The following is a 288,358-nucleotide window of genomic DNA, read 5'->3' on the forward strand; positions in this document are numbered from 1 at the left end:
CAGTATAATTATTCGGATGCTCTTTATTCATCCAGGATTGTTAATTAAGGATTCTCTTAATTCCTGCCGCCGGGCCCCCTCCCCCGTTTTCGTCTCCGTATTGATTCAGCTAGGGTTTCCCTCTCGTCTGTGCTCTTGCCTGTCACGATAACACTGCACGCCGCTTCTGCCCACCCTTACTGCCTTATATCTTTCAGCCCGGAGGAGGTGAGCTACGCGACAAAAAATCGACGCACGCTCCGACTGGACCAGGTATCGCTTACATGGTCAGGAATCAACACTCTTTGGATCCTACAAGCACAGATCCTACAAGCGCTCCCGTCACCAGGCGAGATTTCTCCAGGATCCTACGCGCTGCCCTCTCGGCGCTAGGCTTGACTTCAGATGACTACGCTCCGCACCCAGCTGTCTCGCGACGGGCTCGCCACATCAGAAATAATGGCAGACGGCAGGCGGAAGAGTAGTGCTCACATCCTACGTCAGACGGGACGTCGTTGCTCTGCTACTTTGAGTGCCTCACGCGGCCAGCTGGCACTCGCCCTTCGGGGGGAGGGGGGGTCCGGCCGCTGGCCTGCGGTGGGGGTGCAGCGCCGGTCCCCAAGTGTCCCGCTGTCCGCAGCTAATACTTTGCCCAGTCTAGGTGCTAGTAAGCCCTACTTGTAGTCACACCCCCTTCTCCTTATCCATTAGGTCTTTTACGGCCTCTTGGCCGGGTACATTACGTGTTATGTCGTCTCTCACTTATTAGTTATTCTTTGTGTCCTGCCTGTTATATCCTAGTGTTATATAATTACTACACATTTGCACTCGGCCTTAATTCTAGTACCAGTTAACCTTTAGGTTTCTGCAGAATTAGTTTCCATGTCACTATAGGCTAAGGTCTCATACTTACTACGGGTGTACCTTTTAAGTTAAATCTAGTCCTCGGACTTGGAATTGTTACTGTTAATTCTTACTTTATATATTTACTTTATATATTTTAATATAAACGTTATATATTTACTTAATTTATATTGGAAACTTTATATATTTACATGTTCAATGTTAAGTTTTATATAATATCAACTTTGTTATAAGTCTATAATATAAACAGTGTTTAATATAAACTTTATATAATTACTTACTTTATTTGAACTTTATATATTTACATGTTCTGCAGAATTTAATCTTCAATAAACTTTAACGCCCCATACTGCCAGTATCTTTCTCCCCCTGGTCAGAATTAAATGGTCACTGCTTGATCGCAAGCGGGGATTTTTCTGGCGGGGGAGAAAGAAACATTTGCGCAGCGCGTCCCGCGGCGTTGCGCGGGCAGTTTGGGGCCGTATAAATACGGGCGCACAATGGGGCTCTGCCTCACTCCGCCTGCCCTCGCCGCTGCCCTCGCAAAACCCCACCCTCCCCCCCTTTGCAAGCGGCTGCTTTGGTACCCCCGTCATGCTTTGCACAGTTGTCCCGATTGTCTCCCCACTGCATGTGGGAAGGGGGGTGCAGCGCCGGTCCCCAAGTGTCCCGCTGTCCGCAGCTAATACTTTGCCCAGTCTAGGTGCTAGTAAGCCCTACTTGTAGTCACACCCCCTTCTCCTTATCCATTAGGTCTTTTACGGCCTCTTGGCCGGGTACATTACGTGTTATGTCGTCTCTCACTTATTAGTTATTCTTTGTGTCCTGCCTGTTATATCCTAGTGTTATATAATTACTACACATTTGCACTCGGCCTTAATTCTAGTACCAGTTAACCTTTAGGTTTCTGCAGAATTAGTTTCCATGTCACTATAGGCTAAGGTCTCATACTTACTACGGGTGTACCTTTTAAGTTAAATCTAGTCCTCGGACTTGGAATTGTTACTGTTAATTCTTACTTTATATATTTACTTTATATATTTTAATATAAACGTTATATATTTACTTAATTTATATTGGAAACTTTATATATTTACATGTTCAATGTTAAGTTTTATATAATATCAACTTTGTTATAAGTCTATAATATAAACAGTGTTTAATATAAACTTTATATAATTACTTACTTTATTTGAACTTTATATATTTACATGTTCTGCAGAATTTAATCTTCAATAAACTTTAACGCCCCATACTGCCAGTATCTTTCTCCCCCTGGTCAGAAAACGTGAATTTAGAGACAATTCTATAACCAATGTTCCAGCGATGTGTCAATATTTCATTCAAAATGATCTGCTACCAGAAATTTTAGCCAAATATCCCCCAGTTTGCTAACTGTAGGTAGTAACTGAGTGATTGTAACCTATCCACCGCTGCCCATTGGATGGAGGGGGGGGGGGCGGTGTGCAGGACAAACATATAAATTGTGACACTAGCTCTCCACATATGTCAGTTGCTTAATTTAGAACCTGTACTTGAGGTCGATCTCGAACCCATTGTTGATGTGATGACTTATATTGAATTTTGTAACTAGCTCATCAAGATTGTAACTTGCTTAGCTAAATGAATTGTGGGGTTCAGTCCCTGAGCCCATTATGTGCCTCTTTAACCCTTTCCACTACCGCCCACAAGATGGGTATGGGGTGCATAATAAATGAACTAAACTAACCAGAGATACTTGCAACCGAGTCTAAGCCGAGCAGTAGTAACATCTAGAAGTCTGCTGATTTTATTGTTTAGTTTAGTTTAGTTTAGTTTAGTTCATTTATTATGCACCCCATACCCATCTTGTGGGTGGTAGTGGAAAGGGTTACAGAGGCACATAATGGGCTCAGGGACTGAACCCCACAATTCATTTAGCTAAGCAAGTTACAATCATGATGAGCTAGTTACAAAATTCAATATAAGTCATCACATCAACAATGGGTTCGAGATCGACCTCAAGTACAGGTTCTAAATTAAGCAACTGACATATGTGGAGAGCTAGTGTCACAATTTATATGTTTGTCCTGCACACCGCCCCCCCCCCCTCCATCCAATGGGCAGCGGTGGATAGGTTACAATCACTTAGTTACTACCTACAGTTAGCAAACTAGGGATATTTGGCTAAAATTTCTGGTAGCAGATCATTTTGAATGAAATATTGACACATCGCTGGAACATTGGTTATAGAATTGTCTCTAAATTCACTTATCTTTTCGCACTCCATCACATAGTGACGGAGGGTGTGCGAATAATTTTGTTGACACAGTTTACATTTGGTCAGGTCTACATCAGCAGATAATGAGAATTCCCAGAGATACTTGTAACCGAGTCTAAGCCGAGCAGTAGTAACATCTAGAAGTCTGCTGATTTTATTGGATGATCCATAGATGTGTGGCTCCTCTTGCATGATAGTATGATGATAGATGGAATTACTGGTGTCAATTTCACTTTGCCTCAGATCTACAAGATCTTGTTGAAGTTCTCGGTGTACTGCTGCTCTCAGATTGCTCATTGACAATCCAAGGTTACACTCAACGGCTCCTTTAAAGGCAGATTCTTTGGCTAACTTATCAGCTCTATCATGCATTCGGAGGCCAACATGAGATGGAGACCACATGAAATGGACTTTGTTACCATCCTTAATAATTTTGTTGTATTTGTGTCTAGCTTCGGACACGAGCATGTTACAGTTATGTCGTAAAGAGTTGAGAGCATTTAAGGATGGTAAGGAGTCACTTACAATTAATGTATCAAGTTATCCATAGATGTGTGGCTCCTCTTGCATGATAGTACCTGATCAACCAGGCTGTGACTCATACGTCAGGCTGCGAGCAGCCGCGTCCAACAGCCTGGTTGATCAGTCCAGCAACCAGGAGGCCTGGTCGACGACCGGGCCGCGGGGACGCTAAGCCCCGGAAGCACCTCAAAGTAACCTCAAGGTAGTATGATGATAGATGGAATTACTGGTGTCAATTTCACTTTGCCTCAGATCTACAATATATTGTTGAAGTTCTCGGTGTACTGCTGCTCTCAGATTGCTCATTGACAATCCAAGGTTATACTCAACGGCTCCTTTAAAGGCAGATTCTTTGGCTAACTTACCAGCTCTATCATGCATTCGGAGGCCAACATGAGATGGAGACCACATGAAATGGACTCTGTTACCATCCGTAATAATTTTGTTGTATTTGTGTCTAGCTTCGGACACGAGCATGTTACAGTTATGTCTTAAAGAGTTGAGAGCATTTAAGGATGATAAGGAGTCACTTACAATTAATGTATCAAGTTTGGAGACTTGTACACATTTGCAAGGAGCAAGGCAAATAGTTCAGTCTGAAGGGTAGAGGCCCAGTTGTTTATACGGACTCCCCACTCAAAGTACAAGCCATCGCCCATTGTCAGAACAACTGCACTTCCAGCTGCACCCGTGGTGCGGTGTAGGGAACCATCAGTGTATATGATTTGAGAAGAGAATGCTCTGTGGACAGAGCATCAATATGGCTTAAGGCGTTGAGCTTTGCCTCAAGACGAAGCTTGGGCTGATCTCTAATTTGCTTCTTGGGTGGAAAGGGAGGGATTAAAACTGGAAAGGGTGTAACCTCCCACGGTGCAGGAAAATGCCGTTGTTGTTTCTCTTGGTACAAATCATGAACCTGATACATTCTGAGTTCAGTTCCAGTTTTTTTATCCGTTTGGAACAATGCTGATCTTCAATAAAGAAATTCTGGAGGGCTTCTGTGCAAGGATTAGGATGAGTTAGCCTAAGCATTTTTATGCCAATTTGACAGTTAATTTCAGTAACACGATCAACAACGCTCAGAATATTAAGTTCCTTTCTCATATTAAGTATCTTTGTGGTACGAGGGCACCCAAGGATTATCCTCAAGGCTTCGTTCTGCAATTTTTCAAGCCCTCCAAGCTTTCTTTCAGGCATCAAAACAAGGAGAGGTGCAGCATAATCCACTAAAGATCTGATGTATGCAAGGTACATCATTTTGACAATTCTGACATTGGCACCATAGCCTGAGTGATAACCTGCAACAGCCTTGAAAGCTCGGAGCCTCTCTTTATACTGACGACAGAGTCTGAATACAACAGGACAATACAGTGGCACCTCAAAGCCAAGGTATTTGAATCTGTTTACATGGTCAAGCTGGGAGCCATCAGACAGTTGCATCTTGCGAACAGCTCCTCCCTGCCTGGGTGGACGCCGATTTAGTATCTTTGTTTTCTCTGCTGAGATAATTAAACCTAGGTCCTGACATGAGTCTAATACAGAGTTAAGAGTGTTATGCGTGTTAGCATACCCAGTGGTGTGTATCATTATATCATCAGCATAGCTATAATGATGTGGACGTTGGGTTTGCTCGGTATAGAGTTTAACAGCGTGTTTATTAAGATATTAAATAAGGTAGGACTGAGGACACCACCCTGCGGGGTACCAAGTTCAAAGTCTCTTGTTACACTCCTATGCCCCTGGAAAAATACAGATGACTTCCTGTTGGATAAGTAACCCCTAATCCAACAAAGAAGCCGACCACCAATATTCATTCTTGCAAGCTCACTCAAGATAACATGTCTATTTGCAATATCAAAGTCAGACTTAAGATCTTAAGACTTAAGACTTAAGATTTATTTAAGATAAAAACGAAACCATACCTAATAAATTCCCTGTAACCTACCTTACCCCTCTATTGTCAACCAATGTCTGTTTTTTTTTAAATGACGCTGTTTGTCGACAGAATTGTATTTGTGCTGCTTTTTCAGCCATGTTCCCCCCTTTTTATCTCTTTTTTTTATTTTGTTCTCAACTCATTTTATTCTTTATGCTCAATTAGTATTAAGCTTTAGTCATTTAAGTTTATCATGCCCGAAACGCTTTGCGTAATAGTGGCTTTAGGCATTGTATGTACTAGCCCTACCTATAAATCCACCACTCTTTGTAAAATCTCTTGTATGTATGTACCTTACCTAAATAAACATTTGATTTGATTTGATTTGATTTGATTTGATCTAGGAAGGTGGTATATGACTTTTCAGTGTGCAGGGTAAGAAAGGTGGTGATGCAATGATGCACACTCCTTCCATGCATGAAGCCATATATCTGGGGGGATAGCATGGTTCTTATTCTATGGAGGAGACGGTTTAGGACCATTCTCTCGAATGTTTTGCAAATGCAGCTAGTAAGGGAAGGAGGGTGTGCGAATAATTTTTATCACAGGGTCCGTCTAATTACCCAAAGCTTCCTGGCATTACGTTAGTTGTGAATGAATATGATATATTTACTCATTATAATGTTGGTGCTGAATGTAGAACATGAAAAACAGTGTGACGATTGACTATAATAATTAGAACAAAAATAATTAGATACACTCTCCCTTTCCAGCACAGTGTTGCCAGATTGGGATAAAAGTAGCGAATTGGCTACTTTTGACAGCTCTGTCTGTGCTATTTTTTTTATAAATAAATAAATAAATAAATAAATAAATAAATAAATAAATGTTTATTTAGGTAAGGTATATACATACAAGAAATTTTTACAAAGATTGGTGGACTTATAGATAGAGCTAGTACATACAATGCCTAAAGCCACTATTACGCAAAGCGTTTCGGGCATGAAAAAACTTAAGTGACTAAAGCTTAATATTAATTGAGCATAAAGAGTAAAATGAAAACATGGAATGAAAACATAGCTGAAAAAGCAGCACAAATACAATTCTGTCGACAAACAGCGCTCTTTAAAAAAAAAAAACAGACATTGGTTGACAATAGAGGGTTAAGGCAGGTTACAGGGAATTTATTAGGTATAGCTTCGTTTTTATCTTAAACTGGTTGAGAGAGGTACAGTCTTTAACATGGTTGGGAAGGTCATTCCACTATCTGGGTCCCTTGATCTGCAGAGCATTTCTAGTTTGATTAAGTCGTACTCTAGGAATATCAAAACTGTATTTATTTCTGGTGTGGTGCTCATGGGTTCTGTTACAACCTTCTATGAAGCTTTTGAGGTCAGGATTGGCATTACAGTTTAGCGTTTTATATATGTATAATACACATGAGAGAATGTGCAGTGACTTAATGTCTAACATATTCAGAGATTTGAGTAGGGGTACCGAGTGATGTCTGGGGCCAGAGTTGGATACTGTCCTAATAGCAGCTTTGTGTTGAGTAATTTGAGGACGTAAATGATTTTGGGTAGTAGAGCCCCAAGCACAAATACCATAGTTGAGATATGGATAGATAAGGGAGTAATAGTCACCAGGGCAGGGCGGGGTACATAATATCTGATCTTAGAAAGAATGCCCACAGTTTTTGAAACTTTTTTTGATATATTTAGAATGTGTCCCTGGAAATTCAGCTTGTGGTCAATGAGAATGCCAAGGAATTTGCCATCTAATTTGTTACAAATTTGGATATTGTTTATTTTGAGATTTATTTGATTAGAGGATTTATTGCCAAACAGAATATAGAAAGTTTTGTCAATGTTAAGGGTGAGTTTGTTGGCAGTTAGCCAAAGATGGACTTTATTTAGCTCAGTATTTACTGTGGCATTTAGAGCAAGGGGGTCAGGACTGGAGTAAATGAAGATTGTGTCGTCAGCAAATAGAATTGGTTTGAGGTGTTGGGAGGCATTTGGAAGGCATTTTGAGGCATTTGGGAGGCATTATTTCCCTACTTGCGACTTTTTGGGCTAATTAAAAACACTGTTGAGCTAGTTTGGGTTACCAATGTTAAGATAGTCAATGACTCATTATTTATGCGTTTCTAATGTAATGTATGCAAATCACAACTGCATTTACCTGTGTGATTGACCACAGCTCTTCTTGATATAGTCTTCAACTGCGAAGACGTAGTTGGACTCCACACCTATATATAATAATAAAAAAGTGATAATTGGGTAACTTACTAATATTTGCTGCATGCAACATAATTTACCAGGCAAATTATGCTTCATGCAGCAAATACTTGTGGTATCCAATTATCACGTTTTTGTATTATATACATGCGGTGATAACAGTAATACAATCATGCAGAGTTATTCTATGTATTAAATTATAATGCTCCGAAAACCGTATCAACTGCTAAACAAAATATTGGGCTATTTAAATTACAAATTCGCTACTTTAACACTATCAGCTCGCTACTTTCAGCAATTCGGATCTGGCACCCCTGTCCCAGCATGGTATCAGTGGTTGGTTGTAAACAATGGTGTTGGGGGCGTCGAAGTTGGCTCCTTACCTGTCAGTCGACAAGACCTAGCCTCAGTTCTTGGCTCTTGTAGCTTTCGTCTATACTCCGCTGCTGAGTTGTGTCACCCTATCAAAATGGAGGAAGTTGATAAGATATTAATCCTGACTCTGAATCATTTGGGATGGTATGTTTATAACAGATTTAGTATTTAACTTGTTCCTGTAATTGCTTATCTTATTGCATCTATATGCTTACTGATATTGATCCTGATCGAAATGTTCTGTCTCATATCCACACAAATCAGCACATTGATCATCATTATTGCAGGTATTACACAGCAAATCTTGCAAAAAACAAACTCCTAAATAGCACCTGCTTATCAGTTTACAACCAAAATGTTAGGTCACTTGGTAAACATTTTGATGATATTAATGCAAGACTCACAGCATTAGGTACCAAATTATCATTCATCATTTTAACAGAAACTTGGCTAAGTAAAGACTATACCCAACTCTACAACTTGGCTGGTTTTATTTATTTATTTATTTATTTATGCATATACAAGAATGTACATAAGGAATGTGAGGATACAAATATGGTAATTACAGTCTTGTAAAGCCACTAGCACGCGCAGCGTTTCGGGCAGGTCCTTAATCTAAGAAAATTTTAAGGAGGTAAATACTTGCAAAAATTATAGACAAAAAATGATAACAGATTACATGAAATGAAAAAAAGATGAGAGAAAATTGTAGGTACAGTATATTAAAGCACATAGGTAGCTAAGATTGATTGCAATGACAGCTTGAATGGTAGTTGACAAAAAAATTGGTAGGCACAATACAGCAGAAACAATATAAGATTGGTTGCAATGACAGCTTGAATGGTAGTTGACAAAAATTGGTAGTCACAATACAGCATATGGCTAGCACATTAAAAAAGACAGCAATGAACACAATGATAAGGTTGTTTGATATTACATAAAAATTAGGAGATTGGGTAACACTAGGTACAGAGCAAATTTAAAGCTCAGTGTAGGAAACTAAGAAGATGAAATTAGGTACTTTTTGGTTTTGCTTTTATATAAGGCAAAAGTTTTACAGTTTTTCAATTCACTAGGGAGTGAGTTCCATAGACTAGGTCCCTTAATTTGCATAGAGTGTTTACACAGATTAAGTTTGACCCTGGGGATATCAAAGAGATATTTATTTCTGGGGTGGTGATAATGGGTCCTATTACATCTGTCCAGGGAGAGTTTCAGAGCATGGTTTGCATTTAAGAACAGGGTTTTGTAAATGTAGTTGACACAAGAGAATGTGTGGAGGGAGTTAATATTTAGCAAGTTTAGGGATTTAAACAAGGGAGCTGAGTGTTGTCTGAAAGCAGAGTTAGTTATTATTCTGATAGCAGATTTTTGCTGTGTGATGATGGGCTTAAGGTGGTTTGCAGTGGTAGACCCCCATGCACAGATACCATAATTAAGATAGGGGTAGATTAGGGCATAATATAGTGAGAGGAGAGCAGAGTTAGGAACATAATATCTGATTTTGGAGAGTATACCAACTGTCTTAGAGACTTTCTTAGTTATGTGTTGAATGTGGGTGCTGAAGTTGAGTCTCTTGTCTAGGAATAGGCCAAGAAACTTGCCATCATTTTTATTACTGATGTTAATGTTGTCTATCTGCAGCTGAATTGCATTTGATGATTTGCTTCCAAATAAGATGTAGTAAGTCTTTTCGATGTTTAATGTTAGTTTGTTCGTTGACATCCATAAGTGGACTTTTTTTAATTCATTATTCACAACAATATTTAGTGTATGTGGGTTGAGGTTTGAATAGATAAGAGTAGTATTGTCAGCAAACAGTATAGGTTTGAGAATATTAGAGACATTAGGCAGATCGTTTATATATACAAGAAATAGAAGAGGTCCTAAGATGCTGCCCTGTGGCACTCCAACGGTAATTGGTAGAGTGGAAGAAGTTGTATCATTGATGGTTACATATTGGTGTCTGTCACTAAGATAGGATCGGATGTAGTCAAGGGCAAGGCCTCGGATTCCATAATGCTGGAGTTTAAGTAAGAGGTAGTTGTGATTAACAGTATCAAAGGCTTTTCTTAGGTCAATGAAGAGTCCAATCGGAAACTCATTTTTGTCAAGGGCTGAGTAGATAACGTCAAGGAGACTAATGATTGCATCGTTGGTGCTCTTTTGGGACTGGAAGCCAAACTGGCAGGGGCTAAGTATGTCGAATTTTACGAGGTAGGAATAGAGCTGTTTGTAAATAATTTTTTCATATATTTTTGATAGAATTGGTAGATTTGATATTGGTCTATAATTGTTTATGTCCGCCGGATTGCCTCCTTTATGGACTGGCGTTACTCTTGCTTTTTTGAGGATATCAGGGAAGGTGTGACACTCTATAGATTTGTTGAACAGTAGTGCTATGGGTGGGGCAAGGGCATGGGAGGCTCTCTTGTACACAATGGACGGAATTTCACTGGTGTTCCCTGCCTTGGTTTTTAGAGAGTGTATGATGGACACAACATCTGCCGGGCTGATTGGTGAAAGGAGAAGAGAGTTTGGATAGCTGCCTGAGAGATATGTGTTAATATGTGTCTGAGTCTGTGGTATTTTACTGGCAAGATTAGCACCAACCGATGAAAAGAAACTATTAAATTCATTTGCCATTTCTAAATCAGTTGACGGTATATCCCCATCCTTGTAGAGTTTTATTTGGTTATGTGAGTGTTTTTTAGTTCCTAGGATACTAGAGAAAGTTTTCCAAGTGTTTTTCATGTTGCCTTTTGCTTCATTGAATCTATTCACATAATATGCAAGTTTTGCCTTTCTTATGATACTGGTAAGCATTGATGAGTACCTTTTAGCTACTTCCTTTGAAACTAGGCCAATCCTAACTTTCTTTTCATATTCATGTTTCTTGTTGATTGAGTTGAGAATGCCACTTGTGAGCCATGGATTGTTTAATCTTTTGTCAGTTACTTGCTTGGTAAGAAGGGGACAATGAAGGTTGTAGAGGCTTAGAGTTTTGGAGAGGAAGAGGTTAGCTAATGAATTTATATCATGGGTATTATTGAATTCAGAATCCCAGTTAATATTGTGAAGTGCCTCTGTAAGATTGTCTAAAGCTGATTCACTGTGTAGCCTAAATGAAAGTTTCTTGCTTTTTGGTGGTGTTATGTCCATGTTCGCTATGAGAAAGGTAGGATAGTGGTCAGTTGTTCTGTCGTAGATTATACCAGATACAAGGGGAGCTGTTATGTTTGTCCATATGTGGTCCAAGGTAGTGGCTGATGTTTGAGTGACTCGGGTAGGTTTGGTGATAGTGGGGATTAGCATACAGGAGTTCATGCTGTTAAGGAAATAGTCAACTTGAGAGCAATTTTGTTGACCCAGGTCAATATTAAAGTCTCCTCCCAGAATGATGTGGTTTTTGTTGAGATTGTTGTTTATAATAAGATTCCTTAGGTTGTCTGAGAAAGAAGCTATGTTAGTATTGGGAAATCTGTAGATGGCTCCAATAGTCAAAGAGGATTTAAGGGATTTAATTGTAAACTGAGCAAAAGTATATTCACAGTAGTCATCTCTGTCACTAATAACACTGTTGCAGATAAATGTATCTCGGTAATATATAGCTGTGCCACCACCTTTTTTATTAGGCCTACAGTTATGAATGGCTTTATAACCAGCTAAGTTGTAGAGTTGGGTTATAGGTTATAAAGCCATTCACAACTGCAGGCCTAATAAAAAAGGAGGTGGCACAGCAATATATTACAAAGATACCTTCATCTGCAATAGTGTCATTAGTGATAGAGATGACTATTGTGAATATACCTTTGCCAAGTTCTCCAGTAAATCCCTTAAATCCTCCCTGACTATCGGTGCCATCTATAGATTTCCTAATACCAACATAACTTCATTCTCAGACAACGTAAGGAATCTTATCATAAATAACAATCTCAACAAAAATCACATCATTCTAGGAAGTGATTTCAGTATTGACCTGGGTCTTCAAAATAACCCTCAAGTTGACTATTTCCATAACAGCATGCACTCCTGTATGCTAATCCCCACAATCACCAAGCCACCCAAGTCACTCAAACATCTGCCACTACCTTGGATCACTTATGGACTAACATAACAGCTCTCCTTACATCTGGGGTAATCTATAATAGAACAACTGACCACTATCCTACCTTCCTCATAGCTAACATGGATATAATACCTCCAGAAAGCAAGAAACTCTCATTCATGCTACACAGTGAATCAGCTTTAGGCAATCTCTCTAATGCACTTCACAATATTAACTGGGAATCTGAATTCAATAATACACAGGATATAAACTCATTAACTGACCTCTTTCTCTCCAAAACTCTAAGCCTCTACAACACTCACTGTCCCCTCCTTACCAAACAAGTAACTGACAAAAGAAGAAAAAATCCGTGGCTCATAAGTGGCATAATCAAATCAATCGACAAAAAACATGAATATGAAAAAAAAATTAGGATTGGCCTAGTTACAAAGGAAGTAGTTAAAAGGTACTCATCAGTGCTTACCAGTATCATAAGAAAAGCCAAGCTTTCATATTATGAGACTAGATTTAAAGAAGCAAAAGGCAATATGAAAAGCACATGAAATACCATCTCTAATATCCTAGGAACAAAACAACATTCCCACAACCAGATAACTCTCTAAGGATGGCTTTACACCGTCAACTGATTTAGAAATGGCAAATGAATTTAATAGCTTCTTTTCATCGGTTGGTGCTAATCTTGCCAGTAAAATCCCACAGACTCAGACACATATCAACACATCTCTCAGGCAGCTATCCAAACTCTCTTCTTCTTTCACCAGTCAGCCCGACAGATGTTGTGTCCATCATACACTCACTAAAAACCAAAGCTGGGAACATCAGTGAAATCCCATCCATTGTATTTAAGAGAGCCTCCCAAGCCCTTGTGCCACCTATAGCTCTGCTGTTCAACAAATCCCTTGAGTGTCATACCTTCTCTGATATTCTTAAAAAAGCAAGAGTAATGCCAGTTCATAAAGGAGGTAATCTGGCAGACATAAACAATTATTGACCAATATCAAACCTACCCATGCTATCAAAAATATTTGAAAAAATTATCTACAAACAGCTCTACTCCTATCTTGTAAAATTCGACATTCTTAGCCCCTGTCAGTTTGGCTTCCGCTCCCAAAAGAGTACCAACGATGCAATTATTAGTCTCCTTGATATAATTTACTCAGCCATTGACAAAAATGAGTTTCCGATTGGACTCTTCATTGACCTGAGAAAGGCCTTTGACACTGTTAATCACAATTACCTCTTACGTAAACTCCATCATTATGGAATCCGAGGCCATGCACTGGATTATATCCAATCCTATCTTAGTGATAGACACCAATGTGTAACCATCAATAATATAACTTCTCCCACTCTACCAATAACCGTTGGAGTACCAAAGGGCAGCATCTTGGGACCTCTCCTATTTCTTATATACATCAATGATCTGCCTAATGTCTCTAACATTCTGAAACCTATTTTGTTTGCTGATGATACTACCCTCATCTACTCTAACCCCAACCCATATACACTAAATGATGATGTTAATAATGAACTAAAAAAAGTCCACTTATGGATGTCAACCAATAAACTAACACTTAACATAGAAAAAACCTACTACATCTTACTTGGAAGCAAATCTACAAATGCAATTCAGCTTCAGATAGATAATGTAAACATTAGCAATAAAAATGATGGAAAGTTTCTTGGCCTATTCCTAGACAAGAGACTCAACTTCAGCACCCACATACAACACATAACTAAGAAAGTCTCTAAAACAGTTGGGATACTCTCCAAAATCAGATATTATGTACCTAACTCTGCTCTCATCTCTCTATATTATGCACTAATCTATCCCTATCTTAATTATGGTATCTGTGCATGGGCTTCAACCACTGCAAACCACCTCAAGTCCATCATCACCCAGCAAAAATCTGCTATCAGAATAATAACAAATTCTGCTTTCAGACAACACTCAGCCCCCTTGTTTAACTCCCTTAACATGCTAAACATAATCTCACTCCACAAATTTTCTTGTGTCAATTACATTTACAAAACCCTGTTTTTAAACGCAAATCCTGCTCTGAAACTCTCCCTGGACAGATGTAATAGGACCCATTATCACCACACCAGAAATAAATCTCTCTTTAATATCCCCAGAGTCAAACTTAATCTGTGTAAACACTCTATGCAAATAAAAGGACCCAGTCTAGGGAACTCACTCCCTAATGGATTGAAAAGCTGTCCAACTTTTGCGTCATTCAAAAACAAAACTAAAAAGTACCTAATCTCATCTGCATAGTTTTTTTTACCTTGTTGCTTTAAAATTGCACTGTATTTATTGCTACCCAATCTCCCTATCTTTATGTACCCAATCCGAACATCTTTACCAATGTGATCATTACTGTCTTCTTATATGTGCTATCAATCTGCTGTACGGTGTCTGTTAATCTTGTTTAAATTACCAATCAAGTTGTCAATGTAATCAACCAGAGCTTTAATATACCAATGTTCTTTAATATGCTTACTCTCTCATCTCATTTTTTTTCTTGCAATGTATCTGTTAACATTTTATTAATTCTGCTAGAATTTACCTACTCAAAATTATCTGTTAGATTAAGGACCTGCCCGAAACACTGTGCGTACTAGTGGCTTTACAAGATTGTAAATACTTTGCTATGTATTCTCTCTAACCCAATGTACCTTCTTGTATATAAATAAATAAATAAATAAATAAAAAAAAAAAAATACCGCTAGTTCTATTTCTTCTTGATAGTAGGTGCAGTTTGCATGAAGCGTTTATCCTCCTGATGACTGCACCAGTACAAATATTGGGAGACATGTTTTATGTTGAGAATTATAAGAGTTTCAAAAGTGTTTGTTGCGTTGTGGTGTGGATTTGGGAGTGGCGACTAAACACATGTTAGAGGGAGATTTGGAGCACTGTGGGGCAGTATGTTGTGTTTATTGTTCCATTTCATTACTAATGTTTTGCTTTTAACTTGTGTGTTATGTAATTTTTTTTAAGGTTGTTCATTATGGGATGAATATATATTCATAAATTAGATTATTGGTTGACGTCATATGAATGAAAATTAACTGTTTATCCTAGTTTCAAAAGCTTCATTTACTGGTAACTTTTTAATTTTATCAGAATTTACCAGAGAGCCATTATATCTCTAGTGGCCTCGGTGAAGACAGGAAGTCAGCGACTTGTCAGAGGCCCTCCTATTTGTTCTGATGATTTTATAGAGCCTAATCTTGAATTCCATCAGTGTTTTGACATTACTGCCTCTGTGGATAGGCATTTTTATGAGTTTAATTCATTCTGTTGGGGAACAGGCAGCCAGTATACTAATATATATATATATATATATATATATATATATATATATATATATATATATATATATATATATGTTGTATCTAGTAGCCAGAACGTCGTACTCGGCCTACTATGCAAGCCTCGATTTGCCTAATAAACCAAGTTTTCCAGAATTAATATATTTTCTCTTTTTTTTTCTTATGAAATGATAAAGCTATCCATTTCATTATGTATGAGGTCAATACTTTTTTATTGGAGTTAAAATTAACGTAGATATATGACCGAACCTAACCAACCCTACCTAACCTAACCAACCCTACCTAACCTAACCTAACCTATCTTTATAGGTTAAGTTATGTTAGGTAGCCGAAAAAGTTAGGTTAGGTTAGGTTAGGTTAGATAGGTTAGGTAGTCGAAAAACAATTAATTCATTAAAATTTGGCTTATTAGGCAAATTGGGCCTTGCATAGTAGGCTGAGAAGTGCATTCTGGCTACTAGGTACGACATATATATATATATATATATATATATATATATATATATATATATATATATATATATATATATATATATATATATATATATATATATATATATATATATATATACACACACAGTGGAACCTCTATTAACGAGTGGCTCTATTAACGAGTTTTTCCAGTAACGAGCAAGCCACTCGCAGCAAATTTGTCTCTATTGACGAGCTCGTCTCTATTAACGAGTAAAACCACATGGCGCTTCCTAGCGTCTCGCGGGTTCTCGCAAATTCTCGGATTCCTCCGACGCCAGTGTTGTTGTTGTATCTCACACGACAAGCATCCCTCTGGATTTATTTGCGCTTTTCTCTGTGTTTTTGTGGTTTGGTGACTGCAATTTGTAACGCACGATGTCGCCAAAGAAGCTGGTTGCTAAAGACAGTGTTGGCAAGGGGAAGAAAGCAACAATTACTGTTGAAGTGAAGAAGGAAATAATAGCAAAGCACGAGCGTGGTGTGCGTGTGGTTGATCTCGTCAGGGAGTATGGCAGGACCTCATCAACGATTTGTACCATTCTGAAGAGGAAGGAACAATTTAAGACGCTTGAGGTGGCTAAAGGAGTTACCAAGGTTAACAAGAAACGTCCACAAATCCTAGAAGAGGTTGAAAAGCTACTGCTAGTCTGGATGAATGAAAGGCAATTGCATGGCGATAGTGTCTCTGAAGCTCTTGTCTGTGCAAAGGCCAAGAAGTTGTATGTGGACCTTGTCAGGAAGACACCAGGTGCGTCGTCTGAAGAGGAGGAGATATTTAAGGCAAGCCGTGGATGGTTTGAGAAATTTAGGAAGAGAAGCGGTATCCACAGTGTTGTTCGACATGGGGAGGCTGCCAGCTCTGATAAAGCTGCTGCTGAGAAATTTGTACCAGAGTTCCAGGAATTTGTTGCTGAAAAGGAGTTCTTGCCCCAACAAGTTTTTAATTGTGACGAGACTGGCCTGTTTTGGAAGAAAATGACGAAGAGGACCTACATCACACAGGAGGAACAATCTTTGCCTGGCCACAAACCGATGAAGGATCGGCTTACTCTCGTCCTCTGCGCCAATGCAAGTGGCGATTGCAAGGTCAAGCCGCTGCTGGTCTACCACTCAGAAAATCCACGCGTGTTCAAGGCATGTAAAGTGTATAAGGCGCGACTGAATGTGATGTGGAGGTCCAATAAGAAATCCTGGGTCACGCGGATATTCTTCACTGAATGGATCAATGATGTTTTTGGCCCCTCAGTGAGGAAATATCTTGAAGAGAAACAGTTGCCACTCAAGGCCTTGCTTGTGCTTGATAATGCTCCTGCACATCCTCCACAGATGCGAGATGAATTGTATCCTGAAAATCAGTTCATCACCATCAAGTTCCTTCCTCCCAATACCACTCCACTCCTCCAACCTATGGACCAGAAAGTCATTGCAAACTTTAAGAAACTCTACATGAAGGCCTTGTTGGAGAGGTGTGTTGATGTGACCGACAATACAGGGCTGACCCTCAAAGAATTCTGGAAGAACCACTTTAATATCCTGGGTGCCTTACGTTTGATCGATAAGGCCTGGGAAGGAGTGACAAGGAGGACCCTTAACTCTGCTTGGCGTAACCTGTGGCCTGAGGGTGTCCCTGAGCGAGACTTTGAAGGTTTCGGTCCTGCACCTGCATCTGCATCTGCACCTGTGGAAGACCCGGAAGTGCATCTAGTGGATGATATTGTTGCTCTGGGGCAAACTTTGGGTCTGGAGTTGGATGCTGCTGATGTGCAGGAGTTAGTGGAGGAGCACAGTGAGGAACTGACCACTGAGGAACTGACCACTGAGGAACTCCTGGAACTTCAGAAGGAGATTAATCAAGAGGAGGCACAAGAGTTCTCATCAGGGGAGGAGGAGGTACGGGAGGATGCTGCTGCCTCTTCAAGTGAGATCAGGGAAGTGCTAGGAATGTTTGAAAAGGTGACCGCATTCTTAGAAAAACATCACCCTGATCAAGCAGTGACAACCCGATGTGTGAACATGTTTAATGACAATTTACTGTCTCGTTTTAGGGACATCCTAAAACAAAGACAAAAGCAATTGTCAATAGAAAAGTTCTTTCCGAAAGTAGAGAAAAGAAGAGCCAGTGATAGTGAACCACAACCCGGTCCCCAGTGGGGTGAAAATCCCAAGAAGAGAGAGCCCACCTGACTCAGAGGTGGATTCTCCTTCCACACCATAACCCCTCTCCTCCTTCCCACCTCCCCATCGTCTCCCTCAAGCCAGCAACGACTCTTCATAAGGTAAAGTAAATGTTAAAACAGTACAACAAAACATTTATAATTACATGTGCAGTATTATATTGGCATTAAAAAATGTCATACAAGTATGGATGTTTTTGGGAGTGGAACGGATTAAATTTATTTCCTTTATTTTAAATGGGGAAATTTGTTTCCAAAGACGAGTTTTCCAGGTAACGAGCTTGGTGCCAGAACGGATTAAACTCGTTAATAGAGGTTCCACTGTATATATATATATATATATATATATATATATATATATATATATTATTAAATATGACCGAAAAAGTAAGATTAATAATTCTAACACGAATTTTCTCAATCTTTCGTACATTACGCTTCACTGTTGGAGGTAAATAAAAAATCACTTCTCCAAAATTCATTTTTATTTCTTAGTCTGACGCGACACGGGCGCGTTTCGTAAAACTTATTACATTTTCAAAGACTTCACAAATACACAACTGATTAGAACTAGCGTTTCCCTGATTTTATATCTACATTTGAGTGAGGTGGGAAGGGTGATGTGGCATTACATTTGAGTGAGGTGGGAAGGGTGATGTGGCATTAACACAAGACAGAACACTAGAGGATATTAATAGGGTATTAAAAGTATCAACACAAGACAGAACACGAAACAATGGGTATTGAATAGAAGTGTTTCTAGAAAGCCTATTGGTCCATAATATGGACCAATAGGCTTTCTAGAAACACTTCTATTCAATACCCATTGTTTCGTGTTCTGTCTTGTGTTGATACTTTTAATACCCTATTAATATCCTCTAGTGTTCTGTCTTGTGTTAATGCCACATCACCCTTCCCACCTCACTCAAATGTAATGCCACATCACCCTTCCCACCTCACTCAAATGTAGATATAAAATCAGGGAAACGCTAGTTCTAATCAGTTGTGTATTTGTGAAGTCTTTGAAAATGTAATAAGTTTTACGAAACGCGCCCGTGTCGCGTCAGACTAAGAAATAAAAATGAATTTTGGAGAAGTGATTTTTGATTTACCTCCAACAGTGAAGCGTAATGTACGAAAGATTGAGAAAATTCGTGTTAGAATTATTAATCTTACTTTTTCGGTCATATTTAATAATATATGTCTACAGGAAAGACTGCTACCAAAATATACTAATATATATATATATATATATATATATATATATATATATATATATATATATATATATATATATATATATATATATATATTATTAAATATGACCGAAAAAGTAAGATTAATAATTCTAACACGAATTTTCTCAATCTTTCGTACATTTCTTTTCACTGTTGGTGGTAATTCAAAAATCAATTCTCCAAATTTCATTTTTATTTCTAGTCTGACGCGACACTTGAGCGCGTTTCGTAAAACTTATTACATTTTCAAAGACTTTAGTTACATATACACAACTGAATAGAACTTACACATCTCTGATTTGTTTATATCTACATTTGAGTGAGGTGGAATTTAATACGGTATTAAATTCATCAACACAAGACAGAACACGAAACAATGGGTATTGAATAGAAGTGATTGTAGAACCTACCGACTACCTTCTATTCAATACCCATTGTTTCGTGTTCTGTCTTGTGTTGATGAATTTAATACCCTATTAAATACCACCTCACCCCATCCACCTCACTCAAATGTAGATATAAACAAATCGGAGATGTGTAAGTTCTATTCAGTTGTGTATGTGTAACTGAAGTCTTTGAAAATGTAATAAGTTTTACGAAACGCGCTCAAGTGTCGCGTCAGACTAGAAATAAAAAAGAATTTTGGAGAACTGATTTTTTAATTACCACCAACAGTGAAAAGAAATGTACGAAAGATTGAGAAAATTCGTGTTAGAATTATTAATCTTACTTTTTCGGTCATATTTAATAATATATGTCTACAGGAAAGACTGCTACCAAAATATACTAATATATATATATATATATATATATATATATATATATATATATATATATATATATATATATATATATATATATATAACTGAAAACTCACACCCCAGAAGTGACTCGAACCCATACTCCCACAACTGGTATGTACAGGGACGCCTTAATCCGCTTGACCATCACGACCGGACAAAAGGAAGTGATAGCCGAGGCTATATGAACCACTTCCCCGCCGGCACTCGGATGGTAATCTTGGGCATAGCATTTTATCAAATCACCTCATTCTTTGGGGCACACGTGAGGAACACAAATGCAAACAAGCCTGAATGGTCCCCAGGACTATATACAACTGAAAACTCACACCCCAGAAGTGACTCGAACCCATACTCCCACAACTGGTATGTACAGGGACGCCTTAATCCGCTTGACCATCACGACCGGACAAAAGGAAGTGATAGCCGAGGCTATATGAACCACTTCCCCGCCGGCACTCGGATGGTAATCTTGGGCATAGCATTTTATCAAATCACCTCATTCTTTGGGGCACACGTGAGGAACACAAATGCAAACAAGCCTGAATGGTCCCCAGGACTATATACAACTGAAAACTCACACCCCAGAAGTGACTCGAACCCATACTCCCACAACTGGTATGTACAGGGACGCTTAATCCGCTTGACCATCACGACCGGACAAAAGGAAGTGATAGCCGAGGCTATATGAACCACTTCCCCGCCGGCACTCGGATGGTAATCTTGGGCATAGCATTTTATCAAATCACCTCATTCTTTGGGGCACACGTGAGGAACACAAATGCAAACAAGCCTGAATGGTCCCCAGGACTATATACAACTGAAAACTCACACCCCAGAAGTGACTCGAACCCATACTCCCACAACTGGTATGTACAGGGACGCCTTAATCCGCTTGACCATCACGACCGGACAAAAGGAAGTGATAGCCGAGGCTATATGAACCACTTCCCCGCCGGCACTCGGATGGTAATCTTGGGCATAGCATTTTATCAAATCACCTCATTCTTTGGGGCACACGTGAGGAACACAAATGCAAACAAGCCTGAATGGTCCCCAGGACTATATACAACTGAAAACTCACACCCCAGAAGTGACTCGAACCCATACTCCCACAACTGGTATGTACAGGGACGCCTTAATCCGCTTGACCATCACGACCGGACAAAAGGAAGTGATAGCCGAGGCTATATGAACCACTTCCCCGCCGGCACTCGGATGGTAATCTTGGGCATAGCATTTTATCAAATCACCTCATTCTTTGGGGCACACGTGAGGAACACAAATGCAAACAAGCCTGAATGGTCCCCAGGACTATATACAACTGAAAACTCACACCCCAGAAGTGACTCGAACCCATACTCCCACAACTGGTATGTACAGGGACGCCTTAATCCGCTTGACCATCACGACCGGACAAAAGGAAGTGATAGCCGAGGCTATATGAACCACTTCCCCGCCGGCACTCGGATGGTAATCTTGGGCATAGCATTTTATCAAATCACCTCATTCTTTGGGGCACACGTGAGGAACACAAATGCAAACAAGCCTGAATGGTCCCCAGGACTATATACAACTGAAAACTCACACCCCAGAAGTGACTCGAACCCATACTCCCACAACTGGTATGTACAGGGACGCCTTAATCCGCTTGACCATCACGACCGGACAAAAGGAAGTGATAGCCGAGGCTATATGAACCACTTCCCCGCCGGCACTCGGATGGTAATCTTGGGCATAGCATTTTATCAAATCACCTCATTCTTTGGGGCACACGTGAGGAACACAAATGCAAACAAGCCTGAATGGTCCCCAGGACTATATACAACTGAAAACTCACACCCCAGAAGTGACTCGAACCCATACTCCCACAACTGGTATGTACAGGGACGCCTTAATCCGCTTGACCATCACGACCGGACAAAAGGAAGTGATAGCCGAGGCTATATGAACCACTTCCCCGCCGGCACTCGGATGGTAATCTTGGGCATAGCATTTTATCAAATCACCTCATTCTTTGGGGCACACGTGAGGAACACAAATGCAAACAAGCCTGAATGGTCCCCAGGGCTATATACAACTGAAAACTCACACCCCAGAAGTGACTCGAACCCATACTCCCACAACTGGTATGTACAGGGACGCCTTAATCCGCTTGACCATCACGACCGGACAAAAGGAAGTGATAGCCGAGGCTATATGAACCACTTCCCCGCCGGCACTCGGATGGTAATCTTGGGCATAGCATTTTATCAAATCACCTCATTCTTTGGGGCACACGTGAGGAACACAAATGCAAACAAGCCTGAATGGTCCCCAGGACTATATACAACTGAAAACTCACACCCCAGAAGTGACTCGAACCCATACTCCCACAACTGGTATGTACAGGGACGCCTTAATCCGCTTGACCATCACGACCGGACAAAAGGAAGTGATAGCCGAGGCTATATGAACCACTTCCCCGCCGGCACTCGGATGGTAATCTTGGGCATAGCATTTTATCAAATCACCTCATTCTTTGGGGCACACGTGAGGAACACAAATGCAAACAAGCCTGAATGGTCCCCAGGACTATATACAACTGAAAACTCACACCCCAGAAGTGACTCGAACCCATACTCCCACAACTGGTATGTACAGGGACGCCTTAATCCGCTTGACCATCACGACCGGACAAAAGGAAGTGATAGCCGAGGCTATATGAACCACTTCCCCGCCGGCACTCGGATGGTAATCTTGGGCATAGCATTTTATCAAAACACCTCATTCTTTGGGGCACACGTGAGGAACACAAATGCAAACAAGCCTGAATGGTCCCCAGGACTATATACAACTGAAAACTCACACCCCAGAAGTGACTCGAACCCATACTCCCACAACTGGTATGTACAGGGACGCCTTAATCCGCTTGACCATCACGACCGGACAAAAGGAAGTGATAGCCGAGGCTATATGAACCACTTCCCCGCCGGCACTCGGATGGTAATCTTGGGCATAGCATTTTATCAAATCACCTCATTCTTTGGGGCACACGTGAGGAACACAAATGCAAACAAGCCTGAATGGTCCCCAGGACTATATACAACTGAAAACTCACACCCCAGAAGTGACTCGAACCCATACTCCCACAACTGGTATGTACAGGGACGCCTTAATCCGCTTGACCATCACGACCGGACAAAAGGAAGTGATAGCCGAGGCTATATGAACCACTTCCCCGCCGGCACTCGGATGGTAATCTTGGGCATAGCATTTTATCAAATCACCTCATTCTTTGGGGCACACGTGAGGAACACAAATGCAAACAAGCCTGAATGGTCCCCAGGACTATATACAACTGAAAACTCACACCCCAGAAGTGACTCGAACCCATACTCCCACAACTGGTATGTACAGGGACGCCTTAATCCGCTTGACCATCACGACCGGACAAAAGGAAGTGATAGCCGAGGCTATATGAACCACTTCCCCGCCGGCACTCGGATGGTAATCTTGGGCATAGCATTTTATCAAATCACCTCATTCTTTGGGGCACACGTGAGGAACACAAATGCAAACAAGCCTGAATGGTCCCCAGGACTATATACAACTGAAAACTCACACCCCAGAAGTGACTCGAACCCATACTCCCACAACTGGTATGTACAGGGACGCCTTAATCCGCTTGACCATCACGACCGGACAAAAGGAAGTGATAGCCGAGGCTATATGAACCACTTCCCCGCCGGCACTCGGATGGTAATCTTGGGCATAGCATTTTATCAAATCACCTCATTCTTTGGGGCACACGTGAGGAACACAAATGCAAACAAGCCTGAATGGTCCCCAGGACTATATACAACTGAAAACTCACACCCCAGAAGTGACTCGAACCCATACTCCCACAACTGGTATGTACAGGGACGCCTTAATCCGCTTGACCATCACGACCGGACAAAAGGAAGTGATAGCCGAGGCTATATGAACCACTTCCCCGCCGGCACTCGGATGGTAATCTTGGGCATAGCATTTTATCAAATCACCTCATTCTTTGGGGCACACGTGAGGAACACAAATGCAAACAAGCCTGAATGGTCCCCAGGACTATATACAACTGAAAACTCACACCCCAGAAGTGACTCGAACCCATACTCCCACAACTGGTATGTACAGGGACGCCTTAATCCGCTTGACCATCACGACCGGACAAAAGGAAGTGATAGCCGAGGCTATATGAACCACTTCCCCGCCGGCACTCGGATGGTAATCTTGGGCATAGCATTTTATCAAATCACCTCATTCTTTGGGGCACACGTGAGGAACACAAATGCAAACAAGCCTGAATGGTCCCCAGGACTATATACAACTGAAAACTCACACCCCAGAAGTGACTCGAACCCATACTCCCACAACTGGTATGTACAGGGACGCCTTAATCCGCTTGACCATCACGACCGGACAAAAGGAAGTGATAGCCGAGGCTATATGAACCACTTCCCCGCCGGCACTCGGATGGTAATCTTGGGCATAGCATTTTATCAAATCACCTCATTCTTTGGGGCACACGTGAGGAACACAAATGCAAACAAGCCTGAATGGTCCCCAGGACTATATACAACTGAAAACTCACACCCCAGAAGTGACTCGAACCCATACTCCCACAACTGGTATGTACAGGGACGCCTTAATCCGCTTGACCATCACGACCGGACAAAAGGAAGTGATAGCCGAGGCTATATGAACCACTTCCCCGCCGGCACTCGGATGGTAATCTTGGGCATAGCATTTTATCAAATCACCTCATTCTTTGGGGCACACGTGAGGAACACAAATGCAAACAAGCCTGAATGGTCCCCAGGACTATATACAACTGAAAACTCACACCCCAGAAGTGACTCGAACCCATACTCCCACAACTGGTATGTACAGGGACGCCTTAATCCGCTTGACCATCACGACCGGACAAAAGGAAGTGATAGCCGAGGCTATATGAACCACTTCCCCGCCGGCACTCGGATGGTAATCTTGGGCATAGCATTTTATCAAATCACCTCATTCTTTGGGGCACACGTGAGGAACACAAATGCAAACAAGCCTGAATGGTCCCCAGGACTATATACAACTGAAAACTCACACCCCAGAAGTGACTCGAACCCATACTCCCACAACTGGTATGTACAGGGACGCCTTAATCCGCTTGACCATCACGACCGGACAAAAGGAAGTGATAGCCGAGGCTATATGAACCACTTCCCCGCCGGCACTCGGATGGTAATCTTGGGCATAGCATTTTATCAAATCACCTCATTCTTTGGGGCACACGTGAGGAACACAAATGCAAACAAGCCTGAATGGTCCCCAGGACTATATACAACTGAAAACTCACACCCCAGAAGTGACTCGAACCCATACTCCCACAACTGGTATGTACAGGGACGCCTTAATCCGCTTGACCATCACGACCGGACAAAAGGAAGTGATAGCCGAGGCTATATGAACCACTTCCCCGCCGGCACTCGGATGGTAATCTTGGGCATAGCATTTTATCAAATCACCTCATTCTTTGGGGCACACGTGAGGAACACAAATGCAAACAAGCCTGAATGGTCCCCAGGACTATATACAACTGAAAACTCACACCCCAGAAGTGACTCGAACCCATACTCCCACAACTGGTATGTACAGGGACGCCTTAATCCGCTTGACCATCACGACCGGACAAAAGGAAGTGATAGCCGAGGCTATATGAACCACTTCCCCGCCGGCACTCGGATGGTAATCTTGGGCATAGCATTTTATCAAATCACCTCATTCTTTGGGGCACACGTGAGGAACACAAATGCAAACAAGCCTGAATGGTCCCCAGGACTATATACAACTGAAAACTCACACCCCAGAAGTGACTCGAACCCATACTCCCACAACTGGTATGTACAGGGACGCCTTAATCCGCTTGACCATCACGACCGGACAAAAGGAAGTGATAGCCGAGGCTATATGAACCACTTCCCCGCCGGCACTCGGATGGTAATCTTGGGCATAGCATTTTATCAAATCACCTCATTCTTTGGGGCACACGTGAGGAACACAAATGCAAACAAGCCTGAATGGTCCCCAGGACTATATACAACTGAAAACTCACACCCCAGAAGTGACTCGAACCCATACTCCCACAACTGGTATGTACAGGGACGCCTTAATCCGCTTGACCATCACGACCGGACAAAAGGAAGTGATAGCCGAGGCTATATGAACCACTTCCCCGCCGGCACTCGGATGGTAATCTTGGGCATAGCATTTTATCAAATCACCTCATTCTTTGGGGCACACGTGGGGAACACAAATGCAAACAAGCCTGAATGGTCCCCAGGACTATATACAACTGAAAACTCACACCCCAGAAGTGACTCGAACCCATACTCCCACAACTGGTATGTACAGGGACGCCTTAATCCGCTTGACCATCACGACCGGACAAAAGGAAGTGATAGCCGAGGCTATATGAACCACTTCCCCACCGGCACTCGGATGGTAATCTTGGGCATAGCATTTTATCAAATCACCTCATTCTTTGGGGCACACGTGAGGAACACAAATGCAAACAAGCCTGAATGGTCCCCAGGACTATATACAACTGAAAACTCACACCCCAGAAGTGACTCGAACCCATACTCCCACAACTGGTATGTACAGGGACGCCTTAATCCGCTTGACCATCACGACCGGACAAAAGGAAGTGATAGCCGAGGCTATCCTGGGGACCATTCAGGCTTGTTTGCATTTGTGTTCCTCACGTGTGCCCCAAAGAATGAGGTGATTTGATAAAATGCTATGCCCAAGATTACCATCCGAGTGCCGGCGGGGAAGTGGTTCATATAGCCTCGGCTATCACTTCCTTTTGTCCGGTCGTGATGGTCAAGCGGATTAAGGCGTCCCTGTACATACCAGTTGTGGGAGTATCGGTTCGAGTCACTTCTGGGGTGTGAGTTTTCAGTTGTATATAGTCCTGGGGACCATTCAGGCTTGTTTGCATATATATATATATATATATTATTAAATATGACCGAAAAAGTAAGATTAATAATTCTAACACGAATTTTCTCAATCTTTCGTACATTACGCTTCACTGTTGGAGGTAAATCAAAAATCACTTCTCCAAAATTCATTTTTATTTCTAGTCTGACGCGACACGGGCGCGTTTCGTAAAACTTATTACATTTTCAAAGACTTCACAAATACACAACTGATTAGAACTTACGTCTCTCTGATATTATATCTACATTTGAGTGAGGTGGGAAGGGTGATGTGGCATTAACACAAGACAGAACAGGAGGGGATATTAATAGGGTATTAAAAGTATCAACACAAGACAGAACAGAAACAATGGGTATTGAATAGAAGTGTTTGTAGAAAGCCTATTGGTCCATATTTCTTGATGCTTCTATATTGGAGCGGAGTCTTGAGGTGGGTAGAATATAGTTGTGCAATAATTGGCTGTTGATTGCTGGTGTTGACTTCTTGATGTGTAGTGCCTCGCAAACGTCAAGCCGCCTGCTATCGCTGTATCTATCGATGATTTCTGTGTTGTTTACTAGGATTTCTCTGGCGATGGTTTGGTTATGGGAAGAGATTATATGTTCCTTAATGGAGCCCTGTTGCTTATGCATCGTTAAACGCCTAGAAAGAGATGTTGTTGTCTTGCCTATATACTGGGTTTTTTGGAGCTTACAGTCCCCAAGTGGGCATTTGAAGGCATAGACGACGTTAGTCTCTTTTAAAGCGTTCTGTTTTGTGTCTGGAGAGTTTCTCATGAGTAGGCTGGCCGTTTTTCTGGTTTTATAGTAAATCGTCAGTTGTATCCTCTGATTTTTGTCTGTAGGGATAACGTTTCTATTAACAATATCTTTCAGGACCCTTTCCTCCGTTTTATGAGCTGTGGAAAAGAAGTTCCTGTAAAATAGTCTAATAGGGGGTATAGGTGTTGTGTTAGTTGTCTCTTCAGAGGTTGCATGGCTTTTCACTTTCCTTCTTATGATGTCTTCGATGAAACCATTGGAGAAGCCGTTATTGACTAGGACCTGCCTTACCCTACAGAGTTCTTCGTCGACTTGCTTCCATTCTGAGCTGTGGCTGAGAGCACGGTCGACGTATGCGTTAACAACACTCCTCTTGTACCTGTCGGGGCAGTCGCTGTTGGCATTTAGGCACATTCCTATGTTTGTTTCCTTAGTGTAGACTGCAGTGTGGAAACCTCCGCCCTTTTCCATGACTGTTACATCTAGAAAAGGCAGCTTCCCATCCTTTTCCGTCTCGTAAGTGAAACGCAGCACGGAACTCTGCTCAAATGCCTTCTTCAGCTCCTGCAGATGTCTGACATCAGGTACCTGTGTAAAAATGTCGTCAACATACCTGCAGTATATGGCCGGTTTCAAGTTCATGTCGACTAAGACTTTTTGCTCGATGGTACCCATGTAGAAGTTTGCAAACAGGACACCTAGGGGAGAACCCATGGCGACCCCATCTACTTGCTTATACATGTGCCCATCCGGGCTCAAGAAGGGTGCCTCTTTAGTACAAGCTTGGAGTAGTTTCCTCAGAATACTTTCTGGCATGTCAAGAGGAGTACAGGCTGGATCACGATACACTCTGTCGGCTATCATTCCGATTGTCTCGTCCACAGGTACGTTGGTAAACAGCGATTCTACGTCCAACGAGGCTCTTATCCCTGTGGCCCGTGTGCCCCGCAGTAAGTCCACAAATTCCTTTGGAGACTTCAGGCTGAAGGCGCAAGGAACATAAGGAGTCAGCAGGCCGTTGAGTCGCTTCGCCAGTCTGTACGTGGGTGTGGGTATCTGGCTAATGATTGGCCGAAGTGGGTTTCCAGGCTTGTGCGTCTTGACATTTCCATACGCATATCCAGGTTTATATTCCCCAATGATCTTTGGCAGGTGGAGTCCGGATTTCTTGGCGTTCACAGTTTCGATCAGTTTGTTGACCGGACTCCACCTGCCAAAGATCATTGGGGAATATAAACCTGGATATGCGTATGGAAATGTCAAGACGCACAAGCCTGGAAACCCACTTCGGCCAATCATTAGCCAGATACCCACACCCACGTACAGACTGGCGAAGCGACTCAACGGCCTGCTGACTCCTTATGTTCCTTGCGCCTTCAGCCTGAAGTCTCCAAAGGAATTTGTGGACTTACTGCGGGGCACACGGGCCACAGGGATAAGAGCCTCGTTGGACGTAGAATCGCTGTTTACCAACGTACCTGTGGACGAGACAATCGGAATGATAGCCGACAGAGTGTATCGTGATCCAGCCTGTACTCCTCTTGACATGCCAGAAAGTATTCTGAGGAAACTACTCCAAGCTTGTACTAAAGAGGCACCCTTCTTGAGCCCGGATGGGCACATGTATAAGCAAGTAGATGGGGTCGCCATGGGTTCTCCCCTAGGTGTCCTGTTTGCAAACTTCTACATGGGTACCATCGAGCAAAAAGTCTTAGTCGACATGAACTTGAAACCGGCCATATACTGCAGGTATGTTGACGACATTTTTACACAGGTACCTGATGTCAGACATCTGCAGGAGCTGAAGAAGGCATTTGAGCAGAGTTCCGTGCTGCGTTTCACTTACGAGACGGAAAAGGATGGGAAGCTGCCTTTTCTAGATGTAACAGTCATGGAAAAGGGCGGAGGTTTCCACACTGCAGTCTACACTAAGGAAACAAACATAGGAATGTGCCTAAATGCCAACAGCGACTGCCCCGACAGGTACAAGAGGAGTGTTGTTAACGCATACGTCGACCGTGCTCTCAGCCACAGCTCAGAATGGAAGCAAGTCGACGAAGAACTCTGTAGGGTAAGGCAGGTCCTAGTCAATAACGGCTTCTCCAATGGTTTCATCGAAGACATCATAAGAAGGAAAGTGAAAAGCCATGCAACCTCTGAAGAGACAACTAACACAACACCTATACCCCCTATTAGACTATTTTACAGGAACTTCTTTTCCACAGCTCATAAAACGGAGGAAAGGGTCCTGAAAGATATTGTTAATAGAAACGTTATCCCTACAGACAAAAATCAGAGGATACAACTGACGATTTACTATAAAACCAGAAAAACGGCCAGCCTACTCATGAGAAACTCTCCAGACACAAAACAGAACGCTTTAAAAGAGACTAACGTCGTCTATGCCTTCAAATGCCCACTTGGGGACTGTAAGCTCCAAAAAACCCAGTATATAGGCAAGACAACAACATCTCTTTCTAGGCGTTTAACGATGCATAAGCAACAGGGCTCCATTAAGGAACATATAATCTCTTCCCATAACCAAACCATCGCCAGAGAAATCCTAGTAAACAACACAGAAATCATCGATAGATACAGCGATAGCAGGCGGCTTGACGTTTGCGAGGCACTACACATCAAGAAGTCAACACCAGCAATCAACAGCCAATTATTGCACAACTATATTCTACCCACCTCAAGACTCCGCTCCAATATAGAAGCATCAAGAAATATGGACCAATAGGCTTTCTACAAACACTTCTATTCAATACCCATTGTTTCTGTTCTGTCTTGTGTTGATACTTTTAATACCCTATTAATATCCCCTCCTGTTCTGTTTTGTGTTAATGCCACATCACCCTTCCCACCTCACTCAAATGTAGATATAATATCAGAGAGACGTAAGGTCTAATCAGTTGTGTATTTGTGAAGTCTTTGAAAATGTAATAAGTTTTACGAAACGCGCCCGTGTCGCGTCAGACTAGAAATAAAAATGAATTTTGGAGAAGTGATTTTTGATTTACCTCCAACAGTGAAGCGTAATGTACGAAAGATTGAGAAAATTCGTGTTAGAATTATTAATCTTACTTTTTCGGTCATATTTAATAATATATGTCTACAGGAAAGACTGCTACCAAAATATACTAATATATATATATATATATATATATATATATATATATATATATATATATATATATATATATATATATATATATATATATATATATATATATATATATATCGTACCTAGTAGCCAGAATGCACTTCTCAGCCTACTATGCAAGGCCCGATTTGCCTAATAAGCAAAGTTTTCATGAATTAATTGTTTTTCGACTACCTAACCTACCTAACCTAACCTAACCTAACTTTTTCGGCTACCTAACCTAACCTATAAAGATAGGTTAGGTTAGGTTAGGTAGGGTTGGTTAGGTTCGGTCATATATCTACGTTAATTTTAACTCCAATAAAAAAAATTGACCTCATACATAATGAAATGGGTAGCTTTATTATTTCATAAGGAAAAAATTGGAGAAAATATAATAATTCAGGAAAACTTGGCTTATTAGGCAAATTGGGCCTTGCATAGTAGGCCGAGTTCGACGTTCTGGCTACTAGGTACAACATACATATATATATATATATATATATATATATATATATATATATATATATATATATATATATATATATATATAATATTTATTTTGGTGTATACTGGCAGCAGGTTTTCTTTCAAACATGTTTCATTGAATATGACCGCATATTCTGTATTTCAAATCAAATCAAATCAAATGTTTATTTAGGTAAGGTACAGACATACAAGAGATTTTACAAAGAGTGATGGATATATAGATAGGGCTAGTACATACAATGCCTAAAGCCACTATTACGCAAAGCGTTTCGGGCATGAAAAACTTAAATGACTAAAGCTTAATACTAATTGAGCATAAAGAATAAAATGAAAACATGGAATGAAAACATAGCTGAAAAAGCAGCACAAATACAATTCTGTCAACAAACAGCGCTCTTTAAAAAAACAGACATTGGTTGACAATAGAGGGGTAAGGTAGGTTACAGGGAATTTATTAGGTATAGCTTCGTTTTTATCTTAAACTGGTTGAGAGAGGTACAGTCTTTAACATGGTTGGGAAGGTCATTCCACATTCTGGGTCCCTTGATTTGTAGATCATTTCTAGTTTGTAGAGCATTTTCTAGTCCCATGGAACCGCCTACCTGCCAAAGCCGTAACTGCCAAAACTGTGTTGAGTTTTAAAATGTACCTGAATATTGTATAGAAGATTCATCTTGTCAGTTGGTTGTCTGCTGAATAAGTAAAAACTGCTCTAACTTAGTAAAGAACTAAGTCAGTATTTAACTTACTGCTTGCACTGGAGGATGGGTTGATTTTGTCAGTATGTTATGGTCCATATTATACCTCTGTCCTTCATACACTGCCACTACTACTATAATAACATCCTGGTTTTCAGAAGTTCAGCCCCTAGGGTGACCAGAAATTATGCTGGAAAGAGGAAAAAATCATGCTTAGCAAACATGATTGAATTTTATGATAGGGTCACCAAAATAAGACAAGAGAAGGAACAATGGGTAGACTGCATCTTCCTTACATTATTATTTAAGAGAACATTATTTAAAAATCTAACAAAGGAGGCTTTCAAGTCCATACTTACTGCCTATGTGAGGCCATTAGTTGAGTATGTAGCTCCAACATGAAACCTACACCTTGTGAAGCATGAACAGAAGCTTGAGAGTTCAGAGATTCACAACTAGATTAGTACCAGAATTGAGAGGCCTCAGCCTCACAACCTTAGCAGAGAAAAAAACAGAGGGGATGTGATATGTACATACAAGATCTTGAGGGGAATAGATAAAGTGGATAAAGGAAGACTAAAAGATCAATTAAGAAGAGGTAGGATAAGGGGACATCGGTGAAAGCTGGATATGCAATTTAGTCTAAGAGATGTAAGGAAGTTCTCATTCCCTGTATATATGGTAGGAAAATGGAATGCATTGAAGGAAGAAGTTGTTGAAGCCGATTCCGTCTACAACTTTAAAGAGAAATAGGATGAAAATGTTAATATTGAGAGGGGTAATTAGCACACCAGGTAGGCGATGAGTCACAATAACGTGGCTGAAGTATGTTGACCAGACCACACACTAGAAAGTGAAGGGATGATGACGTTTCAATCTGTCCTGGACCACTCTCAAGTCTTGAGAATGGACTCAGACGGACTTGAGAAGGGTCCAGGATGGACCGAAACGTCGTCGTCCCTTCACTTTCTAGTGTATGGTCTGGTCAACACACCAGGTATTAACAGCTGGGAGGCAGGGCTTAAAGAGCTAGATCTCACTACATTAGTCCCTGATAGGTAAATATCAGAAGGGCAAGGAAGAGGAGAGGAGAAGCAAACTTAAACTTGGTGGAATTGACCCTCTCCTTCAAAACCAGAATCCTTAACACCAAAGAGGCCAACTCCAGGACATCCAAATGAGCATCTAACTGCAAACCACAATAGTGAGAAAAACAAGCTCACAAAGCGACAACTGCCTGAAAAACCTCCTGTCCTGAGGTAGGCTAGGATAAGATAGACCTAATGAGCACAAATGTCGCAGGACTCTGGATCAAAGAAATCATCAACCCTACAGGCAGCATGTGAGAGACAGACAAAATAATCATTGGCAAGTAGCAAAGTTGATGAGGACCCTTCAACCGCTTAAGTAGCAAGAGCAGACTCGATGGGTTGGTCCATGTCTAGCCATGCCACAGCCAACAAGAAAGTTACCAGGGCCTGAAGGCAGCTAGCCAAGAAGGACACCCAGGCACTAGGGATATCCACCGGAGGAACATAAAACAAACTCACCCTATTGGATAAACTTGGCTACGAATGTCACCCATCAGATTCTTTATAAACAAGTTCATGCACCCTAATGTACCACATTAACAAAACACACACCAACAACAAGGTTTTGTAGAGGAGTCAATGACTACCCTGGGGTAAGGCTCTCCACCAGATAGTCTGTCATCTCAGGGGGGAACTCCCGAACACACTAGACATGGCACGCAGGGTGTGCAGGGACAGTGCTAAAGGAACACTTAGAGAAGGGAGCCCTAGGCTCATGCAACTCCAAGTGCAAATAAAGCCAAGTTCACTTAACCTTGTGGCTTTAAAATGCACTCGTGAAGCAAAATTTAAAAAACTAGGAACAATCAGCTAGCAAAACGGCCATCACAAGACGGAGCTTAAGGATGGCCAGAACTGATCTTGGAAAAATAAGCAGAATTGGATGACTGATGATTTGGAAAAGTGAGATGTTGAATGTCTTGCATCAGCATCAAGACTGGATGAGGAACGCTGGCTTGGCTGACACACCGCCTGCCAGTGACTTGTTGCTTGTGTGCTGGAGTGGAAGTTTTGTACTGTACTCGGTTTTGAATGAACCATTTCATTTTAAGTGATTGTTTCTGGGGGGAGCCCCGTCGGCTCCCCGGAGCTTTACCGGCTGATATGCTAATGTCAGACTTTGGCATCAGTCATGTGTATGGAGTTCTAGGGCCTACCGGGGACCACGGCCAGAACCTGGCCCCCTCAGAGAGGCAAGGGGAGCAATGGCCTATAGAAACCCCCGTGTGGTTGGAAGCATTCTATGTCTGCCATCGACCGGGTCAAGCATCCAGAAAGTAAGCATTCCAAAACAAACCCCTATTCTGGTGAAAATTGCTACCTAAAGCCGAACTAGTGGATAGAACTCTTCAACAGAAAACAAGGAAACTAGTATGACGTCATACGTCACCGCGCCGCTGTCTGCGCAGCTCCCCCCTCCCTGGGAAGGGGAAGGGGGAGCCCAGAGCTCCCACGCCGGCTATCCACCCATCAGTTCTTCGGCTGATGCTATAGGCACCGGTTATGTGCTCCGGCTCCAGTGGTTGTTTCAGCACTGTATCTAGAGTGTAGTGTCTGTTTTCTAGGTGGTGCGTGAGCCGGGAGTGATTCTCCAGTACTCGGGCTGCATGCGCCTAGGGTTCCCTTCCCTAGGTGCCCTGTAAGTACTGCCCTTAGGGCTTGGGGCCACCTTCCACAAGTTCCTTGGGTCCTGCCCCTGCTTGGCCGTTTACTGCTTGGTTTTCGGCCGCTCTTTGTGTGCTCGGGTGTTCTGTCTCCCTTGTTCGCCTTAGAGTAAGGGGCAGTTTTTGCACTGGTGGGGCGCAGCGTACTGTGCAGCTTGTTTTTACCAATCATAGCGGCCGGCTCTGTTCCGCTTGGGTACACTGTACTCTTGCGGGGTTTTCTTTTTCTTTTTGTTTATCTACCTGGTGGGGGGGGTCTGCCTTCGTTCTTGCCCCTTGTGTTCTGAGTATTTTCTGGTGGTACCCCCTGCTAGGTCCCCGTGAGTGTACACGTCCCGGGGGTTCAGCTCTTAGAAAGTTGTTTGGTAGCTTTGGGTGCCGGTTAGCAGTACCCTGCCTGGGATTACCTGAGCGCGAGTCCTCTTATAGTAAACGCTCGGGACCCTGGGAAACCCCTGGGGGCGCGCGGGTCCGATGGATGTGACCCCAGAGTCCCCCCCTCGCTTCCAGCGAGTTTGAGGGTTGCTCTCACCCTTTGTCTCTGGGTAACTCTGTTTTGCCTCCGTCTGCTGCCTGTGGGGTCGGTGACACCTTCGACCCAGAGTCCTGCGAGTTTGGTTGCTCGTTGTGGCTCGGTTACCCAGTTGTGCTGACAAAGCGGGTGCGGGCAGCAGGGGCGTTGCACTTGAGCCTTGGTGGTGGCAACGTTCTCATGGTTTCCTCCCCGGGAGCCCCGGGGCTGCCCCGTTGTAGTTCGTTTTGGGACTTGGGGGTGTTGGTTGCTTCGGTTCCATCCACGCCCCCTTGTCTTTTCCCTGGATCACCCTTCCTGCCTGCATCCGGTTCCTTACTGTCTGTAGGTTCGAGGCGGGGTTTTTGATGGTGTTGAGACTCGGGCATTCTCGGGGAATTCCCCCTTCCGGGGTAGTGACGGGGGCATTTGAGCCTGTTCCTCCAGCCGTGTTGTATGAGTCTGCCAGTGGGCTCCCTTCCTTAGTGTTTTCACGGCTGCCCCGGTTTTCTGGTACGGCTGGGGCTTTGGGGGAACGGCTCGGCCCCGGGGCCTGTCGGGTAGGTTCCCGGGGCTGTGGAGGGGCTGACTTGGGGGGCCTTGGCCCCGTTGGACCACCATGGGGGTTTTTATCCCCCTCTAGGCGGGGCTTGTGGTTACGCGGAGTGGGGTCTTTCCTCCCCACTCGCCGTACGTGCTGTTGGGCGTCGGCCCCTCCCCGGGCTCGGTTCCTTGGCCTTTGAGTTGGTTGGTTCCGTCCTGTGGGTGGATGTTTCCTCCCACTTTTTTTGGAGACGGTGTTTTCGTCATGTTGCCCCGTTCGATGAGGTTCTATGTGACTTCTGATCACAGGTTTGCCTGCTCCTTCGTGTGCCTTCGGGACTAGTGTTGGCTTCTGTGTTCTCGTGGGTTCGGGAAGGTTTTTCGCTACTTCCCGCATTATTGGAACGTCTGTCGGCTCCTCGTCCTTGTCGCCGTTTTGGGCTACTTGTGGCCCGGTTGGGCTACTTGTGGCCCGGTTGGGCTACTTGTGAGCCAGTTGAGCTACTTGTCCCCCGGTTGGGCTACTTGTCACCCTGTTGGGCTACTTGTCGCCCTGTTGGCTACTTGTCGCCCTGTTGGGCTACTTGTCGCCCTGTTGGGCTACTTGTCGCCCTGTTGGGCTACTTGTCGCCCAGTTGGGTTCCTTTTTGGGCTCTTTGCTTCTTTGGCCGGTTTTATTGTTCTTGCTTCCTGTTTTGGCTACTTTTCTCGTGTAGTAGTCCTGGCTGCCGCCTTCCCGCAGAGAGGGTGTGCGGTTCGGCCAGCGTGTTATGCGCATGCGCCGTGGAGTTTGTTTTGGTCTGAGGCGGTGTTTCAGTGCTGGTGTTTTGCGCCCTTTTTGCTACAGTGCTTCGCCTCTCGTTCTTCTCCCTGGCTGCGGTATGTGCCCCTTCGCGCCGGGGATGTCCTGGTTCCCAGTTGTGGGGAGGACACCGCGGTTTTCCCTGTGTCATGGGTGTGGACCGCCTCCTTCGCCTCTCCCTGCTCTCCTGCGGGTCCGGCAGGGTCCGGCTCTGGCGTCTTCACCTGGCGGTGCTCCCAGGTTCTTCTGGGCACGGTTGAGTCGTGTCAAGTTCGTGCCACCGTTCGCCAGGTGAGTTTCTGCGGTCTGGCGTCCTTTGGCCGGGCGCTGGATGCGGAGTTGTTTATATACCTGTCTTTATTTAGGTATATTTTTGTACGACTGAGGCCGTTCGCACACCAGTGACTGTCCCTCTTTCAACCCTTCCTGTCCCCCTCATGTGCATGTCCAACCCATGCTGGAGTCATTCAGGGGACCCACCTTTTTTAATGTTGTGAGGTGGGGGGGGGGGTTGTAGGGTTGGTTCTGTACTCACCTGGTAAGGCTCCTGGCTGTGCTTGCAGGGTTTGAGCTCTGGCTCTTGGGTACCGCCTATCTGGTAGAACTTGCGGGATAGTACCAGTGGAGTGCAGTGGTGCTACTGGCACATTAGGGGAACACTGTATTACCATCAGAGGTCTGTGCTTGTTACACGACCTACTTGCGAGCATAAGCTTTCTTGCTGGTTCGTCCGTGGACTTCCAGGGCACACTAGCCTGTTTTCGTATAACAGTTCCGGCCCATCCTGGTTGTGGGGGTATGTGGGCCGGTGGACTGCTCCTAGCAGCTGCCTGGTGGGCCACCCTCTGGCCGGTCTAGCCTGGCCTTGGGCCGCGCTTGAGGTGTAAAAGATTTCCCAGTACCTCCTCCAGCAGGTATCGAGAGGGGTTTTTCCGCCGTCGGTCGCCTGGTGCAGGTTTCTGGGCCTGCGGGGTTTAGTCGTGTCTCCGTTGGCCCTGTCTGGGGTCTGCCTGCTCCGTTCTCTGCCTTTGCAGAAGGGAGTTGCTATTTACATGTTGCATGTTGCAGTGGTGCCTGTTGCTGCTGCTGCACGTGTTCATTGGTACCGTGTTTCACGGTGGCGTGTCCTTGTTCCTGTGTCCGGTTGTGGCGTGGCACTTTGCTGCTGTTTTGTGCCTGGGGATTGCGTGGGGGTTTTTCTGTCCCTGCCTGATTGTCCACCCCCTGGTTGTTTTCCTGGGGTTTTTGTGCTTCTGCTCTTTCTTCCTGCCTCCTCTGCAGCAGGGGTGTTCTGCGTGTGTTCTTAGGCGTTTTTCTGCCTGTGTCCTGTGATGTGCTTCCTTGTCTCGGTCTATTGCAGTTGTTCGTACCCCTTGGTTCGGGTACTGTTCTGGCGGCGACCCTTCCGCCTTCTTTGGTTTCCTAGCTTGCCCTGCCGTTTTTTTTTGGGGGGGGTCTTGCGATGTCTCGCGTTGGATCCGTCGTTTCTGAACTCCTGGCGGGCTTGCATGCTTTGGGGAGTTTTTCTGTTCGGCAGACGTTCCATCTCCTTGTGCCGCCTGGGTTTCGGTGGTCGCGCCCGAGATCTTCCCGTGGCTCCGCCTTTTCCTGGGCTCGGAGGGGCCTTGTCGAGGCTGCTTATGTTCTGCCTCGCGGTCTCGCCTCCGGTTGGTGGTCGGGTGGCTTCGTGGTAGGTGTCCCACCTGCGTGCTTCTCTTGGCGGCAGTATGAGGTATTTTGGCGGTACTTCCTTTTCCTGTCCCTTCTTAGGTGGTTACTCTTGTTAGCTTGGTTTACTCTCGGCTTGGTTTTCTGATGGGGGTTGGGGGCCGTCGTCTTGCCACATACTGTTGCCTCTTTTCGTGCAGCGCTGGCGGAGCCGCTTCAGCCTGCTTTCGGTCTTGGTGTTGCTTCTGCACCGTTAGTAAGCTGTCTTGTGCATCGTTTCACCTCCGGCCTGTTTGTGAGCCGCTTGCACCATCCTGGTCTCTGGTCAGCGTGCTCTGTCTTCTCCTCGGTTGGTAGTGCCCCTTCGGTTTCGGTGTGTTTTTTCGTCGGCTCTTTCCTTTTGGCCTTTGCCTCTGGGGGTCGAGTCGCTGAGTTTTCTTGCTCCTTCGGTTTTTGCGTTTTGGTTGTTCGGTGGCAGCAGTCTCCATCTTTTCTGGCGCGGGGTGGGGCTGCTGCGTTCTGGAGGGATCCAGGGTTTGTTGGTGCTTCGTTGGTCGGGCCGGGGTTGTGTCGTTTTTTGTGTTCAGTGGCGGCCCTCCGCTGTTGTTTGCGTGCCACGGCGTTTGGGTCCAGAGCGCGTTTTGCGTTGATCCGGTTCTGTTCTTCCCGGTTCGCGGGTGATGGTGTCCCGGGTGGTCAGCCGTGTTCTTGCGGCTAAGCTGCCTGTGTTCTTCCCTCATGCCTGTGGCGTTCATGGCTTCGCTGCTCTCGCTGCCGTCTGGGCGACGTGGCCTTGCGGTCTTTCGGGCATGGATTTTTGGTGTTCGTGCATGGGCCTTGCTGCTCGTTCTCGATTTGTTCCTGGGACTTTTCGGGGCTGTGGCGCCTTGGGTTGGCGTTTGCTGCCGGTTGTCTCGCCTCCGTGGGGGGGTGCGTGGTGTCCGCCTCCCGGTTCTGTCCCTTTGACCTTCCTTTGTGGGTAGTTAGCTCCGAGGAGCCGACAGGGCTCCCCCCAGAAAGCCAGCATTGAATGTAATGAAACTCCATTTTCTGGGTGAGACCCGGAGGCTCCCTGGCAACCCTCCCTCCCTCCGGTCGGCGTTTTTTTCGCGTATTTTGACATCCAGCCTCAGAACTGATGGGTGGATAGCCGGCGTGGGAGGTTTGGGGCTCCCCCTTCCCCCTCCCGGGAAGGGAGGAGCTGCGCAGACAGCGGCGCGGTGACGTATGACGTCATACTAGTTTCCTTGTTTTCTGTTGAAGAGTTCTATCCACTAGTTCGGCTTTAGGTAGCAATTTTCACCAGAATAGGGGTTTGTTTTGGAATGCTTACCTTTCTGGATGCTTGACCCGGTCGATGGCAGACATAGAATGCTTCCAACCACACGGGGGGTTTCTATAGGCCATTGCTCCCCTTGCCTCTCTGAGGGGGCCCAGGTTCTGGCCGTGGTCCCCGGTAGGCCCTAGAACTCCATACACATGACTGATGCCAAAGTCTGACATTAGCATATCAGCCGGTAAAGCTCCGGGGAGCCTCCGGGTCTCACCCAGAAAATGGCGTTTTATTACATTCAACGCTGGTTTTTTTAGTGTCTGCTTTCTTAGTGAGAGTCATCATAACAATCCCCCTGCTTCTCCTTGCACCAGCCTCAGCACTGCCATTGCAACAACAACTGCCTTACCTACAGACTATCTCCAGCCTGACCATTTGACCCACATTGTTCAAGCACTGTCTTATGACTACTCCGGCACCATAAACATACCATAAATAAATGCAGTACTGTAGCTTAATACTGTGTGTTTAATGCTCCTCTGTTAAGGAACAGAGGAAGAGTTCAGACCTCTGTTTATAGTTGAATCAGATACATTACACATTTAACCATTCAATTGCGCATCGCATTATATGATGCTTTGACCGACTTGCAGTAAATTGTGCATCGCATCATGTGATGCTTTGGAGTACTACGCAAGATTTAAACGGCCCACGGATACACGGGGTTCACCACACTTTCATCAGGGCTCTTGTAAACAGACGCCATTTTAAAAAAAAATCGTGGGCCAAATTCCCGGGTGTGAAGGGCCTCAGTATTGAGTGACCAACCAAGCCTGATGCACGAAGCATGAGCTCACAGCACTGCTGTTCAGCTTGTGACCACAGCATCGCCTAAAAATGCCATAATATACTTGTTTATGCTATTATGTAGCGATGATATTATTACAGAAGACCCCTGACTGTGATAAAACTGACCAGGGTTCTGATAATAGCAGGATTGTGGTGATATTTAGCGCTGTGCGCCATGGAGGGAGGAGTAATGCTGTGGGAGGGAGGGTAGTGGCGATGTCTTCTGACTGTGTGTGGCCACCTTTTATTGACTGCACTCACTATACCAGCTTAGTGGTTCGCTATGATGAACACAAATGTAGTTACTTATATATAACGTGTGTATAGAGGGGTATAAACAGGAAGAGTAGGTTGGGAACCGCCATTTTGGTGAGGGAGGTGGCGTCGTCTGCACGAAGCCACCGTGCAGACGACGGTGTTGTTTACTGGTTACCACGATGGTCTTTGGTCACCATACCAGTTTACTTGTACAAGTATGGTGAATAAAACAGGTAGATATTTATATATAATGTGTGTATATAGCGTAATAACACCACATAGTATTGTTGGAGGAGAAATATTAGTGCGTCTGACCTTGAGGGCGGCAGCCATCAGCTGACTGTGTGAGGTCCTACGTCTTTGTGCCTTTACTCACCATACAAGCTTAGATGTAAAGTTATGGTGAACAAAACATGTAAATACTTATATATAACGTCTGTATATAAGAGCAAAAACAGTATTGTGGGAGGAGAATGTGGGTGAATCAGATGACTTGAGGGAGGGCGTGAGTGGCTGGCTGGTACACGGCGGTCACTCCTCGTTACTTTTTGACTCATAATAGCAACTTAGTGGTTCGTTATGGTGAACAAAACATGCAGATACTTATATATAACCTGTGTATTTAGTGTAATAACCAACAAAGTATTTGTTCACTGATTGATAAACATAATTGAATCAACAATATGCACACCATATTTATGAGTACAGCGATGATTCACTCATTTTATTATATAAATATATCAAACTACACACTATTGAATAATATTACAGCAAAAAACTATGAAAAATCAATCAGAGACATTGAAATAATTAGGTAATTATCTCTTTGTGGCAACTCTGGGCTGACAGCTAGCGATCAACAGACCGCCTGAGACGCACACTGAGTGAGCTCCTGTGTTTTGCCAGACTTCCCCGCCCTATAGCGGGCAATATATGCCACTTACGATTTTTTTATTATTTTTCCCATGATCAGTGAACACAAATTAACAGGTTAGGAAGAAAAAATAATTTTTTTTTTTTTTTTTTTTTGGTATGCGCCTGTGGGTGTCAAATGGTATATAGCCATGCGCCATTTAAGGGTTAAAGAGAGTTACATACACTAGTGGTTGTATAATTTTAATTTACTTAACATTTTAATATACTGTTTTGTACATTTTCAGTGACATAGGTGAAGAAGTGAAGAGTGTTGGAGATTTTGGGCATGAAGAAGTTGTAAGTGGAGTGGTGCGTTGCATTCGGAGCATCAACAGTGAGTGTGATTTACCAACTTCACTACCGCACAACATGGCCCAACGCTTCAGAGTTGCAGCTGCAATTGCACAAGCAGTGAAGGTGAGACTTCTTTATGTGAATTCTATACTGTATTTTCTTGGCAATTAGTTTCTGAACCACTGTATTTCGCAGCTATAAAATATGGCAAACCTGTGGTGCGCTGAAAATAAATTATTCCCTCAATTTTGTTTCTGATATTGTTAAACTCTCTTCCCTAATCACAATAATATAAGCAACATCACAATCAAGCACTTACTTTATCTGTAATGAAGTGGAGAAGATGACTGATGACATCACAGAAGCTCTCCAGAAGCTGCTCGCACAGGCAATTCAGCACTCACGAATTGCCACAAATATATTTGCATTGTTTGTTTTCAGGGCATTTTCATGGCTTCCTAATTTTTTGGTATCTTATCTGATGCATATGTATGTCATTTACAATATTTACAGATTTGAACGTTCATAATGTTCCAAGGAACTGTGATACATGTTTCAGTAATGTGTCCACTAAAAATGTTTATTGTTGCAATATTAATTATTTAATATTCAATTTATTAACATTACCAGTATTTACACTTGGAAAATCCTTAGAAACTGTGACGAGGATTCGAACCTATGCTGTTGGTACCTTCACACACATGTCTCTGACAACCAGGCCACAACATGGTAAAAGGATTGCAACCTGGAGTTCTATTGAACACACGAGGGTTTCCTGGATTTTCACACAATCCCCCCCATGCACTCTTGTCATCTTGGAATGTTCTACCTCTGATGCTCCTCTTTCAATACACAGAGTGATTACATTAACATAAGAAGAATAATCACATGAGTGCATGGGGGTATTGTGTGAAAAACTTGGTCCAGCTTCAGTGAAAACCTCAGGAAACCCTCGTGTGTTCAATAGAACTCCAGGTTGCAATCCTTTTACCATGTTGTGGCTTGGTTGTCAGGGACATGTGTGTGGGAGTACCAACAGCATAAGTTCGAATCCTCGTCACAGGTTTTAAGGATTTTCCGAGTGTAAATACTGGTAATGTTAATGAATTGAATATTGAACAATTAATATTGCAACAATAAACATTAAATAAATAATAAACAATAAATTCCGGCTTAAGTGGAAGCCTCAGGAAACTCTCGTGTGTTCAGTAGAACTCCAGGTTGCCATTCTTTTACCATATCGTGGTCTGGTTGTCTGGGGCATGTGCGTGTGATTACCCACTGCATAGGTTCAAATCCTCATCATGGCTCCTTTGAATTTTCTCATTGATACATCACATTAGTGTGATTACTCTCTTGACTGTTTACACTGTCACACTACTGTATTTACACAATCACACTATATTACACACTCAGTACTTCATGAGTGTGTGATAATCAGTGAAACAGTCCATGTAACATAAGGCAACTTTGCATTCAACACACCAGGTACACAGATTTTTGCTTCATAGCTCTTCGTTTTGTGTGCTTGCAAACAATGCACTCGCGTACACCTTTTGCGTGTTTTCCTGAACTTGGTATGTAACTAGTTTTGTGTAATGGAAGGGAGTCTTTACAAACCAGTCTGTTGGGACCTGCATAAGGCATTGTTGGTATGTAAACTCTCGTCCTAGCACTCTCTTCTTGGCCAAATTTCAGGAGTAATTATGACAATAGGGCAAGACTAAAATTATGGGTTGGTGGTTTCTTGCCTGGTTTCACCAAATACATTTTGTACCAATTCATCAATGTTATATCCTTAAGGTGACAAAACAATTTATTGGACCACTTAACACTCTTCTGAACACACTCAACAGCACCAACCATCATGTCACATTTATCTACCAATCTCATATTTATATTGTAGTCTATGACGCTATCTGGTTTATTCACTTTTCCCTGTCTTCCAAATCTCATTTTGCCACTGTCTGGTATAATAAGGCCTGTCTTTGGCCTGGTATAATAATTGTCAGTGTTTAGAATGTGCCTCTTGTTCAGCAGTGGTTCCCTGAGCATCTTGACCACACTACCAGAAACCCCAGGAGGATCTTGAGCAGACATGTCTATGTCAGTACCAGAATATAGTATCATATCAATCACCACTCTGGCTGGCTGGCAATATCTAATCGATTTAACGACCTTTTATTTACCGTTCTGCCTGTTCTAACAACTGATTTTTAGATTGTTAACTGGCGCCTTATTTTCATGGTCATTGGCTGTTAACTCCGGAATACTGTATTGAGTTAAACTGGAAGCCAGTATTGTGTTTGTTGTGACAACCTTGCCCTCACTAGGCCAGTGATTACATTTTCCCTTCACAGATTTTTCTTCTTCTGTTACACAGCATGTAGTCAGAGCTAGTCAGTTACAACCAGTCAGCAGCAGCCATAGTCAAGTCACACTCAGTTAGGCATTCACAGTCAAAGACAGTTAGGCATTCACAGTTGTGGTAGCAACCAGTCACAGTTTGTAAACAACATAAGTTTGATGTTGTTTACAAAACTCCAACATTATGTACTCTCACAAACCCAATGTACCTTCTTGTATATAAGTCAGGCAGGCAGGCAGGCAGGCAGGCAGGCAGGCAGGCAGGCAGGCAGTCAGTCAGTCAGTTAGTCAGTCAGGGCAGTCAGTCAGGGCAGGCAGTCAGGGCAGGCAGTCAGGGCAGGCAGTCAGGGCAGGCAGTCAGGGCAGTCAGTCAGGGCAGTCAGTGAGTGAGGTCAGGTCAGGTCAGGTCAGGTCAGTCAGTGCAGTCAGTCAGTGCAGTCAGTCAGTCAGTGCAGTCAGTCAGGGCAGTCTACCTCCAAGGCAGGAAGCCTAGAATCTGGTATCTGGTAGGAAGGAAGCCGAGAATTTGAACCATGTTAATTCCATTCGGACAGTCAACACACACCTGGAAGGGTTACCTTGAGGTTACCTTGAGGTGCTTCCGGGGCTTAGCGTCCCCGCGGCCCGGTCGTCGACCAGGCCTCCTGGTTACCGGACTGATCAACCAGGCTGTTGGACGCGGCTGCTCGCAGCCTGACGTACGAGTCACAGCCTGGTTGATCAGGTATCCTTTGGAGGTGCTTATCCAGTTCTCTCTTGAACACTGTGAGGGGTCGGCCAGTTATGCCCCTTATGTGTAGTTGGTTGGGGATATATCTGGGAGGATATAGTATGGGGATGGGGAGGGGGTAAGATGTAGCTGGTTTGGGGGAGCTGAGGGGATGTGGCATCACCACAGCTAGTCTGTGATAGTCCGCCTGCCACCCAAGCCTGCCAAAGCCTGCCCACCTGCCTGAACCCACCCAAGAGAACCCACTCAACTATCCAAACCCACCCAACTGCCCAAACCCGCCCAACTGCCCAAACCCGCCCAACTGCCCAAACCCGCCCAAGCCCATCTAAGCCCACTCAAGCCCACTCAAAACCACCCAAACCTGCCCAAAAAGAATGCCCACCCACCTAAACCCACCCACCCGAACCCCCACCCAAGACAGCCCACTCGCCCGAAACCACCCAAGCCTGCCCACCCAAGAACGGTCCTCCTACCTGATACCCACCAGAACTAATCCAAGACTACCCTCCCGCCTGAATCCACCCAAGCCTGCCCACATCCACCCAAGACAGCCCACAGCCCATACCCATGCCCACAAAAAAAGCCCACCCAACTGCCCAAACCCACCCAAAACCACCCAATAAGACCCATGCACCCGAACCTACCCAAGACCGCCCACCTGTCTTAAAACACCCAAGAACGCCCACTCACCTGCCCGAACCTTATCAAGAATGCCCACCCACCCGGCCAAACCCACCCAAGCCTACACACCCATCCAAGAACGAAACCCACCCAAGCCTACACACCCACCCAAGACTGCCCGCCCGCCCGCCCGAAACTACCCAGGACTGCCCAAAGAAGAACCCACCCAAGTTTGCCCACCTGCCCAAACCCACCCAAGACTGCACACCCACCTGAAACCACTCAAGACCACCCATATAAGAGCCCACCCAAGCCTGCCTAAGGTTTCAGAGTCGGGATAGGGTTTTCTTGGTGGTGAGATTTGGGTGTCTTCAGGAACTGCTCCCCCTTCCAGATTGGTGGTGAAGACATTTGAGCCTGTTCCTCCTGCTGGAACTTTTGGGTCGTGCCAGCGGGCCCCTTTCATCCCTGCTTTTCCGGTGGACTCCGTGTAACGACCGCTTCCCTCTGTAATAACCGCGGCCTCTATTGTAATAACCCAATGTTCCCCAGTATTACTCCTGTTAACTTGTGATCTCTCATAATCGTAATATACGCTCTCTGTTGTAATTCTCCGTCTCTCTTCACTCAATACCCCAGCTTAACGCTGTTACAGTCCAGTATGACCCCTCACTGGACTGCCACGTATGTAAGAGGAATATTAAATGAGGAAGATACACCAAGGACAAGGGTTATTAGTTAAAACAATAACAAAACACATTAACACTGCCACCACCTTCCCGACCAACCATACCTGAATGTGTCTGTCACCGATCCCCCAGGAAGGCAAGGAATCAGTAACCATGGGACTCCGGGTAATATGAACTTCAGAAATAAATTTTGGAAAATTAGTTTGTGTAATTTACGTTACTTATTTGAATCCAAGGGCAACTTTAGTATCTATTAATAGTAGGAGAACATGGGGGCTTCCAATACAACACCTAAAAATGACAAAGTAGCAAAATATATCAAAGGGGAGTTAAGTGAATACCACTGGACAAGCTATACAATTTATTTTATGAAACATGTAAATTAAGACAATTTGAACACATCACCTATTCTATTTCCCTAGAGGCACAATGGATATTTACCGAGGACATAAAAACTCAAGTGCTACTCTACCTTAAATACCCGCACTACCTCCACGATGTTGATGGCTGCCCTCAGCCCCGAGGATACGGGCTTGCGGCCCTGTTCCTAATACACTCCCAAGACACACTGATGAAATTTAGTTTTTCCAACTTATTGCTGGGAAGGATTACTCCTCCCACCATCTACTACAGCCCCAGGGCTCCACCCATTATTTTGGCAATGGCCAACCATTTAACACGTAGGCCTGAGGTCTGGCTCTCTAGGGCCAATAAGGACTTGGCCCTTATCTCAGGCCAATCACCTTCACTGATCTGTCGTGGAAAGCTACATGAATTTCTGAAGATTGAGTCAGCTCTCCCCAGCTAAAGAGAAGAGGGACAAGGCACGTCTATGGAGCCCAGGCACCTGCGAGCAATGTTTACAAAACTGATAATTTATGTTCAAGCCTGTCTCCTCTAAGATAGGAGTAGGGACATTTGACTCTGCCTGGTATGGGGAAGGCCGCTGCTGAGAGGGACAGAGAGGGATGAGAGGGGGTGGAGAGGGAAATATCTGAGTGGGGAATTGAGTGGGAGAAGCCAAGGTATCCACGACCACCCTACCCTCAGGTCAACCTCTTGACCCTGACAAATGGGCGACAGGGGGGGGGAGAGGAGGAGACGAATGACGGCCAAGGGGAGGGGAGAAGGAAGGAGGGGAGAGGGAGAAGGAAAGGAGGGGAGAAGGGGAGGGAAAAGAGGGGAGAAGGGAGAACCAATGATCTGAGCCCCAGATCATTACAACTGACTCCGGTCTTTTCCGGTCTTTTCTCCAGAAGTAGAAGGTTTGGAGGACAATTCAGCCCCCCAGGTCCTGACGTGGAGGAGCCTGGGGCTGGGGAGGTGTTGACTTCGGGGAGGGGCTTGGGCCCCATGGGCTGAGGAGCTCGTTTCTGGGTCTGCGTCCAGTACACTTGCCTTGGCAGCTCAGTCGTCGGCTGCCTTGTTGAAGTTGTTTGTGCCGATTCTGAAGGAAGCGGTGTCTCTGTTCTTTGTTTCATGCCTCGTGTGGAATCCGCTTGGGCCCCTGGCTCTTAGATTTTCATCCCCTCTTTGTCCATTGCTGTTTGCAGAGTCTGCAGTGGTGCATTTTCTGCAGGCGGCTTCGTCTAGTTGCCAGCCTGTGTTGGACTTGTTGGTTCTCCGGGAAAGGGGGTGGGGAACCATGGTGGTCCTGCCCAGAAGGGTCGTGCCAGGGCTCGGGATTCTTTCAGTCGTCGTAAACCAGTGGGGCAGATTCGGTGCCGGCCACTCCTGTGCGAAGCCTTTGGTGTCTGATCGGCGCAGTGATCGTTCTGAGCATCAGTCGGGCTCTCTTAAGGGTCGTCGGCCTTTTTGTTCGCCCCATTGACGGGGCCATGGGGGGAGGCTCATGCTGTTTTATATCGCCTGGTCCCACAATTTGTGGGCACTTTGGGTCATTTCCTCTGGCCTGCGGTGGCATTGGGTGGCTCTTCCTCCTTCGGGGGGATCTGGGCTGGCAGGGCATGCCTCTTCCTCTCTGCTCTGTCAGGTCATTGCGGAGTGGGTTCACTGGGGCCTGGTTGAAACAACCACCCAAGATTGGGTGTCACTCAGGAGGTTTCCCCACCTGTTTTCAGTTTCAAAACGGGACTGTGCAGACCTGCGGTTTATTTTGGACTTGTCTCGTCTGAACCCTTGGGTATTTTGCTCCTCCTTTCAGATGACCACTCAGTCCCAGGACTGGCTGCTTTTGGAGCCGGGCACTTGGATGGTGTCTCTGGACCTCTGGGAGGCGTATTGGCATGTCTCGATTCATCCAGGGTTCAGGGACTGGCTCGGTTTTGTCGTGGGGTGGCAGGCTTACCATTTTCATTGCCTTCCACTTGGCTTGAATCTGGCACCTCATGTGTTCACCCACATTACCTGAGTCATGGTGGCCCGTTTACACCTGTTTGGGATTTGGGTTCTGGCTTACCTCGATGACTGGCTGGTCTGGGCTCCCAGCCAGTCCAGTGTCTGCTCGCCAGGGATTTGGTTCTTTCTCAGCTCACTCGGACTTGGCTGGGTCTTGAGTGGGACTCTCAGACCACTTCCTTGTCTCTCCCTCCCACGGTGTTGCTGCGGCCATGGTCCTGCCTTCGGCTGTTTTTGGAGAGCACCTGGGTCACTCGTCAGTTGTTCGAGCAGCTGTGCGGGAGTCTGAACTTCACCATTGCTGGTCGTTCACCGTTGGGTCGAATCTCTCTTCGGTGGCTGTTCTGGTTCCTTTGGGGACATCCTTTCTGTCGCTCTCGCGATCTTTGAGTTCGGACCCCTGGAGCCTTGTGTCAGCAGCTTCCTCTTCGGTTTTTTAGGGTTCTGTGCCGTGGTGCCTACCCAAGCCCTCGCTCAATATGTTCATAGATACCTCGTCTCTCGGCTGAGGCTTTGTGACCAGTGCTCACCAGGCCGGTAAGGATCTGTGGGGTCCGTCTTTCCGTCAGGCTCACAGCATGGTGCGGAAGTTCGCATCACTCGCGGATCAATGATCTGGCTCCATTCAGATTGCTCCCTTGTGGTTCACTGTCTGAACCGCTGGGGTTTGATTCAGTCCTTGGCTCTTTGGGGCTGATTTGTTCGGGTGACTCTTCTGCTGAGTTCTCAGGGTTTGGCTTTCCTGGCAGTTCATATCCAGGGAGTGTTCAATGTACTGGCGGACGACCTGTCCTGTTTCATTCCCATGTCCATGGAATGAACAGTCGACGCAGACTCGTTCCATTGACTCTGCCGACGTTCGGGCACCCGGACGTGGACCTCACGTGTCGGCTTGGTCGAGGCGTCTTCCAGTACAGTATATGCGACACCCTTACCCGACTGCGAGGCCGTCAGGGTCGATGCCTTTTGACTGGACTGGTCAAGGTGGGGTTACCTGTACCTCTTCCCGCTGGTTCGGTTGTTGCTCCTGGTCCTAGCTTGCTTGTAGACTTACCAGAGAAGAGTAGTCTTGTTGGCCCCTTGGTGGCCGGCCCAGCCTTGATTTCTGGCGCTGCTTGCTCGGTGTCCGAACCCGAGGGTCTTTCCGCAGCTCCGCCTTTTTTAGCAGATCGGTCCGGTCCGTCACGTATCTGGTTTGATCTTCTCCTCCGATCTTTGCATCTGGTCTTTTTGATGCAGGTTTATCACCACTTGTAAGGTGATCCTATGCCTTACCCTTCATTGGCTTGGTTGCTGGTGTCCCATCTGCGATCTTCATCTCGGTGGCAGTATGAAGTTCCCTGGTGGTCCTTTCATCACTTCATTCTTCATAGGTTGTCTTGGAGTTCAGATCAGGTTGTTTTGTCCTTTCTCTCTTGGTTGTTTCAGGACCGTCATCTTATGCAGAATACCGTCGCCTTGTATCATGTGGCGCTGGCAGAGCTGCTTCGTTTTGCGTTCGGGATGGATGTTACTTCTGCTTTGTTCCGCAACCTTTTTCGGGACTTGTTTCACCTCTGGCCTGCTCATGCCCTGCCCGAGCCGTCCTGATTGTTGGCTTGGTTGCTTCTCTCCTCCTCGGTTTGTGGTGGATCCTTCGGTTCTGGACGGTTTCTGGGGGGAGCCCCGTCGGCTCCCCGGAGCTTTACCGGCTGATATCCTAATGTCAGACTTTGGCATCAGTCATGTGTATGGAGTTCTAGGGCCTACCGAGGACCACGGCCAGAACCTGGCCCCTCAGAGAGGCAAGGGGAGCACCTGGTTGATACCTGGTTGATGGGGTTCTGGGAGTTCTTCTACTCCCCAAGCCCGGCCCAAGGCCAGGCTCGACTTGTGAGAGTTTGGTCCACCAGGCTGTTGCTTGGAGCGGCCCGCAGGCCCACATACCCACCACAGCCCGGTTGGTCCAACACTCCTTGGAGGAATAAATCTAGTTTCCTCTTGAAAATGTCCACGGTTGTTCCGGCAATATTTCTTATGCTTGCTGGGAGGACGTTGAACAACTGCGGACCTCTGATGTTTATACAGTGTTCTCTGATTGTGCCTATGGCACCTCTGCTCTTCACTGGTTCTATTCTACATTTTCTTCCATGTCGTTCTCTCCAGTACGTTGTTATTTTACTGTGTAGATTTGGTACTTGGCCCTCCAGTATCTTCCAGGTGTATATTATTTGATATCTCTCTCGTCTTCTTTCTAGTGAGTACATTTGGAGGGCTTTGAGACGATCCCAATAATTTAGGTGCTTTATTGCGTCTATGCGTGCCGTATATGTTCTCTGTATTCCCTCTATTTCAGCAATCTCTCCTGCTCTGAAGGGGGAAGTGAGTACTGAGCAGTACTCAAGACGGGACAATACAAGTGACTTGAAGAGTACAACCATTGTGATGGGATCCCTGGATTTGAAAGTTCTCGTAATCCATCTTATCATTTTTCTGGCTGTCGCAATATTTGCTTGGTTATGCTCCTTAAATGTTAGGTCGTCAGACATTATTATTCCCAAATCCTTTACATGCTGTTTTCCTACTATGGGTACATTTGATTGTGTTTTGTACTCTGTATTATGTTTAAGGTCCTCATTTTTACCGTACCTGAGTACCTGGAATTTATCACTGTTAAACATCATGTTATTTTCTGATGCCCAGTCGAAAACTTTATTAATATCAGCTTGAAGTTTTTCAATGTCCTCAGCCGAGGTAATTTTCATACTGATTTTTGTCATCTGCAAAGGATGATTCGAAGCTGTGACTTGTATTTTTGTCTATATCCGATATGAGAATAAGGAAAAGCAGCGGTGCAAGGACTGTACCCTGAGGTACAGAGCTTTTCACTACACTTGGACTAGATTTTATATGGTTGACAGTTACTCGCTGAGTCCTGTTTGACAGAAAACTGAGTATCCAGCGTCCTACTTTACCGGTTATTCCCATTGACTTCATTTTGTGTGCTATAACGCCATGGTCACATTTATCGAAAGCCTTTGCGAAGTCCGTGTATATCACATCAGTATTCCTCTTCTCTTCTAATGCCTCAGTGACTTTGTCATAGTGCTCAAGTAGCTGTGAGAGGCACGATCTTCCCGCTCGAAATCCATGTTGGCCTGGGTTGTGAAGGTCATTGGTCTCCATGAAATTGGCGACCTGACTCCTAATCACTCTCTCAAATACTTTTATGATGTGTGATGTTAGTGCAACTGGTCTATAATTTTTTGCCAATGCTTTGCTCCCTCCCTTGTGTAGAGCAATGGCCTATAGAAACCCCTGTGTGGTAGGAAGCATTCTATGTCTGCCATCGACCAAGTCAAGCATCCAGAATGGTAAGCATTCCAAAACAAACCCCTGTTCTGGTGAAAATTGCTACCTAAAGCTGAACTAGTGGATACAACTCTTCAACAGAAAACAAGGAAACTAGTATGACGTCATACGTCACTGCGCCACTGTCTGCGCAGCTCCCCCCTCCCCGGGAGGGGGAAGGGGGAGCCCCAGACCTCCCTCGCCGGCTATCCACCCATCAGTTCTTTGGCTGATGCTATAGGCACCGGTTATATGCTCCGGCTCCAGTAGTTGTTTCAGCACTGTACCTAGAGTGTGGTGTCTGTTTTCTAGGTGGTGTGTGAGCCGGGAGTGATTCTCCAGTACTTGGGCTGCATGCGCCTAGGGTTCCCTTCCCTAGGTGCCCTGTAAGTACTGCCCTTGGGGCTTGGGGCCGCCTTCCACAAGTTCCTTGGGTCCTGCCTCTGCTTGGCCGTTTACTGCTTGGTTTTCGGCCGCTCTTTGTGTGCTCGGGTGTTCTGTCTCCCTTGTTCGCCATAGAGTAAGGGGCAGTTTTTGCACTGGTGGGGTGCAGGGTACTGTGCAGCTTGTCTTTACCAATCATAGCGGCCGGCTCTGTTCCGCTTGGGTACGCTGTCCTCTTGCGGGGTTTTCTTTTTCTTTTTGTTTATCTACCTGGTTGGGGGATCTGCCTTCGTTCTTGCCCCTTGTGTCCCTTGTGTTCTGAGTATTTTCTGGTGGTACCCCCTGAGTGTACACGTCCCGGGGATTCAGTTCTTAGAAAGTTGTTTGGTAGCTTTGGGTGCCGGTTAGCAGTACCCTGCCTGGGATTACCTGAGAGCGAGTCCTCTTATAGTAAACGCTCAGGACCCTGGGAAACCCCTGGGGGCGCGCGGGTCCGATGGATGTGACCACAGAGTCCCCCCCTCGCTTCCAGCGAGTTTGAGGGTTGCTCTCACCCTTTGTCTCTGGGTGACTCTCTGTTTTGCCTCCGTCTGCTGCCTGTGGGGTCGGTGACACCTTCGACCCGGAGTCCTGCGAGTTTGGTTGCTCGTTGTGGCTCGGTTACCCAGTTGTGCTGACAAAGCGGGTGCGGGCAGCAGTGGCGTTGCACTTGAGCCTTGGTGGTGGTAACGTTCTCGTGGTTTCCTCCCCGGGAGCCCCGGGGCTGCCCCGTTGTAGTTCGTTTTGGGACTTGGGAGTGTTGGTTGCTTCGGTTCCATCCACGCCCCCTTGCCTTTCCCCTGGATCACCCTTCCTGCCTGCATCCGGTTCCTTACCGTCTGTAGGTTCGGGGCGGGGTTTTTGATGGTGTAGAGACTCGGGCAGTCTCGGGGAATTCCCCTTCCGGGGTAGTGACGGGGGCATTTGAGCCTGTTCCTCCAGCCGTGTTGTATGAGTCTGCCAGTGGGCTCCCTTCCTTAGTGTTTTCACGGCTGCCCCGGTTTTCTGGTACGGCCGGGGCTTTGGGGGAACGGCTCGGCCCCGGGGCCTGTCGTGTAGGTTCCCGGGGCTGTGGAGGGGCTGACTTGGGAGGCCCCGTTGGACCCCGTGGGGGTTTTTATCCCCCTCTAGGCGGGGCTTGTGGTTACGCGGAGTGGGTTCTTTCCTCCCCACTCGCCGTGCTTGCTGTTGGGCGTCGGCCCCTCCCCGGGCTCGGTTCCTTGGCCTTTGAGTCGGTTGGTTCCGTCCTGTGGGTGGATGTTTCCTCTCACCCTTTTTTGGGACGGTGTTTTCGTCATGTTTCCCCGTTCGATGGGGTTCTACGTGACTTCTGATCTTGGGTGCGCCTGTGCCTTTGTGTGCCTTCGGGACTAGTGTTGGCTTCTGTGTTCTCGAGGGTTCGGGAAGGTTTTTCGCTACTTCCCGCATTATTGGAACGTCTGTCGGCTCCTCGCCGTTTTGGGCTACTTGTGGCCCGGTTGGGCTACTTGTGAGCCGGTTGGGCTACTTGTAGCTCTGTTGGGCTACTTGTCGCCCTGTTGGGCTACTTGTCGCCCGGTCTGGCATCTTTTGGCCGGGCGTCTTTTGGCCGGGCGCTGGATGCGGTGTTGTTTATAGACCTGTCTTTATTTAGGTATATTTTTGTACGACTGAGACCGTTCACACACCAGTGACTGTCCCTTTTTCAACCCTTCCTATCCCCCTCATGTGCATGTCCAACTCATGCTGCAGTCATTCAGGGGACCCACCTTTTTTCATGTTGAGGTGTGGGGGTTGTAGGGTTGGTTCTGTACTCACCTGGTAAGGCTCCTGGCTGTGCTTGCAGGGTTTGAGCTCTGGCTCTTGGGTCCCGCGTATCTGGTAGAACTTGTGGGATAGTACCAGTGGAGTGCAGTGGTGCTACTGGCACAATTGGGGAACACTGTATTACCATCAGAGGTCTGTGCTTGTTACACGACCTACTTGCGAGCATAAGCCTTCTTACTGGTTCATCCGTGGAATTCCAGGGCACACTAGCCTGTTTTCGTATAGCAGTTCCGGCCCATCCTGGTTGTGGGGGTATGTGGGCCGGCGGGCCGCTCCTGGCAGCTGCCTGGTGGGCCACCCTCTGGCCGGTCTAGCCTGGCCTTGGGCCGGGCTTGGGGTGTAAAAGAGCTCCCAGTACCCCAGGTTGGTGGTCGGGTGGCTTCGTGGTAGGTGTCCCACCTGCGTACTTCTCTTGGCGGCAGTATGGGGTATTTTGGCGGTCCTTCCTTTTCCTGTCCCTTCTTAGGTGGTTACTCTTGTTAGCTTGGTTTACTCTCGGCTTGGTTTTCTGGTGGGGTTTGGGGGCCGTCGTCTTGCCACATACTGTCGCCTCTTTTCGTGCGGCGCTGGCAGAGCCGCTTCAGCTTGCTTTCAGTCTTGGTGTTGCTTCTGCACCGTTAGTAAGCTGTTTTGTGCATCGTTTCACCTCTGGCCTGTTCGTGCGCCGCTTGCACAATCCTGGTCTCTGGTCAGCGTGCTCTGTCTTCTCCTCGGTTGGTAGTGCCCCTTCGGTTCCGGTGTGTTTTTTCGTCGGCTCTTTCCTTTTGGCCTTTGCCTCTGGGGGTCGAGTCGCTGAGTTTTCTTGCTCCTTCGGTTTTAGCGGTAGCAGCAGTCTCCATCTTTTCTGGTGCGGGGTGGGGCTGCTGCGTTCTGGAGGGGTCCTGGGTTTGCTGGTGCTTTGTTGGTCGGGCCGGGGGTGTGTCGTGTTTTGTGTTCAGTGGCGGCCCTCCGCTGTTGTTTGCGTGCCACGGCGTTTGGGTCCGGAGCGTGTTTTGCATTGATCCGGTTCTGTTCTTCCTGGTTCGCGGGTGATGGTGTCCCAGGTGGTCAGCCGTGTTCTTGCGGCTAAGCTGCCTGTGTTCTTCCCTCATGCCAGTGGCGTTCATGGCTTCGCTGCTCTCGCTGCCGTCTGGGCGACGTGGCATTGCGGTCTTTCGGGCAAGGATTTTTGGTGTTCGTGCGGGGGCCTTGCTGCTCGTTGTTCTCGTGTTGTTCCCGGGACTTTTCGGGGCTGTGGCGCCTTGGGTTGGCGTTTGCTGCTGGTTGAATCGCTTCCGTGGGGGGTGCGTGGTGTCCGCCTCCCGGTTCTGACCCTTTGACCTTCCTCTGTGGGTAGTTAGCTCCGGGGAGCCGATGGGACTCTCCCCAGAAAATCAGCGTTGAATGTAATGAAACGCCATTTTCTGGGTGTGACCCGGTGGCTCCCCGGCAACCCTCTCTCCCTCCGGTCGACGGTTTTTCGTGTGTTTTGACATCCAGCCTCAGAACTGATGGGTGGATAGCCAGCATGGGAGGTCTGGGGCTCCCCCTTCCCCCTCCCGGGGAGGGGGGAGCTGCGCAGACAGCAGCGCGGTGACGTATGACGTCATACTAGTTTCCTTGTTTTCTGTTGAAGAGTTCTATCCACTAGTTCAGCTTTAGGTAGCAATTTTCACCAGAATAGGGGTTTGTTTTGGAATGCTTACCTTTCTGGATGCTTGACCCGGTCGATGGCAGACATAGAATGCTTCCTACCACACGGGGGTTTCTATAGGCCATTGCTCCCCTTGCCTCTCTGAGGGGGCCAGGTTCTGGCGGTGGTCCCCAGTAGGCCCTAGAACTCCATACACATGACTGATGCCAAAGTCTGACATTAGCATATCAGCCGGTAAAGCTCCAGGGAGCCTCCAGGTCTCACCCAGAAAATGGCGTTTCATTACATTCAACACTGTTTTTTTCTAAGGCTCTTTTCTTGTTGGCAATGGCCTCTGGGGGTAGGGTTGCGGAGTTTCATGCTCTCCTCTGGCACAGGGGGTTTCTACTCTTTTAGTCTTGGTGATAGGTTTGTTTGGTTGCAGATATCTCCTTCTTTTCTGGCGAGGAATGAGACTGCTGCTTTCTGGAGGGGTCCTTGGGTTGTTGATGCTTGGTTGGTCAGGCCAGGGGTGCATCATGTGTTGTGTTCGGTTGCGGCTCTTCGCCAGTTTTGTGCGCTATGGCCTCAGTGACCGGAGACGCACTTTGGGTTGACCCAGTTTCCCTTTTTCCCTGTTCCAGGGTTTTTGTTTCCCAGGTCGTCTGCAGGGTTATTAGGTCCAGCCATCCTGCGGTCTATCCTTGTGCCCACGTCGTTTGTAGGTTTGCTGTGCTGGCTACTGTCTTCGGTAACATGTCTTGGACTGACATTCGGGCACGGGGTGTTTGGAGGTCGAACAGGGTTCTAGCTGCTCGCTACCTTGTCACTGTTTTGGGGTCTGGTCAGGCCTGTGTTGCATTTGGTCAGCAGTTGCAGCCAGTATTCTTGACTTTGCACTGAGGGGCGAGAGCCGACCCCCCTCCTGGATAAGTCCCTCTTGTTTTTGTCTGTTGGTGAGTAGCTCCAGGGACCCGAAGGGGCTTACCCCAGAAAACCAGTGTTGAATGTAACGAAATGCCATTTTCTGGGTTAGACCCGGAGGCTTCCCGGCAACCCTCCCTCCCTCCCTCCAGTCGGCATTTTTTTCACGTGTTTTTGACATCCAGTCTTAGAACTAGGGTGTGGATAACCGGCGTGAGAGTCTGGGGCTTCCCCCTTCCCTCTTCTGGGGAAGGGAGAGCTGCGCAGACAAGCAGCGCGGCAACATGGTGACTTCATGCTCGTTTGCTCATTTTCATTTTGGGGAGTTCTGTCCACTAGTTCGGTTTTCAGTAGCAATTTCTTAACCAGAATAGGGGTTTGTTTTGGGGAGCTTACCTTTCTGGGTGCCTGACCCAGTTGATGACTGACATAGAATCCTTCTAACCACTCGCGGGGGTTTCTTTAGGCCATTGCACTTCATGCCTCTCTGAGGGGGCCTGGTTCTGGTTTGTGGTCCCTGGTAGGCATGGAACTCCATTCACATTGACTGATGCCAAAGTCTAATATATCGATATCAGCCTGGATAACTCTGGGGAGCCTCCGGGTCTCGCCCAGAGAATGGCTTTTCTTTACATTCAACGCTGGTTTTCTGTGGGGGGCCCCTACGGCTCCCTGGAGCTTATCGAGCTAATGTATGTTATATTAGACCGGGACATTAGCTATGGAGTTCAGAGCTATCAGGGACCAGCGCCAGAACCTGGCCCCTTCAGAGAGGTTTCAGGGAGCAATGGCCCTAGAAAACCCTCTTGTGGTTGGGGGTTATCCTTATCTGCCATCAACCGGGATTAGGCACCCAGAAAGGTAGGCATAACAAAACAAACCCACATGGTAAGAAACTAAAACAAAAACCGAACAGAGAGGTAGAAACTCCCTACAATCCCAAGGAAACACGCAAACATCCCACTTTACTGCTGCGCCGCTTGTCTGTGCAGCCTTCCCTCCCCAAGAGGGGTAGGGGGGCCCCGGACCTCACTGCGCCGGCTGCCTAGCACCAGTTTGTAAGTTAATGTCAACCAGGACAGACGCTTCTCTGGCCTCAAATTCCTGTGCGGTGTTTGCCTGTGTGGCGTTCTCTGTTGTCTTGTCGTGGTGCATGGTGGCCAGGAGTACCTCATCAGTGCCGGGGCTGCATGCGCTTAGGGGCTTCCTTCCCTAGGTGCCCTGTGAGTACTGCCCCTATGTGTCAGGGTTATCTTCCCCTGGGGCGTTCGGGAACCACTCTCGTAGGGGGTTCTTGCTGCTCGACATTTGCTTCGCGCTTGGGGCCAGCTGGGGCTTGGGGCCCTTGTTTGGCCTTAGATAGGGAGTGGTGTTGTGCTAGGTAGGGCGTCAAGGTGTTGCGCGGCCTGCCACCTACGCGGTGACCACCTACTTTTGCGGGGTTTTTATTTTGTTTTGTTTTTGTTGCCTGGTGGGGGGTCTGACTCGTGGGACTATATTTCCCCCTGATACTGTTTTGGTGGCCTTCTGCTAGGCCCCCGTGTTTGTACACGTTACAGGGGTTTCAGTGTTGTTCTCTACCCCTTGTTAGTTTGGGTTTTTTAACCAGTTAGCAACACCTTGCCCGGGCATCCCGTAGTTGTTACACAACGGGTCCTGGAAACCCCTGTCGAGGCTCGGTAGACCAATGGATGCGTCTCCCGAGATCCAGCCTACCTTGTGCGGGTTTGAAGGTTGCTGTGTGCGCATGTCTTAGGGTGACAGTCACCTGTTTTGCCTCCGTCATGCTGCCTGTTGGGTCAACAACACCTTTGACCCGGAGTCCTGCGAGTCGTGTTCTCTGCTTGTGCTCCAGTTTTATTCTGATGATGTTGCTGTTAGGTACAGGCAGCATCCGCGTTGCATGTTAGGTTTAGGTTACTGCAACATGCTAGGTTGGTTTCTCACCCTGATGCCCCAAGGCTGCCCCGTTTTGGTTTTAGGGACCCGGACCTGGGGGCGTTATTCGCTTCAACTTTGACTCCTTCCACGCTCCCTGGTCCTTTCCCTGTTGTTCATCCTGCACCTTCCCCACTGTGTCCGGCTCTCAAACGTCTGAGGGTTCCAGTTTCGGCACAGAGTTTAGTTGGTAATGAGACTCGTGCGGCTTCGAGGGCGGCCCCTTTCGGGTCTGAGACGGAGGCATTTGAGCCGGTTCCTAATGCCGAGACTTCTGGGTCTGACCAGCAGGCCCCCCTTCTTGTGTGCCTTTCCGCTGGACTCTGCCTTTTCTTCAGAGGTCGAGGGTTTGGAGGACGGCTCCGCCCCGGGTCCCAACATGGGGGACCTTGGGGCTGGGGAGGAGTTGACCTGGGGGCCTTGGGCCCCCTTTGACTTCGCTTGGGTGCTTTTGCCTTCCTCACGGGGCTTATTGTTGCAAGGGGGGGGGGGGAGTTCTTATCCCCCCTTTCCCTGTATGAGTATGATTTGGGTTCGGCTCCTCCCCGGGTTCAGTTCCGGGCTCCTTTGGGTACCTTGGCTCTGTCTTTCAGAGGTTTTCTACTACCTGTATCCTCCGAGCCTCCTGAGCGAAGGAGGCTCAGGAGGCTCTTGCTGCATACCTCATGCGAGACCTGGTTATTCCTTTGTGATGGATCCGTCCTCTTTTGAGTTCGGTTCTTCTTCCCGCTTTTGGGTATGTTTGGAGGTTCTGGAATCTTCCTGACTGGCAGACTGCCCCTTTTTTTCATTGGGGGTGTAGCATGGGTTGTTGGACCCCGCACGCTTGATTGGCGTGAAACTTCTACAGATCTGCAGGTTTACCTGGGGGGGGGGGCGAGTTTGAGCACCTTAATGCGTGCTTGTTAGCCCTGTGCTTTCTCAGGATGTTGGTCTTTTCCAGCTTCACGTGCAGGTTCCTCTTCTTTTGGCACCGTTGGTTGCAGAGGATTTGCGTGCCAATGGGCACTTGGCTTCGGTCTTACATTTCTTTTCCCTTCTCGAGCTGTCTTCTGCCTGGCTTGAGGAGGATGTGAAAGCGTTGAGTGAAGGGCCTTCGTCTTTGGTGCTGACTTTGGCAGCTAGGGCGTCGGCTGCACTGTTGAAGCTCTTTGGGCCCATCCTAAAGGAGGCGGTGTCTCTGTTTTTTTGCTTCTTGCCTCGCGTGCCGTCAGGCTGTGCTCACGCTCTCTTTGGAATCTGCTTGGGCCCTGGCTCTTAGGTTTTTATCTCCGTTTTGTTCGTTGCTGTTTGCAGAGGCTGCGGTCTCGCTGTTTCTGCAAGCGGCTTCATCTAGTTGTCGTCCTATGTCGGACTTGTTGGTTCTCCAGGGCGATCCTTCTCGGCCATCTCAGAGAGGTCATGCCAGGGTTCAGGGTTCCACTGGTCGAGGTGGGCTATTGGTGCCAGTTTCTGAGCCGACATTGCCTTTGGTGCCGGCGTCGTCTGGTCGGTGCGGTGATCGTCCTGTTCGATTTTTGGTTTCTCGTAAGGAGCGTTGACCCTTTCGCGGTTCGCCCCATTGATGGGGTGATGGGGGGAAGGCTCTCTCTTTTGCCCAGGCTTGGTCCCACAGTTTGTGGGCCTTTTCGGTCGTGTCATCCAGCCTGCGGTGGCGTTGGGCGGCTCGTCCTCCTTTCGGGGGCTCAGGGCTAACAGGGCAGGCTGCTTCTCCTGCCCTTCATGAAGTCATCTTGGAGTGGATGCGCTTCGGCGTGGTCAAAATAACCCCGTCCCTCAGGTGGGTTTCCCGCCTGTTTCCAGTGCCAAAATGGGACTGTGGATCTGAGGTTCATTCTGGACTTGTCCCGTCTGAACCCCTGGATTCCTTGCCCCTCGTTTCAGGTCCGGCTTTTGTTGGAGCCGGGTGCCTGGATGGTTTCCCTGGACCTCAAGGATGCTTATTGGCACGTTCCTATTCATCCGGGGTTCAAGGACTGGTTAAGTTTCGTGGTGGGGCATCAGGCTTACTGCTTTCGTTGCCTCCCTTTTGACTTGAATCAGGCACCTCGCGTTTTCACGTGTCTGACCTGGGTTGTAGTGACCCGTCTGCGTCTGCTAGGGATTCGGGTTTTGGCCTACCTCGACGACTGTGGGCTCCCAGTCGGTCAGCTTGTCTGCTCACCAGGGATATGGTTCTCTCCCAGTTTGCCAAGTTCGGGTTCCTGGTGAACTGGAGGAAGTCCCTTCTGGTTCCGTCCCAGGTTCGGATCTAGCTGGGTCTTGTTTGGGATTCTCTGACCTCTTCTTTGTCTCTCCCTCCAGAGGCATTGCTACGGCTGCGGTCCCGCAGTCGGCTGTTTCTGAGAGGGTCCCGGGTCACTCGGCGGTTGCTCCAGCGGTCGTGTGGGAGTCTGAACTTCGTCATGCTGGTCTACCCGCCAGGTCAGGTTTGGTTTAGGCATCTGTTTTGGTTCCTTCGGGGACGCCCCTTCCGCCTCTCTCGCGATCGTTGGGTTCATCCTCCAGGGGGCCTTTTGTTGGTTGCTGCATCGCCAGCTTCCTCTTCGGGGTTTTTGGGGTTCGGTGCCTTGGTGCCTTCCCGAGCCTTCGCTTGATGTGTTCACGGAAGCGTCGTCTCTCGGCTGGGGTTTTGTGACCAGTGCTCACTAGGCCAGCCAGGGATGGTGGGGTCTGTCCTTACGTCGCGCTTACAGCGCGGTTTGGGAGTTCGCCGCAGTCTGGTTCGCGCTTCAGAGGGTTCGGTTCGCTCGGGGATTGACCATCCAGCTTCATATGGACTGTTCTCCAGTGGTTCATTACCTGAATCGCGGGGGTTCTCTTCGGACCTTGCCTCTTTGGGGTTGGTCTCTTAAAGTGGTTTGTCTGCTGGATTCTCAGGGTTTGGCTCTCCGTGAGATTCATATCCGGGGAGTGTCCAACGTCCTGGCGGATGGCCTGTCTTGCTTCATTCTCCTGTCCACGGATTAATGGTCGACTGGCTCTACCAGACATATGGACTCCCAGACGTGGACCTCTTCGCGTCGGGGTGGTCTTGGTGTCTTCCAGTTTGTGACAACCTTCCCCGACTGCGAGGCGTTCGCGGTGGATGCCTTTCGGCAGGACTGGTCAAGGTGGGGTTACCTGTACCTCTTTCCCCCGGTCCAGCTGTTGCTTCGGGTTCTGGCTCGGTTGAAGACTTTCCCAGGGAGAGTAGTCTTTGTGTCCCTTTGGCCGCCCCTGCCTTGGTTTCCGATGCTGTTTGCTCGGAGTCCGAACCCGGGGTGTTTCCTGCCGCTCTGCCTTTTTCAACAGGAACAGAGCTGGTTCAGCCTTCTCCTCTGCTTTTCGCATCTGGTCTTTTTGACGCGGACCTGATCACCATTCATATGGTGATCAGGTGGTTTCGTTGATGGTGTCCCACCTGAGAGCCTCATCTCGGTGATGGTATGAAGTTTCCTGGCATTCTTTTCGCCATTTTCTTGCTTTTCGTGAGTTGTCTTCTCCTTCGGATCGGGTTGTCTTGTTCTTTCTTTCTTGGCTTTTTCAGGACCCTCATTTGTTGCCTAATACTGTCGCCTCGTATCGTGCGGTGCTGGCGGAGCCGCTCCAGCTTGCGTTTGGGGTGGACATCACATCTCCCCTGTTCCATAAGCTTTCTTGTGCTGTTTCACCTCCAACCTGCTCATGCGCTGCTTGAGCCGTCCTGGTCCTTGGACAGGGTGTTCTCTTATCTTTCCTCTCCTCGGTTTGTGGTGGCCCCTTTGGTCCAAGATTGTTTTTCCAAGGCCCTGTTTTTGTTGGCATTGGCCTCTTGTGGTCGGGTAGGGAAGCTTTATGCTCTCCTCTGGCGCAGGGGTTTCTGCTCTTTTGGTCCTGGGGGTCGGTTTGTACGTTTGCAGCCTTCTCCATCTTTTCTGGTGAAGAACGAGACGGTTGCTTTCTGGAGGGGTTCTTGGGTCATTGATGCTTGGTTCGGCCGGGGGTGCATCATGTGTTGTCTGGTTGCGGCTCTTCACCGTTACCTGCGCACTTTGGCTGGGGTGGCAGGGGATGTGCTGTTGGTTCCAGGGCTCGGGTCTCCCAGGTCATCTGCAGAGTTATTAAGTCTAGCCATCCTGCGATCTATCCTCGCGCCCATGACGTTTGGAAGTTTGCAGCTTTGGCTGCCGTGTTTGGTAACATGTCCTGGGCTCATATTCGGGCGCGTGAATTTTGGAGATCGAACAGGATCCTGGCCGCCCGTTATTTGGTGAACATGCCTGCTCCTGGGCGTTCTTGTGTTGCTTAGGGTCGCAGGTTGCAGCCAGTTGTCTCGACTTCGTGTTGAGGAGTTTGTGGCGGGTGCCTCCCGGGTAAGTTCCTATATTCCTTCATTTTGGGTATGTAGCTCCAGGGAGCCGTAGGAGCTCCCCACAGAAAACCAGCGTTGAATGTAATGAAACGCAATTTTCTGGGTGAGCCGTTGAGGCTCCCTGGCAACCCTCCCTCCCACCAATCGGCGTTTTTTTTGCGTTGGTTGAAGCTTAGCTTTCGAACTGGTGCTAGGCAGCCAGCGCCGTGAGGTCTGGGCACCAGCTCCCTCCCTCCCCCTCTTGGGGAGGGAGGGCTGCATGGATGAGCGGCATGGCAGTAAAGGGGGATGTTTGCTTGTTTCCTTGGGATTGCAGGGAGTTTCTACTTCTCTCTGTTCGGTTTTTTGTTTTAGTTTCTTACCATGTGGGTTTTGTTTTGTTATGCCTACCTTTCTGGGTGCCTAAACCCGGTCGATGGCAGATAAGGAAAACCCCCAACCCCAAGGGAGTTTTCCAGGGCCATTGCTCCCTGAAACCTCTCTGAAGGGTCCAGGTTCTGGCACTGGTCCCTGGTAGGCCTGAACAACATAGGTAATAGCCCGGTCTAATATAACATATATATTAGCCCAATAAGCTCCAGGGAGCCTCCGGGACTCGCCTAGAAAATGGCGTTTCATTACATTCAACGTTGGTTTTCTGTGGGGAGCCCCTACGGCTCCCTGGAGCTTATCGGGCTAATGTATGTTATATTAGACCGGGACATTAGCTAAGGAGTTCAGACCTACCAGGGACCAGCGCCCGAACCTGGGTCCCTTCAGAGAGGTTTCAGGGAGCAATGGCCCTGGAAAACCCCTTTGTGGTTGGGGTTTTCCTTATCTGCCATCGACTAGGGTTAGGCACCCAGAAAGGTAGGCATAACAAAACAAACCCCACATGGTAAAAAACTAAAACAAAAAACCGAACAGAGGTAGAAAATCTCTACGATCACAAGGAAACAAGCAAACAAGCAAACATCACACTTTACTGCCGCGCTGATCGTCCGCGCAGCCCTCCTTGCCCCGAGAGGGGGAGGGGAGAGCCCCGGACCTACCGGGCCGGCTGCCAAGCTTCAGTTCGTTCGCTAATGTCAACCGGGATAGACGCTTCTCTGGCCTCAGTTTCCTAGGCGGTGTTTGCCTTATGTGGCGTTCACTGCCGTGTGTTGTGTTGTGCGGTGGCCAGGCGTACCTCATCAGTGCCAGGGCTGCATGCGCTTAGTGGCTGACTTCCCTAAGCAGCCTGTGAGTGCTGCCCTTGCGTAACAGGGTTATCTTCCCTGGGGCGTTCGGGAACCGTTCCCATTGAGGATCTTGCTGCTCGGCATTTGCCTCGTCCTTGGGGCCAGTTGGGGCTTAGGGCCCTTGTTTGGCCTTGGGTAGGGATTGGTATTGTACTGGTCAGGGCGTCAAGGTGTTGCACAGCCTGCCACCTAAGCGGCGGCTGGTTCCTGTTGCCTCTGGTGACGGTGTACTTTTGTGGGGTTTTTCTTTTGTTTTTATTTTCATGCCTGGTGGGGGTCTGCCTAGTGTGGCTATAGTTCCACTGGTAGTGTTTGGCGGCCCTCTGTTAGGCCCCCGTGATTGTACACGTCGAGGGGGTTTTCAGTGCTATCCTCTACCCTCTTGTTATGTTTGGGTTTCTTAACCAGTTAGCAACACCTTGCCCGGGCTTCCTGTAGTTGTTACCCCTACGGGCCCTGGAAACCCCTGTTTGAGCTCGGGGTACCATTGAATGTGTCTTCTGGGTTCCAACCCGTCTTGTACGGGATTGTTGGTTGCTGTGCCCTTGTCTCCGAATGACAGTTGCCGATTTTACCTCCGTCATGCGGCCTGTTGGGTCACCGACACCCTGACCCGGAGTCTTGCGAGAGATTCTCTGCTTGTTCAGGCAGCATCCGTGTTGCAAGCTAGGTTAGGTTGCTGCAACATGCTTGGTTGGTTTCCCACTCGGATGCCCTGAGGCCGCCCCGTTTGGTTAGGTGCTGTTCGCCCCTTTCCTTCCCTGTTCCCGGCTCCAGACTGTCTGTGGGTTTCGGGGTCATTGCAGGGTTTAGTTGGGGCCGAGACTCGGGCGGTTTTCGGGGGCTGCCCTGTTCGGGTTGGGGGACGGAAGGTTTTTCGAGCCGGTTCCTCCTGCCAAGACTTCTGGGTCTTATCAGCGTCCCTTTCTTGCTGCCTTTCCCATGGACTCTTGCTTTTCTTTAAGTGCGGAGGGCTTGGAGGACGGCTCTGCCCCGGGGCCTCTGTTGTTGGTTCCCGGGGCTGTGGGGGATGCCTGCTAGCAGTTCTGGGCGGTTTGCCCCTGCTGGGGTTTTCTGCTGTTGGGCAGCATTTTTCGCCCATCCAGTCTGCTTGCTTCCCACTTTTGCTGGTGTGTTTTTGTATCTTTAGCATCAGCCACGGCCCCTGCTGGCGGCCATTTTCGTCTGCCGGTTTCCCAGAGTGGCCACCAGGGCGGCGTTGTGGTTTGTTTACATGCGACTGGGTGTGCGAGTGAGGTTCTGGAGTGAGTTTTCACCTTTTTTCAGGGTTTTTTATTTTCCTGTTGTCGTTTCTTTGCTTTTCTGGTGTTTTCTGCCCGTTGCCTGTTCCTCTGGGAATGTTTGGGTGTTGATTTTACACCGGGTTTTCCATTTTGTCTGTTTTGGGTCTGAGCCTTTGGGTTTGGACTAGATGTCCCCTGGCTGGTATGCTTGCTCCCACACCTTGTCCCTCGGTTTTCGGTCTGTTATGACCGTTTTCCCAAGGGGTTCTGTCTGGGGGCTGTGCTTTGCCTCTCTGTGGTGTTCTCCGCCAGCAAATGTGGTGGTTTGGGCTCTCCCTGGTTCAATTCTGGGTTCCTTTGGGTTCTTTCGTTTCATTCCGGAGGTTTCCTCCTCTTGGGGCCCCCTTTGTGGGTTCAGGGGACTTTGTTTCCTCGTGTGACCCGGTTCTGCCTTCTGGGGTTCTGGGGTCTTCCTGGCTTGCAGGCTGATCTTTTTGGGTCTTGGCACATGTTGTGGTCTTGCTGGGATTTTGAGGTTTTGTTGTCAAGGTGGGCCTTTTGATGTAGTTTTGTGCCTTCTTTGCCTGGCCGGCGAGGTGCTCTGGCCCACTGGTCGGCGACTGGTACTTTTCTTTTGCAATGTATGTACTCACCTAGTTCTGTTTGCGGGGGTTGAGCTCTGGCTCTTTGGTCCCGCCTCTCAACCGTCAATCAACAGGTGTACAGTTTCCTGAGCCTATTGGGCTCTATCATATCTACACTTGAAACTGTGTACGGAGTCAGCCTCCACCACATCACTTCCTAATGCTTTCCATTTGTCAACCACTCTGACTCTAAAAAAGTTCTTTCTAATATCTCTAGATATTATGTGTGAGGTATGTGTGTGTGTACGCATGTACTTATGTACGCTGTGTGTGTGTGTGCACATGTGTATACGCACGTGTGTGTAACATATCTTGTGTGTTTGTGTATATGTATATGTGTATATACATAATGTGTATGTGTGTATTTTTTCTGTTGGAAGGGGTTCTGTTCCCTTCTCTGTTGATGGGGCGCTGGGGGAGCAGCTTGCTCTGTTGACTCTCGCATGGTCCTGCTGTTGGTGGGCGCTTTTGGTTGTCTTCCGGCCTTTGGTGGCGTCGGTAGACAGCTTCTCCCCCTTTGGGGGGTTTCAGAGCTGGCGGGGTGGGCTTCTTCCCCTGCGCTTCGTCGTGTCATCTTAGTGGGTGCATTGGACGTGGTCGATCCGTCCCATCCTTCTGGGGTTCCTGTCTACTCCTTGCAGTCATGGGCCTTTCGCAACTGCAGTTCTTCTGGACTTCTTCAGTCTGCGCCCTGGTTTCTATGCCCTCCTCGGTGGACTGTTGTGTCCTGTCCGGCTTCTGTTGGCGCCGGGTGCCTGGATGGTGGCCCTGGACCTCCAAATCACTTCTTGGCACGTTCCTCTCCAGTTTTCTGGGAATGGCTCAGTTGGTGGTGGGGCTTCAGGCTTGCTGCTTTTGTTGCCTTCCCTATTTTGTAATGGGCACTTGGTATATTTTTTTTTTTGCATCTTTACCGGATCTTAGTGCCCTGTCTGAGTCTGAGATTCGGTATCTGGCCTACCTCGACAACTGGCTGGTGTCGGCTCCCAGTCAGTCTACTTGTCTGCTCGCCAGGGGTGTGGTTCTTTCCAGATCGCCGGGTTTGGTTTCCTGGTGATCTGGAGACCATTCCATCTGTTTTCATCCCGGGTTCGGACCTGGGCCTTGTTTAGGGCTATTGGGCCACTCATTGTCTTTCCCTCCAGAAGTGTTACTGCAGCTGTGGTCCCACCTTCGGCTGTACATGAGGGGGTCCCGGGTTCCTCAGCGGTTGCTTGAGCAGTTGTGCGGGAGTTTGAACTTCGACATGCTGGTCTGCCTGCTGAGTCGGGTTTGGCTTCGGTGTCTGTTTGGTTCCTTCGGAGACAACCCCTTCCGCCTCTTGCATTCATTGGGTTCGTTCCTCCGGGGATCTTGTGTTGGTGCTGCGTCACCAGCTTCCTCTTTGGGGTTTTCGGGGTTCCATGCCTTGGCACCTCCCCGAGTCTTCGCTCGATGTGTTCAGGGACGGGTCATCTCTCGGCTGGGGCTTTGTGACTAGTTCTCGCCAGGTTGGCCGAGGTTGGTGGAGTCTGTCCGTCCGTTGAGCTCACAGCACGGTTCGGGAGTTCGTGGCTGTTTGGTTTGTGCTTCGGAGGGTTTGGGTCACTGGGTGCTCTACCATTCAGCTCTGTTCGGACGGTTCTCTGGCGGTTCTTCCCGGAACCACAGGGGTTTGGCTAACCATGAGGTTCATGTCCGGGGTGTGTCCTGCATCCTGGCGGACATCTGTCTCGGTTCATTCCTCTCTTCTCGGATTGGCCAGTTGTCGCCGACTCGTTTTGTTGGCTCTGTCGGACGTATGGACTTCTGGCCATGGACGTCTTCGAGTCGGCGTGGTTTAGGTGTCGCCCATTTTATGTGGCGCCCTTTCCCATCTGCGAGGCATTCACGGTGGATGCTTTTCGGCAGGACTGGTCGAGGTGGGGGTATCTGTTCCTCTTCTCCCGGTCCAGCTGTTGCTTCGGGTTCTGGCTCGGTTGCAGCCCATTCCCACGAGAGCAGTCCTTATAGTTCCTTGGTGGCCGGCCCAGCCTTATTTTCAGACGCTGCTTGATAAGTGTTCGAACCCGGGGCGTTTTCCCATGGCTCCGCCTCTTTCGGCAGGTCGAATCGGTCCTGTACGTGGCTGGTTTTGCCTTCTCCTCGGCTCTTCACGTCTGGTATTTTGACGCAGGTATCACCATCTCTGTGGTGTTCAGGTGGCTTTGTTGACGGTGTCCCACCTGCGAGCTTCGTCTTGGCAACAGTATGACGTTTCGTACGCTTTCTCGTGTTTTGTTTCACCTCCGGCCTGCTCATGCGTCGCCTGAGCTGTCCTGGTATTTGATCAGGGTGCCTTCTTATCTTATAAGTTTGTGGTAGCCCCTTCGGTTCAGGTTTCTGCTCTTTAGTACTGGTGGTAGATTTGTACATGTGCAGCCTTTCTCCGTCCTAGCGACGGTCGAGACAGCTGCTTTCCGGAGGGGTTCTTGGGTTATTGATGCTTGATTGGTTTGGCCGGAGGTGCATCCTGTGTTGTCCGGTTGTGTTTTTTGCTGTTACCTGCGTACCGTGTCTGCGGATGCACTGTGGTTGATCCGGTTCCCCTCATTCCCTGTTTTCAGGGCTCGGATCTCCCAAGTCGTCCGCAGAGTTTTTCATTCTTCCAGCCTGCAGGCTGTCTTTGCACCCGTGCTGTTCAGACATTTGCAGCTTTTGCTGCTGTGTTGGCGACGTCTAGGGCTCATTTTGGGCACAGGGATTTGAGGGTCGCAAAGGTTCTTGGCCGCCCATTCTTATGCACGTCTTATCCTGTGCGTTCTTTGTGCCTTGGGGCGCACATTGCGACCTGTTGTCTCGGCTTTGCGTTACAGAGTTTGTGGCGGCCGCCTCCCGGGTTGGCCCTTTTTTCTTTTCCTTCTCTTTGGGTATGAAGCTCCAGGGAGCCGTAGGGGCTCCCCACAGAAAACCAGCGTTGAATGTAATAAAACGCCATTTTCTGGGTGAGCCCCGGAGGCTCCCTGGCAACCCTCCCTCCCACTGGTCGGCATTTTTTTCACGTTGGTTGAAGCTTAGCTTCTGAACTGAAGCTTGGCGGCCGGCGCGGTAGGTCCGGGGCTCCCCCCCTCCCCCTCTCAGGGCGGGGAGGGCTGCGCGGCAGTAAAGTGTGATGTTTGCTTGTTTGCTTGTTTTTTTTGTGATTGTAGGGAGTTTCTACCTCTCTGTTCGGTTTTTTGTTTTAGTTTTTTACCATGTGGGGTTTGTTTTGTTATGCCTACCATTCTGGGTGCCTAACCCCGGTCAATGGCAGATAAGGAAAACCCCAACCACAAAGGGGTTTTCCAGGGCCATTGCTCCCTGAAATCTCTCTGAAGGGGCCAGGTTCTGGAGCTGGTCCCTGGTAGGTCTGAACTCCTTAGCTAATGTCCCGGTCTAATATAACATACATTAGCCCGATAAGCTCTAGGGAGCCTCCGGGGCTCACCCAGAAAATGGCGTTTCATTACATTCAACGCTGGTTTTTTGTGTGTTAAACATAAATCTGTTACAGTATTATTTAAAATTAAGATGAGAATCTTCATGATGTATAAATTATTGTAGTTGAGTTTATTACATACAAACTTAGTGTAATTATATTCTCATTAGGTTTTCCATTTGCATAACAAATGGAATTTTGAACAATTGAGGAAAATAACAGAACAAAAGCATTTGCAGTGTAATGCATTTGTTTTTTAAATTTATCCAAATGTTTCTTTATTTCAGGATGTGGGATATCTTGGTGATGTTGGTTACCAGTCACTTCTCTATCCAAATGAGACCGACTTGAGAAAGATATTTATGTTTCTGATTGAGAAACTACCAAAAGACACAGCTGCTGTTTCGGATGAACCTCTGAGTAAGAACATTACTGTACAATACTATTTAAAAAAAAAAAATCTGGGAGGACCCTTCAGTAGCTTTCCAAAGCTAATGCTAAAGTGTAGCCAAGCCTTTAAGAATTGCACCAAGCCTCTGAGACTCATACTGATCTACCTGGATTCAGGACCAGAATTTGGAGCTCTCTACAAGGCAAAACAAAACAGGCTACATTTAACTTAAATAAATCTTGAGGCAAACCTTTAATTGCAGTGGGTGAACAACCGTAGCCCTGATGTGTTCGACCACAACCAGATGTCCTAGCAAGCAGCCTACCTTACTCACCTGCTGTAGTCTCTGGTGTACCCATCTGCTGGGGCCTAAGAGCTGTTCCTTCATTCACTTAAGGGGCCATTGCTTTGTTTAATTCCATTCATGTTTTACGATTGTGTTTAATCCTATCCATATGGAGTGTTACAATATTATGTTTATTATTGTATTTTGCCTGAGATGTGAGCCAGGGTTACCTTTCCTGGTGATCAGCTTGTGTTTACCTTGCTCGACTAGGGATGCCTGCTCTGAGGATTTCAGACTTCAACTGACGACGCAGCATTGCGTCATGCCCGGACGAAAGTGTTAATGTATTCTCTTTTAACCACTGCTCTCTGCAGAGCACCTTGAGGCGCTGGATTGAGGGTGCGCAGAGTGCCACATGGCAATCATAGTTATATCGTAGGATTCAAAACTGCCACGCAGTGAATTTGGTACTAGATGGATGCCAGAGGCCTCCAGTGATTGTCCGCCATTTTGGAAAAAAAAATCCCAGCATGCCCCACGGCTGAGGGCAACCTCAGTTTCAAGGTAGCAACCATGTCTGATGCATCATCAACAAGCTCCCGGTCTACAGTCAGCCGATGTGTTGAAAAACGATTCTCGGATGCCGAAATACAGGACATGTTGTTTGATGAAGAACATATTAGTGACATCAAAGACTACAGTCCTGGTAAAGACCTAACACAGGCATCTGACACTAGTGATACAGACATTGAGGTGGATGATGTCGAGAGTATGAACAGTACACGCACCTTGCCTAGCCTGCCACGTCGCCCTAGGTCAACACCACTGGATTTACCATCACCATCTGTATCATCTTAGGTGAGTCTACTGAGTGATAGTATAGGTGATGAATCATTTTCTGTGTTTAGTGACATAGTTTCAGATACAAGCAGTGCTGATGAACCAAGTGCAAGTGGCTATGGTGTCACTGGGTGGGGATTTGCTGCCCCAGCAACACACCGAGGCATGCGCCAGTGTCACGTGGCCTGAGGACAAAGACGACAGTGAGCCTTCACCATCAGGTGTTGGTGGTAGGCCTATACAATGCAAAACAGCCTCATCTCCTGACATACGCAGTTCTAACACAAGACGACGGAGCAGTGTTGTTGAGGCCCATGCTGGTAATGCTCATGCTGGTGTAGGCCTTGGTGTTGGTGCCAAAACAAAAAAAACACGGGTGTACTTGTGTGGGAGAATTGTGACAATTTTGTCCCACAAATTTCAGCATTTGATAATACCAATGCTGATGTGATACCCTTATTTTCCTATACAGTACTGATGATGATATGGCTGAAATTAACTATTTTATGGCATATTTCGATCAGCCATTCATGGATCATCTCATTGCAAAGACGAACCAATACGCTTTGCAGCGCATTGCCTCTGGAATTTTTCCTGCCTTTCGAATGATACATTGGAAAGACATGACTATTGAGGAAATGTATGTGTTTTTACCATTGTGAATGATGGTGAGGTATGTAGAAAAACATGTGATCCAGGATTATTGGAACAAAGATAGCCTTGTTCCAACCCCCTTGTTCAACAGGTTCATGTCATGTAATAGGTTCCTGTTGCTTCTCAGGTGCCTGCACTTTGAGAACAATGAAAATGAAGACATACATGACAGACTGTGGAAAGTGCAGAAGATATTGAGTGAATTGAGAGGAAAGTTCATTGACTGTTTTGTACCAGCACAGAATGTCGTGATTGATGAATCGCTAGTTCTCTTCAATGGACGACTGACATTCAAGAAGTACATACCATCGAAGCGGCACAGGTTGCGACTAAAGTTCTTCGTGCAATGTGACTATAAAACTGGTAGAGTCATGTTATGATATTGTGTTGAGGTACAGACATTGTCATACCAGGTCAAGATCTACACGGGTTCTCAGGTAGTGTCATCTTGAGGTTATTTTGAGAAGATTTCGGGGCATTTTAGTGTCCCCGCGGCTCAGTCCTCGACCAGGCCTCCACCCCCAGGAAGCAGCTCATGACAGCTGACTAACACCCAGGTACCTATTTTACTGCTAGGTAACAGGGGCATAGGGTGAAAGAAACTCTGCCCATTGTTTCTCGCCGGCGCCCGGGATCGAACCCGGGACCACAGGATCACAAGTGCAGCGTGCTGTCCGCTTGGCCAACCGGCTCCGGTCATGGAAACACTCATGCAACCGTTGCTGAACAAGGGGCTTATCCTGTACACTGACAACTACCAGCCCCTTGTTGACCCGATTCCTCCTTGACCACAACACCAGCATATGTGGCACTGTCAAGACACACAGGAGGAAAATGCCAGTGTTTGGCATTGATATTGCAGTAGGTGAATGTCAGCTGAGAAAGTGTGATAAAATGTTATCCGTGCGCTGGAAGGACAGACGTGAGGTGAATATTAACTATTTACACCAGTGCAATGTTGGACAGTGGCAAAGTGAATTTTGCAGCAAGGGTGAAAATGTATAAACCTGAGTGTGTCATTAACTACAATGTAAATATGCGTTTAGTAGATAAATGTGACATGATGGTTGGTGCCGTCGAGTGTGTGTGAGAAAATCTCTGAAGTGAACCAAGAAACTGTTTTTCCACCTTGTTGAGATTACAGTGCTGAACTGTTTCAACAAGTATCTCATGAAATCTGCCAAGAGACCACCAATCTGTATATTCAGTGTTGCTCTAGTGTCGCAACTACCAGGGAAATATTGGGTGAAGGGCTGTGTTGTGGAGCGTGGGGTGCCAGCAACAAGGCCTCACACAGTTCCTGATAGACACAAGTGTAAAGAATATCTTGCTGTACACAAGCTTGGTTATATGCCAAACACAAACATGTGAAAAGAGTAAACGTTCCTGCGTTGTTTGCAAGAACACGCAATGTAAGTAACAGAAGCGGTGATCCATCTGCAATTGGTGTGTTGAGTGCAAAGTTTCCTTGTGTGCCATTGATTGCTTCAGTGACTATCACACACTCGCACAATACTAAGTGTGTTGATAGTGTAGTATATAGTCTGTGATAGTCTACAGTGTGTAAATAAGTTGTAAATGTAAATAATTGAACATGTAATATAGAAAATATGAACAATGTTTGTGGACACATTTGTGATACATGTAACACAGTTTCTTTGAACAGTACTGATGTTCTACTGCCTGAATATTGTAAACGTGTTCAATATACATAGGATTAGCCAGAAAAACAAAAGAAATGCATTTGTAATTGTGTAGAACAAATGAACATAAAAATATTTGTGGCAACTTGTGCTTGTTGAATACAGCGCGCGACTGCCTCTGTGAGTCTCCACCATGGGCGTCCACCAAGCCATGATATCACACCCCATTTTCTGGACACCCCTGTGGCCAAAGTAAGTATAATTGTGCAATATTTTCAACATATATGTGATCAAGGAAGGGCATTTAAGGCCACGCAATATAGTGGTTAATGGTGGGTTTGCATATCTTCCTTCTTCTGACAAATTTGGACTGTGTTTGTAATGATTTATTTGCAATGCTTTTGTAGTGTCTTGTGTGCCAGCTTGTTTGCATAATGTGCTGGGCAGGTAGTTTCTGTTATATGTGGAAGGTATGTTTACCTCATATTCTCTGTTCACTGGTACAGGTTCGTTTCCTCAGCTGATTCAGAACTGGATTCTGCCTGCTGGCAGCTTCACAGGTTGTGATTCTGCATTTTTGAGCTTTGTTGGTTCTTCCTGATTGAACTGACATCTCTGAACTCTTCAAAAACACGCACTAGGACTGGTCGAGGTGGAGGGTTTCTATACCTCTTCCCTTCCCAACCCCCAGCCCCCCCCCCAGCCCCCCCCCCCCGGTTTAGCTGTTGCTCCAGGTCCTAGCTCGCTTGGAGACTTACCAGGGGAGAGTAGTCCTTTTGGCCCCATGGTGGCCGGCCCAGCCTTGGTTTCAGGTGCTGCTTGCTTGGTGTCTGAACCCAGAGGTTTTCCAGCAGCTCCACCTCTTTCAGCAAATCGGTCTGGTCTGTTACGAGACTGGTTCGATCTTCTACTCGAGTCTTCGCGTTTGGTCTTTTTGACTCGAGTCAATCACCATCTGTATGGTGATAAGGTGGCTTCTTTGATGGGGTCCCAGCTGCAAGCTTCGTCTCAGCGGAAGTATGAAGTTTCCTGGTGGTCCTTCCGTTTCTTTTTGTCTCTTCGTCGCTGTACTTCACTTTCTGTTAAGGTTGTTTTGTCCTTTCTCTCATGGCTGTTTCAGGACCGTCATTTTATGCCAAATACTGTCACCTCATATCGTGCGGCGGTGGTGGAGCCGCTGCAGCTTGCTTTCTGTTTTCATGTTACTCCTGCACCATTTCGCAAGCTGTCTCGGGTGTTGTTTCACCTCCAGGTGGCTCATGTGCTACCTGAGCTGTCCTGGTCTTTGGACACAATGCTCTCTTATCTATCTTCACCTCAGTTTGTTGTAGTCCCTAAGTTTCATGCTTGTTTTTCTAAGGCTCTTTTTTTTTCTTGGTATTGGTCTCTGGGGGTCGGGTTGGGGAGCTTCTTGCTCTCCTCAGGCGCGAGGGTTTCTGCTCTTTGGTTGTTGTGATAGGTTTGTTCGTTTACAGCCGTCTCCTTTTTTTCTGGCGGAGAATGAGACTGCTGCTTTCCAAATTGGTCCTTGGGTTATTGATGCTTGGTTGGTCAGGCCGGGGGTGCATCATGTGTTGTGCCCGGTTGCGGCTCGCCGGCGATATTTGCGCACCATGGCCTCTGTGACCGGGGATGCGCTTTGGGTTGATCCAGTTTCTCTTCTTCCCCTGTTCTAAGGGTCTCAAGTTATCCTTAGAGTTATTCAGTCCAGCCAGCCTGCGGTCTATCCCCGTGCCCATGAAGTTCGTAAGTTTGCTATGCTGGCTGCGTCTTTGGTAACATGTCATAAGCTGACATTCGGGTGCAGGGTTTTTTGGCAGTCGAACAGGGTCCTGGCTGCATGCTACCTCATAAATGTTCCTGAGCCAAGTTGGGCCTGTGTCGCTTTGGGTCGGCAGTTGCAGCCTATTGTCTCGACTTCAAGTTGAGGTGCGAGCACCGACCGCCTCCCGGGTAAGTCCTTCTAGTTTTCACCTTTGGTGATGTAGCTCTGGGGAGCCGAAGGGGCTTCCCCTCCCCCCCCAGAAAACCAGCGTTGAATGTAATGAAACACCATTTTCTGGGCGAGACCTGGAGGCTCCTCGACAACCCCTCTTCCCCCGGTTGGCATTTTTCTGTGGGGAGCCCCTACGGCTCCCTGGAGCTTATCGGGCTAATGTATGTTATATTAGACCGAGACATTAGCTAAGAAGTTCAGACCTACCAGGGACCAGCGCCAGAACCTGGACCCTTTAGAGAGGTTTCAGGGAGCAATGGCCCTGGAAAACCCCCTTGTGGTTGGTTGGGGTTTTCCTTATCTGCCATCGACCGGGGTTAGCACCCAAAAAGGTAGGAATAACAAAACAAACCCCACATGGTAAAAAACTAAAACAAAAAAACGAACAGAGAGGTAGAAACTCTCTTCAATCCCAAGGAAACAAGCAAACAAGCAAACATCACACTTTACTGCCGCGCCGATCATCCACACAGCCCTTCCCGCCCAGAGAGCGGGAGGGGGGAGCCCCGGACCTACCGCGCTGGCTGCCTAGCATCAGTTCGTAAGCTAATGTCAACCGGGATAGACGCTTCTCTGGCCTCAGTTTCCTAGGCGATGTTTGCCTTGTGTGGCGTTCACTGCCGTGTGTTGTGTTGTGCGGTGGCCAGGAGTACCTCATCAGTGCTGGGGCTGCATGCACTTAGGGGCTTCCTTCCCTAAGTGCCCTGTGAGTACTGTCCCTGCATGACAGGGTTATCTTCCCTGGGGCGTTCGGGAACCATTCCCGTAGAGGTTCATGCTGCTTGGCATTTGCCTCGCCCTTGGGGCCAGCTGGGGCTTGGGGCCCTTGTTTGGCCCTGGGTAGGGACTGGTATTGTGCTGGTTAGGGCATCAAGATGTTGTGCGACCTGCCACCTAACCCTTAAAGTGCGCATCACTTCATATGAAGTGTAAATCGTTTTACCAGTCAACTGCGCTTCACTTCATATGAAGTGTATGGGTACCGCGCACGATTTGAATGGCCCGCGGTGTAGCTGGGGGTCCCATACGCTGCCCAGGGGCTCTAGTAAACAGCGGCCATTTTGAAAAAAAATCCCGCTCACGATCCGAAGGCATGGGAGGCCTCAGTTTAGCGAGAGTCACCATGGCGAGCGCACGGTCAAACGCCTCACGGGCACGCACCACTCAGTCCCTCACCCCAGAGCAAATAGCCCACGAATTATTCTCTGAAGGTGAAGAAAGTGTGTTTGACAATTCAGACAACGATGAGGATTATACACAGTTGTCGGGTGATAGTAGCAGCAGCAGTGAAAGTGAGAATGACCGCCATGCCATGGCGAGGCCTATACGCTCACCGATGCCTCCTCGCCCAGTTTCTACCCCAATTCTACCACGACCTCACAGTTCCTGTGGATATTTTCTGTTTGAGGGTGACGAGTCAGAGGGAGGTGACTCCTTTTCTGGGTTTAGTGACTCAGATCAAAGTTTTATTGAGCCTGTGGCTGGTACCAGTGGTGTAACTGGGCGAGAAATTGTCACGTCAGCAGCATCTCGCCCGGCCAAGCGCCACCGCATGGCACCACATGAGGGACCAAGACCCTCGTGTTCACGTGCACCCACCTCACGTGCACCCACCTCACGTGCACGTAGCCGCCGTGCTTCTCGCAGACGGTATTCAGCTCCTGGTCGCCGGTATGCATCGCTTCCTCGCCGTCTTTCCTCTGCATCTCGCAGGACGCCTGGTGTACTTGAGTGGAGTGATGGTGACGATTTTATTCCTAATATTCCTCACTTTGACGATAAAGATGTAGGGATTACAAACCTTTTCCCTAATCAAGGTGAGGACATGGCTGAGATGGAATATTTTACAGCATTCTATGATGAACCACTCATGGAATACATTGTACACCAAACGAACCTGCATGCTGCTTACCTGATTGAGAGGGAAATCACAGAATTTTCACGACTGCAGCGTTGGAAAAATACCACAGTGGCGGAAATGTATGTGTTTTTGGCACTCTGTTTGTTGATGAAGCACTGTCACAAACATGCAATAAATGACTATTGGAGCAAGGACAAGACAATACCAACACCTTTATTCGGGAAATATATGTCACGAGACAGGTTTCAGATACTCGTCAGGTGTCTACATTTTGGAAGTGTTCAGGACCGAACACCTGATGATAGACTGTGGCGAGTGAGGCACTACATGAACGATGTTATTGGAAAATTCAGAGATTTTTACGTACCAGCACAGAAGCTGGTGGTTGATGAATCTCTCATACTTTTCAAGGGACGTGTTCCATTCAAACAGTACATTCCCTCAAAACGAAACCGATTTGGCCTGAAATTTTTTGTTCTTTGTGATTGTGAGACAGGATACGTGTTACACATGATTCTGTACTCGGCTAGTGATGTAGACATTCCCGGTAACGACGAACATGGATTCTCGGGGAGTGTAGTGAAGACCATCATGGCTCCGTGGATGAACAAGGGACACATTTTATACACAGATAATTACTATACAAGTCCCTTGCTAGCTCGGTTCTTGCTAGAAAATAGAACCGGATTGGTTGGTACAGTAAAGCCACAACGAAGGGAAATGCCTGTGTTTGACAACGACATTGCAGTTGGTGAGTGTCAGAGAAGGAAAAGTGATAACATTCTGTCAGTTCGGTGGAAAGACAAAAGAGAGGTGAACTTGTTGACAACAATTCATGATGGAACAATGGTGAACAGTGGGAAAGTGAGCCATAAAACAAACGCACCACTATATAAGCCAGACTGTGTTTTAGACTATAATATCAACATGCGGTTGATTGATAAATCAGACATGATGATTGGCACTGCAGAGTGTGTGCGGAAGACATGTAGGTGGACGAAAAAAGTGTTCTTCCATCTTGTGGACATGAGCATGCTGAACTGTTTCAACATGTACCTTGTGAGAACTGGACGTAAGCCCACTTTCCGTGACTTTGTATTTGATGCTGCAATACAGTTATTAGGAAAGTTTGCAAAAGATGTCCCAGGTATTCAGCGGCCCATCATAAACCCACTGTTGCAGCATGCTGGTACTCCACGCCTCGCTCACACTGAAGGCTTCCTAGCACACAAACTTAAGTATTTGCCACCTGGTGTGAAGCGTGCAATAGCCCAACGTGATTGCTTGGTGTGTAAAACAACGACACGTAGAGACAAGAAACGGAAGCTTGTGCAAACATGGTGTGAAACGTGTGGTATCCCATTATGTGCTGTCGACTGCTTCAGTGACTACCACAGTCTAGAAATCTTCTAAGTGTGCTTCAAAGTGTGTATAGCATGTGCGAGTGTGTAAATATGTAAACATATAAGCAGATAGCGTGTGCGTGTGTGTAAATATATACAAATATAAGCAGAACATACAATATAATAGACTGTAATGACATATTATATTGCCGTAATTGAAAACATTTGTGTGCGCCTGTGTATACTCAAATATGCAACAATTATTGATACAAAATATGTTCAAACAGTATTTGAAACACAATTAGTGAAAAAAAATTAGATAAAATGCGCTTAGACATTGTAAATAAATAGCGCGAAAATATATTTGTGGCAACTCTGGCTGTTTGAGGACCGCGCGCAACACCTCCCGGGCGTGTACTGCATGAGCGAACATGCAGATTGTGACGTCATCACCGAGCTTCTCGGCTCTATTGCAACAAAAGTAAGTACAATAGAATTTTTTTTTTATTTTTCCCGTGATCAGTGAACAGAACTTAACAGATTAGCAAAAAAAAAAAAATTATTTTTTTTTTCAAAATGACATGCGCCTGTGCGGATGGCAGGATATTAGACCCCGAGCATGTTAAGGGCTAAGCAGCGACCGGTTCCTGTTGCCTCTGGAGACGGTGTACTTTTATGGGGTTTTTCTTTTGTTTTTATTTTCATTTTCCTGGTGTGGGTCTGCCTACTGTGGCTATAGTTCCACTGGTAGTGTTTGGTGGCCCTCTGTTAGGCCCTGTGATTGTACACGTCGCAGAGGTTTTCAGTGTTGTCCTCTACCCCCTTGTTATTTTTGGGTGTTTAACAGGTTAGCAACACCTTGCCCGGGCTTCCCGTAGTTGTTACCCCTACAGGCCCTGGAAACCCCTGTCGAAGCTCGGTGGACCATTGAATGTGTCTTCAGGGTTCCAACTCGTCTTGTACGGGATCGTTGGTTGTTGTGCCCTTGTCTCCGGGTGACAGTCGCCACTTTTACCTCCATCATGTTGCCTGTTGGGTCACTGACATCTGGACCCGGAGTCTTGCGAGAGATGCAGGCGATGAGTCACAATAACGTGGCTGAAGTATGTTGACCAGACCACACACTAGAAATTGAAGGGACGACAACGTTTCGGTCCGTCCTGGACCATTCTCAAGTCGATTGTTCATGGTCTTGCGAGAGAGATTCTCTGCTTGCTCTCCAGTACTCTCCTGAAGTTATTACTGTTCAGAGTACAGGCCGCATCCGTGTTGAAAGCTCGGTTAGGTTGCTGCAACACGCTAGGTTAGTTTCCCACTTGGATGCCCCGGGGCCGCCCCGTTTTGGTTCGGTAGTTCGCCCCTTTCCCTCCCTGTTCCCGGCTCCTGACTATCTGCAAGTTTCGGGGTCAGGGCGGGGTTTAGTTGGGGCTGAGACTCGGGCGGTTTTCAGGGGCTTCTCCGTTCGGGTTGAGGACGGAGGTTTTCAAGCCTGTTCCTCCTGCCAAGGCTACTGGGTCTTACCAGCGGCCCTTTCTTGCTGCCTTTCCCATGGACTCTTCCTTTTCTTTAAGGGCGGAGGGCTTGGAGGACGGCTCTGCCCCGGGGTCCTCTGTTGCAGGTTCCTGGGGCTGTGCGGGATGCCTGCTAGCAGTTCTGGGGCGGTTTGCCCCTGCCTGGGTTTTCTGCTTCTGGGCAGAGTTTTTCGTCTATCCAGTCTGCTTGCTTCCCACTTTTGCTGGCGTGTTTTCGTATCTTTTGCGTCGGTCACAGCCCTCTGTTCTGGTGGCCATTTTCTTCTGCCGGTTTCCCGGCATGGCCACCAGGGCGGTGTTGCGGTTTGTTTACATGTGCCTGGGTGTGCGAGCGAGCGAGCGTCTTGGGTGAGTTTTTCACCTTTTTCAGGGGGTTTTATTCTCCTGTTGTCGTTTCTTTGCTTTCTGGTGTTTTCTGCACGTTTCCTGTTCCTCTGGGAATGTTTAAGTGTTGATTTTACACCGGCTTTTCTGTTTTTGTCTGTTTTGGGTCTGGGCCCTTGGGTTTGGGCTCAGTGGTCATGTCTGTTATGCTTGCTCCCACACCTTGCCCCTCGGTTTTCAGTCTGTTTTGACCGTTTTCCTGAGGGGTTCTGTCTGGCGGCTGTACTTTGCCTTTCTGTGGTGTAACTTCGCCGGCAAATGAAATGGTTTGGGCTCCCCCTGGTTCGATTCCGGGTTCCTTTGGGTTCTTTGGTTTCGTTCCGGAAGTTTCTTCCTCTTGGGCCCCCGTTGTGGGTTCAGGGGGCTTTGTTGCCTCGTGTGTGACCCGGTTCTGCCTTCTGGGGTTCCGAGATCTTCCTGGCTTGCAGACTGATCTTTCTGTGGGGAGCCCCTACGGCTCCCTGGAGCTTATCGGGCTAATGTATGTTATGTTAGACCGGGACATTAGCTAAGGAGTTCAGACCTACCAGGGACCAGCGCCAGAACCTGGCCCCTTCAGAGAGGTTTCAGGGAGCAATGGCCCTGGAAAACCCCATATGGTTGGGGGTTTTCCTTATCTGCCATCGACCGGGGTTAGGCACCCAGAAAGGTAGGCGTAACAAAACAAACCTCACATGGTAAGAAACTACAACAAAAAACCGAACAGAGAGGTAGAAAACTCCCTACAATCCCAAGGAAACAAGCAAACATCACACTTTACTGCCGCGCCGATCGTCCGCGCAGCCCTCCCCACCCCGGGAGGGGGGAGCCCCGGACCTACCGCGCCGGCTGCCAAGCTCCAGTTCGTTCGCTAATGTCAACCGGGATTGACGCTTCTCTGGCCTCAGTTTCCTAGGCGGTGTTTGCCTTGTGTGGCGTTCACTGCCATGTGTTGTGGTGTGCGGTGGCCAGGAGTACTTCATCAGTGCCGGGGCTGCATGTGCTTAGTGGCTGCCTTCCCTAAGCGCCCTGTGAGTACTGCCCTTGCGTAACAGGGTTATCTTCCCTGGGGCGTTCGGGAACCATTCCCGTTGAGGTTCTTGCTGCTCGGCATTTGCCTCGCCCTTGAGGCCAGCTGGGGCTTGGGGCCCTTGTTTGGCCCTGGGTACGGATTGGTATTGTGCTGGTTAGGGCGTCAAGGTGTTGCGCAGCCTGCCACCTAAGCGGCGGCCGGTTTCTGTTGCCTCTGGAGACGGTGTACTTTTGCGGGGTTTTTCTTTTGTTTTTCATTTTTCTTGCCTGGTGGGGGTCTGCCTAAGGTGGTTATAGTTCCACTGGTAGTGTTTGGCGGCCCTCTGCTAGGCCCCCGTGCTTGTACACGTCTCGGGGGTTTTCAGTGCTATAATCTACCCTCTTGTTATGTTTGGGTTTCTTAACCGGTTAGCAACACCTTGCCCGGGCTTCCCGTAGTTGTTACCCTACGGGCCCTGGAAACCCCTGTCTGGGCTCGGGGGACCATTGAATGTGTCTTCCGGGTTCCAACCCGTCTTGTACGGGATCGTTGGTTGCTGTTCCCTTGTCTCCGGGTGACAGTCGCCAATTTTATCTCCGTCGTGCTGCCTGTTGGGTCACTGACACCTTGACCCGGAGTCTTGCGAGTGATTCTCTGCTTGTTCTCCAGTACTCTCCTGATGTTATTTCTGTTCAGAGTACAGGCGGCATCCATGTTGCAAGCTAGGTTAGGTTGCTGCAACATGCTAGGTTGGTTTCCCACTCGAATGCCCCGTGGCCGCCCCGTTTGGTTAGGTGCTGCTCGCCCCTTTCTCTCCATGTTCCCGGCTCCGGACCGTCTGCGTGTTTCGGGGTCGGGGCGGGGTTTAGTTGCGGCAGAGACTCGGGCGGTTTTCGGGGGATGCCCCGTTCGGGTTGGGGACGGAGGTTTGAGCCTGTGCCTCCTGCCAAGGCTTCTGGGTCTTACCAGCGGCCCTTTCTTGTTGCCTTTCCCATGGACTCTTGCTTTTCTTTACGGGCGGAGGGCTTGGAGGACGGCTCTGCCCCGGGGCCTCTGTTGTTGGTTCCCGGGGCTGTGGGGGTTGCCTGCTAGCAGTTCTGGGGCGGTTTTGCCCCTTCAGGGGTTTTTCTGCTGTTGGGCGGCGTTTTTCGCCCTTCCAGTCTGCTAGCTTCCCACATTTGCTGGCGTGTTTTTGTGTATTTAGCGTCAGTCACAGCCCCTGCTGGCGGCCATTTTCGTCTGCCGGTTTCACGGCGTGGCCACCAGGGCGGCGTTGCGGTTTGTTTACATGCGTCTGGGTGTGCGAGCGAGCGTCTCTGGTGAGTTTTCAAAAAATTTTCAGGGTTTTTGTTCTCCTGTTGTCGTTTCTTTTGTTTTTCTGGTGTTTTCTTGCCGTTGCCTGTTCCACTGGGAACGTTTGGGTGTTGATTTTGGGTCTGAGCCTATGGGTTTAGGCTCAGTGCCCCTGGCTGGTATGCTTGCTCCCACACCTTGCCCCTCGGTTTTCGGTCTGTTGGGACCGTTTTCCCAGGGCGTTCTGCTGGGGTCTGTGCTTTGCCTTTCAGTGGTGTTCTCCGCCGGCAAATGTGGTGGTTGGGCTCCCCCTGGTTCGATTCTGGGTTCCTTTGGGTTCCTTGGTTTCGTTCTGGAGGTTTCTTCCTCTTGGGCCCCCTTTTGTGGGTTCAGGGGACTTTGTTTCCTCGTGTGCCCCGGTTCTGCCTTTTGGGGTTCCGGGGTCTTCCTGGCTTGCAGGCTGAGCTTTTTGGGTCTTGGCACATGTTGTGGTTGTGCTGGAACTTTGTGGTTTTGCTGTCGAGGTGGGCCTTTTGATGCAGTTTTGTGCCTTCTTTGCCTGGCCGGCGTAGTGCTCTCTGCCACTAGTCGGCGGCTTGTGCTTTTACAATCTATGTCTTCACCTAGTTGTGCTTGTGGGGGTTGAGCTCTGGCTCCTTGGTCCTGCCTCTCAACCGTCCATCAACAGGTGTATCGGTTCCTGTGCCTCTTGGGCTCTGTCATGTCTACATGTGACATTGTATGGGGGTCAGTCTCGTTACTTGTGTGAGAAGTCGCCACATTACTTCCTAGTGCTTTCCCGTTCCCATTCTGACACTATAAAAAAAAAAAAAAAAAAAAAAAAAATTCTATCTGTGGCTCTTTTGGGTACTTGGTTTCCACCTGTGTCCCCTAGTGCGTGTGCCCCTTGTGTTACATAGCCTGTCCTTATCAGCCCTGTCGATTCCCTTGGGTATCTTGAATGTGGTGATCAGGTTGCCCCTCACTTCATATTCCAGCGAAGTGTGGTTTCATTCCCGTAGTCTCTCCTCATGACTTCGGTAGTGTACTTTTTCTTTCGGAAGGGGTTCTGTTCCCTTCTCTGTTGACTGGGCGCTGGGGGAGCAGCTTGCTCTGTTGCCTCTCGCTTGGTCCCGCTGTTGGTGGGCGCTTTGGGTTGTCTTCCGGCCTCTGCTGGCGTCGGAGGACGGCTTCTCCCCCTTGGGGGGGGTTCAGAGCTGGCGGGGTGGGCTTCTTCCCCTGCGCTTCGTCATTTCCTCTTCGTGGGTGCGTGGGGCGTGGTCGATCCGCCCCATCCTTCTGGGCTTCCCGTCTGCTCTTTGCAGTCATGAGCTTTTCCCGTCTGCTCTTTGCAGTCATGAGCTTTTCCGGTCTGCAGTTCTTCTGGACTACTTCAGTATGCGCCCTGGATCCTCTGCCCTCCTCGGAGGACTGTTGTCTCCTGTTCGGATTCTGTTAGGGCCGGGTGCATAGATGGTGGACCTGGACCTCCAGGTCACTTCTTGGCACGTTCCTCTCCAGTTTTTCTGGGGCTAGCACGGTTGGTAATTACCTATGTGTACTTACCTAAGTGTAGTTACAGGATGCGAGCTACTCTTGTGGTGTCCCGTCTTCCCAGCACTGTCATATTATGCTTTGATTATGATTGTCATATTGTCATATAGTGATTGTCATATGTCATAATATGTCTTAATATGATTGTCATATAATGCTTTGGTGGTGGGGCTTCAGGTTTGCTGTTTTTATTGCCTTCCCTATTTTGTTAAGGGCACTTTGTATACTCTTTGCATCTTTACCGGATCTTAGTGCCCTGTCTGCGTCTGAGATTCGGTGTCTGGCCTACCTCGACGACTGGCTGGAGTGGGCTCCCAGTCAGTCCGCTTGTCTGCTCGCCAGGGGATGGTTCTTTCCAGATCGCTGGGTTTGGTTTCCTGGTGATCTGGAGGTTTTTCCTTCTGTTTCCGTCCCGGGTTCGAACCTGGGCCTTGTTTCAGGCGCTTGGGCCCCTCATTGTCTTCCCTTCCAGAAGTGTTACTGCGGCTGTGGTCCCGCCTTTGGCTGTTCAGGAGGGGGTCCCGGGTTGCTCGGCGGTTGCTTGGGCGGTTGTGCGGGAGTTTGCACTTCGGCGTGCTTGTCTGCCCGCGGAGTCGGGTTTGGCTACGGCGTCGGTTGGTTCCTACGGAGACTCCCCTTCCGCCTCTTGCATTCCTTGGGTTCCTCTGGGGATCTGGTGTTGGTGCTGCGTCACCAGCTTCCTCTTTGGGGTTTTCGGGGTTCTGTGCCTTGGCACCTCCCCGAGCCTTCGCTCGATGTGTTCACGGACGGGTCGTCTCTCGGCTGGGGCTTTGTGACCAGTGCTCACCAGGTCGGCCGAGGTTGATGGAGTCTGTCTGTCCGTCGGGCTCACAGCCCGGTTCAGGTGTTCATGGCTGTCTGGTTTGCGCTTCGGAGGGTTTGGGTCACTAGGTACTCTACCATTCAGCTCTGTTTGGACTGTTCTCTGGTGGTTCTTGCTGGAACCACAGGGGTTTGGTTAACCGTGTGGTTCGTGTCCGGGGTGTGTCCTGCGTCCTGGTGGACAGCTGTCTCGGTTCATTCCTCTTCGTGGGTTGGCCAGTCGTCGCCGATTCGTTTTGTTGGCTCTGTTGGGCTTATGGACTCCTGGCCATGGACGTCTTCGGGTCGGCGTGGTCTAGGCATCGCCCGTTTTGTGGCGCCCTTCCCACCTGCGAGGACTTCAGGGTGGAGGCTTTCGGCAGGCCTGGTCGAGGTGGGGGGTACCTGTCCCTCTTCTCCCGGTCCAGCTGTTGCTTCGGGTTCTGGCTCGGTTGCTGCCCATTCCCACGAGAACAGTCCTTATGGTTCCATGGTGGCCGGCCCGGCCTTCTTTTCAGACGCTGCTTGATAGGTGTCCGTACCCGGGGCGTTTTTCCTGAGGCTTCGCCTCTTTCAGCAGGCCGAATCGGTCCTGTCCATGACTGGTTCGGCCTTCTCTTTGGCTCTTCGCGTCTGGTATTTTGACGCAGGTATCACCATCTCTATGGTGTTCTGGTGGCTTTGTTGACGGTGTCCCACCTGCGAGCTTCGTCTTGGAGACAGTATGACGTTTATTACGTTTTCTCGCGTTTTGTTTCCCCTCCGGCCTGCTCATGAGTCGCCTGAGCCATCCTGGTCCTTGTTCAGGGTGCCTTCTTATCTTCCCCTCAGTTTGTGGTAGCCCCTTCGGTTTCAGTTTCCTCCTCTTTGGTACTGGTGGTAGCTTTATTGGTGTGCAGCCTTTCTCTGTCCTGGCGACGGTCGAGACGGCTGCTTTCCGGAGGGGTTCTTGGGGTATTGGCACTTGTTTGGTTTGGCCGGGGGGTGCGTCCTGTGTTGTCCGGTTGTGCTTTTTGCTGTTGCCGGTGTACCGTGCCTGGGGATGCACTGTGGTTGATCCGGTTCCTTCGTTCCCTGTTTTCAGGGCTCGGGTCTCCCAGGTCGTCCGCAGTGTTTTCCTTCTTCCTGTGGTCTGTCTTTGCACCCGTGCTGTTAAGACGTTTGCAGCATTTGCTGCTGTGTTGGTGACGTCTCGGGCTCGTTTCGGGCGCAAGGAATTGTGGGTCGCACAGGTTTTTGGCCGCCCATCCATATGTGCGTCTGTTCTTGGGCGTTCTTGTTGCCTTGGGTCGCAGGTTTGCGACCGGTTGTCTTGGCTTTGCGTTGCAGAGTTTGTGGCGGCCGCCTCCCGGGTTAGCCCTTTCTTTTCCTTCTCTTTGGGTATGAAGCTCCAGGGAGCCGTAGGGGCTCCCCACAGAAAACCAGCGTTGAATGTAATGAAACGCCATTTTCTGGGTGAGCCCCGGAGGCTCCCTGGAAACCCTCCCTCCCACCGGTCGGCGGTTTTTTCGCGTTGTTTGAAGCTTAGCTTCCGAACTGGAGCTTGGCAGCCGGCGCGGTAGGTCCGGGGCTCCCCCCTCCCCCTCCCGGGGTGGGGAGGGCTGCGCGGACGATCGGCGCGGCAGTAAAGTGTGATGTTTGCTTGTTTGCTTGTTTCCTTGGGATTGTAGGGAGTTTTCTACCTCTCTGTTCGGTTTTTGTTGTAGTTTCTTACCATGTGGGGTTTGTTTTGTTACGCCTACCTTTCTGGGTGCCTAACCCCGGTCGATGGCAGATAAGGAAAACCCCCAACCATATGGGGTTTTCCAGGGCCATTGCTCCCTGAAACCTCTCTGAAGGGGCCAGGTTCTGGCGCTGGTCCCTGGTAGGTCTGAACTCCTTAGCTAATGTCCCGGTCTAACATAACATACATTAGCCCGATAAGCTCCAGGGGAGCCTCCGGGGCTCACCCAGAAAATGGCGTTTCATTACATTCAACGCTGGTTTTTTGGGTCTTGGCACGTGTTGTGGTTGTGCTGGGACTTCGGGGTTTTGTTGTCGAGGTGGGCCTTTTGATGCAGTTTTGTGCCTTTTTCGCCTGGCCGGCGTGGTGCTCTCTGCCCACTGGTCGGTGGCTTGTAATTTTTTTTTCATGTGTGTGTGTGTGTTTGTACACATGTACATGTGTACACTGTGTGTGTGTGCACATGCATATGTGCATACGCACGCGTGTGTAATATACCCTGTGTATATACATAATATATATGTGTATGTATACTTTTTCTTTCGGAAGGTGCTCTGTTCCCTTCTCTGTTGACGGGGCACTGGGGGAGCAGCTTCCTATGCTGACTCTCGCATGGTCCTGCAGTTTGTGGGCACTTTTGGTTGTCTTCCGGCCTCTGATGGCGGCGGTGGACGGCTTCTTCCCATATGGGGGGTTCAGGGCTGGCGGGGTGGGCTTCTTCCCCTGCTCTCCGTCATGTCATCTTAGTGGGTGCATTGGACGTGGTCGATCCGCCCCATCCTTCTGGGGTTCCCGTCTGCTCTATGCAGACATGGGCCTGTCGAATCTGCGGTTCTTCTGGACTTCTTCAGTCTGCGCCTTGGATTCTATGCCCTCGTCGGAGGACTGTTGTCTCCTGTCCGGCTTCTGTTGGAGCCGGGTGCCTGGTTGGTGGCCTTGGACTTCCAGGTCAATTCTTGGCACGTTCCTCTCCAGTTTTCCGGGACTGGCACAGTTGGTGGTGGGGCTTCAGGCTTACCGTTTTTGTTGCCTTCCCTATTTTGTAATTGGTAGTTGGTGTATTTATACATCTTTACCGGATCTTCGTGCCCTGTCTGAGTCTGCTTGGGATTTGGTGTCTGGCCTACCTCGACGACTGGCTGGTGTGGGCTCCCAGTCAGTCCGCTTGTCTGCTTGCCAGGGGTGTGGCTCTTTCCAGATCGTCGGGTTTGGTTTCCTGGTGATCTGAGGCCATTCCATCTGTTTCCGTCCCAGGTTCGGACCTGGTTGGGTCGTGTGTAGGGCTCTTGGGCCGTTCCTTGTCTTTCCCTCCAGAAGTGTTGCTGCGGCTGTGGTCCCGCCTTCGGCTGTTCATGAGGGGGTCCCGGGTCGCTCGGCGGTTGCTCGAGCAGTTGTACGGGAGTGTGAACTTCGACGTGCTGGTCTGCCCGCAGGGTTGGGTTTGGCTTCAGCGTCTGTTTGGTTCCTTCGGAGACTCCCCTTCCTCCTCTCTAGCAATCATTGGGTTCGTTCCTCCGAGGATCTTGTGTTGGTGCTACATCACCAGCTTCCTCTTTGGGGTTTTCGGGGTTCCGTGCCTTGGCACCTCCCCAAGCCTTCACTCGTGGCTGTCTGGTTTGCGCTTCGGAGGGTTTGAGTCACTCGATGCTCTACCGTTCAGCTCCATTCGGACTATTCTCTGGCGGTTCTTTGCCGGAACCACAGGGTTTCTCTTAGGTGTTTGACCTTTGGGGTTGGTCCCTTAGAGTGGCTCGTTTGCTGGATTCTCGGGGTTTGGCTGACCGTGAGGTTCATGTCCGGGGTGTGTCCTGCGTCCTGGCGGACAGCTGTCTCGGTTCATTCCTCTGTTTGCGGATTGGCCAGTTGTCGCCGACTCGTTTCGTTGGCTCTGCCAGACGTATGGACTCCTGGTCATGGACGTCTTCGAGTTGGCATGGTCTAGGCGGCGCCCATTCTATGTGGCGCCCTTATCCTCTGCGAGGCGTTCATGGTGGATGCCTTTCGGCAGGACTGGTCGAGTAGGGGGTACCTGTTCCTCTTTTCCCGGTCCAGCTGTTGCTTCGGGTTCTGGCTCGGTTGGAGCCCATTCCCACGAGAGTAGTCCTTATGGTCCCTTGGTGGCCGGCCCAGCTTTATTTTCAGACGCTGTTTGATAGGTATCCTAACCCGGGGCTTTTTCCCGCGGCTCCGCCTCTTTTGGCAGGTCGGACCGGTCCTGTACGTTACTGGTTCGGCCTTCTCAGCTTTTCGCGTCTGGTATTTTGACGTGGGTATCACCATCTCTGTGGTGATTAGGTGGCTTTTTTTTATGGTGTCCCACCTGCAAGCTTCGTATCGGCGACAGTATGACGTTCTTGGTGTTCCTATGCACTTTTTCTTGCTCATCGTAGGTTGTCTTCTCTTTTGCATTTGCTGGACTTTGCTGATCAGTCCAGCTTTTGCTGGACTGATCAACCAGGCTGTTAGACGCGGCTGCTCGCAGCCTGACGTATGAGTCACAGCCTGGTTGATCAGGTATCCTTTGGAGGTGCTTATCCAGTTCTCTCTTGAACACTGTGAGGGGTCGGCCAGTTATGCCCCTTCTGTGTAGTGGAAGCGTGTTGAACAGTCTCGGGCCTCTGATGTTGATAGAGTTCTCTCTCAGAGTACCTGTTGCACCTCTGCTTTTCAACGGGGGTATTCTGCACATCCTGCCATGTCTTCTGGTCTCATGTGATGTTATTTCTGTGTGCAGGTTTGGGACCAGCCCCCTCAATTATTTTCCATGTGTAAATTATTATGTATCTCTCCCGCCTGCGCTCAAGGGAGTACAGATTTAGGCTCTTTAGTCAGTCCCAGTAATTTAGATGTTTTACTGAGTGGATTCTAGCAGTAAAGGATCTCTGCACGCTCTCCAGGTCAGCAATTTCTCCAGCTTTGAAAGGGGCTGTCATTGTGCAGCAGTACTCCACTCTAGAGAGCACAAGCGTTTTGAAAAGTATCATCATCGGTATAGCATCTCTAGTGTGAAAAGTTCTTGTTATCCAACCTGTCATTTTTCTTGCAGTTGTGACGGCTACTTTATTGTGTTCTTTAAAGGTAAGGTCTTCTGACATGAGTACACCCAGATCTTTTACATTGCCTTTTCGTTCTATGTTATGATTTGCCTGAGTTTTGTACGTGGTTTCTGTTTTTATATTTTCAATTTTTCCGTAGCGCATGAGCTGGAACTTATCCTCGTTAAACACCATATTATTTTCTGTAGCCCATAGAAAGACCTGATCTACATCTGATTGAAGGTTTGCCGTGTCCTCTGTGTTGCCAACTCTCATGAAAATCCTAGCGTCATCTGCAAAGGATGATACAGTGCTATAGGTTGTGTTCTGGTCTATGTCCGATATGAGGATAAGAAAAAGTACTGGAGCAAGCACAGTACCCTGGGGGACTGAGCTCTTCACGGTTGATGGGCTGGATTTTATTTTGTTGACTATTACACATTGGGTTCTGTTAGTCAGGAAATTGTAGATCCATCTGCCTATTTTCCCGGTAATTCCTTTTGAACGCATTTTATGTGCAATAACACCATGGTCACATTTATCAAAAGCTTTTGCGAAATCTGTGTAAATTACATCAGCGTTTTGTTTGTCTTCCATAGCATCTAATGCCATATCATAGTGGTCCAGCAACTGCGACAGGCAAGAGCACCCTGTTCTGAAACCATGTTGTCTGGGGTTATGGAGATGCTGTGATTCCATGTATTTTGTGATCTTACTTCTTAGCACTCTCTCAAAATTTTTTATGTGCGATGTTAGTGCTATCGGTCTGTAATTTTTTGCCTCTGCCTTATTTCCTCCTTTATGGAGTGGTGCTATCTCTGCTGTTTTTAGTATGTCAGGGATAACGCCAGTATCTAGGCTTTGTCTCCACAGAATGTGAAGGGCCTGCGATAGTGGTTTTTTGCAGTTCTTGATGAATATGGAGTTCCAAGAATCCGGGCCTGGTGCAGAGTGCATAGGCATACTGTTTATGGCTTCTTCAAAATCTAGTGGGGATAGGGCGACGTCTGATATATGATTTGATGTTGGTATCATATCCATGAAAAATTCATTTGGGTTATCAATCTTTAGTGCATTTAATGGCTCGCAGAAAACAGAGTCGTACTGCTTCCTCAGTAACTCGCTCATTTCTTTGTTGTCATCGGTGAAAGTTCCATCTCCCTTTCGCAGGGCCCGATACTAGATGTGGTTTTTGATCTTGATTTTGCATAGGAGAAAAAATATTTCGGATTTCTCTCTATTTCACTGATGGCCTTTTGCTCTCTTTGCCTCTCCTAGGTTTTGTATGATTCTTGTAGCTTGAGTTCAATTGTTTCTATTTCTCTACCTAACCTTCTTCGCCGTTCTTGAGATAGGGTGCGACTCTCAAGTTGTTCCGCGATTTGTTTTCTTCGCCTATATAGGGAACGACGTTCCCGTTCCAATCTGCATCTCTTTCTCTTTTTTCTTAGGGGTATGCGGTTTGAACATATTTCTAGTGCTACTGAGCTTATTTTTTCCAGGCACTGGTTCAGATTTGCATTTTCTAGCTGTTCTTCCCAGTTTATTTCTGTGAAGTCCTGGTTTATTTGCTCCCAGTTTATCTGTTTATTATTGAAGTTGAATTTGCTGAAATCTCCTCCACTGGGAATCTGGACTGGTTTTGAAGGTCCATTCCCCATGGTTGTCAGAATTTCAATTAAGTTGTGATCTGAGTAACAGGTATTTGTAATCATTATGTTCTCGATCAACTCATCATTATTAGTGAAAATGAGGTCCAGCGTGTTCTCCTTCCTAGTTGGTTCTACTATTTGCTGGTTTAAGGCAAACCTATCGCACATCCATAGCAGGTCATTTGCATGTGCCTGTTCATTTAGGCTACTTCCTGGTATTCTTTCTGATATTACTGTATTAGCCAGGTGCTTCCATTTCAGGTGCCGTAGGTTGAAGTCCCCAAGCAGGATGATGTTCGGAGCTGGATTTGTGAGGTTTTCCAAGCAGTGCTCTATTTTCATTAGTTGGTCTTTAAACTGCTGAGGGTTTGCCTCCGGTGACTTATATACAAGGACAACAACTACATTTAGGATCTCTATCAACACGGTTGAGACGGCTGCTTTCCGGAAGGGTTCTTGGGTTATTGATGCTTGATTGGTTCGGCCGTGTGGTGCGTCCTGTGTAGTCTGGTTGCGCTTTTCTGTGGGGAGCCCCTACGGCTCCCTGGAGCTTATCGGGCTAATGTGTGTTATGTTAGACCGGGACATTAGCTAAGGAGTTCAGACCTACCAGGGACCAGCGCCAGAACCTGGCCCCTTCAGAGAGGTTTCAGGGAGCAATGGCCCTGGAAAACCCCATATGGTTGGGGGTTTTCCTTATCTGCCATCGACCGGGGTTAGGCACCCAGAAAGGTAGGCGTAACAAAACAAACCCCACATGGTAAGAAACTACAACAAAAACCGAACAGAGAGGTAGAAAACTCCCTACAATCCCAAGGAAACAAGCAAACAAGCAAACATCACACTTTACTGCCGCGCCGATCGTCCGCGCAGCCCTCCCCACCCCGGGAGGGGGAGGGGGGAGCCCCGGACCTACCGCGCCGGCTGCCAAGCTTCAGTTCGTTCGCTAATGTCAACCGGGATTGACGCTTCTCTGGCCTCAGTTTCCTAGGCGGTGTTTGCCTTGTGTGGCGTTCACTGCCGTGTGTTGTGGTGTGCGGTGGCCAGGAGTACTTCATCAGTGCCGGGGCTGCATGTGCTTAGTGGCTGACTTCCCTAAGCGCCCTGTGAGTACTGCCCTTGCGTTACAGGGTTATCTTCCCTGGGGCGTTCGGGAACCATTCCCGTAGAGGTTCTTGCTGCTCGGCATTTGCCTCGCCCTTGGGGCCAGCTGGGGCTTGGGGCCCTTGTTTGGCCCTGGGTAGGGATTGGTATTGTGCTGGTTAGGGCGTCAAGGTGTTGCGCAGCCTGCCACCTAAGCGGCGGCCGGTTTCTGTTGCCTCTGGAGACGGTGTACTTTTGCGGGGTTTTTCTTTTGTTTTTCATTTTCTTGCCTGGTGGGGGTCTGCCTAAGGTGGTTATAGTTCCACTGGTAGTGTTTGGCGGCCCTCTGCTAGGCCCCCGTGCTTGTACACGTCTCGGGGGTTTTCAGTGCTATAATCTACCCTCTTGTTATGTTTGGGTTTCTTAACCGGTTACCAACACCTTGCCCGGGCTTCCCGTAGTTGTTACCCTACGGGCCCTGGAAACCCCTGTCTGGGCTCGGGGGACCATTGAATGTGTCTTCCGGGTTCCAACCCGTCTTGAACGGGATCGTTGGTTGCTGTTCCCTTGTCTCCGGGTGACAGTCGCCATTTTTACCTCCGTCATGCTGCCTGTTGGGTCACTGACACCTTGACCCGGAGTCTTGCGAGTGATTCTCTGCTTGTTCTCCAGTACTCTCCTGATGTTATTACTGTTCAGAGTACAGGCGGCATCCGTGTTGCAAGCTAGGTTAGGTTGCTGCAACATGCTAGGTTGGTTTCCCACTCGAATGCCCGTGGCCGCCCCGTTTGGTTAGGTGCTGCTCGCCCCTTTCTCTCCATATTCCCGGCTCCGGACCGTCTGCGGGTTTCAGGGTCGGGGCGGGGTTCAGTTGCGGCAGAGACTCGGGCGGTTTTCGGGGGATGCCCCGTTCGGGTTGGGGACGGAGGTTTGAGCCTGTGCCTCCTGCCAAGGCTTCTGGGTCTTACCAGCGGCCCTTTCTTGTTGCCTTTCCCATGGGCTCTTGCTTTTCTTTAAGGGCGGAGGGCTTGGAGGACGGCTCTGCCCCGGGGCCTCTGTTGTTGGTTCCCGGGGCTGTGGGGGTTGCCTGCTAGCAGTTCTGGGGCGGTTTTGCCCCTTCAGGGGTTTTTCTGCTGTTGGGCGTCGTTTTTCGCCCTTCCAGTCTGCTAGCTTCCCACATTTGCTGGCGTGTTTTTGTGTATTAAGCGTCAGTCACAGCCCCTGCTGGCGGCCATTTTCGTCTGCCGGTTTCACGGCATGGCCACCAGGGCGGCGTTGCGGTTTGTTTACATGCGTCTGGGTGTGCGAGCGAGCGTCTCTGGTGAGTTTTCAAAAAATTTGCAGGGTTTTTGTTCTCCTGTTGTCGTTTCTTTGTTTTTCTGGTGTTTTCTTGCCGTTGCCTGTTCCTCTGGGAACGTTTGGGTGTTGATTTTGGGTCTGAGCCTCTGGGTTTAGGCTCAGTGCCCCTGGCTGGTATGCTTGCTCCCACACCTTGCCCCTCGGTTTTCGGTCTGTTGGGACCGTTTTCCCAGGGGGTTCTGCTGGGGTCTGTGCTTTGCCTTTTAGTGGTGTTCTCCGCCGGCAAATGTGGTGGTTTGGGCTCCCCCTGGTTCGATTCTGGGTTCCTTTGGGTTCCTTGGTTTCGTTCTGGAGGTTTCTTCCTCTTGGGCCCCCTTTTGTGGGTTCAGGGGACTTTGTTTCCTCGTGTGACCCGGTTCTGCCTTTTGGGGTTCCGGGGTCTTCCTGGCTTGCAGACTGAGCTTTTTGGGTCTTGGCACATGTTGTGGTTGTGCTGGGACTTTGTGGTTTTGCTGTCGAGGTGGGCCTTTTGGTGCAGTTTTGTGCCTTCTTTGCCTGGCCGGCGTAGTGCTCTTTGCCACTAGTCGGCGGCTTGTGCTTTTACAATATATGTCCTCACCTAGTTGTGCTTGTGGGGGTTGAGCTCTGGCTCCTTGGTCCTGCCTCTCAACCGTCCGTCAACAGGTGTATCGGTTCCTGTGCCTCTTGGGCTCTGTCATGTCTACATGTGACATTGTATGGGGGTCAGCCTCGTTACTTGTGCGAGGAGTCGCCACATTACTTCTTAGTGCTTTCCCGTTCCCATTCTGACACTCAAAAAAAAAAAAAAAAAAAAAACTTTAATTCTATCTGTGGCTCTTTTGGGTACTCAGTTTCCACCTGTGTCCCCTAGTGCGTGTGCCCCTTGTGTTACATAGCCTGTCCTTCTCAACCCTGTCGATTCCCTTGGGTATCTTGTATGTGGTGATCAGGTCTCCCCTCACTTCCTCTTCCAGCGAAGTGTGGTTTCATTCCCGTAGTCTCTCCTCATGACTTCGGTAGTGTACTTTTTCTTTCTGAAGGGGTTCTGTTCCCTTCTCTGTTGACTGGGCGCTGGGGGAGCAGCTTGCTCTGTTGCCTCTCGCTTGGTCCCGCTGTTGGTGGGCGCTTTGGGTTGTCTTCCGGCCTCTGCTGGCGTCGGAGGACGGCTTCTCCCCCTTGGGGGGGGTTCAGAGCTGGCGGGGTGGGCTTCTTCCCTGCGCTTCGTCATTTCCTCTTCGTGGGTGCGTGGGGCGTGGTCGATCCGCCCCATCCTTCTGGGCTTCCCGTCTGCTCTTTGCAGTCATGAGCTTTTCCAGTCTGCAGTTCTTCTGGACTACTTCCGTCTGCGCCCTGGATCCTCTGCCCTGCTCGGAGGACTGTTGTCTCCTGTTCGGATTCTGTTAGGGCCGGGTGCATGGATGGTGGACCTGGACCTCCAGGTCACTTCTTGGCACGTTCCTCTCCAGTTTTTCTGGGGCTAGCACGGTTGGTAATTACCTATGTGTACTTACCTAAGTGTAGTTACAGGATGAGAGCTACTCTCGTGGTGTCCCGTCTTCCCAGCACTCTTTGTCATATAATGCTTTGATTATAATTGTCATATTGTCATATAATGATTGTCATATGTCATAATATGTCTTCATATGATTGTCATACAATGCTTTGGTGGTGGGGCTTCAGGTTTGCTGTTTTTATTGCATTCCCTATTTTGTGAAGGGCACTTTGTATACTCTTTGCATCTTTACCGGATCTTAGTGCCCTGTCTGCGTCTGAGATTCGGTGTCTGGCCTACCTCGACGACTGGCTGGAGTGGGCTCCCAGTCAGTCCGCTTGTCTGCTCGCCAGGGGATGGTTCTTTCCAGATCGCTGGGTTTGGTTTCCTGGTGTTCTGGAGGTTTTACCTTCTGTTTCCGTCCCGGGTTCGGACCTGGGCCTTGTTTCAGGCTCTTGGGCCCCTCATTGTCTTCCCTCCAGAAGTGTTACTGTGGCTGTGGTCCCGCCTTTGGCTGTTCAGGAGGGGGTCCCGGGTTGCTCAGCGGTTGCTTGGGCGGTTGTGCGGGAGTTTGCACTTCGGCGTGCTTGTCTGCCCGCGGAGTCGGGTTTGGCTCCAGCGTCGGTTGGTTCCTACGGAGACTCCACTTCCGCCTCTTGCATTCCTTGGGTTCCTCTGGGGATCTGGTGTTGGTGCTGCGTCACCAGCTTCCTCTTTGGGGTTTTCGGGGTTCCGTGCCTTGGCGGCTCCCCGAGCCTTCGCTCGATGTGTTCACGGACGGGTCGTCTCTCGGCTGGGGCTTTGTGACCAGTGCTCACCAGGTCGGCCGAGGTTGATGGAGTCTGTCTGTCCGTCGGGCTCACAGCCCGGTTCAGGTGTTCATGGCTGTCTGGTTTGCGCTTCGGAGGGTTTGGGTCACTTGGTACTCTACCATTCAGCTCTGTTTGGACTGTTCTCTGGTGGTTCTTGCAGGAACCACAGGGGGTTTGGTTAACCGTGTGGTTCGTGTCCGGGGTGTGTCCTGCGTCCTGGTGGACAGCTGTCTCGGTTCATTCCTCTTCGTGGGTTGGCCAGTCGTCGCCGATTCGTTTTGTTGGCTCTGTTGGGCTTATGGACTCCTGGCCATGGACGTCTTCGGGTCGGCGTGGTCTAGGCGTCGCCCGTTTTGTGGCGCCCTTCCCACCTGCGAGGACTTCACGGTGGAGGCTTTCGGCAGGCCTGGTCGAGGTGGGGGGTACCTGTACCTCTTCTCCCGGTCCAGCTGTTGCTTCGGGTTCTGGCTCAGTTGCAGCCCATTCCCACGAGAACAGTCCTTATGGTTCCACTGTGGCCGGCCCGGCCTTCTTTTCAGACGCTGCTTGATAGGTGTCCGTACCTGGGGCGTTTTTCCTGAGGCTTCGCCTCTTTCAGCAGGCCGAATTGGTCCTGTCCGTGACTGGTTCGGCCTTCTCTTTGGCTCTTCGCGTCTGGTATTTTGACGCAGGTATCGCCATCTCTATGGTGTTCAGGTGGCTTTGTTGACGGTGTCCCACCTGCGAGCTTCGTCTTGGAGACTGTATGACGTTTATTACGTCTTCTCGCGTTTTGTTTCCCCTCCGGCCTGCTCATGAGTCGCCTGAGCCATCCTGGTCCTTGTTCAGGGTGCCTTCTTCTCTTCCCCTCAGTTTGTGGTAGCCCCTTCGGTTTCAGTTTCCTCCTCTTTGGTACTGGTGGTAGCTTTATTGGTGTGCAGCCTTTCTCTGTCCTGGCAACGGTCGAGACGGCTGCTTTCCGGAGGGGTTCTTGGGGTATTGGTACTTGTTTGGTTTGGCCGGGGGGTGCGTCCTGTGTTGTCCAGTTGTGCTTTTTGCTGTTGCCGGCGTACCGTGCCTGGGGATGCGCTGTGGTTGATCTGGTTCCTTCGTTCCCTGTTTTCAGGGCTCGGGTCTCCCGGGTCGTCCGCAGTATTTTCCTTCTTACTGCGGTCTGTCTTTGCGCCCGTGCTGTTCAGACGTTTGCAGCAATTGCTGCTGTGTTGGTGACGTCTCGGGCTCATTTCGGGCGCAGGGAATTGTGGGTCGCACAGGTTTTTGGCCGCCCATCCATATGTGCGTCTGTTCTTGGGCGTTCTTGTTGCCTTGGGTCGCAGGTTTGCGACCGGTTGTCTTGGCTTTGCGTTGCAGAGTTTGTGGCGGCCGCCTCCCGGGTTAGCCCTTTCTTTTCCTTCTCTTTGGGTATGAAGCTCCAGGGAGCCGTAGGGGCTCCCCACAGAAAACCAGCGTTGAATGTAATGAAACGCCATTTTCTGGGTGAGCCCCGGAGGCTCCCTGGAAACCCTCCCTCCCACCGGTCGGCGGTTTTTTTCGCGTTGGTTGAAGCTTAGCTTCCGAACTGGAGCTTGGCAGCCGGCGCGGTAGGTCCGGGGCTCCCCCCTCCCCCTCCCGGGGTGGGGAGGGCTGCGTGGACGATCGGCGCGGCAGTAAAGTGTGATGTTTGCTTGTTTGCTTGTTTCCTTGGGATTGTAGGGAGTTTTCTACCTCTCTGTTCGGTTTTTGTTGTAGTTTCTTACCATGTGGGGTTTGTTTTGTTACGCCTACCTTTCTGGGTGCCTAACCCCGGTCGATGGCAGATAAGGAAAACCCCCAACCATATGGGGGTTTTCCAGGGCCATTGCTCCCTGAAACCTCTCTGAAGGGGCCAGGTTCTGGCGCTGGTCCCTGGTAGGTCTGAACTCCTTAGCTAATGTCCCGGTCTAACATAACACACATTAGCCCGATAAGCTCCAGGGAGCCTCCGGGGCTCACCCAGAAAATGGCGTTTCATTACATTCAACGCTGGTTTTTTGCTGTTACCTGCGTACTGTGTCTGGGGATGTGTTTTGGATTGATCTGGTTCCCCTCGTTCCCTGTTTCAAGGCTCGGGTCTCCCAGGTCATCCGCAGAGTTTTTAAGTCTTCCAGCCTGCGGTCTGTCCTTGCGCCCGTGCTGTTCAGACGTTTGCAGCTTTTGCTGCTGTGTTTTTGACATCTAGGGCTTATTTCGGGCGCAGGGATTTGAGGGTCACACAGGTTCTTGGCCGCCCATTCTTATGCATGTCTGCACCTGTGCGTTCTTGGTGCCTTGTGTCGCAGGTTGCAGCCTGTTGTCTCGGCTTCGCGTTGCGGAGTTTGTGGCGGCCGCTTTCCGGGTCAGCCCTTTCTTTTCCTTCTCTTTGGGTACGAAGCTCCAGGGAGCCGTAGGGGCTCCCCACAGAAAACCAGCATTGAATGTAATGAAACACCATTTTCTGGGTGAGCCCTGGAGGCTCCCTGGCAACCCTCCCTCCCACCGGTCGGCAGATTTTTCGTGTTGCTTGAAGCTTAGCTTCCGAACTGATGCTAGGCAGCCGGCGCGGTAGGTCCGGGGCTTCCCCCTCCCCCTCTCGGGGCGGGGAGGGCTGCGCGGACGATCGCTGCGGCAGTAAAATGTGATGTTTGCTTGTTTGCTTGTTTCCTTTGGATTGTAGGGAGTTTCTACCTCTCTGTTCGGTTTTTTGTTTTAGTTTTTTACCATGTGGGGTTTGTTTTGTTATGCATACCTTTCTGGGTGCTAATCCCGGTCGATGGCAGATAAGGAAAACCGCAACCACAAGGGGGTTTTCCAGGGCCATTGCTCCCTGAAACCTCTCTGAAGGGGCCAGGTTCTGGCGGTGGTCCCTGGTAGGTCTGAACTCATTAGCTAATGTCCCAGTCTAATATAACATACATTAGCCCGTTAAGCTCCAGGGAGCCTCCGGGGCTCACCCAGAAAATGGCGTTTCATTACATTCAACGCTGTTTTTTTCGCATGTTTTGACATCCAGCCTCGAACTGGAGGGTGGACTGCTGGCATGGTTGGTCTTGGGCTCTCCCATCCCCTTCCTCAGGAGGGAGGAGCTGCGCTGACATGCGGCAAGGCTCGTATGACATCATGCTTGTTTGCTCGTTTTCACTTGGGGAGTTCTGTCCATTCGTTAGACTATTTTAGTCGTTTTAACCAGAATAGGGATTTGTTTCGAGGTGTTCACCTTTCTGGGTGTCTGGCCCTGTCGATGGCAGACATTAAATCAAATCAAATCAAATGTTTATTCAGGTAAAGTACATACATAGAAGGTGAGATACAAACATTGATGGATTTATAGATAGAGTTAGTACATACAAAGCCTAAAGCCACTACAGTGGTACCTCGGAATGCGAGTAATTACCTAAGTGTAATTACCTAAGTGTAGTTACAGGATGAGAGCTACACTCGTGGTGTCCCGTCTTCCCAGCACTCTTTGTCATATAACGCTTTGAAACTACTGACGGTCTTGGCCTCCACCACCTTCTCACTTAACTTGTTCCAACCGTCTACCACTCTATTTGCGAAGGTGAATTTTCTTATATTTCTTCGGCATCTGTGTTTAGCTAGTTTAAATCTATGACCTCTTGTTCTTGAAGTTCCAGGTCTCAGGAAGTCTTCCCTGTCGATTTTATCAATTCCTGTTACTATTTTGTACGTAGTGATCATATCACCTCTTTTTCTTCTGTCTTCTAGTTTTGGCATATTTAATGCTTCTAACCTCTCCTCGTAGCTCTTGCCCTTCAGTTCTGGGAGCCACTTAGTAGCTTGTCTTTGCACCTTTTCCAGTTTGTTGATGTGCTTCTTAAGATATGGGCACCACACAACAGCTGCATATTCTAGCTTTGGCCTAACAAAAGTCATGAACAATTTCTTTAGTATATCGCCATCCATGTATTTAAATGCAATTCTGAAGTTAGAAAGCATTGCATAGGCTCCTTGCACAATATTCTTTATGTGGTCCTCAGGTGATAGTTTTCTATCTAGAACCACTCCTAGATCTCTTTCTTTATCAGAATTCTTTAAAGATTTCTCACATAATATATAGGTTGTGTGGGGTCTATGTTCTCCTATTCCACATTCCATAACATGACATATATTTACATTAAATTCCATTTGCCAAGTGGTGCTCCATATACTTATTTTGTCCAGGTCTTCTTGAAGGGCATGACAGTCATCTAAATTTCTTATCCTTCCTATTATCTTAGCATCATCAGCAAACATGTTCATATAATTCTGTATACCAACTGGTAGATCATTTATGTAGACAATAAACATCACTGGTGCAAGAACTGAACCCTGTGGTACTCCACTTGTGACATTTCTCCATTCCGATACATTGCCTCTGATTACTGCCCTCATTTTTCTATCAGTCAGAAAATTTATCATCCATGTTAGAAGCTTACCTGTCACCCCTCCAATATTTTCCAGTTTCCAGAACAACCTCTTATGTGGAACTCTGTCGAAAGCCTTTTTTAGGTCTGATCGATACCTGATCAACCAGGCTGTGACTCGTACGTCAGGCTGCGAGCAGCCGCGTCCAACAGCCTGGTTGATCAGTCCGGCAACCAGGAGGCCTGGTCGACGACCGGGCCGCGGGGACGCTAAGCCCCGGAAGCACCTCAAGGTAACCTCAAGGTAGGTCCAGATAGATGCAGTCAACCCAACCATCTCTTTCCTGTAATATCTCTGTGGCTTGATCATAGAAACTGAGTAAATTCGATACACAGGATCTTCCAGATCGAAAACCATACTGTCTGTCTGATATTATATCATTTCTCTCCAGGTGTTCTACCCATTTAGTTTTGATTAGTTTTTCCAATACTTTCACTATTACACTTGTCAATGATACAGGTCTATAATTGAGGGGGTCTTCCCTGCTGCCATTTTTGTAGATTGGAACTATGTTAGCCTGTTTCCACACGTCTGCTACGATTCCTGTACACAGGGATGCCTGAAAGATCAGGTGAATTGGAATGCTGAGCTCAGATGCACATTCTCTCGGAACCCATGGTGAAACTCCATCTGGGCCAGCTGCTTTGTTCTTACTGAGCTCCTTGAGCATATTTTCCACTTCATCTCTAGACACCTCTATCCGCTCTATGTTGTGCTCTGGAATTCTTATTGTGTCTGGTTCTCTGAAGATTTCATTTTGTACAAACACACTTTGGAACTTTTCATTTAATGTTTCACACATTTCCTTTTCATTTTCCGTGAATCTGTTTCCCATTTTCAACCTCTGGATATTATCCTTTACCTGCAATTTGTTGTTTATGAATTTGTAGAATAGGCCCGGTTCTGTTTTACATTTATCCGCTATCCCCTTTTCAAAATTTCTTTCTGCCTCTCTCCTTACTGCCGTATAGTTGTTTCTCGCATCTTTGTATCGCTGGTATGTTTGAGGGTTTGGCCTCTTCCTATACTGATTCCATTTTTGTGTCTTTTGGTCTCTTGCCCTCTCACAATTTCTGTCGAACCAATCCTGTTTTCTGGCCCTGCACCTCTGTTTTGGTATGAATGTTTGTGTGCCTTCCTCGTATATTTTTAAAAATTTGGCATACATTTCATTTACTTCCCTGCCTAGCAACAATTCTGTCCAATTACACTCATTAAAAATTTTTTGAAGTTCCCCATAGTGTCCTCTCCTTAAATCGAGTTTATCAACTGTTTCAATGTCCCCATTTTCTTCTAGATGATATCTTAAAGCATAATCAATGTCTAACAGGACGTGATCACTCTTTCCCAAGGGAGGAAGGTACTGGATGTCAAATATCTCTTCTTCTTTCCTGGTGAATACTAGATCCAGTACTGACGGTACATCTCCTTCCCTCATTCTTGTGGCCTGCTTTATGTGTTGATACAAGAATGTCTCCAGAATGAGGTTCACAAATCTGCATGTCCAAAAGTCCTCCGTTCTTGCTTCATAGGCCTCCCAGTTTATTGCTTTAAAGTTGAAGTCCCCCAGTATCAACAGTCGTGATTTATCTTTATCTGCTTGTTCAATAATATCTCTCATGACCATTATGAGGCCCTCTCGTTTGTCATCTAGTTCTTCCTTTGTCCATGTGTTGCTTGCTGGTGGGCTGTAGGCATTTAAAATTATCAGCTTATCATCCTGATTCCAGACCTGCAATGCCATTATGTCAATATCTTGAGGGTTTTCAAATATTAACTCTCTTACCTTCAGGTGTTTTTTCACCAGTACAGCCACTCCTTCTCCCTTCCTAGTTTTCCTGTCACGTCTCCAAACTGAATAGCCTCGTGGGAATATGACTTCATTTATTATATTTCCTTCAAGTTTCGTCTCTGATAATGCGACAATATCTGGGATCCTAAGCGATAAGCGACCCTAAGAGTGTCCCTGTATGCGAGTTTTTCGGAAGACGAGCAGGATTTCCTCGGAAAATATGTCTTGGAAGGCGAAGGTTACCTCGGAACGCGAGTTTGTTGATACGTGTACAGGCCGACTGGCGCGTGATGGCATGGCGATCGCGCCTCAGTTTACCAGTGTCTCGTGTCCAGTGACTATCCCACCTGAATTCTTCACAAGGATTTACAGTTTTTTATCGGTTTTTTGGCCATTTGAGTATAAAAGTTGTCATTATATATCTTGCCATGGGTCTCAAGAAAGCCATTGGTAAGGTTCAACCTAAGAAAATAGGTGTGAGTAGAGGATGTCCCTTCTTGATTAAGAAAATGTGTGAAGTATGGGAAGAACTGCAAAGTTTTGTTGAAAAAACTCACCCAGATAAAGCTGTAGCAGGCCGTTGCATTGACCTTTTAAATGATAATGTGATGTCTTACTACAGACAAGTGTTAAAATGTAGGGAAAAACAAGTGTCATTAGACAAATTCTTAGTAAAACAAGCAAGTCCTAGTGGTATGCAGGCAAAATGTGGCAGAGTGTGCATACCAGTGAAGTCCTCACTGCCTGACGTGATAATGGAAGGGGACTCCCCTTCCAAACAGTAACTCCTCTCTTCCTCCCACCTCCTCACCATCTTCCATACGCCTACAGCATTCAACAGCAAGGTAAGTAATAACTTGAACATAGTTTTGTAGGTTTATTTAGATGAATTAGGTATAAAAATTTAGTTTGATGTGGGGTTTTTGGGGTAGTCAGGAACGGATTAATTCATTTCCCTTTATTTCTTATGGGGAAATTAGCTTCGGAATACGAGGCGTCTCCAGGAACCAATTAAACTCTTAAACTGAGGTATGCCTGTATTACGCAAAGCGTTTCGGGCAGGAAAAACACTTAGACTAAAACTTAATACTAATTGAGATTAACCCTTAACATGCTCGGGGTCTAATATCCTGCTATCCACACAGGCGCATGTCATTTTGAAAAAAAAAAAAAATTTTTTTTTTTGCTAATCTGTTAAGTTCTGTTCACTGATCACGGGAAAAATAAAAAAAAAATTCTATTGTACTTACTTTTGTTGCAATAGAGCCGAGAAGCTCTGCGATGACGTCACAATCTGCATGTTCGCTCATGCAGTACACGCCCGGAAGGTGTTGCGCGCGGTCCTCAAACAGCCAGAGTTGCCACAAATATATTTTCGCGCTATTTATTTACAATGTCTAAGCGCATTTTATCTAATTTTTTTTCACTAATTGTGTTTCAAATACTGTTTGAACATATTTTGTATCAATAATTGTTGCATATTTGAGTATACACAGGCGCACACAAATGTTTTCAATTACGGCAATATAATATGTCATTACAGTCTATTATATTATATGTTCTGCTTATATGTTTACATATTTACACACTCGCACACGCTATACACACTTTGAAGCACACTTAGAAGATTTCTAGACTGTGGTAGTCATTGAAGCAGTCGACAGCACATAATGGGATACCACACGTTTCACACCATGTTTGCACAAGCTTCCGTTTCTTGTCTCTACGTGTCGTTACACACCAAGCAATCACGTTGGGCTATTGCACGCTTCACACCAGGTGGCAAATACTTAAGTTTGTGTGCTAGGAAGCCTTCAGTGTGAGCGAGGCGTGGAGTACCAGCATGCTGCAACAGTGGGTTTATGATGGGCCGCTGAATACCTGGGACATCTTTTGCAAACTTTCCTAATAACTGTATTGCAGCATCAAATACAAAGTCACGGAAAGTGGGCTTACGTCCAGTTCTCACAAGGTACATGTTGAAACAGTTCAGCATGCTCATGTCCACAAGATGGAAGAACACTTTTTTCGTCCACCTACATGTCTTCCGCACACACTCTGCAGTGCCAATCATCATGTCTGATTTATCAATCAACCGCATGTTGATATTATAGTCTAAAACACAGTCTGGCTTATATAGTGGTGCGTTTGTTTTATGGCTCACTTTCCCACTGTTCACCATTGTTCCATCATGAATTGTTGTCAACAAGTTCACCTCTCTTTTGTCTTTCCACCGAACTGACAGAATGTTATCACTTTTCCTTCTCTGACACTCACCAACTGCAATGTCGTTGTCAAACACAGGCATTTCCCTTCGTTGTGGCTTTACTGTACCAACCAATCCGGTTCTATTTTCTAGCAAGAACCGAGCTAGCAAGGGACTTGTATAGTAATTATCTGTGTATAAAATGTGTCCCTTGTTCATCCACGGAGCCATGATGGTCTTCACTACACTCCCCGAGAATCCATGTTCGTCGTTTCCGGGAATGTCTACATCACTAGCCGAGTACAGAATCATGTGTAACACGTATCCTGTCTCACAATCACAAAGAACAAAAAATTTCAGGCCAAATCGGTTTCGTTTTGAGGGAATGTACTGTTTGAATGGAACACGTCCCTTGAAAAGTATGAGAGATTCATCAACCACCAGCTTCTGTGCTGGTACGTAAAAATCTCTGAATTTTCCAATAACATCGTTCATGTAGTGCCTCACTCGCCACAGTCTATCATCAGGTGTTCGGTCCTGAACACTTCCAAAATGTAGACACCTGAGGAGTATCTGAAACCTGTCTCGTGACATATATTTCCCGAATAAAGGTGTTGGTATTGTCTTGTCCTTGCTCCAATAGTCATTTATTGCATGTTTGTGACAGTGCTTCATCAACAAACAGAGTGCCAAAAACACATACATTTCCGCCACTGTGGTATTTTTCCAACGCTGCAGTCGTGAAAATTCTGTGATTTCCCTCTCAATCAGGTAAGCAGCATGCAGGTTCGTTTGGTGTACAATGTATTCCATGAGTGGTTCATCATAGAATGCTGTAAAATATTCCATCTCAGCCATGTCCTCACCTTGATTAGGGAAAAGGTTTGTAATCCCTACATCTTTATCGTCAAAGTGAGGAATATTAGGAATAAAATCGTCACCATCACTCCACTCAAGTACACCAGGCGTCCTGCGAGATGCAGAGGAAAGACGGCGAGGAAGCGATGCATACCGGCGACCAGGAGCTGAATACCGTCTGCGAGAAGCACGGCGGCTACGTGCACGTGAGGTGGGTGCACGTGAACACGAGGGTCTTGGTCCCTCATGTGGTGCCATGCGGTGGCGCTTGGCTGGGCGAGATGCTGCTGACGCGACAATTTCTCGCCCAGTTACACCACTGGTACCAGCCACAGGCTCAATAAAACTTTGATCTGAGTCACTAAACCCAGAAAAGGAGTCACCTCCCTCTGACTCGTCACCCTCAAACAGAAAATATCCACAGGAACTGTGAGGTCGTGGTAGAATTGGGGTAGAAAATGGGCGAGGAGGCATGGGAGAGCGTATAGGCCTCGCCATGGCATGGCGGTCATTCTCACTTTCACTGCTGCTGCTACTGTCTCCCGACAACTGTGTATAATCCTCATCGTTGTCTGAATCGTCAAACACACTTTCTTCACCTTCAGAGAATAATTCGTGGGCTATTTGCTCTGGGGTGAGGGACTGAGTGGTGCGTGCCCGTGAGGCGTTTGACCGTGCGCTCGCCATGGTGACTCTCGCTAAACTGAGGCCTCCCATGCCATCGGAGCGTGAGCTGGATTTTTTTTCAAAATGGCCGCTGTTTACTAGAGCCCCTGGGCAGCGTATGGGACCCCCAGCTACACCGCGGGCCATTCAAATCGTGCGCGGTACCCATACACTTCATATGAAGTGAAGCGCAGTTGACTGGTAAAACGATTTACACTTCATATGAAGTGATGTGCACTTTAAGGGTTAAAGTATAAATTGTGTTGAAAAAAATAAAAGAATTAAAAAAGGGGGGAACATGGCAGAAAATAGCAAATATTCAATTTGGTCAACAAACAGCATTGTTTAAAATAGTAATACATGGGTTGACATTTGGGGGTAGGGTAGGGTAGGTTACATGGAGGTAATTAGGCAGGACTTAGTTTTTATCTTAAACTGGTTGGGAGAGGTACAGTCTTTGACATGATTGGGAAGGTCATTCCACATTCTGGGTCCCTTGATTTTTAGAGCATTTCTAGTTTGATTAATTCGTACTCTTGGAATATCAAATAGGTATTTGTTTCTGGTGTGAGTAATTAGGGGATGTAAATGATTTTGGTCCTGAACATAGAATGCTCCAAATCCCATGTGCATTTCTATAGGCCATTGCTCCTCGTGCCTCTCTGAGGGGGGGGTCAGGTTCTGTCTCGTGGTCCCTGGTAGGCCTAGAACTCCGTTCATACTAACTGATGCCAAAGTCTAATAATATACCTGTTAGCCTGGATAGCTCCGGGAAGCCTCTAGGTATCACCCAGAAAATGGTGTTTCATTACATTCAACGCTGGTTTTTTCTTAGCAAGTACTGTGGATATTGTTGACATAGATTTGTTGGACTGCCTAGCTAGATCAACAACCCGCACACAATATTCATGTTTTGGAGTGATCTCTTGTTTTCCATCTATGGTCATCCTCACAAGTGTTTTCTTAGGTTAAACCGTACCACTAACTTTCTTGGGACCCATGGCGTGATATATAATAATTACTTTTCTGGGGGGTGCCCTGTCCGCTTCCCGGAGCCATCCAGGCTGAATGGATATGTATAACTTTCTTGCATCAGTCAATGTGCATGGAGTTCTTACCTACTGGGGACCACGAGCCAGAACCAGGCCCCCTCAGAGACGCACAAGGAGCAATGGCCTATAGAAATTCCCCTGTGGTTGAGAGCATTCTATGTCTGCCATCGACCTGGTCTGACATCCAAAAAGGTAGGCATCCCAAAACAAACCCTCCCTATTCCGGTGAAACTATTGCTACTGAAAGCCGAACACATGGACAGAACTCCCCAAATAAAAATTAGCAAACTAGCATGACGCTAGTCACGTTGCCGCGCCGCTGTCTGTGCAATTCCCCACCTTCCGGCCGAGAGCCGGTCGGCCGAGCGGACAGCACACTGGACTTGTGATCCTGTGGTCCCGGGTTCGATCCCGGGCACTGGCGAGAAACAATGGGCAGAGTTTCTTTCATCCTATGCCCCTGTTACCTATCAGTAAAATAGGTACCTGGGTGTTAGCTGTCATGGGCTGCTTCCTGGGGGGTGGTTTCCTGGTCGAGGACCGGGCCGCGGGGACACTAAAAAGCCCCGAAATCATCTCAAGATAACCTCAAGATATTCCCGGGAAGGGGAAGGGGGAGCTCCAGACCCCCTGCATCAGTGATCCAACCAGCAGTTCTTGGCTGATGCGATACTGGAGAAGTCATGTGCCTCTGCTCCTGTTTTTTTTTTATTTAGTTCTGTGCCTTGTGGTGTGGGCTGTCTCTACAGATGGTGTGTGAGCCAGGAGAATTATTCCACAGTACTTGGGCTGCATGCGCCTAGGGTTCCATTCCCTAGGTGCCCAGTAGGTACTACCCTTGGAGCCTCCTTCCGCAAGTCTCCTTGGGATCTACCTCTGCTGTGTCTTTTACTGCTCGGTACTTGGCCACCCTTGGGGTCAGCTGGGGGTTTGTTGCCCTAGTTTCTGGGTAGGAGGTAGTTTTTGTCACTGGTAGGGACATGGGGTACTGCTTAGTTAGTTATCACTTATTATAGTGACCGGCTCTGTTCCGCCTGGGTACGTTGTCCTCTTGCGGTGTTTTTCTTTTGTTTTTGTTTGTTCCTGCCTGGTGGGGGGTCTGCTTTGTACTCTCGCTCTCTGTTGTTTGGGTTGGTGTGGGTTTTCTTCTGTGTGTTGGTGGTATTCCCCAGCTAGGCCCCCGTGAGTGGACACGTCCCAGGGGTTCAGCTTTTAGAAGTTTGTTTGGTAGTTTTGGGTGCCGGTTAGCAGTACCCTGCCTGGGCTTCCCTTAGCATGTTAAGAAGGCTAAGTGCCCTGAGAAACCCCACAGGGGCTCCGTGGTCCAATGGATGTGATCCTTGAGTCCCCTCTCGCTTCTTGCGAGTTTGAAGGTTGCTCTGTCCCATTGTCTCAGGGCGACACTCACCAGTTGTGCCTCCGCCATGCTGCCTGTTGGGTCGGTGATTCTTTTGACCCACAGTCGTACGACGTTTGTTGTCTGTACGTGCTCTAGTTCACCCAAGTTACTGAACATGATATGAGGGTGCAGGCAGCTGCTGCATTGCATGTTAGGTTTAGGTTGCTGCAACGCGCTAGGCTGGCTGCAGCCCCGGATACCCCGAGACTGCCTCGTTTTGGTTAAAAGGACCTGGAGTTGGGGGTGGGAGTCACTTCGGCTCTGGTTCCGTCCACCCTTCCTAGTCCTTCCCCTTCTGCTGTGCATCCACTTCCTCCCACCTTGCTTCCGGCTCCGAAGCGTCTGAGGGTTTCGGAGTCGGGGCAGGATCTAGTTGGTGTTGAGACTCATCCCTTCTGGGGTTGCGGTGGAGGCATTTGCGGGAAGCCCTTGTGGCTTACCTCCTGTGCGATCCAGATTATGCTTTCATGATGGATCTGCCTTCCTTCATGTACGGTTCTTCGTGTTCGTACTGGGTTCGTTATGAAGTTCCTGAGTCGTCCTGGTTGGCAGACCAGGTCTAGGCCCAGCCTGGGTCCGGAGGAGCCCTCCGAACCCAACTGCCCGCTCTTCTCTTTGGAGGCTTGGCACACGTTCTGTTGGTCCCGTGCGCTTAATTGGAGGGTGGCTCAGACAGCCTTGCAGGTTTTCCTGGGGGGCAACTTGGAGCACCTTAATGTTTGTTTGTTTGCTCCTGCCCTTCTGCGGAATGTTGGTGTGATCCAGCTTCATGTGCAGGTTCCCTCTCTCCCTCCCTTCCTGGCTGCCTTGGTCAAAGATTATTTGCATACACGTGACCTGCTGGCTTTGGTCCTGCGTTTCTTCTCCCTCCTCGAGCTGTCCTCAGATTGGCTTGAGTTGGATGTGAAGGCGCTTGGGGCTGCCTCTGGGTCTGGTGCGCTGCCCTCGGTGGTGCGGGCTTCGTCTACATTGTTGAAGCTGTTCTTGCTGCTTCTGCGGGATGTGGTTTTGCGTTTTTTTTTTTTGCTTCTCGACTCACATGTTGGCAGGCGGTGCTTGCTTCTTCTTTAGAATTTGCTTGAGCCCTGGCTCTTCGATTGTCTTTGCCTTTTTTGTCCTCTGCTGTTTGCAGAGTCTGCTGAGGTGCAGTATCTTCAGGCAGCTTCGGTTAGTTGCTGTCCTATGTCCGGCTATGTTAGTTCTCCGGGGGGGCTCGTGGGGGGGCTGTCCCGGAAGGGTCGTACCAGGGCTTGGGGTACTTCCCGTTGTGGTAGGTCAGTGGTACCAGATTTGGGGCAGGCGCTGCCTCCGGTTCCATCTTTTTCTGGTCAGCGCAGGGATCGCCCTGTGCGCCGCTTAGGTTCTCGTAAAGTTCACTGGCCCTTTTGCGGTTCGTCCCATTAACGGGGTGAAGGCTGGGGGAGGCTCGCTCTGTTCACTCACGCCTGGTCCCAAGATTTTCTAATGCTGTTTACCTGTTGGCATTAGCCTCTGGGGGCTCGGTCGGGATGCTTCATGCTCTCCTCCGGCGCAGAGGTTTATGCTCCTTCGGTCCTGATGGTAAGTTTGTTTGGTTGCAGCCGACTCCTTCTTTTCTGGCTAAGAATAAGACTGCTGCTTTCCAGAGAGGCCCTTGGGTTGTCGATGCTTGGTTGGTCAGGCCAAGGGTGCATCATGTGCTGTGTCCGGTTGCAGCTCTCCGCCGTTATTTGTGCGCCACAGCTTCGGTGGCCGGTGGTCACTTTGGGTTGACCCGGTTTCCCTCCTTTCCTGTTCCCGAGCTCTGGTCTCTCAGGTTGTCTGCAGTGTTATTAAGTCTAGCCAGCCTGCGGTCTATCCCTGTGCCCACGACGTTTGAAAGTTTGCTGCCTTGGCTGCCGTTTTTGGCAACATGTCTTGGGTTGACATTCGGGCGTGGGGTTTTTGGAGGTTGAAAAGGGTCCTGGCCGCTCATTACCTGGTCAGTGTCCCTCGGCCTGGTAGGGCCTGTGTTGCATTTGGTTGGCGGTTGCAACCAGTTGTCTCGACTTCATGTTGAGGTGCGAGGAACTACCGCCTCCTGGGATAAGTCCCTGTGTTTTCTTGTCTTTGGGGAATTAGCTCCAGGGAGCTGACAAGGCTTCCCCTAGAAAACCAGCGTTGAGTGTAATGAAACCCCATTTTCTGAGTGAGACCCGGAGGCTCCCGCGTCATCCCTTCCTCCCTCCGGTCAGTGGTGTTTTCGCGTGTTTTGACATTCAGCCTAAGAATTGCCAATTGGATGACCGGCCTGGGGGGTCTGGGGCTCCCCCTTTCCCTTCCTGGGGAGCAGTGGTTTTGGGAAGTTCTGTCTACTCGTTTGGCTTTGGTAGCAATAGTTTCACCAGAATAGGGGGTTTGTTTTGGGATGCCTACCTTTCTGGGTGTTTGACCCAGTCGATGGCAGACATAGAATGCTCTCAACCACAGGGGTTTCTATAGGTCATTGCTCCTCGTGCCCCTCTGAGGGGGGGGCTGGTTCTGGCTCGTGGTCCCTGGTAGGCAAGAACTTCATGCATATTGACTGATGTCACAAAATTATACGTATCCATTCAGCCCGGATAGCTCCAGGGAGCCTCCGAGTCTCACCCAAAAAAGGGGTTTCATTACAATCAATGCTGGTTTTATGTTCAAAAACAAAAAAGCACAAAAACAATAAAATTCTTTACAAGCGTGATCGTCACTAAGCGGGTGGCTCTGGTAAACTGAGGCGGGGTCACCTGTGCCACCAGGAACCATGCACTCGGTCAACCCATACGTATATGAAGTAGCTAGTAGCTAGTCAATGCAAAGGTTGTAAGTTGAGTCACATTTTTCGATGAAATTGGGGTCGTAACTCAAAAAATTTGTAAGTAGGAGCAGCCGTAAGTCAAGGTGCTACTGCATTATCAGAAATGGCCAACAAGGCAGCATTCTTGCAAATATCATAAGCATGAGGATAGGTAGGCTGGCTAGCTTCAATGGCACTGCAGACAACCTGAGAAACAAAGAGTTCTGGAACACGGAACCAGAGAAACTGGATCAACCCGCAACGAATCCACCAAAATGGAACCCGAGGCTCGAAAGTAGCGGCATAAAGACACCACCGGACAAAGCGTATGATGCACCCTCTGGCTGAACCAATCCAGCTTCCACAACCAAAGGAGCCCTCCGGAAGTCTGCCATCTCATTCTTTGCCAGAAAAGAAGGAGCAGGCTGCCATCAAACAAAATAACCTCTAGGACCAAAAGAACAAAATCCCTGGCACCAGAGGAGAGCATGAGGCTCCCCCACCCGACAGCCAGAAGCTAAGGAAATAAAATACAAGGCCTTCCAAAAACAATCCCAGACCGAAGGGGCCACAGTAAACCAAAGGGAAGAAAAAAAAAATAAGAACCAAGTCCAAAGACCAGGCAGGCCAGAGGTGAAACAAAGCACGAGAAAGTTTGCAAAACGGGTCCGAAGTAACATTTACCTTGAACGCAAGCAGAAGCGGCTCGCCAATGGCACGATAAGAAGAGACAGTATTAGGCAGTAGATGCCTATTGAGGAAAAGCCAAGAAAGCAAAGACAGAACAACATCATGGGCTGAAACAGAAGGGAGAGAAAATTATGAAAAGACCGCCAAGAAACCTCATTCTGTTGCTGAGAAGAAGACCGCAGGTGAAACACCATCAAACCAGCCACCTGATCACCATACAAAAGGCAATAAAGGCGCTTCAAAAAGTCCAGACATGAAAAGCGGAAGAGAAGGTTGAACCAGCAAGGTACATCATCCACCTGACCCTCTGAAAGAGGCAGAGCTGCGAAAAGAAGCCCGGGTTCAGACACTGAGCAAGCAGTGCCTGAAACCAAAGCTAGGCCAGCCACCAAGGAGCCAGAAGAATCAATCTCCCCTTGTATGACTCCAGCCATGCCAGCACCCGGAGCAACAACCAGACCAGGCTAAAGAGGTAAATGTATCACCACCTCGAAAAATCCAGCGGAATGGCATCCAGCTGAAAGGCATCTACCGTGAAGTCCTCGCAGTCGGGGAATGGCACCATGTGAAGAGGCAGACACCAAGACCATGCTGTCGCAAAGAAGTCAACGTCCAGGTGCCCGAAAGTTTCGAAAGTTTGGCAAAGCCAGAGAAAGGAATCGGCATCGATGGTCCATTCCTTGGAAATAGGAAGGAAGAGAGACAGACCATCGGCCAAAATGTTGGACACTCCCTGAACATGAAAGGCACAGAGATGTAAACCCCTAGGACTCGGCACAAGAGCTAACCGAAGCGACCAGCCCCACGGAGCCACAGAACGAAGAGAGACCCCCAACCCAGTTGAGACAATGAACCACAGGGAAATAGTTCGAATGGAGCCAGATCACAGAGCCCTGAGGAATCCCAACTCTCCACAGCACCTGCCACACAGTCGCAAACTCCCGCACTGTGCTGTGAGCTCGATGAAGAGAATGCCAACGACACGGGCCGGACTGGTGAGCACTGGTCACAAAGCCCCAGCCTACAGCCAAGGTGTCCATGAACACATTGATTGAAATAGGAGGAAGGTGCCACCGAATCTCAAAAAACCTAAGAGGCAGCCAGTGATGCAGTAACCCGCGAAGAAACACTAGGACCCGAACCAAGCGATCGTGTGAGTGGAGAGAGGGGCTGCCCCGAAGATACCAGAACAGCATCCGGAACCAAACCCTGCCCAGAAGGAGAAAGTTCAGACTCCCACACAGCTGCTCGAGCATCTACTGAGCATCCGGGGTTCCCCTCAACAGTATCCCGGGTTCCCCCTCACCAGCAATAGACAGCGGGACTGTGGCTGAAGCAAGGTTACAGGCGGCAGGAGAAGCGAAGCTAACCAAGAATCCCAAATCAGGTCCAACCAGGTCCAAACCTATAGTGGAACCAACAAGGACTTCCTCCAGTTCACCAGGAACTCAAACCTAGTAAGCTGGGGAAGATCCAGATTCCCGGCTAGCAGACTAGCAGGCCGGCTGGGAGCCCAAACCAGTCGTCAAGGTAGGTCAAAACTTAGTCCTAACAAATGAAGATAGGCCACCACGACCCGAATCAAGCACGTAAATATGCGTGATACCAGATTTAGCCCGAGGATTCAGGAAAAGTCCAAAAGCAGTAAGTCTGTCATCCCATGACAAAACCTAACTAATCCCTAAACACCGAATGAATAGGAACATGCAAATAGGTGTCCTTGAGGTTCAGAGAGGTCATCCAGGCACCTGGCTCAAGTACGAAACAGACCTGCGACAAAGTACTCTTCCGAAATGATGGGCAGGAAATCAACCAGTTCAGACAGGACAGATTCAGAATGTACTGGAGATTTGCACAATCCCTTAATGGAGAAAGGCGGGACACCCACCAGAGAGACGAGGTCGTTTTGACCAAGCCCAGACGCACCCACTCAATTTTGACTCGACAGAGGGAAGGAGAAGAGGTCTTTCCCATCAGCCCCGAACCCCCCAAAGGAGTAAAGACTGCCCAACTCCACCACAGGCCTCATGACGTGACCCGAAATGCTCACAAATCTTGGGACCAAAGCATGGGCAAAGAGAGCCAGCCTTTTCCCCCATGCCCTGTCAAAGGTGTAACCCGCAAAATGGCCCATGGAAACCCCAAGAACCAGCTTTCCAAACAGAGCAAGCATGGCACCTCCCAGTTGAAGAATCTGGGAGGGGGGGGGGGCACACCAGCTTCAGCTGCCGGCACCACAAAGCACCCACCTCGACCAACAACAGGCGAAACCCTGGCTCAACCCCGCTTAGAGGACTGATGAAACTGGCCTCCCCAGAAAACAGAACAAGTCGGAGACCAGGCAACAACTTACAAGAGCCGCTGACCAAAACTGAGCAACCTCAGGAAAAAACAGAGGACAAAAAGAGGAAGCTGAAAGAAGAGCCAGGGCCCATGCTGAATCCAAAGCATGAGCCAGTACAGCTTGCCAACATGAGCTTAAAAACAAAGAAACCATCTCCCAGAGTATCGGAGCAAACTGCTTAACCACTGCACTGCACAACGTACCTGGAGGCGCTCGACGGGTGGTGCGCAACACGCCTCAGGGATCTTATAGGTATAGCGTATGATTTAGAACTCCTGTGGCTGCATGGGGTTCACATCAGCTTCATCAGGGCTCTTGTAAAACAGACTCCATTTAAAAAAAAAATCGTGGGCAACATTCCCGGGTGTGAAAACCCTCAGTACTAAGGTTCTCCCTTCGATCTGGGATTGTTTTTGGAAGGCCTTGTTTTTTATTTCCTTAGCTTCTGGCTGTCGGGTGGGGGAGCCTCATGCTCTCCTCTGGTGCCAGGGATTTTGTTCTTTTGGTCCTAGAGGTTATTTTGTTTGATGGCAGCCTGCTCCTTCTTTTCTGGCAAAGAATAAGATGGCAGACTTCCGGAGGGCTCCTTTGGTTGTGGAAGCTGGATTGGTTCAGCCAGAGGGTGCATCATACGCTTTGTCCGGTGGTGTCTTTATGCCGCTACCTTCGAGCCTCGGGTTCCATTTTGGTGGATTCGTTGCGGGTTGATCCAGTTTCTCTGGTTTCTTGTTCCAGAACTCTTGTTTCTCAGGTTGTCTGCAGTGCCATTGAAGCTAGCCAGCCTACCTATCCTCATGCTTATGATATTTGCAAGAATGCTGCCTTGTTGGCCATTTCTGATAATGCAGTGGCACCTTGACTTACGGCTGCTCCTACTCACAATTTTTTTGAGTTACGACCCCAATTTCATCGAAAAATGTGACTCAACTTACAACCTTTGCATTGACTAGCTACTAGCTACTTCATATACGTATGGGTTGACCGAGTGCATGGTTCCTGGTGGCACAGGCGACCCCGCCTCAGTTTACCAGAGCCACCCGCTTAGTGACGATCACGCTTGTAAAGAATTTCACTGTTTTTGTGCTTTTTTGTTTTTGAACATAAAACCAGCATTGATTGTAATGAAACGCCCTTTTATGGGTGAGACTCGGAGGCTCCCCGGAGCTATCCGGGCTGAATGGATACGTATAATTTTGTGACATCAGTCAATGTGCATGAAGTTCTTGCCTACCAGGGGCCACGAGCCAGAACCAGCCCCCTCCCCTCTTAGAGGGGCACGAGGAGCAATGACCTATAGAAACCCCTGTGGTTGAGAGCATTCTATGTCTGCCATCGACTGGGTCAAACACCCAGAAAGGTAGGCGTCCCAAAACAAACCCCCTATTCTTGTGAAACTATTGCTACCAAAGCCAAACGAGTGGACAGAACTTCCCAAAACCACCGCTCCCCAGGAAGGGAAAGGGGGAGCCCCAGACCCCCGAGGCCGGTGATCCAATTGGCAATTCTTAGGCTGAATGTCAAAACACGCGAAAACACCACTGACCGGAGGGAGGAAGGGATGATGCGGGAGCCTCCGGGTCTCACTCAGAAAATGGGGTTTCATTACACTCAATGCTGGTTTTCTAGGGGAAGCCTTGTCAGCTCCCTGGAGCTAATTCCCCAAAGACAAGAAAACACAGGGACTTATCCCGGGAGGCGGTAGTTCCTCGCACCTCAACATGAAGTCGAAACAACTGGTTGCAACCGCCAACCAAATGCAACACAGGCCCTACCAGGCCGAGGGACACTGACCAGGTAATGAGCGGCCAGGACCCTTTTCAACCTCCAAAAACCCCACGCCCGAATGTCAACCCAAGACATGTTGCCAAAAACGGCAGCCAAGGCAGCAAACTTTCAAACGTCGTGGGCACAGGGATAGACCGCAGGCTGGCTAGACTTAATAACACTGCAGACAACCTGAGAGACCAGAGCCCGGGAACAGGAAAGGAGGGAAACAGGGTCAACCCAAAGTGACCACCGGCCACCGAAGCTGTGGCGCACAAATAACGGCAGAGAGCTGCAACCGGACACAGCACATGATGCACCCTTGGCCTGACCAATCAAGCATCGACAACCCAAGGGCCTCTCCGGAAAGCAGCAGTCTTATTCTTAGCCAGAAAAGAAGGAGTCGGCTGCAACCGAACAAACCTACCATCAGGACCGAAGGAGCATAAACCTCTGCGCCGGAGGAGAGCATGAAGCTTCCCGACCTGGCCCCCAGAGGCTAATGCCAACAGGAAAACAACCTTAGAAAATCGTAGGGCCAGGCGTGAGTGAACAGAGCGAGCCTCCCCCCAGCCTTCACCCCGTTAATGGGACGAATCGCAAAAGGGCCACTGCACTTTACGAGAACCTAAGCGGCGCACAGGGCGATCCCTGCGCTGACCAGAAAAAGATGGAACCGGAGGCAGCGCCTGCCCCAAATCTGGTACCACTGGCCTACCACGACGGGAAGTACCCCAAACCCTGGTACAACCCTTCCGGGACAGCCCCCCCCCACGAGCCCCCCCCCGGAGAACTAACATAGCCGGACATAGGACAGCAACTAACCGAAGCCGCCTGGAGATACTGCACCACAGCAGACTCTGCGAACAGCAGAGGACAAAAAAGGCAAAGACAATCGAAGAGCCAGGGCTCAAGCAAATTCTAAAGAAGTAAGCACCGCCTGCCAACATGTGAGTCGAGAAGGAAAAAAATGCAAAACCACATCCCGCAGAAGCGGCACGAACAGCCTCAACAATGTAGACAAAGCCCGCACCACCAAGGGCAGCGCACCAGACCCAGAGGCAGCCCCAAGCGCCTTCACATCCAACTCAAGCCAATCTGAGGACAGCTCGAGGAGGGAGAAGAAACGCAGGACCAAAGCCAGCAGGTCACGTGTATGCAAATAATCTTTGACCAAGGCAGCCAGGAAGGGAGGGAGAGAGGGAACCTGCACATGAAGCTGGATCACACCAACATTCCGCAGAAGGGCAGGAGCAAACAAACAAACATTAAGGTGCTCCAAGTTGCCCCCCAGGAAAACCTGCAAGGCTGTCTGAGCCACCCTCCAATTAAGCGCACGGGACCAACAGAACGTGTGCCAAGTCTCCAAAGAGAAGAGCGGGCAGTTGGGTTCGGAGGGCTCCTCCGGACCCAGACTGGGCCCAGACCTGGTCTGCTAACCAGGACGACTCAGGAACTTCATAACAAACCCAGTACGAAAACGAAGAACCGTACATGAAGGAAGGCAGATCCATCATGAAAGCATAATCTGGGTCACACAGGAGGTAAGCCACAAGGGCTTCCCGCACCACCTGTGACGGGATGCGGGAAGCCGAAAACCTCTGGAAGGACGGGACTGAAGAACCCAAGGGATCACAGAACCAAACCCGGGGAGGGATAGATGCCAAATCCAACTTATATGATGAGGGAGCGAAAGAGAACCCCACTTCTTGTAACATCAAGCTTGGCTCTGAGGGTACAAAAACCCAGGCGGGGTCCAACGGGGCCCAAGGCCCACACGTCAACCAATCTCCTACCCTGGGAACCTCACCCTGAGGACTCACGGCCGAGCCGGCCTCCAAACCCCCTTCCGTCTGGGGATTTGGAGCCTCTAAAGAAAAGGTGGGAGCCGCCGAAAAAGCAGGAACGAAGGGGGGCCCACTGGTCAGACCCAGAAGCTCCAGCTGGAGGACCAGGCTCAAATGCCTCCACTGCAACCCCAGAAGGGAACTCCCCCGAAACCGCCCGAGTCTCAATACCAACTAGATCCTGCCCCGACTCCGAAACCCTCAGACGCTTCGGAGCCGGAAGCAAGGTGGGAGGAACTGGATGCACAATAGAAGGGGGAATGACTAGGAGGGGTGGACGGAACCAGAGCCGAAGTGACTCCCACCCTCAACTCTGGGTCCCTATAACCAAAACGAGGTAGTCTCGGGGTATCCGGGGCTGCAGCCAGCCTAGCACGTTGCAGCAACCTAAACCTAACATGCAATGCAGCAGCTGCCTGCACCCTCATATCATGTTCAGTAACTTGGGTGAACTAGAGCACGTACAGACAACAAACGTCGTACGACTGTGGGTCAAAAGAATCACCGACCCAACAGGCAGCATGGCGGAGGCACAACTGGTGAGTGTCGCCCTGAGACAGTGGGACAGAGCAACCTTCAAACTCGCAAGAAGCGAGAGGGGACTCAAGGATCACATCCATTGGACCACGGAGCCCCTGTGGGGTTTCTCAGGGCACTTAGCCTTCTTAACATGCTAAGGGAAGCCCAGGCAGGGTACTGCTAACCGGCACCCAAAACTACCAAACAAACTTCTAAAAGCTGAACCCCTGGGACGTGTCCACTCACGGGGGCCTAGCTGGGGAATACCACCAACACACAGAAGAAAACCCACACCAACCCAAACAACAGAGAGCGAGAGTACAAAGCAGACCCCCCACCAGGCAGGAACAAACAAAAACAAAAGAAAAACACCGCAAGAGGACAACGTACCCAGGCGGAACAGAGCCGGTCACTATAATAAGTGATAACTGACTAAGTAGTACCCCATGTCCCTACCAGTGACAAAAACTACCTCCTACCCAGAAACTAGGGTAACAAACCCCCAGCTGACCCCAAGGGTGGCCAAGTACCGAGCAGTAAAAGACAGCGGAGGTAGATCCCAAGGAGACTTGCAGAAGGAGGCTCCAAGCTCCAAGGGTAGTACCTATTGGGCACCTAGGGAAGGGAACCTACAGTAATGAAGCACCTTTGTTTGGTTGGTACCTCAGTTGTCCCCCATCCCCTTCTCTTGTGTTATTTAGGGGTACTAGTTGTACATTTTTGCAGTGCAAGAATGAGTGGGGTGGTATGCTGAGACTTCAGGTATCCGATGCTGCTGCTACCTAGTGGTGTAATTATATAAGTGTAGTTACAGGATAAGAGCCATGCTCATAGTGTCCCTTCTACCCAGCTCTCTTTGTCATATAACGCGTTGAAACTACTGACGGTTTTGGCCTCCACCACCTTCTCACTTAACTTGTTTCAACCGTCCACCATTCTGTTTGCGAAAGTGAATTTTCTTATATTTCTTCAGCATCTTTGTTTAGTTAGTTTATATCTATTTTAATAAATTAATGTCGGTTAGCAATGTCAAAGGCTGATTTAAGATCTAAGAAAGTGGTATATGACCTATCAGTATGAAAAGTGTACATGAATTATGGAGCAGTGGCTCAAGTCAGATGATGGTTTACAGAGCCAGAAGAGCATTACCAATCTTTTCCATGGAAGTGTCTGATTTGGTGCACTATATTTTTCTGGCAGTTTTCTCTTGGGTACTATGGTAATCCTAGATTCCCATACTCCCCTACCTCTATTGATGAATCAAGATTCTGGTCCTGGTTTTCAGTAAATCTCATGAACTGAAAGAGCCTGGTGCAGTTCTTCAGTATGCCAGCTAGCCAGGTTATATCTTGGAGTGATGCTGAGGAAGTCATAAGAAAGAGGCATTTCATTACATTCAACTCTAACAATCATTTACAGGAGATTACTGTGAAGAAAATAAAATGTTTGTGGCATAATTTTAGTTATTTTTATTACTCTTAAGATGTTAACTTTGTGAACATTTACATTGTTTTATTATATTCTTGCTGTATATGTTTGCAGATAATGCTGCACTTATTCATCGAGAGGCTAAAAAGAAATTATCTGAAGCACTATCCCAACCTTGGATTCCTGCCCATTGTAGACATGTTGCTCATAGACATGCTTCTCAAGCCTCGGTAACAAAACATGGTACCTACCATGCTCGGCAGTTTATCACAAAACCATATACACCATTAGACAGTCCATCAAAAGTAGTCCCAGGTATGTTATTTTAGTAAATATACATTGATGATATTTGTGATTTTTCTAAAAACTGTGATCATTTATAGAAATGAGAGTGATGCATAATTATAATACAGAAGTTTCTGGATTTACCTGCACACTGTATTTTCCCATGAATATTTATGTATTCTAACTTTGTCTTCCATTTTTATTAACACTATCGGTAACTTTGGACCGGACTCGCGTCCATTATTTTTCTCCTGAGTCCTAACTTTGGACCGGACTTGCGTCCACTACAAAAAATATTTGTATAAAATTAATTTTTTATCCAATCGACCTCGGGATAGTCGATTGGTATAGTATACTCACTAAAAAAATTTCTAAGGTTGCCATAATGTCCTCTCCTAAAGTCAGGTTTTTCATTTGCATCGACCGTCATATTTTCTTCCAGATTATAACGCATTGCATACTTTATTCCCAAAAAGACATGGTCCCTTTTACCCAAGGGAGGAAGGTACTGAATGTCAAATATTTCTTCCTCCTTCCTGGTAAATATCAAATCTAGCATGGAGGGGACGTCCCCTTCCCTCATCCTCGTAGCTTGTTTAACATGTTGATACAAGAATGTTTCCAGGATGAGGTCTACAAATTTACAGGTCCAGAAATCTTCTGTTTTAGCTTCACATGCTTCCCAGTCTATGGATTTCAAGTTGAAGTCGCCGACTATCAACAGTCGTGAACTATCGTTATCTGCTCTCGCTATGATCTCTCTCATTATTGTTATAAGACCTTCTCATTTACTATCTAGCTCCTCCTTTGACCATGTGCTGCTTAACGGTGGACTATATGCATTTATGATCATTAGTTTATCATCCTCATGGCAGATCTCTAGTGCTATTATGTCAACTTCTTGTGGATTGGCAGTCACTATTTCGTTCACCTTTAGGTGTTCTTTCACCAGCACAGCAACGCCACCGCCTTTCCTGATTTTTCTCTCCCGTCTCCAAATTGAGTAGCCCCTTGGGAATATGACCTCATTTAAAATAGCATCTTCAAGTTTAGTCTCCGTGAGTGCAACAATGTCTGGTGTCTGCAGCTGTATTATATCACTTAACTCCAGTATGTTTGATCTTACTCCATCTGTGTTGATGTATGCAATCTTCAGGAACTTGTTCCCCCTCTTCTTATTTTTCACTCCCCTTTTCTCTAATGATTTTGTTGGTTTGCCTTTATGTACCACTTTACTGGCCTGCCTACCCCTATCACTTTTTAGAAAAAAGAATTGATTTCTTCTTCATTCCTGCTCTCATTTAAACGTTTTGCCTCGGCGAGGTTCAGTTTCAGCTTCTCTCTATCTTCTTTTGAAAGATCTCGTCTTAACGACCACACTTTCCCATCCTCATCACTTTGTAATTTTCTAGCATTCCTTAATAATTCTTCCATTTGTTTGGTACCATTTAGGGTGATCCTCAAAGGTCGATCTTTCCCTTTTACATATCTGCCTATTCTCCTGTAGTCGCAGACATTCTCTATGGTTGTAAGACCTTCCACGAGGCCAACAATTTTATCTACTACTTTTTCTTCTTCTACAGCTCTTTCTGACCTAGATGTTATCTCCTTTTCCTTGCAGCCAAAAATGATCAGGGACTTACTCCGATCAACTGTGTTTTGCACCAACTTCGGGTTAGATGCCAATTCTTTCCTCACTTCTAGCCTAATGCTTGTTTTATCTTGGTTGCTGCAGTGTTTGACTTCCTTTACTGCTTCTTCTATTTTTTCCTTCTCCTTGGCCACTTGTGCATAAGTGAGTTGCATATCTTTCTTGCACTGTTCTATTCCCTGTGTAACTTCCTCCATCTGTGCTGACAAAAGCTGTTTCTCCTGTTGAAATTCCTTACCTAACCTATTGTAGTTATTTATGTTTTAATTTACTTTAACTTCTTTCAAAGCTATTTTTAAGAGTCTATTTTCTTCTTCCATGGCTTAGCAATTAGTTTCCAATTGAATCTTATCCTTGCGCAAGTCTTTCACTACACCCTCAAGACATACAACTTTGCTATTTAAATGGTCATTACTTTCTTTCAATTTACTAATTATTTCTACATGAGAGGTCACAATAGTATCTAATTTTACCACCTTGTTGTATAGACTGGTTATCTCAATGCTTTCTTCACTGAATCCAGCAAAATCAAGCTCTGTTTTGTATTTCCTCTTGCAGGCGGCCATCTTGAATGTTGTTCTCTGCACTGTAAACACTAGGGGTAACTTTTTCTCATCCACTATTTCACTTCCCTTGGCACATTCCTGTTATCTCACCTATTTTTCAAAAGCACTATACCTTTATGTTCTCTGGGACACCACTCACTATCATCATCCTGTACTACAATTTATTTGTAATTACAAGTGTGTAATTACATAAGTGTTGTTGCAGGATGAGAGCTACGCTCATGGTGTCCTGTCTTCCCAGTACTCTTTGTTGCGTAGCGCTTTAAAACTACTGATGGTTTTGGCCTCCACCATCTTCTCACTTAATTTATTCCAACCATCTACTACTGTTTGCAAAAGAAAACTTTCTAATTTTTTGGGGCACCTTTGTTTCCTTAGCTTGAATCTATGTCCTCTTATTCTTGAAGTTGCTGGTTTCAGGAATTCCTCTTTGCCAATGTGGTTGATTCCTGTTTGTATTTTGTAAGTGGTGATCATATCACCTCTTTTTCTTCTATCTTCTAGTTTTGGTGTGTTTAATGCCCCTTGTCTCTCCTCGTAACTCTCCCACCTGAGGGATTTTGTCCCTCAGGTGGGTTTCCTGCCTGTTTCCAGTTCCGAAACAGGACTATGCGGATCTTTGGTTCATTCTGGACTCGTCCCATCTGAACCGTTTGATTCCTTGCCCCACCTTTCAGATGACCACGTTGTCCCAGGTCCGGCTTCTTCTCGAGCCTAGCTCTTGGATGATTGCTCTGGACCTCAAGGACGCTTATTGGCATGTTCCTATTCATCCGGGGTTCAGAGATTGGCTGTGGTTTGTGGTAGGATGATAGGCTTGTGTTGCCTTCCATTCGGTCTGAATCTGGCATCTCGCTTTTTCATGTGGTTAACACGGGTCGTGGTGACCCATCTGCATCTGCTAGGTCTTCGGGTTCTGGCCTACCTCGATAACTGATTTGTAAGTGCTCCCAACCAGTCTGCATGTCTGCTAGCCAGGCATCTGGTTCTTTCCCAACTTTTCAGATTTGGGTTCCTGGTGAATTGGCAAATGTCCCAGCTGGTATCATCCCAGGTTTGGACTTGGCTGGGCCTCGCATGGGATTCTAGGAGGGCTTCCATCTCTCTCCCTCCTGCTGCTTTGCTTTGCCTGCAGTCCCGTTTTCAGTTGTTGTTTTTTAAGGAGGACCCAGGTTACTCAGCAGCAGCTTGAGCAGTTGTGCGGGAGCCTAAACTTTGCCATGCTGGTTTACCCACTGGGCAGGGTTTGTCTTCGAAGGCTGTTATGGTATCTTCGCGATAGCCCTTTCTGGGGGGAGCCCCGTCGGCTCCCGGAGCTATTCCAGGCTGATATGCTAATGTCAGACTTTGGCTCAGTCATGTGTATGGAGTTCTTAGGCCTACCGGGGACCACGGCCAGAACCGGGCCCCCTCAGAGAGGCAAGCGGAGCAATGGCCTATAGAAGCCCCCGTGTGGTTGGAAGCATTCTATGTCTGCCATCGACCGGAACAGGCACCCAGAAAGGTAAGCGCCTCAAAACAAACCCCTATTCTGGTTAAAATTGCTACCAAAATCCGAACTAGTGGATAAAACTCCCCAAAAGAAAACAAGCAAACTAGTGTGACGTCACACGCCGCCGCGCCGCTGTCTGCGCAGCTCCCCACTCCCCAGGAGGGGGAAGGGGGAACCCCAGACCCTCCACGCTGGCTACCCACACCTCAGTTCTTGAAGCTGATGCTATAGGCAAAGATCATGTGCTCTGGCTCCGGTGTCGCTACTGCACTGTAATTACCTAAGTGTAGTTACAGGATGAGAGCTACGCTCGTGGTGTCCCGTCTTCCCAGCACTCTTTGTCATATAACGCTTTGAAACTACTGACGGTCTTGGCCTCCACCACCTTCTCACTTAACTTGTTCCAACCGTCTACCACTCTATTTGCGAAAGTGAATTTTCTTATATTTCTTCGGCATCTGTGTTTAGCTAGTTTAAATCTATGACCTCTTGTTCTTGAAGTTCCAGGTCTCAGGAAGTCTTCCCTGTCGATTTTATCAATTCCTGTTACTATTTTGTGCGTAGTGATCATATCACCTCTTTTTCTTCTGTCTTCTAGTTTTGGCATATTTAATGCTTCTAACCTCTCCTCGTAGCTCTTGCCCTTCAGTTCTGGGAGCCACTTAGTAGCATGTCTTTGCACCTTTTCCAGTTTGTTGATGTGCTTCTTAAGATATGGGCACCACACAACAGCTGCATATTCTAGCTTTGGCCTAACAAAAATCATGAACAATTTCTTTAGTATATCGCCATCCATGTATTTAAATGCAATTCTGAAGTTAGAAAGCATTGCATAGGCTCCTTGCACAATATTCTTTATGTGCTCAGGTGATAGTTTTCTATCTAGAACCACTCCTAGATCTCTTTCTTTATCAGAATTCTTTAAAGATTTCTCACATAATATATAGGTTGTGTGGGGTCTATGTTCTCCTATTCCACATTCCATAACATGACATTTATTAACATTAAATTCCATTTGCCAAGTGGTGCTCCATATACTTATTTTGTCCAGGTCTTCTTGAAGGGCATGACAGTCATCTAAATTTCTTATCCTTCCTATTATCTTAGCATCATCAGCAAACATGTTCATATAATTCTGTATACCAACTGGTAGATCATTTATGTAGACAATAAACATAACTGGTGCAAGAACTGAACCCTGTGGTACTCCACTTGTGACATTTCTCCATTCCGATACATTGCCTCTGATTACTGCCCTCATTTTTCTATCAGTCAGAAAATTTATCATCCATGTTAGAAGCTTACCTGTCACCCCTCCAATATTTTCCAGTTTCCATAACAACCTCTTATGTGGAACTCTGTCGAAAGCCTTTTTTAGGTCCAGATAGATGCAGTCAACCCAACCATCTCTTTCCTGTAATATCTCTGTGGCTCGATCATAGAAACTGAGTAAATTCGATACACAGGATCTTCCAGATCGAAAACCATACTGTCTGTCTGATATTATATCATTTCTCTCCAGGTGTTCTACCCATTTAGTTTTGATTAGTTTTTCCAATACTTTCACTATTACACTTGTCAATGATACAGGTCTATAATTGAGGGGGTCTTCCCTGCTGCCATTTTTGTAGATTGGAACTATGTTAGCCTGTTTCCACACGTCTGCTACGATTCCTGTACACAGGGATGCCTGAAAGATCAGGTGAATTGGAATGCTGAGCTCAGATGCACATTCAGAACCCATGGTGAAACTCCATCTGGGCCAGCTACTGTGCTTTGCGTGTGGTGTTTGTTTTGTGGGTGCGAGAGCCAGGAGTTATCTTCAGTACTCGGGCTGCATGCGCATAGGGCTGCCTTCCCTAGGTGCCCTGTAAGTACTGCCCTTGGGGCTTGGGGCCACCTTCCACAGGCTCCTCGGGGTCTGCCTCTGCTGGTCCGTTTTACCTTTCGGTTTTTCGGCTGCCTGTTGGGCTCTCGGGTGTTCTGTTCTCCCTTGTTACTGGCAGGTGAGAGGCAGTTTGCACTGGTAGGGGCGCAGGGTGCTGCACAGCTTGTATTCCTGACATAGCGGCCGGCTCTGTTCCTTGGGGTTCGCTGTCCTCTGCGGGGTTTTGTTTTTCTTTTAGTTTTTGCCTGGTGGGGGGTTCTGTCATTTTATTCAGTTTGTTTTTGCTCTTCCACTGTTCTCCTTGGTGGCGCCCCCTGCTAGGTCCCTGTGAGTGTACACGTCCCTGGGGTTCAGCTGTAGAAGTTCACTTGGTAGTTTTGGGCGCCGGTTTGCAGCACCCTGCCTGGGACTACCTGAGCGTCTTCAAAGTAAATGCTCAGGACCCTGGGAATCCCCTAGGGGGCGCATGGGTTCGATGGATGTGACCCTGGATTCCCCACTCGCTGTGTGCGAGTTTGAGGGTTGCTCGGGCCCCTTGTCTCAGGGTAACCCTCATTGTTTTTGCCTCTGCCACGCTGCCTGTTGGGTCGGTGATACTTTCGACCCTGAGTCCTGTGCGTGTTGCTGCTTGCTTGTGACTCAATTTACCCAATCCTCTGATGATTCTATTCGGGTACAGGCGGCGCGTGCGTTGCAGTCTAGGTTTCGTCTGTTGCAACGCGCTCGGTTGGTTGCTCACCCGGATGCCCCGGGGCTGCCCCGCTTTGCTTTTCGAGACCCGGACTTGGGGGTGGGGGTTGCTTCGATCCTGGTTCAGTCCGCACCTCCTCGTCCTTCCCCTTCTGTTCGTACTGGTCCTCCCCCCCCCCCCCCCCCCTGCTTCCGGCCCCGAAGCGTCTGAGGGTTTCGAGGTCGGAGCAGGGGTTACTTGATCTTGAGACTCGGGCAGCTTCGGGGGGTGCCCCTTCCAGGGGGGCGGCAGAGGCACTCGAGTCTTGTCTCCCAGCCGAAGCTTCTGGGTCTGACCAGTGGGCCCCCCTTCCTCCAGCTTTTCCGGGTGCTCCGTCCTTGTCTTGTGGGGTCGGGGCTTGGGGAGAGGACTCGGCCTCAGGTCCTGTGGTGAATGACCGCGAGGCTGGGGAGGGGCTGACTTGGGGGCCTTGGGCCCCGTTGGAACCCGCCTGGGTTTTTCTTCCTTCTGAGCGGGGCTTATTGTTACAAGGAATGGGGTTTTCTTTTCCCCCCTCTGCGTACGAGTTGGATTTGGTGTCAGCCCTTCCCCGGGTTCGGTTCCGTGTTCCCCCGGGTACGTCGGTTCCGTCCTTCAGGAGGTTTTTGGTTTATCGCATCCAACCTGGTGTGGTGCAAGGGCCTTTGCAGCTTACCTCCTGCATGACCCGGATTATGCCTCGGAAATGGATCCGTCCGAATTCAGGTTTGGGACTTCGTTCCCTTTCTGGCTCCGTTACGAGGTTCCGGAGTCTTCCTGGCTAGCAGACTGCCCCTTGTTTGTTCTGGATTCCTGGCATTCCTTCTGTCGTTCCCGCACACTGGAGTGGCGGGAAGCTTCCATGGTGCTTCTGGTTTTCCTGCGGGGCGAGCTTGAGTACCTGAATGAGTGCTTGTTTGCCCCTGCCCTTTCCCGCGATGTAGGCGTTATTCAGCTCCATGTGCAGGTTCCCACCCTTTCGGCGGCGCTCGTTGAGTAGGACTTGCGCGCCCGGGGCCTTTTGGCTTCGGCCTTGCGGTTCTTTTCCCTCCTGGAGCTGTCCTCGAATTGGCTCGTGGAGGATGTGAGGACGCTTGGGTCCGTCCCGGGGTCCGGCACCTTGTCCTCGGCTGCGCGTTCATCAGCTGCCTGGTTGAAGCTGTTCACGCCGATTTTGCCGGATGCGGTTTCCCTGTTTTAAGCTTCCCGTCTCGCGTGTCGGCAGACGGTGCTGGGTTCCTCTGTGGAATCTGCTTGGGCTCTGGCTCTTAGGCGTTCTTCACCTTTTTGTCCTCTTCTGTTTGAGGAGTTGGCCGTGGCGCAGTTTATTCAGGCTGCATCGGCGGCTTGTCGTCCGATGTCAGACTTGTTGGTTTTCCGGGAGTCCCGGGGTGGGTCTTCCCGAAAGGGTCATGCCAGGGCTCGGGGTTCCTCTCGTCGTGGTAGACCTCTGGTGTCAGGTTCGGGTTCGGCTCCTGCAGACCCTCCCTCGTCTGGTCGGCGCGGTGTTCGCTCTGTGCGGGGTTCTGGGTCTCGTAAGGGTCGCCGGCCCTTTCGCGGTTTGCCCCATTGACGGGGCGATGGGGGGGGCGGCTTGCACTGTTCGCCCACGCCTGGTCCCACGATTCGTGGGCCTTTCGGGTCGTGTCTCGCGGCCTGCGGTGGCGTTGGGTGGCCCTTCCCCCGCTTGGGGGGTTCAGGGCTGGCAGGGCAGGTTTCTTCCCCTGCTCTCTGTAGAGTCGTCTTGGAGTGGGTACGCTTGGGCGTCGTCGAAACGACGTCGTCCCTCAGATGGGTTTCCCGTCTGTTTCCGGTTCCGAAACGGGACTGCGCGGACCTGCGGTTCATTCTGGACTTGTCCCGCCTGAACCCCCGAGTTCATTGCCCCTCCTTTCGGATGACTACGCTGTCTCAGGTTCGGCTCCTCTTGGAGCCGGGAGCTTGGATGGTGTCCCTGGACCTCTGGGACGCTTATTGGCATGTCCCGATTCATCCACGGTTCAGGGACTGGCTCGGTTTTGTTGTGGGACGTCTGAGTTACCGCTTTCGTTGTCTCCCGTTCGGGTTGAACCTGGCACCTCGCATGTTCACGCGCCTTACACGGGTTGTGGTGGCTCGTTTGCGTCTCCTAGGTGTTCGGGTGTTGGCCTACTTCGACGACTGGCTGGTTTGGGCTCCCAGCCGGTCAGCTTGCTTGCTAGCCAGGGATTTGGTTCTTTCCCAGCTCGCCGGGTTCGGGTTCTTGGTGAACTGGAGGAAGTCCCATCTGGTTCCCTCTTAGGTTCGGACTTGGCTGGGTCTCATTTGGGACTCTCGAACCGCCTCCTTGTCTCTCCCTCCGGAGTCTCTCCTGCGGCTGTGGTCCCGCCTTCGTCTATTTCTGGTGGGCCCTCAGGTCACCCGGCGGTTGCTCGAGGGGCTGTGTGGGAGCCTGAACTTTGCGATGGTGGTCTACCCGCCGGGTCGGGTTTGGCTTCGTCGGCTGTTCTGGTTCCTTCAGGGGGTCCCCCCCCCCCCTTTCGCCTCTCTCGCGATTGCAGAGTTCGACCCCCGGGGGGCCTTGCGTCAGTTGCTGTGTCACCGGCTTCCTCTTCGGGTTTTTCGAGGTTCAGTGCCTTGGCGCCTACCCGAGCCCTCGCTCGATGTGTACACGGATGCGTCGTCTCTCGGCTGGGGTTTTGTGACCAGTGCTCACCAGGCCGGCCATGGGCGTTGGGATCCGTCCTTCCGTCGAGCTCACAGCACGGTGCGGGAGTTTGCGGCAGTGTGGTTTGCTCTGGGGAGGATTCGGGTGGCCCGCGGATCGACAATTCGGCTCCATTCGGACTGCTCTCCGGTGGTTCATTGCCTGAACCGCGGGGGTTCGATGCGGTCCTTGTCTCTTTGGGGTTGGTCGCTTCTGGTGACTCGTCTGCTGAGTTCTCAGGGTTTGGCTCTCCTGGCGGTTCACGTACAGGGCATGTCCAACATCTTGGCCGACGCCCTGTCTCGCTTCGTTCCCCTCTCCACGGAGTGGACGGTCGACGACGAGTCCTTCCATTGGCTTTGCCAGACGTTCGGGCGCCCCGAGATGGACCTCTTTGCGTCGGCGTGGTCGCAGCGTCTTCTCCTTTATGCGGTGCCCTTCCCCGATCGCGAGGCCGTCTGGGTCGACGCCTTTTGGCTAGACTGGTCGAGGTGGGGGTTCTGTGGGATATCTGGGCTTGACTCAATTTATTTAATTATTAAATTAATGAAATCAATTATGAAGGACCACCCACTTTTAAGAAAAGAGGGAAACTAATAAAAAGTGATCATTAGAAACACAAGGAAGAACCAGTGTCTATGGATAAATATTAGAAAGCATAATCACTTAAATAATAAATGGGCTGTATGGTTAATTAACTTTAATCAAAGCCTCAAACACCTACATTGGGGGGGTATTGCTAGAATTTCATATATGTCTAGGAACTAGTGTGGTTCCTGCACCAGTTCATTGTTTGATAAATAATATTGTGACCAAAATATTAAAGAATCAATAGGAGATTACCAGTAGAAAATTATAAAGATTATTAGCATTAGAAAGCAATCATCTAAATAAACACATATTATCTCCAGTGTACATGACGAGTATTCAATTAGATAGAATCATGAACAAATAACAAAAATTGGAGTAATTAAATGGGTACAAAAAGTCTTAGCTTTAAGACGATTTCTATGACATCATTCACGCCTCGTCCTCGTGATCTCAGGAATTCCTTATAGAAGCCCTTAGAGGTGAATAACACGAATGTAGGTAACAACTCGTTGACTCCTCTCATACGAGCTGTAATTTAAGGGATATTACGTAGCATTGAACTAGGCTACTTAAATCTCAATATCCATGAAATATAAAATAAGGTTTAGTGCGGTACTAACGTTGGATTTTTTGTAGTCGTTCGATATAACGACAGGCTGCCCACGACATATACAATCTCTAATGATGCATCAAAAAAAAACTATATACTTATCGAAAGGTGCAAATTATGCTGAAGCCTGCCGGTATCGCGTCCCAGGCTCAAACTTCCACAATGTCGTACACGTGGTTGATAGCTTGGCTTGAATATCGACGCGTTATTAGTTGACCGAGCACTGCAGATCACGTAGAACAATAATAATTCATTCTGGGTTGAGTGTCAGTGTAATTCTTGCTGATAATCTCAACGTCACGTGTCTCAGACTCTGACGCCACGACTTTTGTTGCTCAATTCCGCAACGCGAGTTCACCATCCACACACACAATGGCGTCTCTCCTCTCCAACCCGCGTCCCCGCATTCACCACAGAAATTATTTATCACGAATAATATTATTTCGTGCAATTGTGGCTGAAAGACTTTAATAAAGACTGGATTGTAATTCTAGGGATTTAAATATTATTACTTTCTCGTCTTATGGTGGTAAACAAGAAATGGAGAAGATTTTAGTTTTCTCCATGGCATTCACGCGTGACGGTAAATTTCTTACTTGATAACAATTGTAACTAAAACTCTCGATTTACAATTATCTGGGAGTTATGTTATCCATAAATAACTATCACACGGAATACTTATGATTTTAGAGAATCACATTCAATTCTCTAACACACTGGCTATAAATGTGTTTAACTAGATATAATCTGACGCAATACTGGTGCTTGGTTTCGTAAGAATTCCAGTATCCATATGCAGATATAATGGTTAGTTTATGTGAACATTACTGTTAGTAAGTTTTAGTAACTACAGTACTGTAATAGTATATTTTAATACTGATTTATTATAATACAATAGTATTGTATTAGTGTTGGAAATTTCCAACAGGTTCATGTACCTCTTTTCCCCAGTTCAGCTGTTGCTCCAGGTCCTGACTCGCTTAGAGACTTACCAGGGGAGGGTTGTCCTTCTGGCCCCTTCTTGGCCAGCCCAGCCTTGGTTTCAGGCGCTGGTTGCTCGGTGTCCGAACCTGAGGGTTTTCCCGCGGCTCCGCCTCTTTCAGCAGATCGGGCTGGTATGTCACGTGGCTGGTTCGATCTTCTCCTCGAGTCTTCGCGTATGGGTTTTTTGACTCGAGTCTATCATCATCTCTATGGTGATCAGGTGGCCTCCTTGTTGGTGACCCACCTGAGGGCTTCTTCTCGGCGGCAGTATGAAGTTTCCTGGCGGTCCTTCTGTTTCTTTTTGCGTCTTCGTCGTGTTAGTTCCTTGTCTGTTCGGGTGGTCTTGTCCTTCCTCTCGTGGTTGTTTCAGGACCATCATCTTATGCCTAACACTGTTGCCTCGTATCGTGCGGCACTGGCGGAGCCGCTTCAGCTTGCCTTCGGTATCGATGTTGCATCTGCGCCGTTTCGCAAGCTGTCTCGTGCATTGTTTCACCTCCGGCCTCCTCATGCACCGCCTAAGCCATCCTGGTCTTTGGACAGAGTGCTTGCTTTCCTTTCGTCTCCTCGTTTCATTGTGGCCCCTTTGGTCCAGGATTGTTTTTCCAAGGCACTTTTCTTGTTGACTTTGGCCTCTGGGGGTCGGGTAGGGGAGCTTCATGCTCTCCTCCGACGCAGGGGTTTCTGCTCTTTTGGTCGTAGTGATTGTTTTGTTCGCTTGCAGCCGTCTCCTTCTTTTCTGGCGAAGAATGAGACTGCTGCGTTCCGGAGGGGTCCATGGGTGGTTGATGCTTGGTTGGTCAGGCCGGGGGTGCATCATGTTTTGTGTCCGGTTGCGGTGCTTCGCCGTTATTTGCGCGCCACGGCTTCTGTGTCCGGGGACGCGCTGTGGGTTGATCCGGTTTCCCTTCTTCCCGATTCGCGGGTTCGGGTCTCCCAGGTCGTCCGCAGGGTCATTAAGTCCAGCCAGCCTGTGGTCTATCCCTGTGCCCATGACGTTCGTAAGTTCGCGGCTCTTGCTGCCGTCTTTGGGAATATGTCTTGGTCTGATATTCGGGCGCTGGGATTTTGGCAGTCGAACAGGGTCCTGGCTGCTCATTACCTTGTGAATGTCCCTGGGCCCCGTCAGGCCTGTGTTGCTTTGGGTCAGCGGTTGCAGCCAGTTGTCTCAGCTTTGAGTTGAGGAGTGAGCGACGACCGCCTCTCGGGTAAGTCCCTCTTTTTCTGTCTGTGGGTAGTTAGCTCCGGGGAGCCGACGGGGCTCCCCCAGAAAACCAATGTTGAATGTAATGAAACGCCATTTTCTGGGTGAGTCCCGGAGGCTCCCCGACATCCCTCCCTCCCTCCGATCGGCGTTTTTTCGCATTTTTGACATCCAGCCTAGTGTTTGGCGGCCCTCTGCTAGGCCCCCATGATTGTACACGTCTCAGGGGTTTTCAGTGCTATAATCTACCCTCTTGTTATGTTTGGGTTTCTTAACCGGTTAGCAACACCTTACCCGGGCTTCCCGTAGTTGTTACCCTACGGGCCCTGGAAAGCCCTGTCTGGGCTCGGGGGACCATTGACTGTGTCTTCCAGGTTCCAACCCGTCTTGTACGGGATCGTTGGTTGCTGTTCCCTTGTCTCCGGGTGACAGTCGCCATTTTTACCTCCGTCACGCTGCCTGTTGGGTCACTGACACCTTGACCCGGAGTCTTGCGAGTGATTCTCTGCTTGTTCTCCAGTATTCTTCTGATGTTATTACTGTTCAGAGTACAGGCGGCATCCGTGTTGCAAGCTTGGTGAGGTTGCTGCAACATGCAAGGCTGGTTTCCCACTCGAATGCCGTGTGGCTGCCCCGTTTGGTTAGGTGCTGTTCGCCCCTTTCACTCCATGTTCCCGGCTCCGGACCGTCTGCGGGTTTCGGGGTCGGGGCGGGGTTTAGTTGCGGCAGAGACTCGGGCGGTTTTCGGGGGCTGCCCCGTTCAGGTTGGGGACGGAGGTTTGAGCCTGTGCCTCCTGCCAAGGCTTCCGGGTCTTACCAGTGGCCCTTTCTTGTTGCCTTTCCCATGGACTCTTTCTTTTCTTTAAGGGCGGAGGGCTTGGAGGACGGCTCTGCCCTGGGGCCTCTGTTGTTGGTTCCCGGGGCTGTGGGGGATGCCTGCTAGCAGTTCTGGGGCGGTTTTGCCCCTGCCGGGGTTTTTCTGCTGTTGGGCGGCGTTTTTCGCCCATCCAGTCTGCTAGCTTCCCACATTTGCTGGCGTGTTTTTGTGTATTTGGCGTCAGTCACAGCCCCTGCTGGCGGCCATTTCGTCTGCCGGTTTCCCAGCGTGGCCACCAGGGCGGCGTTGCGGTTTGTTTACATGCGACTGGGTGTGCGAGCGAGCGTCTCGGGTGAGTTTTCATTTTTTTTATTTCAGGGTTTTTGTTCTCCTGTTGTCGTTTCTTTGCTTTTCTGGTGTTTTATTGCCTGTAACCCTGGGGACGTTTGGGTGTTGATTTTACACCGGGTTTTTCCAAATTTTCTGTTTTGGGTCTGAGCCTTTGGGTTTAGGCTCAGTGCCCCTGGCTGGTATGCTTGCTCCCACACCTTGTCCCTCGGTTTTCGGTCTGTTGGGACCGTTTTCCCAGGGGGTTCTGCTGGGGGCTGTGCTTTGCCTTTCAGTGGTGTTTTCCGCCGGCAAAATGTGGTGGTTTGGGCTCCCCCTGGTTCGATTCTGGGTTCCTTTGGGTTCCTTGGTTTCGTTCTGGAGGTTTCTTCCTCTGGGGCCCCCTTTTGTGGGTTCAGGGGACTTTGTTTCCTCGTGTGACCCGGTTCTGCCTTCTGGGGTTCCGGGGGTCTTCCTGGCTTGCAGACTGATCTTTTTGGGTCTTGGCACATGTTGTGGTCATGCTGGGACTTTGCAGTTTTGCTGTCGAGGTGGGCCTTTTGATGCAGTTTTGTGCCTTCTTTGCCTGGCCGGCGTGGTGCTCTCTGCCCACTAGTTGGCGACTTGTATTTTTACAATATATGTCCTCACCTAGTTGTGCTTGCGGGGGTTGAGCTCTGGCTCTTTGGTCCGTCTATCAACAGGTAATTACCTAAGTGTAATTACCTAAGTGTAGTTACAGGATGAGAGCTACGCTCGTGGTGTCCCGTCTCCCCAGCACTCTTTGTCATATAATGCTTTGAAATTACTGACAGTTTTGGCCTCCACCACCACCTCACTTAACTTGTTCCAACCGTCTACCACCCTGTTTACAAAAGTGAATTTTCGTATATTTCTCCTGCAGCTTTGTTTCGTTAGTTTAAATCTATGACCTCTTGTTCTTGAAGTTCCGAGTCTCAGGAATTCTTCACTATCAATTTTATCTATTCCTGTTACTGTTTTGAACGTAGTGATCATATCGCCTCTTTTTCTTCTATCTTCTAGTTTTTGCATATTTAACCCTTAACATGCTCGGGGTCTAATATCCTGCTATCCACACAGGCGCATGTCATTTTGAAAAAAAAAAAAAATTTTTTTTTTTGCTAATCTGTTAAGTTCTGTTCACTGATCACAGGAAAAATAAAAAAAAAATTCTATTGTACTTACTTTTGTTGCAATAGAGCCGAGAAGCTCTGTGATGACGTCACAATCTGCATGTTCGCTCATGCAGTACACATCCGGGAGATGTTGCGCGCGGTCCTCAAACAGCCAGAGTTGCCACAAATATATTTTCGCGCTATTTATTTACAATGTCTAAGCGCATTTTATCTAATTTTTTTTCACTAATTGTGTTTCAAATAGTGTTTGAACATATTTTGTATCAATAATTGTTGCATATTTGAGTATACACAGGCGCACACAAATGTTTTCAATTACGGCAATATAATATGTCATTACAGTCTATTATATTGTATGTTCTGCTTATATTTGTATATATTTACACACACGCACACGCTATCTGCTTATATGTTTACATATTTACACACTCGCACACGCTATACACACTTTGAAGCACACTTAGAAGATTTCTAGACTGTGGTAGTCATTGAAGCAGTCGACAGCACATAATGGGATACCACACGTTTCACACCATGTTTGCACAAGCTTCCGTTTCTTGTCTCTACGTGTCGTTGTTTTACACACCAAGCAATCACGTTGGGCTATTGCACGCTTCACACCAGGTGGCAAATACTTAAGTTTGTGTGCTAGGAAGCCTTCAGTGTGAGCGAGGCGTGGAGTACCAGCATGCTGCAACAGTGGGTTTATGATGGGCCGCTGAATACCTGGGACATCTTTTGCAAACTTTCCTAATAACTGTATTGCAGCATCAAATACAAAGTCACGGAAAGTGGGCTTACGTCCAGTTCTCACAAGGTACATGTTGAAACAGTTCAGCATGCTCATGTCCACAAGATGGAAGAACACTTTTTTCGTCCACCTACATGTCTTCCGCACACACTCTGCAGTGCCAATCATCATGTCTGATTTATCAATCAACCGCATGTTGATATTATAGTCTAAAACACAGTCTGGCTTATATAGTGGTGCGTTTGTTTTATGGCTCACTTTCCCACTGTTCACCATTGTTCCATCATGAATTGTTGTCAACAAGTTCACCTCTCTTTTGTCTTTCCACCGAACTGACAGAATGTTATCACTTTTCCTTCTCTGACACTCACCAACTGCAATGTCGTTGTCAAACACAGGCATTTCCCTTCGTTGTGGCTTTACTGTACCAACCAATCCGGTTCTATTTTCTAGCAAGAACCGAGCTAGCAAGGGACTTGTATAGTAATTATCTGTGTATAAAATGTGTCCCTTGTTCATCCACGGAGCCATGATGGTCTTCACTACACTCCCCGAGAATCCATGTTCGTCGTTACCGGGAATGTCTACATCACTAGCCGAGTACAGAATCATGTGTAACACGTATCCTGTCTCACAATCACAAAGAACAAAAAATTTCAGGCCAAATCGGTTTCGTTTTGAGGGAATGTACTGTTTGAATGGAACACGTCCCTTGAAAAGTATGAGAGATTCATCAACCACCAGCTTCTGTGCTGGTACGTAAAAATCTCTGAATTTTCCAATAACATCGTTCATGTAGTGCCTCACTCGCCACAGTCTGTCATCAGGTGTTCGGTCCTGAACACTTCCAAAATGTAGACACCTGAGGAGTATCTGAAACCTGTCTCGTGACATATATTTCCCGATTAAAGGTGTTGGTATTGTCTTGTCCTTGCTCCAATAGTCATTTATTGCATGTTTGTGACAGTGCTTCATCAACAAACAGAGTGCCAAAAACACATACATTTCCGCCACTGTGGTATTTTTCCAACGCTGCAGTCGTGAAAATTCTGTGATTTCCCTCTCAATCAGGTAAGCAGCATGCAGGTTCGTTTGGTGTACAATGTATTCCATGAGTGGTTCATCATAGAATGCTGTAAAATATTCCATCTCAGCCATGTCCTCACCTTGATTAGGGAAAAGGTTTGTAATCCCTACATCTTTATCGTCAAAGTGAGGAATATTAGGAATAAAATCGTCACCATCACTCCACTCAAGTACACCAGGCGTCCTGCGAGATGCAGAGGAAAGACGGCGAGGAAGCGATGCATACCGGCGACCAGGAGCTGAATACCGTCTGCGAGAAGCACGGCGGCTACGTGCACGTGAGGTGGGTGCACGTGAGGTGGATGCACTTGAGGTGGATGCACTTGAGGTGGATGCACGTGAGGTGAATGCACGTGAGGTGGATGCACGTGAGGTGGATGCACGTGAACACGAGGGTCTTGGTCCCTCATGTGGTGCCATGCGGTGGCGCTTAGCTGGGCGAGATGCTGCTGACGCGACAATTTCTCGCCCAGTTACACCACTGGTACCAGCCACAGGCTCAATAAAACTTTGATCTGAGTCACTAAACCCAGAAAAGGAGTCACCTCCCTCTGACTCGTCACCCTCAAACAGAAAATATCCACAGGAACTGTGAGGTCGTGGTAGAATTGGGGTAGAAAATGGGCGAGGAGGCATGGGAGAGCGTATAGGCCTCGCCATGGCATGGCGGTCATTCTCACTTTCACTGCTGCTGCTACTATCACTCGACAACTGTGTATAATCCTCATCGTTGTCTGAATCGTCAAACACACTTTCTTCACCTTCAGAGAATAATTCGTGGGCTATTTGCTCTGGGGTGAGGGACTGAGTGGTGCGTGCCCGTGAGGCGTTTGACCGTGCGCTCGCCATGGTGACTCTCGCTAAACTGAGGCTTCCCATGCCATCGGAGCGTGAGCTGGATTTTTTTTCAAAATGGCCGCTGTTTACTAGAGCCCCTGGGCAGCGTATGGGACCCCCAGCTACACCGCGGGCCATTCAAATCGTGCGCGGTACCCATACACTTCATATGAAGTGAAGCGCAGTTGACTGGTAAAACGATTTACACTTCATATGAAGTGATGCGCACTTTAAGGGTTAATGCCTCTAATCTCTCCTCGTAGCTCTTGTCCTTCAGTTCTGGGAGCCACTTAGTGGCATGTCGTTGCACCTTTTCCAGTTTGTTGATGTGCTTCTTAAGATATGGGCACCATACATCCGCTGCATATTCCAGCTTTGGTCTAATAAAAGTTGTGAACAATTTCTTTAGTATTTCTTCATCCATGTATTTAAAAGCAATTCTAAGGTTAGAAAGTGTAGCATAGGCTCCTCGCACAATGTTCTTAATGTGGTCCTCAGGTGACATTTTTCTATCTAAAACCACCCCTAGATCCTTTTCTTTATCAGAATTCTTTAAAGATTTCTCACATAATTTATATGTTGTGTGGGGTCTATGTTCTCCAATTCCACATTCCATAACATGGCATTTATTCACATTAAATTCCATTTGCCAAGTGTTGCTCCATATACTTATTTTGTCCAGGTCTTCTTGAAGGGCATGACAATCATCTAGGTTTCTTATCTTCCCTATTATCTTAGCATCATCAGCAAACATGTTCATGTAATTGTGTATTCCCACTGGTAGATCGTTTATGTAGACAATGAACATTACCGGTGCAAGAACTGAACCCTGAGGTACTCCACTCATGACATTCCTTCAATCCGATACCTTGCCTCTGATTATGGCCCTCATTTTTCTGTCAGGAAATTTTTCATCCATGTTAGTAGCTTACCTGTCACTCCTCCAATATGTTCCAGTTTCCAGAACAACCTCTTATGGGGAACTCTGTCGAAATCCTTTTTTAGGTCCAGATAGATGCAGTCAACCCAACCATCTCTTTCCTGTAAAATCTCTGTGGCTCGATCATAAAAACTGAGCAAGTTCGTTACACAGGATCTTCCAGATCGAAAACCATACTGTCTGTCTGATATTATAGCATTTTCCTCCAAGTGTTCTACCCATTTAGTTTTAATTATTTTTTCCAATATTTTGACTATTACACTTGTCAATGATACAGGTCTATAATTAAGGGGGTCTTCCCTGTTTCCACTTTTGTAGATTGGAACTATGTTAGCCTTTTCCCACACATCAGCTACAGCTCCTGTACACAGGGATGCCTGAAAAATCAGTCGAAGTGGAATGCTGAGCTCAGGTGCACATTCTCTCAGAACCCATGGTGAAACTCCATCTGGACCAACTGCTTTGTTCTTACTTAGCTCCTTGAGCATTTTTTCCGCTTCGTCTCTAGACACCTCTATGTGCTCTATGTTGTTCTCTGGAATTCTTATTGTATCTGGTTCCCTAAAGATTTCATTTTGTACAAACACACTTTGGAACTTTTCGTTTAGTATTTCACACATTTCCTTTTCATCTTCCGTGAATCTATTTCCCATTTTCAACCTCTGAATATTATCCTTTACCTGCAATTTGTTGTTTATGAATTTATAGAATAGACCTGGTTCTGTTTTACATTTGTCTGCAATCCCTTTTTCAAAATTTCTTTCTGCCTCTCTCCTTACTGCCGTGTAGTTGTTTCTCGCATCTTTGTATCGCTGGTATGTTTGGGGGTTCGGCCACTTCCTGTATTGATTCCATTTTTGTGTCTTTTCGTCTCTGGCCCTCTCGCACTTTCTGTTGAACCAATCCTGTTTCCTAGTTCTGCTTCTCTGTTTTGGTATAATTTTTTTTGTGCCTTTATCATATATTTCACAAAACTTGACATACATCTCATTCACTTCCTTGCCTAGCATCAAGTCTGTCCAATTATACTCACTAAAAAAATTTCTAAGGTCACCATAATGTCCTCTCCTGAAGTCTGGTTTTTCAACTGCTTCAACCTCCTTATTTTCTTCCAGCTTATAACACATTGCATACTTTATTCCCAAAAAGACATGGTCACTTTTACCCAAGGAAGGAAGGTACTGAATGTCAAATATCTCTTCCTCCTTCCTGGTAAATATCAAATCTAGCAAGGAGGGAACGTCCCCTTCCCTCATCCTCGTAGCTTGTTTAACATGTTGATACAAGAATGTTTCCAGGATGAGGTCTACAAATTTACAGGTCCAAAAACCTTCTGTTTTAGCTTCATATGCTTCCCAGTCTATGGATTTCAAGTTGAAGTCACCGAGTATCAACAGTCGTGATCTATCGTTATCCGCTCTCGCTATAATCTCTCTCATTATTGTTATAAGACCTTCACGTTTACTATCTAGCTCCTCCTTTGACCATGTGCTGCTTGGCGGTGGACTATATGCATTTATTATCATTAGTTTATCATCCTCATGGCAGATCTCTAGTGCTATTATGTCAACTTCTTGTGGATTGGCAGTCACTATTTCGTTCACCTTTAGGTGTTCTTTTACCAGCACAGCAACGCCACCGCCTTTCCTAATTTTTCTGTCCCGTCTCCAAATTGAGTAGCCCCTTGGGAATATGATCTCATTTAAAATTACATCTTCAAGTTTTGTCTCCGTGAGTGCAACAATGTCTGGTGTCTGCAGCTGTATTATATCACTTAACTCCAGTATCTTCGATCTCACTCCATCTATGTTAGTGTATGCAATCTTGAGGAACTTGTTCCCCCCTCTCCTTATTCTTCACTCCCCCTCTCTCTATTGATTTTGTTGGCTTGCCTTTATGTACCACTTTACTGGTCTGCCTACCCCTATCACTTTGTAGAAAAAAGAATTTATTTCTTCTTCATTCCTGCTCTCATTTAAATGTCTTGCCTCGCCGAGGTTCAGTTTCAGCTTCTCTCTATCTTCTTTTGAAAGATCTCGTCTTAACGACCACCCTTTCCCATCCTCATCACTTTGCAATTTTCTAGCATTCCTTAGTACTTCTTCCATCTGTTTGGCACCGTTTAGGGTGATCCTCAAAGGTCGATCTTTCCCTTTTACGTACCTGCCTATTCTCCTGTAGTCGCACACATTCTCTATGGTTGTAAGACCTTCTACGAGGCCAACAATTTTATCTACTACTTTAGCTTCTTCTACAGCTCTTTCTGACCTAGATGTTATCGCCTTTTCTTTGCAGCCAAAAATGATCAGGGACTTACTCCGATCAACTGTGTTTTGCACCAACTTCGGGTTAGATGCCAATTCTTTCCTCACTTCTAGCCTAATGTTTGTTTTATCTTGGTTGCTGCAGTGTTTGACTTCCTTTACTGCTTCTTCTATTTTTTCCTTCTCCTTGGCCACTTGTGCATAAGTGAGTTGCATATCTTTCTTGCACTGTTCTATTCCCTGTGTAACTTCCTCCATTTGTGCTGACAAAAGCTGTTTCTCCTGTTGAAATTCCTTACCTAACCTATTGTAGTCATTTATGTTTAAATTTCCTTTAACTTCTTCCAAAGCTATTTTTAAGAGTTTATTTTCTTCTTCCATGGCTTTGCAATTTGTTTCCAATTGATTCTTTTCCTTGCGCAAGTCTTTCACTAAACCCTCAAGACACAAAACTTTGCTATTCAAATGGTCATTACTTTCTTTCAATTTACTAATTATTTCTACATGAGAGTTCACTATAGTTTCTAAATTTACCAACTTGTTATGTAGACTGCTAATATCAATGCTTTCTTCATTGAATCCCTCAAAATCAAGCTATGTCTTGTTTTTCCCCTTGCCAGTGGCCATCTTGAATGTTCTTCTTTGCACTGTAAACACTAGGGCAACTTTTTCTCATCCGATTTTTCACTTCCCTTAGCACTTTCCTGTTATCTCACCTATTTTTCAAGAGCACTATACCTTTATGTTCTCTGGGACACCACTCACTACCATCAACCTGTACTACAATACTTAGGATTGTTGAAATATGCTGGAGCTCCTCTGCTGCAAGTGTTGACCCTAGGGGTGTCACCTTTTTCAGGTGTACTGGTTCCTGTGCCTATTGGGCTCTATCATGTCTACATGTGACACTGTATGGGGGTCAGCCTCGTTACTTGTGTGTGGAGTCACCACATTACTTCCTAGTGCTTTCCAATTACCATTCTGACACACAAAAAAAAAAAAAAAAATCTTTCTATTATCTCTGTGGCTCTTTTGGGCACTCAGTTTCCACCTGTGTCCCCTAGTGCGTGTGCCCCTTGTGTTACATAACCTGTCCTTATCAACCCTGTCGATTCCCTTGGGAATCTTGAATGTGGTGATTAGGTCCCCCCTCACTCTTCGTCTTCCAGCGAAGTGTGGTTTAATTCCCGTAGTCTCTCATCATGAATTAGGTAGTGTACTTTTTCTTTCGGAAGGGGTTCTGTTCCCTTCTCTGTTGACTGGGCGCTGGGGGAGCAGCTTGCTCTGTTGCCTTTCGCATGGTCCTGCTGTTGGTGGGCGTTTTGGGTTGTCTTCCGGCCTCTGCTGGCGTTGGAGGACAGCTTCTCCCCCTTGGGGGGGTTCTGAGCTGGCGGGGTGGGCTTCTTCCCCTGCGCTTCGTCATTTCTTCTTCGTGGGTGCGTGGGGCGTGGTTGATCCGCCCCATCCTTCTGGGGTTCACATCTGCTCTTTGCAGTCATGAGCTTTTCCCGTTTGCAGTTCTTCTGGACTTCTTCAGTATGCGCCCTGGATCCTATGCCCTCCTCGGAGGACTGTTGTCTCGTGTTCGGATTCTGTTGGGGCCGGGTGCCTGGATGGTGGCCCTGGACCTCCAGGTCACTTCTTGGCACGTTCCTCTCCGGTTTTCTGGGACTGGCACAGTTGGTGGTGGGGCTTCAGGTTTGCTGTTTTTATTGCCTTCCCTATTTTGTAATGGGCACTTCGTATACTTTTTGCATCTTTACTGGATCTTAGTGCCCTGTCTGAGTCTGAGATTCGGTGTCTGGCCTACCTCGACAACTGGCTGGTGTGGGCTTCCAGTCAGTCCACTTGTCTGCTCGCCAGGGGATGGTTCCTCCCAAATCGCCGGGTTTGGTTTCCTGGTGATCTGGAGGTTTTACCATGTTTCCGTCCCGGGTTCAGACCTGGGCCTTGTTTAGGACTCTTGGGCCACTCATTGTCTTTTCCTCCAGAAGTGTTACTGCGGCTGTGGTCCCGCCTTCGACTGTACAGGAGGGGGTCCCGGGTTTCTCTGCGGTTGCTTGAGCGGTTGTGCGGGAGTCTGCACTTCGGCGTGCTTGTCTGCCCGCGGAGTCAGGTTTGGCTACGGCGTTTGTTGGTTCCTTCAAAGACTTCCCTTCCGCCTCTTGCATTCATTGGGTTCCTCCAGGGATCTTGTGTTGGTGCTGCGTCACCAGCTTCCTCTTTGGGGTTTTCAGGGTTCCGTGCCTTGGCACCTCCCCGAGCCTTCGCTCGATGTGTTCACGGACGGGTCGTCTCTTGGCTGGGGCTTTGTGACCAGTGCTCACCAGGTCGGCCGAGGTTGATGGAGTCTGTCTGTCCGTCGGGCTCACAGCACGGTTCGGGTGTTCGTGGCTGTCTGGTTTGCGCTTCGGAGGGTTTGGGTCTACCATTCAGCTCTGTTCGGACTGTTCTCTGGTGGTTCTTGCCGGAACCGCAGGGGTTTGGCTAACCGTGAGGTTCATGTCCGGGGTGTGTCCTGCGTCTTGGCGGACAGCTGTCTCGGTTCATTCCTCTTCGTGGGTTGGCCAGTCGTCGCCGATTCGTTTTGTTGGCTCTGTCGGGCGTATGGACTCCCTGGCCATGGACGTCTTCGGGTCAGCGTGGTCTAGGCGTCGCCCATTTTGTGGCGCCCTTGCCCACCTGCGAGGACTTCACGGTGGATGCTTTCGGCAGGACTGGTCGAGGTGGGGGGTACCTGTTCCTCTTCTCCCGGTCCAGCTGTTGCTTCGGATTCTGGCTCGGTTGCAGCACTTTCCCACAAGAGCAGTCCTTATGGTTCCGTGGTGGCTGGCCCGGCCTTCTTTTCAGACGCTGCTTGATAGGTGTCCGAACCCGGGGCGTTTTTCCTGAGGCTCCGCCTCTTTCAGCAGACCGAATCGGTCCTGTCCGTGACTGGTTCGACCTTCTCCTTGGCTCTTCGCGTCTGGTATTTTGACGCGGGTATCGCCATCTCTATGGTGTTCAGGTGGCTTTGTTGACGGTGTCCCACCTGCGAACTTCGACTTGGCGACAGTATGACGTTTCATACGTTTTCTCGTGTTTTGCTTCCCCTCCGGCCTGCTCATGCGTCGCCTGAGCCATCCTGGTCCTTGTTCAGGGTGCCTTCTTATCTTCCCCTCAGTTTGTGGTAGCCCCTTCGGTTCAGTTTCCTGCTCTTTGGTACTGGTGGTAGCTTATACGTGTGCAGCCTTTCTCTGTCCTGGCGATGGTCAAGACGGCTGCTTTCCAGAGGGGTTCTTGGGGTATTGGTACTTGATTGGTTTGGCCGGGGGGTGCGTCCTGTGTTGTCCGGTTGTGCTTTTTGCAGTTGCCGGCGTACCGTGTCTGGGGATGCGCTGTGGTTGATCCGGTTCCTTCGTTCCCTGTTTTCAGGGCTCGGGTCTCCCAGGTCGTCCGCAGAGTTTTCATTCTTCCAGCCTGCGGTCTGTCTTTGCACCCGTGCTGTTCAGACGTTTGCAGCTTTTGCTGCTGTGTTGGCGACGTCTAGGGCTCATTTCGGGCGCAGGGATTTGTGGGTCGCACAGGTTCTTGGCCGCCCATCCTTATGCGCGTCTGCTCCTGGGCGTTCTTGTTGCCTTGGGTCGCAGGTTTGCAACCGGTTGTCTTGGCTTTGCGTTGCGGAGTTTGTGGCGGCCGCCTCTCGGGTTAGCCCTTTCTTTTCCTTCTCTTTTGGGCATGAAGCTCCAGGGAGCCGTAGGGGCTCCCCACAGAAAACCAGCGTTGAATGTAATGAAACGCCATTTTCTGGGTGAGCCCTGGAGGCTCCCTGGCAACCCTCCCTCCCACTGGTCGGCGGTTTTTTCGCGTTGGTTGAAGCTTAGCTTCCAAACTGAAGCTTGGCAGCCGGCGTGGTAGGTCCGGGGCTCCCCCCTCCCCCTCCCGGGGTGGGGAGGGCTGTGCGGACGATCGGCGCGGCAGTAAAGTGTGATGTTTGCTTGTTTGCTTGTTTCCTTGTGATTGTAGGGAGTTTCTACCTCTCTGTTCGGTTTTTGTTTTAGCTTTTTACCATGTGGGGGTTTGTTTTGTTATGCCTACCTTTCTGGGTGCATAACCCCGGTCGATGGCAGATAAGGAAAACCCCAACCACAAGGGGTTTTCCAGGGCCATTGCTCCCTGAAACCTCTCTGAAGGGGCCAGGTTCTGGCACTGGTCCCTGGTAGGTCTGAACTCCATAGCTAATGTCCCGGTCTAATATAACATACATTAGCCCGATAAACTCCAGGGAGCCTCCGGGGCTCACCCAGAAAATGGCGTTTCATTACATTCAACGCTGGTTTTTTTTTCCCTACAGGACTGAGAAGCTATTATGAGAATTATTCCCGGAGAGTTACGAAGTTGGTGGGCTGCAACTATTTAATAGCAACTCTTCTCAACACTCATGCTACTCAGCTACAAAGAGACAGAATTATGCCCATAAGTATAGGAAAAAAGGTAAAATATTTTGTTTCTCATCATCCATTTCAGTGTTTTTCATGCTAAACAGAAAAAGAAAAATGATCATAGAGGCAGTAAAAGAATAGGAAATGAAATTTAAAACATTTAGATACAGTATATACACAATTATTAAGGATTAAATATTTTTAACAATTTTTCTGGGAGGAGCCCCTTCAGCTCCGCGGAGTTATCTGGGCTGATATGAATGTATTAGACCATGTATTGAATGTAGACCCTGATATGAATGTATTAAAAAATAAAGATTATAATTTTTTTAATTTATATAACATGTTTATGAGAATTCAGCATTGGCAGATGCAGCATGGCTTGTAGGGCATTCATTGCGGGGGAGATGCTGCAAGACTTGTTGATGGGAATTCAGCATCAGCAGGTGCAACATGGCTTGTAGAGCAGTCGTTGCCAATGGATGCTGCACGAATTGTAGATGGGAATTCAGCATCAGCGGATGCAGCATGGCTTGTAGGGCATTCGTTGCTGGTGGATGCTGCACGACTTGATGATGGGAATTCACCATCGGCGGATGCAGCATGGCTTATAGGGCACTCGTTGCTGGCAGATGCTGCATGACTTGTTGGGAATTCAGCATCGGCAGAAGCAGCATGGCTTCTAGGGCGTTTGTTGCCGGCGGATGTTACACAACTTGTTGACGGGAATTCAGCATGGCTTATAGGACATTCATTGCTGGTGGATACTGTACGACTTGTTGATGGGAATTCAGCATAAGCAAGTGCAGCATGACTTGCAGAGCATTTGTTGCTGGCAGATGCTGCACTACTTGTTGAATTCCCAGTGAGTGCAGCATGGCTTGTAAACGAAGATTTTTCATGGCCCATTGAAATCATGAATTTATCAATTTTTGTATGAATCTGATTATCTTTAGCTAATATTCTGAGACAGTAATGTCCTTCAAAATTGAAGCTAGCCACGCGAGTCCACAGTAAACAATGAGGACACATGGCCCGACACAATACATTCATATCCGTGGGGAAAAAAATACCTAGTGCTTATAATATAAAAGGTATTTAATAAGAAAATAAAGAATTTTGCTTAATAACAATTGTTTCCAAATATTATATTATTAATAATTTATAATTAGCTTCATTAAACTGTATCATTTTAAAAAGTTAAGATTTAATTTACGACTCTGGACGATCGAGGGCAGTGGCGGCTTACTATGTGAGGGCACACCAATGCCAAAACATACCCAATACCGACCTACAGTTTTATCGATTGTCAAACCGGTATTTAAGGCTCCAAAACTGTTCGTTGGAACCGGCAATACGGTAAATAAGAGGCTGTTAAATCAAGTGGATACTTCTGATAAGGTTTGTCCTTTCTTTCTTTCTTGGCTTTTTCAGGACAGTCATTTGATGCCAAATACTGTCGCCTCATATTGTGCGGCACTGGCGGAGATGCTTCAGCTTGCGTTCGGGATGGATGTCACTTCCGCTCCATTTCGTAAAGCTTTCTTGTGCTTTGTTTCACCTGCGACCTGCTTGTGAGCCACATGAGCCGTCCTGGTCCTTGGACAGGGTGCTCTCCTTTCTCTCTTCTCCTCAGTTTGTGGTGGCCCCTTTGGTTCAAGATGTTTTTTTCAAGGCTCTCTTTCTGTTGGCATTAGCCTCTGGGTATCGGGTTGGTGAGCTTCATGCTCTCCTCTGGTGCAAGGGGTTTCTGCTCTTTCGGTCCTGGTAGTCGGTTTGTTAGGTTGCAGCCTTCTCCTTCTTTTCTGGTGAAGAACAAGACGGCTGCTTTCCAGAGGGGTCCTTGGGTCATTGATGCTTGGTTGGTCAGACCAGAGGTGCATCACATGTTGTGTCCCGTTGTGGCTCTTTTGCCATTACCTGTGCGCCTAGGCTTCTGTGGCCGGGGATGCTCTTTGGGTTAATCTGATTTCCCTCGTTCTTTGTTCCAGGACTCGCGTCTCCATAGGTTGTCTGCAGGGTTATTAACACTCTTCTACCTAGGGTGTATGCTCCGTTTGTATGCACGAACTACTCCTGGCGGTGCGGGCGAGCGTGTGGAGACACCAAAATGTGTATACATGTTTCAGTTTTCTCACCTTAATTCTCGTGCTACGTTGTTCGTTTTGGTATCATTGTGTTTGTAATAGAATTCCCTACAGGTGTATATGCATATAATGTTCAAAAGCCTAGCATGAATCCCCACAGCAAAGCCTAAAGTCAGCAAAAGTTACCCGTGAGCGCACAAAATCAGTAAAATGTGTATACTCATTTCAGTTTTCTCACCTTAATTCTTGTGCTACGTCATTCATTTTGGTATCATTGCGTTTGCAATTAAATTTCCTGTAGATATATATATGCATATATTGTCCAAAAGCCCAGCGTGACTTTCCTTAGCAAAGCCTAAAGTTACCCGTGAACGAGCACCAATTGGAACACCCGCAACCTAATGTGTATACTTGTTCAGTTTGATAACATCAAATTTCGTGCTACGTCACTCGTTTTGGTATCGCATTGTTCGCAATATAAAGGCGGGTATTGTAAAACTAGTCCCATAATAATAAAGTAATAAATTGAATTTTAACAAATATTTAAAATTTTTGATGCACATCATCACAAAATTATTTATATTTTTCCAGTGTTCTGACATAAATTTTCGTGTTACATCTTTCATTTTGGTATCAAATTGTTCACAATCTAAAGGTGTGCATTTTAAAACTAGTCCCATAATAATAGCACAATAAATGGAATTTTAACAAATATTTTAAATTTTGGACGCAAAATTGTATTTATAATCTTTCCAGTGTTCTGACATTAATTTTCGGGTTACATTTTTCATTTAGGTATCAAATTATGCACACTTTAAAGGCAATCATTTTGAAATCACTCCCAGATTGATCGGATAAAATTTTACATTTTAACAAATATTTTAACACTTTCGCCCAGCGGTAGCGCCGGACATCGTCACCAAGTTTTCTCTTGTGTCCGCATGGGTGACTCCAGCTGGAGTCTCGAGAAAAAATATTTGTATAAATTCCAATTTCTATCCGATCTACTTGGGGATAGTTTACAAATGTTCGCCGTGAAATTTACGTTTTCTCTAATAGCCGAAGAGCTTATTTGGGAGAACGGCATGGCAGTGAATCATTGTGGTAAAACAATTGTATTATTGACACGACGAGTATAATCAACATAGTTTTTTTATTTGTTGCTGGTCGAACGCATCCTTATGTGACATTTTATACTTATGGTCTTCTAGAACATTCTATTGCGAACACATTGGTACAAAAATGAAATACGTACATCGAAAAATAATGTCAGGACAGTGAATTGAATATAGACTTTTTAATGCGGGTTTCGACGATATGCCGCCGCGGGTAACACTTCGGCCACTTCCCACACTCTTGTGGGTGGGCTGCAACATTGATTCTATATTTATATGCATATGTCCGTGTAGAGAATTTTATTGCGATTTCAGTGATACCAAAATTAACCCTGTAGGACAAGTGTGGAGATGACAACCCTAAAGATAGTAGAAACATTTCGTTGCTGTCTGGCGCTCGTGACTAGTGATCGACGTAGTTTTTTTATTTGGTGCTGATCTAACTTATGTTTTGGTGACATTTTATATTTATGTTCTTCTAGAACATTCTATTGCGAACACATTGGTACAAAAATGAAATACTGTATGTACATCGAAAATTAACGTCAGGACAGTGACAAGAGTATACACTTTTAAATGTTGCCGCTCGATCGCCCGAAACGCTGCGCGCACAAGGGGAAAGTTTTTTTCCATTCGCCGGAGCGCGAAAGTGTTAATAATCGGACGCCACTGGTGTCACCGACTCGGACTCAGGAGAAAAAAATCAGACGCCAGGGGCGTTAGAAGAGTGCAAAAGTGTTAAGTCTAGCCAGCCTGTGGTCTGTCTTCGTGCCCATGAAGTTCGGAAGTTTGCCGGTTTGGCTGCCGTCTTCGGCAACATGTCTTGGGCTGATATTCAGGTGCGAGGGTTTTGGAGGTCGAACAGGGTCTTAGCTGTCCATTATTTGGTTATCATTCCTGGTTCTGAGCGTACATTTGTGGCTTTGGGTCACAGGTTGCAGCCAGATGTCTCTCCTTCGAGTTAAGGGGCGAGTGGCGACTGGTAAGTCCCTCTCGTTTTATCTTTGGTTATGTATCTTTAGGGAGCCGAAGGGGCTCCCCCCAGAAAACCAGTGCTTAATGTAATAAAATACCATTTTCTGGGTGAGCCCCAGAAGCTCCCTGGTACCCTGGTTTCCGGTAGGCTGAACTCCATTGACTATTGCCCTAATCTAATATATCACATATTAGCCCGATAGCTCTAGGGAGCCTCCGAGGCTCGCCCAGAAAAGTGGCGTTTCATTACATTCGATGCTGGTTTTTATTCATTAATAGAAATACTCCTTCCTTCTTGAATTTTCATTCACTCCTATTATTATAGCATTTCTTCTTTTCACTTTATTATTATTTCCTTTGATCTTTGTCTCGCCAGAAACTATAGCACATAAAACCAGCATTGAATGTAATGAAATGCCATTTTCCGGGTGAGATCCGGAGGCTCCCCGGAGCTATCCAGGCTGATATTGCTAATGTCAAACTTTGGCATCAGTCATGTGTATGGAGTTCTTAGGCTTACTGGGAACCACAAGCCAGAACCTGGCTCCCTCAGAGAGGCACGAGGAGCAATGGCCTATAGAAACCCCCATGTGGTTGGAAGCATTCTATGTCTTCCATTGACCGGGTCAGGCACCCAGAAAGGTAAGCATCCCAAAACAAACCCCTATTCTGGTTAAGAAGTTGCTACTGGGAGCCGAACTAGTGGACAGAACTCCCAAAATAAAAACGAGCTAATGAGTATGACGTCACTACGTCGCCTCGCCGCCATCTGCGCAGCTCCCTCCTCCCTGGGAGGGGGAAGGGGGAGTCCCAGACCCCTTGCGCTGGCAACCCAAGATGCCAGTTCTAAGGCTGGATATCAAAACATGCGAGAAAACGTCGACCGGGGGTCGGAAGGGAGGATTGCCGGGGAGCCTCCGGGTCTCACACAGAAAATGGCGTTTCATTAAATTAAACGCTGATTTTCTGGTGGGAAAACTAACTTCCCAATTAGCTCCCCAGAGCTACCTACCCAAAGATGAAAACAAGAAGGACCTAACCCTGGAGGCAGAAATCGCTCACTCCCCAACTCGAAGTGGAGACAAAAGACTGCAACTGCCAACCCAAGGCCACACAGGTCCGACAAGGCCCAGGAACATCAACGAAGGAATGCATAGCCATCCTACGAATGTTGTGGGCACGGGGATAGACATAGACAGCAGGCTGGCTGGACCGAACCACCCTGCGGACGACCTGAGAGAACCGCACCCTGGAACAGGGAAGAAGGGAAACCGGAACAACCCAAAGCATGACAACCCGGTCACAGCAGCCGTGGCACGCAAAGAACGGCAAAGCGCCGCAACACACATGATGCACCCCCGGCCAGACCAGCCAAACAACAACAACCCAAGGACCCCTCCGGAAAGCAGCCTTTTTAGTCTTCACCAGAAAAGAAGGAGACGGCAGCAAGTGACCAAACCTATCACGAGGACCAAAAGAGCCAAAACCTTGGTGCCGGAGGAGAGCATGAAGCACCCCAACCCAACCCCCAGGGGCCAACGCCAACAAGAAAAGAGCCTCGGAAAACAATCCAGAAGCAAAACCAGAGCAGCTCTGCCAGCGCCGCACGAGACAAGGCGACAGAATGTGGCAAGATGATGGCCTTGAACATCCACAAGAGAAGGACAAGACCATGCCAACAAAACGCAGCAAACCTACGAAGGGAGAAAAAGAAAAAGGAAGGACCGCCAAAAACCCCTACACTGCCGCCGAGACGAAGCACGCAGGTGGGGCACCATCAACGAAGTCACCTGAACACCAACAGATGGTGAGAGACTCGAGGCAGAACCGAACCAGCCCCGCCATGGACCGCTCGAGCATAGGAAGAGGCGGAGCCGTGGGAAAACCTCGGGAGCGTTCACCGAGCAACCAGAGCTGGAAACCCAAGTCAGCAAGGAACCAGATGGAACGTCTGCCATACAGAAAACTTCCCAATGCTACCAAGCTTGTCAGGAGATCGGAGTCACTGTGGTTCCGACGCAAGACTCATGAGAATTGACACCTCGAGATCAGGAAAATGCCAACTGGCAGGGTAAGCCAGGAAACCTGGAGCCCAAACCCGGCAAGTCGGGAAAGAACCAACCTGGGCGAGCAGAAACGCCCTGTCCGGGAGGAACCTCCCGGGACCCCTGAAGGACCAACAAGTCCGACAACAGATGACAACTAGATGCCGCCAGCAGAAAAACGCTGAAAAGCAGACACCTCAAACAGCAAGGACAAAAGTGCGATGAAAATTGAAGACCTAGGTCCCAGGCCGAGGCCAAGGAAGCGAGCACTGCGAGCTGAAAAGCAAACCGAAAAGCAGGGACACCGCATCCCACAGGAGTGGCGAACGCAGCCCCAGCAGGGCAGAACAAAGAGTAAAACAGAGTAAAGTATGAGGTATGAGGAGAACAAACCAGTACATGAACAGCACGAAAAGAAAAACGCACCGCCTGAAAGGGAACACAAAGAATAAGGCCGGAGCCAGGGCCTGAAACCTAGCACCTCCCGGCCCAACGAAAAGAAACTGCAGGGGCAGGAGGGGAAGAACGGAAGCTACATCCACCTGCATACAGGGCAACCTAGAACCTGGAAGTGTCAAACAAGGAGAAGATCAGGACCAAAACCGAACACAGGGGCGGTGCAAAAGCAGGAAACTGAACATGGACAAAACCCAACCTAGCATTAGTAGAGCCAAGAAGCACATACTAAAACACACAACAATATGTAGGAGCGAATGAGAAAAAACTGAAAATGCAAGAAAAAGATCAGAAAAACAGTCCAAGCACCAGCTAGGGACAAGAGTGTAGAAGGAAGACGAGGAACGAAGAAGACAGCAGCAATCGGGAATGAAAGGGACACGACCTACTACACACAGAGAATCCAATGCATATGGAAGGGCTCAGCCAGGCACTGCACGACGGTCAAGGAATGAGTGTCCAAGATAAGACCACGAAAAACGGGGCCGTGCCCCATCGTGTAATAAATAACACAGACGAACAAGTAGGGCCACAGGAAGAAGCATGCAATGGGCCAAACAAAACGCCACAATCAATCCCCAGCACGAATCCAAAAACCATGAACCAGCGCCTGGCTAAAGAGACTCCCAACCGCATAAACTCACCTGCAGAGCATAGCCACTAACGTGTCAACACCTTAGCTGAGAATATTCCAGGAGCACCGCTAGAGGAAGAAGGCCAGAGCCGCATGTGCAGGAGAAAAGTAGGGTAGTGGCGAATGCGGGGTCCCACACCCGTATGCAGAGAAAAACTAGGCGTCCTCCCCATATTGGTAATCCAGAACACCCCCAGTATCTACAGGGCTCGGACTGGAGAGATAAGAGGAGCGAGAGAGGCGAAGCACCCGAGAGAAAAAGGACGTAGAACACCACCACTTGTACACACCGCCCATAAACAAAAACTCCCATGGCGCATGCGCAGGACGCATGAGGTTCGAACCGCACAACCCGCCCGACGGGGAGGGCATCAACTAGGAGTACTTAAGGAATATTAGCAGTGCCGAGACAGAGCATAGAGAGAAGATATAATAACAAAAGAATGAGACAGTACTGAAAACCAAAAAGAAGCATAGAAGAGGACTGGAGTCCTAGAAAGGACTGGAGGTAAGCCTCACCGGAAGACGACAGACGTTCCAGTAATATGGGAAGAATCGAAGACCTTCCCGAACCTTCGAGATCCTACAGAAGCAAGCACAAAATCATGAAGGCTCATAAAGGCACAGTCGCATCTGAGACCAAAGGTCAAGCAGAACCCCGATACGAGGGAAACACGACCTCGACATGACAGAGAAGTCCCGTCCCAGAGAAGAAGGGTGAGAGAACGGAGAATAGTACCCACCGACAAGACGGAACCAACGGACCCGAAGGGACAAGGAACCGAACCCGGGGAGGGGCCGATGCCCAACAACTCGTACGCAGAGGGGGGAAAGGAAAAACCCCCACTTCCCGTAACTGCAAGCTCTGCTCAGAGGGTAGAAAACCCCGGTGGGGTCCAACGGGGCCCCCCCAAGGCAGCCCCTCCCCAACCCCTGAGAATCTCCACGGCAGGACCTGGGTCCGAGCCGTCCCCCCAATGCCCCAGCCTTACAAGAAAAAGCTGGGGCAGCCAGATAAATACAGTACTAAGGAAGGGAGCCCACTGGCTGACCCATAGAACACGGCTGGAGGAACAGGCTCGAATGCCTCCGTCGCCACCTCGGAATGGGAAATCCCCGAGACTGCCCGAGTCTCAACACCATCGAAACCCCGCCCCGCCCCCGAACCCACAGACAGTGAAGATCCGGATGCAGGGAAGAAGGGGGGGAGACCAGACTAAACCACAACAGGGGAAAGACAAGGGGGCGCGGACAGAAAAAAAAACAAAGCGACCAACATTCCCATGCCCTGTCACAACAACCAAGACGAGGCAGCCTTAGGGCTTCCGTGGAGCAAACAACCTAGCTCGTTGCAACCACCTGAACCCAACATGCAACGCTCGTGCTGCCTGCACCTGCATAGTCAGCATAGGATTGGGTAACTGAGTCACAAACAAGCAACAAAACTCGCAGGACTCTGGGTCGAAGGGTCCGCCGACCCAACAGGCAGCAGACGGAGGCAAAAACAGTGAGAGTCACCCTGAGACAAGGGGACAGAGCAACTCTCGAACTCGCACAAAGCGAGTGGGGATTCAGGGGTCACATCCATCGGACCCACATGCCCCCATAGGGATTCCCAGGGTCCTGGGACTGAACTCACGCTCAAGGAAGCTCAGGCAGGGTACTGCTAACTGGCGTCCAAGTCTACCAAACAACTTTTTAAGAACTGAACCCCTGGGACATGTACACTCACGGGGACCAAGCAGGAGGGTACCACCTGAATAGAGAAGAGCACTCAGTACACAGAGGGCAGTAACGAAGGCAGACCCCCACCAGGCAGGCAAACAAAAAGAAAAAGAAAACCCCACAAGAGGACAGCATACCCAGGCGGAATAGAGCAAGCCGCAATGATCGGTGAAAACAAGCTGCGCCCCTTACCAGTGGAAACTGCCCCCTACCCTAAGGTGAACATGGGAGACAAAACACCCTAGCGCACAAAGGGCGGCCAACAACCGAGCAGTAAATGGCCAAACAGAGGCAGAACCCAAGGAACCTGTGGAAGGTGGCCCCAAGCCCCAAGGGCAGTACTTACAGGGCACCTTGGAAAAGTTAACCTAGGCACATGCAGCCCAAGTACTGAAGAATCACTCCTGTCTCGCATGCCCCCTATAAGACAGCCACCATGCCACAAGGCACAGAGCTGAGACCAAGACTGGAGCCAGAGCACACAACTTCTGCCTAGTGCATCAGCCTCAGAACTGGGGTCTTGGGTTGCCGGCATGAGGGGGGGAGCTCCACAGACGGCATCGTGGTGACATCATACTCATTAGCTCGTTTTTATTTTGGGAGTTCTGTCTACTAGTTCGGCTCTCAGTAACAATTTCTTAACCAGAATAGGGGTTTGTTTTGGGATGCTTACCTTTCTGGGTACCTGACTCCAGTCGATGGCAGACAAAGAATGCTTCCAACCACATGGGGGTTTGTATAGGCCATTGCTCCTCGTGCCTCTCTGAGGGGGCCAGGTTTTGGCTCGTGGTTTCCGGTAGGCCTAAGAACTCCATACACATGACTGATGCCAAAGTCTGACATTAACAATATCAGCCTGGATAGCTCTGGGGAGCCGACGGGGCTTCCCCACAGAAAATGGTCATTACTTAAAACGTTTCACTACTTCCAACTTCTGTTCTTGATTTATTTCACAACATTTTACAGCCATATAAACCTGCCTATGCTTTCTGGCCCCCTGGGCAGATGCATGCCCTATATAGTTGTTTTGATCTTTAGTTGGAAGAAATTTTAGGAAGGTGTATCCAGCCTGATTCCCACACCATTATAAGGCAGGAAATGTGAGGCTAATACAGTACTGTATATTAGCTTGTAAAAATTTCAGGAAAATTCAGAGAACCTCAAGCTCGACCCTTTGTTCAGTGAAGAGGAGACTCCGATGAAATCACTGGATGTGCTGACATCTGGATCATGTGCTCTGTCTTCTTTTGAAACTTTCCAGCAAATGGCAGATGTAAAAGTAAGCTCAAATACCTCATAGAAATCTTGAAAGTGTCTCGTGTTTATGTGAATTACACAACTTGTTGCTTCTAGTTATATTACAATGAAACAAAATTCTGGCTAATGTATTACATATTCTAATATGTTAGACTAGTCCATCTTGTTATTTTGTTCCACTTGATATAATGACATAAGTGATCTGGTTATGTGACATTTGTGTATGAAAATGTGGTGTATTGAGATAGCCATGCACCTTGGCATATATTTATCTGAGAATTATATATTTTCAGGTCTTTGAGAAGGAGGCAAACATAGATAAAGGTTCACCAACTCCAGAAACTGGTGTGACAACAGAAGAACAGATTCACTTAAAAAGGGAGGAACAACTCTCTCGCCTGCAGACTGAAATAAGCAACGTTATGAATAAGACTGAAGAATGTACTCAGGGTATTCAGCAGTCTATGTCAGTGTTAGCCAAGGTGAAAAATTATTTATATGTTGCTTATTTACATATTCAGCAGTTAGCATGATAGGAATGATAATGTTGTATAATATCAGAAAATGTTAACTAAAATTTATTCATGTAATTAAATGGAAATATTTAGTTTAATCCTTTTTTATGAGCTCTTATAGAACTCAATAAAGGAGTATTGCTTCATGTTATAGCTTTGATTATTTTAAACCACAATTGAAGTACATTGCCTGCTAAAAATAAAAAGTCACTCAACCTTCCATGGAGAAATATTTGGCAAGTAATGAATTAAAAATAAACATTAACACAAGCAATAAATTGCTTCTCCATACAGTGTAAATACCAGGTGGGAATGTGGAACTACAGTACTGAGGTGCTTCCCAGAAAATGGTGTTTCATTACACTCAACACATTATCTGGACTAGGCCCCATGAGTTTTCTCACTACAAGAGTTATATATATATACACAAGATTTCTTACATTCTTGTAAAGCCACTAGCATGCATAGCATTTTGAGAAGGTCCTTAACCCCAATTTTCTCCGGAATATGACCCACCAAATTGTTTAACAACCAGGTACCCATTCACTGTTAGGTGAACAGAAGCTACAGTTAAGGATTGGCGCCCAGTCAATCCTTCCCGGCCAGGATACGAACCCAGGCCAAAGCGCTTGCAAAATGCCGGGCGAGTGTTTTATCACTGTGCCACGGGGACAGTGCCTTGAAGAAGAGACATATTCATAATCTTGATCCTAGAAAGACTAAATAAAATAGCAATAAAAACCCTGTGTTGAATGTAATAAGACACCTCTTTCCGGATGATCTCTGGTGGCTACCTGAGGCTATCTCACTGAGATTGCTCCATACAGGAGGCTTGGTCGACGACCGGGCCGCGGGGACATTAAGCCCCGGAAGCACCTCAAGGTAACCTCAAGGTAAGGTACACATGGGTCATATCAGACATGAGAGTTCAGTTTGGCATATCAGGGACCAGAGCCAAATCTGCCGCCATTTTCACTGAGGCACAGAGAGCAAGTGACAATTTGCCACCACACCAGAAAAACATCAAGAAAGTCAATGAACTTTTACAGACAACTGGAGGGATAAGAAAGACTTAAGCTTCGAAATTTTGCCAAACAAATCTGCAAACGATTCATATAATTCAAGAGAAAAAATAAAAATTAGTGTGAATCTTGATAGCGAATGCTACCACCAGGCAGCCCATCTTCCACATGCAGCCATATTCCTTACCTGGTTCTGGAGCTGAAGAACATCCCACCAATGAACCAACTAACCTTGTAGCAAGGGAGTGAGTTAGGGAGCCATCAGGGCTTATCCAGAAATAGGAGATTCATTACATTCACTGCTGGATTTCTCGGGAAGCCCCTGTTGCATCTTGAAGCTAACCACAGAAAACCAAAATTGGACTTAATAGACAGCAGGAGAGGCACCATGCACTAGGATGAAGAAAAGAATCCAGGCTGGGAGACATGGCCAAAGGCAACACATGACCAAATGTGACCAAGGATATTAATCAAATACAGTACTGGGTCTTTAGAACCCTGTTAGAATGCCAAAACCCATGAGTTAAATATCAGCCCAGGACATGTTGTAGAAGACTGCTTCTAATACAGCATACTTGCAAACACCATGGGCCCAAGGGTTGACCACTGGCTGGCTACATTTGATGACAGTGTGGATGATCTATGAAATATGAGCCTTGGAACAGGGGACCAAGAAAACTGAAAAAAGCGTCCACCAAGGGAGAACTGGTGACCAACAGATAGTGGCAAAGAGCCACAACTGGACACAAAATGTGATGCACCCCCAACTGGACTAACCAAGCATCTATCACCAATGGATTCATCTGAAAGCTGGCGTAGCTCAGTCGATTAAGGCAGCGTCTGGGATGATCTTGGACGTAGGTTCGTATCCTCGTCACGGCCCTTGTGGATTTGTTCATTGATGCATCACGCTATTGTAATTTCTGTGTGTAATGAAGTAAGGGTGAAGAGGTAGAACAGTCTATTGACATAACTCGAGTGCATGGGGGAGTTGTGTAAAACCCTGGTTTATGTCTCGGAGAGGCTGCAGGATCCAAGTAAATTAGTTTCAACTTCTGGTTTCAACTCTTTTTGACCGTATCGTAGCTCAGTCGATTAAGGCAGCGTCTGGGATGATCTCGGACGTCTGTTCAAATTCTCGTCACGGCTCTTGTGGATTTGTTCTTTGGTCCTGTCGCCGTTCGCCCCCATTGACGGGGTGATGGGGGGGGAGGCTCACGCTGTTTGCTCTTGCCTGGTCCCACGATTCGTGGGCATTTCAAATTGTTTCCTCCGGTCTGCAGTCCCAAACTACTCCTTCGAGGGGTTTGGGGCTGGCAGGGCAGGCCTCTTTTTCCCTGCGCTCTGTCAGGTCATCTTGGAGTGGGTACGCTTGGGCGTGGTTGAAACAACGGCGTCCCTCAGGTGAGTTTCCCGCCTGTTTCCAGTTCCGAAACGGTACTGTGCAGACCTGAGGCTCGTTCTGGACTTGTCCTGTCTGAACCCCTGGGTCTTTTGCCCCTCCTTTCAGATGACTACACTGTCCCAAGTCTGGCTGCTTTTGGAGCCGGTGCTTGGATGATGTCCCTGAACGTCCGGGATGCGTATTGGCACGTCCCGATTCATCCAGGATTTAGGGACTGGCTTGTTTTTTTTGTGAGTTGGCATGCTTACCGCTTTCGTTGCTTTCCATTTGGCTTGAATCTGGCGCCTCGCATTTTTACACACCTTACCCGGGTCATGGTGACCAGTTTGCGTCTGTTAGGGGTTCGGGTTCTGGCTTATTTCGACGACTGGCTGGTCTGGGCTTCCAGCCAGTCCACATGTCTACTCATCAGAGATTTAGTTCTTTCCCAGCTCACTGGGTTCAAGTTCTTGGTGAACTGGAGGAAATCCCATTTGGTTCCCTCCCAGATTCGGACTTAGCTGGGTCTTGTGTGGGACTCTCGGACTGCTTCCTTGTCTCTCCCTCCATCGCCATTGCTGTGGCTGCAGTCCCGCCTTCGGCTGTTTCAGGAGGGTACCCGGGTCACTCGTTGGTTGCTCGAGCAGCTGATTGGGAGTCTGAACTTTGCTGTGCTGGTCTACCCTTCGGGTCGGATCTGGCCTTGCGTCGGCTACTGCGCCGGTTTCCTCTTTGGGTTTTTGGGGTTCAGTGTTGTTGTGCCTGTCTGAGTCCTCGCTTGATGTGTTCACGTATGCATCTTCTCTCAGTTGGGGCTTTGTGACCAGTGCTCACTAGTCCGGGCAGGGTCGGTGGGGTTCCGTCCGTTCACGGGCTCACAGCACAGTACGGGAGTTCGTGGGGGTTTGGCTTTCGCTTCAGAGGGTTCGTGTTGCTTGCATATCAACGATTTGGCTCTATTCGGAATGCTCCTCGGTGGTTCATTGCCTGAACTGAGGGGGTTCGATGCCGTCCTTGGTTCTTTGGAGCTGGTCTCTTCAGGTGACTCGTCTACTGAGTTCTTGGGGTTTGGCTGTCCTGGCAGTTTGTCCAGGTGATGTCCAACGTTCTGACAGGCAGCCTGTCCCATTTCATTCCCCTGCCCTCAGAATAGACGGTTGACGATGCCTCATTCCTTTGGCTCTGCCAGACGTTCGGGTGCCCGGAGGTGGACCTCTTCACTTTGGTATTGTCGAGGCATCTTCCAATTTATGTGGCGCCCTTCCCTGACTGTGAGGCCATCGAGGTTGATGCCTTTTGACTGGACTGGTCGAGGTGAGGTTACTTGTACCTCTATCTCCCAGTTGGATTGTTGCTCCAGGTCCTGGCTCGCTTGAAGATCTATCAGGGAAGAGTAATCCTGTTGGCACCTTGGTGGCCGGCCCAGACTTGGTTTCGGGCGCTGCTTGCTCGGTGTCCAAACCCGAGGGTGTTCCTGCGGCTCCGCTTCTTTCAGCAGATCAGTCTGGTCCAGTACATGGCTGGTTCTATCTTTGAACCAGCCTCCTCTGATCTTTGGTACGATCAGAGGAGTACGATCGTCTCCTCTGATCTTCGCGTATGGTCTTTTTGACACTGGTTTATCACCACTTGTATGGTGATCAGGTGGCTTCGTTGATGGTGTCCCACCTGCGAGTCTCATCTTGGCAGCAGTATGAAGTTTCCTGGTGGTCCTTTCTCCATTTCTTGACTCTTCGTAGGTTGTCTTCGATATCTCATCGGGTTGTTTTGTCCTTTCTCTCTTGGTTGTTTCAGGACCATCATCTTATGCCAAATACTGTCACCTCGTATCGTGCGGCGCTGGCAGAGTCGCTTCAGCTTAAGTTCGGAGTGGATGTCACTTCTGCTCCGTTCCGAACGCTCTCTAGGGCATTGTTTCACCTCTAGCCTGCTCATGTGCCGCCGGTGCATCTCGAGGGGCATCTTCACCCTTCACACCAGTGCCTTGAGAGTGCGTCTTTTACGCTGGCAAATATGGTATATATTCCATATATTTTCCATATACTGTACAGTATCTGTGTGTTAAGAGTTATGCAGGTTACTGATTAACATTAAAATTCTTATCTAATTTTATATTTTACAGCTCACTGAGGAATTGACAAAAGAAGAACAGATGAAAGAAGAGCATATGATAGAATTTAATATGAAACGGAAAACATCAAGTCTTTTACCTGAATCATCAACAAATATTCAGAGACTACAGGTAAGACTTGAGATCAGAATATAATTTTGTGTCTTCATTATCATCACTGTATTTCTCACTTTGGTTGAATGGAGAGGCATCTGCCCATAATTGAAAGGGAAATAGAAGGTTATAGATACAATTATTAAAAATGTCATTTCTTCATATGTTACATTATTTTCATTATATAGCATCAAAGATAAAGAAGCACAACCACACTCTCCAGCTGTCATCACCAGCAGCACACCATTGCTTTGTACGACCTGGTTGATAGTACAGTAGAATCTTGGTTTTAGAATGCCCCTCTTTTCAATTTTTTTGTTTCTGTGGGGAGCCCCTATGGCTCCCTGGAGCTTATCAGGCTAATGTTTGTTATATTAGACCAGGATATTAGCTCAGGAGTTCAGATCTACCAGGGACCAGCGCCAGAACCTGGCCCCTTCAGAGAGGTTTCAGGGAGCAATGGCCCTGGAAAACCCCTTGTGGTTGGGGTTTTCCTTATCTGCCATCGACCGGGGTTAGGCACCCAGAAAGGTAGGCATAACAAAACAAACCCCACATGGTAAAAACTAAAACAAAAACCGAACATAGAGGTAGAAACTCCCTACAATCACAAGGAAACAAGCAAACATCACACTTTACTGCCGCGCCGATCGTCCGCGCAGCCCTCCCCGCCCCTGGAGGGGGAGGGGGGAGCCCCGGACCTTCCGCGCCAGCTGCCAAGCTCCAGTTCGTTCGCTAATGTCAACTGGGATTGACGCTTCTCTGGCCTCAGTTTCCTAGGCGGTGTTTGCCTTGTGTGGCGTTCACTGCCGTGTGTTGTGGTGTGCGGTGGCCAGGAGTACTTCATCAGTGCCGGGGCTGCATGTGCTTAGTGGCTGACTTCCCTAAGCACCCTGTGAGTACTGCCCTTGCGTAACAGGGTTCTCTTCCCTGGGGCGTTTGGGAACCATTCCCGTAGAGGTTCTTGCTGCTCGGCATTTGCCTCGCCCTTGGGGCCAGCTGGGGCTTGGGGCCCTTGTTTGGCCCTGGGTAGGGATTGGTATTGTGCTGGTTAGGGCGTCAAGGTGTTGCAGCCTGCCACCTAAGCGGCGGCCGGTTTCTGTTGCCTCTGGAGACGGTGTACTTTTGCGGGGTTTTTCTTTTGTTTTTAATTTTTCATGCCCGATGGGGGTCTGCCTAAGGTGGTTATAGTTCCACTGGTAGTGTTTGGCGGCCCTCTGCTAGGCCCCCGTGCTTGTACACGTCTCAGGGGTTTTCAGTGCTATAATCTACCCTCTTGTTATGTTTGGGTTTCTTAACCGGTTAGCAACACCTTGCCCGGGCTTCCCGTAGTTGCTACCCTACGGGCCCTGGAAACCCCTGTCGGGGCTCGGGGACCCATGGATGCATCTCCCGAGTTCCAGCCTGCCTTGTGCGGGTTTGAAGGTTGCAGTGTGCCCTTGTCTCAGGGTGACAGTCACCTGTTTTGCCTCCGTCATGCTGCCTGTTGGGTCAATGACACCTTTGACCCGGAGTCTTGCGAGTCCTGTTCTCTGCTTGTGCTCAGGTTTTACTCTGAGGATGTTCCTATTAGAGTACAGGCAGCATCAGCATTGCATGTTAGATTTAGGTTATTGCAACGCGCTAGGTCGGTTTCCCGCCTGGATGCCCCGAGGCTGCCCCGTTTTGGCTTTAGGGACCCTGACCTGGGGGCGTTGGTTGCTATGGCTTTGACTCCTACGCCCTCTGGTCCTTCCCCTGTGGTTCTTCCTGCACCTCTTCCCCTGTGTCCGGCTCCGAAACGTATGCGGTTTTCGGCCTTGGCACAGGATTTAGTTGGTGGAGAGACTCGGGCTGCTTCGGGGGCTGGCCCATCCGGGTCGGGGACGGAGGCATTTGAGCCGGTTCTTCCTGCCGAGGCTTCTGGGTCCCACCAGCAGGCCCCCTTCTTGTCTGCCTTTTCCTTGGACTATACCTTTTCTTCAGGGGTAGAGGGTTTGGAGGACGGCTCTGCCCCGGGTCCCGACGTAGGGGATCCTGGGGCTGGGGAGGAGTCGGCCTGGGGGCCTTGGGCCCCCTGTAATTACCTAAGTGTAGTTACAGGATGAGAGCTACGCTCGTGGTGTCCCGTCTTCCCAGCACTCTTTGTCATATAACGCTTTGAAACTACTGACGGTCTTGGCCTCCACCACCTTCTCACTTAACTTGTTCCAACCGTCTACCACTCTATTTGCGAAGGTGAATTTTCTTATATTTCTTCGGCATCTGTGTTTAGCTAGTTTAAATCTATGACCTCTTGTTCTTGAAATTCCAGGTCTCAGGAAGTCTTCCCTGTCGATTTTATCAATTCCTGTAACTATTTTGTATGTAGTGATCATATCACCTCTTTTTCTTCTGTCTTCTAGTTTTGGCATATTTAATGCTTCTAACCTCTCCTCGTAGCTCTTGCCCTTCAGTTCTGGGAGCCACTTAGTAGCATGTCTTTGCACCTTTTCCAGTTTGTTGATGTGCTTCTTAGATATTGGCACCACACAACAGCTGCATATTCTAGCTTTGGCCTAACAAAAGTCATGAACAATTTCTTTAGTATATCGCCATCCATGTATTTAAATGCAATTCTGAAGTTAGAAAGCATAGCATAGGCTCCTTGCACAATATTCTTTATGTGGTCCTCAGGTGATAGTTTTCTATCTAGAACCACTCCTAGATCTCTTTCTTTATCAGAATTCTTTAAAGATTTCTCACATAATATATAGGTTGTGTGGGGTCTATGTTCTCCTATTCCACATTCCATAACATGACATTTATTAACATTAAATTCCATTTGCCAAGTGGTGCTCCATATACTTATTTTGTCCAGGTCTTCTTGAAGGGCATGACAGTCATCTAAATTTCTTATCCTTCCTATTATCTTAGCATCATCAGCAAACATGTTCATATAATTCTGTATACCAACTGGTAGATCATTTATGTACACAATAAACATCACTGGTGCAAGAACTGAACCCTGTGGTACTCCACTTGTGACATTTCTCCATTCTGATACATTGCCTCTGATTACTGCCCTCATTTTTCTATCAGTCAGAAAATTTTTCATCCATGATAGAAGCTTACCTGTCACCCCTCCAATATTTTCCAGTTTCCAGAACAACCTCTTATGTGGAACTCTGTCGAAAGCCTTTTTTAGGTCCAGATAGATGCAGTCAACCCAACCATCTCTTTCCTGTAATATCTCTGTGGCTCGATCATAGAAACTGAGTAAATTCGATACACAGGATCTTCCAGATCGAAAACCATACTGTCTGTCTGATATTATATCATTTCTCTCTAGGTGTTCTACCCATTTAGTTTTGATTAGTTTTTCCAATACTTTCACTATTACACTTGTCAATGATACAGGTCTATAATTGAGGGGGTCTTCCCTGCTGCCACTTTTGTAGATTGGAACTATGTTAGCCTGTTTCCACCCGTCTGCTACGATTCCTGTACACAGGGATGCCTGAAAGATCAGGTGAAGTGGAATGCTGAGCTCAGATGCACATTCTCTCAGAACCCATGGTGAAACGCCATCTGGGCCAGCTGCTTTGTTCTTACCGAGCTCCTTGAGCATTTTTTCCACTTCGTCTCTAGACACCTCTATGTGTTCTATGTTGTTCTCTGGAATTCTTATTGTATCTGGTTCCCTAAAGATTTCATTTTGTACAAACACACTTTGGAACTTTTCGTTTAGTGTTTCACACATTTCCTTTTCATCTTCCGTGAATCTATTTCCCATTTTCAACCTCTGAATATTATCCTTTACCTGCAATTTGTTGTTTATGAATTTATAGAATAGACCTGGTTCTGTTTTACATTTGTCCGCAATCCCTTTTTCAAAATTTCTTTCTGCCTCTCTCCTCACTGCCATGTAGTTGTTTCTCGCATCTTTGTATCGCTGGTATGTTTGGGGGTTCGGCCTCTTCCTGTATTGATTCCATTTTTGTGTCTTTCGGTCTCTAGCCCTCTCGCAATTTCTATTGAACCAATCCTGTTTCCTAGTTCTGCATCTCTGTTTTGGTATAAATTTTTTTGTGCCTTTATCATATATTTCACAAAACTTGCCATACATCTCATTCACTTCCTTGCCTAGCATCAAGTCTGTCCAATTATACTCACTTAAAAAATTTCTAAGGTCACCATAATGTCCTCTCCTGAAGTCTGGTTTTTCAACTGCTTCAACCTCCTTATTTTCTTCCAGCTTATAACGCATTGCATACTTTATTCCCAAAAAGACATGGTCACTTTTACCCAAGGGAGGAAGGTACTGAATGTCAAATATCTCTTCCTCCTTCCTGGTAAATATCAAATCTAGCATGGAGGGAACGTCCCCTTCCCTCATCCTCGTAGCTTGTTTAACATGTTGATACAAGAATGTTTCCAGGATGAGGTCTACAAATTTACAGGTCCAAAAATCTTCTGTTTTAGCTTCATATGCTTCCCAGTCTATGGATTTCAAGTTGAAGTCACCGACTATCAACAGTCGTGATCTATCGTTATCCGCTCTCGCTATAATCTCTCTCATTATTGTTATAAGACCTTCACGTTTACTATCTAGCTCCTCCTTTGACCATGTGCTGCTTGGCGGTGGACTATATGCATTTATCATCATTAGTTTATCATCCTCATAGCAGATCTCTAGTGCTATTATGTCAACTTCTTGTGGATTGGCAGTCATTATTTCCTTCACCTTTAGGTGTTCTTTTACCAGCACAGCAACGCCACCGCCTTTCCTAATTTTTCTGTCCCGTCTCCAAATTGAGTAGCCCCTTGGGAATATGACCTCATTTAAAATTACATCTTCAAGTTTTGTCTCCGTGAGTGCAACAATGTCTGGTGTCTGCAGCTGTATTACATCACTTAACTCCAGTATCTTCGATCTCACTCCATCTATGTTGGTGTATGCAATCTTCAGGAACTTGTTCCCCCTCTCCTTATTCTTCACTCCCCCTCTCTCTATTGATTTTGTTGGTTTGCCTTTATGTACCACTTTACTGGTTTGCCTACCCCTATCACTTTGTAGAAAAAAGAATTTATTTCTTCTTCATTCCTGCTCTCATTTAAATGTTTTGCCTCGGCGAGGTTCAGTTTCAGCTTCTCTCTATCTTCTTTTGAAAGATCTCGTCTTAACGACCACCCTTTCCCATCCTCATCCCTTTGCAATTTTCTAGCATTCCTTAGTACTTCTTCCATCTGTTTGGCACCGTTTAGGGTGATCCTCAAAGGTCGATCTTTCCCTTTTACGTACCTGCCTATTCTCCTGTAGTCGCACACATTCTCTCTGTTTGTAAGACCTTCCACGAGGCCAACAATTTTATCTACTACTTTAGCTTCTTCTACAGCTCTTTCTGACCTAGATGTTATCGCCTTTTCTTTGCAGCCAAAAATGATCAGGGACTTACTCCGATCAACTGTGTTTTGCACCAACTTCGGGTTAGATGCCAATTCTTTCCTCACTTCTAGCCTAATGTTTGTTTTATCTTGGTTGCAGCAGTGTTTGACTTCCTTTACTGCTTCTTCTATTTTTTCCTTCTCCTTGGCCACTTGTGCATAAGTGAGTTGCATATCTTTCTTGCACTGTTCTATTCCCTGTGTAACTTCCTCCATCTGTGCTGACAAAAGCTGTTTCTCCTGTTGAATTTCCTTGCCTAACCTATTGTAGTCATTTATGTTTAAATTTACTTTAACTTCTTCCAAAGCTATTTTTAAGAGTTTATTTTCTTCTTCCATGGCTTTGCAATTTGTTTCCAATTGATTCTTATCCTTGCGCAAGTCTTTCACTAAACCCTCAAGACATAAAACTTTGCTATTCAAATGGTCATTACTTTCTTTCAATTTACTAATTATTTCTACATGAGAGTTCACTATAGTATCTAAATTTACCAACTTGTTATGTGACCCCGCTTGGGTGCTTTTGCCTTCCCCACGGGGTTTATTGTTGCAGGGGGAGGGGTTTTCTTACCCTCCCTCCCTGTATGAGTATGATTTGGGTTCGGCTCCTCCCCGGGTTCGGTTCCGGGCGCCTTTGGGTACCTCGGCTCCGTCTTTATAGGGGTTTGCTACTTCCCGTCTCTCTGCGAAGGTGGCACGGGAAGCTCTTGCTGCATACCTCTTGCGAGACCCGGGTTATGCCTCCCCAATGGATCCGTCCTCGTTTGAGTTTGGTTCTTCTTCCCGTTTTTGGGTGCGTTTGGAGGTTTCGGGGTCTTCCTGGCTAGCAGACTGCCCTTTCTTTTCGTTGGGGGCGTGGCATGGGTTCTGTCGGACCCGCACGCTTGATTGGCGGGAGACTGCTACTTTTATGCAGGTTTACCTGGGGGGCGAGTTTGAGCACCTTAATGCGTGCTTATTCGCTCCTGTACTTTCTCGGGATGTTGGCCTTTTACAGCTTCACGTGCAGGTTCCTCAGCTTTCGGCTTCCTTGGTTGCGGAGGAGTTGCGCTCCCGTGGTCATTTGGCTTCGGTCTTGCGTTTCTTTTCCCTTCTCGAGCTCTCTTCTGCTTGGCTCGAGGAGGATGTGGGAGCGTTGAGTGAAGGGCCTTCGTCCGGGGCGCTTTCTTCGGCAGCTAGGGCGTCGGCTGCACTGTTGAAGCTCTTTGCGCCCATCCTGAAGGAAGCGGTGTCTCTGTTTTTTGCTTCTCGCCTCGCGTGCCGTCAGGCTGTGCTCGCCCTCTCTTTGGAATCCGCTTGGGCCCTGGCTCTTAGGTTTTCGTCTCCTTTTTGTCCGTTGCTGTTTGCAGAGTCTGCAGTGTCCCAGTTTCATGCAGCTTCGGCTAGTTGTCGTCCTATGGCGGACTTGTTGATTCTCCGGAGCGGTCGTTCTCGGCAGTTTCGGAGGGGTCGTGCCAGGGTTTCGGGTTCCGCTGGTCGAGGTGGGCCATTGGTGCCAGTTTCTGAGCCGTTGTTCCCTTCGGGGCCAGCGTCGTCTGGTCGGCGCAGTGATCGCCCTGTTCGACGGTTGGGTTCTCGTAAGGGGCGTCGGCCCTTTCGCGGTTTGCCCCGTTGACGGGGCGGTGGGGGGGAGGCTCGCTCTGTTTGCCCACGCTTGGTCCCACGATTTGTGGGCCTTTTCGGTCGTGTCATCCGGCCTGCGGTGGCGTTGGGCGACTCGTCCTCCTTTGGGGGGTTCGGGGCTAACAGGGCAGGTCTCTTCTCCTGCGCTTCATCAAGTCATCTTGGAGTGGGTGCGCTTGGGCGTGGTCGAAACGACTACGTCCCTCAGGTGGGTTTCCCGCCCGTTTCCAGTGCCGAAACGGGACTGTGCGTTTCTGAGGTTCATTCTGGACTTGTCCCGTCTGAACCCCTGGATTCCTTGCCCCTCCTTTCGGATGACTACTCTGTCTCAGGTCCGGCTTCTGTTGGAGCCGGGTGCCTGCATGGTGTCCCTGGACCTCAAGGACGCGTATTGGCACGTTCCTATTCATCCGGGGTTCAGGGACTGGTTAGGCTTCGTGGTAGGGCGTCACGCTTACCGTTTTCGATGCCTACCTTTTGGCCTGAATCTAGTACCTCGCGTTTTCACGCGTCTGACCCGAGTTGTGGTGACCCGTCTGCGTCTTCTAGGGATTCGGGTTTTGGCCTACCTCGACGACTGGCTGGTGTGGGCTCCCAGTCGGTCAGCTTGTCTGCTCGCCAGGGATATGGTTCTTTCCCAGCTCACCAGGTTCGGGTTCCTGGTAAATTGGAGGAAGTCCCATCTGGTTCCGTCCCAGGTTCGGACCTGGCTGGGTCTTGTTTGGGATTCTCGGACCGCTTCCTTCTCTCCCTCCGGTGGCGTTGCGGCGGCTGCGGGACCGCCGTTTGCTGTTTCTGAGGGGGTCCCGGGTCACTCGGCGGTTGTTCGAGCGGTTGTGCGGGAGTCTGAACTTCGCCATGCTAGTCTACCCGCCGGGTCGGGTTTGGCTTCGGCGTCTGTTTTGGTTCCTTCGGGGACGTCCTTTCCGCCTCTCTCGCGATCGTTGGGTTTGCCCTCTGGGGGTCTTATGTCGGTTGCTGCGTCACCGACTTCCTCTTCGGGTTTTTCGGGGTTCAGTGCCTTGGCGCCTTCCCGAGCCCTCGCTCGATGTGTTCACGGACGCGTCGTCTCTCGGCTGGGGCTTTGTGACCAGTGCTCACCAGGCAGGCCAGGGATGGTGGGGTCCGTCCTTCCATCGGGCTCACAGCACGGTTCGGGAGTTCGCGGCTGTCTGGTTCGCGCTTCGGAGGATTCGGGTCGCTCGGGGATCGACCATTCGCCTCCATTCGGACTGTTCTCCGGTGGTTCATTGCCTGAACCGCGGGGGTTCTCTTCGGTCCTTGGCTCTTTGGGGTTGGTCCCTTCAAGTGGTTCGTCTGCTGGATTCTCGGGGTTTGGCTCTCCGTGCGGTTCACGTCCGGGGAGTGTCAAATGTTCTGGCGGACGGTCTGTCTCGCTTCCTTCCCCTGTCCACGGAATGGACGGTCGACGACGACTCGTTTCGTTGGATCTGCCAGATGTACGGTCTCCCAGATGTGGACCTCTTCGCGTCGGCGTGGTCCCGGCATCTCCCTATATATGTGACGCCCTTCCCCGACTGCGAGGCGTTCGCGGTGGATGCCTTTCGGCAGGACTGGTCGAGGTGGGGTTACCTGTACCTCTTTCCTCCGGTTCAGCTGTTGCTTCGGGTTCTGGTTCGGTTAGAGACATTCCCGGGGAGAGTAGTCCTCGTGGCCCCTTGGTGGCCGGCCCAGCCTTGGTTTCCGGTGCTTTTGGCTCGGTGCCCGAACCCTGGACGTTTCCCGCGGCTCCGCCTCTTTCAGCAGGTCGGCCCGATCCGGTACGGGGCTGGTTCGACCTTCTCCTCTGCTCTTCGCGTCTGGTCTTTTTGACGCGGGTGTATCACCATTTCTATGGTGATCAGGTGGCTTCTTTGATGGTGTCCCACCTGAGAGCTTCGTCTAGGCGACAGTATGAAGTTTCCTGGCGTTCCTTTCGCCATTTTCTGGCTCTTCGTAGGTTGTCTTTTCTTTTGGATCGGGTTGTTTTGTCCTTTCTTACTTGGCTTTTTCAGGACCGTCATTTGATGCCTAATACTGTCGCCTCGTATCGTGCGGCGCTGGCGGAGCCGCTCCAGCTCGCTTTCGGGGTGGACGTCACATCCGCCCCGTTTCGTAAGCTTTCCCGTGCTATGTTTCACCTCCGGCCTGCTCATGCGCCGCCTGAGCCGTCCTGGTCCTTGGACAGGGTGCTCTCCTATCTTTCCTCTCCTCGGTTTGTGGTGGCCCCTTCGGTTCCTGATTGTTTTTCCAAGGCTTTGTTTTTGTTGGCATTGGCCTCTGGGGGCCGGGTAGGGGAGCTTCATGCTCTCCTCTGGCGCAGGGGTTTCTGCTCTTTTGGTCCTGGGGGTAGGTTTTTCCGTTTGCAGCCTTCTCCATCTTTTCTGGCGAAGAACGAGACGGCTGCTTTCCGGAGGGGTCCGTGGGTCATTGATGCTTGGTTGGTTCGGCCGGGGTGCATCATGTGTTGTCCTGTTGCTGCACTTCGACGTTACCTGCGCGCTTCAGCCGGAGTGGCTGGGGATGCGCTTTGGGTTGATCCGGTTTCCCTCGTTCCCTGTTCCAGGGCTCGGGTCTCCCAGGTTGTCCGCAGGGTTATTAAATCTAGCCAGCCTGCGGTCTATCCTCGCGCCCATGACGTTAGGAAGTTTGCGGCTTTGGCTGCCGTGTTTGGTAATATGTCTTGGGCTCATATTCGGGCGCGTGGATTTTGGAAGTCGAACAGAGTCCTGGCCGCCCGTTATTTGGTGAACGTCCCTGCTCCTCGTCGTTCTTGTGTTGCTTTGGGTCGCAGGTTGCAGCCAGTTGTCTCGACTTCGAGTTGAGGAGTTTGTGGCCGCCGCCTCCCGGGTAAGTCCCCTTTTTTCCTTCTCTTTGGGTATGTAGCTCCAGGGAGCCGTAGGGGCTCCCCACAGAAAACCAACGTTGAATGTAATGAAACGCCATTTTCTGGGTGAGCCCCGGAGGCTCCCTGGATACCCTCCCTCCCATCCGGTCGGCGGGATTTTTCGCGTTGATTGAAGCCTAGTTTCCGAACTGACGGCAGCCGGCGTGGTGAGGTCCGGGGAGGGGAGGGCTGCGCGGACGACCGGCGCGGCAGTAAATTGATTGTTTGATTGTTTTCCTTGGGATTGTAGGGAGTTTTCTACCTCTCTGTTCGGTTTTTGTTGTAGTTTTTTACCATGTGGGGTTTGTTTTGTTACGCATACCTTTCTGGGTGCCAAACCCCGGTCGATGGCAGATAAGGAAAACCCCCAACCATATGGGGTTTTCCAGGGCCATTGCTCCCTGAAACCTCTCTGAAGGGGCCAGGTTCTGGCGCTGGTCCCTGGTAGGTCTGAACTCCATAGCTAATGTCCCGGTCTAACATAACATACATTAGCCCGATAAGATCCAGGGAGCCTCCGGGGCTCACCCAGAAAATGGCGTTTCATTACATTCAACGCTGGTTTTCTGTGGGGAGCCCCTACGGCTCCCTGGAGCTTATCGGGCTAATGTGTGTTATGTTAGACCGGGACATTAGCTAAGGAGTTCAGACCTACCAGGGACCAGCGCCAGAACCTGGCCCCTTCAGAGAGGTTTCAGGGAGCAATGGCCCTGGAAAACCCCATATGGTTGGGGGTTTTCCTTATCTGCCATCGACCGGGGTTAGGCACCCAGAAAGGTAGGCGTAACAAAACAAACCCCACATGGTAAGAAACTACAACAAAAACCGAACAGAGAGGTAGAAAACTCCCTACAATCCCAAGGAAACAAGCAAACAAGCAAACATCACACTTTACTGCCGCGCCGATCGTCCGCGCAGCCCTCCCCACCCCGGGAGGGGGAGGGGGGAGCCCCGGACCTACCACGCCGGCTGCCAAGCTCCAGTTCGTTCGCTAATGTCAACCGGGATTGACGCTTCTCTGGCCTCAGTTTCCTAGGCGGTGTTTGCCTTGTGTGGCGTTCACTGCCGTGTGTTGTGGTGTGCGGTGGCCAGGAGTACTTCATCAGTGCCGGGGCTGCATGTGCTTAGTGGCTGACTTCCCTAAGCGCCCTGTGAGTACTGCCCTTGCGTTACAGGGTTATCTTCCCTGGGGCGTTCGGGAACCATTCCCGTAGAGGTTCTTGCTGCTCGGCATTTGCCTCGCCCTTGGGGCCAGCTGGGGCTTGGGGCCCTTGTTTGGCCCTGGGTAGGGATTGGTATTGTGCTGGTTAGGGCGTCAAGGTGTTGCGCAGCCTGCCACCTAAGCGGCGGCCGGTTTCTGTTGCCTCTGGAGACGGTGTACTTTTGCGGGGTTTTTCTTTTGTTTTTCATTTTCTTGCCTGGTGGGGGTCTGCCTAAGGTGGTTATAGTTCCACTGGTAGTGTTTGGCGGCCCTCTGCTAGGCCCCCGTGCTTGTACACGTCTCGGGGGTTTTCAGTGCTATCATCTACCCTCTTGTTATGTTTGGGTTTCTTAACCGGTTAGCAACACCTTGCCCGGGCTTCCCGTAGTTGTTACCCTACGGGCCCTGGAAACCCCTGTCTGGGCTCGGGGGACCATTGAATGTGTCTTCCGGGTTCCAACCCTTCTTGAACGGGATCGTTGGTTGCTGTTCCCTTGTCTCCGGGTGACAGTCGCCATTTTTACCTCCGTCATGCTGCCTGTTGGGTCACTGACACCTTGACCCGGAGTCTTGCGAGTGATTCTCTGCTTGTTCTCCAGTACTCTCCTGATGTTATTACTGTTCAGAGTACAGGCGGCATCCGTGTTGCAAGCTAGGTTAGGTTGCTGCAACATGCTAGGTTGGTTTCCCACTCGAATGCCCGTGGCCGCCCCGTTTGGTTAGGTGCTGCTCGCCCCTTTCTCTCCATGTTCCCGGCTCCGGACCGTCTGCGGGTTTCGGGGTCGGGGCGGGGTTCAGTTGCGGCAGACACTCGGGCGGTTTTCGGGGGATGCCCCGTTCGGGTTGGGGACGGAGGTTTGAGCCTGTGCCTCCTGCCAAGGCTTCTGGGTCTTACCAGCGGCCCTTTCTTGTTGCCTTTCCCATGGGCTCTTGCTTTTCTTTAAGGGCGGAGGGCTTGGAGGACGGCTCTGCCCCGGGGCCTCTGTTGTTGGTTCCCGGGGCTGTGGGGGTTGCCTGCTAGCAGTTCTGGGGCGGTTTTGCCCCTTCAGGGGTTTTTCTGCTGTTGGGCGTCGTTTTTCGCCCTTCCAGTCTGCTAGCTTCCCACATTTGCTGGCGTGTTTTTGTGTATTAAGCGTCAGTCACAGCCCCTGCTGGCGGCCATTTTCGTCTGCTGGTTTCACGGCATGGCCACCAGGGCGGCGTTGCGGTTTGTTTACATGCGTCTGGGTGTGCGAGCGAGCGTCTCTGGTGAGTTTTCAAAAAATTTGCAGGGTTTTTGTTCTCCTGTTGTCGTTTCTTTGTTTTTCTGGTGTTTTCTTGCCGTTGCCTGTTCCTCTGGGAACGTTTGGGTGTTGATTTTGGGTCTGAGCCTCTGGGTTTAGGCTCAGTGCCCCTGGCTGGTATGCTTGCTCCCGCACCTTGCCCCTCGGTTTTCGGTCTGTTGGGACCGTTTTCCCAGGGCGTTCTGCTGGGGTCTGTGCTTTGCCTTTTAGTGGTGTTCTCCGCCGGCAAATGTGGTGGTTTGGGCTCCCCCTGGTTCGATTCTGGGTTCCTTTGGGTTCCTTGGTTTCGTTCTGGAGGTTTCTTCCTCTTGGGCCCCCTTTTGTGGGTTCAGGGGACTTTGTTTCCTCGTGTGACCCGGTTCTGCCTTTTGGGGTTCCGGGGTCTTCCTGGCTTGCAGACTGAGCTTTTTGGGTCTTGGCACATGTTGTGGTTGTGCTGGGACTTTGTGGTTTTGCTGTCGAGGTGGGCCTTTTGATGCAGTTTTGTGCCTTCTTTGCCTGGCCAGCGTAGTGCTCTTTGCCACTAGTCGGCGGCTTGTGCTTTTACAATATATGTCCTCACCTAGTTGTGCTTGTGGGGGTTGAGCTCTGGCTCCTTGGTCCTGCCTCTCAACCGTCCGTCAACAGGTGTATCGGTTCCTGTGCCTCTTGGGCTCTGTCATGTCTACATGTGACATTGTATGGGGGTCAGCCTCGTTACTTGTGTGAGGAGTCGCCACATTACTTCTTAGTGCTTTCCCGTTCCCATTCTGACACTCAAAAAAAAAAAAAAAAAAAAAACTTTAATTCTATCTGTGGCTCTTTTGGGTACTCAGTTTCCACCTGTGTCCCCTAGTGCGTGTGCCCCTTGTGTTACATAGCCTGTCCTTCTCAACCCTGTCGATTCCCTTGGGTATCTTGTATGTGGTGATCAGGTCTCCCCTCACTTCCTCTTCCAGCGAAGTGTGGTTTCATTCCCGTAGTCTCTCCTCATGACTTCGGTAGTGTACTTTTTCTTTCTGAAGGGGTTCTGTTCCCTTCTCTGTTGACTGGGCGCTGGGGGAGCAGCTTGCTCTGTTGCCTCTCGCTTGGTCCCGCTGTTGGTGGGCGCTTTGGGTTGTCTTCCGGCCTCTGCTGGCGTCGGAGGACGGCTTCTCCCCCTTGGGGGGGGTTCAGAGCTGGCGGGGTGGGCTTCTTCCCTGCGCTTCGTCATTTCCTCTTCGTGGGTGCGTGGGGCGTGGTCGATCCGCCCCATCCTTCTGGGCTTCCCGTCTGCTCTTTGCAGTCATGAGCTTTTCCCGTCTGCTCTTTGCAGTCATGAGCTTTTCCAGTCTGCAGTTCTTCTGGACTACTTCCGTCTGCGCCCTGGATCCTCTGCCCTGCTCGGAGGACTGTTGTCTCCTGTTCGGATTCTGTTAGGGCCGGGTGCATGGATGGTGGACCTGGACCTCCAGGTCACTTCTTGGCACGTTCCTCTCCAGTTTTTCTGGGGCTAGCACGGTTGGTAATTACCTATGTGTACTTACCTAAGTGTAGTTACAGGATGAGAGCTACTCTCGTGGTGTCCCGTCTTCCCAGCACTCTTTGTCATATAATGCTTTGATTATAATTGTCATATTGTCATATAATGATTGTCATGTGTCATAATATGTCTTCATATGATTGTCATACAATGCTTTGGTGGTGGGGCTTCAGGTTTGCTGTTTTTATTGCATTCCCTATTTTGTGAAGGGCACTTTGTATACTCTTTGCATCTTTACCGGATCTTAGTGCCCTGTCTGCGTCTGAGATTCGGTGTCTGGCCTACCTCGACGACTGGCTGGAGTGGGCTCCCAGTCAGTCCGCTTGTCTGCTCGCCAGGGGATGGTTCTTTCCAGATCGCTGGGTTTGGTTTCCTGGTGATCTGGAGGTTTTACCTTCTGTTTCCGTCCCGGGTTCGGACCTGGGCCTTGTTTCAGGCTCTTGGGCCCCTCATTGTCTTCCCTCCAGAAGTGTTAATGCGGCTGTGGTCCCGCCTTCGGCTGTTCAGGAGGGGGTCCTGGGTTGCTCAGTGGTTGCTTGAGCGGTTGTGCAGGAGTCTGCACTTCGGCGTGCTTGTCTGCCCGCGGAGTCGGGTTTGGATACGGCGTCTGTTGGTTCCTGCGGAGACTTCCCTTCCGCCTCTTGCATTCATTGGGTTCCTCCAGGGATCTTGTGTTGGTGCTGCGTCACCAGCTTCCTCTTTGGGGTTTTCGGGGTTCCGTGCCTTGGCACCTCCCCGAGCCTTCGCTCGATGGGTTCACGGACGGGTCGTCTCTTGGCTGGGTCTTTGTGACCAGTGCTCACCAGGTCGGCCGAGGTTGATGGAGTCTGTCTGTCCGTCGGGCTCACAGCACGGTTCGGGTGTTCATGGCTGTCTGGTTTGAGCTTCAGAGGGTTTGGGTCACTAGGTACTCTACCATTCAGCTCTGTTCGGACTGTCCTCTGGTGGTTCTTGCCGGAACCACAGGGGTTTGGCTAACCGTGAGGTTTGTGTCCGGGGTGTGTCCTGCATCCTGGCGGACAGCTGTCTCGGTTCATTCCTCTTCGTGGGTTGGCCAGTTGTCGCCGATTCGTTTTGTTGGCTCTGTTGGGCGTATGGACTCCTGGCCATGGACGTCTTCGGGTCAGCGTGGTCTAGGCGTCACCCATTTTGTGGCGCCCTTTCCCACCTGCGAGGACTTCACGGTGGATGCTTTCGGCAGGACTGGTCAAGGTAGGGGGTACCTGTTCCTCTTCTCCCGGTCCAGCTGTTGCTTCGGATTCTGGCTCGGTTGCAGCCCATTCCCACGAGAACAGTCCTTATGGTTCCATGGTGGCCGGCCCGGCCTTCTTTTCAGACGCTGCTTGATAGGTGTCCGTACCCAGGGCGTTTTTCCTGAGGCTCTGCCTCTTTCAGCAGGCTGAATCGGTCCTGTCAGTGACTGGTTCGGCCTTCTCCTTGGCTCTTCGCGTCTGGTATTTTGACGGGGGTATCACCATCTCTATGGTGTTTAGGTGGCTTTGTTGACGGTGTCCCACCTGCGAGCTTCGTCTTGGCTCCAGTATGACGTTTCATACGTTTTCTCGTGTTTTGTTTCCCCTCCGGCCTGCTCATGCGTCGCCTGAGCCATCATGGTCCTTGTTCAGGGTGCCTTCTTATCTTCCCTTCAGTTTGTGGTAGCCCCTTCGGTTCAGTTTCCTGCTCTTTGTTACTGGTGGTAGCTTTATAGGTGTGCAGCCTTTCTCTGTCCTGGCGCCGGTCGTGACAGCTGCTTTCCGGAGGGGTTCTGGGGTATTGGTACTTGATTGGTTTGGCCGGGGGGTGCGCCCTGTGTTGTCCGGTTGTGCTTTTTGCTGTTGCCGGCGTACCGTGTCTGGGGATGCGCTGTGGTTGATCCGGTTCCTTCGTTCCCTGTTTTCAGGGCTCGGGTCTCCCAGGTCGTCCGCAGAGTTTTCATTCTTCCAGCCTGCGGTCTGTCTTTGCGCCCGTGCTGTTCAGACGTTTGCAGCTTTTGCTGCTGTGTTGGCGACGTCTAGGGCTCATTTCGGGCGCAAGGATTTGTGGGTCGCACAGGTTCTTGGCCGCCCATCCTTATGCGCGTCTGCTCTTGGGCGTTCTTGTTGCCTTGGGTCGCAGGTTTGCGACCGGTTGTCTTGGCTTTGCATTGCAGAGTTTGTGGCGGCCGCCTCCCGGGTTAGCCCTTTCTTTTCCTTTGGGTATGATGTCTTTGGGTATGAAGCTCCAGGGAGCCGTAGGGGCTCCCCTTAGAAAACCAGCGTTGAATGTAATGAAACGCCATTTTCTGGGTGAGCCCCGGAGGCTCCCTGGCAACCCTCCCTCCCACTGGTTGGTGGTTTTTTCGCGTTGGTTGAAGCTTAGCTTCCGAACTGGAGCTTGGCAGCTGGCGCGGTAGGTCCGGGGCTCCCCCCTCCCCCTCCCGGGGCAGGGAGGGCTGCGCGGACGATCGGCGCGGCAGTAAAGTGTGATGTTTGCTTGTTTCCTTGTTTCCTTGTGATTGTAGGGAGTTTCTACCTCTATGTTCGGTTTTTGTTGTAGTTTTTACCATGTGGGGTTTGTTTTGTTATGCCTACCTTTCTGGGTGCCTAACCCCGGACGATGGCAGATAAGGAAAACCCCAACCACAAGGGGTTTTCCAGGGCCATTGCTCCCTGAAACCTCTCTGAAGGGGCCAGGTTCTGGCACTGGTCCCTGATAGGTCTGAACTCCATAGCTAATGTCCCGGTCTAATATAACATACATTAGCCCGATAAGCTCCAGGGAGCCTCCGGGGCTCACCCAGAAAATGGCGTTTCATTACATTCAACGCTGGTTTTTTTTGTTAACCAGATTTATCATTTCTGCCTACAGTATACCTATTCAACACCTGCAGATTTTGCACATTTCAGTTTTCTCACTGATGTTTACTGAGGTCATGCTTCTTGGGTGATTGCCTCCTCTGCAAGGCTGTCATTGCTTGAAATCCACAAGACAACTTAGCCATCTCAACCTGGATGATTCAATACTCCCAAATCAGTTGTATTAAAAAACTGGGATCCTTTACAAGAAGATAGCTTTCCTATAACATATTCTGTCAGTATCATACTGTTCAAAGGGTGTTCCCGGTAGCTGTTGTTACCAGTTTCCTGTTTTCAGATTGCACTGAAGAATAGTGAGGACAAAATGGTACGTCTTCAGCAGCAGTGGGAAGCTCATAAAAAACCTTTAAGTGAACAGTTGTCTCAGCTTACTTTAGAAGTAAATGGTAAGAAGGTAAGTAAAGAAATTATGTTTAATTAAATAGACTTTTCTTGAATTAACAGACAAATAACCTTTGGTGAGACTGTTGATTGTAGACCAGTATTATGAAACTCTAATAAGTAACAATCTATTTGAACAACAACAAATCTAAACAACAGATTTTCTGCATTTCCTGATGCCATAATAGTAGGACGCCAAAAACCTGCAGATATAAAACGGTAAGAGGGCTCTGTCCGCCGTGGACAAGCACAAAAACAAGACTGGGTCATCAGAGCAGGTGCAGAGATCGCACCACAGAAACTAGGTGGCTGGCCATCAAAACTACATAGGCCTCTTGTGAGTGGAGCTGCCTGGGGTCGGATCACAAATGAAAGGACGGAATAAACAAAATATTCAGGTACAACAGTTCTGTCGGGAAGTGTAATACTATTATTATTATTCTATTATAGTACTATTATGGCTACAATTATTCCTGTTACACTAACAACCAGAGCAACAGCAATAACATCATCAGCATCATCAATAATATCAATAGTACTAACAATAACAGATGCATCAGCAATAACATAACACAGTTGAAGCATTACCAATAACAGAGCAATTGCAGCAGCATCAATAACAATAATAACAGTTGCAGCATCAGCAATAACAATAATAACAGTTGCAGCATCAGCAATAACAATAATAACAGTTGCAGCATCAGCAATAACAATAATAACAGTTGCAGCATCAGCAATAACAATAATAACAGTTGCAGCATCAGCAATAACAATAATAACAGTTGCAGCATCAGCAATAACAATAATAACAGTTGCAGCATCAGCAATAACAATAATAACAGTTGCAGCATCAGCATTAACAATAGTAACAGTTGCAGCATCAGCAATAACAATAATAAGAGTTGCAGCATCAGCATTAACAATAATAACAGTTGCAGCATCAGCAATAACAATAATAAGAGTTGCAGCATCAGCATTAACAATAGTAACAGTTGCAGCATCAGCAATAACAATAATAAGAGTTGCAGCATCAGCATTAACAATAATAAGAGTTGCAGCATCAGCATTAACAATAATAACAGTTGCAGCATCAGCATTAACAATAATAACAGTTGCAACATCAGCAATAACAATAATAACAGTTGCAGCATCAGCAATAACAATAATAAGAGTTGCAGCATCAGCATTAACAATAATAAGAGTTGCAGCATCAGCATTAACAATAATAACAGTTGCAGCATCAGCATTAACAATAATAACAGTTGCAGCATCAGCAATAACAATAATAACAGTTGCAGCATCAGCAATAACAATAATAAGAGTTGCAGCATCAGCATTAACAATAATAACAGTTGCAGCATCAGCATTAACAATAATAACAGTTGCAGCATCAGCAATAACAATAATAACAGTTGCGGCATCAGCAATAACAATAATAAGAGGCAGCATCAGCATTAACAATAATAACAGTTGCAGCATCAGCAATAACAATAATAACAGTTGCAGCATCAGCAATAACAATAATAACAGTTGCAGCATCAGCAGTAACAATAACAGTTGCAGCATCAGCAATAACAATAACAGTTGCAGCATCAGCAATAACAATAATAACAGTTGCAGCATCAGCAATAACAATAATAACAGTTGCAGCATCAGCAGTAACAATAATAACAGTTGCAGCATCAGCAACAGCAATAATAACAGTTGCAGCATCAGCAATAACAATAACAGTTGCAGCATCAGCAATAGCAATAATAACAGTTGCGGCATCAGCAATAACAATAACAGTTGCAGCATCATCAATAGCAATGATAATTGCAGCATCAGCAATAACAATAACAGTTGCAGCATCAGCAATAGCAATAATAACAGTTGCAGCATCAGCAATAACAATAACAACAGTTGCAGCATCAACACCAGCAAAAACATTTGCTTCATCAGCAATAACAATAACAGATGTAGCATTAGCAATAACAATAACAACAGTTGCAGCAATCGACTTGAGAATGGTCCAGGACGGACTGAAACGTCGTCGTCCCTTCACTTTCTAGTGTGTGGTTTGGTCAACATATTTCAGCCACGTTATTGTGACTCCTCGTCTGCACAACAGTTGCCACTTCAGCAATAACATTAATAACAGTGGCAGCATCAACATAACAGCGGAGTGAGGCTTAGATTATGCTGGTCCTTTTGTGTAAAGGAGTCAGAAAGAACCGCAATTACATCACAGGAGTATATCTTCCTTAGTGCTTCCACAAGCATAATTTATAATAATAATAATAATAACAATAATAATATTAATTATTACTGTATTATTATTATTATTATTATTTAGGTAAAAGTACATACAAATTGAGTTACAAGAAAAATGTTGGATTTCTCGATAGAGCAAGTATATACTACTGTATGCCTAAAGCCACTAATACATACAGCATTTCGGGCATATATATTTATATCTTTATATCTCTGTATCTGTGGGTATTATATCTTTATCTGTGTACTCTGCTTACTGTGATAGGTCATATTATATAGTATTAAGTTCGTAAACAAACATAAAAAAGTACCGTGATACTTTATAAGGGGGTCTAATAAGTACATGACCAACATGGCCATCATAGATTAGCTGTCAAGTGTGCTGGGTATATGCAGAATTGCTTAGTGAATAAATATATAATTTTTTTTTAAAGAGGATGAATTTGTTGCAGGGAAATAAAGATCAGATCTTGGCAGAGATGTCAGAGTTGCGAGATAAAATGAAGGCAATGGTACAAGATGCATACAGGAAGGAAGGTGCCTTAGCACAACTCAAGGACCAAGTTGAGAAGATGAATAAGGACATAAATAGGCAAGTCTGAATTTATATAATGTATTTAAGGATGGGTTTATTTGGTATCTTGAATTCCCAGTTTGGGATTCCTTTTGGTTCTGTAAAAATCATTATTGAATGTAATGAACTACCCTTTTCTGGGTGAGTTCTGGTGGCTCCTTGAAACTTTATCACTGAGATAGCTTCCCAGGACTGTACTAGGTCACATTAGTCATAGGCATCCTGTTGCCCTTGGAGACCAGAGCGAGAAAACCCAGCAGAAGATGAAGCCAGAAGAACCACCACTCCTGTCAAAAAAAAAAGGAGCACTTTCTCTGGGGAGCCCCTACGGCTCCCTGGAGCTTATCGGGCTAATGTATGTTATATTAGACCGGGACATTAGCTATAGGAGTTCAGACCTACCAGGGTCCAGGGACAGAACCTGGCCCCTTCAGAGAGGTTTCAGGGAGCAATGGCCCTGGAAAACCCCCTTGTGGTTGGGATTTTCCTTATCTGCCATCGACCGGGGTTAGGCACCCAGAAAGGTAGGCATAACAAAACAAACCCCACATGGTAAAAACTAAAACAAAAAACCTAACAGAGAGGTAGAAACTCCCTACAATCCCAAGGAAACAAGCAAACATCACACTTTACTGCTGTGCTGATCGTCCGCACAGCCCTCCCCGCCCCGAGAGGTGGAGGGGTGAGCTCCGGACCTCACTGCGCCGGCTGCCTAGCATCAGTTTGTAAGCTAATGTCAACCAGGATAGACGTTTCTCTGGCCTCAGTTTCCTAGGCGATGTTTGCCTTGTGTGGCGTTCACTGCCGTGTGTTGTGTTGTGCGGTGGCCAGGTGTTCCTCATCAGTACCAGGGCTGCATGCGCTTAGGGCCTTCCTTCCCTAAGCGCCCTGTGAGTACTGCCCCTGCGTGACAGGGTTATCTTCCCTGGGGCGTTCGGGAACCATTTCCGTAGAGGTTCTTGCTGCTCGGCATTTGCCTCGCCCTTGGGGGCCAGCTGGGGCTTGGGGCCCTTGTTTGGCCATGGGTAGGGACTGTATTGTGCTGGTTAGGGCATCAAGGTGTTGTGTGACCTGCCACCTAAGCGGCGACCGGTTCCTGTTGCCTCTGGAGACGGTGTACTTTTGCGGGGTTTTTCTTTTGTTTTTATTTTCATTTGCCTGGTGGAGGGTCTGCCTAGTGTGGCTATAGTTCCACTGATAGTGTTTGGTGGCCCTCTGCTAGGCCCCTGTGATTGTACACGTCGCAGGGGTTTTCAGTGTTGTCCTCTACCCCCTTGTTATTTTTGGGTTTCTTAACCGGTTAGTAACACCTTGCCCGGGCTTCCTGTAGTTGTTACCCAAAGGGCCCTGGAAACCCCTGTCGGGGCTTGGTGGACCATTGAATGTGTCTTCCGGGTTCCAACCCGTCTTGTACCGGCTCGTTGTTTGTTGTGCCCTTGTCTCCGGGTGACAGTCGCCACTTTTACCTCCGTCATGTTGCCTGTTGGGTCACTGACACCTGGACCCGGAGTCTTGCAAGAGATATTCTCTGCTTGTTATCCAGTACTCTCCTGATTTTATTACTGTTCAGAGTACAGGTGGCATCGTGTTGCAAGCTAGGTTAGTTTGCTGCAACACGCTAGGTTGGTTTCCGACTCGGATGCTCCGGGGCAGCCCCGTTTTGGTTAGGTGCTGTTCGCCCCCTTTCCCTCCCTGTTCCCAGCTCTGGACTGTCTGTGGGTTTCTGGGTCGGGGCGGGGTTTAGTTGGGGCCGAGACTCGGGCGGTTTTGGGGGCTGCCCCGTTCGGGTTGGGGACGGAGGTTTTCGAGCCTGTTCCTCCTGCCAAGGCTTCTGGGTCTTACCAGCGGCCCTTTCTTGCTGCCTTTCCTATGGACTCTTCCTTTTCTTTAAGGGCAGAGGGCTTGGAGGACGGCTCTGCCCCAGGGCCTCTGTTGCGGGTTCCCGGGGCAGTAGGGGATGCCTGCTAGCAGTTTTGGGGCGGGATGCCCCTGCCTGAGTTTTCTGCTTCTAGGCGGAGTTTTTTCGCGCATCCAGTCTGTTTGCTTCCCACTTTTGCTGGCATGTTTTCATATCTTTTGCGTCAGTCACAGCCCTCTGTTCTGGTGGCCATTTTCTTCTGCCGGTTTCCCAGGGTGGCCACCAGGACGGTGTTGCGGTTTGTTTACATGCGCCTGGGTGTGCGAGCGAGCGAGCGTCTTGGGTGAGTTTTTTTACCTTTTTCAGGGGTTTTATTCTCCTGTTGTTGTTTCTTTGCTTTTCTGGTGTTTTCTGCCAGTTTTCTGTTCCTCTAGGAACATTTGAGTGTTGATTTTACACCGGGCTTTCCATTTTGTCTGTTTTGGGTCTGGGCCCTAGGGTTTGGGCTCAGAGTCCCTGTCTGTTATGCTTGCTCCCACACCTTGTCCCTCGGTTTTCGGTCTGTTTTGACCGTTTCCCTGGGGGTTCTGTCTGGGGCTGTGCTTTGCCTTTCTGTGGTGAATCTCTGCCGGCAAATGTGGTGTTTTAGGCTCCCCCTGGTTCGATTCCGGGTTAATTTGGGTTCTTTGGTTTCGTTCCAGAGGTTTCTTCCTCTTGGGCCCAGTTTGTGGGTTCAGGGGGGCTTTGTTTCCTTGTGTGTGACCCGGTTCTGCCTTCTGGGGCTTCGGGGTCTTCCTGGCTTGCAGACTGATCTTTTTAGGTCTTGGCACGTGTTGTGGTCGTGCTGGGACTTTGGGGTTTTGTTGTCGAGGTTGGCCTTTTGATGCTGTTTTGTGCCTTCTTCGCCTGGCCGGCGTGGTGCTCTCTGCCCACTGGTTGGCGGTTTGTAATTTTCTTTTCACGTGTGTGTGTGTGTGTGTGTACACATGTACATGTACATGTGTACACTGTGTGTGTGTGCACACGTGTATGTGCATACGCACGTATGTAATTACCTAAGTGTAATTACCTAAGTGTAGTTACAGGATGTGAGCTACGCTCGTGGTGTCCCGTCTTCCCAGCACTCTTTGTCATATAACACTTTGAAATAATGACGGTCTTGGCCTCCACCACCTTCTCACCTAACTTGTTCCAACCGTCTACTACTCTGTTTGCGAAAGTGAATTTTCTTATATTTCTTTGGCATCTGTGTTTAGCTAGTTTATATGTATGACCTCTTGTTCTTAAAGTTCCAGGTCTCAGGAAATCTTACCTATCAATTTTATCAATTCCTGTTACTATTTTGTATGTAGTGATCATATCACCTCTTTTTCTTCTGTCTTCTAGTTTTGGCATATTTAATGCCTATAACCTCTCCTCGTAGCTCTTGCCCTTCAGTTCTGGGAGCCACTTAGTAGCATGTCTATGCACCTTTTCCAGTTTGTTGATGTGCTTCTTAAGATATGGGCACTACACAACCGCTGCATATTCTAGCTTTGGCCTAACAAAAGTTGTGAACAATTTCTTTAGTATATCGCCATCCATGTATTTAAAAGCAATTCTAAAGTTAGAAAGCGTGGCATAGGCTCTTCGCACAATATTCTTTATGTGGTCCTCATGTGATAGTTTTCTATCTAGAACCACCCCTAGATCTCTATCTTTATCAGAATTCTTTAAAGATTTCTCACATAATATATAGGTTGTGTGGGGTCTATGTTCTCCTATTCCACATTCCATAACATGGCATTTATTAACATTAAATTCCATTTGCCAAGTGGTGCTCCAGATAATTATTTTGTCCAGGTCATCTTGAAGGGCATGACAATCATCTAAGTTTCTTATCCTTCCTATTATCTTAGCATCATCAGCAAATATGTTCAAATAATTCTGTATACCAACTGGTAGATCATTTATGTAGACAATAAACATCACTGGTGCAAGAACTGAACCCTGTGGTACTCCACTTGTGACATTTCTCCAGTCCGATACATTGCCTCTGATCACTGCCCTCATTTTTCTATCAGTCAGAAAATTTTTCATCCATGTTAGAAGGTTACCTGTCACCCCTCCAATATTTTCCAGTTTCCAGAACAACCTCTTATGTGGAACTCTGTCGAAAGCCTTTTTTAGGTCCAGATAGATGCAGTCAACCCAACCATCTCTTTCCTGTAATATCTCTGTTGCTCGATCATAGAAACTGAGTAAATTCGATACACAGGATCTTCCAGATCGAAAACCATACTGTCTGTCTGATATTATATAATTTCTCTCCAGGTGTTCTACCCATTTAGTTTTAATTATTTTTTCCAATATTTTGACTATTACACTTGTCAATGATACCAGTCTATAATTAAGGGGGTCTTCCCTGCTTCCACTTTTGTAGATTGGAACTATGTTAGCCTTTTTCCTCACATCAGCTACAACTCCTGTAAACAGGGATGCCTGAAAAATCAGTTGAAGAGGAGTGCTGAGCTCAGGTGCACATTCTCTCAGAACCCATGGTGAAACTCCATCTGGACCAACTGCTTTGTTCTTATTTAGCTCCTTGAGCATTTTTTCCACTTTGCCTCTAGACACCTCTATGTGCTCTATGTTGTTCTTTGGAATTCTTATTGTATCTGGTTTCCTGAAGATTTCATTTTGTACAAACACACTTTGGAACTTTTCGTTTAATGTTTCACACATTTCCTTTTCATTTTCCGTGAATCTATTTCCCATTTTCAACCTCTGAATATTATCCTTTACCTGCAATTTGTTGTTTATGAATTTATAGTGTAATACACCTTGTGTGTGTGTATTTAGATGTATGTGTATGTGTATATGTACATAATATATATGTATGTGCATATATGTATGTATATTTTCTGGGGGGAGCCCCGTCGGCTCCCCGGAGCTATCCCAGGCTGATATGCTAATGTCAGACTTTGGCATCAGTCATGTGTATGGAGTTCTTAGGCCTACCGGGGACCACGGCCAGAACCGGGCCCCCTCAGAGAGGCAAGGGGAGCAATGGCCTATAGAAGCCCCCGTGTAGTTGGAAGCATTCTATGTCTGCCATCGACCGGAACAGGCACCCAGAAAGGTAAGCGCCCCAAAACAAACCCCTATTCTGGTTAAAATTGCTACCTAAAACCGAACTAGTGGATAGAACTCCCCAACCGAAAACAAGCAAACTAGTGTGACGTCACACACTGCCGCGCCGCTGTCTGCGCAGCTCCCCCCTCCCCGGGAGGGGGAAGGGGGAGCCCCAGACCCCCCGCGCCGGCTACCCACACCTCAGTTCTTGAGGCTGATGCTATAGGCGATGGTCGTGTGCTCTGGCTCCGGTGTCGCTACTGCACTGTGCTTTGCGTGTGGTGTTAGTTTTGTGGGTGCGAGAGCCAGGAGTTATCTTCAGTACTCGGGCTGCATGCGCCTAGGGCTGCCTTCCCTAGGTGCCCTGTAAGTACTGCCCTTGGGGCTTGGGGCCACCTTCCACAGGCTCCTCGGGGTCTGCCTCTGCTGGTCCGTTTTACCTTTTGGTTTTTCGGCCGCCTGTTGGGCTCTTGGGTGTTTTGTTCTCCCTTGTTACCGGCAGGTAAGAGGCAGTTTGCACTGGTAGGGGCGCAGGGTGCTGCTCAGCTTGTATTTCCCGACATCGCGGCCGGCTCTGTTCCTTGGGGTTCGCTGTCCTCTTGCGGGGTTTTGTTTTTCTTTTTGTTTTTGCCTGGTGGGGGGTTCTGTCATTTTATTCAGTTTGTTTTTGCCCTTCCACTGTTCTCCTCGGTGGCGCCCCCTGCTAGGTCCCCGTGAGTGTACACGTCCCTGGGGTTCAGCTTTAGAAGTTTGCTTGGTAGTTTTGGGCGCCGGTTTGCAGCACCCTGCCTGGGACTACCTGAGCGCGAGTCCTCTTAAAGTAAACGCTCAGGACCCTGGGAATCCCCTAGGGGGCGCGTGGGTCCGATGGATGTGACCCCGGAGTCCCCACTCGCTGTGTGCGAGTTTGAGGGTTGCTCGGTCCCCTTGTCTCAGGGTGACCCTCATTGTTTTTGCCTCTGCCACGCTGCCTGTTGGGTCGGTGATACTTTCGACCCTGAGTCCTGTGAGTGTTGCTGCTTGCTTGTGACTCAATTTACCCAATCCTCTGATGGTTCTATTCGGGTACAGGCGGCACGTGCGTTGCAGTCTAGGTTTCGTCTGTTGCAACGCGCTCGGTTGGTTGCTTCCCCGGATGCCCCGGGGCTGCCCCGCTTTGCTTTTCGAGACCCGGACTTGGGGGTGGGGGTCGCTTCGATCCTGGTTCAGTCCGCACCTCCTCGTCCTTCCCCTTCTGTTCGTTCTGGTCCCCCGCCCCTGCTTCCGGCCCCGAAGCGTCTGAGGGTTTCGGGGTCGGAGCAGGGGTTACTTGATCTCGAGACTCGGGCAGCTTCGGGGGTTGCCCCTTCCGGGGGGGCGGCAGAGGCATTCGAGTCTTGTCTCCCGGCCGAAGCTTCAGGGTCTGACCAGTGGGCCCCCCTTCCTCCAGCTTTTCCGGCTGCTCCGTCCTTGTCTTGTGGGGTCGGGGCTTGGGGAGAGGACTCGGCCTCGGGTCCTGTGGTGACGGACCTCGAGGCTGGGGAGGGGCTGACTTGGGGGCCTTGGGCCCCGCTGGACCCCGCCTGGGTTTTTCTTCCCACTGAGCGGGGCTTATTGTTACAAGGAGTGGGGTTTTCTTTTCCCCCCTCTGCGTACGAGTTGGATTTGGTGTCGGCCCCTCCCCGGGTTCGGTTCCGTGTTCCCCCGGGTACGTCGGTTCCGTCCTTCCGGAGGTTTTCGGCTTATCGCATCCAACCTGGTGTGGTGCGAGCGGCCTTTGCAGCTTACCTCCTGCGTGACCCGGATTATGCCTCGGAAATGGATCCGTCCACGTTCAGGTTTGGGACTTCGTTCCCTTTCTGGCTCCGTTACGAGGTTCCGGAGTCGTCCTGGCTAGCAGACTGCCCCTTGTTTGGTCTGGTTTCCTGGCATTCCTTCTGTCGTTCCCGCACGCTGGAGTGGCGGGAAGCTTCCACGGTGCTTCAGGTTTTCCTGGGGGGTGAACTTGAGTACCTGAATGAGTGCTTGTTTGCCCCTGCCCTTCCCCGCGATGTGGGCGTTATTCAGCTCCATGTGCAGGTTCCCTCCCTTTCGGCGGCGCTCGTGGCCGAGGACTTGCGCGCCCGGGGCTTTTTGTGTTCGGCCTTGCGGTTCTTTTCCCTCCTGGAGCTGTCTTCGGATTGGCTCGTGGAGGATGTGGGGACGCTTGGGTCCGTCCCGGGGTCCGGCACCTTGTCTTCGGCTGCGCGTTCGTCGGCTGCCTTGTTGAAGCTGTTCACGCCGATTTTGCGGGATGCGGTTTCCCTGTTCTATGCTTCCCGTCTCGCGTGTCGGCAGGTGGTGCTGGGTTCCTCCGTGGAATCTGCTTGGGCTCTGGCTCTTAGGCGTTCTTCACCTTTTTGTCCTCTCCTGTTTGGGGAGTCGGCCGTGGCGCAGTTTATTCAGGCTGCGTCGCCGGCTTGTCGTCCGATGTCGGACTTGTTGGTTTTCCGGGGGTCCCGGGGTGGGTCTTCCCGGAAAGGTCGGGCCAGGGCTCGGGGTTCCTCTCGTCGTGGTAGGCCTCTGGTGTCAGGTTTGGGGTTGGCTCCTCCTGCGGGCCCTCCCTCGTCTGGTCGGCGCGGTGTTCGCGCTGTGCGGGGTTCTGGGTATCGTAAGGGTCGCCGGCCCTTTCGCGGTTTGCCCCCTTGACGGGGCGATGGGGGGGCGGCTTGCGCTGTTCGCCCGCGCCTGGTCCCACGATTCGTGGGCCTTTTGGGTCGTGTCTCGCGGCCTGCGGTGGCGTTGGGTGGCCCCTCCCCCCTTTGGGGGGTCGGGGCTGGCAGGGCAGGCTTCTTCCCCTGCGCTCAGTGGAGTCGTCTTGGAATGGGTACGCTTGGGCGTCGTCGAATCGACGTCGTCCCTCAGATGGGTTTCCCGTCTGTTTCCGGTTCCGAAACGGGACTGCGCGGACCTGCGGTTCATTCTGGACTTGTCCCGTCTGAACCCCTGGGTTCATTGCCCCTCTTTTCGGATGACTACGCTGTCTCCGGTTCGGCTCCTCTTGGAGCCGGGAGCTTGGATGGTGTCCCTGGACCTCCGGGACGCTTATTGGCATGTCCCGATTCATCTGCGGTTCGGGGACTGGCTCGGTTTTGTAGTGGGGCGTCTGAGTTACCGCTTTCGTTGTCTCCCGTTCGGGTTGAACCTGGCACCTCGCGTGTTCACACACCTTACACGGGTTGTGGTGGCTCGTTTGCGTCTCCTAGGTGTTCGGGTGTTGGCTTACCTCGACGACTGGCTGGTTTGGGCTCCCAGCCAGTCAGCTTGCTTGCTAGCCAGGGATTTGGTTCTTTCCCAGCTCGCCGGGTTCGGGTTCTTGGTGAACTGGAGGAAGTCCCATCTGGTTCCCTCTCAGGTTCGGACTTGGCTGGGTCTCGTGTGGGACTCTCGAATCGCCTCGTCTCTCCCTCCGGAGTCTCTCCTGCGGCTGCGGTCCCGCCTTCGTCTGTTTCTGGAGGGCCCTCGGGTCACCCGGCGGTTGCTCGAGGGGCTGTGCGGGAGCCTGAACTTCGCGATGGTGGTCTACCCGCCGGGTCGGGTTTGGCTTCGACGGCTGTTCTGGTTCCTTCGGGGTTCCCCCTTCCGCCTCTCTCGTGATCGCAGAGTTCGACCCCCGGGGGACTTGCGTCGGTTGCTGCGTCACCGGCTTCCTCTTCGGGTTTTTCGGGGTTCAGTGCCTTGGCGCCTACCCGAGCCCTCGCTCGATGTGTACACGGATGCGTCGTCTCTCGGCTGGGGTTTTGTGACCAGTGCTCACCAGGCCGGCCAGGGGCGTTGGGATCCGTCCTTCCGTCGAGCTCACAGTACGGTGCGGGAGTTCGCGGAAGTGTGGTTTGCTCTGGGGAGGATTCGGGTGGCCCGCGGATCGACGATTCGGCTCCATTCGGACTGCTCTCCGGTGGTTCATTGCCTGAACCGCGGGGGTTCGATGCGGTCCTTGTCTCTTTGGGGTGGGTCGCTTCGGGTGACTCGTCTGCTGAGTTCTCGGGGTTTGGCTCTCCTGGCGGTTCACGTACGGGGCGTGTCCAACGTCTTGGCCGACGCCCTGTCTCGTTTCGTTCCCCTCTCCACAGAGTGGACGGTCGACGACGAGTCCTTCCGTTGGCTTTGCCAGACGTTCGGGCACCCCGAAGTGGACCTCTTCGCGTCGGCGTGGTTGCGGCGTCTTCCCGTTTATGCGGCGCCCTTCCCCGATTGCGAGGCCGTCGGGGTCGATGCCTTTCGGCTAGACTGGTCGAGGTGGGGGTTCCTGTACCTCTTTCCCCCGGTTCGGCTGTTGCTCCAGGTCCTGACTCGCTTAGAGACTTACCGGGGGAGAGTTGTCCTTCTGGCCCCTTGGTGGCCGGCCCAGCCTTGGTTTCAGGCGCTGGTTGCTCGGTGTCCGAACCCGAGGGTTTTCCCGCGGCTCCGCCTCTTTCAGCAGATCGGGCCGGTACGTCACGTAGCTGGTTCGATCTTCTCCTTGAGTCTTCGCGTATGGTTTTTTTGACTCGAGTCTATCATCGTCTCTATGGTGATCAGGTGGCCTCCTTGTTGGTGTCCCACCTGAGGGCTTCTTCTCGGCGGCAGTATGAAGTTTCCTGGCGGTCCTTCCGTTTCTTTTTGCGTCTTCGTCGTGTTAGCTCCTTGTCTGTTCGGGTGGTCTTGTCCTTCCTCTCGTGGTTGTTTCAGGACCGTCATCTTATGCCTAACACTGTCGCTTCGTATCGTGCGGCGCTGGCGGAGCCGCTTCAGCTTGCTTTTGGTATCGATGTTACGTCTACGCCGTTATTTGCGCGCCACAGCTTCTGTGTCCGGGGACGCGCTGTGGGTTGCTCCGGTTTCCCTTCTTCCCTGTTCGCGGGTTCGGGTCTCTCAGGTCGTCCGCAGGGTTATTAGGTCCAGCCAGCCTGCGGTCTATCCCCGTGCCCATGACGTTCGTAAGTTCGCGGCTCTTGCTGCCGTCTTTGGGAATATGTCTTGGTCTGATATTCGGGCGCGGGGATTTTGGCGGTCGAACAGGGTTCTGGCTGCTCGTTACCTTGTGAATGTCCCTGGGCCTCGTCGGGCCTGTGTTGCTTTGGGTCGGTGGTTGCAGCCAGTTGTCTCGGCTTCGAGTTGAGGGGTGAGCGACGACCGCCTCCCGGGTAAGTCCCTCTTTTTCTGTCTGTGGGTAGTTAGCTCCGGGGAGCCGACGGGGCTCCCCCCAGAAAACCAGCGTTGAATGTAATGAAACGCCATTTTCTGGGTGAGTCCCGGAGGCTCCCCGGCATCCCTCCCTCCCTCCGGTCGGCGGTTTTTCGCGTTTTTGACATCCAGCCTCAAGAACTGAGGTGTGGGTAGCCGGCGCGGGGGGTCTGGGGCTCCCCCTTCCCCCTCCCGGGGAGGGGGGAGCTGCGCAGACAGCGGCGCGGCAGTGTGTGACGTCACACTAGTTTGCTTGTTTTCGGTTGGGGAGTTCTATCCACTAGTTCGGTTTTAGGTAGCAATTTTAACCAGAATAGGGGTTTGTTTTGGGGCGCTTACCTTTCTGGGTGCCTGTTCCGGTCGATGGCAGACATAGAATGCTTCCAACTACACGGGGGCTTCTATAGGCCATTGCTCCCCTTGCCTCTCTGAGGGGGCCCGGTTCTGGCCGTGGTCCCCGGTAGGCCTAAGAACTCCATACACATGACTGATGCCAAAGTCTGACATTAGCATATCAGCCTGGGATAGCTCCGGGGAGCCTCCGGGACTCACCCAGAAAATGGCGTTTCATTACATTCAACGCTGGTTTTTTCTTTCAGAAGGGGCTCTGTTCCCTTCACTGTTGACGGGGCGCTGGGAGAGCAGCATACTCTGTTGACTCTCGCATGGTCCCCCAGTTAGTTGGCTCTTTTGGTTGTCTTCCGGCCCCCTGGTGGCAGCGGCGGACGGCTTCTCCCCCTTTGGGGGGTTCAGGGCCTGTGGGGTGGGCTTCTTTCCCTGCGCTTCGTCATGTCATCTTAGTGGGTGCGTTGGACATGGTCGATCCGCCCCATCCTTCTGGGGTTCCTGTCTGCTCTATGCAGACATGGGCCTGGTGAATCTGCGGTTCTTCTGGACTTGTTCAGTCTGCGCCCTGGATTCTATGCCCTCATTGGAGGATTGTTGTCTCCGGTCCAGCTTCTGTTGGGACTGGGTGCCTGGATGGTTGCTCTGGACCTCCAGGTCAATTCTTGGCACGTTCTTCTCCAGTTTTCCGGAACTAGCACAGTTGGTGGTGGGGCTTCAGGCTTACCGCTTTTGTTCCCTAGTTTGTAATTGGCACTTGGTGTATTTATGCATCTTTACCGGATCTTGGTGCCCTGTCTGAGTCTGGTTGGGATTTGGTGTCTGGCCTACCTCGACGACTAGCTGGTGTGGGCTCCCAGTCGGTCTGCTTGTCTGCTCGCCAGGCGTGTGGTTCTTTCCATATCACCGGGTTTGGTTTCCTGGTGATCTGGAGGCCGTTCTGTTTCCGTCCCGGGTTCGGACCTGGCTGGGTCTTGTTTAGGGCTCTTGGACCGCTCCTTGTCCTTCCCTCTAGAAGTGTTGCTTGGGCTGTGGTCCCGCCTTCGATTGTCGATGAGGGGTCCCGGGTTGCTCGGCGGTTGCTCGAGCAGTTGTGCGGGAGTCTGAACTTCGACGTGCTGGTCTGACCGCAGGGTCAGATTTGGCTTCAGCGTCTGTTTAGATCCTTCAGAAACTCCCCTTCCGACTCTCTTGCAATCGTTGGGTTCGTTCCACCGGGGATCTTATGTTGGTGCTGCGTCACCAGCTTCCTCTTTGGGGTTTTCGGGGTTCCGTGCCTTGGCACCTCCCCGAGCCTTCACTCGATGTGTTCACAGACGGGTCATCTCTCGGCTGGGCTTTGTGACCAGTGCTCACCAGGTCGGCCGGGGATGGTGGGGTCTGTCCGTCCATCGGGCTCACAGCACGGTTTGGGAGTTTGTGGCTGTCTGGTTTGCGCTTCGGAGGGTTCGGGTCACTCGGTGCTCTACCATTCAGCTCCATTCGGATTGTTCTCTGGCTGTTCTTTGCCGGAACCACAGGGTTTCTCTTAGGTGTTTGCCTTTGGGGTTAGTCCCTTCGAGTGGCTCGTTTTCTGGTTTCTCGGGGTTTGGCTAACCGTGAGGTTCGTGTCCGGGGTGTGTCCTATGTCCTGGCGGACAGCCTGTCTCGGTTCATTCCTCTGTTAGCGGATTGGCCAGTCATAGCCGACTCGTTTAGTTGGCTCTGCCGGACGTATGGACTCCTGGCCATGGATGTCTTCAAGTCGGCGTGGTCTAGGTGCCACCCATTCTATGTGGCGCCCTTATCCACCTGCGAGGCTTTCACGGTGGATGCCTTTAGGCAGGACTGGTCAAGGTGGGGATACCTGTTCCTCTTCTCCCGGTCCAGCTGTTGCTTCGGGTTCTGGCTCGGTTGGATCCCATTCCCTAGAGAGTAGTCCTCATGGTCCCTTGGTGGCCAGCCCAGCTTTATTTTCAGACGATGCTTGATGGGTGTCCGAACCCGGGGCGTTTTGCAGCGGCTCCACCTCTTTTGGCAGGTCGGACCGGACCGGTGACTGGTTCAGCCTTCTCCTTGGCTCTTCGCGTCTGGTATTTTGATGCGGGTATCACCATCTCTGTGGTGATCAGCTGGCTTTGTTGATGGTGTCCCACCTGCGAGCTTCGTCTCGGCAACAGTATGATGTTCCTGGTGTTTCTATGCATTTTTTCTTGCTCATCATAGGTCGTCTTCTCTTTCGCACTGGGTTGTCTTGTCCTTTCTTGGGTTTTCAGGACTACAATTATTTGATGTTTCTTTCTGTTGCCTCGTTTTGTGCGGCACTGGGTCGGTTGAGTGGGTATCACCATCTCTGTGGTGATCAGGTGGCTTTGTTGATGGTGTCCCACCTGCGAGCTTCGTCTCGGCGACAATTTGATGTTCCTGGTGTTTCTATGCACCATTTTCTTGCTCTTCGTAGGTCGTCTTCTCTTTCACACTGGGTTGTCTTGTCCTTTCTTGGGTTTTCAGGACTACAATTATTTGATGTTTCTTACTGTTGCCTCGTTTTGTGCGGTGCTGGCGGAGCCGCTCCGGCTTACATTCGGGGTGGACGTCACATCTGCCCCGTTCCATATGCTTTCTCGTGTTTTGTTTCACCTTCGGCCTGCTCATGCGTCGGCTGAGCCATCCTAATCCTTGATCAGGGCGCCCTTTTATCTTCTCAGTTTGTGGTAGCCTCTTCGGTTCAGGTTTCTGCTCTTTGTTACTGGTGGTAGGTTTGTACATTTGCAGCCTTTCTCCGTCCTTCTAGCGACGGTCGAGACGGCTGCTTACCAGGGAAGTCCTTGGGTTATTGATGCTTGATTGGTTCGGCCGGGGGTGCGTCCTGTGTTGTCCGGTTGCGCTTTTTTGCCGTTACCTGCGTACAGTGTCTGGGGATGCGCTTTTGGTTGATCCGGTTCCCTCGTTCCCTGTTTCAGGGCTCGGGTCTCCCAGGTCGTCCGCAGAGTTTTTAGGTCTTCAAGCCTGCTGTCTATCATTGCGCCCGTACTGTTCGAACGTTTGCAGCTTTTGCTGCTCTGTTGGTGACGTCTAGGGTTCATTTCGGGCGCAAAGATTTAAGGGTCGCACAGGTTCCTGGCCGCCCGTTCTTTATGCGCGCATCTGCTCCTGTGCGATTCTTGTAGCCTTGGGTTGCAGGTTGCAGCCTGTTGTCTCGGCTTCGCGTTGTGGAGTTTGTGGCAGTCGCCTCCCTGTTCGGCCCTTTCTTTTCCTTCTCTTCGGGTATGAAGCTCCATGGAGCCATAGGGGCTCCCCACAGAAAACCAGCATTGAATGTAATGAAATGCCATTTTCTGGGTGAGCCCCGGAGGCTCCCTGGCAACCCTCCCTCCCACCGGTCGGCATTTTTTTCGCGTTGGTTGAAGCTTAGCTTCCGAACTGATGATAGGCAGCCGGCGCGGTGAGGTCAAGGGCTCTCCCCTCCCCCTCTCGGGGCGGGGAGGGCTGCGCGGACGACCAGTGCGGCAATAAAGTGTGATGTTTGCTTGTTTCCTTGGGATTGTAGGGCGTTTCTACCTGTGTTCGGTTTTTTGTTTTAGTTTTTTACCATGTGGGGTTTGTTTTGTTATGCCTACCTTTCTTGGTGCCTAACCCCGGTCGATAGCAGATAAGGAAAACCCCAACCACAAGAGGGTTTTCCAGGGCCATTGCTCCCTGAAACCTCTCTGAAGGGGCCAGGTACTGGCACTGGTCCTTGGTAGGTCTGAACTCCTTAGCTAATGTCCCGGTCTAATATAACATACCCGATAAGCTTCAGGGAGCCTCCGGGGCTCACCCAGAAAATGGCGTTTCATTACATTCAACACTGGTTTTTTACAATCTGGCAAATATTTTGTTTCATCTGTGGGAATTATTAGACATCCAGTTTTTTTATTTGTTTTTTTTACTTTTTCTCTGGAAACCACAAAACTAATTAACTTATAATAATGGTAATAAATTTTTTTATTTCAGATCTGTGTATACCAAACGAATAATTGATATCAGCGCCAAAGTTCGTAAACAAAAACAAGAGATTGATCGCGTGCTGGCAGACACTAGAACTATACAAAAGGAGATAAACATGTTATCTGGCAAACTAGAGAGGACTTTCACAGTTGTCGAGGGAACTGCTTACAAGGTAAAATTGCTTGTATCTTTTAAAAAAAAGTTAAATTAAAACTCAAAATTAAAGTTTTAAAAATTTACAATTACGCCTTTCAAGCTAACCCTTGGAGGGCGTAAATCATATACTGTATATATATATTTACAGTTACAGTGGCACCTTGACTTATGACTGCCCCTATTTACGAATTTTTCGAGTTACGACCCCCAATTTCGTCGAAAAACGTGACTCAACTTACAACCTTTGCCTCGACTAGCGACTTTGTTGATACACATATGATTCGCCGAGCGTGTGGTTCTTGGTGGCACAAGCCGACCTGTCTCAGTTTACCAGAGCCGCCCACTTAGTGAAGATCGCGCTTGGCTGGCGCAGTTTTTGGCGAGTGAGTCTTTTTGGCTAGCACAGCACAGTGGTTAAATCCATTCAAGCAAAATCACTACAAATTTTTAACAAACTGACGAGTGAAGGGGCAGTTGGCGGGCTGCTAGTAGTTGGGAAAGGGGGTTGTGGTTGGCTGCTGGTGGTCGGGTGTGGGGAGGGGGGGTGTTGTAGCAGGTTGGCAGTAGGGGTGGCGGCCAGACTGGCAGGCCTCGGGCCAAACCAAGCTTCAGACTAGGCCTCAGGGTAGACCTCAGACCAAGCCAAATCAGGCATCAGGCCAGACCAGACCAGGTTTCAGGTCAGGAATCAGACCAGGCCTCATGCCAGACCAAACCAGACCTCAGGCCAGGCCAAGCCAGGCCAAACTAGGCCTCAGGCCAGTCCAAGCCAAGCCAGGTCTCAGTCCAGGCCAAGCCAAGCCAGGCTTCAGGCTAGGACTTAGGCCAGACCAGGCCAGGCATACACTGCTAGTTTGAACCATCCCTGGCGCCTCAGAGCAGGTTTTCATTATTATGCAATAAATTGTTTCATATCAACAATTATATACAAATAAAGCCAGCAAATAATAAAATAAAAAAGTTTATTAATATGAATAAGGAATACACAAAGTAATGTACATACAAGTACAGTATTAATGAGTACAGATGTTGAGTGGGTAGAGGCAAACTGCCTCGCCACCTCCCCTAATACAATCCCCTCACCACTGACACCACCATTTAATATGAATACTTCTTTTGACTACAGAATATGATAGAGCAACGTGTTATAAACAACTGAAATGGTACCATTTTCTCAGCTAATTTGGTGAAAAGCAGACAGTGAATGAAGCATTGAGGCAGCAGTGGTGCCAGCCACGTGTTGCCAGTCAGCTGATCACTTAGGCTAGAGCAACCTTGTGCCAGACTCCCCAGAGTCCAGCTCTTTACTCCCCAGACACCACCTGCCTCTTGACAAATTCCACCACTTACACCACCTGCCTCTCCCGACAACTATTGCCACCACTGACACCACCTGCATCCCCTGACAACTTCCACTACTGACACCAGTCTTCCTCTCTGACAACAACTTCCACCTCTGACATCACCTGCCTCCCCTGACACTACCAGCCTTCAGTGACGTTCACTACTAACACCACCTGGCTACTCTGACAACAACTTCTACCATTAACACTACCTGCCATCCCTGACACCATTAACACTACCTGCCTTCCCTGACACCATTAACATTACCTGCCATCTCTGACACCATTAACACTACCTGCCTCCCCTGACACCATTAACACTACCTGCCTCCCCTGACACCATTAGCACTACCTGCCATCCCTGACACCATTAACACTACCTGCCTCCCCTGACAGCTTCCATCACTGACATCACCTCCCTCCCTTGACAACTTCTATCATTGACACCACCTACCTTCCCTGACACCATTATCCCTTAACATGCTCGGGGTATAATATCCTTTCTTCCCCACAGGCGCATGTAATTTAGAAAAAAAAAAAAAAATTTCTTCCTAACCTGTTAATTTGTGTTCACTGATCACGGGAAAAATAATAAAAAAATCGTAAGTGGCATATATTGCCCGCTATAGGGCGGGGAAGTCTGGCAAATTATAGGCGCTGACTCAGCGTGCGTCCCAGGCGGTCTGTTGCTCGCCAGCTGTCAGGCCAGAGTTGCCACAAAGAGATAATTACCTAATTATTTCAATGTCTCTGATTTTTCATAGTTTTTTTGCTGTAATATTATTCAATCGTGTGTAGTTTGATATATAATAAAATGAGTGAATCATTGCTGTACTCAAAAATATGGTGTGCATATTGTTGATTCAATTATGTTCATCAATCAGTGAACAAATACTTTGTCGGTTATTACACTATAAGCACAGGTTATATATAAGTATCTGCATGTCTTGTTCACTATAACGAACCACTAAGTAGCTATTATGAGTAAAAAAGTAATGAGGAGTGACTGCCGTGTACCAGCCAGCCACTCCCGCCCTCCCTCAAGTCATCTGATTCACCCACATTCTCCTCTCACAATACTGTTTTTGCTATAATTCACTATATACAGATGTAATATATATAAGTATCTACATGTTTTGTTCACCATAACTGTACATCTAAGCTTGTATGGTGAGTAAAGGCACCAAGACGTAGGACCTCACACAGTTAGCTGATGGCTGCCGCCCTCAAGGCCAGACGCACTAATATTTCTCCTCCAACAGTACTGTGTGGTGTTATTACGCTATATATCTTATATACAGACGTTATATATAAGTATTTACATGTTTTGTTCACCATAACTGTACATCTAAGCTTGTATGGTGAGTAAAGGCACAAAGACGTAGGACCTCACACAGTCAGCTGATGGCTGCCGCCCTCAAGGCCAGACGCACTAATATTTCTCTTCCAACAATACTGTGTGGTGTTATTACGCTATATACACACATTATATATAAATATCTACCTGTTTTATTCACCATACTTGTACAAATAAACTGGTATGGGGCCCAAAGACCATCGTGGTAACCAGTAAACAACACCGTTGTCTGCACGGTGGCGTCGTCTGCACGATGCCACCGCCCTCACCAAAATGGCAGCTCCAAACCTTCTCTTGCTGTTTATACCCTCTATACACATTTTATATATAAGTATCTACATTTGTGTTCACCATAGCGAACCACTAAGCTGGTATGGTGAGTGCAGTCAATAAAAGGTGGCCACACACAGTCAGAAGACATCGCCACCACCCTCCCTCCCACAGCATTACTCCTCCCTCCATGGCGCACAGCGCTAAATATCACCACATTCCTGCTATTATCAGAACCCTGGTCAGTTTTATCACAGTCAGGGGTCTTCTGTAATAATATCATAGCTACATAATAGCATGAACAAGTATATTTTAGCATTTTTAGGCGATGCTGTAGTCACAAGCTGAACAGCAGTGCTGTTAGCTCATGCTGCGTGCATCAGGCTTGGTGGCTCTCTCAATACCGAGGCCCTCACACCCGGGAATTTGGCTCACGATTTTTTTTTTAAATGGCGTCTATTTACAAAAGCCCTGATGAAGGTGAGGTGAACCCCGTTTATCCGCGGGCCATTTAAATCTTGCGTAGTACTCCAATACATCATATGATGGGATGTGCATTTTATAGCAAGTAGCTCAACCCATCATATGATGTGTTGCGCAACTTAGGGTTAATATTTTTGTAGTAGGCGTTCCTTTGACTCTACGTAAGCACTGCATATTCTTATCATCATGAATACACAGTGATATTTCATCTATTTTGGTCACATCTTCTTGAAAAGGGCATGAAGTACTGCAAGATGGTTTTGTATGTTAATTTAATTACTATTTAACACTTTTGTATTAAATTAAGGCTATTAATTCAAAATATTGCAGTGGCTATAGGTCCAAAACCAAAATATTTGATGATTTTGGAATAAAGGAGGAAAAAAAACTGATGGGAAAAGTTATATTTTACATATAATATATGGTATTCGCACATTTCCAGGAGGCTGCTAACAATGAACGAGTGCGGCAGGTTTACCGAGCTGTGGCAGCTGTGCATGAAGGCTGTGGAGAATTGGTGGATATTGTACGTGATACTGGAACTATCCAAAGAGAAATAGCTGATTTAAGAGAACAGGTAAGTGTAAAAAGATCAATGGTATGCATGCTAAATGGCAATATAGTTCAAGAATTTACAACATACTCTTGCTGTGTAAGGACAGTGTTGGATATGCATAGGGCAACTAGCAAGGGTTGTTTCTGGAAACCCATGTAAGGCTTGACTTGCAAATTAAATGTGAAGGTAAAGTGCTCTCTATGGGGGAAAAAAGTATTATATTCCAGAGATTTCCAAATGTTCACTTTCTGAGTATTCCACTTAGATATTTCCAAATGTTAGATCACTGAAACCATTGAACATGGTAACATTTTATAAAGGCACAATAGTAATCTTTTTAAACATCTGTCAGGCCATATTTGTGCTAGGGGCTGGACATTAGTAAAGAGTTAAATCTAGTCCAGTGTGACAACAGGAAGTTCACTCATAAAGATTAAAATCCTTTTTAAGTCCTTCTTGGTATATTAAGTAATGCTCTCAAATAACCAGCATTGAATGTAATGAAACGCCATTTTCTGGGCAAGTCCCAGAGGCTCCCTGGAGCTATACAGGCTGATATGTAATTATTAGCTTTCTGGCATCAGTCAAAGTGCATGGAGTGCTTGCCTACAGAGGACCACGCGCCAGAACCTGGCCCCCTTCAGAGAGGCATGAGGAGCAATGACCTATAGAAACCCCCGTGTGGTTGGGAGCATTCTTTGTCTGCCATTGATCGGGTCTGGCACCCAGAAAGGTAGGCGCCCCAAAACAAACCCCTATTCTGGTGAAAACGTTGCTACCAAAAGCCGAACGAGTGGGCAGAACTTCCCAAACGAAAATTAGCGAACGAGCATAATGTCGTCATGTTGCTGCGCCACTGTCTGCACAACCCCCCCCCCCCCATCCTCCCCGGGAGGGGGAAGGGGAGCCCCAGACCCTCGCGCCAGTGATCCAACCATCAGTTCTTAGGCTGGATGTCAAAAACACGTGAAAAACCCTGCCGACCAGAAAGAGGGAGGAATGCTAGGGAGTCTCCAGGACTCGCCCAGAAAATGGGATTTCATTACATTCAATGCTGGTTTTTTGGGGAGAGCCCCATCGGCTCCCTGGAGCTAACTACCCAAAGACAAGGAAAAACAGGGATTTACCCAGGAGGTGGTCAGTCCTCACTCCTCAACGCGAAGTCGAGACAACTGGCTGCAACCACCGACCCAATGCAATGCAGGCCCTACCAGGTCCAGGGACATTGACAAGGTAGCGACCAGGATCCTGTTCGACCTCCAAAAACCCTGTGCCTTAATGTCAACCCAAGACCTGTTGCTATAGACGGCAGCCAAAGCGACAAACTTATGAACTTCGTGGGCACGAGGATAGACTGCAGGCTAGCTAGACTTAATAACTCTGCGGACGATTTGGGAGACTCGAGCCTGGAAACAGGGAAGGAGGGAAACCGGGTCAACCCAAAGCGCATTCCTGGCCACCAAAGCCGTTGCGTGCAAAAACGGCAGAGAGCCGCAACCGAACATAAAACATGATGCACCCTCAGCCTGACTAACCAAACATCAACAGCCCAAGGACCCCTCCGGAAAGCAGCCTCATTCTCATTCTTCACCAGAAGAGAAGGAGACGGCTGCAACCGAACAAATGTACCACCAGGACCGAAAGAGCAGAAACCCCTGCGCCGGAGGAGAGGCGCAGGGGTTTCTGTAAGAAACAGGTGAACCAAGGGAAAGAGGTACAGGTAACCCCCGCCATCACCCTCGACCCCAATGGCCTCGCAATCGGGGAAGGGCGCCACGTATACAGGGAGACGCCTTGACCAAACCGACATGAAGAGATCCTCTTCCGGAGGCCCGAACGTCCAGCAGAGCCAACTGAATGAGTTGGCATCGACCGTCCATTCTGTGGATAGGGGAACGAACTGGGACAGGCTGTTCGCCAGGACATTAGACACCCCCAAACGTGAACCGCCAGGAGAGCCAAACCCAGAGAACTCTACAGACGAGTCACCCGAAGCGACCAGCCTCAAAGCGCCAAGAAACGCATCGAACCGCCACAGATCAGGCAATGAACCACTGGGGAACAGTCCGAATGGAGCCGGATCATCGATCCGCAAGCAACCCGAATCCTCCGGAGCAACATCCACACAGCCGCGAACTCTCGCACCGTGTTGTGAGTCCGATGGAAGGAATCCCTGGCCAGCCTGGTGAGCACTGGTCACCAGGCCAGCCGGTTCACCATGGCAAACTGGCTGGGACCCCACACCAGCCAGTCATCGAGATAGGCCAGAACCCGAACATCTAACAGACGCAGGCGGGCCACCACGACCCGAGTAAAGTGTATGAAAACAGGAGGCGCCAGATTCAAACCAAAAGGAAGGCAACGAAAGCGGTAACCTTGTCACCCCACAACAAAAATGAGCCAGTCCCTGAACCCCAGATGAATCGGGACATGCCAATACACGTCCTTGAGGTCCAGGGACTTATCCAAGTGCCTGGCTCCAACAGAGATGGACCTGGGACAGAGTAGTCATCCGAAAGGAGGGGCAATAAATCCACGGGTTCAGACAGGACAAATCCAGATTGAACCGTAGGTCCGCACAGTTCCATTTTGGGACTGGAAATAAGTGGGAAACCCACCTAAGAGATGAAGTTGTTTCAACCACGCCCAAGCAAACCCACTTCAAGATGACTCAACAAAGCGCAGGAAAAGAGGCTTGCCCCACCAGTCCCAAACCCCCCGAAGGAGGAGGAGCTACCCAACGCCACCACAGGCTGCGCGAAGTGACACAAAAGGCCCACAAATCGAGGGACCAGGCACGAGCAAACAGAACAAGCCTCCCCCCCATCACCCCTGTCAATGGGACAAACTGTGAAAGGGCCGACGCACCTTACGAGAACCGTAGTGGTGCACAGTGTGATCCTTACGCTGACCAGAAACAGACGGTACCAAAGGCTGTGCCCGCCCCGAATCTGGCACCACTGGCTTGCCACGATGGGAAGAACCCCGAGCCCTGGCACGACCCTTCCGGAAAGGCCCCCACGAACCCCCCGGAGGACTAACAAGTCTGACATAGGGATGGGAACTAACCGAAGCTGCCTGCAGATACTGCACAACCACAGACTGCAAACAGTAACGGACAAAAAGGCGAAGACAACCTAAGAGCCAGGGGCCCAAGCGGATTCCAAGGAAGAAGCGAGCACTGCCTGCCGACACACGATTCAAGAAGCAAAAAATTGTAAAACAGCTTCCCACAGGAGTGGTGTGAACAGCTTCGCGAACAGCAATGCAGACAATCCACGCACCACCGAGGGCAATGCACCAAACCCAGAGGTGGCCCCAAGCTCCTCCACATCCAACTGAAGCCAATCTGAGGATAGCTCAAGGCAGGGGAGGGGCTCCCTGCATTTCTTATGCAGGGAGCCCTGCATAAGAAATGCAGGGAGCCCTGCATAAGAAATGCAGGGCTGAAGTCAGGAAGCCACGTGTATACAAATCCTCCACGACCAATGCAGCCGAAAGGGAAGGAACCTGCACATGAAGCTGCATCACACCAACATCTCGCGGAAGGGCAGAGGTGAACAAACATGCATTGAGATGCTCAAATTCGTCCTCAAGGAAAATCTGTGATGTCATCTGAGCCTCCCTCCACTCCAGCGCATGGGACCGACAGAACGTATGTCAAGTTTCCAATGAGAATAGTGGGCAGTCTGCTAGCCAGGACGACTCCGGAACTTCATAACGAACCCAGTACAGACACAAAAATCCATACACAAAGGAACGCGGATTCATCACGAAAGCATAATCCGAGTCGTGCAGGAAGGATTATGTGTGCACATGTGTTGCAGGAAGCCGCAAGGGCTTCCTGCAGCACATGTGACGGGACGCGGGAAGACGAAAACTTCCGGAAGGATGGGAATGAGGAACCCACAGGATCACGGAACCGAACCCGGGGAGGGGTAGATGCCAAATCCAATTCGTACGCAGAGGGAGCAAAAGAGAACTCCTCTCCTTGTAACACCAAGCCTCACTCCAAGGGTACAAAAACCCAGGCGGGGTCCAACGGAGCCCAAGGCCCCCAAATCAACCCTTCCCCTGCCCAGGGAACCTCACCCCGAGGACCCGGGACCAAGCTGCCCTACACCCCCCACTAGTTTCTCTATCAGCTATCTCACCCTGTCAGAGTAAGAGACAAATGTATGTGAATGCATGTGCGTGTATATATGTATGTACAGTATATGTGTGTGCATGTATATGTATGTGTATAAAGTATATATGGAAGCTGATCAGAATTATATTTCACCTTTGTAAATGCACATTAATGACACTATGTAAAAGACACATCGAACACTTTATGTAGGGCATACGTAAATCTGTGTATCTATGTATTTACGTATGTAGGTTAGCTTAGCATTTTAAAAGCACCGAATCACCTTCTGTGGTTGATTGTTCAATAAACCCCTGAACTATATGTTTAACAAATCTCTAACCCTGTCCATGGAGGACAGAAGAAAATGTATATATGCTGGTTAGCATTGTAAATGTGTGGCCACATCTGTGGTAGAAAATATTAAAAAAAAAAACTCCCACTAGTCAGGAGGGATGAAGGAGGCCCACTGGTCAGACCCCGAACCTCCAGCTGTAGGATGAGGCTCAAATGCCTCCGTTGCCACCCCGGAAGGGACTTCCCTGAGACTGGCCGAGTCTCAACACCAACTAAACCCTGCCTCGACTCCAAAACCCTCAGACGTTTCGGAGCCGGAAGCAAGGGGAGGTTCACCGGATGACCAACCGAAGGGGAAAGGACAAGGAGGGGAGGATGGAACCAAAGTGAAAGCGACTCCCACCCTCAAGTCCGGGTCCCTATAAACAAAACGGGGCAGTCTTGGGGCATCCGGGGAAGCAACGAACCTATCGCATTGCAGCAACCTAAACCCAGCATACAATGCCTCTGCTGCCTGCACCCTCATATAAATGTTCAGTAGCATGAGTGAACTGGAGCACACACAAGTAACAAACGTTGAATGACTCTGGGTCAAAAGAATCACAGACCCGACAGGCATTGATGTCGGAGACACAACTGGTGATTGTCATCCTGAGACAAGGATATAGAGCAACCATCAACCTTGCAAGAAGTGAGAGGGGACACAAGGGTTGCATCCATTGGACCACGGAGCCCCCGCGGAGTTTCCCAGGGCCCTTAACCTTGGTAACACGCTAAGGAAAGCCCAGGCAGGGTATTGCGAACCAGCGCCTAAAACTACCACGAAGACTTCTTAAAGCTGAACCCCGGGACATGTCCATTCACGGGGGCCTAGCAGGGGGTATCAGCAAGAAGACAGTTATGGATATATAAACCCTAAATGTAGATAGGGGGCAATCAACCAAAGGCATGCCCCTTCCCCACCATTCAGTAAACAAAAACAAAAGAAAACCATGTACGAGGGCAACATACTCAGGCGGAACAGAGCTGGCCACTATAATAGGTGAAAACTAGCTGTGCAGTACCCCTAGCATTATATATGTAAGTGACAAAAACTACCCCCTACCCAGAGGCAAACAAAAACCCCAGCTGACTCCAAGGGTGTCCAATTACCACGCAGCAAAAGATACAGCGTAAGTAGATCCCAAGGTGACTTGTGGAAGGTGGCCTCAAGCCCCAAGGGCAGTACTTACTGGGCACCTAGGGAAGGAAATCCTAGGCGCATGCAGCCCGAATACTGTTGAATATTACTCCTGGCTCACACACCACCTGTAGAGACAGACCACACCACAAGGCACAGAAATTGAGACCAAAGCATGAGCCAGAGGCACGTGACCTGCCAGCATTCTAAATGTGTGGCCACGTCTGTGGTAGAAAATAATAATAAAAAAAAAAGTATTACATCAGCTAAGAACTAATGGTTGGATCGCCAGTCTGGGGTTTCCCCTTCCCCCCTCCTGAGAGGAGAGGGGGGGAAGGTTGTGCAGACAGCAGCGTGGCAACATGATGATGTCATGCTCGTTTCCAAATTTTCGTTTGGGGAGTTCTGTCTACTCGTTCGACTTTTGGTAGCAATATTTTCACCAGAATAGGGGTCCATTTTGGAGCGCCTACCTTTCTGGGTGCCAGACCCAATCGATGGCAGACATAGAATGTTCCCAACCACACGGGGGTTTCAATAGGGAAGTCATTAATGTTTCAATAGGGAAGTCATCAATAGTCATTAATGTGCATTTACAAAGTTGAAATGTAATTCTGATCAGCTTCCATATATACTTTATACACATACATATACATACACACACACACACATATACATACATATATACACACACATGTAAGAGGAGACATGATAACCACCTACAAAATTCTCAGGGGAATTGAGAGGGTGGACAAAGACAAACTCTTCAGCACGGGTGGGACATGAACAAGGGGACACAGGTGGAAACTTAGTACCCAGATGAGCCACAGAGACGTTAGAAAGAATTTTTTCAGTGTCAGAGTAGTTAATAAATGGAATGCATTAGGAAGTGATGTGGTGGAGGCTGACTCCATACACAGTTTCAAATGTAGATATGATAGAGCCCAGTAGGCTCAGGAATCTATACACCAGTTGATTGACAGTTGAGAGGCGGGACCAAAGAGCCAAAGCTCAACCCCCGCAAGCACAATTAGATGAGTACAATTAGGTGAGTACACATGCATTCACATGCATTCACATACATTCTATGCCTTGACTTGTGGTGCCTAGGCATTTTGTGTGGTGTCAGTGCCTTGGTATTATTATGGTGGGTGGTATTATTAATGCCCTTCCTTAAGCAATATGCTTATGACCTTTGCAGCCACATTTATCTGCATTTGACATCAGTTCTTGTAGCAAGTCTTCAGTACCCGGGTTTCTTGCTTGGTCCCTACCTTCAGACCTTGGAAAATCCTGAAGGTTTTTGGTGTGGTTATCTATAGATTGGCTCACTGAATTCACTCACTACTTGTAAAGTCAAGGGATGCCCATTGTCATTGCACCATGATACTGGGCATTTGTACTGTCTTCCTCTGCTATCTGTTGGGTGGGTACAGCCAAACAGATTAGGTAGTACTAGATTGAGAGCTTGCACTTGAGAGACTTGTCTTCCCTCCTTGTCCATTGCTTGGGACACCACCACTACTGTGATATTTGGCACATAGATGATGCCTCTCTTTCTGGGCCCTGCTCTCCTGCTGTCTTATGTGGATAAGTCCTTTCAGCCATTTCTGTTGCTCCTATTTTGATATTCCTTTTTAGGTAAGTTATTCTCTTCTGCCAAAGCACTGTCAGGAGTAAGCTTCAGCGAGCTACTGAAGGGGCCACTCAGAAAGGAAGCGTTGAGTGTAATGAAATGCACTTTCGTTTTGGCTTAAGAGTTAAAGGCCCTGGGTGACTTGGACTGCCATCTACTGGTGGTTGGGCACATCAAGGTTAGTGTTATTCACATTCGAAAAAGATCATTTACCTTGTTTGACTCAGATTATGTTATTTTCTTGAGGCACTAACATATTTGTTTTTCTTAACGTTTCTGGAGAGTTTTTCTTGGTTTGGATATATTTCTGATTGCCAACGTCACATCACAGAGAGAGCCAGATTCAGGCCCTGGCTCCCAATCGGTAAGTGTGGGATTATGGGAATTACATCAGGAAATCTGATGTAATTCATTAGAGGCCAGGACCTAGTGGGTAGCTCACCAGTAAATAGTGCTTCATTACATTTAAACACTTGATTTTTTCAGGTTGATCTTGAGAAGAGCAAAAAGGTGGAGGAGAATTTAGAACAGCTGAAGATTGATCTAAATCAAGTGAAGAAAGAGAATGCCATCTTAAAACAGCAATTGTTGTAATTACCTAAGTGTAGGAAAGCACTTGTGTCTTTTATTTAAATTGTACAAATGTTACTAGACAGCAGTACACTGAAATTTTTGTTCTTTATATTTGTAAAATTTAATAATTCAGAATTGTTAAATGTATTGTAAATTATATGGGCATAAGATTACTTTTATTTATAAAAGTAATTTTAGTTTATGATGAGTTTATTTAATTTTAGTTTATGATTATTAATGAGTTTATGATGTCTTTGTGGTACATTAAGTTACTAAATGTAATGTTTTAGACTGATATAAAAGTGATACAGAAATCCTTGATAATTTGGGCATCCAAATTCCTTCAGTAACACCTACAATTTTAAACTTTGTAAACAAGAAAATCATAAAATATGGATGCTATGCAGTGAAGGTTTGTGAAGTATGATATGGACAGTATGCAGTTTGTTAATAATAATTCTCTGTGCAGTAACGTGTTATAAATAAATATTAAATGATTTTAAATATTTAAATGAATCATTTAAATATTAAATGTTAAATGATTATACAGTATATAGAATAATAGTATTTAGTGTTACTGAACAGTACTAAGAAAAAGTTTGATAACAGAATGACTAATGATAATTTACTTGAATTTACCTGAGGGCCACTATCTCTCTAGTGGCCTCGACTGGGACAGGGAGCTGGAAGCTTGCCAAAGGTCCTGCAATTGCTCCTGAGGATTTTTTTTTGGGGGGGGGGGTGCCCCTTGGTGGGTCCCTGAAGCCATGTTGCTGAGATAGCTCCCCATTGCTAAGTTACATTAGTCATAGGCATGCTGATGGCCTACTAGTTATCAGAGATAGACCTTGGCCCCACAAAGAAGCATAGGAAGCAAGGGATTGTTACAATCAATATACAGACAATGAGTCACAATAACGAGGCTGAAGATATGATGACCAAACCACACACCAGAAGATGGAGACAAGGATATTTTGGTTCATCTTGGACCATTATGAAGTGAATTGTTATTGTTTTATACTCGGTATAATTCAATCAACTTTATAATGGTCCGGGACGGACCAAAACGTTGTCGTCTCTTCATCTTCTGGTGTATGGTTTGGTCATCATTGTTACAATTACCCTCACTACAAAAGCAACCAGAAAATAAATGCAGACAATGCAGACAACTTCATGGTTTATGAAAATGAAGCACCAATAGGCAATGCAAAAAATTCACTCGCAAGGAAATGGTTCACTTGAAACTGTATGAAACATCCCTTAGTGCACCATGGTGCCAACAGGTGGCATTCTGGAGCTCCCAGGTTTAAAACCAGTGGTTGCTCTGTCCTGTTGCTGATGTTATACATTCCACGTCTGACCTTCCCTAGTCACCACATTATAGCAAGTCCCACTTCTTCAAGATGGATGCCAGCCATCCTTTGGTCTCTGTCCTGTGGGGGCCATTGTTAGTGTATCATTCCTAGTTTTTGGTGCTTGTTTTCAAGGCACACTCCTTGAATGGATTTAGCATAATCTGCTCTTCAAGCTGCATGTGTGTAGGGAAATGCTTGTTTAGCATTTCCCCAGTACTGTCAAGAGTGCTCTTTCTGGCATGTTTTGGAATTTATTCCTGAAAGGCCAAGCCACTGGGATGGAGAGTCTCACCTAGACAATCATTACCTAGACAAGACTGGTAATATTATTTAATAATAATTACAATAATTCATTGTGTCGGGAGACAGGCAGCCAGAGTGTATTCAAACATTTTAAGCTTATATTGAGGGGACCCCCAAGGTTGAATTACTGACCCTGCCCCGGATGCAACCCCACAACAAGCTGATTAACTCCTGAGTACTGCTTACTTACTGTTAGATGAACAGGACATTAGGTGATAGGAAGTGCATACAACCATTTTTGTCCCTCCCGGGATTCAAACCCGGAATTCTCGATTGTATATCAAGAACAAACCCAACTGCACTACTGGGACCCTTAATATTTTAGTAAGGATAATATAGTACAGTAATTTACTACACTACTAGTCTATTACTACTATTATATTACTAGGATCTTGGTCGTAATCTCTTAGCCAGAAATGACAACCGCCCCAGATTGCAATAGCCAACGAACTAGGGGTTGAGTGGCCGGTGCGGTGGATCCGGTGGCTCCCTCTACTACCCCCTCCCCCTCAGCGGGGAATGTAGAAGAGCTCCCAGAACCTCATCTAGATACAATCCAGGTACCCTGAAACTTGAAGTGCAGATGTACAGGTTCTGCACAAAGATTGTAGTAGAAATCATTGAGTTGTGAGGGAGGTCAAGACCTTATAAGAGTTCTTCAGACCTTGTAGTGTTACGAGAACCAACCTTGATAACCTAGATGAGGTTATGTCAACATTTTCTCTGATAAGTTGCAAGTTAAAGCTGCAGCAGGGAGGTCTAATAAAGAAATGCCTTCAGACGCCCAGCTGAACAAAACACATCGTGCAGAGGACGTGTGTGGAAAAGGCTGCTCTTCAGTTTACTTTGAGTGTACCACATTTCTTTTGAAAAATCCCAGTTCAGAAGGTCTTATATTGCTGAGATTAGAAATGCAGTGAAATTGGTGCATGCAGGAGCAACACTAACGTTGATTACCCAGTGATTCAGTCAAAGGCAGTAAGACAGGTAGTAGAGCAGTGTGATAGTCTACTACTTATGGGGATAGTCTACTACTGGGAAGACAGTCATGTGAGCAACAGAGGGTGTTGCGATTTGTTTCGGCAGCGAGATAAATAGATTTGAATTGGGCAGTGCAGTAGCCCCTGTCAGCAGACAGTTCCAGTGTTTTAGTAGTAGTAGTCCTACGGGAGGAGCCACAGGTATCCAGCTATTAGTGTTTAGTGGTAGTTTTGTGGTGATAGCCATTCTTGGTTGTAGTAATGAGGCATAGTGAAGGATTTGGAGTCCTTGTTAAGTCATTTGCAGTTCAACCGTCATCGGAAAGGTAGTCTTGTGAACAGTCATCGTCAAGCCTGCAGTAAACGTCTGCACCAGTATGTTGAGAGGTGACTGGCAACAGTATCAAGCATTGGCGACTAGTTGTGTCAGCAGCCACTTTTCCCGCATGTTGTGAGAAGACATCAAGGCGAGAAGGGTGCAGTGAAGTCAGCCGACTGGCACTAAGGATATGCTTAGTTTTGTAAAGTTTCCCTCCCTATTTCCCTTGAATTAATTGTTAATTCAATGGAAAATCCTCGAATTGTTCCAAGGAACAATTTAGAAATAGTGCACATATATGTACTGAAGTGATTTTTTCACTTGATTATTTTATATATGATTATTGTTGGTCGATTCCTGAGAGCATGGGATAGTAATATCAATTTATTTTTTATTTCCAAGTATTTTGCCAAGTGAAGGGAGCCTCGTTAACTTTGATTTAGAGCTTTTGCTTTTCATTTATTTATGAATTAGTCTAAGAATTTGAATTCTAAGAGTCAGAGGTAGCCTAGCGAGCCAACTGGGCATTTAAATTAAATTGTGAGAAGAGGCTGTTTGTGTAACTTGTAGCCTTTTTCATTTAATTATACTGTATTATTTTGTATAAACATTGTGTTTGTGTACCTCCTTATTCTGTTAATTATTAATTGACACTGCAGAGGCTGAGTTACAAATTATTATGGTCACCATGGGGAAAGTTGTGAGGGAAAGACTAGGCTTAAGCACATTTTGCAGACACAGAGATAGTGGACATCATTCTGGGATTGTGTGTCAATTCTTGACATCAGATTATACCTATAAGAAGTAAGGGGTATCCTTGCCTCCCATATTTATGCTTCTTGCATGAGGTGTGACAGAAGGCGAGTTGAGCAGATTATATGATGTGCACTGGGTATGTGAGCTCAATAACCTAAAGAAGAGTTATAGCTGGCCTGTGAGGAAGAAGATGCCTGTGAAGGTGAGAAGCTGACCGAGTGTGAAGCATCTGGTTGTAGAGGTCCATCAGCTGAGTTCCACATTCTGTCCTACCACCCCTTCGGGATCCTGGGGGCAGGTTCTCCAGGGAGCTGCTGGGGTCCATGTTCCTGACATTGGTAATCAGGGGAAATGTGCAAAAGTGGTCAAAGTTCTTGATCCCATTCAGGCTTGTGTTGGCCCTGGGAACACAAGGTCTTTCTTGTAAACATATGTATCTTCTCAATATTTCTTACGTAATAGGTTCAATCAATAAAAGAATGAATTTTGGAGAGTTAATTTTTCAATTACCCTCAACAGTGAAGAGAAACGTATGAAATATTGAGAAGATTCGTGTTAGAATTATTAATCTGACCCATATTCAACAACAAATGTATGTACAGTATATATATATATATATATATATATATATATATATATATATATATATATATATATATATATATATATATATATATATATATATATAATATATATACATATATATATATATAATATATATATATATGTATATATATATATGTATATATATATATATATATATATATATATATATATATATATATATACATACATACATACATACATACATACATACATACATACATACATACATACATATATATATATATATATATATATATATATACAGAGCACCACTTGGTTCCCGAACTTTAGTTATCCGAAACTTCCAGTTTCCCGATTGGGGTTGGGGAGTCACGTTACACGAACTAAGTTCGGGTAGAAAGTAGTTCGCCAAGCTTCACGCCGGCCGGGGTTGGGGTTATCCTACACGAACCAAGTTCGGGTAAGGAAGCGGTCAGCCAAGCGTCGTGCTGGCCCGTGGTGGTGGGTGAGTGGGTGGGAGATGGTTTAGTTTGCTCACTGACTGTGTCGGGCGCCGCCTGCTACCCTATGACGTCACAGACTCACGGCCTATTGTTCCCATTGTTTGAATTTGTCACGAGACTGAAGTGTTCATTCCGTGACTTTGTTTTACATATCAGCACAATCAAGAAACATCCGTGCACCATGTCGACTCCAAATACACACATTGTGTCAGTGAAAGCTTCTACAAGCGGGTTACATAAAAGAAAGAGGTCAGTGATGACATTTGAGAAGAAAGTTGAAATAATTAAGAAGGTGGAGAGTGGTGTCCCGAGAAGTGTCGTGTGCGCTGAATATGGCATTAGTAAAAGTACTGTTTTTGATCTGCTTAAGGCTAAATCTATCATTTTTTACTATTTCTCTAGAAGTGAAAGTTATAAAGCAATATGAAATAGAAATGTAGTAAGTAAAGCAAAGGTGGAGAGTGTTGATAACGCAGTGTGGGAGTGGTACAAACAGAGACGTGAGGTGACGAAGACGCCAGTGGCAGGCTGGCTGCTCGTGGAAAAGGCGCGTGAATTTCACCAAGCAATGAAAATTACTCAAAAGTGTGTATACAGTGATGGATGGCTCATTAGTTTTAAAACCCGTCATGGCATTAGGTTCATTAAAGTGCATGGTGAAAGACAATCTGCTGATATTGTTGGTGCTGATGAGTATGTAAGTAAATTTGCGGAGATGGTGCAGGAACAAAATTTATCTCCAGAGCAAATTTATAATGCTGATGAGACAGGTTTGTACTGGCGTATGCTTCCCACAGACACGATGGCTCATAGTGGTGAGGACAATCCTTCAGGTGGTTATAAACAGAACAGAGAATTTCTTTGTTGTGCTGTGCAAATGCAGCTGGTACGCACAAATTAAAATTACTTGTGATTGGAATTAGTAAAAACCCCAGGGCTTTAAAGTCAGCCAGGTACCTCCCTGTGATTTATAAGGACCAGCCAAGTGCGTGGATGTCTCGAGTAATATTTGTCGAGTGGTTTAACCCTTGTGTTGCTAAGGGCTGTTTGCCCCTTGTCACCCACAGCCGCATAACAAAAAAGAAAAAAAATCTTCCTAAACTGTGAATTTGTGTTCCCTGACCACAAGAGAGAGAAAAAATTAATCGTACATACAAATGACATAAATGAGCCGACAATATGAGCGATGACGTCACACCCTGCATGCTTGCTCATGCAAGGTGCATCCCAGAGGCATTGTGCGCAGTCTTCAAGCAGTCAGAATTGGCACAAATTTATTTTTGCTGCATTATTTACAGTGTCTAGGCGTATTTTATCAAATATTATTCACCAATTGTGTTGCATATAATGTTACTTCATGTTCAATGGTAATAAATGTTGCATACATTGAGTATACACATGCGCACAAAAATATTTTCTCATTATGCCAATATAATATGTATTCACATTGTTCATTATTATATTTACACACATGCACACACTATTTACAGGTTTTTGCACTATTATTGCACATTTAGAATTCTTGGAGAGAGTGGTAGTTGTAGAAGCAGTTGACAGCACACAATGGGACTGCACACGCATCACACCATGTTTGCACAAGTTTACGTTTCTGATCTCTTTTATTGTTCTACAAACTAAGCAATTACGTTGGCCTATTGCACGCTTTCCAGCTGGTGGCAAATGTTTTAGTCTGTGTGCTTGAAAGCCCTCAATGTGAGTGAGCCTGGGTGTAGCAGCATGCTGCAACACTGGGTTCATGATGGGTCTTTGTGTGCCAGAAACATCTTTGCCAAACTTTGCTAATAACTGTGTCCCAAATGTAAAAGCAAACGAACGGAAACTTGGTTTACGTCCAGTTTTCACCAGATACATATAGCTGTTCAGCATGCTTATGTCAACACATCGAAAAACACTTTTTTCGTCCACTTCAATGTTTTCCGCACTCACTCGACACTGCCCACCATCATGTCAGATTTATCAACCAAATGCATGTTGATATTATAGTCAAGAACACAATTTGGCTTATTGGTTCTTGCGTTACTCGGTTCACCTTGCCAATGTTCACCATTGTACTATCATGAATGGTTGTCAGCAAGTTCTCTTCTCTCTTGTCTTTCCACCTAACTGAGCGTATTTGATCACTTTTTCTTAGTTGGCAGTCACCAACTTCAAGTTTATTGCCAAACACTGGCATTTCCCTTCTTCTTGGCTTTACTGTACCAAACAATCCAGTTCTATTTTAAATCAAGAACCTAGATTGCAAGGGACTTGTATAGCAGTTATCCGTGTATAAAATGTGGCCCTTGTTCATCCATGGTACCATCAGTGACTTTACCACACTACCTGAGAAACCATGTTGGTTGTTACCGGGAATGTCTACATCACTAGCAGAATACAGAATCGTGTGTAACACGTATCCTGTTTCACAGTCACAAAGAATAAAGAATTTCAATCCAAATCTGTTGCGTTTGGAGGGAATATACTGCTTGAATGCAACACGTCCTCTGAAAAGCACAAGGGAATCGTCAATCACCAGCGTCTGTGCTGGTACGTAGAAATCTCTGAACTTTCCAATCACTTCATTCATATAGTGCCTGACTCCAAAGTCAATCATCCTCTGTCCGGTCCTCATTACTTGCAAAATGAAGACACCTGAGGAGCATCTGAAACCTGTCTCGGGACATATTTCCCGAAGAAAGGTGTTGGAATAGTCAGGTCTTTGCTCCAATAATCTGTGATAGCGTGTTTGACACAGTTTCATCAACATACATATTGCCAAAAATACATACATTTCACCTATAGTAGTGTTTTTCCAACGCTGCAATCGTGAATATTCTGTTATCTCTTTTCCAATGAGATGAGTCGCATGAAGGTTCATTTGGTGTACAATATATTCCATGAGCGGCTCATCATAAAATGTTGTAAAGTAATCCATTTCACACATGTCCTCACCATTATCAGGGAAAAGGTCTGTAATCCCAACATCTTTATTGTCAAAGGCAGGAATTAGAGGAAAAAAATCGTCACTATCACTCCACACAAGTACATCTGCTGTCCTGCGAGACGCAACAGCGGCACGACAGCGAGGAAGCGTTGCACACCGTGGACCAGGAGCTGAAGCCCGTCTTCACAAAGTACGGCCGCTATGTGAACATGAGGTGAAATCACGTGAACATGAGGGTCTTGGTTCCTCATGTGGTGCCATGTGGCGGCGTTTGGCTGGGCGAGACGCTGCTGACGCGACAAATTCTCGCCCGGTATCACCACTGGTACTAGCAACAGGCACGGTAATACTATGCTCTGAATCCACTTCACTAAAACCAGAAAATAAGTCACCTTCCTTTGACTCATCGTCCAAAATATCCTCGTACTCTAAATAAGCACAAGAACTGTGTGGTCGTGAGTGAATTGGAGTAGACACTGGGCGAGGAGGCACGGGTGAGCATGTAGGCCTCGCCATGGAAGGAGACTGTATCTCATATTCACTGTCTGTGCTACTATCATCGGTCAATTGTCTGTAGTCCTTATCAATGTCAGAGTCATCAAAAATCGCTTTCCTCACCATCAGAAAATAGTTCACTAGTTATTTTCTCTTGAGTAAGTGATTGCGTGGTTCGTGCGCGGGAGGTGTTTGACCGTGCATTCGCCATGGTAACCGCTGCGTAATTGGGACCTCCCATGCATTGGTAGCGTGAGCTGGATTTTTTTTTTAACAAAATGGCAGCTAGTTTACTATAGCCCCTGGGCAGCATATGGGCCCCCCCCCTACCCCGTTGGCCATTCAAATCTTGTGCGGTATTCCATCACCTCATATGACGTGATGCACAATTTATAGCAAGTTACTCAACACATCATATGACGTGTTGCGCAGTTTAAGGGTTAATAAGAACTTTGTACCCGACGTGAAGGTGCACCTGAAAAGTGGTGGTCTCCCGCAAAACAGCAAAGTTGTGCTGCTGCTAGATAACAGTTCAACGCATCCACGAGGTGATGAGCTAGTAAATGGTTATTGGAACGTTCTTGCCACCCAATACAACTAAAGTGATCCAACCCATGGATCAAGGAATAATTAAGAACCTTAAACACCACTACAAGAGGATGTTTGCCAGAAGTCTTAATAATCAGCTTGGAACACTTAAGGACTTTTATAAAGTCTTCACAATAAAGTCAGCTATCTGGACTATCGCTAGTGCATGGGATGAGGTAAAGCAGACAACACTAAGAAATGGTTGGAAAAACCTTTGGCCCACGTCAAGTCTATTTCCTGAGGAGGATGACGAGGCAGATTTTGAAGGATTTGCGGTGAAGAAAGTTAGCGAGAAGAAAAAATTAAGAGAGGAACTCCTAGCCTATGTCAAGGGGAATAAGTCCCCTGAGCTTAGAGCAGAACTGGTGACTGAAACAATAGAAGATGATATAGATAGATGGATAGATTTTGATGATGAAGCCCCAAACAATCAAAACATGACTGATGATGAAATTACAGAATTAGTATGTACAGCAAAAAAGCCAGAAGAGTGTATAATGAAGACGATGGAGAAGAAGAGGAACAGGATGAAGAAACGTTAAAGGAAAAATGTAATATGGAAAAAATTCAGAAAAATTTTGAAGACATTCTTGCATTTATGGACACGGGTTACAGCGAGTTTAAAATTAAGGACATGATGCGTCAGTACAATTTGTATATGAAGTTTTTAAAAACAAGAGCCAAGGCAATGAAACAAATGTCAATTACAGAGTCTTTTGCAATGGCTTCCAAGAAAGCACGCATTGCATCACCTGCACCTGACTCATCGCATGTTGACCCAGTCAACCCAACAACTTAAGTCAACCCAACACCATCAACACCCACCACCACCTCTTCCATGTAAATAACTATGCTTCATCAACATCAATCATCAACATAAGCAGATCAGGACTTCAATTATTGGCGAGTACAAACAAAATACGGTCGCATTTACGCTATAAACCTGTCGATTTTTTCCCCTTGATTTTGTCACAATTTTTGTTATATTTTTCCTCCATTTCTTGTATACGAACTTACATGTTAACCGACGGGTCTCGTCCCCAAGGGGTTCGGAAACCAAGTGGTGCTCCGTATATATATATATATATATATATATATATATATATATATATATATATATATATATATATATAATATATATATATATATATGTCGTACCTAGTAGCCAGAACGCACTTCTCAGCCTACTATGCAAGGCCCGATTTGCCTAATAAGCCAAGTTTTCATGAATTAATTGTTTTTCGACTACCTAACCTAACCTAACTTTTTCGGCTACCTAACCTAACCTAACCTATAAAGATAGGTTAGGTTAGGTTAGGTAGGGTTGGTTAGGTTCGGTCATATATCTACGTTAATTTTAACTCCAATAAAAGAAAATTGACCTCATACATAATGAAATGGGTAGCTTTATCATTTCATAAGAAAAAAATTAGAGAAAATTATATATATATATATATATATATATATATATATATATATATATATATATATATATATATATATATATATATATATATATATATATATATATGTCGTACCTAGTAGCCAGAACGCACTTCTCAGCCTACTATGCAAGGCCCAATTTGCGTAATAAGCCAAGTTTTCCTGAATTAATATATTTTCTCTAATTTTTTTCTTATGAAATGATAAAGCTACCCATTTCATTATGTATGAGGTCAATTTTCTTTTATTGGAGTTAAAATTAACGTAGATATATGACCGAACCTAACCAACCCTACCTAACCTAACCTAACCTATCTTTATAGGTTAGGTTAGGTTAGGTAGCCGAAAAAGTTAGGTTAGGTTAGGTAGTCGAAAAACAATTAATTCATGAAAACTTGGCTTATTAGGCAAATCGGGCCTTGCATAGTAGGCTGAGAAGTGCGTTCTGGCTACTAGGTACGACATATATATATATATATATATATATATATATATAACTGAAAACTCACACCCCAGAAGTGACTCGAACCCATACTCCCACAACTGGTATGTACAGGGACGCCTTAATCCGCTTGACCATCACGACCGGACATAAGGAAGTGATAGCCGAGGCTATATGAACCACTTCCCCGCCGGCACTCGGATGGTAATCTTGGGCATAGCATTTTATCAAATCACCTCATTCTTTGGGGCACACGTGAGGAACACAAATGCAAACAAGCCTGAATGGTCCCCAGGACTATATACAACTGAAAACTCACACCCCAGAAGTGACTCGAACCCATACTCCCACAACTGGTATGTACAGGGACGCCTTAATCCGCTTGACCATCACGACCGGACATAAGGAAGTGATAGCCGAGGCTATATGAACCACTTCCCCGCCGGCACTCGGATGGTAATCTTGGGCATAGCATTTTATCAAATCACCTCATTCTTTGGGGCACACGTGAGGAACACAAATGCAAACAAGCCTGAATGGTCCCCAGGACTATATACAACTGAAAACTCACACCCCAGAAGTGACTCGAACCCATACTCCCACAACTGGTATGTACAGGGACGCCTTAATCCGCTTGACCATCACGACCGGACATAAGGAAGTGATAGCCGAGGCTATATGAACCACTTCCCCGCCGGCACTCGGATGGTAATCTTGGGCATAGCATTTTATCAAATCACCTCATTCTTTGGGGCACACGTGAGGAACACAAATGCAAACAAGCCTGAATGGTCCCCAGGACTATATACAACTGAAAACTCACACCCCAGAAGTGACTCGAACCCATACTCCCACATATGAGTTTTCAGTTGTATATAGTCCTGGGGACCATTCAGGCTTGTTTGCATTTGTGTTCCTCACGTGTGCCCCAAAGAATGAGGTGATTTGATAAAATGCTATGCCCAAGATTACCATCCGAGTGCCGGCGGGGAAGTGGTTCATATAGCCTCGGCTATCACTTCCTTATGTCCGGTCGTGATGGTCAAGCGGATTAAGGCGTCCCTGTACATACCAGTTGTGGGAGTATGGGTTCGAGTCACTTCTGGGGTGTGAGTTTTCAGTTGTATATAGTCCTGGGGACCATTCAGGCTTGTTTGCATTTGTGTTCCTCACGTGTGCCCCAAAGAATGAGGTGATTTGATAAAATGCTATGCCCAAGATTACCATCCGAGTGCCGGCGGGGAAGTGGTTCATATAGCCTCGGCTATCACTTCCTTATGTCCGGTCGTGATGGTCAAGCGGATTAAGGCGTCCCTGTACATACCAGTTGTGGGAGTATGGGTTCGAGTCACTTCTGGGGTGTGAGTTTTCAGTTGTATATAGTCCTGGGGACCATTCAGGCTTGTTTGCATATATATATATATATATATATATATATATATATATATATATATATATATATATATATATATATTAGTATATTTTGGTAGCAGTCTTTCCTGTAGACATATATTATTAAATATGACCGAAAAAGTAAGATTTAAGGTTAAAGTAAAGGTTTAAGAAAAAGTAAGGTTTCCACACTGCAGTGTGGAAACCTCCGCTCTTTTCCATGACTGTTACCTGATAGCAATCACTGATAGCACTGCCACGACTCTAGATCACATCTGGACAAACATAACCTCTCCGCTTACTTCAGGTATAATCACCGATAGCACTACAGACCATTATCCCACATTTCTCTTAACTAACATTAGCAAACCACCTCTTGAGTCAAGAGAGATACGTTTTAGACTGCACAATGAAACTGCTATAGACAATTTTATAACTGCTGCTGATAATGTCAACTGGGAGTCCGAGTTAGGTAACATAGAGGACATCAACCTAGCAGTGCAATCTTTTCTTCAAAAAACTCTTAGCCTTTATAATACCCATTGTCCTATGCTTACAAAACAAGTCACAACCAAAAGGCTCAACAATCCCTGGCTTACAAAGGGAATACTTAAATCTTTTAATAAAAAACATGACCTTGAGAAGAAGTATAGGCTAGGAATTGTCTCCAAAGAATTCTCAAAGAATTACTCATTATTGCTATCTAAGATAATTAGACGAGCCAAAACTAAATACTACTTAGATAAATTTACCCAAATAAAGAGCAACATTAAACAAACTTGGAGTACAATTTCTCAAATATTGGGATCAAAGAAGTCTTTAAATAACAAACCTACTCTCCTGTCTAATAACGATGGTCAGCTTTCAGCCTCTGATTCTGCTATTGAGTTCAATAGGTTCTTCTCTTCCATTGGTTCATCCCTTGCAAATGATATTCCATCTTCCAGTACTGACATTAAGGACTATCTTACAGGTAACTATCCACAGTCTCTGTACCTAAAGCCTATTAATTCCACTGACGTCAATGAGATAATCCTTTCCCTTAAAACCAAGTCTGGTGCCCTTGAGGAGATACCAACTTTAATTTACAAAAAAAGCCTCCAGATCTTTAGCCCCTGCTATTGCTTTGCTCTTCAACAAGTCACTTGAACTCCAAACCTTTCCAGATATTCTAAAAAAGCGAGAGTAACGCCTGTCCACAAATGTGGTGATCTCACAGATGTTAACAACTACAGACCTATATCAATCCTGCCAAACTTGTCAAAAAATTTTGAAAAACTAATCTATAAGCAGCTTTACTCATATCTAGCCAAACTCAATATACTTAGCCCTTGCCAATATTGCTTCAGACCCAAAAAAAGCACTAACGATGCACTTATTAGTATGCTTAACTCGATTCATACAGCTCTTGATAAAAATGAGTTCCCTGTTGGGTTATTTGTGGACCTGCGTAAAGCTTTTGATACTGTCAACCACCAAAACCTTCTTCTTAAATTACATCATTATGGAGTCAGAGGACACTTCCTACAATACCTCAAATCCTACCTTACTGACAGGCTCCAATGTTTCTGTGAATAATACAATTTCTCCCACCCTACCCATCAACATTGGTGTTCCTCAGGGCAGCATACTTGGCCCTCTCCTCTTTCTCAATTACATTAATGACCTTCCACATGCCTCCCAACACCTCAAACCAATTCTATTTGCTGACGACACAACCTTCATTTACTCCAGTCCTGACCCCCTTGCTCTAAATGCCACAGTAAATACTGAGCTAAATAAAGTCCATCTTTGGCTAACTGCCAACAAACTCGCCCTTAACATTGACAAAACTTTCTATATTCTGTTTGGCAATAAATCCTCTAATCAAATAAATCTCAAAATAAACAATACCCAAATTTGTAACAAATTAGATGGCAAATTCCTTGGCATTCTCATTGACCACAAGCTGAATTTCCAGGGACACATTCTAAATATATCACAAAAAAGTTTCAAAAACTGTGGGCATTCTTTCTAAGATCAGATATTATGTACCACGCCCTGCCCTGGTGACTCTCTATTACTCCCTTATCTATCCATATCTCAACTATGGTATTTGTGCTTGGGGCTCTACTACCCAAAATCACTTACGTCCTCTAATTACTCAACACAAAGCTGCTATTAGGACAATATCCAACTCTGGCCCCAGGCATCACTCGGTACCCCTACTCAAATCTCTGAATATGTTAGACATTAAGTCACTGCACATTCTCTCATGTGTATTATACATATATAAAACGCTAAACTATAATGCCAATCCTGATCTCAAAAGCTTCATAGAAGGATGTAACAGAACCCATGAGCACCACACCAGAAATAAATACAGTTTTGATATTCCTAGAGTACGACTTAATCAAACTAGAAATGCTCTACAAATCAAGGGGCCCAGAATGTGGAATGACCTTCCCAACCATGTTAAAGACTGTACCTCTCTCAACCAGTTTAAGTTAAAAACGAAGCTATACCTAATAAATTCCCTGTAACCTACCTTACCCTTCTATTGTCAACCAATGTCTGTTTTTTTTAAAGAGCGCTGTTTGTCGACATAATTGTATTTGTGCTGCTTTTTCATCTATGTTTTCATTTCTTGTTTTCATTCTACTCATTATGCTCAATTAGTATTAAGCTTGTCATTTAAGTTTATCATGCCCGAAACGCTTTGCGTAATAGTGGCTTTAGGCATTGTATGTACTAGCTCTACCTATAAGTCAACCAATCTTTGTAAAAATTTATTGTATGTATGTACCTTACCTAAATAAACATTTTATTTTTTTATTTTTTTTTACATCTAGAAAGGGCAGCTTCCCATCCTTTTCCATCTCGTAAGTGAAACGCAGCACGGAACTCTGCTCAAATGCCTCCTTCAGCTCCTGCAGATGTCTGACATCAGGTACCTGTGTAAAAAGGTTTACAAAGAAAAGAGCGGAGGTTTCCACACTGCAGTCTACACTAAGGAAGAGCTCAGTCCCCCAGGGTACTGTGCTTGCTCCAGTACTTTTTCTCATCCTCATTTCGGACATAGAAAAGAACACAACCTATAGCACTGTATCATCCTTTGCAGATGACACTAGGATCTTCATGAGAGTAGGCAACATAGAGGAGACGGCGAACCTCCAGTCAGATGTAGATCAGGTCTTTCTATGGGCTACAGAAAATAATATGGTGTTTAACGAAGATAAGTTCCAGCTCATGCGCTATGGAAAAAATGAAAATATAAAAACGGAAACCACGTACAAAACTCAGGCAAATCATAACATAGAACGAAAAGGCAATGTAAAGGATCTAGGTGTACTCATGTCGGAAGACCTTACCTTTAAAGAACACAATAAAGTAGCCGTCACAACTGCAAGAAAAATGACAGGTTGGATAACAAGAACTTTTCACACTAGAGATGCTATACCGATGATGATACTTTTCAAAACGCTTGTACTCTCTAGAGTGGAGTACTGCTGCACAATGATAGCACCTTTCAAAGCTGGAGAAATTACTGACCTGGAGAGCGTGCAGAGATCCTTTACTGCTAGAATCCACTCAGTAAAACATCTAAACTATTGGGACCGACTAAAGAGCCTAAAACTGTACTCCCTTGAGCGCAGGCGGGAGAGGTACATAATAATTTACACGTGGAAAATATTAGAGGGGCTGGTCCCAAACCTGCACACAGAAATAACATCACATGAGACCAGAAGACATGGCAGGATATGCAGAATACCCCCGTTGAAAAACAGAGGTGCAACTGGTACTCTGAGAGAGAACTCTATCAACATCAGAGGTCCGAGACTGTTCAACACGCTTCCACTATACATAAGGGGCATAACTGGCCGACCCCTCACAGTGTTCAAGAGAGAACTGGATAAGCACCTCCAAAGGATACCTGATCAACCAGGCTGTGACTCGTACGTCAGGCTGCGAGCAGCCGCGTCCAACAGCCTGGTTGATCAGTCCGGCAACCAGGAGGCCTGGTCGACGACCGGGCCGCGGGGACGCTAAGCCCCGGAAGCACCTCAAGGTAACCTCAAGGTAAGGAAACGAACATAGGAATGGGCCTAAATGCCAACAGCGACTGCCCAGACAGGTACAAGAGGAGTGTTGTTAACGCTTATGTCGATCGTGCTCTCAGCCACAGCTCAGAATGGAAGCAAGTCGACGAAGAACTCTGTAGGGTAAGGCAGGTCCTAGTCAACAACGGCTTCTCCAATGGTTTCGTCGAAGACATCATAAGAAGGAAAGTGAAACGCCATGCAACCTCTGAAGAGACAACTAACACAACACCTATACCCCCTATTAGACTATTTTACAGGAACTTCTTTTCCACAGCTCATAAAACGGAGGAAAGGGTCCTGAAAGATATTGTTAATAGAAACGTTATCCCTACAGACAAAAATCAGAGGATACAACTGACGATTTACTATAAAACCAGAAAAACGGCCAGCCTACTCATGAGAAACTCTCCAGACACAAAGCAGAACGCTTTAAAAGAGACCAACGTCGTCTATGCCTTCAAATGCCCTCTTGGGGACTGTAAGCTCCAAAAAACCCAGTATATAGGCAAGACAACAACATCTCTTTCTAGGCGTTTAACGATGCATAAGCAACAGGGCTCCATTAAGGAACATATAATCTCTTCCCACAACCAAACCATCGCCAGAGAAATCCTAGTAAACAACACAGAAATCATCGATAGATACAGCGATAGCAGGCGGCTTGACGTCTACTAGGCACTACACATTAAGAAGTCAACACCAGCAATCAACAGCCAATTAATGCACAACTATATTCTACCCACCTCAAGACTCCGCTCCAATATAGAAGCATCAAGAAATATGGACCAATAGGCTTTCTACAATCACTTCCATTCAATACCCATTGTTTCGTGTTCTGTCTTGTGTTTATGAATTTAATACCCTATTAATACCACCTCACCCCATCCACCTCACTCAAATGTAGATATAAACAAATCGAAGATGTGTAAGTTCTATTCAGTTGTGTATGTGTAAACTAAAGTCTTTGAAAATGTAATAAGTTTTACGAAACGCGCTCAAGTGTCCCGTCAGACTAGAAATAAAAATGAATTTTGGAGAATTGATTTTTGAATTACCACCAACAGTGAAAAGAAACGTACGAAGATCGAGAAAATTCGTGTTAGAATTATTAATCTTACTTTTTCGGTCATATATATATATATATATATATATATATATATATATATATATATATATATATATATATATATATATATATATATAATATATGTAGTGCCTAGCAGACGTCATATATATATATATATATATATATATATATATATATATATATATATATATATATATATATATATATATATATATATACATATATATATATATATATATATACATATATATATATATATATATATATATATATATATATATATATACATATATATATGTCGTACCTAGTAGCCAGAACGCACTTCTCAGCCTACTATGCAAGGCCCGATTTGCCTAATAAGCCAAGTTTTCCTGAATTAATATATTTTCTCTAACTTTTTTCTTATGAAATGATAAAGCTACCCATTTCATTATGTATGAGGCCAATTTTTTTTTATTGGAGTTAAAATTAACGTAGATATATGACCGAACCTAACCAACCCTACCTAACCTAACCTAACCTATCTTTATAGGTTAGGTTAGGTTAGGTAGCCGAAAAAGTTAGGTTAGGTTAGGTAGTCGAAAAACAATTAATTCATGAAAACTTGGCTTATTAGGCAAATCGGGCCTTGCATAGTAGGCTGAGAAGTGCGTTCTGGCTACTAGGTACGACATATATATATATATATATATATATATATATATATATATATATATATATATATATATATATATATATATATAATGGCCATTAATAATGGCCATTTTTGCACCTGGAAGCAGCACAACGGCTGTTATAATAATATTTAAAACTATATAATTACAAAATCTTTGAAATAAACAATTAACTAATTTAAGACCCTCTAACTTAATTAGATCTAATTAGTTCTAATTAATCTAATTTTGATTAACTAATTCTTTATGCTCAATTAGTATTAAGTTCTAGATATTAATGTTTTTCCTGCCCGAAACGCATTGCGTAATAGTGGCTTTAGGCATTGTATGTACTAGCTCTATCTATACTGTATATCGATCCATTAATATAACATCACTTGTATGTATGTACCTTTCCTGAATAAACATATTTATATTTATATATTTATTTAAGAGGCAAATCAAAACAAGACTTGCTATAATTTGTGAAAAGCAGCTTTATTTAAGGTCCTTACATATTCGTTTGTACAGAAAGAAAATTAAGTACAGAGCCCAACTGAGTACCAAATAAATTCCAAACAAATCTCCATTATTTACTGTAGCTAATAGTTCTCAAAGGTTTACCTGTCCCAATCCACTCGCAACTTGGTCGAGCGCATCACCATACTGATCCCCACTGTCCTCAACAGTGCCATTGGGTGACCCGCCATTTCCCTTGACCAAGACGAGCACCACATCAGACAGCCAGTAGAAAGCCTGGTCAAGATCACCTTCACACAGGTAGGGGAGGCGGGACCAGCGCTCCAGCTTGTAGCCTAGACTAGGGAAGACGTCTCCTGCCAGGCTATTGACCTGTTCCTCTACAGTCGACCCACTCACTCCTAGCTCCTCTGATGGCAGGTTGTCTATAGTACCTGAAAGGAAGGGGTCATTATGGAGCTTTTGCTTGAGAACTTGAACTTGAGACAAGCATAAATGGGGTGAGACGCAAAGAGAAACCAGAGATGAAATTACCAGAAAGGACAGGAAGAGGAGAGTAGGATGACAGAACAAAGAGCGAATAGAACAGAGATAGAGGGGGGTGAGATAGGGAAAGTGAAAAGAGATGGGAGGGGGGGAAGATAGGGAAAGTGAGAAGAGATGGGGGGGAGGCAAATGGGGAGATAGGATAAAGAGGCAGGATGGAGGAATGAGCGTAGACAGCGTTTCCCACAAACACCGCAAGGTTCTGCATGAGGAATATAGCCGGAAGGCTTCAAATTAAAAATGCCACAAGGTAAAGAAACTAAAGCCGCAATGTCACTTATATACACTGATGGTTCCCTACACCGCACCACGGGTGCAGCTGGAAGTGCAGTTGTCCTGACAATGGGCGATGGCCTATACTTTGAGTGGGGAGTCCGTATAAACAACTGGGCCTCTACCCTTCAGACTGAACTATTTGCCTTGATCCTTGCACTGAAATGTGTACAAGTCTCCAAACTTGATACATTAATTGTAAGTGACTCCTTATCATCCTTAAATGCTCTCAACTCTTTAAGACATAACTGTAACATGCTCGTGTCCGAAGCTAGACACAAATACAACAAAATTATTAAGGATGGTAACAGAGTCCATTTCATGTGGTCTCCATCTCATGTTGGCCTCCGAATGCATGATAGAGCTGATAAGTTAGCCAAAGAATCTGCCTTTAAAGGAGCCGTTGAGTGTAACCTTGGATTGTCAATGAGCAATCTGAGAGCAGCAGTACACCGAGAACTTCAACAAGATCTTGTAGATCTGAGGCAAAGTGAAATTGACACCAGTAATTCCATCTATCATCATACTATCATGCAAGAGGAGCCACACATCTATGGATCATCCAATAAAATCAGCAGACTTCTAGATGTTACTACTGCTCGGCTTAGACTCGGTTACAAGTATCTCTGCGAATTCTCATTATCTGCTGATGTAGACCTGACCAAATGTAAACTGTGTCAACAAAATTATTCGCACACCATCCGTCACTATGTGATGGAGTGCGAAAAGATACGTGAATTTAGAGACAATTCTATAACCAATGTTCCAGCGATGTGTAAATATTTCATTCAAAATGATCTGCTACCAGAAATTTTAGCCAAATATCCCCAGTTTGCTAACTGTAGGTAGTAACTGAATGATTGTAACCTATCCACCGCTGCCCACTGGATGGGGGGCAGTGTGCAGGACAAACATATAAATTTTGACACTAGCTCTCCACACATGTCAGTTGCTAAATTTAGAACCTGTACTTGAGGTCGATCTCGAACCCATTGTTGATGTGACGACTTATATTGAATTTTGTAACTAGCTCATCAAGATTGTAACTTGCTTAGCTAAATGAATTGTGGGGTTCAGTCCCTGAGCCCATTATGTGCCTCTGTAACCCTTTCCACTACCGCCCACAAGATGGGTATGGGGTGCATAATAAATGAACTAAACTAAAAACTAACTGCAAAGAGTGGGCCGGAAGGTCCCAGAATCCAAAAAAAAGGTTCACGCACAAAGTCAGAGATTTTTAGACCCAAACAAAGTAACTACTACCTGAAATACGAATTGCACTAGTTGCAAAGGAACTAGCATGCCACAATGGACATAGCAGCACTCGGAAAAACACGCTTAGCTGACAAAGGTCAACTCACAGAACGTGATGGTGGGTACACCTCTTTCTGGAGTGGATGCAGTGGCGCCGAACGACGAGAAGCTGCCATTGGATTTGCCATCAGATCCCACCTCGCCCAAAAACTTGCCAAGGTCCCAGAAGACATCAACGACTGCCTAATGACGCTCCAGCTCCCGCTTGGAAGCAAGAGGAGTGTAACGCTGATCAGTGTGTGTGCCCCAACCATGACTAACCCTGCTGACATCAAGGTAAAGTTCTACGAGGAACTGGACAACCTCATTGTAGCAGTCATAAAGTCAGTGAAGCTATAGGACTTCACTGCCAGAGTAGGGACAAACTATTACACCTGGGAAGGGATCATTGGAAGACATGGCACTGGCAAATACAATAGCAACGTCCTTTTGCTCCTCACATTGTGTGCTACACACGACCTCATCGTCACCAACACATCGTTTCGCCTTCCCACCCCCAACAAGACATAATGGATGCAACCACGCTCTAGGCATTGGTATCTGATTATGTCATCACCAGGATGAAAGACAGGCAAAACGAGAGAATGTCGCAAGATGCAAGATGCAAAGCCATGTGTGGTGCCGACTGCTGGACTGACCATCGCCTCAATGTGTCCAAGTGTAAACTTCGCAGCCTGCCCACGAGAAGAGGCCAAGGTTAGAAAACTGTAAAGAGACTTAATGTCTCTAAGATTAAGTTGTTGCGGAAGCAAAGTTGCTGAAGGATTTTTCAACGACCTAGAAAGCAGGATGCACACACCCCAGAATGGCCAGGACACCATCGAGGTAAGGTGGGCAGCCTTCATATATGCTGCTTAATCTACTGCCCTTGAGCACCTCGGACTATCAACCCGCAGAAACCAGGACTGGTTCGACGAAAACGATGGGATAAAGGTATTGCTGCCTAAGGCACAGGAAGTGCCTTTGCGCTATCATTCTCACCTAGTTGACCATTCAGTTGATCTTTGCGCCTGAAGAAAGGTGCTGAGGACGCTTCGTGTGATGCAGGATGCATGGTTTAGCAAGAAGGCCGATGAAATCTAAGGTTACGCAGACAGTCACGACACCAAGCATTTCTATGACGCTCTGAAGGCTATACCACAGCCCTCTGGCTCTGCTTCCTTCCTCAGTGCAGATGGGACTGAACTGCTGACAAAGAAGAAACAGATCTTGGACAGATGGTTTGAACATTTTGATCAGGTCCTTAACCGCCCTGCCTCAATCAGTGATGAGGCCATTACTCGCCTACCTTAAGTAGGCGAGTAATGAACCTGGACGTTGAAAAACCTGCTACAGCAGAAGTAGTCAGAAAGTCCATCAAGCAGCTTTCCTGTGCAAAGCGCCAGGATTAGAGGCAATCCCTGCTGCAGTGGATTTAGAAAAGCAGGATTCTGGAAAAGCAGGAGGCCCAGCCATGATGCAGAAACTGACAAGGCTCTGCCAGTCCATGCGGAATGAAGATGTATGTAAGAGGTGGTCAGCCAAGAGTTAAAAGATGCCAGCATAGTTCAGATGTTGGAGTAAAGAAAGAGGAAAAGCAACCGGTAGTCTTGCGATAATCACTGGGGTACTTCACTCCTGTCCATCGCTGGGAAGATCCTGGCTCGTATCCTGCTCAACTGTCTCCTTCAACACCTTGAGCAGGATGTTGAAGCTTTTCACAAAGCCAATGAGGCTTCTATGTAGAACACGGAACTGTCAATACAATATTTGCTGCACGCCAGCTAGTAGAAAAACGCCAAGCGCAACATAGCGACCTCTTCGTTACCTTCGTCAACCTGATCAAGGACTTTGATATGGTCAGCAGAAATGGCTTGTGGAAGATAATGGAGACGATTGGCTGTCCCGGCAAATTCACTGCGATTGTCCGGCAGTTCCAAGACGGCATGATGGCGGAAGCACTGGACGATGGAGACGAGTCAAAAGTCATCCCAGTGACGAATGGTGTGAAGCAGGGCTGCGTTCTCGCCTCAACACACTTCAGTATGGTATTCTCGGCCATGCTCAGTGATGACTTCCGTGATTGCCAGAGTGGAATACCCATCAGATACAGGACTGACGGCGGGCTGTTCAGCTTCAGGCACCTACAGGCACCTTCCTTCACACAAAGGTGAAGGAAGCTGTCGTAAGAGACTTCATGTTTGCTGATGAATGCATCCTCAACGCCAGCACAGAGCAAATAATGCAACACGAAATGGATTGCTTCTCACAAGCTTGCAACAACTTCGGTCTCATCATCAGCACCAAAATGACTGAAGTCATGTACCAACCCGCACTTGGAATACTCTACCAGGAACCGCACATCACTGTCAATGGGCAGAACCTGCAGGCAGTCCGGCAACTTCACCTATATACACCTTCTTGTACAGCTACTAACACGCATAGCGTTTTAGGCAGGTCCTTAATCCTAATTTTACCCGGAGTACGACCCATCAAATCGTTTAACAACCAGGTACCCATTCAGTCCTAAGTGAACAGAGGCTACAGTTAAGGATTGGCGCCAAGTAAATCCTCCCCGGCCAGGATACGAACCCAAGCCAAAGCGCTTGCAAAGTGTTTTACCACTGTGGCACGGAGACTTCTTCACCTATCTCGGCATCATACTCTCAAGAGCAGTGAACATAGACACAGAAGTCAACAACAGGATCGCCAAAAGCCAGCGCTGCCTTTGGAAGATTCTGTGAGAATGTCTGGGAGCGGAGGGAGCGGTGGCCTTACCACCAAACTGAAGGTGTACCATGCAGTGGTACTCACCAGCCTTCTCTATGCCAGCCTGACCTGGACAGCACACAAACCGCACGCAAAGCTAGAGTAAACTCCACCTCGACAGTAGCGCCCACTCACGTGTGTCCCGTGTGTGGACTAGCCCTCCCATCTACGTTGGTCTCAGCCTCCATCACCTGACACAGCCGCCCACCTTCGACTTGATATATTGAAGTCATGGTCATCTTTGTCTCCGAAGGACAAACATGAAATAAACATAAAAGCACAATAATCTTTGAATGAGAGAGAAGAGAAGAGAAGAGACAGAGAAGAGAGAGAGAGAGAGAGAGAGAGAGAGAGAGAGAGAGAGAGAGAGAGAGAGAGAGAGAGAGAGAGAGAGAGAGAGAGAGAGAGGAGAGAGAGAGAGAGAGAGAGAGAGAGAGAGAGAGAGAGAGAGAGAGAGAGAGAGAGAGAGAGAGAGAGAGAGAGAGAGAGAGAGAGAGAGAGAGAGAGGAGAGAGAGAGAGAGAGAGAGAGAGAGAGAGAGAGAGAGAGAGAGAGAGAGAGAGAGAGAGAGAGAGAGAGAGAGAGAGAGAGAGAGAGAGACTGATAGGAGAAAAAGAGAGTAACAGGCGGAGTAGAGTCAAGAAGAGTGGGACAATGGGGTATAAATATAGAGAAGAGAGGGGCCTGATTCAGCCTGTTCCCTACATGACTTCTGCTTAGCATTAAATTTTAATTATTCATTTTTGTTAATAAATAACAAAAGCTGAACAAAAATGAGTTTCTAGGACCAAGCTTCAGATGAGCTGATGTAGGGTCACATCTCTTAGCGTGTAGATTTATTAGGAAATTTTGCACAATTCCTAGTGAACCCTAGTCTCAGTTTAAGCAAAAACAGGAGTATAACATGCAGTGTTATATAATTTTAAATAGCTATACTTTTCTCGCCCGTAAAAAGGAGTAAATAGGGAAGAATGATGGGAAAGAAAAGCGGACGAGGACAAGAACGGTGTAAGGATTAAAAGGAGAAAAATGGGGAGAAACAGACGAGGAAGTGGTACGGGAGGAATGCAGGTGAGATGACATGGAGGGGTCGAACAAGGAGGTAGTATGGAGGGTTTGAAGAGGGGGTTGGCATGGAGGGGTTCAACAGATGGTCATGTAGGGGGTAGAAAAGAAGGGTTAAAGAAATTCAATTCATAGAGCAAGCGGGTTCAGCATGAACCTACTTGTTCTACCCCTCCAAGTCATGGAGAGGTTGAACAGGGGGTCATGAAGGGGCAGAACAGAGGGAGTGCCATGGAGTAGAATAAGGGGGAGCCATGGACCGGTAGAACAGGGGTGATGTGGATGTTGAAGAACGCTGTCTCACCTATCTCGACGTAGGGGCTGAAGGGGAGGACGAGGGCGACGACCAGGGCGCCGTGGGCGGCCAGCTTGGCGTGGATGTTCTGGAGTAGCGTCCTGGGGGTGTCGCAGCGGTCCAGGAGGTTGAGGCAGGTGACCACGTCGTACTGGGCGTCCTCCACCTCCGTCTGCCACTCCCACGTGTCCAGCACCCTGCAGCGTCACAACCATCACTAAAACATACACTTTCTTTAACATGTACAAAACACCAACATATTACAGATTCCGTGCGAGCTGCCGCTACTGCTGTAACGGCACTGTCGTTAGCACTGTAACTACTACAGTTACTACAGTTTGGGGGGGGGCCTAGTAGCCTGGTAGATAGCGCGCAGGACTCGTAATTCTGTGGTGCAGGTTCGATTCCCGCACCAGGCAGAAACAAATGGGCAAAGTTTGTTTCACCCTGAATGCCCCTGTTACCTAGCAGTAAATAGGTACCTGGGAGTTAGTCAGTTGTCACGGGCTGCTTCCTGGGGTATGTGTGTGTGTGTGTGTGTGTGTGTGTGTGTGTGTGCGTGTGTGTGCGTGTGCGTGTGCGTGTGCGTGTGCGTGTGCGTGTGTGTGTGTGTGTGGTGTGGAAAAAAGTAGTTAGTAAACAGATGATTGACAGTTGCGAGGCAGGTCGAAAGAGCAATGCTCAACCCCCACAAACACAACTAGGTGAATACCAAGTCTGCCGTCATTATATGAATGTCTTTCATGTGCGTTGTATGGGAATATTTATTTGGTGCCTGCAGGATCGACCTGTTAGCTCTTGGTTGTAGCCGAACAGGCTACAACCAAGAGGCTCCAGATTGCCTGGAGATCCAGGAGGTTCCAGATTGCCTCCAATCTGGAGGTTCCAGATTGCCTCTAGGGTTGGTTCCCTATAACCAAGTTCTAGGGAAGTGGAACCTGGTAAGCCCTCTTACCAGGTTTCAGTTCCCTCTAGTTCCCGGGATCAACCTCGTGAATATGAAGCCTCCCTTGTGAAGACCGATTGAAAAAGCTTGGGTTGATCTATCAAAAGCATTTTAATAGTAGTAGGTACAACTGCCTACACCAATATGGGGGAAAGGGGAACAGAAGTTTGTGTAGTCACTTGTGGCGACTTTCCCCTCGTCTAGGTGTGCCCCTCGCCCCCCCCCCCCAGAGCAGTGGGGGGTCGCTGCTCCCCTGGTTGATATTCGCCCTCGTGTCCACAACTTCTTAATCCCCCCGCCATAACCTCTCAAGTATGAAGAAGGCTGCCGCGCGCATCAATACTTAATCTTAATATCTTCCCCTCACCATAACCAGCTCCCCTCGACCCTCCTAGTTACTCTCCTCACTATCCATTCCCCCCCCCCCCACCCTGTCCACCACCACACCGTATGCACCACACTTGACCAACACCGACAGTGCACCAATGAGGTGCACCGCGTCAACAGCTCAACCCATCTTCCAACAATGATAGTATTTGTACAGACGACGAGTCACAATAACGTGGCTGAAGATATGATGACTGAACTACACACCAGAAGACAAGGAGACGACGGCGTCTCGGTCCGTCCTGGGCCTGATCAACTCGACACTCGACTTTATAATGGTCCAGGACGGACCGAGACGTCGTCGTCTCCTCATCTTCTGGTGTGTGGTTTAGTCTTCGTAGTATTTATATCATTGGTTGGATGTACAAAACTGTTGAACCCAAAACGTTCACTTTTGTACTGTTGCAATACTTCAAACGGCAGACCAAAAAAGGCTAACCATAAACATATAGTTTGGTTTACTATTATCTTGTATAGTAAACATATAGTTTATGGCTAACCTGTCCTAGGCCTAAATAAGCAATCCTAGGCCTAAAACACAACATATAGGCTATATGTACTAGGCCTAATAAAATTTTTGGTACATGCTGTCTTCGTGGCGCCTTCTATAAGATAAATGTTCATGTGTGCTAACAGTTGATCCAAGTATCCAAGATCAAACTTCCAAGAGGCCTGGTCAGAGACCGGGCCGCGGTGACGGTGAGCCCCGGAATCATTATAAGTACCGTCACATTTGCATGACAGGAGGCGACCACCTCACACACAACGCCCATACTAACATGCCATCACAAAGCTGCAATGATTCCAAGTGATTCTTGTAAAACAGAATTTGTACTATACAAATTTTGGGTGAGGAACCAGTCATCAGAGGAACAACACTGATCATGGCCAATTTGGTGTAAAACTAACTGACTACAAGTAATATTTTTTATTCTCGGGTTGATTAATACTAGATTTTGGTGCCATATTTAACATGTCCAACACCTTTAACTGAGGAGCGACCTGACGGAACTCTCCCGTGGTACTCCCTGTGTCCTGCCAGGATACAGCTTCACAACTTCACAGCTTCACAACACACTAAATAAGACGTCATAGACTAACCAAACAGAGTTGCCGAAAAAAATTAGAAAGTTCACTTTTGCAAACAGAGTGGAAGAAGTGAGATGGTGGTGGAGGCCTAAATCATCAGTAGTATCACAGCTTCCTGTGACCAAGAGTCCTGGGAAGACGGGACAACACCTCATCCCGTAACTAGCTCTTTATGTCTTCTAGTCTTCTACCTGTGGCATTTCATTTTATTCTGACTTTCAAATTCTTTGTCGAATCAAGCTTTAAAGTTATTAATGGAGGTGGCTTCTAGAACTTCTTTTAGAACATTCCACATGTTAATAAACTACATGGTTCATCTACTTTTTTTTTAGATATATACAAGAGTTGTTACATTCTTGTACAGCCACTAGTACGCGTAGCGTTTCGGGCAGGTCCCTGGAATACGATCCCCTGCCGCGAAGAATCGTTTTTTACAACCAAGTACACATTTTACTGTTGACTTAAACAGAGGCTACAGTTAAGGATTTGCGCCCAGTAAATCCTCCCCGGCCAGGATACGAACCCATGACAAAGCGCTCGCGGAACGCCAGGCGAGTGTCTTACCACTGCACCACGGAGACTGGTGAGGCTTTCTTACGTCCCTTCGGCTCATTTGCGCCTCCAGCTTCCACCTGTGTCCTCTTGACATGCCTCATGTCTGAAGAGGCCATCCTTGTCTACCTAAATTACAGGAGGATTTGGACGATAGAGCAACGGTCTCGCTTCATGCAGGTCGGCGTTCAATCCCCGACCGTCCAATTTGTCGGGGATTGGAGTTAATAATATTAATCTAAGTTAATAATCTAAGATTATTATTCCTTTCCCCCCGTCCCATCCCAAAACTTTATCCTGATCCCTTCTCAGTGCTATATAATCGTAATGGTTTGGAGCTTTGCCCTGATCCCCCTTCCCTCCTTATCTTGTATGCTGTGATCATATTCCCTCTGTTCCTCCTATCTTCTAGGGTTGTGAGATCTTGTTCCATTAGCCTATCTCTCGTAGCTCAGCTCTCTTTCCTCTGGCACCAGTCTTGCTGCAAACATTTGCACTTGTTGTTATTCTGGCTTTACGTTTCACAAGCTGCAGATTCCACACAGCCTCGCTCCTGTGCCAGGTAAGTCCACTACGGGCTCACCATAGCCCGTGCTACTTTGGAACTTTTGTTCTAAGTAGCTGAATCTAAAACAACAACCACATGCAGATTCCATACCGGTGATGCGTATTCCAGGATTGGTCTAACAAATGTTGGACAGATTACAGTGAAGGAGTAATTCAGGTTTCTAAACGATGGTTTCTTATGAGATATGAGATGCCTGCATCTCATATGCTGCTGATGTTATCCTGTTTGTGTGTGCCTCCGGTGTGAGTGTCGGAAATATATCCCACCCCAGATCCTTCTCTCTGCTTTATCTTCCCCTTATGATGCAGATGCCTTCTGATCTTTTTTTCATTACCATACACTTGAGCGATTGAATTCCAGCAACCATTTGTATGACCACTCCTCGAGTTTGTCAAGGTCCTCCTGTAACTTTGTGCAGTCCTCATCTGTTTTCACGTTCCTCATCAGCTTTGCATCATCTGTAAACATTGACATGTCTGAGCTCACTCCCTCAGGCAGGTCGTTCACATAAATTAGGAACAGCAGTGGCCCAGGAGAGAGCCTTGTGGGACCCCCACTGTTTTATTCCTCCAGCCTGAAACCTCCCTCTGACTGTGACTCTTAGCTTTCTGTCCTTCCTCCTCCTCCTCCTCCACTCTTCCTCCTCTTCCTTCTCCTCCCCTCCCCTCTTCTTCCTCCACCTCCTCTTTCTCTTCTTCCTCCTCTTCCTCCTCCAAAAGGGTTTCGGTAGTACAATTGCGTTATTTATCTCAGCTCACAATCGGGAATTCTGGGTTCGAATCCAGGGCGGGACAGATATGGTTGGGCGCGTTTCCTATCACCTAATGCCTCTATTCACCTAGCAGAAAATAAATACCAGAGACTTAGCCAGCGTGTTGCGTCCTGAGGAAGGTCAGAAGTTCGACCTTCCTCGGGGAAGGTCGAAGGTGGTGTCAGTAAGGTCGATTTTCCTTGGGGAAAACCTCGATATAAGCCTAACATAATTCATAATTTAATTTATAATTAATTGTGTCGGGGGACAGGAAGCCTGAGTGTATTCATACACTGTAGGCTTATATCGAGTCCCAGTATTCGTCTTCGTCTCAGTATTAGATAAGATATTTATTCAGGTAAAGGTACATACATTGAAAATGAGTTAATAACATAATGTGGGAGTAAGAGATGGAGCTGGTGCATACAATGCCTCAAGCCACTAATATGTACAGTGTTTAGGGCAAGATGTGGGGGGGGGGGAACTTAAGACTAAAACTTAATACTAATTGAGATCAAAAGCATAAATTGAATTGTAAGACGGAAAACAAGAAAGAGAGAATGATAATAATTACATGATCGAGATAACAGCAGAATGAATTTTAACTAAGTAAACAGTTTTCTTTAAGCTTATACTTGGCAGGTATCAACAGTTAAACAAGTTGGTCAATAATCAATATTGTTTGAAACTAGTAAGACATAGGTTGACATTTAGGAGGTAAGGTAGATTACATGGAGTTTATTAGGTAGTGCTTAGTTTTTCCTCTTAAACTGGTTGAGAGAGGTACAGTCTTTGACATGATTGGGAAGGTCATTCCACATTCTGGGTCCCTTGATTTGTAGAGCATTTCTGGTTTGGTTTCGTCACACTCTTGGAGTGTGACGAAACTCCAAGGTACGTGTTTCTATAGGTTTGTACGTGTTTGTGTACGTGAAATAAGTACGTGTTTCTATAGTTTGCTGCCCCATGTGTTCATAGACATTCTAGGAAACGTTTAAGGCCACGATTGTCATTACAGTTCACTTTTATATATATAGAGTACACATGAGGGGATGTGCAGTGACTTAATATCTAACATATTCAAAGATTTATGTAATTTTTACATTCTTGTAAAGTCACTAACACGCATAGAGTTTCGGGCAGGTCTTAATCCTAATTTTCCCTGGAATACGACCCACCAAATTATTTAACAACCAGGTATCCATTCACTGCTGGGTGAACAGAGGTTATACAGTTAAGAATTGGCGCCCGGTCAATCATCCCCGGCCAGGATATGAACCCAGGCCAAATCGCTGCATGGCGAAGCGCGGGGCGAGTGTTTTACCACTGCGCCACGGGGACTGCACATATACTTCTTATATATTTAACTATGATCTGTTTTGCAGACGCTCATTTGACTAAACTAGCTAGGTTGGCTCTGGTTGTCCCCCCCCCCACACCCTCCATATCTAGATACATAAAAGATCGTTACCCGCAAACTTTACCCGTTTCCTTGACCCCTCCTCCCTCTCCCCGGGCGATCCTGCCCCATCTACCTCTGCTCATGTCCCGCCGTATAGCCAACAGCCTCCCCTCCCCCCTCTTTATTCCTCTGCCTCTTCCTCCTCCCCATGTCCTAGCGTGCCTAAGGTCCCTTCCGCCAGTGCGTGTCCAGCCGTGCCTACTGTTCCCCCTCTGGCGCACCCCTCCAGGTCTTTGTTTACCATCACCTCGCGCACACTAATGTAGAAAAATGATAAAGCGTCCCAACTCGCGCCTAAAAACCTCCCATTGTATTCATTAGTCTCCCCTTGCCACCAGGGACTACCAGTTTTCTGTGAGAGGGTCCCAATGGTCAAGGGAATTGGCGGCCCCGGGGTACAGTTACATAATCGCCTTACGACCTTTGTCCAACACTCGACTGAAATTCGTTAGGGATGCGGGATTCGCCTTCCGCTGGGTCGTTTAGAATGCATTTCCTCTTCTCCTCATGACGAGAGGAATGTTATTTTGACAGAGGGCAGAGGGTAATCCCACCAATTCTAACTCGGCGCGCCTCGCCTTGACATTATAACCACCCTATGCCACCTGAAGGCAAATATACCAACTTTGAGCCTTGCCGCGCCTCACCGTAAGGTCGCCAACAGTCTCTGCCCCGCCTGCCGTCCGAAGCCTTCATTAATGCTTCACATTACCGACTAAACTATCGATGCAGCCATTGTATCTTGCTGGACACAAGGAGGCCAAAAATATGAGTCCCAAGCAGGATAATGTGTAGTACCGGCCGACCCCGCTTAACCGACCCTGGCCGGATAGTACGAGGACCTCCTTCACTAACACATTAGCCTGATGACCGGCCGCACAGAGGGGAGCCTCGGAGCACAGTTTTAATACCTTATTGGTTTCCGAATTCCGGTAATAAAGAGGATTTCATTGCAGGAGAGGAGCGACAGACGCCGGCAGAGTATCCATTGGGGCATAATCTATATAACTTATATTCATGAGGCGATACCGATTACTTGCTTTTAAAAAGTTTGGCCGATGCTGTTATTAATAATTCTCTGGCCTGCGGGGGTCATGGGGGTCAGGGGGGCTGCTGGGGGAGGGGGTGTTGGGGCTGCAGGGATGAGGGGGGGGAGGGGGTGTTGGGGGCTGCAGGGATGAGGGGGGGAGGGGGTGTTGGAGGCTGCAGGGATGAGTGGGGGAGGGGAGGGGGTGTTGGGGGCTGCAGGGATGAGGGGGGGGGGGAGGGGACTGAAGAGGGGAAGGGGTCACGGGGGTTGCAGGGGGAAGGGGGCAGATTATAATTTAAAGTAAAGTAAAAAGTTTCATAAAATTGGCTGGACAGAAACCTCCTTCATTACTGTCCTACACTGGACAGAGAACAGACATTAATCGCTACAAATTCCGTTCGACAAAAATTACATTGATCATTGTAAATGGCATAAAAAAGACTACACAATCCATATGCAAGTGATGAGTGACAAGAGCGTGGCTGAAGATATGGTGACCACACCACACACCACAAGATGAGGAGACGGCCACGTTTCGGTCCGTCCTGGACCATTATCCGTCCTGTCCTGTATTACAATACAGGACTTATGGGTCCTATATCAGGAATTTAGTCTGAGGTTGTGTGTGGTAGTGTGGAGGGCGCTCACTTCTTGAAGGATTAACGCCTTGATGATAATGTATTGACTTTCATGATTGAAAGTGTTAATGTTATCATCACATACAGATAACAGGATGAGAGAGACGAGTTAAATTTTTTGTCTTGAAAATATATCAATGGATGATCGCAGCTGAACCTTCCTTGTACTCTCATCTTTCTCTAGTACTTCCCTTCTTTTCAAGCTTCTATCCCATCTTTCCCTTTTATTAATTCCTCCCATCTTCCTTCCATTTCTCCCCTTTCCTTTCTCCCCATTGTTATATTTCTCCTTGTTTCTTCTAATTCTTCACCAGCATTACAGTCGTACCAAATTGAAATGGCAACACCATAGTTCGTTCTTATTAAGTGATTTGACATGCAAACTAATCCCCCCCCCCGCCCCGCCCCCCATACATACACCGTGAGAGCATGTGATAAGGAGACAATGCGAGAGAGACAGAGTATGAGAGATAAAGAAAGACTGAGAAGAATGAGACAGAGCCTGACCGCCAGACACAGTGTTGGAGCCACTAACGTTACAGGAGCGAGGTCGCCCTTATCACACACCTGAGGATACCGTCGCCCTTAACACACACCTGAGGATACCGTCGCCCTTAACACACACCTGAGGATACCGTCCCCCTTAACACATACCTGAGGATACCGTCGCCCCTAACACACTCACCTGAGGATACCGTCCCCCTTAACACACACCTGAGGATACCGTCGCCCTTAACACACACCTGAGGATACCGTCGCCCCTAACACACACCTGAGGATACCGTCGCCCCTAACACACACCTGAGGATACCGTCGCCCTTAACACACACCTGAGGATACCGTCGCCCTTAACACACACCTGAGGATACCGTCGCCCTTAACACACACCTGAGGATACCGTCGCCCTTAACACACACCTGAGGATACCGTCGCCCTTAACACACACCTGAGGATACCGTCGCCCCTAACACACACCTGAGGATACCGTCGCCCCTAACACACACACCTGAGGATACCGTCCCCCTTAACACACACCTGAGGATACCGTCGCCCTTAACACACACCTGAGGATACCATCGCCCCTAACACACACCTGAGGATACCATCGCCCCTAACACACACCTGAGGATACCGTCGCCCCTAACACACACCTGAGGATACCGTCGCCCTTAACACACACCTGAGGATACCGTCGCCCTTAACACACACCTGAGGATACCGTCGCCCTTAACACACACCTGAGGATACCGTCGCCCTTAACACACACCTGAGGATACCGTCGCCCCTAAGACACACCTGAGGATACCGTCGCCCTTAACACACACCTGAGGATACCGTCGCCCCTAACACACACCTGAGGATACCGTTGCCCTTAACACACACCTGAGGATACCGTCGCCCTTAACACACACCTGAGGATACCGTCGCCCTTAACACACACCTGAGGATACCGTCGCCCTTAACACACACCTGAGGATACCGTCCCCCTTAACACACACACCTGAGGATACCGTCGCCCCTAACACACACCTGAGGATACCGTCGCCCCGCAGGTATATTCGTCACATTGATCACCGTTGCCTTACATCAATTACCTGTGGCAAGTTACCTGTGGCAAAGGGGCATTACAGGACAGTGTGAGCCATTACAGGTCAGTGTCATTACAGGACAGTGAGGGGCATTACAGGACAGTGTGAGCCATTACAGGTCAGTGAGTGTCATTACAGGACAGTGAGGGTCATTACAGGACAGTGAGGGTCATTACAGGACAGTGAGGGCCATTACAGGACAGTGTGGGCCATTACAGGACAGTGTGGGCCATTACAGGACAGTGTGGGCCATTACAGGACAGTGTGGGCCATTACAGGACAGTGTGGGCCATTACAGGACAGTGAGGGCTATTACAGGACAGTGAGGGGTCATTACAGGACAGTGAGGGGTCATTACAGGACAGTGAGGGGTCATTACAGGACAGTGAGGGCCATTACATGACAGTGAGGGCCATTACAGGACAGTGTGGGCCATTACAGGACAGTGTGGGCCATTACAGGACAGTGAGGGCCATTACAGGACAGTGAGGGCTATTACAGGACAGTGAGGGGTCATTACAGGACAATGAGGGGTCATTACAGGACAGTGAGGGGTCATTACAGGACAGTGAGGGGTCATTACAGGACAGTGAGGGGTCATTACAGGACAGTGAGTGTCATTAGAGGACAGTGAGGGGTCATTACAGGACAGTGAGGGTCATTACAGGACAGTGAGAGCCATTACAGGACTGTGAGGGTCATTACAGGACAGTGAGGGCCATTACAGGACAGTGAGGGTCATTAAAGGACAGTGAGGGCCATTACAGGACAGTGAATTTCATTACAGGACAGTGAGGGCCATTACAGGACAGTGAGGGCTATTACAGGACAGTGAGGGGTCATTACAGGACAGTGAGGGGTCATTACAGGACAATGAGGGGTCATTACAGGACAGTGAGGGCCATTACAGGACAGTGAGGGCCATTACAGGACGGTGAGGGTCATTACAGGACAATGAGGGTCATTACAGGACAGTGAAGGGTCATTACAGGACAGTGAGGGCCATTACAGGACAGTGAGGGCCATTACAGGACAGTGAGGGCCATTACAGGACAGTGTGGGCCATTACAGGACAGTGTGGGCCATTACAGGACAGTGAGGGCTATTACAGGACAGTGAGGGGTCATTACAGGACAATGAGGGGTCATTACAGGACAGTGAGGGTCATTACAGGACAGTGAGGGTCATTACAGGACAGTGAGGGGTCATTACAGGACAGTGAGGGTCATTACAGGACAGTGAGAGCCATTACAGGACAGTGAGGGCCATTACAGGACAGTGAGGGCCATTACAGGACACTGAGGGTCATTAAAGGACAGTGAGGGCCATTACAGGACAGTGAGGGCTATTACAGGACAGTGAGGGGTCATTACAGGACAGTGAGGGGTCATTACAGGACAATGAGGGGTCATTACAGGACAGTGAGGGCCATTACAGGACAGTGAGGGCCATTACAGGACGGTGAGGGTCATTACAGGACAATGAGGGTCATTACAGGACAGTGTGGGCCATTACAGGACAGTGTGGGCCATTACAGGACAGTGTGGGCCATTACAGGACAGTGAGGGCTATTACAGGACAGTGAGGGGTCATTACAGGACAGTGAGGGGTCATTACAGGACAGTGAGGGGTCATTACAGGACAATGAGGGGTCATTACAGGACAGTGAGGGCCATTACAGGACAGTGAGGGTCATTACAGGGCAATGAGGGTCATTACAGGGCAGTGAGGGCCATTACAGGACAGTGAGGGTCATATTACAGGAGAGTAAGGGCCATTACAGCACACTGAGGGCCATTATAGGACAGTGAGCGTCATTACAGGACAGTGAGGGCCATTACAGGACAGTGAGGGTCATTACAGGACAATGAGGGCCATTACAGGACAGTGAGGGTCATTAGAGAACAGTAAGGGCCATTACAGGACAGTGAGGGTCATTACAGGACAGTGAGGGTCATTACAGGACAGTGAGGGCCATTAAAGGACAATGAGGGCCATTACAGGACAGTGAGGGCCATTACAGGACACTGAGGGCCATTACAGGACAGTGTGGGCAATTACAGGACAGTGAGGGCTGTTACAGGACAATGAGGGCTATTACAGGACAGTGAGGGGTCATTACAGGACAGTGAGGGGTCATTACAGGACAGTGAGGGGTCATTACAGGACAGTGAGGGTCATTACAGGACAGTGAGGGGTCATTACAGGACAGTGAGGGGTCATTACAGGACAATGAGGGGTCATTACAGGACAGTGAGGGCCATTACAGGACAGTGAGGGTCATTACAGGGCAATGAGGGTCATTACAGGGCAGTGAGGGCCATTACAGGACAGTGAGGGTCATATTACAGGAGAGTAAGGGCCATTACAGCACACTGAGGGCCATTATAGGACAGTGAGCGTCATTACAGGACAGTGAGGGCCATTACAGGACAGTGAGGGTCATTACAGGACAGTGAGAGCCATTACAGGACAGTGAGGGTCATTACAGGACAGTGAGGGCCATTACAGGACAGTGAGGGTCATTAAGGACAGTGAGAGCCCTTACAAGACAGTGAGGGGTCATTACAGGACAGTGAGGGTCATTACAGGACAGTGAGAGCCATTACAGGACAGTGAGGGCCATTACAGGACAGTGAGGGTCATTAAAGGACAGTGAGAGCCATTACAGGACAGTGAGGGGTCATTACAGGATAGAGAGGGCCATTACAGGATAGTGAGTGCCATTACAGGACAGTGAGGGTCATTAAAGGACAGTGAGAGCCATTACAGGACAGTGAGGGGTCATTACAGGACAATGAGGGCCATTACAGGACAGTGAGCGTCATTACAGTATAGTGAGGGCCATTACAGGATAGTGAGGGCCATTACAGGACAGTGAGGGTCATTACAGGACAATGAGGGCCATTACAGGACAGTGAGCGTCATTACAGGACAGTGAGGGCCATTACAGGAGAGTGAGGGTCATTTCAGGACAGTGAGGGCCATTACAGGACAGTGAGGGGCCATTACAGGACAGTGAGGGGCCATTACAGGACAGTGAGGGTCATTACAAGACAGTGAGGGTCATTACAGGACAGTGAGGGCCATTACAGGACAGTGAAGGTCATTACAGGACAGTGATGGTCATTACAGGACAGTGAGGGTCATTACAGGACAGTGAGGGTCATTACAGGACAGTGAGGGTCATTACAGGACAGTGAGGGGTCATTACAGGACAGTGAGGGGTCATTACAGGACAGTGAGGGTCATTAAAGGACAGTGTGGGCCATTACAGGACAGTGAGGGGTCATTACAGGACAGTGAGGGTCATTACAGGACAGTGAGGGGTCATTACAGGACAGTGAGGGTCATTACAGGACAGTGAGGGGTCATTACAGGACAGTGAGGGTCGTTACAGGACAGTGAGGGGTCATTACAGGACAGTGTGGGCCATTACAGGACAGTTAAGGGTCATTACAGGACAGTGAGGAGTCATTACAGGACAGTGAATTTCATTACAGGACAGTGAGGGCCATTACAGGACAGTGAGGACCATTACAGGACAGTGTGGGCCATTACAGGACAGTGAGGGTCATTACAGGACAGTGAGGGTCATTAAAGGACAGTGAGGGGCCATTACAGGACAGTGAGGGGTCATTACAGGACAGTGAGGGGTCATTACCGGACAGTGAGGGCCATTACAGGACAGTGAGGGGGTCATTACAGGACAGTGAGGGGTCATTACAGGACAGTGAGGGGTCATTACATGACAGTGAGGGCCATTACAGGACAGTGAGGGTCATTACAGGACAGTGAGGGTCATTACAGGACAGTGAGGGTCATTACAGGACAGTGAGGGCCATTACAGGACAGTGAGGGCCATTACAGGACAGTGAGGGTCATTACAGGACAATGAGGGCCATTACAGGACAGTGAGCGTCATTACAGGATAGTGAGGGCCATTACAGGACAGTGAGGGTCATTACAGGACAGTGAGGGTCATTACAGGACAGTGAGGGGCCATTACAGGACAGTGAGGGTCATTACAGGACAGTGAGGGTCATTACAGGACAATGATGGTCATTACAGGACAGTGAGGGCCATTACAGGACAGTGAGGGCCATTAAAGGACGGTGAGGGTCATTACAGGACAGTGAGGGTCATTACAGGACAGTGAGGGTCATTACAGGACAGTGAGGGTCATTACAGGACAGTGAGGGGTCATTACAGGACAGTGAGGGGTCATTACAGGACAGTGAGGGTCATTAAAGGACAGTGTGGGCCATTACAGGACAGTGAGGGGTCATTACAGGACAGTAAGGGTCATTACAGGACAGTGAGGGTCATTACAGGACAGTGAGGGTCATTACAGGACAGTGAGGGTCATTACAGGACAGTGAGGGGTCATTACAGGACATTGAGGGCCATTACAGGACAGTGAGGGCCTTTACAGGACAGTGTGGGCCATTACAGGACAGTGAGGGGTCATTACAGGACAGTGAGGGGTCATTACAGGACAGTGAGGGGTCATTACAGGACAGTGAGGGGTCATTACAGGACAGTGAGGGGTCATTACAGGACAGTGAGGGGGTCATTACAGGACAGTGAGGGTCATTACAGGACAGTGAGGGCCATTACAGGACAGTGAGGGTCATTACAGGACAGTGAGAGTCATTACAGGACAATGATGGTCATTACAGGACAGTGAGGGCCATTACAGGACAGTGAGGGCCATTAAAGGACGGTGAGGGTCATTACAGGACAGTGAGGGTCATTACAGGACAGTGAGGGTCATTACAGGACAGTGAGGGTCATTACAGGACAGTGAGGGGTCATTACAGGACAGTGAGGGGTCATTACAGGACAGTGAGGGTCATTAAAGGACAGTGTGGGCCATTACAGGACAGTGAGGGGTCATTACAGGACAGTAAGGGTCATTACAGGACAGTGAGGGTCATTACAGGACAGTGAGGGTCATTACAGGACAGTGAGGGTCATTACAGGACAGTGAGGGGTCATTACAGGACATTGAGGGCCATTACAGGACAGTGAGGGCCTTTACAGGACAGTGTGGGCCATTACAGGACAGTGAGGGGTCATTACAGGACAGTGAGGGGTCATTACAGGACAGTGAGGGGTCATTACAGGACAGTGAGGGGTCATTACAGGACAGTGAGGGGGTCATTACAGGACAGTGAGGGTCATTACAGGACAGTGAGGGGTCATTACAGGACAGTGAGGGGTCATTACAGGACAGTGAGGGGGTCATTACATGACAGTGAGGGTCATTACAGGACAGTGAGGGCCATTACAGGACAGTGAGGGCCATTACAGGACAGTGTGGGTCATTACAGGACAGTGTGGGCCATTACAGGACAGTGAGGGTCATTACAGGACAGTGAGGGTCATTACAGGACAGTGAGGGTCATTAAAGGACAGTGAGGGTCCATTACAGGACAGTGAGGGTCATTACAGGACAGTGATGGACAGTGAGGGCCATTATAGGACAGTAAAGGGGGGCAACGAGTGTTTTAATCCATAATTCCCATTCACAGGGACAGGATGCTTGTGCTTAGGATGATGACGTCCTCACTAGGACAAGTTCTGACCTTCCTAAGGATGCAAACCACAACAGTTGTCTAACTCCTAAATTCCTATTTTACTGCTACGTAAACAGAGTCATCAGGCGACAGGACTGATGCCCAAACGCCTCAGTCCTGCCAAGGGAGTGTTCCTGGCTCCATCTGATGTTAGCAGACGACGTATACCTTCCCTCTACCATCTCCCACCGAATGTGTCTCTCCCACCGAATGTCTCTCTCCCACCGAATGTCTCTCTCCCACCGAATGTCTCTCTCCCACCGAATGTCTCTCTCCCACCATAGGTCTCTCTCCCACAGAAGACCCCAATCCCACCGAAGGAATCCAAGCCCTGAAGTTCTCTCCCTTCTTGGAATGGTCCAAGCCCAACCTTGGGTGTGTCGTGAGACGCTGTGCACAGCCCCCACGTGCACAGCCCCCACGTGCACAGCCCCCACGTGCACACTCGCTAGTGCGCACGGCCGCCCAGTGTGCACTTCAGCCCACACTGAACGTCTCCGCGGGTAATTCTCGCCATTACGTTTGTTTTCCAGAGGCGCTGAAGGAGGGCCCCTGGTGGGAGAGGCCTCCCAGACCCACAACAGCCTGCAGGAACACACAAGGTGTTCGGAGTCTCAGCTCCTGCTTCAAGGTCCACGCTGGAACACCTCCCATCATGGCGGCGGCGCCTTAAACGCGCCCGGAACCTTCCGTGTCTGAGGAACCAGAAGTTCTGTTGACCGTGCACTAAGACACGTCTCAGAGGGTTGAGTCTGCTGGGGACGTTACGCACGTCTAAGGAGGCTGAGTCTGCTGCGAACGTAGACATGTCCCAGGAGGTTGAGTCTGCTGGGGACGTAAGGCACGTCCAATAAGGTTGAATCTGCTGGGAACGTTAGGTACGTCCCAGGAGGTTGAGTCTGCTGGGGACGTAGACACGTCCCAGTAGGTACTGCCTGCGGTCAAAGTCGTTCCCTTCCGAGAGGATGATAGAAGACTCGCAGTCACAGATAAAGAACCAATGAAAATGTTCAAATTAGAACCTGGCACTGAGGCGAGACACCCCACGGTGTGTGCCGGAGCGAGTGCTCCCTGGTGGGAGAGTGACCATAACATCACACCATGGGACAAGGGACCCCGTGTCAGATAATATTCTTAGTGGGAGAGAGGAACACTCACCAGAACTCTCCACAGGGACGACACTCACACTGGCCCCTAGGGACAGGTGGCTGAGACATGTTCTGCCCCTAGGGACAGGTGGCTGAGACATGTTCTGCTCCTAGGGACAGGTGGCTGAGACATGTTCTGCTCCTAGGGACAGGTGGCTGAGACATGTTCTGCTCCTAGGGACAGGTGGCTGAGACATGTTCTGCCTCTAGGGACAGGTGGCTGAGACATGTTCTGCTCCTAGGGACAGGTGGCTGAGACATGTTCTGCCCCTAGGGACAGGTGGCTGAGACATGTTCTGCCCCTAGGGACAGGTGGCTGAGACATGTTCTGGAGGACGAGGACAACACATCATATATTTCATATATATTTTCTTAATCCGTTTCAAATTTACACAATTATTGTAGAATTATTTTGATGTTATTGGAAAGATCAGACAGTTCTATATACTGTAGTTGGGTTAGAGGAAGTTTTTAATTTCTTTCTCAATAAGTCACGAATCTGGTGGGGTACATTACCTAAAAAGTTCTATCTTCATAAAGTTAAAAAAAATATATATAAGTCCAAACACCAGAATTGTGTATTGTGTGAAAATTTCATCAAAATAGGAAAGAAACTAACAAAGTGAAGCGGAAGAAACCGGAAAGTTTGCGTTTTGAGACGTGAATGTTCTGGCCAATAATGCAGTGTTGCAAATCATCAACAATGTCAGTTTGAATTATATAACTTATTACTATTATATGACTTTGTAAATTACACTACAATGACATGTATTTAGTTAATCCGGTTGTTTTCTATGGAAAAATAAAACAGTGTGGCGTTGCAAGGTTTATTTGTAAATCAAAATCTAAATAAAATACTTAAGAGTTGACCGATTTCTTACAAAATTCAAAATGTACCTACAAGTTAGGCTTTAAACTTACAATGTTCAAAATGGACAAAATATCGAAAACTGAGTGAACTGAATCGCCTAGGAGTGGTGGTCCTGGCAGGGGGTGACAGCTGACACACATTTTCATATACAGTACACTATTTTTTGTTTAAACCAAGCACTAGAAATACGTTAACTGTTCCACCCCATCCCTCGCACAGTTCCACCCCATCCCACGCGCACTGTTCCACCCTATCCCTCACACACTGTTCCATCCCACCCCACGCGCACTGTTCCACCCCATCCCTCACACACTGTCTATAGAAGAGCGAAATCTGATTATGCTTTTGGTTCTACAAGGTAGCCAACGCCATCAAAATATTAAATATGTACCCAACTCAATTAATGATTAATCAGGCAATTACTCCATGGGATAACTGGGATCTATCAGTTGATTTTGTAAATGCGCCCAAGAAAGATAGTGTGCACTCTACAGTATTAAAACAGTTAACACTGTGCAGCATCACTGAGAGTACTCAGAGTATGGGTAACGATGTGTATCAGTGCTACACCGACGGCTCTGTAGAAGAAGGTGGACGATGTACCGGATGTGCATGTAATATATTTGAACAATCTTCTCTCGTACATACAGCAATGAAGCGCGTCAATGACTGGGCAAGTACAACTCAGACCCAACTTGCAGACATATACCTTGCCAATGATTTTTGAGAAGACAAAGGCAGTGGACTTATATACTGTGACTCGCAGAGTGCACTCCTGGCATTGAACGCACATAGTAGTGACACCCAGAAAATAGTCAATGATATTCGAATTATTGTGCCAAAGAAAACAGATTTGAAATTAAATTCCTTTGGATACCATCACATGTTGGCATCTCAAGGCATGACACTGTTGATATGCTTGCTAACACAGCCTGCAGAAAACCAGTGGTTGAAATTGATATGGGTGTTTCATTAGCAGCGACAAAGAGAATACTTAAACAAATATCTAATGAAAATCTCACCGATCTAACAAATTCACAAAGACCTGAAAGTTGTAGCATTAAATATTATGATAGATATCGTGAGGAGACATTCACATATGGGACTAATAGAACAAGAACCCGGCAATGTGATGTTATAGTGGCCAGAATACGCCTGGGATATAGACGTATCTGGCAGCTTTATCAAAACCCAAATGTCGAGTTCACAATGTGTCAACTTTGTGAAAGAGAAAACATGCACTCTCTTGAACATTATATTGTAGAATGTCCCATATTGACTGACTTTCGCCCTCCTGGGCTGAGGTATGCTGAACTCTGTAACTACTACATGAATACTGGAACACTTGATGATATATTGGACTTGTACCCAAGATTGACCATGTAATTTATCAACTATACAATGTTTGTATGTGACGTAACTATATAACCTGAGCTTGTAAAGCACCTTCATCACCTTCAGTGGTTAAGTGCTTAATGACACACTAGTTTCTTTATCAGCTACCTCACCCTCTCAGGGTAACTAAAAGCCATAGCCGGTCCTACTTGGAAGTTTTGTTCTCAGTAGCTGAATCTAAAACACGAACAACAAATCTCAGAGTAGGAGAGTCATAAATGTATGTGTGTGTATGTGTGCATTTATGTATGTATGTATATGTATGTTTGTGTATAAAGTATATGTGGAAGCTGATCAGAATTACATTTCACCTTTGTAAATGCACATTAATGACACTATGTAAAGAACACATCGACCACTTTATGTAGGGCAGACATAACTCTGTGTATCTATGTATTTATGTCTGTAGGTTAACTTAGCATTTTAAAAGCACTACAATCACCTTCTGTGGTTGATTGTTCAATAAACCCCTGAACTATATGTTTAACAGATCTCTAACCCTGTCCATGGAGGACAGAAGAAAATGTATATATGCTGGTTAGCATTGTAAATGTCTGGCCACGTCTGTGGTATCACAAGGCGCAGTGTGGTCACAATGCGACCCAAATGTCTTATGAGGACATAAACCTACCAACAGTGGTGTAGCTCAACATAAACCTACCAACAGTGGTGTAACCCAACATAAACCTACCAACAGTGGTGTAGCCCAACATAAACCTACCAACAGTGGTGTAGCCCAACATAAACCTACCAACAGTGGTGTAGCCCAACATAAACCTACCAGCAGTGGTGTAGCCCAACATAAACCTACCAACAGTGGTGTAGCCCAACATAAACCTACCAACAGTGGTGTAGCTCAACATAAACCTACCAACAGTGGTGTAGCCCAACATAAACCTACCAACAGTGGTGTAGCCCAACATAAACCTACCAACAGTGGTGTAGCCCAACATAAACCTACCAACAGTGGTGTAGCCCAACATAAACCTACCAACAGTGGTGTAGCTCAACATAAACCTACCAACAGTGGTGTAACCCAACATAAACCTACCAACAGTGGTGTAGCCCAACATAAACCTACCAACAGTGGTGTAGCTCAACATAAACCTACCAACAGTGGTGTAGCCCAACATAAACCTACCAACAGTGGTGTAGCCCAACATAAACCTACCAACAGTGGTGTAGCCCAACATAAACCTACCAACAGTGGTGTAGCCCAACATAAACCTACCAACAGTGGTGTAACCCAACATAAACCTACCAACAGTGGTGTAGCCCAACATAAACCTACCAACAGTGGTGTAGCTCAACATAAACCTACCAACAGTGGTGTAGCTCAACATACACCAACCAACAGTGGTGTAGCCCAATATAAACCTACCAACAGTGGTGTAGCCCAACATAAACCTACCAACAGTGGTGTAGCCCAACATAAACCTACCAACAGTGGTGTAACCCAACATAAACCTACCAACAGTGGTGTAGCCCAACATAAACCTACCAACAGTGGTGTAGCTCAACATAAACCTACCAACAGTGGTGTAGCCCAACATAAACCTACCAACAGTGGTGTAGCCCAACATAAACCTACCAACAGTGGTGTAACCCAACATAAACCTACCAACAGTGGTGTAGCCCAACATAAACCTACCAACAGTGGTGTAGCCCAACATAAACCTACCAACAGTGGTGTAACCCAACATAAACCTACCAACAGTGGTGTAGCTCAACATAAACCTACCAACAGTGGTGTAGCCCAACATAAACCTACCAACAGTGGTGTAGCCCAACATAAACCTACCAACAGTGGTGTAGCTCAACATAAACCTACCAACAGTGGTGTAACCCAACATAAACCTACCAACAGTGGTGTAGCCCAACATAAACCTACCAACAGTGGTGTAACCCAACATAAACCTACCAACAGTGGTGTAGCCCAACATAAACCTACCAACAGTGGTGTAACCCAACATAAACCTACCAACAGTGGTGTAGCCCAACATAAACCTACCAACAGTGGTGTAGCTCAACATAAACCTACCAACAGTGGTGTAACCCAACATAAACCTACCAACAGTGGTGTAGCCCAATATAAACCTACCAACAGTGGTGTAGCCCAACATAAACCTACCAACAGTGGTGTAGCCCAACATAAACCTACCAACAGTGGTGTAACCCAACATAAACCTACCAACAGTGGTGTAGCCCAACATAAACCTACCAACAGTGGTGTAGCTCAACATAAACCTACCAACAGTGGTGTAACCCAACATAAACCTACCAACAGTGGTGTAGCCCAACATAAACCTACCAACAGTGGTGTAGCTCAACATAAACCTACCAACAGTGGTGTAACCCAACATAAACCTACCAACAGTGGTGTAGCCCAACATAAACCTACCAACAGTGGTGTAGCCCAACATAAACCTACCAACAGTGGTGTAACCCAACATAAACCTACCAACAGTGGTGTAGCCCAACATAAACCTACCAACAGTGGTGTAGCTCAACATAAACCTACCAACAGTGGTGTAACCCAACATAAACCTACCAACAGTGGTGTAGCCCAACATAAACCTACCAACAGTGGTGTAGCTCAACATAAACCTACCAACAGTGGTGTAACCCAACATAAACCTACCAACAGTGGTGTAGCCCAACATAAACCTACCAACAGTGGTGTAGCTCAACATAAACCTACCAACAGTGGTGTAGCCCAACATAAACCTACCAACAGTGGTGTAACCCAACATAAACCTACCAACAGTGGTGTAGCCCAACATAAACCTACCAACAGTGGTGTAGCCCAACATAAACCTACCAACAGTGGTGTAGCTCAACATAAACCTACCAACAGTGGTGTAACCCAACATAAACCTACCAACAGTGGTGTAGCCCAACATAAACCTACCAACAGTAGTGTAGCCCAACATAAACCTACCAACAGTGGTGTAGCCCAACATAAACCTACCAACAGTGGTGTAGCCCAACATAAACCTACCAACAGTGGTGTAGCTCAACATAAACCTACCAACAGTGGTGTAGCCCAACATAAACCTACCAACAGTGGTGTAACCCAACATAAACCTACCAACAGTGGTGTAGCCCAACATAAACCTACCAACAGTGGTGTAGCTCAACATAAACCTACCAACAGTGGTGTAACCCAACATAAACCTACCAACAGTGGTGTAGCCCAACATAAACCTACCAACAGTAGTGTAGCCCAACATAAACCTACCAACAGTGGTGTAGCCCAACATAAACCTACCAACAGTGGTGTAGCCCAACATAAACCTACCAAGAGTGGTGTAGCCCAACATAAACCTACCAACAGTGGTGTAGCCCAACATAAATCTACCAACAGTGGTGTAGCCCAACATAAACCTACCAACAGTGGTGTAGCCCAACATAAATCTACCAACAGTGGTGTAGCCCAACATAAACCTACCATTATTGTGTTGATAACATCGTAACAATAGGCCTATATATCTAACACATTGTTAGGATATTTTTTTGACGAATGAAAGCAAATACAAAAATTGGATATTTCCTAATGTATTACGTCTTTCAATTTACAAGTAAGAGGAAGTTTTAAACAATTTATATAAACAATATAGTATTGAATGAACCCCTTTACTGTATCACAGTGAAAGAAGCGAACATTTAACACATTATACATAATACAGACTATTTTATAAAATGAACAAGTTATTTTACAAAAATCTTTGATTATCCATAATTAAATAGTAGGCTTATTATTGTTACATATTGTAACTACTACAGTTACAATATGCCATTCACCAATTTAACATTTGGATGATTCTGAAAGTCCAGATCATTTTTGTTTTTGATTTATTATGCTAAAGTTAATACAAAGGAAATAAATGTACAGTTACAGACACGATTGTGTATCTTATTACTAGGCTCCTGCACTTCTCGAGTATGACACTTACAATATTATTTTATATACAAAATATACATCGGAACATGTTAAATTGGTTACTTAGTAAGTAAACTAATACGCTATGCGTATTAGTTTGCCCGAAACGCTATGTGTATTAGTGGCTTTAGGTATTGTATATACTAGCTCTATCTATAAATACAACATTATGTTTGTAAATCATCTGTGTGTGTACTTTTCCTGAATACAAATTTGAATTTGAAGTAGGAGTACCGCACCTGTCACACATTGTACACATTATACAAGGGCAGCACTTGCACACTGTGTATGTTAGGAGTTACTGAGTGTGTGGTGTGGCAGGCGTGAGGGAGGAGGCGGCGGAGCGCTGCACACCTCCACCACAGACCTCCTTGACGAGAGGAAACTCCAGTAACAAGGTTGAGAAACAGAGAAAATGATCAACTTGCCTGCCTCCTGACCTCTCTATAGTCCACACTCCCCAGTACCACCACGTATTCCCAACCTTAAGACCCACGCTTAATTCAATCAATAATATCATTTAAATTTTATACGGGTGCCGGGTAAGAAGTTATAATTACATAGAACTTTAATGAAGGTTCAGCATGCGATATAAAGCAGTTTGACATAGACGATAAATCTGGGAGAGGTGGCAGGGAGGTGGTGGCCTCTGGCGGCGGGCGGGCGAGACACCGTCCAGGGCGGGGCTTGGGGGTCTGGGCCGGGGGTGAAGGGGGGCCACACTCCCTACTACCGCCTTCCTCGGACCAAACTAGACGATAACAGCCGTACGCAAGACTCTACTCAAAAAGAACGCCGAGACACTGACGAAGATGATGAATGAGGAAAGGTAGAGGTCGGTGGCGACGTGCTGTGAGATAGGAGTGAGGGAGGCGAGGGAGGAATATCTACCCTGCCAGACCGCCAACACTACAGGCAACTGCTGCTCCTTATCTTAATGTCTATCTACTCTCCCTGAAGCGCGATTATGGCTGACGGGATGCGTCCTCAAGTGGCCCGTGATAACGCTCATCTCCCGCTGCCAGACGGGAAATGCAACGTGAGCCAAATGTAAATAAGAACAGAAATATGAGCGCGAGGAGGAGGGTGAGGAGGGAGAGAGGGAGCCGGGCGGCCGCCTCCACAGTGCCAACACCATCACTATACTTCCCAACTTTACGACTCTCTCCTCTCACTCATTCAACAGTTAACACTAATGACCTCTCACAGACCATGTGGTAGTCCGCCCGCCTGGCTCATAACCTCACCTCTATACACCAGCAAACGGTACTAATTACTGAAGGCGTTAATAAGAGCCAGTAATTAAAAGCCGACATTTTGTTGAACGCCAGATTCCCGCCGCCATTTTCCCCTCCGACACCAACAAAATTGCAATCGTGCACTTGTTTCGTTACAACATTAATTTAGAGGGAGTTAATTAGTGTCTTGTGCCATGGATCGCTATTGGCTCAGGACTTTGCAACGAGCTACGAGGGTTATATATATACAGTGATTGCAATGTCGGGGTCATGTGACCGCCATATGCAATATTGATGGTGTTGTTTGTATTCCGCCGCCACCTTGTGGACAGGCACTAGTTGTACACGTCACCTGTCACTCGTACACGTCACCTGTCACTTGTACACGTCACCTGTCACTTGTACACGTCACCTGTCACTTGTACACGTCACCTGTCACTTGTACACGTCACCTGTCACTTGTACACGTCACCTGTCACTTGTACACGTCACCTGTCACTTGTACACGTCACCTGTCACTCGTACACGTCACCTGTCACTCGTACACGTCACCTGTCACTTGTACACGTCACCTGTCACTCGTACACGTCACCTGTCACTCGTACACGTCACCTGTCACTTGTACACGTCACCTGTCACTCGTACACGTCACCTGTCACTCGTACACGTCACCTGTCACTCGTACACGTCACCTGTCACTTGTACACGTCACCTGTCACTTGTACACGTCACCTGTCACTTGTACACGTCACCTGTCACTCGTACACGTCACCTGTCACTCGTACACGTCACCTGTCACTCGTACACGTCACCTGTCACTCGTACACGTCACCTGTCACTTGTACACGCCCCCAGTACCTTACAAGCGCTCCCCAACCTCCCCTCACACCCCTCTCCCCCTCAACCACACCCCTCTCCCCCTCAACCACACCCCTCCCCCCCCTTAACCACACCCCTCCCCCTCAACCACACCCCCGTTACCAATAACCACCACACCAATACACTGGAGGAGCCCTAATGACCAGAAGTGTGGCGACGACCATTAGAGGCGTGGTACCAGGCCCCCCCCCCCCCCAACAGTGACCCGACACTTAACATTATTCCCAGATGAAATACTGACCAGAAATTCTTCCCCAATAATTGGAAAAATTGAGTATGTATGTATGTATGTATGTATGTATGTATGTATGTATGTATGTATGTATGTATGTATGTATGTATGTATGTATGTATGTATGTATGTGTATAGTTGTCTGTACGCATATGTATACGGGTATATATGTAAAGGTTTATGTATGAATAAGTCAATAAATAATAATAATAATATAACAAAGAGCCTTAAACAGAACAACATGTGTGGAAGCATCGGTGTGTGTATATATGAATGCTACACAGCATTCATCTATGGGCATCCATATATGGTGAAACACATGTGAAGAACCTCTCACACACTCACAGCTCCCTGACAAGAGGGAGCCAGCTTAGCTTAGCTGCCAACACCCACACATCGTGTCAGCAAGGCGGACAGCCCGCCTGCTTTCATACCTCTCACTGTATTTCCCACTTCTATACTTCCCTTCACCTATGTCTCTCCTTCCTCTTTACTCAAAAAAAAAATCCCTCTACCTCTCACTCATACCCCCCCCCCCCCTCACCAGGCGCCTGTATATCATCACCTCTCACCGTGAGGCACTCACAGTCCTCACCTGGCGTCCACCACTACACCCTACACAGTTATGACCAAATACATTCTCCTGTTCATTCCTACCAACGCGGCACTGTCTAATACCCGACTGTCAGAATACTACAACCACACCGCTCTACAATACACCACAACCACACAACTCTACAATAAACCACAACCACAATCGTTGGTTGTGGTTGTACACACAATACACCACAATGTTACAATACACCACACCACCACCAGGTACAACCGCCCAGGTCCTGTGGTGACCAGTGGAGGGGCTAGAAGGGCTGAGGAGCTCCAGTGGTGTTATTCATTTGGGTGGGATAGTCTGGCAACACCGCAGTGAAAAACTGTGCATGTGTGAACAAATACCTCACAAACTGACAAAAAAAAACTCACAAACTGACAAAAAAAAACTCAACACAAATAGACTGGACAAATAAGGATGCCACGGGTTGACATGGAGAGCAACACTGGTAGACGCGGCTCACATGGAGAGCAAGACTGGTAGACGCGGCTCACATGGAGAGCAAGACTGGTAGACGCGGCACACATGGAGAGCAAGACTGGTAGACGCGGCACACATGGAGAGCAAGACTGGTAGACGCGGCACACATGGAGAGCAACACTGGTAGACGCGGCACACATGGAGAGCAAGACTGGTAGACGCGGCACACACCAACACTTCTTGAAGCAACACATGACAGCACCAACAGGAGCGAGAGGAGACCATCCACCAGCAACACTATACTTGGTGTTTTCCCCCAAAATGAAGCAGATGTTGACAAACATGGAGGATGTGATGCCTCTAGGAGCCATATAGCCACCATTGTCATGCTGGAATACATAGTGGTGCTGAAGGAATTGGGTACACAAACAAACCCGTTGAAGAAGGAGAGAGATATTACAGATGTGAGGACTACAACAGCACAAGAGGACTTTCTGTGGGAAAGTCAATGGGAAAGGCTAATGGAAGGGAAGCTAGCAAACTAGATGATAGAATTCATTGGTGGGAAATGTGACGATGCGACCGAGAAGTTCATACCACTCAAGGAAGAAGTGTATTAAACAAATAAAGCAAATCCCTAATTCAACAGACAAGGCAGGGAAGCTAAAGAAAGAACAAGAAAACGACTGGAAAAAATACAGAGAACCGGGAACAGAGAACATAGGGGAGGCACTAAAGAGAACAACGAATAAATACGCCAAAATTAGTAGAGAAGCCGAGAGGCAATTTGAAAACGACATTGCTGTAAAAAACTGTTTTACAGCCGTATAAGGCGACAAAGGACAGTGCGGGACCATGTTCTCAGACTGAGGAAACAACGGGGAGCTCTCGTACAGAATGTCCAACCACTTGGACTGGACGGTAGAGCGACGGTCTCGCGTCATGCAGGTCGGCGTTCAATCCCTGACCTTTCAAGTGGTTGGGCACCATTCCTTACCCCCTCCCATCCCAAATCCTTACCCTGACTTTTCCAAGTGCTATATAGTCGTAGTGGGTTGGGGCTTTCCCCTGATAAGTCCCTCCCTCCCTCTCATACAGAATGACAAGGAACTATGTGAGGAACTCAGCATAAGATTTTTATGAGGTCTTTATATTAGAACCAGTGTAGAAACCAAGGCTGCAAGATGAAAGGTCAGAGGAAACACTGGATGGTATTATAGTCACTGTGGAAGAAGTGACAAAAATCCTGGAAGAACTAGCCGTGACAAAATCAATGGAGCCAGACCTAATCTCACCATGGGTGCTGAGGGAGGAGGCAGAAGCACTCTGTCACCTCATGTCTTACATTTTGAATAAAATGCTTGAGACAAGACGTCTCCCAGATGTCTGGAAAAAGACAAACGTAGTCCCAATATTCAAGAAAGAGGATAGAAAGGTGGGACTGAACTACAGACCAGTGTCATTGACAAGTGTTCCTGGTAAAGTGCTGGAGAAAGTCGAAGATGGTGGAGCATCTTGAGAGGAGCGACTTGTGACAACAAAAATCATCATGGATTTAGAAATGGAAAATCATATCAGACAAACTTGATGGAGTTTTATGACAAGGTTACTAAAATAAGGCAGGAAAAGGGAGGCTGGGTAGACTGTATTTTTCTAGACTGAGGGCATTTGACACTGTTCCCCATGAAAGACTGATGAACAGGATGGAGCACCAAGCTGGCATAACTGGGAAAACACTGAACTGAGAGAACACTGGACATTGAAAGAGAGAATCTGAAGGCAGAAAGCGGAGAGTCACAGTAAGAGAGGTTTCGAACTGGTGGAATGTAACAAGTCGGGTTCCACGAGGCTTTGTCCTGGGACCACTGCTGTTCTTAATTTATGAATATATTTATTTATTTATTGTTTGCAGATGATGCAAAGCTGATGAGAAACGAAAACAGATGAGGACTGCACAAAGTTACCGGAGGACTTTGACAAACTCCTGGAGTGGTCAGATAAATGGTTGCTGGAGTTCATTAGCAACAAGTGTAAGGTAATGAAGATGGATAAGGGAGAGAGGAGACCAGAAGGCAGCTATAGGAATCAGTAAGAGAGAAGGATCTGGGAGTGGATATAATTCCAATACTCACACTAGAGGTACACAAACAGAATAACATCGGCAGCATATGGGACGCTGACAAATATAAGTGCATGGTTTAGGAACCTGAATCAGGATTCCTTCAAAGCAATCTACACAACATTAGTTAGACCAGTACTGGAATGCGGCTCACCGGCATAGAATTCGCCGCTTTTGAAGCATGAAGCCAAAATGTAAAAAGTATAGAGATTTGCAACAAGATTGGCGCCAGAGCTAAGAGGGTTAAGCTACGATCATATGCTAATGGAACTAAATCTCACAGTCCTAGAGGATAGAAGGAACAGAGGGAGATATGATCACAGCTTACAAGATACTGAGGGGATAGATAAGGCGGACAAGGCTAGCTTCTTCAGATTGAGAGACAGTAGGACAAGAGGACACAGGTGGAAGTTGGAAACACAAATGAGCCAAAGCTACGTAAGAAAGTACTTGTACCCTGTACGGGTAGTTAACATGTGGCATCTTCTGCACGTGAAAATTGTGGAAGCCACCTCTAGCCACAACTATAATTGTAAGGCCTGAGTTGACAAAGAACGTGAAAGTCATGGTAGTTAAGATGTGGCACAAGCAGTACAAGGCTAGTAGGGCGGGGCATACTGAGCTAGACCTCACTCCCTCGTAGTCATTGATAGGTAAGTACCACTACAATACACCACAACCATACACCACAACCATACAATACACAACACCACAACCATACAATACACAACACCACAACCATACACCACACAACACCACAACCATACAATACACAACACCACAACCATACACCACACAACACCACAACCATACAATACACAACACCACAACCATACACCACACAACACCATAACCATACAATACACAACACCACAACCATACAATACACAACACCACAACCATACAATACACAACACCACAACCATACAATACACAACACCACAACCATACAATACACAACACCACAACCATACACCACACAACACCACAACCATACAATACACAACACCACAACCATACAATACACAACACCACAACCATACAATACACAACACCACAACCATACACCACACAACACCACAACCATACACCACACAACACCACAACCATACAATACACAACACCACAACCATACAATACACAACACCACAACCATACAATACACAACACCACAACCATACACCACACAACACCACAACCATACAATACACAACACCACAACCATACACCACACAACACCACAACCATACAATACACAACACCACAACCATACACCACACAACACCACAACCATACACCACACAACACCACAACCATACAATACACAACACCACAACCATACAATACACAACACCACCACCACACACCACACAGCACCACCACCACCACACAACACCACCACCACACACCACCACCACCACCACACAGCACCACACACCACCACCACACACCACCACACCACCACCACACCAACACCACCACACACCACACAACACCACCACCACACACCACCACCACACCACCACCACACAGCACCACCACACACCACCACCACCACACCACCACCACACCACCACACACCACCACCACCACACACCACACAACACCACCACCACACACCACCACCACACACCACCACCACCACACACCACACAACACCACCACCACACACCACCACCACCACACACCACACAACACCACCACCACACACCACACAACACCACCACCACACACCACCACCACACACCACCACCACCACACACCACACAACACCACACACCACACAACACCACCACCACACACCACACAACACCACCACCACCACACCAACACACACCACACAACACCACCACCACACACCACCACCACACACCACCACCACACAGCACCACCACACACCACCACCACACACCACCACCACACCACCACACACCACACAACACCACCACCACACACCACACAACACCACCACCACCACACCAACACCACCACACACCACACAACACCACCACCACACACCACCACACACCACCACCACACAGCACCACACACCACCACCACACACCACCATCACACACCACCACCACACACCACACAACACCACCACCACACACCACCACACACCACCACCACACACCACACACCACCACCACACACCACCACACACCACACACCACACACCACCACCACACACCACCACCACACACCACCACCACACAGCACCACACACCACCACCACACACCACCATCACACACCACCACCACACACCACACAACACCACCACCACACACCACCACCACACACCACCACACACCACCATCACACACCACCACCACACACCACACAACACCACCACCACACACCACCACACACCACCACCACACACCACCACCACACACCACCACCACACACCACACACCACCACCACACACCACACACCACCACACACCACCACTACCAGTCGCCTGATAACCATATTGATCCACACCCCCTCACGATTGACACAACATTTTTTGACGAAGAGTGAAATTTGAGCTCAGTCCCCTTACCCAGGTCGTAGCCACAGTTCCCCGGACCCGAGACAAGGCCACAATTAGGTTGTTAGCTCGTACGTCTAACAGCCTCGTCCCACGTGCCGAGAATGTTGTGGAGATCATTAGCGCGAAAGAAAAGAACGCGAGACGCCAAAAACGCGATTTTAAAGTTCGATTAAATGATGGCTTCCAGAGGCGAAGAAGTTGGTTGGATCCCTTTTTAAAACACCAGCTTGGCCGCCCGGACGATACTACCTGGAAACTGCCACATTTTCGCAGATTTTGGCCAGGATTTCCTGGAATGTTGTAATGGAAGGGTGAGTGTGTGGAGCCTGGTGGCCAGGGCTCCAGGGTGTTGCTATGGGGCCCCTGCACCACACGCTACACGCACGCACGCACGCACACACAACAACAACACAACGAACTACTGGATTTTGAACACGTGATATATCATTAAGAAGTTTTCGCGTATGCACGTATTTGGGTGAGTGCGTTTGTGGGTGAGTGCGTTTGTGGGTGAGTGCGTTTGTGGGTGAGTGTGTTTGTGAGTGTGCGCGCTTGTACTCACCTAATTGCACTCACCTAATTGTGCTTGCGGGGGGTGAGCTCTGGCTCTTTGGTCCCGCCTCTCAACTGTCAATGAACAGGTGTTCCTGAGCCTATTGGGCTCTATCATATCTACACTTGAAACTGTGTATGGAGTCAGCCTCCACCACATCACTTCCTAATGCATTCCATTTGTCAACCACTCTGACACTAAAAAAGTTCTTCCTAATATCTCTGTGGCTCATTTGGGCACTCAGTTTCCACCTGTGTCCCCTAGTGCGTGTGCCCCTTGTGTTAAATAGCCTGTCTTTATCTACCCTATCGATTCCCTTGAGAATCTTGAATGTGGTGATCATGTCCCCCCCTAACTCTTCTGTCTTCCAGCGAAGTGAGGTATAATTCCCGTAGCCTCTCCTCGTAGCTCATACCTCTCAGCTCGAGTACTAGTCTGGTGGTAAACCTTTGAACCTTTTCCAGTTTGGTCTTATCCTTGACTAGATATGGGGCTGCATACTCCAGGATTGGCCTGACATATGTGGTACACAAAGTTCTGAATGATTCTTTACGCAAGTTTCTGAATGCCGTTCTTATGTTGGCTAGCCTGGTATATGCCGCTGATGTTATCCTCTTGATATGGGCTGCAGGGGACAGGTCTGGCGTGATATCAATCCCCATGTCTTTTTATCTCTCTGACTCTTGAAGAATTTCATCTCCCAGATGATACCTAGTATCTGGCCTCCTGCTCCCTACGCCTATCTTCATTACATTACATTTGCTTGGATTAAACTAACAATCATTTGTTCGACCATTCCTGCAGCTTGTCCAGGTCTTCTTGAAGCCTCAAGCAGTCCTCCTCTGTCTTAATCCTTCTCATAATTTTGGCATCGTCCGCAAACATTGAGAGAAATGAATCTATACCCTCCGGGAGATCATATACATATATCAGAAACAAGATAGGACCGAGTACAGAGCCCTGTGGGACTCCACTGGTGATTTCACGCCAATCTGAGGTCTCACCCCTCACTGTAACTCTCTGCTTCGTATTGCTTAGATACTCCCTTATCCACTGGAGCACCTTACCAGCTACACCTGCCTGTCTCTCCAGCTTATGTACCAGCCTCTTATGCGGTACTGTGTCAAAGGCTTTCCGACAATCCAAGAAAATGCAGTCCGCCCAGCCCTCTCTTTCTTGCTTAATCTTAGTCACATGGTCGTAGAATTCTTTTAAGCCAGTAAGGCAAGATTTACCCTCCCTGAACCCATGTTGGCGATTGGTCACGAAGTCCCTTCTCTCCAGATGTGTTACTAGGTTTTTTCTCACGATCTTCTCTATCACCTTGCATGGTATACAAGTCAAGGACACTGGTTCAGTGTGTGTGTGTGTGTGTGTGTGTGTGTGTGTGTGTGTGTGTGTGTGTGTGTGTGTGTGTGTGTGTGTGTGTGTGTTTGTGATTGTGTGTACTCACTTAGTTGTGCTTGCGGGGGTTGAGCTCTGGCTCTTTGGTCCCGCCTCTCAACTGTCAATCAACTGGTGACTCCCACCAGCGAGTGTGTGTGAGAGAGTGTGAGTGTGAGCGTGAGCGTGAGTGTGAGTGTGAGCGTGAGTGTGAGTGTGAGCGTGAGTGTGAGCGTGAGTGTGAGCGTGAGTGTGAGCGTGAGCGTGAGGGTGAGTGTGAGTGAAACCGTGAGCGTGCCGTGCGCGGCCACTGCGTACAGCTAATATTAACAATAAAGAAAATAAAAGAGAAATTAAAAACTTGAGAAAGAGAAAGTGAGTCGTAAACTGATAAAAGGAAAACCCCACAAAATATTAACAACCAGAAGGTAGAAGTGAGGAAGAGGCACACAAAGCGAGCCCCCGTCAACCCCTACCTCGTCAACTCCAGCTCTCCCCGTCAGCCCCTACCTTGTCAACTCCAGCTCTCCCCGTCAGCCCCTACCTCGTCAACTCCAGCTCTCCCCGTCAGCCCCTACCTCGTCAACTCCAGCTCTCCCCGTCAGCCCCTACCTGGTCAACTCCAGCTCTCCCCGTCAACCCCTACCTGGTCAACTCCAGCTCTCCCCGTCAACCCCTACCTGGTCAACTCCAGCTCTCCCCGTCAACCCCTACCTGGTCAACTCCAGCTCTCCACGTCAGCCCCTACCTCGTCAACTCCAGCTCTCCCCGTCAGCCCCTACCTGGTCAACTCCAGCTCTCCCCGTCAACCCCTACCTGGTCAACTCCAGCTCTCCCCGTCAACCCCTACCTGGTCAACTCCAGCTCTCCCCGTCAGCCCCTACCTCGTCAACTCCAGCTCTCCACGTCAACCCCTACCTGGTCAACTCCAGCTCTCCCCGTCAGCCCCTACCTCGTCAACTCCAGCTCTCCACGTCAACCCCTACCTGGTCAACTCCAGCTCTCCCCGTCAGCCCCTACCTCGTCAACTCCAGCTCTCCACGTCAACCCCTACCTGGTCAACTCCAGCTCTCCCCGTCAACCCCTACCTGGTCAACTCCAGCTCTCCCCGTCAACCCCTACCTGGTCAACTCCAGCTCTCCACGTCAACCCCTACCTGGTCAACTCCAGCTCTCCCCGTCAGCCCCCTACCTGGTCAACTCCAGCTCTCCCCGTCAACCCCTACCTGGTCAACTCCAGCTCTCCACGTCAACCCCTACCTGGTCAACTCCAGCTCTCCACGTCAACCCCTACCTGGTCAACTCCAGCTCTCCCCGTCAACCCCTACCTGGTCAACTCCAGCTCTCCCCGTCAGCCCCTACCTGGTCAACTCCAGCTCTCCACGTCAACCCCTACCTGGTCAACTCCAGCTCTCCACGTCAACCCCTACCACGTCAACTCCAGCTCTCCACGTCAGCCCCAACCTCGTCAACTCCAGCTCTCCACGTCAATAAATGATTTCAACTGCCACACCCCCACGTCAACCCTCCGTCAACACCCTAACGTAGTGTCTCTCACACCCTCACAACCTCTCATGTCAGTCACATCCCCAACCCTTGCCTCTCACCCTCCCCCTCCGTGTCAATCAACCCCAAAGATTCCCCTCTACAACACCTAGGGCAACCTCTCTTACCACCACCCACCTCTGCCCTTCACCACCCCGTCAACCCCACCTCTGCCCTTCACCACCCCGTCAACCCCCCCTCTACAACCCCCTACCTCCGCCCCCTCCCCTAAAGCTTGGGGGGCAGGAAGGAGAGGTCGCCACCCAGCTAAGCAATGTCAAAGCAAAAGTCGTGATCTCCTTTGATGTTAAATTAGATGTCATAAAGACGCCGTCCACTGGAGAGCGGTGTCCACCGCCGTCCGCTCCCCCTCCCACACTTCTCTTCAGTCTTCCACGGCAAGCTGAGGTCCGCCGCTGATGTCTAGAGCACGCTGACGCCTCCCAGGCTCACCCCCACCAGGAGAGTCACAACCTCTCCCACCAGTAGCCCCACAATTCACCCACCAGCAGCCCCACAACCTCAGAGATACCAAATAATATACACATGGAAAATACTGGAGGGCCATCCCAAATCTACACAGTAAAATAACAACGTACTGGAGTGAACGACATGGAAGAAAATGCAGAATAGAGCCAGTGAAGAGCAGAGGTGCCATAGGCACAATCAGAGAACACTGTATAAACATCAGAGGTCCGCGGTTGTTCAACGTCCTCCCAGCGACTATAAGAAATATTGCCGGAACAACCGTGGACATCTTCAAGAGAAAACTAGATAGTTTTCTTGAAGGAGTGCCGGACCAACCGGGCTGTGGTGGGTATGTGGGCCTGCGGGCCGCTCTAAGCAACAGCCTGTTGGACCAAACTCTCACAAGTCAAGCCTGGCCTCGGGCCGGGCTTGGGCAGTAAACTCTCAGAACCTCATCCAGGTACAAACCAGGTAGCACCACAACCTCGCCCACCAGGAAGGAAGGGGAGGGAGGGAGGGGTAATAAGGGAAAGGTGGATAGGAAGGGTTGGGTGAGTAGGAAGAAGGGAGGGGAAGGTAGGAGAAAAGGTGAGTTAGTAAATAGGGGTGAGACTAAAGAATGGGGAGTAGGTATGAGGGGGGAGGAAGAGAGAGTGCGTTGGAGAGAGGAGTGGAAGCTAGAAAAGGAGCGAGGGGATGGGCAGAAGAGAGGGGAAAGGGAAGGGGAGGGATGGAGGGACAGGAGAAGGGAGAGGAAAGGAGGAGGAAGGGAAGGGAGAGGAGGATAAGAAGTGGAGGAAGGAACGAGAGAAGGGAGAGGAAGGAAAAAGGGTAGGAGGGAGGGAGGGGAGTGTACGTTTTAGAAGTGAGGGAAGGATGGATTTGGGGGGTTGGAGAGATGGAGGGGAGGAGGGAAGGAAGGGGAGTGTAGGTGGGAGAGAGTTTAGGATAAGGAGGAAGGTAGGGGAGGGGAGGGGAAGGGAAGGGAAGGGAGGGGAGGGGTAGAGGACAGGAAGGGAAGGGTAGGAGGAAGGATGACTGGCGAGGAGCCTTGTAATGGTGGCTAACGAGACGAGATGGGGAGGCTGAGGTGGTAATGGATGGACGGCGTGAGGGGAGGACCTGCGAGACTCTCACACTGGCGGCAACCACCTCACGAAGGGCTTACCCTCTCCTGGGGCGTCGCCGGCACCACCACCGCCAGGCTGTGTGTGTGGGCGGGGAGGTGGTGAGCGTGTGGGCGGGGTGGTGGTGAGTGTGTGGGCGGGGTGGTGGTGAGTGTGTGGGCCGGGTGGTGGTGAGTGCGTGGGCGGGGTGGTGGTAAGTGTGTGGGCGGGGTGGTGGTGAGCGTGTGGGCGGGGTGGTGGTGAGCGTGTGGGCGGGGTGGTGGTGAGTGTGTGGGCGGGGTGGTGGTGAGTGTGTGGGCGGGGTGGTGGTGAGTGTGTGGGCGGGGTGGTGGTGAGTGTGTGGGCGGGGTGGTGGTGTAAGATTGGGGTGGTGGTGTGTGTGTGGGCGGTCGGTGCAGTGTGTAATGTTATGTACGCTAGCTTAGATTAGGCTGGGCTGGGCTTGGCTGGGCTAGGCTGGGCTTGGCTGGGCTGGGCTAGGCTGGGCTAGGCTGGGCTTGGCTGGGCTGGGCTAGGCTGGGCTTGTAAAATCCCATTTGTAATGTCACCAGATGTAGTGACTGATTACGGTCAACACCACTCTTACCATTTATAATGATGTCAACCTTACCTTCACCAATTTGTAACAATAATAATTATCCTTAACATTTCATATATGCAACATGGAAACCAACTGGCGAGCACCCTTGGCGTACCAGGTCCGCCAAGGTGCATAGCGCTCCTGGCTATCTGGGTTCGAATCCATCTGGGGTGTAAAGTTTTCAGTTTTATATATATATATATATATATATATATATATATATATATATATATATATATATATATATATATATATATATATGTCGTACCTAGTAGCCAGAACGCACTTCTCAGCCTACTATGCAAGGCCCGATTTGCCTAATAGGCCAAGTTTTCATGAATTAATTGTTTTTCGACTACCTAACCTACCTAACCTAACCTAACCTAACTTTTTCGGGTACCAAACCTAACCTATAAAGATAGGTTAGGTTAGGTTAGGTAGGGTTGGTTAGGTTTGGTCATATATCTACGTTAATTTTAACTCCAATAAAAATTTTTTACCTCATACACAATGAAATGGGTAGCTTTATCATTTCATAAGAAAAAAAATTAAAGAAAATATATTAATTCAGGAAAACTTGGCTTATTAGGCAAATCGGGCCTTGCATAGTAGGCTGAGAAGTGCGTTCTGGCTACTAGGTACGACATATATATACATATATATTATATATATATATTATATAATATATATATATATATATATATATATATATATTATATATTACTATATTTTGGTAGCAGTCTTTCCTGTAGACATATATTATTAAATATGACCGAAAAAGAAAGATTAATAATTCTAACACGAATTTTCTCAATGTTTCTTACATTTTTTTTCACTGTTGATGGTAACTGAAAAATCAATTCTCCAAAATTCAAAAATAAAAATGAATTTTGGAGAATTGATTTTTTCAGTTACCATCAACAGTGAAAAGAAATGGAAGAAACATTGAGAAAATTCGTGTTAGAATTATTATTCTTTCTTTTTCGGTCATATTTAATAATTATATATATATATATATATATATAAATTTGTGAGGGTACCACCTTTGGTGCCAATGTGGGGACCCATAGCCTCGGAGAAGAAAATAAAAAGTATTCAGAGGAGACCTTGTGGTTTCTCACTGAACACTAATACTATCTTCTCCTACCAACCCCATTCTTTTGTATGTGCACATATATATTTGTTTTATTTGAACTGTCACAAAAAAGGAGTTACATATAGGGGTACAAAGATGGTTATCATAGGTTGTCGAGTTCCTCCAGCTCCTCAGATGGCGGGCAGGAACCCTGAATGCAGTGCGCATTTCCCCTCTATATCGCCACGCTGAGGCGCTGGAAAAGAAAACTGGCAGCTCTAGGGTCCCTTGTTGTTTCAATGAGCCTAGAACCCAGTTCCTTAAAAAAACTGGTAGCACTTTTACCCCAGGCGCCGAATGTCTCAGAAGCAATAGGGACAAAATTGTAGTGGTGATCCAGTTCTCTGTACTTACGGGATTTGGCTGCTTCCCTGTGGGTGGCAGCGCCACCTGGTTGTGCAACACTAAGATCAATGTAGGTGTTAGCCAGGGTTGATACGCACGTGTAGTCCCATACCAACTGCTTGCCATTCTTCCAGGGATTCACTGTGACACCATCCGGCCAAGAAATTTATATTATATATATATATATATATATATATATATATATATATATATATATATATATATATATATATATATATGACCGAAAAAGTAAGATTAATAATTCTAACACGAATTTTCTCAATCTTTCGTACATTTCTTTTCACTGTTGGTGGTAATTCAAAAATCAATTCTCCAAAATTCATTTTTATTTCTAGTCTGACGCGACACTTGAGCGCGTTTCGTAAAACTTATTACATTTTCAAAGACTTTAGTTAACACATACACAACTGAATAGAACTTACACATCTCCGATTTGTTTATATCTACATTTGAGTGAGGTGGATGGGGTGAGGTGGTATTAATAGGGTATTAATTTCATCAACACAAGACAGAACACGAAACAATGGGTATTGAATGGAAGTGATTGTAGAAAGCCTATTGGTCCATATTTCTTGATGCTTCTATATTGGAGCGGAGTCTTGAGGTGGGTAGAATATAGTTGTGCATTAGTTGGCTGTTGATTGCTGGTGTTGACTTTTTAATGTGTAGTGCCTCGCAAACGTCAAGCCGTCTGCTATCGCTGTATCTATCGATGATTTCTGTGTTGTTTACAAGGATTTCTCTGGCGATGGTTTGGTTGTGGGAAGAGATTATATGTTCCTTAATGGAGCCCTGTTGCTTATGCACCGTTAAACGCCTAGAAAGAGATGTTGTTGTCTTGCCTATATACTGGGATTTTTGGAGCTTACAATCCCCAAGAGGGCATTTGAAGGCATAGATGACGTTGGTCTCTTTTAAAGCGTTCTGCTTTGTGTCTGGAGAGTTTCTCATGAGTAGGCTGGCCGTTTTTCTGGTTTTATAGTAAATCGTCAGTTGTATCCTCTGATTTTTGTCTGTAGGGACAACGTTTCTATTAACAATATCTTTCAGGACCCTTTACTCCGTTTTATGAGCTGTGGAAAAGAAGTTCCTGTAAAATAGTCTAATAGGGGGTATAGGTGTTGTGTTAGTTGTCTCTTCAGAGGTTGCATGGCGTTTCACTTTCCTTCTTATGATGTCTTCGATGAAACCATTGGAGAAGCCGTTGTTGACTAGGACCTGCCTTACCCTACAGAGTTCTTCGTCGACTTGCTTCCATTCTGAGCTGTGGCTGAGAGCACGATCGACATATGCGTTAACAACACTCCTCTTGTACCTATCTGGGCAGTCGCAGTTGGCATGTAGGCACATTCCTATGTTCGTTTCCTTAGTGTAGACTGCAGTGTGGAAACCTCCGCTCTTTTCCATGACTGTTACATCTAGAAAGGGCAGCTTCCCATCCTTTTCCATCTCGTAAGTGAAACGCAGCACAGAACTCTGCTCAAACGCCTCCTTCAGCTCCTGCAGATGTCTGACATCAGGTACCTGCGTAAAAATGTCGTCAACATACCTGCAGTATATGGCCGGTTTCAAGTTCATGTCGACTAAGACTTTTTGCTCGATGGTACCCATGTAGAAGTTTGCAAACAGGACACCTCGGGGAGAACCCATGGCGACCCCATCTACTTGCTTATACATGTGCCCATCCGGGCTCAAGAAGGGTGCCTCTTTAGTACAAGCTTGGAGTAGTTTCCTTAGAATATTCTCTGGTATGTCAAGAGGAGTACAGGCTGGATCACGATACACTCTGTCGGCTATCATCCCGATTGTCTCGTCCACAGGTACGTTGGTGAACAGTGATTCTATGTCCAACGAGGCTCTTATCCCTGTGGCCCGTGTGCCCCGCAGTAAGTCAACAAATTCTTTTGGAGACTTCAGGCTGAAGGCGCAAGGAACATAAGGAGTCAGCAGGCCGTTGAGTCGCTTCGCCAGTCTGTACGTGGGTGTGGGTATCTGGCTAATGATTGGCCGAAGTGGGTTTCCAGGCTTGTGTGTCTTGACATTTCCATACGCATATCCAGGTTTATATTCCCCAATAATCTTTGGCAGGTGGAGTCCGGATTTCTTGGCGTTCACAGTTTCAATCAGTTTGTTGACCTTTGCTTTCAATTCGGCTGTAGTGTCCTTCGTTACCCTTTGGAATTTAGTTTGGTCAGAGAGTATGAGGTTCATTTTCGCCAGATATTCGTCTTTTTTAAGAATGACATATATTGGCGACTTGTCACCTCTCCTGACAACTATCTCCTTGTTCTCACGAATGCTTTTAGCTGCCGCTTTGAGCTCGGGGGACAGTATGGTGCTTCTGTAATTGCCTCGATTCTTTTCTCCTTCCGCAATAAGTTCTGCTTGTAAGGTATCTTTGGTAGTGACCTTCTTTTGTGTCTCGAGGTCGAATATGTCGTCCAACAGAATTTCCAACTCCACTTTCCGGGCCATCTAACTCGGTCTGGACATAACGTGACAGTTTATGCCCAGATTTAGGAGAGTGACTTGGTCCTCAGTGAGGTTAATTCCTGCAAGGTTCAGGAAGCCATCTCTTAGTCGTGGAATTGCCATAGGTCCTCCATATAACGTTGTTAGTTTCTTGATAATCCTTGTTTCAGTGCTGAGGTGATGTCGGTCTGTGAGGATGTCGAGGTGTTGTTCAATGCGGGTACGATACTTTCGTCGATGTTGCTATTTCTCCACTCGTTTGTAGCATGAAGTAGTTGCGTTTTGTTGTCTTTGATTTCATTCTCTGCCTTGTATATCTGATCACGAATCAGATTCTGGCGATATTTTATCGTGAAGGCTTGATTCCTTGCTGCTGGGTCGTGCGTTTTAATATTAGTATATTTTGGTAGCAGTCTTTCCTGTAGACATATATTATTAAATATGAACGAAAAAGTAAGATTAATAATCCTAACACGAATTTTCTCAATCTTTCGTACATTTCTTTTCACTGTTGGTGGTAATTCAAAAATCAATTCTCCAAAATTCATTTTTATTTCTAGTCTGACGCGACACTTGAGCGCGTTTCGTAAAACTTATTACATTTTCAAAGACTTTAGTTAACACATACACAACTGAATAGAACTTACACATCTCCGATTTGTTTATAACTACATTTGAGTGAGGTGGATTCAGAGGAGACCTTGTATAGAATATATATATATATATATATATATATATATATATATATATATATATATATATATATATATATGTCGTACCTAGTAGCCAGAACACACTTCTCAGCCTACTATGCAAGGCCCGATTTGCCTAATAAGCCAAGTTTTCATGAATTAATTGTTTTTCGACTACCTAACCTACCTAACCTAACCTAACCTAACTTTTTCGGCAACGTAACCTAACCTAACCTATAAAGATAGGTTAGGTTAGGTTAGGTAGGGTTGGTTAGGTTCGGTCATATATCTACGTTAATTTTACCTCCAATAAAAAAAAATTGACCTCATTCATAATGAAATGAGTAGCTTTATCATTTCATAAGAAAAAAATTAGAGAAAATATATTAATTCAGGAAAACTTGGCTTATTAGGCAAATCGGGTCTTGCATAGTAGGCTGAGAAGTGCGTTCTGGCTACTAGGTACGACATTATATATATATATATATATATATATATATATATATATATATATATATATATATATATATATATATAAAACTGAATAAATATATATATTTATATATATATATATTTATATATATATATATATATATATATATATATATATATATATATATATATATATATATATATATATATATGTGCGAACAAGCCTGAATGGTCCCCAGGACTATATGCGTCTGAAAACTCACACCCCAGAAGTGACTCGAACCCATACTCCCAGGAGCAACGCAACTGGTAACTACGGGGCGCCTTAATCCGCTTGACCATCAGTATGGGTATGAGTATGGGTTCGACTCACTTCTGGGGTGTGAGTTTTCAGACGCATATAGTCCTGGGGACCATTCAGGCTTGTTCGCATTTGTGTTACTCACGTGTGCCCCAAAGAATGAGGTGATTTGATAAAATGCTATGCCCAAGATTACCATCCGAGTTGCCGGCGGGGAAGTGGTTAAAATAGCTTCGGCTATCACTTCCTTTTGTCCGGCTGTGATGGTCAAGCGGATTAAGGCGCCCCGTAGTTACCAGTTGCGTTGCTCCTGGGAGTATGGGTTCGAGTCACTTCTGGGGTGTGAGTTTTCAGACGCATATATTCCTGGGGACCATTCAGGCTTGTTCGCATTTGTGTTCCTCACGTGTGCCCCAAAGAATGAGGTGATTTGATAAAATGCTATGCCCAAGATTACCATCCGAGTTGCCGGCGGGGAAGTGGTTCAAATAGCTTCGGCTATCACTTCCTTTTGTCCGGCCGTGATGGTCAAGCGGATTAAGACGCCCCGTAGTTACCAGTTGCGTTGCTCCTGGGAGTATGGGTTCGAGTCACTTCTGGGGTGTGAGTTTTCAGAGACATATATATATATATATATATATATATATATATGTCGTACCTAATAGCAAGAACGCACTTCTCAGCCTACTATGCAAGGCCCAATTTGCCTAATAAGCCGAGTTTTCCTGAATTAATATATTTTCTCTAATTTTTTTCTTATGAAATGATAAAGCTACCCATTCCATTATGTATGAGGTAAATTTTTTTTTATTGGAGTTAAAATTAACGTAGATATAGGACCGAACCTAACCAACCCTACCTAACCTAACCTAACATATCTTTATAGGTTAGGTTAGGTTAGGTAGCCGAAAAAGTTAGGTTAGGTTAGGTTAGGTAGGTTAGGATGTCGAAAAACAATTAATTCATGAAAACTCGGCTTATTAGGCAAATCGGGCCTTGCATAGTAGGCTGAGAAGTGCGTTCTGGCTACTAGGTACGACATATATATATATATATATATATATATATATATATGGGACTGGGTTTTCATCAAGTGAATGAAAGCTCTTGGACCACCAGCTATGGGAGTGGGGCGTCTCATCTTGGGCCACCAGCTGTGGGAGCGGGGCGTCTCATCTTGGGCCACCAGTTGTGGGAGTGGGGCGTCTCATCTTGGGCCACCAGCTGTGGGAGCGGGGCGTCTCATTTTGGACCACCAGCTGTGGGAGCGGGGCGTCTCATCTTGGGCCACCAGCTGTGGGAGCGTGGCGTCTCATCTTGGACCACCAGCTGTGGGAGCGGGGCGTCTCATCTTGGACCACCAGCTGTGGGAGCGGGGCGTCTCATCTTGGACCACCAGCTGTGGGAGTGGGGCGTCTCATCTTGGACCACCAGCTGTGGGAGCGGGGCGTCTCATCTTGGGCCACCAGCTGTGGGAGTGGGGCGTCTCATCTTGGACCACCAGCTGTGGGAGCGGGGCGTCTTATCTTGGCCTACCAGTTGTGGGAGCGGGGCGTCTCATCTTGGACCACCAGCTGTGGGAGTGGGACGTCTCATCTTGGGCCACCAGCTGTGGGAGCGGGGCGTTTCATCTTGGGCCACCAGCTGTGGGAGCGGGGCGTCTCATCTTGGGCCACCAGTTGTGGGAGTGGGGCGTCTCATCTTGGGCCACCAGCTGTGGGAGCGGGGCGTCTCATTTTGGACCACCAGCTGTGGGAGCGGGGCGTCTCATCTTGGGCCACCAGCTGTGGGAGCGGGGCGTCTCATCTTGGACCACCAGCTGTGGGAGCGGGGCGTCTCATCTTGGACCACCAGCTGTGGGAGCGGGGCGTCTCATCTTGGACCACCAGCTGTGGGAGCGGGGCGTCTCATCTTGGACCACCAACTGTGGGAGTGGGGAGTCTCATCTTGGACCACCAGCTGTGGGAGCGGGGCGTCTCATCTTGGGCCACCAGCTGTGGGAGTGGGGCGTCTCATCTTGGACCACCAGCTGTGGGAGCGGGGCGTCTCATCTTGGGCTACCAGTTGTGGGAGCGGGACGTCTCATCTTGGACCACCAGCTGTGGGAGCGGGGCGTCTCATCTTGGACCACCAGCTGTGGGAGTGGGGAGTCTCATCTTGGACCACCAGCTGTGGGAGCGGGGCGTCTCATCTTGGGCCACCAGCTGTGGGAGTGGGGCGTCTCATCTTGGACCACCAGCTGTGGGAGCGGGGCGTCTCATCTTGGGCTACCAGTTGTGGGAGCGGGGCGTCTCATCTTGGACCACCAGCTGTGGGAGTGGGACGTCTCATCTTGGGCCACCAGCTGTGGGAGCGGGGCGTCTCATCTTGGGCCACCAGCTGTGGGAGCGGGGCGTCTCATCTTGGGCCACCAGCTGTGGGAGCGGGGCGTCTCATCTTGGGCCACCAACTGTGGGAGCGGGGCGTCTCATTTTGGACCACCAGCTGTGGGAGCGGGGCGTCTCATCTTGGACCACCAGCTGTGGGAGCGGGACGTCTCATCTTGGACCACCAGCTATGGGAGTGGGGCGTCTCATCTTGGGCCACCAGCTGTGGGAGCGGGGCGTCTCATCTTGGGCCACCAGCTGTGGGAGCGGGGCGTCTCATCTTGGGCCACCAACTGTGGGAGCGGGGCGTCTCATCTTGGACCACCAGCTGTGGGAGCGGGGCGTCTCATCTTGGACCACCAGCTGTGGGAGCGGGACGTCTCATCTTGGACCACCAGCTATGGGAGTGGGGCGTCTCATCTTGGGCCACCAGCTGTGGGAGCGGGGCGTCTCATTTTGGGCCACCAGCTGTGGGAGCGGGGCGTCTCATCTTGGGCCACCAGCTGTGGGAGTGGGGCGTCTCATCTTGGGCCACCAGCTGTGGGAGTGGGGCGTCTCATCTTGGGCCACCAGCTGTGGGAGTGGGGCGTCTCATCTTGGGCCACCAGCTGTGGGAGTGGGGCGTCTCATCTTGGGCCACCAGCTGTGGGAGTGGGGCGTCTCATCTTGGGCCAGCAGCTGTGGGAGTGGGGCGTCTCATCTTGGGCCACCAGCTGTGGGAGTGGGGCGTCTCATCTTGGGCCACCAGCTGTGGGAGTGGGGCGTCTCATCTTGGGCCACCAGCTGTGGGAGTGGGGCGTCTCATCTTGAGCCACCAGCTGTGGGAGTGGGGCGTCTCATCTTGGGCCACCAGGTATGGGAGCGGGGCGTCTCATCTTGGGCCACCAGCTATGGGAGCGGGGCGTCTCATCTTGGGCCACCAGCTGTGGGAGCGGGGCGTCTCATCTTGGGCCACCAGCTATGGGAGCGGGGCGTCTCATCTTGGGCCACCAGCTGTGGGAGCGGGGCGTCTCATCTTGGGCCACCAGCTATGGGAGCGGGGCGTCTCATCTTGGGCCACCAGCTGTGGGAGCGGAGCGTCTCATCTTGGGCCACCAGCTGTGGGAGCGGGGCGTCTCATCTTGGGCCACCAGCTATGGGAGCGGGGCGTCTCATCTTGGGCCACCAGCTGTGGGAGCGGGGCGTCTCATCTTGGGCCACCAGCTATGGGAGCGGGGCGTCTCATCTTGGGCCACCAGCTGTGGGAGCGGGGCGTCTCATCTTGGGCCACCAGCTGTGGGAGCGGGGCGTCTCATCTTGGGCCACCAGCTATGGGAGCGGGGCGTCTCATCTTGGGCCACCAGCTATTTCTAAGTGAGCAAAGATCATACTGCTCAGGATCTTTGTTGGTAGGTCACCGATTGATTACCTGTGAGGTCGTGTTTGCTGGGTTGTGTGGGGAAGTGTTTGCTGGATTATGTGATATCTTATTTGACCAAGCATTGGTGGTAGTTATACCTGCATAGGTATTATTTGCCATTGCTGTCTTTTTTGCTGTGACTTCGGCCCTTTTTTGTTTTAGGATGTTCTTCCTAGTGGGGCAGATTGATGCTAGCGTGCGGTGGGGACCCCCACAGTTGACACATTTGGGGGTTGATTTATTTGTGCAGTCTCTGTATATGTGTCCTCGCCCGACACATTCAGAACAGTCTCTGTATATGTGTCCTCGCCCGACACATTCAGAACAGTCTCTGTATATGTGTCCTCGCCCGACACATTCAGAACATACTTTGACCTTTTGTTGGCAGTTTGCGGCTGTGTGGTCGTACCTGTAGCATGTCCAACATGAGGTTATGTTATAGTATTCTTCATGCTCAAGGTTGTAGTTATCCGTGCTCAGGTGGTAGTTATCCGTGCTCAGGTGGTAGTTATCCGTGCTCAGGTGGTAGTTATCCGTGCTCAGGTGGTAGTTATCCGTGCTCAGGTGGTAGTATTGGCAATGGATATCTTGGCTGAGGGCTTTTTGTGCCATTGAGATTTCTTTGAATTTTAATTTCAGCATGGTTGACAATCCCCGCATGAGAATTACTTCTCCTACCTTGGCCATTCATTTCTATGTTCTACGTCTTGTTTGATAGTTTCAGGAGTATTGTTAGTAAGTGCTGCATCTTCAGGACTATTGTCTTCCTGACCTGCGGCTCTGGGGGAATAATGACCTGATAACTTTTATCCATCAACTTACGTATATTTTCTCCCTTGATGACTGTGTCAACATCTTCATCCTGGTAGCATAGTGCTATGAATGAGGAGTCCTTTGTGGTTATTAGTTAAAAAAAATTGTATCTTGAGAGAGAACAAGAGATGGGCTAGTTCATTCTGTTTATCATAGCTTGTCCCCCCCCCCTGCAAGGGGGGGGATTTTTACCCGGTGACCTCTCATTGTCTCAGTGCTAGTTCATTCTTCTCTGTTTTCTTGCTTTCCTCTTCCTTTTTCTTCCTAAGAATAAGCTCTCCTTAGCTGAGGACTAAGCACTCCGTCCGTCCACTTGGTTGGTTGGGACTCGCAGAGGGTAACCCTCAGTGACTTATTCTCCTGTGTCCTATTTATGGACAGAAGATCCCCTAAGACAGCCTAACCCTGCTACAAGGGTGAACAGATGCCCAAATCAAGTGCCCCCCAGATTTTACAGGTGACCGCATGAGCCATTGAACCGTTCCACTTGACTTGTTGAAATGGCGAAGTGAGAAGAGTAAGAGATAGTGAGGAAGATTAGTCTTATAACAAAGAATGTACAGGTGCTCTGTACAAAGAGCATCGCTGGCATCATTGTAATGTTGGTGGCTGTGTCACCCTCGTGTTAGGGAAGGGGGGGGGGGAGAGACCTCCTGCACCACGCTATACTCCTACTCCTCCCACCCCACCCCCCCCACCCCCTCCACCCACCCCACAACTATCACACAAATGGCCACTAGCAGAAAATTAGTTTTATTTAGAACGGAATTAAGGAATTGAGGTCGACGCCCCGTGCTCTCAGAGAGGAAACACATTTGTTAGATTAAACTCCTGTGAGAAACTCCCCTCCCCCCTACCCATCCATTTCCCCTTACCGTTCCATCTCTCCTCCTTCCCACTACCCAGCAATTTCCCCTCCTTATCCAGGAGGGTAAGGGTATTCTCCCCCTCCCCACAACCAAGCTACCCCTCCACTCTACCCACCTATCGCCCCCCAACCGAGCTATTCCCCTACCCATCTATCCCCCCCCCCCTACCCCATTTCCCAACCCAGCCATTCCCCTCCCCACAACCCAGCATCCCCCCCCCTCCCCATCGTAGCAACTCCCCTCCCCCCTCTCAGGCTAGCCCCACCCCGACCACCCCCTACCAGGTATTATTATTCACAGTGTAAGTATATTCCGCGGCGTCCACTCTCAAATTAGGTTTAGGTGGAGGCTGTGTTCTGGTGCTCCGTCAACTTTGCCATTTCTAATATTCTGCCTTTTGGAGATGAGGGTTGGTGGTGTGTATGGCTGAACCAGTCAAGGTCCGCTCTGTGGTGTTGCTGTGGTGATGCTGTGGTGTTGTGGTGGTGCTGTGGTACTGTGGTAGTGCTGTGGTGGTGCTGTGGTGGTGTTGTGGTGGTGTTGTGGTGGTGCTGTGGTGATGCTGTGGTGTTGTGGTGGTGCTGTGGTAGTGCTGTGGTGTTGCTGTGGTGATGCTACGGTGTTGTGGTGGTGCTGTGGTACTGTGGTAGTGCTGTGGTGGTGCTGTGGTGGTGTTGTGGTGGTGCTGTGGTACTGTGGTAGTGCTGTGGTGGTGTTGTGGTGGTGCTGTGGTGGTGTTGTGGTGGTGTTGTGGTGGTGCTGTGGTGATGCTGTGGTGTTGTGGTGGTGCTGTGGTAGTGCTGTGGTGTTGCTGTGGTGATGCTACGGTGTTGTGGTGGTGCTGTGGTACTGTGGTAGTGCTGTGGTGGTGTTGTGGTGGTGCTGTGGTGTTGTTGTGGTGGTGGTGTGGTGGTGCTGTGGTGATGCTGTGGTGGTGTTGTGGTGGTGCTGTGGTACTGTGGTAGTGCTGTGGTGGTGTTGTGGTGGTGCTGTGGTGGTGTTGTGGTGGTGCTGTGGTGGTGCTGTGGTGATGCTGTGGTGGTGCTGTGGTGATGCTGTGGTGGTGCTGTGGTGTTGTGGTGGTACTGTGGTAGTGCTGTGGTGGTGCTGTGGTGTTGTGGTGGTGCTGTGGTACTGTGGTGGTGCTGTGGTGTTGTGGTGGTGCTGTGGTGGTGTTGTGGTGGTGTTGTGGTGTTGCTGTGGTGTTGTGGTGGTGCTGTAGTACTGTGGTAGTGCTGTGGTGTTGTGGTGGTGCTGTGGTGATGCTATGGTGGTGCTGTGGTGGTGCTGTGGTGATGCTATGGTGTTGTGGTGGTGCTGTGGTACTGTGGTAGTGCTGTGGTGGTGTTGTGGTGGTGCTGTGGTGTTGTGGTGGTGCTGTGGTGGTGCTGTGGTGCTGTGGTAGTGCTGTGGTGGTGTTGTGGTGATGCTGTGGTGCTGTGGTGATGCTGTGGTGTTGTGGTGGTGCTGTGGTGATGCTGTGGTGTTGTGGTGGTGCTGTGGTAGTGCTGTGGTGGTGCTGTGGTGGTGCTGTGGTGGTGTTGTTGTGGTGCTGTGGTAGTGCTGTGGTGGAGCTGTGGTGGTGTTGTGGTGGTGATGTGGTGATGTGGTGGTGCTGAGGTGCTGTGGTAGTGCTGTGGTGATGCTGTGGTGCTGTGGTGATGCTGTGGTGTTGTGGTGGTGCTGTGGTGATGCTGTGGTGGTGCTGTGGTGCTGTGGTGGTGCTGTGGTGGTGCTGTGGTTCTGTGGTGGTGCTGTGGTGCTGTGGTAGTGCTGTGGTGGTGCTGTGGTGGTGCTGTGGTGCTGTGGTAGTGCTGTGGTGGTGCTGTGGTAGTGCTGTGGTGGTGCTGTGGTGGTGCTGTGGTGGTGCTGTGGTGGTGTTGTGGTGGTGCTGTGGTAGTGCTGTGGTGGAGCTGTGGTGGTGTTGTGGTGGTGATGTGGTGATGTGGTGGTGATGTGGTGGTGCTGAGGTGCTGTGGTAGTGCTGTGGTGTTTCTGTGCTGTGGTAGTGCTGTGATGGTGGTGTGGTGGTGCTGTGGTGGTTCTGTGGTGGTGCTGTGGTGTTGTGGTGGTGCTGTGGTGGTTCTGTGGTGGTGCTGTGGTGGTGCTGTGGTGGTGCTGTGGTAGTGCTGTGGTGCTGTGGTGGTGCTGTGGTGGTGCTGTGGTAGTGCTGTGGTGGTGTTGTGGTGCTGTGGTAGTGCTGTGGTGGTGCTGTGGTGGTGCTGTGGTAGTGCTGTGGTGCTGTGGTGGTGCTGTGGTGGTGCTGTGGTAGTGCTGTGGTGGTGTTGTGGTGCTGTGGTAGTGCTGTGATGGTGTTGTGGTGGTGCTGTGGTGGTTCTGTGGTGGTGCTGTGGTGGTGCTGTGGTGGTGCTGTGGTAGTGCTGTGGTGCTGTGGTGGTGCTGTGGTGGTGCTGTGGTAGTGCTGTGGTGGTGTTGTGGTGCTGTGGTAGTGCTGTGGTGGTGTGGTGGTGCTGTGGTGGTGCTGTGGTAGTGCTGTGGTGGTGCTGTGGTGGTGCTGTGGTGTTGTGGTGTTGTGGTGCTGTGGTAGTGCTGTGGTGGTGCTTTGGTACTGTGGTGGTGCTGTGGTGTTGCTGTGGTGCTGCTGTGGTGGTGCTTTGGTGGTGCTGTGGTGGTGCTGTGGTAGTGCTGTGGTGGTGCTGTGGTGGTGCTGTGGTAGTGCTGTGGTGGTGCTGTGGTAGTGCTGTGGTGGTGCTGTGGTGGTGCTGTGGTGGTGCTGTGGTAGTGCTGTGACAGTGCTGTGGTGTTGCTGTGGTGGTGATGTGGTGGTGCTGTGACAGTGCTGTGGTGTTGCTGTGGTGGTGCTGTGGTGGTGCTGCTGTGGTAGTGCTGTGACAGTGCTGTGGTGTTGCTGTGGTGATGTGGTGGTGCTGTGGTGGTGCTGTGGTGGTGATGTGGTGGTACTGTGGTGGTGCTGTGTTAGTGTTGTGGTGGTGCTGTGGTGGTGCTGTGTTAGTGCTGTGGTGGTGCTGTGGTAGTGCTGTGGTGGTGCTGTGGTAGTGCTGTGGTGGTGCTGTGGTAGTGCTGTGGTGGTGCTGTGGTAGTGCTGTGGTGGTGCTGTGGTAGTGCTGTGGTGGTGCTGTGGTAGTGCTGTGGTGGTGCTGTGGTAGTGCTGTGGTGGTGATGTGGTGCTGTGGCACTGTGGTGGTGCTGTGTTGTTGTGGTGCTGTGGTAGTGTTGTGGTGCTGTGGTGTTGCTGTGGTGGTGTTGTGGTGCTGTAGTAGTGCTGTGGTGGTGCTGTGGTGTTGCTGTGGTAGTGCTGTGGTGGTGCTGTGGTGGTGCTGTGGTGGTGCTGTGGTAGTGCTGTGGTGGTGCTGTGGTAGTGCTGTGGTGTTGCTGTGGTAGTGCTGTGGTGGTGCTGTGGTGGTGCTGTGGTAGTGCTGTGGTGGTGCTGTGGTAGTGCTGTGGTGGTGCTGTGGTAGTGCTGTGGTGGTGCTGTGGTAGTGCTGTGGTGGTGCTGTGGTAGTGCTGTGGTGGTGCTGTGGTGTTGCTGTGGTAGTGCTGTGGTGGTGCTGTGGTGTTGCTGTGGTGGTGCTGTGGTGGTGCTGTGGTGGTGCTGTGGTGTTGCTGTGGTGTTGCTGTGGTAGTGCTGTGGTGGTGCTGTGGTAGTGCTGTGGTGGTGCTGTGGTAGTGCTGTGGTGGTGATGTGTTGGTGCTGTGTTAGTGCTGTGGTGGTGCTGTGGTAGTGCTGTGGTGATGTGGTGGTGCTGTGGCACTGTGGTGGTGCTGTGTTGTTGTGGTGCTGTGGTAGTGTTGTGGGGGTGCTGTGGTAGTGCTGTGGTGGTGCTGTGGTAGTGCTGTGGTAGTGCTGTGGTGGTGCTGTGGTAGTGCTGTGGTGGTGCTGTGGTAGTGCTGTGGTGGTGCTGTGGTAGTGCTGTGGTGGTGCTGTGGTAGTGCTGTGGTGGTGCTGTGGTAGTGCTGTGGTGGTGCTGTGGTAGTGCTGTGGTGGTGCTGTGGTAGTGCTGTGGTGGTGATGTGGTGGTGCTGTGGCACTGTGGTGGTGCTGTGTTGTTGTGGTGCTGTGGTAGTGTTGTGGTGCTGTGGTGGTGTTGTGGTGCTGTGGTGGTGCTGTGGTGCTGTAGTAGTGCTGTGGTGGTGCTGTGGTGCTGTAGTAGTGCTGTGGTAGTGCTGTGGTGGTGCTGTGGTGTTGCTGTGGTAGTGCTGTGGTGGTGCTGTGGTGGTGCTGTGGTGGTGCTGTGGTAGTGCTGTGGTGGTGCTGTGGTAGTGCTGTGGTGGTGCTGTGGTAGTGCTGTGGTGGTGCTGTGGTAGTGCTGTGGTGTTGCTGTGGTGGTGCTGTGGTGTTGCTGTGGTGGTGCTGTGGTAGTGCTGTGGTGGTGCTGTGGTGTTGCTGTGGTGGTGCTGTGGTGTTGCTGTGGTGGTGCTGTGGTAGTGCTGTGGTGGTGCTGTGGTGTTGCTGTGGTGGTGCTGTGGTGGTGCTGTGGTGGTGTTGTGATTGTGCTGTGGTGTTGCTGTGGTGTTGCTGTGGTAGTGCTGTGGTGGTGCTGTGTTAGTGCTGTGGTGGTGCTGTGGTAGTGCTGTGGTGGTGCTGTGGTAGTGCTGTGGTGGTGCTGTGGTGTTGCTGTGGTGGTGCTGTGGTAGTGCTGTGGTGGTGCTGTGGTAGTGCTGTGGTGGTGCTGTGGTAGTGCTGTGGTGGTGCTGTGGTGTTGCTGTGGTGGTGCTGTGGTGTTGCTGTGGTGGTGCTGTGGTAGTGCTGTGGTGTTGCTGTGGTGTTGCTGTGGTGTTGCTGTGGTGGTGCTGTGGTGGTGCTGTGGTGGTGTTGTGATTGTGCTGTGGTGTTGCTGTGTTAGTGCTGTGGTGGTGCTGTGGTGGTGTTGTGGTGCTGTGGTGCTGTAGTAGTGCTGTGGTGGTGTTGTGGTGTTGCTGTGGTGTTGCTGTGGTGGTGCTGTGGTGGTGCTGTGTTAGTGCTGTGGTGGTGCTGTGGTAGTGCTGTGGTGGTGTTGCTGTGGTGTTGCTGTGGTAGTACTGTGGTGGTGCTGTAGTGGTGTTGTGGTAGTGGTGGTGTAGTGTTGTGGTGGTGCTGTGGTAGTGCTGTGGTAGTGCTGTGGTGGTGCTGTGGTGGTGCTGTGGTAGTGCTGTGGTAGTGCTGTGGTGTTAAACTGTGTTACGTGAGAACAGTTTATCATATAACAGTGGAACAGGTCTGATTATAGCAATAAGCAGTCTATGGGTAGAGGGAGAAATCATGTCTCCTACAAGTCTTACAAGTGCTGACCAGTGGCCAGGCCAGGTCAGATCAGGTCAGGCCAGGTCAAGTCAGGCCAGATCAGGTCAGGTCAGGCCAGGTCAGGTCAGGCCAGATCAGGTCAGGCCAGGTCAAGTCAGGCCAGATCAGGTCAGGTCAAGTCAGGTCAGGTCAGATCAGGCCAGATCAGGTCAGGTCAGGTCAGATCAGGTCAAGTCAGGCCAGATCAGGTCAGGTCAGGCCAGGTCAGGCCAACGGCGGATTTGATGAGTTGTCACACATGTTGCGGCCTTGATAATCCGCTTGTGATTTATTTATATACAAGAAGGTACATTTGGGGTTAAGAGAGTACATAGTAATGATTTTACATTCTTGTCAAGCCACCAGCACGCATAGTGTCTCGGGCAAGTCTTGTCAAGCCACCAGCACGCATAGTGTCTCGGGCAAGTCTTGTCAAGCCACCAGCACGCATAGTGTCTCGGGCAAGTCTAGATCTTGGCCGAAACTTGATTACCTTCATCTTGATTGCCAGTCTAGGTCTAAGGGCTCCACAGGACCCGCCCGCGACACTTGTATCAGAGATGGTAGCATTGAGTGAAGACAGTGTGGGTGGGTGTGGCTGTGGGTGTGGCGGGGTGTGTGGCGGGGTGTGTGGCGGGGTGTGGGTGGGTGTGGCTGTGGGTGTGGCGGGGTGTGTGGCGGGGTGTGGCTGGGTGTGGCGGGGTGTGGGTGGGTGTGGCGAGGTGTGGGTGGGTGTGGCGGGGTGTGGCGGGGTGTGGATGGGTGTGGCGAGGTGTGGGTGGGTGTGGCGGGGTGTGGCTGGGTGTGGATGGGTGTGGCGAGGTGTGGGTGGGTGTGGCGGGGTGTGGATGGGTGTGGCGGGGTGTGGATGGATGTGGCTGGGTGTGGCGGGGTGTGGATGGGTGTGGCTGGGTGTGGCGGGGTGTGGGTGGGTGTGGCGGGGTGTGGGTGTGTGTGTGTGGCGGGATGTGGATGGATGTGGATGGGTGTGGCTGGGTGTGGCTGGGTGTGGCGGGGTGTGGATGGGTGTGGCTGGGTGTGGCGGGGTGTGGCTGGGTGTGGCGGGGTGTGGGTGGGTGTGGGTGGGTGTGGGTGGGTGTGGCGGGGTGTGGGTGTGTGTGTGTGGCGGGATGTGGATGGGTGTGGCTGGGTGTGGCTGGGTGTGGCGGGGTGTGGATGGGTGTGGCTGGGTGTGGCGGGGTGTGGGTGGGTGTGGGTGGGTGTGGCGGGGTGTGGGTGTGTGTGTGTGTGGCGGGGTGTGGATGGGTGTGGCTGGGTGTGGCGGGGTGTGGGTGGGTGTGGCGGGGTGTGGGTGGGTGTGTGTGTGTGGCGGGATGTGGATGGATGTGCATGGATGTGGCTGGGTGTGGCTGGGTGTGGCGGAGTGTGGGTTGGTGTGGTTGGGTGTGGCTGGGTGTGGTTGGGTGTGGCTGGGTGTGGTTGGGTGTGGCTGGGTGTGGTTGGGTGTGGCTGGGTGTGGTTGGGTGTGGCTGGGTGTGGTTGGGTGTGGCGGGGTGTGGCTGGGTGTGGCTGGGTGTGGTTGGGTGTGGCTGGGTGTGGTTGGGTGTGGCGGGGTGTGGCTGGGTGTGGCTGGGTGTGGTTGGGTGTGGCTGGGTGTGGGTGCGCCACACCCCCAGAATCTTCAACATGGAAGATTTGAACCAAAATGTTATATTAAAACTTTTTCACCAAATTTCATTATATGTTGTTACACATGTTGGTTGCCGCGGCGTTCATTATATGTTGTCACCCATGTTGCCTGCCGCGGCGTTCATTATATGTTGTCACCCATGTTGGCTGCCGCGGCGTTCATTGTATGTTGTCACCCATGTTGGCTGCCGCGGCGTTCATTGTATGTTGTCACCCATGTTGGCTGCCGCGGCGTTCATTGTATGTTGTCACCCATGTTGGCTGCCGCGGCGTTCATTGTATGTTGTCACCCATGTTGGCTGCCGCGGCGTTCATTATATGTTGTCACCCATGTTGGCTGCCGCGGCGTTCATTATATGTTGACACACATGTTGGCTGCCGCGGCGTTCATTATATGTTGACACACATGTTGGTTGCCGCGGCGTTCATTATATGTTGACACACATGTTGGTTGCCGCGGCGTTCATTATATGTTGTTACACATGTTGCCTGCCGCGGCGTTCATTATATGTTGACACACATGTTGGTTGCCGCGGCGTTCATTATATGTTGACACACATGTTGGTTGCCGCGGCGTTCATTATATGTTGACACACATGTTGCCTGCCGCGGCGTTCATTATATGTTGACACACATGTTGGTTGCCGCGGCGTTCATTATATGTTGACACACATGTTGGTTGCCGCGGCGTTCATTATATGTTGACACACATGTTGCCTGCCGCGGCGTTCATTATATGTTGTTACACATGTTGCCTGCCGCGGCGTTCATTATATGTTGTCACCCATGTTGCCTGCCGCGGCGTTCATTGTATGTTGTCACCCATGTTGCCTGCCGCGGCGTTCATTGTATGTTGTCACCCATGTTGGCTGTCGCGGCGTTCATTATATGTTGACACACATGTTGGCTGCCGCGGCGTTCATTATATGTTGACACACATGTTGCCTGCCGCGGCGTTCATTATATGTTGACACACATGTTGGTTGCCGCGGCGTTCATTATATGTTGACACACATGTTGGTTGCCGCGGCGTTCATTATATGTTGACACACATGTTGGTTGCCGCGGCGTTCATTATATGTTGACACACATGTTGCCTGCCGCGGCGTTCATTATATGTTGTTACACATGTTGCCTGCCGCGGCGTTCATTATATGTTGTCACCCATGTTGCCTGCCGCGGCGTTCATTGTATGTTGTCACCCATGTTGCCTGCCGCGGCGTTCATTGTATGTTGTCACCCATGTTGGCTGTCGCGGCGTTCATTATATGTTGACACACATGTTGGCTGCCGCGGCGTTCATTATATGTTGACACACATGTTGCCTGCCGCGGCGTTCATTATATGTTGTCACCCATGTTGCCTGCCGCGGCGTTCATTATATGTTGACACACATGTTGCATGCCGCGGCGTTCATTATATGTTGTCACCCATGTTGCATGCCGCGGCGTTCATTATATGTTGTCACCCATGTTGCATGCCGCGGCGTTCATTATATGTTGACACCCATGTTGCCTGCCGCGGCGTTCATTATATGTTGTCACCCATGTTGCCTGCCGCGGCGTTCATTATATGTTGTCACCCATGTTGCCTGCCGCGGCGTTCATTGTATGTTGTCACACATGTTGCCTGCCGCGGCGTTCATTATATGTTGTCACACATGTTGCCTGCCGCCGCGTTCATTATATGTTGACACCCATGTTGCCTGCCGCGGCGTTCATTGTATGTTGTCACACATGTTGCCTGCCGCGGCGTTCATTGTATGTTGTCACACATGTTGCCTGCCGCCGCGTTCATTATATGTTGTCACCCATGTTGGCTGCCGCGGCGTTCATTGTATGTTGTCACCCATGTTGCCTGCCGCGGCGTTCATTGTATGTTGTCACACATGTTGCCTGCCGCCGCGTTCATTATATGTTGTCACCCATGTTGCCTGCCGCGGCGTTCATTATATAATATCAGAAAATATAATGAATTCTCGGGGATGAGAGGAAGCCCAAGATGGGACGAGGTTCAGAAGACATCGGATAAAAGGCGACGCGTCCGCTTATTACACAACTCGTGTATAAGAGATCACAGGGTTTCCAGAGGGGGGCGGGCACCCCCGGGTGTCCAGACCTGCCCCCGGCGACCGGATATAACCTTCACGGGCCCCCCAGGCCGGTCCCAGTATCCGGGCGACACTGTGTATCTTCTAATGAACTGACCATCACTGAACACCAAAGGGGAAAAAATGAGATGAGTTCGTCCGAATGGCAGTTGCCACCAGGCGCGCCCAGGCGCTTCTCCGTCATCTGTAGCGCACAAAACTCCTTTTAAATGAACAAATCAAGATCAAAAGTTTCAAAACGAGGATGAGAGACGGCCATGAGGGTGATGGATGGCCACGGGTGGCCGTCTCGGGCCATGATCCGCGGAGCCCAAGTCACGCACGAATGCAAGAAATGGGACGGCGAGGTTTTCTATTTTGGACCATTTATTGTTATCATTGGCGTCTGTTTTTTTCACACTTGTGATTGGTTTGACAAGCGGAGGCGGGCGGGGCAGCGCCACCACCAGCCCTCAGCACCTGCACCACCAGCCCTCAGCACCACCACCACCAGCCCTCAGCAACACCACCACCAGCCCTCAGCACCACCACCACCAGCACCAGCCCTCAGCACCACCACCACCAGCCCTCAGCACCAGCACCACCAGCCCTCAGCACCACCACCACCAGCCCTCAGCACCTGCACCACCAGCCCTCAGCACCACCACCACCAGCCCTCAGCAACACCACCACCAGCCCTCAGCACCACCACCACCAGCACCAGCCCTCAGCACCACCACCACCAGCCCTCAGCACCAGCACCACCAGCCCTCAGCACCACCACCACCAGCCCTCAGCAA

At 48.1% G+C, this 288,358-nt stretch overlaps 2 protein-coding genes across 2 annotated transcripts in view; one reads left to right on the forward strand and one right to left on the reverse strand.

Moving 5' to 3' along the window:
- The first annotated feature begins 8,071 nt into the window (after nucleotides 1–8,071).
- LOC123766262 (coiled-coil domain-containing protein 22 homolog) lies at nucleotides 8,072–211,026 on the forward strand. Its single transcript, XM_069321082.1, has 13 exons — nucleotides 8,072–8,260; nucleotides 42,140–42,311; nucleotides 70,154–70,286; nucleotides 120,460–120,660; nucleotides 145,524–145,663; nucleotides 155,793–155,927; nucleotides 156,199–156,387; nucleotides 160,949–161,068; nucleotides 178,084–178,200; nucleotides 180,893–181,032; nucleotides 195,491–195,656; nucleotides 199,536–199,670; nucleotides 207,375–211,026. The coding sequence occupies exons 1-13, from the start codon at nucleotides 8,211–8,213 to the stop codon at nucleotides 207,480–207,482; spliced, it is 1,806 nt and encodes a 601-aa protein (XP_069177183.1). The 5' UTR covers nucleotides 8,072–8,210; the 3' UTR covers nucleotides 207,483–211,026.
- Nucleotides 211,027–225,847: 14,821 nt separating this feature from the next.
- The window catches only part of LOC123766342 (protein-L-histidine N-pros-methyltransferase), a 414,422-nt gene continuing 351,911 nt past the window's right edge, over nucleotides 225,848–288,358 (reverse strand). The window contains exons 2-3 of the mRNA XM_069321088.1: nucleotides 232,100–232,287; nucleotides 225,848–226,284 (exon numbers count right to left, since the gene is read on the reverse strand). Coding sequence (XP_069177189.1) covers nucleotides 225,983–226,284; nucleotides 232,100–232,287 — 490 coding nt within the window. The 3' untranslated portion in view covers nucleotides 225,848–225,982. The remainder of the gene's footprint in view (nucleotides 226,285–232,099; nucleotides 232,288–288,358) is intronic.

Source organism: Procambarus clarkii, chromosome 9 (genome assembly GCF_040958095.1).
Source record: "Procambarus clarkii isolate CNS0578487 chromosome 9, FALCON_Pclarkii_2.0, whole genome shotgun sequence".
Lineage (NCBI taxonomy): Eukaryota > Metazoa > Arthropoda > Malacostraca > Decapoda > Cambaridae > Procambarus > Procambarus clarkii.

What these genes read in the sequence shown, in the direction of transcription:
- LOC123766262 (XM_069321082.1), top strand. Translation starts at nt 8,211, where the DNA reads ATGGAGGAAGTTGATAAGATATTAATCCTGACTCTGAATCATTTGGGA. An exon ending in TAGAAGTAAATGGTAAGAAG is followed by an intron (nt 178,201 to 180,892) that starts GTAAGTAAAGAA and finishes AATTTGTTGCAG; the next exon opens with GGAAATAAAGATCAGATCTT. An exon ending in TCGAGGGAACTGCTTACAAG is followed by an intron (nt 195,657 to 199,535) that starts GTAAAATTGCTT and finishes GCACATTTCCAG; the next exon opens with GAGGCTGCTAACAATGAACG.